Genomic DNA, 286,761 nt, shown 5'->3' with positions numbered 1-286,761 from the left:
CTGGATGACCTCCAAGGGTCATTCTCAGCTAATATTTCTGTAATCCTGTGATCAGCTTCATTGCTTGGACTGTGGCTGCTGAGTTAGATACTCAACAAGCTTCCTGCTCAAAAGGTTGGTCAAATAGCAGGGGAACAGAGGGTGGTCTGCTCATTTTCTTTGAGCAGCAGAAATTAAGTCCTCACAATATTATTTAGCTTTGTCCTGAATGCCACAAATTTTCACATGTGCTGGAAGTTTTGCTCAGTTCTTTCATGGGACTGGATTTAGATGCAGATTTTCAAGGTCTAATTTGACAGATAAACTGGAGTTACTGCCAGACTATTCCCAGAATTAGTACTTCTTTTCCAAGATGTTGACAACATCAGGCAGATAATGCACCAAAGGGTCTCATCCAGGCAGCAAACTCCAAGGAAGGCCCCTGTCTGTAGTTTGGCATGAGATATGTTGGAAGAGGCAGAAATGCTGCACCTCTGCCCACTACTGTCAGAATAGCATGAGCTGAGAAGTTTTTGAAGGTTTTGCAACATTTTTCAAGTCTATAGGTGTTATTTACAGTTATTTTCACTTCTTCATGAGGAAGACCCTTGCTGTGGATACTTCTGTTAAACAAAAGGAGGTGAGAAACTATTTTGCAGAATTTATGGGATATTTTCAGCAAATACATACACCTGTCGCTTTCTTCAAAGACAGGATAGCATATCTGCACTGGTGAAATTCTTGCCTTTCCTAATTAATTCACATTCATTTCTATGAATGAATATCAAGGAATTCAGTGGTGTACAATGAACTTGTATTCCCTGCAGGGATCTTTCCTGCTGTACTGCTCTGCACAGTAAGAGACTCTCTCATTTACAGCATAGTGCTCAGCAAAGGTTCTTGTAGTCTCCTGTTTTTCATTTCAGCATCATTTAAGTCCACTAAACAAATTGCCATCTCTGTTCAACATGCCTGAAGAAGAGAAAAATCTAATGCCACTTCAGAAATTAGCAGCCTGAGCACCTACCCTAACAAATTCTTATTATTTCATAATAAAATAAATGTCAGCCAGGATCACTTACACACAATCAAAAACAACAACAACAACAGAAAAAAATCAAAAAGCAAACTCAGTTGCAATTCTGGTTTGCTAAAGAGTTGTAATCATATCATAAATTGTGGTAATTGTTTTTTAATTAAATTAAGTGAGCACATAGCTATATAATTAAAAAGCATGTAGGCGTTCTAGATTTCTTTAGAAATTACCCACCACTTTCAGTCTTGCTGGCTGCTTTAAGCCACAGGGCATGTGAGCCAACCTTTCTGAATCTCTGGGAAAAGGAAAGGGAAGTTTTAAAAGAGGCACTTCAAGTTATCAGAAAGAGATTTAGAGCAGCCACTGGAAACTGGATCTCTGGGTACACAGATGAGACAGGATGGAAGAGAAAGGAAAGAGTAGATCTTTGAAAGCACAGACTGACCCCAGTGCCCAGGGAAATCAGTGGCTCTGAAAGCATTTGTTGCCTTTGGAAGACGGTTTGTTTTGTGTGACTTGTAAAAAATGTTACATCACGACCATTCTTGTTCTTGTTGCCTTTGTTTATAACTAATAATTGTAAAAATGTTGTATTGGTTCAATTCTTGTCCTTGTTGCCTCTGTTTCTGTGTATGTAAAGTCTCCAGCTTTTATCAGACCATGTGAGTGTTACAGTAAGCACCTAACATTTAAATTGCTGAGTTCTCTAATGCATGAGCTGAACTTCTCAAGTTTTTACATGAAATACACCTTATTTAGGTGTCTCTTAATTCTAGGGCTGAAGGAACAATTCTTTGTCTTCTCTCTGTGTTTTCTCTAAATGAGTCACTTTGCTTTCTTGTTAGCTTTCCTTCATGACCTGCTGTATCACATGGTTCCTAAAAAACCCCAAACCAAAGCAAAATGCACTGGATTCTACATAACCCAGGTTTTCCAAGTTGTAAAGAGTCACTAAATACCCCCATCATCACTTGGCATGCTCTGAGATGAGTAAGTTTCTCCTTGAAGCTGCAGAAGTTTGTGCCATGGCTGTTAAGATTATTTTGAAAGTGAGAAGACTGTCAGCAAATCAGCTCCCATCTCCTGACCAAACCACCTATCTCTTTCCCACTGTGTATCATGTATCATGTATCATATTTTCTGGTAAGACATTCTGCCATGATGTAAGGAGATGCCAGGAGACTGAGGGACTTACACTTCTTCTTCATGCTTCACTAACTTCATTTGGATGAGATAGTTGTGGTGCTGATACTGTGCAAGAGCTATACATTTCCAAGGCAAGTATCCTGACCTGTATAATTTCCAGCCATTATGCTGAGATATTTTCCCTCTGAAGATACATTGACATTGTAATTAACTCAATTCACAATTTCTTCAAAGACAGACTGAACTGCTTAGACTCCTTAAGAACACGTCTCTACAGAAGACCATGCACAATCTCCTGGCACAACTATACTAGTAAAATAAAGTGCTAGGCATCAACACAGCTCCCCAAAAGGGCACTGTTGTTTTGGGGTAGAAATAGGCTTTTTTTCCTTTTCTTTTAAACTCCTTCCAAAGGGATCTTGGCAGCTCTCCCAGTGCTCTCTCCTGCCTGGGGGAGGATTTGGAGGTAGGTGAGGAGCACCTGAGCCTTTGCAGTGGCTTCACCCCAAATGCCATGTTGCAAATCTGGAGATACCCTGGGTCTGTGATCCTCTTGGATATGGGGCAGGAGTTTTTACAAGGGCTAACAACAGTTCCTGACAGTCACTGCCACTAGTTCACCTTCTAGAAAAGCCCAGCACCCCAAGACCTGCTGGGACCCTACTTCGCCCTCACAGCCCATGAGACACACGAGTTGGACACTTTCACAATTACTTATACGGAAGAGCCATTTCTGACTTAAACTGCAAGGACAGTTCCCTTAGTTAATCTTGGTTAATCTAGGTTGTTTTGGGTTGGTTTGGTTTGGGGTTTTTTTGGGGTGGGTTGGGGTTTGTTTGTTTGTTTCTTTGGGTTTTTTTTTTGGGGGGGTTGTTGTTGGTTTGGTTTGGTTTTGGTTTTTGTTGTTGTGGTGGTGGTGTTTTTGTGGGGTTTTTTTTCTGTTTGTGTGGGGGTTTTGTTTGTTTGTTTTGTTTTTGTTTGTTTGTTTTGTTTTTTGTTTGTTTGTTGGTTGTTTGGTTGGATTTTTTTTTTCTTTTGTAGGGTAAGAGCAACAGGAATATAAAGGCATGAAAGTTCACTGAAGCCTGTTTCAGCCTGTAAGTGGGTCACAAGACACAAGCACTGAGTGAAATAACACCCACACAAATCAAATAAAAGAATAGCTAACCTGTATGTAAGAAGAATAATCTTTCTGGATGCCTTAGTCATAGATGTCTTACCCATGAAAAATTCAACACACCAAGCACTTAGTGGAGAACCAGCCACAGAATATGACTCCAAACCCAGGTACAATATTATCAGACTGACATTAGTAGTTAAATCGCCTCCTCTCAATGCTCCAGGGACCTGGGATACCTGCAGTTTCCATCAGAAACAATGAAATTCATGATTGTGAGCCTTGGAAGCAGTGCCTAGTGAGAGCTTTATGGGAGAAAATCTTACCAAAGGATCTCATCTGGAAGTTGCCCTCAAGAGAAAACAAAAAGAAAAATTCAACAAACAATCTGAAGAATGAGTGAGCAGGTAACGCTGCATGAAACCCTGCACAGGCACCAGCTGACATTGCTGGAAGACGGATGCCGCAGAGAGGACTGAACTGAGCGGGATTATCATCCAAGCAGCTTTGAGAGCTTGCACGGAGGTTTTGTTTTTGCTGCCAGCAATTACAGCAAAGGCCCGACTGGCACCACGGTTTGCCTATAATTACCATGCAAGTTTTACGCGTTCCGGTGGCTGTGTCTGACTGCTGGGAGGCTGCAGGCAGACAGAGAGCCAGGGGTATACAGGGCTGGGCAGCGCTGCAGGGACAGGGTTTGTCTCTGGAGCCTAGCTGCCTGCAGTAGGGCACGAGTGAGAAGGCTGCTTGGGAAGGGAGACACGGGAGCACCATTCCAAATGCCTGGAGGGGCTGACTGATAAGCTAACAGACCCTTCAGCCTTCTCCTTGCTAGGGCTGGCACTCGAGAGCTCTAACGTGGGTGGCCCAGCCTTTCTCCCCGTGCTGGGGCTGTCCGTCCCCTGGGTGTGCCCCAGACGCCTGCGGTCTCCCATCGGGGTTTTCCCCAGCCGCGCTGCCCGTGGCGGGGGCCCTGCCTGGCTCCAGCTGCTCCGCACAGCTGCCGCGATGGGGCTTCCCTGGGTTACTGCTCTGAGTTTTGGCCGACAGAGACCACAGTCTCTGCGCCACACACCACAGACCGCGCCACAATCTCTGCCTGCCGCCCCAGCCTGGAGTGCGCTCCCCTGCCAGGGCTGTCTGGGTTTCGCTGGGCAGATCTGCCGAGCCCCCGTTTGCCCGTGCGGCAGCGGGATGGATGAAGGGCAGCGGCAGCGGGACGTGAATCACAGCCATGAGTCACTCGGTTTTCACTTACCTCTGCTTCTCTGCTGGGAATCGGAGATAACTGCAGATAATGCAGTTACTCTCCAGCTCTGGGTTTGCCCTGTCATAGTCCTGGGCTTTCATGGTGAAAGGGAAGACAGCGGGGCATCTCTCCTCCTGCACGATTACATGCCACCTGGATGTGCCTGCAGATTTCTGGGTATTCTGTCCTCCCATCAGCAATACTTCTGGTTTGTTTATTTATCTATTTATTTAAACTGACACTAAGGACCAGAACAGGGTTTTCACGGCGAAAATGGTAACAGCTCACATGTAAGAGAGCAGGAATGAAAGGCTGTTTGCATCTGTAATAATGTTCTGCATGCTGTGTCCTGGCAGCAGAAGCGGACTTTCCTCAGACAGGTGGTTTTCCCCCAAGCCTGTGTTTCAAACTACCCTGATGCAGCAGCCCACGAGCAAACCAAGGGTGAGGCCCCCTGTCCCTGCAGCATCAAATCCAAAACCCCCACACTGATGGAATGACCAGGGTACAGACTGGCTAAGGTGAGGATGTTTGGTAGCCAAATTCTGAGGCACCAGAAACAAATCCAACAGCACGTCACAGATATGTTCTCTGTACTTGTCAAAATAGCCTCATATTTGTCAATCAGTTTACAATCAATGCTTTCATGGCCCCACAATTCACGAATGATGAGTGACTCTGGAAGTGCAATTAGTGTGGCTTTTCTTATCAAGCTGCAGTTCAGCTGTTTTTGAATGATGATCAGAACAAAAAATACTTTTATTGCCCATAAACACAGACCCTGAAATCTGTAGGAAATTCCCTTTACCCGTTGAAAACCCACTTTAGGAAGAAAACTGAAACTCTTGACCTTGAAATAGCTTCTACATTCTAAAAGCAGAACATCTAGCTCCCTGTTACAGACATTAATCGCTGCCGTATTTTTCACAGCATGTAAAATTTAAGTAATAGAATCACTGTCCCCATTGTCATTCTTGCAACTAAAAGCTAATAAATAGAAGCACTGACCTCAGCTGGTTGATTTAACCCGATGAGTCATGGTCTTGGGGCCACATTTTCTTCCTCTGCTAATATTCTCATTCCTATTTATTTTTTTAAGTGTGCTGACATGCTGCGTACCATAGAATAGCTTCTCTAATGGGCAATTCCAGAAATAGAAATATCCCACTGGTTCCCTCTCCTTTGTCAGGGCTTCACAGTGCCCACTTAGCCTACACAGAGCTACAGCAGCTCAAAGAGATGCCAGGAAAAACAGAGAATGGGCAGAGCTCGGCTGTCGAGCAGTGAATTCCTCTTGAAGTTCTCTGTCTGAGGGGCAACCTGGTATATTCTTCCTTTTTGCATTATAGGGAGCTTGGCTGCAGAGAAAAGTGAAGCAGATGTGGGCTCCTCCAGTTCAGCTGCTCTGGGAAGCCTTGTACCTGCCACAGCAGGGTTCTGCCCACAGCAATAGCTTTGGTGTTTCTCTCAATGAGATTTTTTTTCTCTGCAAAAGTCTCACTTTTTCATCACAGCTGAACAAGAGCTCTGAATCACAGTCGGGTTGGCATTTGAGTCAGGGTGGTGGTCCACAGCAGGCTCCTTGCCTTAGACTTGCATCCTCCAAGACTGGGCACCATGCAGAAATACAGAGTGGAAAATCCTTCTTGATCTCCTAGACAGAAGTGGTTTGCAACCCTGTAACTTTGAAAGTTTACATTCACAGGTACAATATTTAATGACTGTATGTGGCACCGGATGTGTAGAGTTTAGTTGGTGTGGTGATGTTTGTCAAAGGCTGGCTTTGATGCTTTGGAGGTCTTTCCAACCTTAATGTTTCTGTGATTCTGTGAATGCACGCCAGCATTGATGAGGACTGATGTCCTCCTCACCACACCTATGTTGATCTAAGCTGGTGAACCATGGTCCTGGGGCCATGTGGGCTTTCTCCACCAGCACCCAGGTGGGTACAGGCAGCAGTGACTATACAGGAAAAGGAGGAGATGAGGCTGGGCAGAGATGTGGGCTCAGCACCCCCAGTCATACAGATGTCCCATAGCAGACAGTATGCCAGGTCAGGGGGGGGATGAGAAGGACTATGGCATTTTACGTCTTGGGCTAGGGAGAAATATGAAAGTGGCTGGTGCAAGTTGTCAGAAATAGGTCTACCTGTATGTAATCTGGCACCATCAGAAATGGCATTTGCTCAAATGACCTTTTACTAGCCCTATAATTACCACCTCTAAAAAGACTGCAATCGATATAATTTTCAGAAGTTGTATCTGTACCCAGAAATGGCCCACGGTCCAGTGGCCTCCATGCAGGCAGGAACCTGTCAGGTTTGTAAGACAGAAACTTGGCAGGGCCTAGGCTGTCACACGAGACCTCAGGGGCCAAGGCTTTTACAGCCTGTAGCACTCCCCAGCAGGCTTGGCCCCTTGAAATAAAAACCTGATGGGGACCATTTCTCTGCTGGCCTCCAGCTGGGAGACCAAGTGAGAGGCAGGAGGCTACTGTGACTCTACCCCATTCTCAGCTTGCAAACTGGGTACACGGGACATAACTTGGGAGTTACCAACCCCTTGCTGTATAGCCTCTTCCTCTTCTGTGGGCTGGTCTGTGGTGCTGCAGCTCCCTACAGGAGTGGAGCAGGAGCAGCTGCTTGCTGAGCTGTGTTGTGCAGGTGGGGACTGATGGGTTTGCACCTGGGTGCCCCTGGATCCCTTTGGCACCAGATCATACTGACATTGGCAAGGAAATCTTGGAGGAAGAAAAAAAAAAAAAAAAAAAAAAAAAAGCCTTTGGCTGCCTGCGTAACAGGCACTTGGATCACACAAGTGTGATTTAGACCCCTTTAAAACTCATGGGGTTTAAGACACTTACACTCCTTTACTCCAAGCAAATTAACTCGAAATCAGACTAAACCTTCCATTAATGAAGAAGATTCATGATAAGGAGAAGGCTCATTCATTTCCCACTCTCAGAAGGGAATAGGTGTATAAACATCTTTTCTGCTGATTCTCTTCCATGTGGGAATTCACCAGGCTGGAGAACTTAATGCACTGCTGATTCTGGCCCACAGCTGGACTCATCTCTCTTCAGGCACATCTTCACTCCTCCCTTCTCTGGATGGTAATTCTCTGCCTTCTGACTCTTTCATGTCACTGAAATGGGATTTGTATGGCGGGTATTTGGCAATATTGCATTAGCATTTGACATTTCATCTCCTGGAAGTTTTTTGATGATGTTATTTGGAAGGACATTTTTCCTTGCTATAAATTGCACTCCTTCAGGAGCAGTGTAGCAGTTTAATTTTCTAGGTCTGTCTGTTTGTCTCTGCCTCTCTATCAGGATTTCTAGAGATTTATTTGATTCACAGGTCATCTGGATTTCTTATGGTTGTTACAATGCACCTGTGTCTCAATGGCACAGAAAAACATTTATTTGAAGTAACAGCTCTGGCTTGCAGTGCTTTGGATATGATCCAAAAATAGAACTGTGTAGAAAACATTTTTTATTAACTTTTTCAGAACTCTAGACCCCAGGTAGTTTTCAAGCTAAATAACAACATGTTTTACGAAATAAAAGAAAACCAAATATTGGTTGCTAGAAATGACCACTAGAAGATCTGGGAGCTCTTATGAGAGATTTTTGCTGCTTCACAAGTCTCCATATCACATGCTCTGAAGACTACAGAATTCAAGCATGCAGCTTTTTTCATTAGCCAGTTAGTATTTTGCTAGCCTGGGATCTCACTTCCCCCCTCACATGTCTATTTTTATGGATTTTGTTTGTTTTTAACAATGACATAGAAGAAATACAAATGCAAATGTTACAGTGCAAAAGCCTCAATGAAAAGTTTTTCAGAAAATTTATTTGCTGTGGCTGTGCTATGAGAGTCTGATAAAACTGCAGCCCAGGCAGTTAGTGATATTCTTGTTCCTCTAGGGTTTTTTAAATTGAGGATGCCTTTTTTTTTTTTTTTTTTTTTTTTTTTTTTTTAAATAGGCGGTGTCTTTTTCCCAGAAAACTTTTGCAATGAAGGATTTCTAATGGTAACAAATGAAATTTGGGGAGAAATATGTAGGAACAAAAAATACTAATAAAAAAGGGTGCTGTATATACTATACCATTAAAAACTGACAGATTAAATTAAAAAGTCTCTCCTGAATATTGAATGTCTATATGTCTATATAAGGTATTACAGACACCTTCATGATTCACTAAGACATTCTGACAGTGCACTTAATTTCTGTCTTGCTCTCATTTAACAAGATGATTTTTTTTTCTTCAGCACCTTACATCTGAGATTCCAAATGCCTTGGACAGGCATCTGCCATATGGACCCTGGATAGATGAAGATGTAATTTTTTGTCCTTATTTGACACGGTAGAATATGAAGACATATAGTAATGCAGAACTCAAAAAAACCTGTTGAGTGAGAGATGCCTTTGGAAGCAGTACATCCCTTTCAGAGCTGCTTGAATTTCCAGAAAAATCACTGCTGTTAGGAGCAAAAGCTTTAAAATATCTCTTCCTTTCTTATTTTTTTCAAAGATTAGAAAAATAGTTACTGGCAGATGGCCTGCAGTGCTCAACACTCATTCAAACTGCACTGAAATATTAGGAATTTCTACCCATGTGTCCAGGCGCACAGAGACCTACATGCACAAGCAGAGACAATTCTAGGCTGGGTTTTAACGTGGTTTTTCAAATCAAAGCATACTTGGAGGCAGATGTCAGACCAGATTCAAGCTAAATTTGTAGGCTGAGCTCATCAGAAGAATGGTACTATCTGACTGCAAAGGATTATAATGATGAACATGTGTGACAAGCATTTTACTGAACAACGAGTAGAGTGTTTAAGGGATTTGTCTGCGGCAAGTCCTTCCTGCAAGGAGAGGACATCAGACTGGTTGTTTGTGTTATGAAATCAAGCTGATCCCTTTGGTTCTGGTGGACTGTAGCCCCTGCTGGATAAAGCAGACGGAAAGCAGGAGCAGTGCCAGTACCCAGGGAAAGGGGAATACTGGCAGCTGGGTAGCCTTGGGGCCGGTGCTTCTCCAGAACTCCCTAATTTCTTAAAACACTTCTCTTTGCACAGCCCCTGATTAATGTGATACTGACCAAGCACTGCCTCTGCTATTTGTGCATTAGGGCTGTGGACATTACCTGCTGACAGATTGCTTTGGCAATGTTTAAGCAAGGCTTGGTATCTATTGCACAGTTATTTGATAACTCCTTGGTGCCAGTTCTCTGCAGAAGGGGTTCAATCAGTGCTTTTCTTATCATCCTGTCGAGACAGCACACACTCAACCATGTGTAAATAAAACATTCTGACTTCTCCTATAGGTATGAGCAGATAAAGATTTTTGTGCAAAGATGAAGTTCGAATTGAAGAAGGTGCTTTTGAAATGGTAAATGACTCCATGTATGTGACCACAAATTTAACAATGAAATCTAATGAATTCTAAAACACACAGAGGCATTGCTGTAGTCAAAGGGAGGAATTGATTACTTAATGGCAGAAATCAAAGAAAAACAAACACAGTGTCAGAGGAGACTTGATAGACACTGCACAATATAAAGAGGGGGATGACTAATTTGCTAAAGAAATTAGCAAAAAAATCTTACTTTGATGAGAAGCTCTAAGACCTCTAGTGACTGATTTATTTTAAGTCTAGGATTTATCTGTCTATTTCTTTGGTTTCTTTGGTCTACAGTCAAGATCATCCAGTCAGTGAATTTTGTCTGTTATCTTATATCACTGAAACTGAAACAAGTGTTGATCTTGAAATTCCATGGAAGAGGAACTTTAGAGAATAGTATCAGATACAGTTTAGAGAACTGTATCTTATACCAAAATGATCTAAGGCTTTTACCTTAAGGGGCTTGGAAAATCAATCAGGGGCTTGGAAAATTAATACTCCTATGAAGAGTTGTAGCTGTGTGTTTCAATCTTAGACTCTTTGACTTGTAATATTGACTTTGGTCTCTTGAAGTATTTATACGAAGTATATATCTTAGACTTTTGCAGAAAATGAAAATTCAACATGTGATATCCACAAACAATATATAGCAAATTTATTGAAATGTGTATTTTCTCATTTTAAATTTTGTTCATAATTGCTCTTTCACTTCCTGCCTTTACCTCTCTGCCCTGTATGTTCAAGGGAGTTATGCTTTTGTTTCATTCTTATTCAAACTAAATACTTCTTAGCAGTTGACCACTTCCATGCTCTGAGGGAGACACATTGAATCTGGGGAACTTTGCATCCTAGTTGAGCTTGTGGTTAGTTTATGAAAATCCAAGAGAGGCATAAATGGAGAGAAATCCCTGCTGATGAATTCATAGCTCTTAGCTTATTTTTCCCACTTGCTGTAAAGACGTAGGGTTTCAGAAAGGAGTGAAAAAATATTGGATTAGAATAACTTTTTTCCCATTACGGTTGTTCCTGTTTGTGGTTGGTGATCCAAATTAAAGCTGGAACAAAGTGGAGTGTCACTGCTACAAATGACACAAGGCTGTGCAGAGCCAAAATGACTGTGACTCTGAGCCTGGCGTGACTCTTCCTTTTCTGTGCAAGGCTCTATCCTACTTCCAAGATTTCTCTTTTTCAGCCCTTTTAGTCTCATATTTACTGCAGCACATTATGGAGGAGACATATGTAATGTGTTCCCTCTCTTGGGCTTTGCTTATGCAAAGAAAATCACTGTCACTGCTGCTGCAGTGGAAACAGCACAGATACTTTCTTTCTAAGTAAGACAGCGTCCTGGAAAAATTGCTCTGCTTTTGAAGTAATTATTTCCAAATAAAATTGGAACAGTGTGCCCACCTGAGGATCATGATATCTCAGGGTTATTACTGTAATCATGCTGGTTAATTTTTCCATATAGAATAGTTCATTTTAGCCTCCTTGTGAATGGAATTTACAATAGCACAGCCAGAGGTGGATTGTCCTTGGTCTATTTTATACCAGCTATGTCCACAGGGGAGTCTGTGTAAAGGGCACGTATAAGATGAGAGAGAAGATTATTATATCATAACAAAAATGAAGGGTACCCGTTTTATTCCATAAACACAGCAAAGCACAAGTCTTACCAGTGGAACTCACAATGTGTCAGGACTCAAGCTGTGGTTTTTAAATCACAGCCTGAAATTTGGAAGCAGGTGGGGGAAAGTCATGATTCAGGTTAATCAGTCCTAGATATTTATTGCCCCACTTTTTCCTGTCAGTGGTGGCGGCATTATGTGCACCCTACCTGGATATGACGATGCTGTGCTTTTTCATTTATACTTTATTCTGTACCTGCTGCTAGACCGTATGTCCCCAAGCCACTAAAAAATACCCATAAAGTCAGCTACAGGAAAACTTCAGAATAATGTAAACTCCCCACAACTGGGGATTTCAGGGAGAGCTGAGGGCAGGTCACAGCTCAGCAGATCTGCCTGAATTGCTGGATGCTGTCCAACTCAGCAGAGGATGGACACTGCCAGGGTAACATGGGTCAGGGCAGAAAATCCTACTTGCTCTTGGAAAATGTGACAAAATTACAGATTGCTGAAGACGGCATTGGGATAAAAAGTTGTTAGCAACTGCTGTGTAGCAATTCTGAAAGTACTCCATGTTTCTGAAAATATGCTACTGAAGTTCAGTCTCGCTGATACATTTGGATCTCAAAAGCTGAATATTATTCCATTGGCCTAATCTGGTCTTTCTGAGTTCTCTCTATTTCCTTGGGCTCCAGACATCTTCAAGGTTCCTCTGGGTTCCAGATAACTGTTCCAGTTTCAGCATTCTTCCCTTATCTAAAGCAATACAAAATGAGACTTTGGGCACTCTCTGGGAGGTGAAGTACGAAGGACATTTGAGGGATATATTTAATCTCTACTCAGCTGCTGTCTGAGAAAAAATACAGGTTCCGACTGATGCTATCAACATATAGCAAAAGGCTGCAAAATACAAATACTGCAATTCCTATGAATCAGTGTCAGGAGATCCATACTCCTGAAACCCTGTTTAATTAGGATTTTGATGCTCATTTTGTGTAAGAGACGCATAACCTTCAGGAAGAACAGTAGGAAAATCAGTGTTTCTCAGATGTGTAACAGGAGATTGTAAAATATTGCTGCCAGCCTCCAGAATGACTGGTTCTGGTTGTAGATAAAGCTGACCTTTCCATAGAGATCTGCAGAATAAATCCAACACATATAGCACAGTATCTTTTCCACCTTTCGGCCCGAAATCAGAAGATATAAGCAGTGATTGATTTACATCACAAAGCCAAATGCCAACAGCTGCCTATGAAGCTTAGTAAAAGACATTGTTTATGAGCATCAGCTTTGACTCCAGCATGTAATCCTGCCAGAGGCCAAACACTCTGCAGCAGGAGCACCCAGCCTTCAGTGTGTTATATTGTTATCTTGCAATTGATGCAGAAAATGGGGAAAACAGACATGACTGACTTTAGAGAGATTTAAATGATACTGTTATATGTGAGGAGGAAAAGATGAAGCTATCCCTTTCCATGCCACCTCTATGTTAGTGTAACCCTTGAAATGAACAGAAGTGCTCTGATTTGAATAAGAAGTGATTCATGCATAACCTGCTCTTTTGCCTTAGTGAGCTGTACAAATAGGCTGGACTTGTGGATCTTAAAAAAATTAAGATAATGAATCATCAGAAGTTAGTGTATGTATATATTGATGATTCTGATCCATACACTGCTCCTAAAGTTAATCATAGTATTTACATGGCTGTTGGATATTATCTCCCAGCAGAATTGATAAAAAGGGAGAGTTTGCTCAGAAATAAGGGGTCAACACTGGGTGCCACAGACCCTCTGGGAATTTTTCATGTCCCACTGGGATATAATCACAGTTTTGAACTGGGGAGTCAAAGAGTAAAATTCCCAGAGTTACCCTGCTTCACCCCATCATCCATCATGCTATTGTGAGCCAACACCATTTCCAGAGAGCTAGCTGGCAGCACAGAGGAGTGATTTGCAAGTATGTCTGCTCTCATGGGAATAAATAATGAACTGAGCATCTTTCAAAGGCAGGTTCTTAGAAACATGGGGGGAAAGTCACAAATGGGGGCTGAATTAGTTTCATATTGCAGGGTTTTAGAGAGGCCTTCATACCCTGTGACTGTGCACTGTCAGGGCCACAGGACAGCACTAGCCTAGATTAGTGTCTTGAGAGGTGGCAGAACTGTTGCACCCCCAAATATGTTGCCAGTGACATTTCATTGAATTGTATGCTGGATTAACCCTGGCCCCGCAGAGAACTACCTAACTGGCTCTCACTTCAGAGTGAAGACTCAAGGGAAAACTAGGGCCGGACGAGTCCTCCTGAGGGCTGTGGGTTAATGGGGTCTGGCGACGAGTCAGTTTGTTTGCCGGCATTGCTGGGGGAAAGAACTCCACTCACTGGGAGCTGCTCTTCCCGCCTGTCCCAGCCGTGATGGCTTGCCCCGTGTCCCTGAGATTCCCTCATGGAAACAAGGCCACGAAGAGAAACTGAACATCTGGTTTTTGCACCTTGTCCTGGAGTTCAAAACTCTGAAAGGGGCTGGGTTTCTTTTCTCTTTGCATGCTGTGGCCTGGCCGACACCGGGCAAACCTCGCTGCTCTGCACGGAGGGTGGTCAGGGGTGTGCTCTGCAGTACTGCTCTGTTCTCATGGAAGCATTATGCATTCGCAGAACAATTCAGCTCACAGCGTCCTTCCTGTGCTGAAGAGTCCTAAGGCACTGCCTGGTATCTCGTGGCGAGCCTGTCATTGCAACAAGTGCCTATGGACAAGCGCTCTGTTCTAAATGCTGAGCTTGATTTAGTTATTAGCCCAGACATTGCCATCATGAGCAATCATCTTCAAAGAAGTGATAGGCAGAGCATCTGAGCCAAACTGCAACGTGATTACCTGACAGAGTCTTTAATAAAGACAATACTTTAAAGACACTGTGGTTGATCTGATTTTTCTCTCTCTCTCTCTCTTTTTTTTTTTTTTTTTTTTTTTTTTTTTTTTTTTTTTTTTTTTTATGTTTTAGAACAGCAGTGCTGGAAACACACTCCCCGAGCCTTGTCCAGGGGCATGAGTCAGGAAAGGATTCTGGCTTGAAAGAAAACAGAGACACTGACCATTCCTTTTATGCAGTGCTTAAGGGAAGTGAACCTGAAAAAGCGAGTAAACTCTTAAGAATGCAGTTTCATTTTGATAATATTGAGGTTTCTATTAAAGAAAAAAAAAACAAAACAAAACAAAAAACCACTTTATTAAAATACTAGAAAGGATCAGTTAAGACTTAAAAAAAAAAAAAAAAAAAAAAAAAAAAAAGCAATTCACTGTTCATTTAGATCATCCTTGGAACTAGCACTGCCCGCTGAGCGAGAACCGAAGATAAAAGCGATACAAGGAAAACGTTTAAAGGACTTGAAAAAATCCCTATGCCCCGAAAACATTGAAACCCTGGCAGAGAACAACGCCTGCTCGGCGGGGGCCGCAGATCCCAGGCAGCTCCCGCAGCGCCGACCGGCCCCCGCAGCGCGGTCCGCGTCCCAGCCCGTGCCCGGCCCCAGGTGTCCCACGGAGAGAAGGAGGCAGCGAGCCCCGCCCGCCCGGTCGGGCCGCCCCTCGCGGCATCCCCGCGCTCCCGCCCCGCCGGGGCCGCCCCCGCCGCTCCGCGGGCCGGGCCGGGCGCACCAGGCGGCGAGGCAGCGGCGCCGGGCCGGGTGCGCCTGCCCCGGGCACGCCGGGCAGGTGTCGGGGCGCGGGGCCCCGTGCCGCCGAGGTGAGTGGGGAGAGCGGCGCGGCTGCGGGCGGGGGCGGCGGGGCCGGGGCTGCCCCGCCGGCGGCTTCGCTCCCGCGGGGCTGGGCTGGGCTGGGCGCTGCGCTCTCCCCGAGCTGCCGCAGCGGGACGCGGGGGCTGCATCGCCCGGCAGTCGCTGTGGTCATCCCGCCCCGCCATCGGCACCGGCGGCTTCATGACCCGGCGGACCGTGATGTGCAGACCCCTCGCCGCTGCCACCGGGGCTGCGTCTGCCGGCGTTCGTGGGTGCCTCCCCCGGTTCCCTGGGGGCTCTGTCTCCAGCGGGAGGGCAGGGTGCATCTCCCCACCGCGGGGTTGATCTCCCCACCACTCTTCATCTTACCCAGAGTTGTTTGTGCGAGGTAACAGCCTCCCCTCCATGCGTCAGTGGGGTGCCTCCCCCGTGATCCCCGGGGCTCCATTCCTAGAAGAGTCGCATCTCCTCTGGAGAGGCTCAGGGAGATGTGCACCCCGTCATATTGGGGTCTCCATCCCCAAGAGGCTGGTGCCTTGCAGGAGTTCGTGCCCGGGGGTCAGTGGGGTCCATCGCTGCGTAGGTCAACGGGGCAGGTGTTGGTAAGAGTGCATCCTGCCGGGGTTGGTGGAGTTTTATTCCTCTCGGGGTCAGTGGGCCATATCCCCTGCTCTGGGGGTGCTTGTAAGTTCTCTGGCCAGCCCTCGCTCTACCAATCCCGGCGTGCCTGCCTGGGGGGCGAGGGGCAGCTCCATCTCTTGCTGTGACACTTTGTCCTGTCTCCTGGGGTGGATTAGGTCATGTTGTGACAGTGCCTGTTACTGTCTTGCAGTATAGCAAGACCCAGAGATGTGAGGAAGAGGGGTTGCCATTGCAAAAAAACCAGCAACTGCCCCCCACTTCCATGTACACAGCAGTTTAATAAAATCAGACAGCATGAAGCATGTGGCCGATTTTTTCCCCCCTAATCATCAGAAGGTAGTTCTCTGTGTCATTAAATACTCCTTTTTGCACAAAGTAGACTGTGATATATGCAGTACTGTAAGCCGGGGAGCAGTTGTGGATGAGATATGTAAGAGGGAAACATCAAGAACTGACCTCAAACTCTGAAGTTAACTGTGCTGCCTCTCCTTCGGGTGGCCTGGGTACTCTCTTAAACCTGTCTCAGTTTGTAACTATCTGACCATTCTACGTGGCCGTAAAAAGCTCCGACGCCCCTTTGAAGGTGCTATAAAGCTGTAAATGGGCTTAATATAGCCCATCCCGTTAACCTCAGTGCTTTTCCTCGGTATCCTTTTAACGAACAGCAATGCTCGCGAATTTCTCTCCACGGCCTGTCAAATCTTCACTGCTTCTGGCTGGGAAAGAGCGCTGTGAAGCCTTGGGAGAGGAATCGTCCCAGAACTGCCTTCACTCCCTCGTTCCTGGGGGCTGCGGGAGTTTGTGGGGGTTGACGCAAGATGCTGGCCAGCGCAGTGGCTGTGGGTTCAAGCACTGTCCCTGCACCAGCCTCATGTTTTTTTGTGGAAACATCATGGTTGGCGCATCGTTTTACCCCTGGCAGAGAGGCAGCTGGAGTGGCTGCAAGCAGGCTTCATCAGAGTGCTCAGCCGCCTCGGTGTAGGTTCCTCTGCCTTCATTTTAAGGCAAACTGCAATGCCTGTAACCTTCTGCAGCTCTCACTTTCGTGTGCAGGATGCATGTCCTTGCAAATACCGTGCTAATCCCTTGGGATGACTCACAAACTTTTGTAGGGTGCCTGCTCCCTCTCTTGCATGGTTCTTTGCAATGGATGCGTTATTTGGGTAGCCAAAGCTCATGGCGCATGGAAGAATAACCTGCAATATTAATGAGTTAATAATTTTCTGAAAAACAAAATGCCTGAATGCAAATAGAATGGAAAATGTGTCTTTGAAGTATTTTTTTCTTTAAAATTATTCAGTGCCTGGCCTGGAGGAAACCTATTTTTTTTAACTTTCATAAAACTCATGAACATTTTATGGAAGAAGGAAGGATTTTTTTTTTTTTTAAAGGATTTTGGTTTTCATGACATGAGGACTTTTCTATGTTCCCTTTGAAACATTGACAGGAGAACATTAGTCTAAAACTCTTCATGTGTGAGTAGATATTTAGTCTGGTTTACCAGCTCCTGAGCTGGCAGATGCAGCTGCCAGCAGCTCTGCTAGCTACACAGCAGAGCTGGGTCCAGCCAGTGATGCTCAGGATTCCCAAGGTATAAATCAAGACACTGATTGTCTCAAATGAGTTGAAGTAGGAAAAGAAGGTCAGAGTCCAGGTGGTATTGCAAACGATTTCCTAGGAGTGCAGAGAGCTGCGGCTATCTCGCGTGGCAGGTATCTACTGCAGGGGCTATTTGGCAATGCTGATGACATCAAACCTTGATGTTGTAAGGGTCAAATTTAAAAGCTATTGCATATCTTCATGATATTGCCATGGGTGTTTTGCTAGCTTTGTGTAATAGAGAACATCTCCGGGCAGGATTTTGGCTGGGTGCAAGAGGGCATGCTTGTGTTGGGAGGTAGGGAATGCCTTAATATAAGGTCCATCTGCCTTAGCTCATCTGCACAAGCATTGGGAAATGCTTCCTGCCTTTGAAATCCAAGTAATGACATCTGTGGAAAAAACCCTCTTTTTTTAAAATTGTAGTTCTTGTACACAGCACACTTTGTCTCCTTAAAGGACAGCTGAGTTGCCCTAAATGAAAAGGTCTGGGTTTCACTAGAGTAATTAGTGAAAAGGTCTTATTTCTAAACTGTTTTGAATGTTGTTGCTAAAAGTAGCTTCTTTACTATATTTGTACACATTTCTACACTAGCTAATATTTCTGAATGTTATTATTGTCTCCAGTATAGAACTTGTTCTCTTGCTGGGTTTCCTGCAGGTGCTTGTGGATGCTTGGTGTAGCTTTCTTACCTGAAATTGGTTCAAACCACTCAGAAACTCCATTAGACAAACGCATTAGACAAACAGAATTAAAAAAAAAAAAAAAAAAAAAAAAAAGGAGTAGTTTTAACTGGGCAATGTTGAGTCAGGAAATAAAAAGTCTGAGGCTCCAACAGCAATATTATCTTGGCTACAGTACACATCCTGTAAGCTCTTTTATGACATACACCTCATAATGTAAACAGGAATAAGCAGTAGATTAACATAGGCAGAGAAGGAGTAGAAAAGAGTGTTTCGCTGGGTTTGCTCCCCTTGTCCCTCGGGCAGCTGGGTGTTGCACAGAGCCTGAGAAGGCCTGGCGCAGCCGTACGCCACGCTGGGCAGTGCGTCCAGCGCCGACTCAGCCGTGCCCCACTGCTGATGGAGTGAAAATAGCAGCAGCAAATGAGTAATTTGGGGCCTGTTTCTGTCAAAACAATAGCAGGGTAATGAGCTGCATTTTGTTCCTTAAGGTCTGTGAGTTGTAGCATGTATGATCCTCCAGCATTCCCTCTTGTGCCTCTCCCCGCTGGCATGTCTGGCCCTGCTGAGGCTGCTGTGGTTGTAATGAAGTGCAGTGGCTTCGCTTTGGTGAGCCTCAGCTTTCTGCTTCTATTACCCACGTGTTACAGTAACAGCTCTCCCGGCTAATTTTAACTAGATCATGTACAAAAGTGATTAAATGAATACTGTACTTTAATACAGATCTGCAATGGACCAAGCAGTATTGCTCTTTCTATGATGTTGTCTTAATTAAAAACTGTGCTATTAATATATTTCACTGAATTGATAAATTTAGCCTGAAGGTCAAATAGTCTAATATGACCTTCGCCATGTCACAAGACATTATATCTTGTGCAGTTACCACGGCTCTGAGCTGAAGATTTGCATGCGATGTGGTGTCATCTAGGGCAGAGTCTGTGGTCCTTCAGCAGCAGCTTCCAGCAATGACAGAGGTGGTCTGGGTGAATAAAATTAATTTATGGGTACCCTCCAGGAGAAAATAATTATCCTTTTCTGTCTAAAAAGGGCTCCTAATGTAGTATCAGCACACTGATATTGCTGCCTTGCTGTGACATTGTAAAGCTCTGCAAGGGAGGTGGGAGCAGCTGTAATACTGCAATCTAATACTTCTCCTAATGGCACCTCCTCTTCAGTGCAGCCTCCCAAGGATGCTGCTAGGATATTGTCATAAGCCATGCTGTTGTGCTTTAATTTCATTATTGTTCGATTTGGCCAGCATTTTACTCACTTTCTCTGCAGTGTTAGTTTGCAAAGGGAGTTCGGAGCTGGGTGGGTTACAGCACTTATTGTGTGCACTTAATCTATATTTCTCTCTAAATGGAATTGTATTAAAGTTATTTGGTAAAACTTTGAAATTACAGGAAGGCTGCTTTTGATAATTGACTTCACCCCCACCCTGAACCCCCCCACCCCCCAACTAACTGTGTTTATTAAAATTATCATGACTCACACAGAATGGTTCAAATCAAACAGAGTGTCCGGATCCCACTGGGTTTTGGTTCTGGCCATTTTTGCTGAATGAGAAATGAAAGTAGGCACCACTCTGGGGTCTCACCGTAGTGAATGGCCAGCTGTCCCCTGTCAGCTCTCACAAGTGGAACAGTACCTGCCAGGATTTGTGCTGGGGGACCTGTCAGAAAGAACAGCACTGAAAAATGAGAAAACCATGGAAAATGGTCTCTTAACTACATTAAAGGCTTGTGAAACTTCTGTCATTCTGCAAAAAAAACCCTGTAATTTTTACACAGTGGAGCTGTCCTCCCTGACTCAGACTGGGAAAAAGACCTATTCAATGTTACATTTTAATCATATACAACACAAAGACTTTTGCTGTGCTGTTTAAAATCCAGCTTTCTTTCAGGCTGTGTTCTGCTGGGATGTTTTCATCCAAAACGGACTGCTGAGGCTGACAGGAACAGTCTGAAAAAGCAGCTCTAACCTTCCTTCCTGACACTTCAATAGTGACACCCACTGTGGGAAACTAGGGCATAAATGCATTAACACTTGTCACTGGGAAGAAAATCCTCTCCATGATGGGGGCCAGAAGAGAGTGATTCCTAGATTCATGATACAAATTAGTTCACTATTTATTTCAATCAAAGTCTGTAGGTGCTGCTTCAATGAAAAATTAAAGAGCACTTTAGAGAATACATGTGAGCTGATACCCTGCCATACCCAAAGCCTTCTTGACCTACAAAATGAAGGAGAGCTTTGATGCTTCCTCCACTCTTTGCAAAGTCTCAGACAAACAGGCTTTGTCCAGAATTTTGACAGAGATAGGACCTCCTGAAACAGATGCCAAACCCACTGTGTTCACTGTTGCCTTCCAGGGAAAACTTCCTACTTTTGCCTCTTGGTATTACACATCTGCATGAGAGCAGCCCAGCTGCTTGGTTTTCTGTAAATGCTTTAGGCTTCACTAGGCATCCTCTTACCCATGCCACCATCCTGTTGCATGTTGTCTGTAAGTTTAGCAATGCTCTCATCTTCCCAGATGGGTAAAAGACAGCTTGTTTCCTGCTGGAGCAGGGTTTTTCCGCTCCTCCAGCTGTATGCAAATACAACACTTGTGTAAATCAGTAACTATGATCTGACTGAAGAAACAAGCTCCGGCTTCTCTCTCCTCCTAAAGGGCAAAAGCTGTGGTGGTGTGGGGAAAGTCTAGCTTCGATACTGAGCTGTGTATTTTACTGGATGTGCTGGTCAGTATTATAAAATGGCCAGGATTGGGAGGAACACTAAAGGTCATGGAATTCCAACCTGCCTGCTGTGGACAGGGACATTTTTCACTAGATCATGTTGCTCCCAGTTCTGTCCAACCTGGCCTTGAACACAACTTCTCCAGGCAAAATATTCTAATGCCTTGTCAACCTCATGGCAAAGAATTTTTTTCCTAATACCAAATCTTGTATCAGGCTGAACAATTCTAATTCTCTCAGTCTTTCCTCACAGGAGAGGAGCTCCAGCCCTCTCATCATCTTGGCAACATCCTCTGGGCTCACTCCAGCAGGTCCCTGTGTCCCTGTCTTTCCCATGCTGGGACCCCAGCTCTGGATGCAGAGCTCCAGGTGGGTCTCACCAGAGCAGAGCAGAGGGGCAGAATCCCCTCCCTCCCCTGCTGCCCACGGGGCTCTGGATGCAGCCCAGGACACGTTTGGCTCTCTGGGCTGTCAGTGCCATGGCCGGGGCATGTCCAGCCTCTCACCCACCAGCACCCCCAAGTCCTTCTGGGCAGGGCTGCTCTGGCTCTGGTCATGCTCAAACTGGGTTGATTCCAGGGGTTGTCCCTGCCCAGGTGCAGCAACTTGGCCTTGTTAAACCTCACTATGTTCCTGTGGACCTCTCCTCCAGCTTGTCCAGGTCTCTCTGGATGGCATCCTGTCAAACCATCTCAGCTTGGTGTCATCTGCAAACATGCTGAGGGTGCACTTGATCCCTTAATCTGTGTCATTAATAAAGAAAATAGATCACACTGCTCACAGTATGGACCCCTGAGGGACTCCTCTTGTCATGTTCATCATGGACTGATGTTCATCAGGACTCTGAGCCACTGACCACTACTCTCTGGCTACAAGCTTCTCACCAGTTTTTTATCCATCTAACTGTCCATTCATCACATCCATCTCTCTCCAATTTAAAGAGAAGGATGTTGTGGGGGATCATGTCAAAGATGTCTGCTGATGTGGTCATTCCATCACAGAAGGTCACTCGGTCGATGAGGTGGCACTTACCCTTGGTGAAGCTGTGCTGGTTGTCCCAAATCATCTCCTTGTCCTGCAAGTGCCTTAACACAGTCATTAGGAGGATCTATTCCATGATCTTCCCAGGCAGAGAGGTGAGGGTGACAGGTGATTCCTCTTTTCTACCCTTTTCAAAGTTGGATATGATGTTTCCTCTATTCTGGTCTCCTGACTGCCATGACTTTTCAAATATCATTGAGAATGTCCTACAAACTACATCAGCCAACTCCCTCTGGAATGCACCTCACTGGGTCCTATGGGCTTATATACGTGGGAGTAGATTATTTACATTATGTATTCAGGTGGTCATAGACCTGATCTCTACTTAGAATGAGAGGGACTTGGGTGCCTCACAGTCTCCATCCTGATGCCCGTCCCCTCAGAGGATGTGGGAAGAGAGCTTGCCAGTGAAGACGGATGGCCGAGATCTGTTGGGGTACACATTTCTCAATGCAAAATCGAAAACAGGCTTAGAATCCATAAGTTTTGAGAAAGCTTCTATCCCGAGTCTGCAGCAAAACACAACCCCCAAAGGCTCTGCTTATTTACTGCCACCCTAACCCTCTGATGCACATGGTGCAGCTCCTTTGTGTCCCCTGCGCTGGGAAGGAGGGTGGATGAGACCCCTGGCAGCCACCTTTGTTCATTGTAACGCCTGGTTGTCAGCCAGTCAGCTTTAATCAAGGCTGGCAGGAGCTTCAATGGCAACTGACCTCATGTTAAAGACTAAAGTCCCTGCCTCATCTGAGCTCAGTTCCCTTCATGAAGGATTTCAGATGACAAGTGGGACAGGCATTAAACTTTAACCAGCTCTTCATCTTTAAAATATTAATCCTGTTCTTATGCTCTTACCTGTGTTCTCAGTGTGCCTGGGTTTGAAGGACTTTCACAAGTGATGAGCTTGTGGTCATCCCAGATCTGCAGTGCCTGTTTCCAGTTTTCAAGCCCTCCTCACAGATGTTTCTGCTGGGAATGTGCTCACATGTTTATCTGGGAATACAAATATGCTGAATTCAGGCTAGCTTTCAGTTTTCCTCCCAGGCTCTCAGCAGCACAGATTATATTCCCCTTCCCTTAATCATTTTACCCACCCTTTATTCTTCTGTACCACAGAGGAACCTTCTTCCATGTGGGTTGTATTTCAATCCTCAACCTCTTGGGGTGAGGAGCTGAGCAGAGGAATCTCTTCATTGCTATGATTGGGCTTGGGCTGCAAGATGACATGTAGCACATCCTATTCCAGCAGGAATCCATCTCTCCCCTCATATGGAGTAGAAGACATCCTCCTTTTTATCTTCTGAATAAAGCTAAGAGCATTTTTGTATGGGAAATCTGTCCCGTAGCTCAGCTGGAAATAAGTAAATGCAGCAAACAAATGGGTGGCACCATTCCAAAATGCAGAGTTATTCAGGTTGGTGCACTGTGGCTGCTGAGAGGTGTTGGGCTCTGGGGAGCAGGGTGTGATGGGCTCAGCTTGGCCTGCAGCCTTGTCTTTCAGGCCACGTCCACATGATCATCAAAGAATTTAAACCTCTGTGCAGTGAATAGTCTGAAGTGTGGTGAATCACAGCCGCTGGATGTGTAGGGTGGAAAGGACCTGCTGGGACATCTGAGCTTTACTTTCAGGAGGATCCTTTCTAATTAAAGCATGACTTGTGCTTGCAAGATGTCTTATTTGGGTGGTTGAATAAATTGCTGTCCTTTCTGTGAGATGTGAAAGTGTATTTACTAATGTGCCTGTAAATGTCTCAGCTCTGAGGTTGTTATTTACTGCACTATTGTAATGCAAATATCTGTGGTTATGTTTGCATTGATCACGCAGAGAGTCCACATAAATTTTATTTCGTGCAGTATTTTGGCATGCTTATTCTTTTCCTTCCTGCTGTATCTGTTCTATTAGGCACTATATCATAGAAATTGCTTGAAGTGTAGTTGCCTGTCAGTCAAGTGCCATTTTACAATATAGAGGTGTATCAATTAAAAGATTCTTCCTTCTCCAAATAATTTTGATTCTTGGGGGTAGATAGATTGTTTGTCTGCAGAACATTCCACTAAATCATTTGGTACCTTGTATGTTTATTTACTTTGAAGTGTATTCTGTGTGAAAGGTAACGGCCTGTAGTTAAAGCTGCAGAGAAAAACATTCATTGTCAGAGTCTTCTGGCTTGCTGTGGTGCTCCCAGCATGAAGGCAGCCTGAGTGCTCCATTCTGACAGATGTGAAATCTCTGGTTGTACACAGCCAAAGAGGGGGCAGCTGCCCTGTTTTCATGTGCATCTAGGGTTGGGAGTTAGGGAAAGGTTTAGGCGTCACAGTTACAAGTTTCTTAAATGAACTATCTTTTCAAGTTTGTCAGTATGTCCTACATGAGTCTTTTGTGGATGTGGACAAGCATCAAAAATGGTCGCTCAGCTTGAGAAACACAGGGAAACTGTTTAGAATTGGTATTTCTTTATGGAGTGGTCCTCTAATGGAATAGCTTTTCACTACATAAAGACACTGGAAAAATGGAGTTTGTGAGTAGGAAGCCTTGACTGGAGACAGCCTGATTTGAGATTAATGATTTTGTCTGTGGTCTTCTAATACCTCCTATAGCTGGGATGACAGCTCAGGAGTAATCTCTCTGATGGGTGGCAGGACATCCTACTGTTTGGAAGGAATGATATGCCATCTTTAATGACTCTCTTCAGTGCTCACTGGGGGTAAGGAATGGCCTTAAAATTGATAGAGCTTGGATTAGATGCCAAGTGTTTAGGTATCTGATCTATAAGGAGTAAAACTGTTAGTCTGAATCATGTAAGTATGCAAAAAATATATTTTGAACTTTATGTACTATTAGATAATCAAGACAGTGGACCTTACATTAGCTACTGGCAATCATACTGCCATGGGCTCGTCCATTGTTTTTTGCTGTGGGTGGGAGGGAGGTGGCTCTTCCAAGAGCTACTGTAAGCTACTAAAACTGATTACATATTGGGGTTTTTTTTTAGCAAACTGTTAAAAATTAACTATTAAAACGTAACTTGAGGTTTTCAGTGGAAGATCTAATACTTGCCTTAAAATCACCTGGTTTCATTTTGGTCTGTAATTGCTTGGAGTTCACCTGGCTGCCTGATTGACTACTGAAAATGGTTGGTGTTTCAGAGCCATTGTGTCGGCTCTGAGTGTCAATGTATGTGTAGGTTGTGTTAAGAATGAACATCCCTGATTTGGGGCAAAAAAAAAAAAAAAAAAATCCATTGAGGTCCATTTCTACTAAAGCCAGAGCAAACCTGGTGCAAAACCCCATGTCTTTTACAGTCATATTTTTCTTTCAGCTCTCACTTCCATTTATTTAATGATGCTGTTGGCGCTGCAGGGACAGTTTGCTCTCCCTCAGCTGCACTTGGAAACTTTATGTTTGCTGGGAAGTGCCCTTGGCAGCTTGCATTGAGGAGCAAACTGTGATTTCTGTTTAAATGAACACTGCTTCTCTTAAATAAGAACTTGGTTAAATAAAGTCAGGTAAAAAAGCAACTAAGTGTTTTTATGGAAGAGCTTCCAGTTTAAACATGGCCTGGCAGGGATGTGCACAAGCTTGCCAGCATTTTAGAGAGGTGACCTATTACAGCAGTGTCCCTGTCTCCTTGTCAGAGATTCTCAGGAAGGGGCAGGTTCTCAGTTTCCCTTAAATAACTGCCAAATTTTGAAGTGAGAAAAGTGGCCTATCTTGTGTTGATAAAAAGTGAGTGAAGATTTTTTCAGAAACCTGTTAGTTTCAGTGAAGAGGGTGTAGGAATAGAATAGTCATAGCTGGTGTGTTGGGAAAGACTTAAAAAGATATTCAGGACAATAAGGAGTGGCTCATTCTAGGTGCTGGGATGCTTTCTTCTGGCCACCTGGTAGGTCAGGTATAAGCTGCTGCTCAGTCCAGGCCACTGTTTGAAGTGGTGTCCCAGAGGACTTGTGTATCCATGGGGGACAAGCCTGAAAAATAAAGCCTCTCCCTGTGCTAGCAGTACTCTTGCTACTTATTGCTCTGCATTACAGGAGCCCAAACTGATATCCAAAATATGAGTTCCACCCGCCTCTTAGTTTTCCTGAGTACTTTGTTATTTGTAATCCTCCCCCCTTTACACTCCTGTTGCTATGAAGAATGGCAAAACAGGCATGAGACTCTGATTATGTGCTTGAGAAGTAATTAACTGATGTTGGAAATGCTGCCAAAACATGAAAAGCAAAGGGAAAGGATGAATCTTGGAAAAAAATAAATTCCTGTTTCTTACATTTTGTGTATTATTAATAGATGGAAAATTATTTCAAACAAAGCTGTGAATTTTGTTAGCTCTTCTAAAATTACTTATTTTTTTTAAAGCTTCCCTGTGAGTATTATGGCCAACCTCATTTCACAGCTAGATGTATCCATCTCAGTTAAATGCAATGGACAGAATCTACAAAACTCAACTGCTTAACATTATAAGCAGCTTGCATAAACATGAATTATTAAGGTCAGAAAAGCTCCTAGAAACCAGCGGAAATGAGTGCACTGTTACATTTCTTTTTTCAAAACATGCATTAATTAATAAAATCTTAGCACCCAGACTGTTTCTCCCCCACCCTGTCTCCATCAGATTTTGCTTTCATCAAGTGGAGGGGAAAGTGTCACTTCTTTCTCTTCTTCCTCCCTTTTGTTTGGCTGGAGTACAGGAAGGTGCCAGACTTCATCCTTCACGAGCCAATGATTCACCGTTGTGATACCCTAAAATGCTCAGGCGAGTTGTGTTGGGGCTATTACAACAGCAACACAGCCTCCAGAATGTCCAGGGGCTTCATTTCATGCCTTCTTGGACTGCCAGAATAGGAGCGGGAATCTGAAGACAGGCTACCAGGAGCTAGAGAGCAGTCACATCCACAAGTTTGGGCAGTGCAGAGAGGGCAGGGTGCTCAGAGGAGAAACATGGAAGAGAAGAAGACAATGAGGGAAGGGCCCAGTTTGTGAAAGTGTGGGCATCATGCCATGTGCCAATCCTCTCCACCTGGGGTGGGCATAGGCACCACTCGGTGGCCATGGAGCTATAGAACGTTTGATGGGAGCTCCTCTCCAGCCCTTTCCAGCAACAGGAAATAATTTCAGTGGCTTGAATGAGAAAAGGGCTGCTGTGACTGAGGGGCCAAGCGCTCCTTGTGTGCAGAGTCAAAGCACATGTTATGTTCAGCACTGGAAGATACTTGCAGCAAGGAGCTGAAGAAAAAAATAAAAATGCAGGAATAGAGTAGTGGTAATTTTTAAAATGAATTAATTCAGTTTTCATGCTGGCTGTAGAGGAGACAAGTCAGATTAACTGTGTGGAGTGACTGAGTGGAAGTTGAAGAGAACTTCAGTGGTGGGTGCTGGTGGTTTGGGTGGGGGTGAAGGCTGAATCTCATGGCTTACACAGGAAGAAGCAGCTCAGATGAGAGAGCTTACTCATGGAACTCTGTGTTTAGCAGAGGAGGTGCCTTCTGATACAGTCCTAAAATGTCAAAAATACCACAGGCGAATATTGCAAGTGAACTTGTGTATAAGGTGCTGGAGTCTTGGAATCTGCAGATAGCAAATAGCTTGGGACTTTCTTACCTGGTTTGTAGTGTAAGTAAACCCCCTAAGGGAGACACCTCTCTGTGCTTGACACGAGTCATTGTGGAGAAGGTGGGGACAAAGGCTGATGGTGGTTGGCATCTCTGCTGTCTGTAGTCCTGGCATCTGCAGAAGAAACTCAGGTAGGCAGGGTTTGGATTATTGAACCCCAGAAAATCTTTACTTTTGGCCTTGCTGGGACTCCATTTTGCTTGGTGCTCTAATAAAATACAGCACAAATGCCAAGGCATTTCATGCGGTCTTCTAAAAATCTTCCCAGGTATCACACCTGTGCTTTATCCGTGAGGAATCCAGTTTCTGCAGCCATTAGAGAAACAGTTCAAGGAGACACAAAGGTTAAAGCCGTTGTTCAAATACTTCTGCTCTGGGATGGGTACCTACTTTTAGCTTCCCAAACAGCAAAGAGGTTCTTCAGGATGAGTTTTGGTTCTTCAGGATGACCTGCCTCCACTGTACTGCGAGATGGGACACAAAGGCCACAGTGCAAACATTCCCCCCAGAGATTAATGTTTATTTGACCTGCCTTGTTAAAAATCAAGAAGAATGTTTGTCCCATGCTGCCTTCCATCATAGTTTTTGAAAATTAGTCTCATCAGAGGCTGCTTTTGATATATAATAAAAAAACTCTAAGCAACAAAGGAGCTTTAAAAGAAGCAAAGACTTGACATATTTGCTAATACTCAGGGTAGCAATGCATTAATTTTAAGGCATGCTTTATTTTTTTTTACTAAAATGAGGACACTAATTAAAATTAATCCATTTATAAATCTTTCCACATCAAATTTAAAAGCATAAATAAAACATTTGCCTTGTCTGTCCCTTTTCTCATCCTAAGACAATACAGACTATGTCACTTTTAACTCTTTACGGTAATGAGCAGATAAAACTATCTTAAAATATTTGCTAAAAGATATAAAAATTGGTGGCACAGTGGAGATTCCTTTTAAAATGTAAGGAAGGATGGCAGTGGAAATATTAGAAGTGTATCAAAATGGGTTTTAATGCTTTCCTTTGGGATCTGCAAACTTGAGCAGTTTCTTGCCCTGGCTGCCTCCCTGTCCTCCCTTCCCACCCCTTTCATCAAAATGAACTGTCTGTTAACTGCCTTCCTTGATGTGTATTTTTCAGTGTGGTAATTTGCATTATAAAATACACAGGGATGAATTTACTCCAGTTGTGCTCCCAGCGTCAGGCAGGATTTTACTGGGTGAGGTTGGAAAAAGAGAGGTGGTGGACCAATCCACAAACATGCCATATTTGATAAATTTGTGTAATTTAAAATAAAGTTAAAAAAATAAAAATAAAAACGAGAGGGGGCTGCTTATGGCAAAGAAACTCTTTGAAGTTTTAGTTCTGTTACATGTGAAGCTGCAGTGCTGCAGAAAGTATGCTGAAGGTATTTTTCTGTGCTTTGTTTAGAAAGGAAGCTAAACATGACCTTGGGCCTGTGATGGTTGGTAGCTCCTCAATGTATGTTAATTAGTAAAGACTGTGAGAAAAGTAGTACAGCTGCTGAGGGAACCGTGCATTCTAATTTTTTAATGTGTTCCAGATATTATCAATTGTGCCTACTGATCTTTGGTGCAGTTGTGGCTGTGTGGAGGTTGCACGTGTCTGTGTACCACAGTAAAGCACTTGCATATAGAGTGCTGGAAAAACTGCTACCCCTCCCACCCCATAAAATCCCAAACAACCAAAAACTCCCTGTAGTAATACTTTAAACTTTAACGTGAGCTGTGTGTCTCTGCTTTATCTCAGGTCATACCAATATGAAGAGATAGCACGGAGCTATCTGTTGTGTGTGAGGATGCTTCCCACTTCTTTCATATGCAGATTTTTAATAAAACAAGTATGCATCTCTGCTTCTTGTCATTCCTGTCCCTGGGAAGCTTCATGTCCTTTTCAAGCTTATATCAGTTTTCAGCTCTTTGGTTTTGATGTCTGTTCTTTATAAATCTTCCAGCCTGAAACCTGCCCAGAACTGCCCCCACTCCTTCTTGGCAGGACTAAAGCTCAGCAGCTGCAGACAAAGTGAAGGTAAGAGGAGAAAAATTGCAAATCCTCAGAGAAAAATGTCCAAAGAAATTTATGTTGTATTGGGAAGGGGCAGCTTGCTACAATTCTCCTACAAACACAAGTGGGCAAGGAGTAGCTGCCTGGTGGATTAGCAGATGAAGAGTTTAGATTGTCATTTCCAGGAGTGTTTGTACTCTATATTTATCCACTGTGCACAGGAGCATTGTTCCACCTTTCTCAGAGAAGTTGTGCCCAGGTAGGAGGTTTGAGCCCCACTTTCTCCCAAGGGTAATGGGATTTAGATTTGTGATAGCAACTTTGTGCCTCTTAAACAAAGTTGCTGAGACCTGCTGTTTTAAGCTGTGCTACTGTTAATCAGTCTCTTTTTGTGAAAGCATAAAGAGACAGATGTTGCAATTGCAGGAGTTAAGGCTCACTGGGTGTTTGTTCGAGGTGTTCTTTCTCCGTGGGTGCTGCCATGAGAGGCGGAGTTCAGGAGGACACGGCTGGACACACACCCTCCTTGTCACCAGTAAATGAGAGGATTTCTCCTTGCAGAAGAAATCCTCTTCTGCATGGGGCCGTGGAAGGCTTTTTGTCGTGTATGCTCAGTTTAAAGTGCTGTGCAAAATGACTTCTTTGCTTCCAGCTACAGATTCAGAACTGCAAACCACCCACCGTACAGCTGCTAATGCACAGATTATCTCCACAGCCAACAGCTTTAAGTAATCAAACAGAGATAATTTTGCCTCTGTGACCAAACAAATAAACACCAGAATCAGGAAAAATCCTTTCGTCCACATCATCCTACCCAGGCTTTCAAGGGCAGAGTGAAGAGTTTCATATGAGCCCGCAGAAGCTTTAAGGTCACCAGGTTTGTCTCATCCTGGATCGATGGTGAGCTGGCAGTGCAGTGGTGTGGGGGGCTCTCAGGAGGTCATGATGCTCTGTAACCTGATGAGAGCATCCCTTGCTGCTGCAAAATACATTAAATGAGTAGAGCATACACTGGAAGTTGTGTTTGCAGCCCTGCTTTCACAGGAAAAATTGTGGCTTGGAATGGCTTTTGTTAATGACTTAAGCCTTTAACTTTCTGTTCTTTGGAAGAACACACATTTCTCACAGCTATCAGGGGTTTAGCACCATTAAGAAAACACAACTGTTACACATTGTAACATTGCATCTGTGGCTTCTTTCTCACCGACCCATCGCCATCAGTGTTGAGAAAGAGAAGAATTGCAGCCCAGAAGTCGCATCAGAAAACATCTTTTGCACTTTAAAAGTCTGTTTCTTTTTGCTTGCATTTCCCAGATCAGCTAAGTGTGACCGTTTTCTTAGAAATGAAGTCTCAGTGGTTTTTTGTGTTAGTAAATTCTAGTTGCTCTGAGCTTCTCTCATTTTCCCTGCCCTTTCCCCCTTTGTTCTAGCAAACTCATTTCCTTATTCCTGTTATTGAGAATGCTTAGCATGTTGTCATTGGGAAACAGCACTCATTTCTTCATGGAAAGAAGCTGCTTAATGTTTCATGTGTTGCAGTGAATAATTAAATAAAGAAAAATATGTTAGCCCACAAAACTAGTTGGCAACTGAAAGGAAGAGAGCATTTGCAGTCTGCTGGGGAAAAGTGACACTCCTGGCCTGGTGTCTTGAAGCACAAGGGTAAGGTTTAAAAATGAATATGTCTGACATGACAATAAAAAAAATCTGGATTATTCAACTTTCCATGCACTTATAACATTAATCTTTAATTGTTGTACTCTTGAGCTACTGGCTGTGAGATCATACCTGGAATTGGTGGAGCTAAGGAAAACCAGGCTGGTAAGTGGAATGAAATGTCAGCAGGGACCATGACCTTGCGAACTGTCAGGGATGGAAACGCTGTCAGCACTCAGGCAGGCAGGAGGCCTGGCAGCCTGATAGTGTATGGCATGAACAGTCTCCACATAAATAAGGGGGTTTATTGCCCTTCATAGTCCTTTTCACCCTTTCTAGGCAGTACAGTCATTTCCCCATTTCTTTTGATTTTATAAGGCATCTTGAAACACAACTGTTGGGCTCTGTGAAAGTGGGGAGAAAGACTGGGCAGATAGGACTTCTGGACTGGGAGGTGGCTGACTGCTCCCAAATGATCTAAATGAGCCATGGAATTTTTTTCATTCCAAATGAAACCAGAACTGAGCTGTAATTTTGCAGTGACCTTTGCAGTTATACAAAATTAGATCAGACACTTGCCATCCTCATGGCAGAGGGGCCTTGTTCTAGCAGTAATTCAGGGCCCAGTTACAAATTAGGATCTGATTTTTTTTCTCTACCTCCTCCAATCTAGTTTTTTTTTTCTCACTGCACATATAATCTCAAATGGATAACGTGCTTTAGTAGCATTTGCTGAGACCAGAGACAGGGAGTTGTGCGGAGCAGGAGCTGCCGGTGCCACTGCACATCCCTTTGAATTTGGGTAGTGTGGGTCTCATCAGCTCAGGAAGGAGCCTTTGTGTTCTTTTTCTAGCCCCATGTGCTGAGATTTGGAGTCTGGAGATTTGGATCACATAATTTGTATCTGCACCATGCAATTGTCTTTTACATTTTCTTTTCTGTGTGTGATCTGCAGCTCTGGCTGCAGTGGGGACACAGTGAGCAGGACTGCAGGCATGATGTGGATCTGGTGTGCTTGATGCTCACCAGAGTGACTGCTCAACAACCAGAGAATATCTCACAGCCCTCCAGCCTTCATGTGCTCTGCTGCTCTTGCCAGTGTGACTGGTCTGACCTCTGCTCAGAGTGAGAGATTGGGTCCAATTTAATCTGTAGCAAAGTGGGGAGAGGTCTAGGGAGCTGTTGCATCAACCCAGAGAGTCTCCAAGGGGACTTTTCATTTCCAAAAAGTGTTAGAAATTCTTATCAAGGGTTGGGCTGTACCAGTGCTGTTAAGTCTTCTGCTGGCTTATCTAAGTAATAGTAGTATCTGAAGTTGTGACCTTTTACATCATGTCCACCAATTCTTCTCTTTAAATTGAGAAACTGAATGGCTCATACTTGTTAAGACAGATACAGAAAAGATGAGACAAACTTGGAGAGAAAATGTGGTTTTTAATTATGATCTCTTGCACCTCATCTTTGGTAGCTCACCAGCTTGTGATGGGCGGTATGGGAGAAAGGATAGTGCCGTATTAAATGGCTGCTTATTTCACTGGTTTAGACCTTTCCTGTAGACTTGATTCAGCAAGGTAAATAACCACACATCTACTTTGAATTGCATGAATAGTACTACTGAATTTTATCAGTACTGAAGAGCAACACTCTTCCTGTGGTTCATTTAGGATGCATGGTTGCAGCTGACCCAATTCCTGCTGAAATAAGTGGAAGAATTTCCCAGTATTCTATAAACCTAGGTCAGGTCCTAAATCCGTTTAACCCTTTGAGTGCCTGCATGGTGTCTGCTTACCACAGTGTCATGGTTTAGGAGTGGAACAAACACTGGCATGCATTGCATTGACCCAATTTTTTTTTCCTTAAGGTGCACCAAAAGAGGAGCTCTCCTCAGCCCCAAACACTTTGCAGTTCATTTTCTGAAGCTTCTCAGTGTCACCATCTAATTCCTCCCCTGCCTTGACTGCTCTTGATTTTATTCAGCAGTATTTGTATATTCCCTGTGCACCAGTAACAAGCAGGAGGAGTCACTGCACTCAAGAGTCAGTAGGAGGGCAACAGCAGCCAGACTTGGAAATTCAGTGACCCTGGTACCACTGACCTGAGGATTAAACCCTGCTCACTGAAACATGAGCCTGGGCTGCCAAATTGCTTGTGATAAGCTTTAAAGAACTGGGAATAAAACCATGCCTGCATCTGTTTTCTTTGCGGCGACTTTTTTAGCTGGAGGCTCATAACTGGCTGCAGCAGTGTGAATAGAGCCTCTGCAAGAGACCTGGCAGCACTCAGCTGTGCTCCAGGATCTCATTCTTGGGGTTTTGTTTGTTTGTCGTCTGGATTAAGGGGATTAAAGACTTAACCTTTGTACAGCCTTTCAAATAATAACTTGTTTGTGCTCCTACTGCATGTCAGGGGAAGGATTCCTCCCTGCCCCCCCTCCAGGCCCCAATTTCACGATACAAGTGAAGATCTGAAAGGGGTCAGGCTCATGTAAAGTTGTGTCTTGTGCTTTAAACCCCCATAAATTCAACTCAGTGCTGTGCTCTTCTTTTTGATCCTGGGACCATGGCAGGGTACTTGCTTCAGACCCCTATCCCAAGAACTGGGAGCTGTCATGTTGGTAGGGGGTCACAGTCTGAGCTGCCAGATCCTCATCCAGATGCTGCTGCTGCTTCTGCTGCTGTCTCTGGGCTGTGTTTTTTTGTAACCAGAAATAAAATTCATGTTGCCAGATGGGACCCTGCTGCATGTCAGTCTGCTGCTGGCTGGCTGTGGCCACTCTTTACCTTCTGCTCAGGAGTGGCTTTTCTAAACAGGTTTCCGAGGTCTGTAGTTCACATTATAGCCTTTTGAGTGAGTGGCAGTGACTTTTTTGAGATTTTTTTGTGATTTGGGGGGGGATTATTCCAACACTGACTAAAATTTTCAAAAGCATCTGAGTGATTTAACAAATCTATTAGCATGTGCAAAAACAAGACTAAGGAAGACTCAAGAGCTGTCTTCAGCCTGAACATTGTTCCTCTACTCCTTGTGCATATTCCATATGTGATTAAGGGAAGACCCAAGGCCACCTTTGGGACCAGCTGGTCTCATCTGCAGGCATGGCAAGGGCTTGCATTCCTCAATATGATGCAAAATCTGCATGGTTTGTGAGATGCCCAAGAGACAGCCAGGCAGACAGAGAAATGTGGATGGCCCTGGCTTTAAGGTCTTGTCTTTGCAGCTGCTTCCCTGCAAGTAGCACTGATCCAAGAGACACTGTGAGTGGGGGTGGGAGTTTTGGGGATTGTTTTTTTGGGGGTTGAGAGGTCATGGGGATGGGAGTCCTTGGGTTGAAGTGTGTGAGGAAAAGGCTTTTCTCTGGAAGTTTGTTCCCTGGCAGGGAGGTTGGCCCATCTGGATCCTTCCTGGGTAGAAACAGTGCCGTTTCGTGAGCACTGTTCCTGGAGATACGGCAGTGACATAGGATTCCAGTGGATGCAACCGCCTGCATGGCACCCTGCAGACAATTGATGGGGAAAGAAACCCCAGCAATAATATAATTTTGGCTTTTCGTGTTCACAATGGACTGGATGTAACAAGGATGATACAACATTATCATCTGTATCAGGTAATAACTTTACCATCTGGAGTGTCATCACATTTGGTAATTGTTGCCCCCTCCAACAAACTAAAGCTCTTTTCTAGAGACAGCAACCAATGTAAATAATATTTTTAAAGCTACAATACCTAGAAAAGCCATGGATCTACAAGTCTGTATCCAAGAGTCTGCACTGTCCAGCCAAGCTCAGGACAAGAGTGACCACTACTTTCCTTCCAAAGACAGCACAGTACTGTGTCAGTCTCTAACAAAGGTTGTTATCATCAAGGGCTTTACCCTAGGGAAATAATTTTTAAAAGAATTGCCTAAATATTGCCTAAAAATGTACTTTAAAGTGAATCCTTAATCAAAGTGGTGTAACAACAGGAGTATTTACTTTTCTACTCAACCCTGGAACAGATAGGTCACAGAGAGTTAACCATTTTCTGCATTTTAGAGGGGATTTTATCTTGCAGGAAATTTGCCCTACCCCACTTAAATGTAGAGGACGTGAGTCCCCTTGTGTCTTCTGCACAGCATAAGGAATACAGACTGGGCTTGAGCAATATGTTAAATCTGCCAGCAGTTCTCCACTGCAATAAATACCTCTTGCAACATAACACTGAAATCTGTGGATTGCAAACCTGTGTTTTCTGGAGTATAATATACTTCATCCACTCCACCAAATGCCCATAAGGAAATTGTAAGTGAAATCAAACCACAATATATGAGAATGAATTTGCACAGACAGATGATTTAGGACACAAGACCTCATTCTGGCTCCTGACTGTACAATTTTTAGAAGCAATTCGCAGCAAGTACATTATAGTCAAACAAGTTGGGTTGGACTTGAAGCTGTGTGGTGGGTAACATGAAGAAATAGATGGAAATGCGGTTACAAATTTGAAATTTTATCTTTTGAAACCCTGTAGCATTTCTGAGAGCTCCACTTGACCTACAACTGCTGGGTAGAGTCAGTAAAAGTGATGTAAAGGCAGTGAAAATGGATTAATTTGAAAAGTCTAAGTGAATATTAATAGGACCTGCTATATTCAACAGTTTGCAAGCGTGTCTGGCATTTATAGATGAACTGTGCTGTTTGTTACATATTACATTAAAGAAGAATCCTGAACCAACATATCAAAATGTCAAACTAACAGAGCGGTTTTTTTTGATCTCCTTTTTTGTTAGAATGAATTATTGATAGCCTTTTCCATGGCTGACAGGAGAGATTTCTGATTTTTGTTTGTGTACTAGATCAAATTTCCTATTCCTTCTGTAGACAGAGGTCTTTACAGCAATATCTAGATGTGGTATGTGCAATTGCAGAGCTCAGATTCTTTCTAGCAGGGAATGTTCTCCCCACCCATCCCATGATTTCTTAAGCTGATATTTTCATTGGACGTCATTAGGCAAATACACAGCCCACCCTGGAGCCAGCGGTCAGGACGAGGGTGCAATGGCTTTGTGTGGGCCCACAGACCACAGTGGTGGGCGTGCAGTTCTGCAGAGGGATCTGGAGCTGGTTTCCCAGGATCTGTGGAGAAAAACCTGTTTGTCTTTTCAGCAATGTGGCTTGGAGAAGGTATTTTCCAGAGTGAGGTAACATTTATCCTAGGTTTCAGGGAAATGGGGTGTATGGTTCTGGAGGTTTTGGTGGTACCAGGGGATAATAACATCTCTATTATCCACCATCACCTGGTTTGGACATCAGCAGAGCCTCTGTTACTGGAAGAGCTTTCAGCTGCTCTGAGTTCCATGGTTTGCAAAACTCTCTTTCCTTGCAAATGTCACCCCAATTGTAGTTCCAGCAGTCATGTACTTCTTAAGGATCTACTTCACTCCTGAAACTTGGCAGCCCCCAAACTCTCTTGCTGCACTTCACCTACGGATGCAGAAATGGTTTTGGCTTGTTTTATTTTAAGGTCAGAAGTCTTTCTCAGAGAAACAAAGCTTCCTCCTTGTGGCCTCCTGTTTATCCTGTTTAGCATTTTTAACTGCATCCAAAAGATGCTGCTTGAGCTTGGCAGCTGCTGGGGTCTTCCTCCAACATCTCTGGGTTTATTCAGGCACAAGAAAGGATGGTGCAAATAGTAGCCATAAGGCTCATGAAGTGTTTTAGATTTGCATGGATTTAAATTGTTTCACTTGGTTTAAGTCAGAATAAATTGACTGGAAATGCGGGTGAGGGTGGCTCTAGGCAAAATGCTGTATGGAGGACAGAGGGACAGACTTATCTACTTATACTCCTCCATCCCCAAATGTGCTTCTGTTGCCTGCATCCCACTACAGATTTGAGAAACACATTTCCCTCCCTGCAGTTGTGGAATGGGAGACCAGCAGCCCTTGTTTTTCTGTGCCTCCAAGGAGATGCAAAGCCTGTGAGTGCCTTTCCCTTCCTTCTGCTGTCTCTCAGGCAGCAGGTCTGCTAGCTTTCTTCATGCTTTAATCAGGTTTTTTCCTCTCCGTTCTGCTGACCCAGTTTAGGCTCTTTGAAGGCACAGCAGAGCTCCCCGGCGGCTGCAGCTCTGCCTTCAGGGGATGTGGATGGGCGGAGGAGCTGAGCAGATGAAATGGCAGCAGCAGCACTCAGCCCAGGGGAGCAGGATGGTTTTGGAGGTGCAGGTCTCCTTGGTTTGCTCCCCTGGGCACATTTGGGTGCATATTTTTCTCTCTTAACTGCTGCATAGGGTATGTTGTTGTTTTCTGTTTGGTTGTTTGGCTTGGGGTTTTTTTGTTGTTAAATTTTTTTTTTTTTTTTTTTTTTTTTTTTTTTTTTTTTTTTTTTTTAAGAAGCTTCATTTCAGGGCTGCTGGAGCAGTCTGCAGTGGGGTTTCACACACGTGTGCTCACACTTCGTGCCTTAATAGCACCTGACATAACCTGGTCACAGGCACGAGCCAGGCAGAGATTATCCATCCCCCACTGCTGCTCTGTCCCCTCTCCTGTCCCCTTTATGTAGGGCATCCTGTATCTCAGGCGGCATCCCCTGCCTGAATCCCTTGAGGAGCCTGAGGGGAGCCCTCCCTGCCTCCACTTTTTATCCTGGGGTCTCATTTTTTTGTTCAGGTGCTGAATTTGGGGTGAGTGTGGCTCTTTTCTGTGTGTGTGTGTGTGTGTGTATGCCAGCTTTGCTCCAAGTGCACAGGAATGATTGCAGCTCTGCAGTAATAATTACATGAGCCAGGCTGAGGAGTGATGGTAGGGGAGAGGATCTGCATGGTGGGATGACTCAGGGCTGGGATGACGCAAGCCTGGGGCCTGACTTTCTCTTTGCAGAAAGCAGAAATTTCTCTTCCAAAAGCTGGTGTCTCGGGCAGTGATTTACCACATGGCTGCCATTATCCATTTTCTCTCTGTGGCACTTGACCCCACTTGTTACTGCAAAGACTGTAGAAAAAGCATGAGACCACTTGTTTTCATGGTTTTTGTTGGTATTTGGTGGTTTCCTGCTTGGCTGAAGAATCTCAGGTGGTGTAGAAGGAAACTAAGGACTTGTCCTCATGAGATGCTGTTTGCAATGAGTTTCCTGACAGTTTACCTTTTGGAGCTTTTATTACAAATTTATTTTATTTCATCCCATGTCCTGTTAACCAAGAAGAGTAATTTTGGCTTTCATCCAAATTTACTTTAACCTCGGTGAACCTATCTGTGCAGACATGCTTTGGGGTATCAGAATGTCTCTATCATTATAAATCTGGTCTGCTGTGACAGGCTTTGCCTGATCCTTGCTGACTCTTCAGCACAGGAGATATTGCCTCCTGTTTCCTTTGCATACTTACGACTTTTTCATGGCCGGTAGGTTCAACCACGTGGGCAGGAGATCACCCAGATGGGGACTCCCTGTAGCTGCCCTTCTGATAACACTCATGGTCTCAGCCTTTTGCAGACACTTGCTTGATTTGTGGTCATGCTGCAGAGACTGCTCAGAGCCCATCCCTCCTTCTCCTAAATGCTTCTTTAGGTCCAGGCACTCAACCATGTTGGAAAGGGCACAGAAGGATGGACTTCTGGGTGTGCCTGATGGTTGGCCGGTGGAAACCAGCTTGTTCCAACCTATGGCATTTCCTATATGAGTGCTTTGCTGTTCAGGCTCTGTATGGAGAGTTGTGTGCAGGTTCTGGTGTGTAGAAGATGCCATCCCTGTGTATTAAAGCAGAAAGTGCTTTTATATCTGTTCTACAGATGATGCATTCTCATTTTTGTAACCTCTCTTTTTGCCTGTTCCTTGTCTCCTTGTACATCTCCATGGGGGTTAATTTTAAACACTGGATCTCTTTCTTCTAAATTCCATTGCTGGTTTCCTCATGCATATTTGTTATTCAGTGAATAAAACAGGGAATTTTGAAAACTGGTGTGAGTTATATTTGTTAAAGTGGGTAGGTAATGGCTCTGAAAGTTTTCCCAGGGGGTTATTTTGGTCCTGGCCCTCATGAGCAGAGCTGCTGGCAGGGCTGGGCTGTGCCAGAGTGCCTGGTGGTTTGTGATACACACACAGGCTCTGCAGCAGACCCCTGGCTTCATTTTTCACTTGAGATCATGCCAGGATTTAAGCTCTGCAATGAAAGAAAGTGCAAAAACCCTTCTCCACACACATGGTAGTAATACTTCAAGTATATTTATAGAAAGGGCTGGTATTTTTTCCTCTTGGTATTAAATTATTGTAAGAAGGATAGAAGTGCTACTACAATGCGGTTCTTCATCTCCTCAGAGCATTTATTTTCTGCTGTCTAACAATGCCATGTCATACTGATGTGATAATGGTCATTTTTAGATTCTTGCTCTCCTGTGGTCTAGGCACAGGTCTTGGAAACCCCTCTGTGCTACCATATTGCTCCACCTGAGAGATTATACGTGTGTTTGTCGGACACAGGTTTGAGAGTTGTGTGGGGCTAAGGCTGAACATCAGAGGTAAGACATGGCATTGCTTTTGGACTCATCCTGGATGATTTGAGCAGAGCCAAGCCCTGAGACCAGGTGCTTTGCACTGCCTCCACAGCAGAAGAGAATAGTAGGAGCAGCTCAGCTCTTCTGCCAGTGTATTAGTGCTTTAATTTTTAGTAATTTCTCCAAGAATCCACTCCTTTTTTTTTTCTCCCTGTGCAATAGCTGACTTTTTAAAAGCAGAGACCTGATTTCTTGCAGGCTGTATTTTCTGTGGTTTTTTAAAAATTTAATCAGTATACAGGTGTGTGTATATATGCGTGGTCATCTGACCAAAAATAAATGCTCTCAGAGTTTTTTCTCCTGCATTCAGGGCATAGAAACTGGCGGTGCTATGAGCAGTTCAGGTAGCCTTCACACTGATGTCTAGAAAAATCTGATCAATTGTTCCTTCAAAAAGCCACCTTTCTTTTTGAGCAGCTCAAACATACATTCAGATATATAATACAGGCAGCAGAACTGATGTGAAATTAATCCAGTCTGTAGTTCCTACAGTGACAAAACATCTGGAAAACTTAGTAGCAGGTTTCCCCAAGATGGCACTCTGTGTGCATGTCATGTTAAAATAACCTTATGGTTCTGAAATGCCATCTTTATGCACTGCATATATCTTCCTGGGGAGGTAAGGTGTAAGCCAGAGGTGACAAGCATGTAGCAAATATTGTCACACGGCCCTTGAGTGATGGTCAGTGAGGGAACAAGAGCGTTGTCAAATGTGATGCAGCCAAAGATGGGAAGATCACAGTGGAAAGAGAACTAGTGGTGACCAGAACATGACCTAATATGTTTATATCCTTTCACATGTTTTTTTATATTGATAAGGTGGTGTAATTCCCAGATATACATAATACTTCATGCAATTGTTTTGCTATTTATTTATCTCCTCCTATGCAGGGTACATTTCTTTGACTGAGAAAGGAGTTGTGTCCTAAGCAAAATCTGACTGTTGAGAAAGCAGTGTTTCCAAGGGGTAGGTTCAAAATAATAAAATAACTTCCTCTTCTTTTGTTAGTGGAAAAAATGCTGAAACATAAAAAAAACAAAAAAAAAAACAAAAAACAAAACAAAACAAAAAAAAAAAAAAAAAAAAAAAAAAAAAAAAAAAAAAAGTGACAGGATAGAGGGGAAAGGATGGTACCTTAACTTTAGGTTAGAGACTATAGGATCATAGATTGGCTTGGTTGGAAAGGACCTTAAAAATCATCTCATTCTACTCCCTCTGTCATAGACCAGGACACCTTTCCGCAGGTTGCTCAAGGCCCTTTCTAGACTGGTCTTGGACACTTCCAGGGATGGGGCTCCCACAGCTTTTGTGGGCAACCTGTGCCAGGTACCTCACCACTCCCACTCTACTATTTTTTCCTAAAACCTAATTTAAACTAAATCTTCTCTTTCAGTTTGAACCCATTTCCACTTGTCCTGCTATTCCAATAGTCCCCCTTCATCTTTCATGTTGGGTCCCTTCAGATACTGGAAGGCCACTATTAGGTCATCCTGAAACCTTCTCCTTTCCAGGCTGATAAACCCCTGATAAACCAAATTCTCTCAGCTTTTTCTCATAGCAGAGGTGCTCCATCCCTCTGATCATCTTGGCAGCCTCCTGTCTGGGCTCACTCCAGCAGGTCCCTGTCATTCCCATGCTGGGACCCCAGCTCTGGATGCAGAGCTCCAGGTGGGTGTCACCAGAGCAGAGCAGAGGGGCAGAATCTCCTCCCTCCCCTGCTGCCCACGGGGCTCCTGATGCAGCCCAGGATACATTAGGCTAAATTTTGGAAATTCTTAATCCCAAGGGGATTAGCCAAATGTGTATTTTAGTGAATAGAAGATTGTTAAATATGTTTAAACTTTGTTTTGTGTCTTAGGAAGCAAGTGGTTTTTTTCTCCTTGCAGAGTAATCTTCATGATTCTCCTTTAGTGATTTTTCTTGTCTCTCTGAAAAACTGGAAAAGAAAATTTTAAAATAATCAAAGTTTTCTCTATTTATCTAGATCCTCTGTAGCTGTTGTTTATAATTCTTTAGTGATGTATATGATTTGAATAAACTAAGTATTTGAAAATTATTTGTAGAAGAAAAAAAGTCTTTCACACTTCTGCATTTTTTTTTTGGAATAATTTTTATCAACCTATAACTGAAAATTTGTGTCCATTTTTAAGCTTTCTGTAATGGAATGAGATAAAATCTAATTTTGGACTTCACATACTCCATGGGCCAAACAGATCCTTCATGTAATTCCATTAAGTGGGTTTTGCAGGGAAAGGAATAATTTACAGGAAGCTCTTGGCCCCGAACCCCCTCCAAAGTGACTGGCAAATTAGGTATGGCAGGCAGGCAGAAGTGGGTGAAGCCACCTTCATGTGGGTGGAAGACGGAACCTTGAGTGGCAGGATGTTTTTGGAGCACAGGGGTCTTCCTCAGCGGTGCTGCTGCCCCTGAGCTAGCTCAGGTGTTGAGATAGCCCATTGCTGCCTTCGCGTGTCACCCACAGGACGCTGCCTGCACTGATGCAGACACTGATTGTGGTGCTCCACAGCCTTCCCAGTGCTCACTAACCTGGATTTGATGTGGCATGACAAGACACCAACTTCTGCTCTGGCAGCGAGACTGTTCACGTGCAGTGCGGTCTGCCAGGGTCTCCCAGGACGTTTGAGTATCCGTGCCTAATGGCCTTGTGCAGTTAAGTGGAGCACACTGTCTGAGATGAAAGTCAAATTTCAGAGCAGGCTTGTTTCTCTCCCCTCTCTCTCCCTCCACCAGTGCCCCTTTCACCACCTCAACAGGATGTCTTCCTGCTTCCTTGTCGCTCCCCAAAACACACAAGCCCTCCTTTCTGTGTGGTGTAACTAATCTGGTTTGCTGACTGGGATCTGCTGGGGCCTTTAAAGCGATGCCAGCTACTATGTACTCAGTGTAGCATGGCAGCATTTCAGAGTGGAGCTAAAAATCCAAATCCAATAAGCAAGGAAATAACCATAAAGAAGCATCCCTGGTTTCTGTGCTGTCCATCAGCTCAATGCCTGATGGGGCAGCTTTGCACTAAAAATTGGCCATGGACCATACATTAGAAGTATGAAGACCTCTTTTTTTCCCTATTTTTTTCCTTTTTAGGCTCAAACCTATGAAGAGATGCATTTTTAAAATCATGTAGGAAAATCACATTATTTCAGGGATGAGCTCTCAGGCAGTTTGGATTCCTTTTTCTCACTGTTAGGATTAGCAAACAGCAGCAAAACTCACTCTTCTCTTCCTAAATCTCCATTGAAAATGGAAGAGAGGTTACCCAAGCTCAGATTTTGTTCTTTTGAGATTTACCTGAAAGAGAGTTTCAGTGACAGGGTTATGATCCTGTAAGGTGCTGGCTTTCATGAAAATTAGCAGAACAATTTTGTGAAAAATATTTGCATTTCAAGCGAATGCAGATTAATAAGACTTCTATGATGCAAATGACTTTTATGGTTTTGTGGGAAAAAAAAAAATTAAATGATTTATTGTTTGTTAAGTTTGTGGAGAGAAGTTGACTTTTTAAAAAGGCCCTGAAGAACCTCCAAAACTACAGAACATCATGTGGGGGAACAGGATATGACAAAATCTCAGAGCAATGGGTGAAACCATCCATAGTGCCAGATTGGGTCCTGGAAGCAAGGAGGATGTTCGCTTTTGGAGAAGAATGGAAGGGGTGCTGGAAGCTCTGTGGCTCTCTAGAATGGCAGAGTAATGTTCTCTTCTGCCAGACCATTCCAAAAGAAAACTGTTCTTGTATGGTTTCATCATGCCAATTTTAACTTTTATTTTATTTTTATTGTACAAAACAAATAAAGAAATTTGCCAGTGTAGGGAGGATTTAGAATGGATAATCCATTTTTGTGACTCATACTGATAAGAAAAAAGCTCATCAACTCCCTGCAGCCTTGCATCTGAAGACAGTTACTGACAGATTGCACAAAATATGTCCCTGCATTTTTAGGACTTCGAGACAGCATCTTGCAAGAGGATAAAACCAAATAAAACCTGACAAATCATCTTTGTACTGGAGAGATGAGAAGAAAAATGCAGATAGTTTCTGTTAGAGGATTTGAATGTGAAGCTATGAAGAAGGGCATTGAATTATAACTTAAACTCCTTAAATGTTCTCTTGAACATGAAGGATCTCAGTTAATTAAAAGTAATTGCATAACTGCTGCTGGGGAGTGAATAGTTTATTTTTAATTATACTGTCTTACATAATGGTTATATGATGACAGAGGCAGCATGATGAAGTGTAAGAGATTTAAGTATACTTTTTTAATACAGTGAAATTAAAAAGTGAGGTGTTGATACATTAATTCATCCTTGACTTGTCCCTAGATCTGTTTCATGATCTCTGCTTCAGCACTCAGTTTTTGAGGACAGTATCTGTTTGTTCTGTACTTGTACAGCCCACGGCTGTGATGATGATTTCTTGAGCATGGTATTCATCAAGATAATAATTAATCTTGTCCACTTTCAGCTTCTCCTTTGATCTTGGAATGTTTTGGCCAGCAGACTGGTACACATGCATCTGTAACTAATATGCCAACAAATCACATCTATAATTTATTGTAATCGTGGAAAACCTATTTCAGCTGGATGATTTCTTAAGTAATTTATTTAACTCTAGTTATGGGACTGTGTTTTCTGCCTTGGTACAAAGAACCGTTAGCTTTCAAATCTGAGCATGCAACAGGACAATTAAGTATGTTGGTTTTGACTCAAGACAGCACCTACAGAAATGTTGCAAACACAGAAAGGGAAAGTAAGATGGTGGGGAACTGAATATTTGTCTGTAATGTAAGTAAAAGAGAAACTTGTTTTCTGTCTAACTTAAAAATATCTCCTGTGAAATACTGTCTTCCCTCTTCAAGTCTCTGTGTGCCTCACCAGTGTTTGCCAGCACTGGAGGGTTATTACTGTGGGGCTTTGGGTCATTAGGAGAACTTGCCTTGGTCCTGCATGCACAGGGATGGGATTGCTGGAGGCAGCCAGGCTCTGCTTCAGCCTCTGTTCCATTGTACAGACCTGTGTGGGGCCTTGATGGTTGAAATCTTATGTCCTGAAGTGTGATATTCAATTTATCTAAACAAAATACTCATCAGAAGGAGCCACAACCAGCAGATGAGGCTGAAAAAAAAAAACCAGACAGTAAAACCTCAGTTTTCAGAGTAGTCCTGTGTTGACCCTTGTTAGACTGTAAAAGATTTGTTTCTAGCCATGAGCAAGCTACTGTCCACTTACTTTTGCTTCGACAAGCACTTTTCCTACAAAGGGGCTGAAGATGATGGTGATTATTTTTGAGCTGGGCTGCATTGTGTAGGGTTTTTAAGCTAAATGATGATAGGCACCATAATAGCTCCAAGGAAATCTGGTGTGAGCCTCTTCTTCTTTGTGGCATCTGCCTGCCCTTCCCCCTCTTCAAATTATGTAATTTCTAAGAAGTACCTAAGACTTTTTTGAGTTACAGAGGAAAAACTGGAATTGATTTACCACCTAACTTAGTGGAGCTTTCAACAGAAACTTATGGTTGTTGAGGATTTCTGACAAAATCTTGTCAGAGGTTTGGAGCTTGCTTTGTGAATGCATTTATTATTTAATGTCTGCCTCTCTTTCATGGCTTTGACTATTATTTTTTTAATAGAAGCCATCACAAAGGGCTTAATTGTAGTGATTTTTAAATTATTTTGTCTTAGAAGTATTTGTCAGGAAAAAAGCATATGAAATTGAAAGGATGTAAAAATTAATTATATCAGATCCTTTCAATAAAAGGGAATTAAAGCAATGAAGATATGCAATATCAGGTGGTATCTGTGGATGTCAGATATGCAGAGATCCCTGAGGTACACGGAATCATGAATTTAGAGGGAATGACAATATAGTCTGTTGTTGATCTTACAATATGTTTTCATCCTGGTGTTTGGTGGGGTGGTTAAAACTCAGGGGTACCGTGTGCCTGGTGTTATCATGCATCTAAATGAACGGCAGGCTTGGCACTGTCCTTCCCTTTCATGCTTATCCATGTATCTTGAATCATCATCTAAGTATAAAGCCCAAAACTCCAATAATTTGATTGTTCATTTGTAAGCTTCTTATGTAAGTATGTGCTTCTTATGACCTTTAGAAGGGCTTAATCAAACTACTTTTGGATAGCTGGAAAAGGAAGGCAGGATGTCAAGAATTCTCCAAACCAGTCTGATCTCCTAAGACCAGAGTAGATTTTTGAAACTGGGATTAAGATGCCTGCATGATTTTGAATGCTAGAATCCTGCACCTTTGTTTTGGCAAACATCAGGGATATATTGCATATTGTTTATCATAATTTTTCTTAAATAATAGTGGGGAGTTTGTGCCAATTGCAAAACAGAAAGAAGAGGTCTAATGGAGAGGCACTGAGGCCAGAGATGGTGTTGGTGTTGGAGGTAAGACTTGATGGGTGGAATAGTTCAGCTCCACATCATCAAACTCCAGAAATATCCTGCCTGGGGAAGGCACACAAAGGAGCTGCAGCAAGCAGCAAATAATCCCATCTGTACCCTGGGAATGCATAATGGTGTGCACTTGGGTATATGGTGTTAGATGCAGCATTTAGCCATTACAGGATGGGGATGCAATAAAAGACCTTGCAGACAGCAAATACTGCTGAGCCCTGACAAACCTTATCAACTGGCCAGCACACCAGAACCTCCTCAAAGACACTTTGCCTTTTCTTTCCTCTTCGTGAATTAGATGCAAGAAAATAGTAAGTCTCTGTTTTAAACACTGGCTTACTGAGCACAGCCCTGAAAATTGAAATCTGTCTGCAACTGGGAGTTGTTGGCTTCTGTTCCATGGTTCTCTGGGGAAGAGCTGCACACTCTCACAGCTGTTTTCCCTGGGGTTTGGCTGAAAATCCTCTGCTGCTGCCTCCTTGTGCCTGTGTGCATCCCAGGAGGGGGAGGCAGTCGGTGTCCTGTTTTCCTTGCTGGCATTTTCACATGGGAGGCTTGTAAGTTTTAGATCAAGTAGAAACCAAGACAAGGTAGAACTTAGATTAATTTGAGACCCTTTTTTTTTTTTTTTTTTCAGGGGGCGAGGGGTGGGTGAGAGTGAGTGGGCAGTTGCCAATTTGTTTTTGGTGATTTTCCCCCACCCATAAATGTAACCAGAAAGGAGGAGGCATCTCTTGGCAAAGGAACATTTAGGTTAAGGTTTGTTTTGCCAGAAATGTTTTTCGTTAGCTATTAACAACAGATTGAGGTTTTTGACAGCACAATGTGGTGTCCAGCCCATGTGTGGGTGGCTAGGAACACTTGGTAGGGGGGGTGCCAGATGTTTTCCTCTGCCTCAGGGGAATATCTTTGAAAATACCCACCCATCTGGTGAGATCCGCTGTGTACAAACTGCAGAAACTTAGAGGGATCCCAAACATTTCTGCTGCCTGTGGGCACTGAACTGGTGCTCTTGTACATCTGGAGCTCACTAGGAAGTCAAGGATCTTCTATGTTGATTTGAAGCTCTGTGACCAGACACATTTCTGACTCATCACCTCCAGTGCACCGCTACTGCAAATTATTCGAATTTCCTGCAAGTCTGTAACCAAGGTAATGGCACTCGTTGTCACTGGTAGAGCTGGCTGTCCTGTTTCACTCGTGGATTTTCTTGCCTCTGATTGTACTTTGGGAATGGTTGTCTCTTGCTGAATGACACAATCCCTGTTTTGCTTGGTGATCGAAAGTGTCTGCTTTGCTCTTCAAATCAGAGCTGATTCAACTTTCTTCCACTGATGTTTGTTTTACCCATGCTTAGCTGCTGTTAGATGGGTACTGACCCATTCTGTAAATATCTGTTTTCCTGCAGTGTGCTTTGGGGTCAGTATAGCAAAAAAATATGTCTGTGTTCTTAGAGAGAGCACAGCATTCCATGGGAGTGCTCTCAGCCACTGTAGGGATTTGTGTCTGTCTTTTGATGGGTGTCTGCTTTTGTTCTGAGGAAATAGTGTGGACCAGATAGTCAAAATGTAGGTCCAGAGGGATACTGGGAGTTGTGGAATTCAGCTGCCCATCCTGGAGTAGAACAATATGCTTAGGCCATCCCTGATGGATAGGTCCTAGCTTATTTACCCTATTCTTTGAAAAACCTAAGGCAAAATCATCTTCTACTAGCTTGCTCCACTGCCCTGTCCTTGCAGGGTTTTTTTTCTATTGTGTAGCCTAGATATTCCTTGTTGGAAATTAGGTTGATTAATTTTTGGTTTACTCTCAATGGACATACAGTAAAATTGACTGCTGTCCTTTATGCAGCCTTATACAGTTTTGAAGATTTACTGTGTTCAGACCTCTCTTTCTGAGCATATATACATTCTTTTCTTTTAGCCTTTCCACAGACGGACACCCACCCCTGCAGTAAAACGTCCAAAATCTGGAATATTTCTCTTGGTCACCTACTAGGTTGTCTGGGAATCTTTCTTACTGTATGCAGTGGAGATGATTCATGGAAAAATGCTGGTTATAATCTGTCATGGCTATCTTTATTTCTAAGAAGTTTCTTTTTGAACCTCTTTGTAAAGATGACTTTACAAGATATGAGTGCATGTAAGCAAGAAAAATCTTCGTTAACAAAATATTATTGAAGTTCATTTTTATACAGCTGCAATTTAAATGCTTCTTGCTTCCTTTCAAAATATAGGATGGAAAGATTTAGGGAATTGTGGGCATTTTTTCTTCCTTCTTACCTCAAAACCCTGCTGCAAAAATTGTGCATCTTCCAGGACACCACAGGGCAATTCTGTAAATGTGGGGGCAACCAGAGCTGGAGTTGCTTTGTGGATTTGAATGACTTCAGACTATTTTCTTCCAGCTAAATATTTGACTGTGTGGGAGGGTTTTCTCCTAAAAGCAATGAAAAAAATGGGAAAGAAAACACTAAGTAAATTACAGTTCCAAATTTATTCAACAGATCAGAGTTTTCATACCATGGATACACATTATATCACTAATATTACCTGCAATTAATATTTCACTTCAGCAAAATATTATCATGTAGCTGTCCTGATTCTCAATATGTACAAAATGAGTGTGTTCCAAGCATTATTTTGCACTCTGCTTTAGTTTCTTGGGAGAAGCGTAGCAGTGGAATCTGGTACTTAGTTTATAAAAAGCACAGTTGGTATCACTTGGAGGGATTTTTAAGCCATGTGGTGTGGCATGGCGTGTCCTCTGCTCTCCTCTCCTCAGATTATAGACAGTGAAAGTTAATTGCCAGTGTGATGCCAGGCTGCAGCCAACTCCGTGGCTGCCTGGCCTGTCCTCTTGGTCAGTTTCCCATGCTACACACTCCAAAGTTTGGGGTACTATGAAAAATACAGTGTGAGAATCTGCCTGCCCATGCTCTGCTGCTGCTCTCCATGGAGAGAGCTGGGTGCTGGCGTGGAAGGATGGCCAGTCCCTCATGGGTGCCTGTGTCAACAGGCTGGAAACACTGAGCAGCCATGCAAGGAAGGGCAAAGGCTCTGGGTCTGGCCATAACAAAAGTGTGCAGGCTGGATGTACTTCTCCAGCTAAGACAGGTTTCAGTGTTTTGGGCATAATAAAGCAAAGCCTAACCTAAGGATGTGCATCTGGAGAAGGCAGGGGATTTTCTTTTTTCTTTTTCAACCACTTTTCTGCAAAACATTTTAAGTGTTTTGTTGTGCACAATAAATATGTTGTTGAAAAAGGTTGATAGGCTTGGGCTTGACACAAGTGCCTGTGAGAGCAACACAGTTGGTATAATGACTTACATGCAGAGAATAAGATATTTGCATCTGAGACAAAGTGCTTTGTATGCTAGGATTTCTGCTGCCCACAGATGCTGGAAGAAAGCTTCATAACAAACAGCTGGGGTGCTCACAGTTTTAGCTGAAGGTTTCTGTTATCTGTAAGGGCTGAACTCTGGATAGTAAAACAAAAAACACACAATATTTACCAAGGGGCACTTGGTGATTCTACTTAGCTTTGCATTGCCATCTCTTAAGAAATGTGAAATTCTACCTTTTAAGTCAGGGTGGGGTTTTTTTTCTTCTACCTCTCGCTGTTTCCATCCCCATCATATTATAGATTCTGACAGGTTCAGATGGTCATCAAAACACCATCCCATTCCATTCCTGCCTATGCAGCAGTGCACCTTCCTCTGTGTCGGGATCCCGTAGGGGATGTTTTGCATGCATGCAGCTCATTTAGGGAAGTACTTGGAACTTGCAGACCTGCTGGGAGTTGAGTTTTATTTTTCTCCCATGGTAACCACCAGTTTTTGCTCAGCATGAATGGCTGTCTCTCATCAGCAGACACATTTTTAATGGAGAAATAACTGGTAAAAAAAAGCAGAACTGCCGTGCATTTAGAGACAAGATGTACCTTAACTAAATCATTACTTCTAGAAAAGTTGTTTATTCAAGCTGGCACCCAGCTGCCTTCACCCTGGCCAGCAATAGTCTCCCACCAAACCACAGGACTCTGCCTGGAATTTGTTTTCTTAAGAAGTAATCCTTGCAAATCCTCATCTCAAATTGCAATTTTCTCTTTCCCCGGTTTCCCTGATTGAGCTAAATCCAGGTATCCTTGACATCCCTTGCCAGCTATATCTTCCCTGTGCCTCAGCCAATTCCCTACACTCTAATCTTTAATCCTCAGGTTGATCTTTTCTTTAGCCTGCAGTTTTGCACTAGTTAATCTGGGTTTTGCACACACCTGGTTTATCTTGCAACAGAGTGGATTGCCACTGATGGTCACCTTCTCCACCAGTACAGAGCCACCTCTGCAACTCTTCTTGTTGGCACAGGGAACATGCTGTTAGAAGTGCAGCAGTGACTGTGGGATTATAGACTGGCACAATTTAGCACAGGTCAGAAATTCTCCCAGAGAATGTATAAATTGGGAAATTGGTTAGATTGAAGTTGGCACAGAAAAGTACCCAGCCTTTGAGCAGGGGCTCTGCCCAGTGCAGCTGAGTAATCCTTAAGATGTTTTCTTCATTTGTGTGTTGATACACAATATTTTTGGCTAGTGTCCAGGCGGCCCACCAAACTCTGTTAACAGTCTGATCCTAAGGGGATTAGCTAATGACTTTCCATACTGATTGGGTAATGACTTTTTGGAAAGTGAGAACTCAGCAGAAAACAATCCTGGCAATTACAGTCTGCTCATGTCAATACTGCAAGTACTGCAGAGCAGTTCCATGAATAAAATGGCTTAATTTCTCAAATTAAGTCTGTGTCTGTCTCACTAACCTCCCTACAGAGTCTTCTATTCTTGTCTGATAGAGGAATACCTTCTGTGCTCCAAACTCTTTGAGGGTGAGTCATTGTAATCTCCCTGAACAGACTCTCGTTCTGTGTGCTGCAAGAACTTTTGGTGGCATGCCTTGGATCCTGTTGGCATTTCAGGTGCAGCCGAGCCCTGTGGGCTGGTGGCACACTCATGTGCTCCTCAGGCTGCACAGATTTGTCCCGTCCTTTGCACCAGGAGAGATACTCAGTATGCTACTGAAAACAGCCAAAAAGCTTTCCTGACTCTGGAGGAAAAGTCAGCATTTCAGACATCCAAATCTAGTACAGACATCACTGGGGACATAGTTGCTCTTTTGAAATGTATGGTTAAGAGGAGAAGTCTCTAAGCAGATCCCTGAATGAAGGTCTGGAAACAAGGGGAGAAATAGTTGCATTTGTAAACACTCAATTCAGAACAGGTCCAAAAAAAGGCAAGTTTCCAACCAGAATTCTGATAGCTCTTCCAGAAGGATGGAACATAACCTCACTTTGACCCTTAGGGTATGCAAAGAAGAACAATTATGCTATAAGAACAACTGAAAAGAGAAACAAAATATATTCAAGAAGGATCTTCAACCATACCAACACTTAAGGCTTTGTTTTCCCTCTGGAGACAAGAAAGGCTGTGCAGCAATCTTCCTGGTACTTGCAGTAATTTTTGTTTTTTCTAAGCACTCGTTTTTCCAGCAAGACAACAGTTTAAAGACGTGTTACCAGCTGCAATCTGCAATTGCATCCTTCAGCCATTGTTATGCATAATTACTCACTGTTTTATCAATTCTGTTATGCTCCCAGTAGTCTGTTTTGAGAGCCAAAGCACATCACTGAAATGTCTGCTCGGGTCCCATCAGAGGCACTGAAACTTGGCTGACTAACTACTTTGTGCTCTTTGTTTTACCCCTGCTGCTTGATGCTTGATGTAAAAATCAAATAACCCCCTCCATCCTGTAAATGGGGTGGTAAACTTCATAGGTAACAACAGTGGCCTGCATGCCACAGTTTGCTTTCTGACATATGGAGTTTACAATATACATCTTCAGCAAATAGTTAAGAGGACGAAACACTGCAGATAAGCAGTATATTTGAGCTTATATATAAATGTAGCTGCTTCACTCTATTTCCAGCTACTGCTAGACACAGTCTTACACAGTGTTGGTAGCTTAGCTGTAAAGAGCAGCTTAAAATTGGAAGTATTGGGTCCATGCTGATGGTCAGCATAGAGAAATCTTATGCTTGTTTTCACTGTGACATGCTGCTTTAGATATTTTTTTTGTCCTGTGTGCAGCTCACCTCTTCCATATCTGCTTGCCTCCTCCTTCCCCACTGGAGAATAATGCCTATCCCAGATTTCAAGGGAAAATTGTTCAGTGAAATGCAGTTACATTTCTTCTTTATTTTGGCAACCATATTTCTCCCACTCATCTTCACTGTAGTATGAAAGTCAGTGGTTTTTAATGGAAACTAACTTTTCTTCCTTCTCAAAAAAACCCCAAAAAAACAAAAAAACCCCAAAAAAACCAACCAACCAAACAAACAAAAAACCACAAAACAAAACAAAAAACCCAAACCAAAACAAACAAACAAACAAACAAAACCTCCCAACCAAACAAAAAACCACCACCAACAAAAAAACAACAACAGATTTTTTTCATATTTGGAAACCAAATATGATGTGATTCGAGCACACAAACCCAGGAGATTATAATGCAAAGTGATTTGCAGCCTCTGAGTGTGGTGGCCATTGCCAGCTGTTTGCCACAATAGAGTGCTATTGTGACCCCTCGTTGTCACTGCCATCTCCAGTGATGCTATGAATGGTGCCAAGTTCATCCCTCTCACCCTGCCTCGGAGTTGGGGGGACACCCCTCTTAGCTGTCCCCAAGAAAAAGTCCCCACCACTGCCACTCGTGTTCCTCCCTGGCTGCCCGTTTCCCTCTGTTCTTTGTCACTCAGGTGCTCTTGTCCTTTGCGGATCCGGGGGGCAGGCCCTGCTACCTCTAGGCTCTCAGTGTTGTGTATAGCTCCAGCTGTTGCAGTTGTGGGCCTCTTGCATTTTTTCACCGTCTGAGTAATCACCATTGCTCCTGAACGCTCCTGCACCTTCAGCATCTTGAATCTTGGTCTAAATCTTACTGCTTGGGCAGTTTCTGGTATTTCCTTCGTTGCCCTGATTTTGCAGATTATAAATTTAAATGAAGAGGGCTCTGATTTTCCACTCTCTGCTGCTCTCGGGCCCTTGTTGCATAGTAAGCGACCAGCTGACAAACACTGCATGTAACATCATGCATATTCCTGCTGACATTGTTGACAGCAGAGCTCATGCATAAAAAAATTTATGCCATAAAGCATAGGTAGCTCTGCAGACTTCTGCTCTATTTAACGCCCAAGTCAGAATATTGGTCAAAGCTTCTCTAAGAACGAGAGATGACATTTCCCCATCTGCTCATATGTGGGGAGGAGTTTGTTCTTTGAAAAGCACAACAATTGTTAGAAGACAAATGAGCAGACTAAACCGCAATGTGCTCCAGGAGTAATTGCTCCTGAGTTGCAAATGTGTTCAGTGAACAGGGCTGTGTAGCAACGCTGTTGGGAACAGGTGTGAAAGCTTTTTAATGCTGCTGGCAAAGCAGGATTTAATAATAATTTTTAAATAAGGATTAATAGGAAAGTTTTCATGCTTCTTGTCTAACCTATCTTCTGAGCCATGCACATTTCTTAAACTGGAGACCGAAGGATCGGGTCTACAGACATCACAGTCCTATTCTATGTAGCAAGCCTTTCTGCTGTTTTTTGTCAAATCATATAATTGCAGGATAGGCTGGGTTCTCTGAAGGCAATCTAGTTCCAACCCACCTGCCATGGGCAGGGTCACCTTTCACTAGATCAGGTTGCTCACAGCCCCAGTCTGACTTTGAATATTTCCAGGGATGTGACATCTACCACATCTCTGGACAACCTGTGCTACTGTCATCATAAAAAATTTATTTCCTATATCTGGTCTGAATCTACACTTGTTTAGTTTAAAATCTCTGACACTTGTTCTGTCACTACAGGGCCTACTAAAAAGTCGGTCCCCATCATTTTTACAAGTCCCCCTTTACTGAAAAGCCACAATTAGGTCTCCTTGGAGTCTTCTCTTCTCTAGACTGAACAGTCCCATCTCCCTCAGTCTGTCCTCATAGGAGAGGAGCTCCAGCCCTCTCATCATCTTGGCGACATCCTCTGGGCTCACTCCAGCAGGTCCCTGTGTCCCTGTCTTTCCCATGCTGGGACCCCAGCTCTGGATGCAGAGCTCCAGGTGGGTCTCACCAGAGCAGAGCAGAGGGGCAGAATCCCCTCCCTCCCCTGCTGCCCACGGGGCTCTGGATGCAGCCCAGGACACGTTTGGCTCTCTGGGCTGTCGGTGCCATGGCCAGGGCATGTCCAGCCTCTCACCCACCAGCACCCCCAAGTCCTTCTGGGCAGGGCTGCTCTGGCTCTGGTCATGCCCAGCCTGTGCTGATACTGGGGGTTGTCCCTGCCCAGGTGCAGCACCAGCACTTGGCCTTGTTAAACGTCACTATGCTCCCATGGGCCACTCCTCCAGCTTGTCCAGGTCTCTCTGGATGGCATCCCAAGTGTGTCATCAGTACCAGTCAGCTTGGTGTCATCTGCAAACTTGCTGAGGGTCCACTTGATCTCACTGTCCATGCTGTCAATGATGATATTAAATAATTCTGGTTCTAGTACAGGCCCCTGAGGGACACCACTCATCACTGATCTCCATTTCAACAGTGAGATGTTTATCCATTGCAAGATGTGACTTTGTGGCAAGAGCTGCCTCTCAGTTAGCTAAACCACCCTCCTGCATTCAGGGTACAGGATCTGCAGGCATGCCATCATTCAGCATCAGCTCTTCCTGCCCACTGATGAGACTGTTTACCCAGTTCCCTCTTTTCCATGCAAGGTCTCTCCCACTTGCAGGACACCATCATCCAAGCAGACTGTTGTGTTGGCTCTTTTGGTGTTGAAAGTTCTCTTCTCTACTGTGCTTCAGTGTTTGGTGCAGCAGGGAGCTGCAACCCAGGCCTTACCCTCACCTGCCTTGCAGAGTCATCTGTGCCAAACATCACAGACATCTGATATGAAATAGAAAATATTAATGGAAACTATCCAAAAGACAGGTGGCCAAGGTATAATCCCCTTCATGTGAGTGATTTGAAACCAGTGTGTTGTGGTTTTGAAAACAAACCAAGTGAGAGGCTCTAAGTCAGAAATAAAATTTAATGAGAAGAAAAGAAAAATAAAATAGAATAAAATAAAATAAATACAAAAAGAAAAACCAGTGACACAGTCAGAATACAACCTGATCAGGGTGATGGAAACAGTCCAGACAAGGTGGTCTTCCTGAAACAGAAATCTTGTAGAAAGGTCTGGTAGCTCCGGTCCTCTGGGAATCCAGTGGGTGAGGGCTGCTTCTACTGTCCCAAATCCCAGCTTATATCCAGGTGAGAATGCTTGGCTCTTCCCCATGGGCGGAGCATCTCACAATGGGATGATGAGTCATGGAAGAGGGCCTTGATGGCCCATTAAAGAGAGAGATAACTTCCAGAGAGAGTTATCTCTGAGTCATGCAAAAGGCATTGATGGGCCATTAACTGAAGATGGTGATAGAATACATCCTAAACTACAACCCAGGACAATCCACCCCTTATTCTATTACCATCTACAACATGCCTAAATCAATACATTCTTACAGATGAATGCATATATACATACAGAATGAAACCTTACACACTGCTCTCACTTAAAATTAAGTCTCCCTGTGGTACACAACGGGTTTCTCCATCTTTCCGCATTACCCACCAAGTGTAGCCAGGTCCTTGAGCAAAGACAATCCCATGGACGGGTCTGCCTTTGCCTGAAGTGGGATTAATCCAAACACTCTTTCCTAAAATGCCCTTCATGTGTACCACAGGTACTTTGTCTCCATCCACTGTGTGTAAGGGTTCAGACTGGGCAGGACCACCTCGATTGATAGACCCTCGGGTGTTAACTATCCATGTGGCTTTGGCTAAGTTTAGTTCCCAATTCTTGAAGGTTCCCCCACCAAGTGCCTTCAGGGCAGTCTTTAATAGTCCGTTGCACCGTTCAACTTTCCCGGCAGCTGGTGCATGATAAGGAATGTGGTATATCCATTCAATACCATGTTCTCTAGCCCAGGTGTTTATAAGGTTGTTCTTGAAATGGGTCCCATTGTCCGACTCAATTCTCTCAGGGGTGCCGTGTCTCCACAGGATTTGTTTTTCAAGGCCCAGGATGGTGTTCCGGGCAGTGGCATGAGGCACAGGGTGGGTTTCCAGCCATCCAGTGGTGACTTCCACCATGGTCAGCACATACCGCTTTCCTTGGCATGTTTGGGGAAGGGTGATATAGTCAATTTGCCAGGCTTCCCCGTACCTGTACTTCAGCCATCGTCCACCATACCACAGAGGCTTCATTCGCTTGGCCTGTTTGATTGCAGCGCAGGTCTCACAGCTGTGGATGACCTGTGAGATGCTGTCCTTAGTGAGGTCCACCCCTCGGTCACGGGCCCATCGATATGTTGCATCTCTTCCCTGATGGCCAGAGGCATCATGGGCCCAACGAGCTAGGAATAATTCTCCCTTGTGCTGCCAGTCTAGATCCACTTGTGATACTTTCACCTTGGCAGCTTTGTCTACCTGCTCGTTGTTGCGATGCTCCTCATTAGCCTGGCTTTTGGGTATATGCGCATCCACATGTCGAACCTTCACGGTCAGCCTCTCTACTCGGGCGGCGATGTCTTGCCAAATGTCAGCGGCCCAGATGGGTTTTCCTCTGTGCTGCCAATTGGCCTTTTTCCAGCGATTCAGCCATCCCCACAGAGCATTAGCTACCATCCATGAGTCAGTGTAGAGATAAAGCCTCGGCCACTTTTCTCGTTCAGCAATTTCTAAAGCCAGCTGGACAGCTTTAAGCTCTGCAACTTGACTCAATCCACCTTGTCCCTCGGTAGCTTGTGCAACTTGTCGTGTGGGGCTCCATGCTGCAGCTTTCCATTTCTGGTTAGCTCCTACAATTTGGCAGGAGCCATCAGTGAACAGAGCATATCGTCTTTCAGTCTCCGGTAGCTCATTATATGGTGGGGCTTCCTCAGCGCGTGTTACTTGCTTTTCTTCTTCTTCTTCTTCAGACGATAATCCAAAAGTTTCACCTTCCGGCCAGTTCGTTATAACTTCCAGAATCCCAGGGCGATTTGGGTTTCCAATGCGGGCGCGCTGTGTAATGAGGGCAATCCATTTGCTCCATGTGGTATCGGTGGCATGATGTGTGGAAGGAACCTTTCCCTTAAACATCCACCCCAGCACTGGTAGTCGGGGTGCCAAAAGCAGCTGTGTTTCAGTGCCAATCACTTCTGAGGTGGCTTGAACTCCTTCATAGGCGGCCAAGATCTTCTTCTCTGTGAGAGTGTAGTTGGCCTCGGAGCCTCTGTAACTTTGGCTCCAGAATCCCAATGGTCGGCCTCGAGTCTCCCCAGGCACTTTCTGCCAAAGGCTCCAAGACAAACCATTGTTTCCAGCTGCGGAGTAAAGCACATTCCTCACATCTGGTCCCGTCCTGACTGGGCCCAGGGCTACTGCATGAGCAATCTCTTGCTTGATCTGAACAAAAGCTTGTTGCTGTTCAGGCCCCCAGTGGAAATCGTTCTTCTTGCGGGTCACCAAGTAGAGAGGGCTCACGATCTGACTGTACTCAGGAATGTGCATCCTCCAAAAGCCTATGGCACCTAGGAAAGCTTGTGTTTCCTTTTTGTTGGTAGGTGCGGATATGGCAGTGATCTTGTTGATTATCTCTGTGGGGATTTGGCGACGACCATCTTGCCATTTGACCCCCAAAAACTGGATTTCTTGAGCTGGTCCCTTAACCTTGCTTCTTTTAATGGCAAAACCAGCTTTCAGCAGAATTTGGATAATTTCCTCTCCTTTCCTGAAGACCTCCTCTGGTGTATTCCCCCATATGATGATGTCATCAATGTACTGCAGATGCTCTGGAGCCTCACCCTTTTCCAGTGCAGATTGGATCAGTCCATGGCAGATGGTGGGGCTGTGTTTCCACCCCTGGGGCAGTCGGTTCCAGGTGTACTGCATGCCCCTCCAGGTGAAGGCAAACTGAGGTCTGCACTCCGCTGCCAAAGGAATGGAGAAGAAGGCATTGGCGATATCAATGGTTGCATACCACTTTGCTGCTTTGGACTCCAGCTCGTACTGAAGCTCTAACATGTCTGGCACAGCAGCGCTCAATGGTGGCGTGACTTCATTCAGACCACGGTAATCCACCGTCAGTCTCCATTCTCCACTGGACTTACGCACCGGCCAAATTGGGCTGTTGAAAGGTGAACGGGCCTTACTGACCACCCCTTGGCTTTCCAGTTTACGGATCATCTCATGTATGGGGATCACAGAGTCTCTGTCTGTGCGGTATTGCCGACGGTGTACTGTTGCTGTGGCAATTGGTACTTGTTCTTCTACTTTCAGCAGTCCCACAGCAGAGGGGTCATCTGAGAGACCAGACAAAGTATTCAACTGTCTGATGTCTTCTTTCACTACTGCGGCTATCCCAAAAGCCCAACGATATCCTTTTGGATCTTTGAAATATCCATTCCTGAGATAGTCTATGCCGAGGATGCATGGGGCCTCTGGGCCAGTTGCGATAGGGTGTTTCTGCCACTCATTCCCAGTTAAACTCACTTCAGCCTCTAATACAGTCAGTTCCTGGGACCCTCCTGTTACTCCTGTAATAGAAATGGATTCTGTTCCTACATACCTTGATGGCATCATGGTACATTGGGCCCCAGTGTCAACAAATGCCGTATATTTTTGTGGGTCAGATGTGCCAGGCCATCGGATCCACACAGTCCAGTAGATCCGATTGTCCCTTTCCTCTTCCTGGCTAGAGGCAGGGCCCCCCTATTCCTGGTCATCGCATACGTTGTTCTCTTCCTGTAAATGAGTTGCTGAGGTTCCTTCAAGAGGATCAGTCATATCATCATTCCTGTAACGTCTGGAGTTCTGTGCACGAGAGACCGGAGCAACACTGATTCTAGATGAGCTTTTTGTGGTAGGCATTTCTCTTTTCAGTTCACGTACCTGCTAAGGAGGAGGTGGGTTTTCCATCCCACTTCTTCATATCTTCTCCATGCTCCCGAAGAAAAGACCAAAGGTTACCTCGGGGTGTGTATCCTCTCTCCCTGGCTGGGGGACGCCTGCTCCTAATCGCAGAGACTCTCGTCAGCTCTGGTGAGATATCGTAAATTTCTTCCTTAAGTTCTTTTTTCAGTTTCTGATGGCCTTCTTCAATTAAGTTCCTGACTTGCTCAGCCAGTCTTGTTTCCACAGATGAGACATGGGCACGAACTGGGGCGGTGACAGTGTCCTCGTAAATCCTTAGTTTGTTAGTCAGGACACCCACCTTTTCCTCACCTTCTCTCCATTGCAGTGTTGCCAGGTAACGTGAGTACATCTCTGGTCCAAGCCGTGCAAATCTCAACCACATCCGTGATGTGCACTGGACATCATCTGGGCTCTTAGGAAATCTCTCATCTTCTGCAAAAATGATCTCCAGCACAGCCAATTCCCTTAGGCATCAGATACCTTGTTCTATTGTGTTCCATTTTCCTTGGTGCACTAGGAGGTCTTCTTTACAAAGGTATCTGTCTTTCACACTTGTTAGCAGTCGCTACCAGAGGCTGAGAGTTTCTTGGGTTTTTCCAATTCCCTGGTCAATGACCACATCCCGGGACAGTGATCCCAGTTGCCTGGCCTCAGTTCCATCCAGAATGGTGTCATTGGCTGCAGCATCCCAGATGCGGAGCAGCCAGGTGAGGATGGACTCGTTGGTCTGGCGGGTGAATTCCCTTCGCAGGTCACACAGTTCATCCAGAGATAGAGAGTGGGTGATGATCTCTGTCTCTGTCTCTTCAGCTGAGTGCGAAGGTTTTGCTCCATCCTCGTCAGTCGCTATGCGGACTGATTTGCTCCTTGATTTCTTCTTCTGAGTGGTGGCAACTGCTACTGGTTTAGGCTGTTCCGGTTCAGTGACGATTTGTGTGGAGATGCTGACAGCACTTTTGGTTCCTTTCTCCTCTGTGACAGTCTGTGTAGTCGTTGATGCTGTTGCTTTGCTTCTTTTTACCTCTTCTACTTCTTTAAGAACATGCTCCAACACACCATGCAGTGTTTCAATTCTAAGCATGGTGCGGGCCGTACAGAGAAAACCAAGCAAGACTAACAAGAACATCATGCTGTCCTTGGCATCCAGAGGGTACTCAATATTTTCAAAAACTGCTGTGTCCTTCCTGAAAAGCTGGAAAAAATCATTCTTTACTCCTCCCCACAGGGGCTGTGTGAGATTGTTGAGGCTCCAGACGTAGCATCCTAGACTAGAACAAGAATACAAAACTGGGTATATATTCTGAATAATGTTCATTGCCTCAGATTTTATCAAGCAATGGACATAATAGACCAGTAAAGCAATTTTAGTACCATATCCTGGTCTACGCAGGAGTATTAAGGCTGGCAGATAGTGCCCCACGTTCGGAAAAATATAGAGAGATAGGTATAAGACACATGTAAGCATGTTGGGCATCATAACAGACAGGTGTCTTCTTCAATAAAATTGTAAATTTCTGACTTTTCTTATTGCCTCTGCCCCACGTTGGGCGCCAAAAAGATGTTGTGGTTTTGAAAACAAACCAAGTGAGAGGCTCTAAGTCAGAAATAAAATTTAATGAGAAGAAAAGAAAAATAAAATAGAATAAAATAAAATAAATACAAAAAGAAAAACCAGTGACACAGTCAGAATACAACCTGATCAGGGTGATGGAAACAGTCCAGACAAGGTGGTCTTCCTGAAACAGAAATCTTGTAGAAAGGTCTGGTAGCTCCGGTCCTCTGGGAATCCAGTGGGTGAGGGCTGCTTCTACTGTCCCAAATCCCAGCTTATATCCAGGTGAGAATGCTTGGCTCTTCCCCATGGGCGGAGCATCTCACAATGGGATGATGAGTCATGGAAGAGGACCTTGATGGCCCATTAAAGAGAGAGATAACTTCCAGAGAGAGTTATCTCTGAGTCATGCAAAAGGCATTGATGGGCCATTAACTGAAGATGGTGATAGAATACATTCTAAACTACAACCCAGGACACAGTGGAACAAATATATCATATTGCCTCTTGAGATGATCTATTAGCTATATTTCTAGGAGACTGTCAATTTTCTTCCTGATTTAGTGAGCTAAGTCTAAACTAAGTTTCCTGTTGCTCCATTTATGCTAAAAACATTCCCACATAGAACAATGTAGGAGGGCTGGGTCATACACTTATTTACACAAGAATGAAAAGACACATGCACAAATATTTAACATTTTATTTTTGTAAAGACATGCAAAACTCCTTTATAAAAATTCAGATGTGTACATGAGTTTTCATGCTTTTCTTACAAATTTCTGGATTAGTGGTGTAAGTTAGAAATCCTTTGTTTCTGTACATTTTCTATCGCTTGGCTAGTTTGTTTGAATTTGATAATGCATGATGAGAGGCCTGTGTGTAATCTGGGTATTGCAGCTGCCTTAGACCCCATGCAGTGTCAATCCTATGCTGCCTCATCTGAAGAATCTTAATTTGAAGGTACTAAACATGATTTAGTGGGAAGATGTGGGCAGTGCATCCTGTATCCCTGTCCAGTTCTCCAGGCTTATGTGTTTCATGTCATCCTGCCACCAGCTGCACAGAGGAGGTGTCAGTCAACCATCTGTGAGCATGCCTTTCTACACAGAGTAGGTCCTTCCCAGAGGTTTGTTTGAAGAGGGACACATTTGAAGGTGGTAGTAACACTAGTATTTAGTGTTTCCTAGTATCTAATGGCACTTTGTGCCAAGATGTTTCAAAAGCACTTATAAAGACAATGGATCTCAACCTGTTAGATCTGCAGAAGAGCCGTGCGGGTGAGCTGGGGTTAGTGGGTCCTCTGGGTGCACAGGCACCTGCCAGTGGTGTGTTTTTCAGCAGTAAATGTTCAAAGCAGAAATTTAAAGCATTCCAGTGCAGTGGTTCCTTCTGGGCAGAATATATTTGTGCTGACCTGCCTTAGTGTGTCTGTGGACTGCTGTTTGTGCTGTCGAAATGCCAGCTGGCTCCGGGCATCCGTGCTCAGTTCCGCGCCACGAATGAACAGGCGCTGTTTGGTTGGGGCTCATAAATAGCTTTTGTTCATTCATTGAAAATGCAGTAATTATAAACACACTAGTTTAATAACTGTGCTTAATTAATGGTGGGTTAGTAAATGATGGGTGGAGAGCAGTTTAAGATTTACTAAAGGCTATCGCTGTGTAGCTCTTAATTGAATTAAGTGTGTATTAAACTGGGCCTCTTTCCTGTCCCTGGAGAAACAAGCTGGGTGCACTGGAGCGTATGGATGCTATTGATTTCAGAAAGTTCTGGTTAAAGGCAGTACAAAAATGCTCTATGGCCAAAGGCCAGATCCTATTGCATATATAATAAGGCCAAGGCAGTGTTAGCACAAAAAGAGAGTATGATGTTTACTTAAGGAATTCATATACCGGTTATTATTGTCACAAGTCATTTCCCAAGAAGGCCTAGTGAAAAAAAAGTTTCCCTACACTCACAATTTTACCCTTATTTTGGAATTGTTAGCTCTTTTAATAGTTTTTATATAGGAGAATATGTTGTCCTGTGTCTGGTTTCTCTGTGTATATGTAAAAGCATATATACACTTGAACACAGCATCAAAAAATTAAAATAAAATATCAGCAAGTCTTTATTTTGTTTTTTTCCAACCATCTGTGTCCAGCAAGACTGTTTATCATGTAAGTGGTCCTCCCGGATGGTTTGTGACATAGAGGATGAAGGCAAGAGCTGCCATGTGTTAGCCACGGCATCCTTATGCCCTGTTTCTTTTAGAGAAACTCATGTAATGCTTGAAATGAGTTTCTACAAAACTTGTGTTCTTATCACAGGAATATTGCGTGCACATGTGGAATAAAGGTTGTCTCTGTTTGCAAAGGGAAAAGTTAAGGAGAAGCTGCAATTGAGTTTGCTAGGAGATTTAGACAAACTACAGGTCAATGTAATGGAATTTTTTTAAAAAAAACTTTTGAATTAAAAGCTTCTAATGGACTTTTTAATGTATTTTGAAGGTCAAACATTATATGTTGCAAATGAATAATTTAATGTTTTATGAGTATGTGTTCTCACTGTATTCATGTGCCTTCTTCTACCGAAGTCTTCTGTATGTTGTTTTAGCTTTGCATTACAACATTTACAAGTAATTTTCTTGGAGCCAGCTAGAGTTTTATCCACATGGAAAACCAGGAGTTGGCTTTGGATTTTATTTTTTTCCCCTCAAGATGAGCAACTTGCATGCTCAGGCAAATGCAGTTTCCATGAACTCCATGGGTCAATAGCCCAAGTAAAAATTTTGCACAGAAAGAACTTGCTGGTATTTTTTTCACAGATCCACAGCATCAGGGCATAAAGTCCTATCGGTGCTGTTGGATAACTGACTCAGGAAATGTAGACAGCTTGTATTTGACTGTTTTTTCTCCTATTGCATAGGCAGCAGAATCAAAAATAATATAAGGTGACCATTAAGAGAAAGCTGAGAAAGCTCTCATTGACCATTTGACCAAGCCATCAGTAACATAATTTTTTCAGAAAAAGTGTTTTCCTTCAAGTCCTTAGGAAAATCCTGTTTGAACTGAATATTGTGCAGAATTTATCTCCCATGTTTGTTAAAAAACATTTTTTCTGTTTTTTTAGAAAAGTAGGTCACACTAGGGTGCACGATTTATTTTTGTGTCATACAGAAAAAAAATGTAATCACAGAAGGATGTTCTGACGAAGGCAATTAACAGGGACATTTGTAAAAATATTTGAGGTTCGCCAGTTTTCCAGGAAGTCAGACAGTTTGGGAAAGGACCAGACTTTTAAGAGACTCATTTTGCCTGTAAGAATATCTGAAATGCTTGAACTATCAACAAGAAAAAAACAAGTAACTCAAAAAGTGCTTTGCAGGAATATGTAAAGAAATTTAGTGGGTTTGGAGGTCTGACATAATTCAGAAATCAGTGGAAGAAGTATTTAGTGACAATTTCTGAAGAAGGGCAGGACAATGGAATATAGAGATCATTGTTTTTGGTGGTGTTTGTGCCTTCTGGGTGCCCTTGGCCCTAATGTTGCTCATGCTGGGGTGAAGGGTGAATTTTCCACCCATGTGAAGGCTCTCTGAGTTTCTGGAGCCTTACATGCCTGGATCTCAGGATGACATCTGTGCCAGGAGATCTGTTTTTCTCTGGAGGGCTCTGTACAGCACCCACGTACTGGTTTTGTGGATGAAAGAGGTTTGTGACACTGTGGCACAGTAACACACTTCTGTTTGAGTTTGTGTTGTGAGTATTATGCCTCTGGTGTTTTCATGAGAGAAATGTGCCTGATGAGAACTAGAGGAAGCTAAAACTGCTAAAGCTTGCTTGCGTGGTAATGTTATCTCTTTCATGAGCTATTGCTCTCCCACAATATAATTTAGTTGAGTATAAGTTGCTTCAGAGAAATCCTGCTGGTGTTTCTGCTTGTTACACTACAACATTTGGGTTAAAATAGCAGGGAAAAAAGAGTGGCTTAGCTTTGATGTCTGATACTGTTAGGAGTGAGTTGCTCTTTCCTGCCTCAGAGAGCTTCTCCCAGCTGTTGAGAGAAGTACTTAGCCCCAAAATGCAAGGCTTGTATCCCCCAGGGCTGGTGGAGAAGAGGTTGTGAATAATTTGACTTGAAGTCAAGGTGGTGCTCAGTGGAGCAGGAAATTAGGAGTGCTATTTTTAAATGCTGAAGAACTTATTAAAAAGCAGTAATAGTTTTCATTAGACAAAGAGCTTTGAGTTTGTGAGTCTCATGATTTGAGGTAGCATCATTCATCAAGTAAGTGTTTTTTAAAGAGTGCCAAGTAAATCTGTCTTTCTGGAAGGGTTGGTGACTATCAGGAGAATTAAGTAAGGGATTCAAAGCTTTTTGACATAAATCTTGGCATGCCAAGTATGTCTCTTAAATTGGCAGCTGGTGTTGCCACACATTAGCATTTAGAATAAAATAAAAATGACAAATTTGTCTAATGTGAGAATAAAACTAACATAGAAATTCTGCTCAGTCTGTATCATTTGGTCCTCTCTCTCCTTTGCTCTGTGCCTGTGATTTTCCAGGAATTTTAAAGATGAGAAAGATACAAGCTTTCATGCCCCCTCCCCTTCTAACACCAGATGGAAAATGGCGCATGGACATAAGCCTGCAGCAAAAGGAGGGATAATTCAAACATTAGAGAAGAAAATTCTGACCGTAAGTGTTGGGGTCACTTAGCCAGAGAGGCTGGGGAACCAACACCAGTGGAGATTGTTGTGCAGGAATCTGCAGGGATGTGCCATCTCTGTCCAACACTATTTCAAGGAGGGAGATTGAGCAGAGGCCCATTGAGGTACTTTCCAAACTAGGTTAGTGTGCTTTCTGTGACAGAAAAAGGGCAGTCAGCCTTTGAAGATGGTTATACTAGGTTAAAATCAAGAAAGTAGAAGTCTTACCTTTCTTTGTCCTTGCCCATGACAGAAAAGCGTGTTAATGCAAAGAATATTTGACATTAAAAAAATATGTATAACCAGAGCAAAAAAAGATACAGATCCCCATAACTGCAAAAAGTCGCTTTGATTTTTTTCCAGACCTTTGGGTTTCTTAGCAGCAATTTCTTGCCTAAGGGCTCTTCAGAGAATGGGTAGTCTAAAGCTGGCAGGTCTTGAGATTAATTTTACATTTTTGTGCTGAATGCAAGTCCAAGAAGACACATAGTAATCGCGATAACAAATTTACAATTCCAGCTGCACTGGAATGGCCTGACCCTAAGCAGGTCATGAGCTTCAAAAAGTAACTTTTTTCTGTGATGTTAAAACAGCATTTATTCTTTGGCTTTGTACGATTTTATAGTTCACTAGAGTGTGAACAAAAGCTCTCTATTTGGTGCTTCAGGAAGATATTTCTGTTTATTACTGCCCAAGATATCTCTTATCTCCAAGAGACAGATGACTTTTGAGGTCTCATACTCTTCAGCACCTGCTTATACATATTTGCACAGAACTGTAAATGAGATATTTCCTTGCACTGTTGAGTCATTCCTGTTCAACAAGTGGTATATATGTAAGCAAAACAAAAGATTTTTTTTTAAATTCATTATTCATTGGAAAGATGATTAATGAGACCTTGAAACCTAATATCCCCAAGAGACAGTTCACAGCACTGCAGGAAACCTAGTTCATAGCAGGCAATAAAAACTAGAGGTGACTTGACAGTGAGCCATTATATTGTGTTTGGAGGGAAATTCAGACTCAGGCACACAGTGGAGCTTGCACTGGGTAACGATTCATACAGGTCAGCAGACCTGTGGTAAATGGGGATCAGATTGCCTCTGACAGTAAATAAGAGGCCAAAACCAGGTTATTGTGGGGCTCCTGCCCTGTTCACCGCCAGGGCATGGTCCTACACCTTCCCTTTCACAAGCACTGTTGCCTCTGTGGCTGGGTCTCCAGCCTGGCTGATTCTCTGGGGCAGTGGAAGAGGTCTTGCCCCAGACCAGCTACCCTCTGAATCCTTGGGATGACAGAGCATATGAGCACATCGTGCATTCCCAAACATGCAGCATGGAGCTTGCTCAGCTGTGATGACTGGCTTGGGCTCTGAACTTTTTTTCTTGATAGATGTTCAGATTTTGGATTTCTACTTTCTCACCACTCTCATGACAATAAATGTTTTGTGTAGCTTCCAAGACACAAAAAATTGCTTTTGGTGCCAGATGAATCTTGTTTCTACTCTAGTGACTCACAAAGTAAGTCTGAAGTTTGCTGGGGCTGCTTATGGTTTTTAGAAACCATTGCTATTAGCAATGAGGATTCTGGTTTTTAAATGCTCTTTGAGGGGCTTGAAAATCCTGCCTTCAGCCTCCCAAACCACTGCTGTAGTTCAGACTGGTGAGGTTGTTCCATCATGGAAAGTAGAGCAGCATAGATTTTGATAGCAGCATCCCAAAGTTATGATGGTTGGAAGAGAGGGTGGAAGAGGACAGAGGAGGGAGAAGATGTTGGAAAAACAGTGTCTGATTTGTGTGTGTGTGTGTGTGTGAGAGAGAGAGACTGGGTCTTCACTGGAGGACAAAAGCAAAACCTCTCTCTGAGGGCATGGTCCTGGCTCTTGATTCACTGCATGCCAGTGGAAAAGGAAAAGGATAGCCTGGCTGGATTTCTGTCTGCTCTTAAAGAAATTTCTGCTCTCCAAAGCCTTTACTGCCTTAAATGTAAAGAATAGCATCACAGCTCACACTCCCAAGCTGTCTGAAGCAGCAGCAGACTGGTGACCACTTCCTTGATCTTCATTAAGGTGCATTTCAGTGGTTTTGCCTGAGTGTACTGGACATGCTCTGGGTTGTGACCAAGCTGTAGTCCCTTCTTTGTTGTCCTGCACTCCCAAGCTGAGGTCTGAGGGAAGGAGTTTTCACTCCTGCAAGTCCCTGCTGCCCTAAGGGGCTGGTTACGGCCCTGTGGGCTGAGCTGGTGCCTTAATGAGCTGTGGCCACATGGATAATGAGGCAGAAACTAAATCTTGCACATCTCTGTCCATCTTAAAATTATGAAGTGCAACATAACTCATCTTCCCTCTGCCTCTCCAAGTGTTGTACTTCTGCTTTGGAAACTGCTCTGCTTTATATTTATCCCTCTCATATGACAGTCCAAAACGCTTGCATGCATCTTTTTTTTTTTTTTTTTTTTTTTTTTTTTTTCCCTAGGTACAATTAATTTCCAACTAAAGATTACCATTTTCAAAGCATAAATGTAAAAATATGGTGTTCCAGTCTGACAAGAGAAGTTGTGAAAAACCTCCATATCCCCAGAAGAAATGTAAGGCTGGAAACCCCAGGGATGAATAGCTGAGATGGGTTAAACAAGGGCTTAATTTTTTTCTTTGAAAAAATACTATTACCTGGTATATCAAATATTTTCAAAATAATCCAAAATATCTCTTAGCAGATTACAGTTTTAAGAAATCCCATTTAATTCTGCTTCTTTCCTTAATGGATTCCTGTTACGGTTTGCACTTCTAGGCTTTCTGTAGAAGCAAGGCAAAACTTCCATCTGTGTGTTTTTTCTGTGGGGAATAGAGAGTCCATAAATTAGCTAGTGGGAAAGCCTGCAGTGGCAATTCCTGTGGGGCATTGCTCTTCTCAAGGGGCAACATCTCCTTTTCAGGCTTGGCTCCCGCAGTGCACCTTGGGCTTTTTACATCAGGGCGAGGACCAGCAGGATGAGGATGTGTGGTCATCAGCCTTGTCTTCAAGAACAGTATCAGTCACCCAAACTCTTTAGATTTTTAAGGCTGAAGCTAGGGAAAAAGGCAAAAGAAAAGAAAATATTTGGGGTGTTCTTAGTATAGTTCTCTGGAACTTTCACAGGAATTCAAATATGATATTCCAGTAAATATGTCTCTTTAAAATATTGGGTTTTCCCAGTGGATGAGAATTACAATTTTTTACTTACTCTACTTTGTTGTATTTTTAAGATTTTCCATCTTGAGGCTGGGCATCTGGGTTCAGTTTGCCTTTTATGATAAAAGCACTGGGACATTTAAATAATTCAAGGGAGAAATTATATGCGCTCAACAAACAGACGTCAAAAAAAATGAAAGCTTAAAATCTAGGCCTCCAAAGTCACTTCCATATATTTCCTTTTTAAAGAATGCATTTTTAATCAGCTTTTAGAAACAAAGTGCCATGCAGACATATACGTACTTACCCAGTGTTTCATCATGGGACAGAACAGAGAAAGTGAAACCAAAGTTACAAACTATTGTATTATAATATGTTAAATAATGCTATGATACCAAATTGGTTCATCTGACAAAGCCCAGAGTTACAGGATTGTTGTGGTGTTGTTTTCCAGATGATGTAAAGATAATTGAATGAGTTTTTATGCTTTGTAACAACAGGAGTTCATGCAAAGGCTCTGGTGGCTCTGGTAAAATCAAAAAGGGAATTAAAGAAGAATATCATTTTGCAGGAAATATGATCACTATTCTAATTGTAATTTGTAATTATAATTTCTGATTTGCCTTTCATAGTCTCATTCACCACATTTTCCTATGAAATCATTTCAGGGGTGAAATTTGGATTGTGGTGTGTTTCTGCCACTCTCCATGCAGCATAGCTGCAGGCTCCTGTCCTGGGTATCATCTAAACTGTCAGCCAAAATATGAAGAAATACAGTAATCTGAAGCGAGTCATGTTTTAGCAGAATAATGGAAGAAAAGTAGGTGAAGACAGACAAAAGAGGACCTTGCCCTCCTGAGGCTGGTGTTGGAGGGGTCAGCCCAGCTCATTTTGAAGCTGCTGATAAAGCTGCTGTTGCCACACGGTTTCTTGCTACCACCAGGTCATTAGTTTGTGTTTGAGGGTTTCAGTCCTGGTTTAGCACCTGGGTGGAACTCTGAGACAGTGTGAACTCCAGGGGCTGCAGGTTTTCCTGGGGCACCTGGGCCAGTGCAGGGTCTCCACCGTACTCTCACTTATCTCCTTGGGGAAATGCCTCCACACATCGCAGTTTCCACTGGGCTTTGAGGCAGCTAAGGAAGATCTTTGAAGCTAACTGAATAATCCAGTGAGGGACAGAGGCTGCTACACCTTCCACTGGGACCTTTAAGGGCAGATCAGGTTCAGTGGAGCAAATCTTCTCCTGCCACACACTGTCATCAGTATGAAGGTGATTTCTGGGTTTGTCACGTCTCCTCCTCTTTCAATTTGGTGGAGAGGTTGCTCAGGTTTTATGGGGGTCTTTTTAAAGCTGTGTGTGACACCCTGCTCCTCCTCTCTTTATTCACCCTGCTCAAATTGGACCACACTAGCAGCTATTGCAAAAGAGATGCTATTTAATCAGGTCCATGCTTGCTTGCTGCCGGAACAAGACAGTGTAGGACTAGGAAAAGCAGGGAAGGTTGTACTGCTTTCTCAGGTGCTGGGCGGAAAGAATAATACTATGGAATGCTCTTGTTTTTCTGGCCTGAGTTGTCAATGTTTGCTGGCAACTCTTCATGGCTTTCCTGCTTGAGAAGAGTGGTTCTTTCTTCAATTTCAAAGTATTTCCTTTTCTCTGCTGTTTTTCTTGTTGGCTCTGAGTCTTCCCTGCCTGCAGGTTGCTCACAGTAAAACACTAGTCATCAGAAAAGCTGAGGTTTTTTTTTATAGATGTGTAGTGCAGTGATACAGCTATCAAATAACTCTCTTTGGCAGCATCGTAGTATGTTGCTTGGGATGTTGTGATGACTTTGAAGCTGAAAGTGTTTAAGAAAAGTATTTTTAAATACTAAGTGTTGGGTTGAATTTTCTAATTCTGAAATATATGCTGAATATTGATATATGTAATATGATCTTCGGGAATATTCTGGTGACAACATATACATATTTCAGTTCTTGACCCCAAGCATGTTTCTAAGCACATCAAAGAACAGATATATTGTAAGTCTGATATGAACAATATTACATAGTTCCTCAAGTGTTTGAATTAATTATTTAGTTATTAATGATTTAGTGTTTAATTATTTAGTTTTTGATAACTGGACTTTTGCCTATGCTGCACTTGCTTTTTTCTTAAAAGTATCCTCAAATGTGTATTTAATTTATAAAATTTGAGTCCAGTATTGTAGTAGCACTATATTTAGTTTTAAAAAGTCTGTTCGGTTTAAATAAGGCTCACTTTGAAGTTTAGCTTAATGGTAGATTTAGGGGGAAAACAGGGGTGTGTGGTGGTTCTGTTTTGTGTCTTTTTCTTTTAGTGGTTATATCCTGTTACAGAGAATGATTATGATGAGAGCCTATGTGGGGGAGTCAGCTTGTTGCATGTTCTTAATCTTTGACATGTTTCTGAAAGCCTGCCTAGTTTCTTTTAGATATGATCTGTAGTTACACAAATCTGAACAAGATAATACATGGAAGTGCATATGATGTCTTTAAGTCCAGTATGTGGTTAATACACCAATACTGTTTGGGATGGTAAAGATTATTGTGTGTGTTTACTCTGAATGGACTCCCTCTTTTGTCCCTTCAGCCCAGTAAGAACATTGACTCAGAAACTTGAATATTTAAAAGTATTGCCTTGAGGCAAGACTGTGCTCTCTGGGCTTTGCTCCTTGTCTTTGCAGAGAGGATGATAGCATAAAAGTACATGATTAGATGACGCATTGAATTATTATTTATAGAGCATAGCATTTATTTATGTATTTTTAATTTGGGCTTGATTCAGCATTGAAGTCTTCTAAAGCACCAAAGAGATACACAAGAACTACCATGACAGCAACTTCTGTGTGTGAAACCTTTGCCGCAGACTTTTGCAGATTTAGTGAGATGGTATGTAGTGTAAATGTGTAGAAAATTAGTCTCCTTGCCAATACGTGGTGGTGACAGCATTTCTGAAAGGTGAAGTTGAAGAAAATTCTGTGTATCTGGGTTTCAGTGTCTAGACTCTGATGAACTTTGTGTGCAGACTTTCAGGAAGGCAAGCATCTTCTGAATTTCCTCTGAGAGCACAGGGAAAATAAAAACCCCACACCTCTACTGGCTGGGGGTGTGTGAAGCACTTTGACACATTGGCAGAGCTCAGCTTTGCTCCATATAGCCCTGCCAGGGAAGAGCACACACGACACTGACCCCTCATCACCTCCTTAAGGAATGCATCTCCAAAACCAGGACATGGCTTCAACCACAGCCAACAGCAGGATTCCACAGATGGCGAGTCAGTCTCTGCAGTTTTTATTTAGTTCCCATTCCTGCTCTCAGATCAAGGTAGAGGTTTTTGAGTCACAAAGGTTCCATCTGTGACCTCTGAAGGACACAGACCACTGAACCATAACCATGCCATTGCTGCCTCTGTCCTCTTAACCTCCAGCTGAACTACAGCAGCCTCCCAAAGTATGCATGCCAGACTGAATTTTTCTTTCCCAAATTGAAGGTTAACTCTGCTGGTAGAAACTCACTAGAAGCAACAAGCTGTCATCTCTCAGAGAATAAATGCTGCTGATGCTGACCACAGCATCCATTTCTTTCATAGAACCATAGAATCATTTAGGTTGGAAAAGACCTCCAAGGTCATTGAGTCTAACTTCAGCATCTCAGTGTCTCTCCTGCACTGAGGGACTCAAAACTGAGCAGGATTTGAGGTGTGGCCTCACCTGTGCCCAGTACAGAGGGGCAGTCACTGCCCTCTCCTGGGCCACACCATTGCTGATACATTCAGGATGTCCTTGGCCTTCTTGGCCACCTGGGCACAGCCTGGCTCATGTTCAGCTGCTGTTGACCAGCACCCCTGGGCCCTTTCCCACTCTGCAGCTTTCCAGCCACGCCATCCCAGCCTGGAGCTGCAGGGGTTGTTTTGGCCCAGGGACAGACCCAGCACTTGGTCTGGCTGAGCCTCACACAACTGGCCTCAGCCCATGGATCCAGCCTGTCCTGGTCCTTCTGCAGAGCCTTCCTGCCCTCCAGCAGATCCACACTCCCGCCCAGCTTGTGCCATCTGCAGATTGGCTGAGGGTTCCCTTGATTCCCCTTGCCCAGATTATCGATTAAGGATAAGGATTCCCCTTGTCCAGATTTTCACACAAGACGCCCCAGTACTGACCACAGCAGCAATGTCTTTCTGCAGCCAGACCTCTTGGAACATGGATCTGGAAGCCTCCCAAACCTCTTCTGACCTTTCTCAGGCAATATGTGATTGTGCTTTTGGAGGCAGCTGAATTTTATGCCTGTTTCTGAAATTCCACACAAGCAAGCCCAGAATGGTACTCTGGTTCCGGAAATAACTAGATGGGGTAATCACTGCAGTATTTAGTCCAGTTCCTTTCAAACAGAGTTTTTTGCCTGACTGAGAATTATCTGTCAAGAAAAAGGAAGGGAGAGTGCAGCTAGACATGGAGCAAGCTCAGCTTCTTAGAATGTAAGGGGGATTTTACCTGGCTTTGACAACTGTGAAGTATTTGCTGCCAAACTGGAGGAGTGTAACTAAGCAGTGTTGAAGGGAAATGCAAGTGTTGCCTCCAGGTAGATATTGGTGGTAGAGATATAAACTCTAAAGTCCTTTGGTTTTTCACCTCCCAGCTGACTGGGAAGTGAAAGAGAACATTGGTGATGATGAGTAAGTGAGCAGTGTTACGAGATCTCTCTGTCATTGTTTAGGGTAAATTTTGGGAGGAAATATTTGAAGTGGTCTCCTCTAGAAAGCTAATTCAAACTGCCCCTCCCCCAACCAGTCTGGGAGGTAAATCTCCTTTGAGAAAAGCGGAAAAAAATGCTTATTAAGCATGCAAAATACCCACAAACATGAAAAAAAAAAAAAAAGTAATATTAAACAATGCAGTTCTGAAGAGATGGCAAATCCAGAAGGTCCTTGTCATGGGGTGTGTCTCATCTCGTTCAGTCCCTTATCAGTCCCTCCTGCACTGGGAAAGGCACGTCCCAGGCCCCGGTGGGACACAGGTGTGAGCTCCCGGTGCTCTTCGGGGTTTTCGGTCCAGGGCAGGCTGATCAATTCCAAGAAAAGAAAAGCCACAGTCTGAGGAACTTCTCTGCCTCAGCTAGCTCAAAACTAACTAAAAGCAGAGAGCTGTCTCCCGCTGTCCGTGCTGCAGACAGCGCAGTCGGTGAGGAGGATGAGGAGCAGTGCAGGGTCTGCAGACAGACTGCGCACGGCTTCTCCCCTTCGCTCTCGGAACCCTCTGAAAGGTGCAGAACTTATTTCTGGGGTAAACAGATGAATGGGGATACAAGTCAGCATCATAAAGTCACCCTAGGAAACTGCCAAAGCCAAGATGGGGAAGGATCTTTTTTGAAAGTCCTTTCCTAATCCCTACTTGGCACACTTGCTTGGGATCACTCACAGTAGGCTGTTAATTATTTCCAGTGCTCAGATTAGAGATGATTAATGGATTTTGGGAATAGTGATGTGAAAATATGTCTTGTTATATCTGGCAAAATAATAATAATTTTGTCTTAATTCAGATATACATGAAAATAGAAATTTATTTATTTATTTATTTATTTGCATATTTATAATTTTAGCCTTTCCAGTAACATGGTGAAATCCCATCAGTCCACCTTCCAAGTGTATTCATTTTGCAGTGTTGTAAGCTGTTTGTTTTCTTGGTGCTTATCAACATTTAATTTAAACAGCTTGTTGGGGACATTTGTTTGTTTAATATAGAATCACAGTATTGGAACATGAGATTGTTTGTGGTTTGTTTGTAATACTAGATGCATGACTCCAGCAGACAATGCAGTCCAAATTTAACATATTATTTACATTTTCTTGTTTTATGAATAGTTATTGCAGAGATCTTTCCCACAGGAAGATCTTGAGAAGAGTGGAAGCATTTAAAAATAATTACAGATCTACTTTTGACCCTATTTTAATATAAGTGTTGTTTCCCGAGAGAACTGGAGTGTACACTAAATTTGTATAAAAGCGTTCAAAACATTACATAGAAGCCCAGTCCCTCAGGAAGCCATGCAATTGAGAAATTTGGATGTTTGCCTGTCAAGGTATAGATAAATAGGGGTTTGTTTTGAAGCCATACAGAAGTAGGTGACATTAGTGAGGGCCTTTAAAAACTGGGTCACTTATTTAGATGCCTAAATGTAAATTTTAAGTCTAACTCTGTTACTTACATGCCTGTAGTTGTGACTAGTTTTCTGTGTGAAAATGTGTGTGTGTGTGAGAGAGAGAGAGCCTGTGCTATTTTCAAACTTGAAAAAGGGATGTTTCTTTTAATCTGCATACTTAAAATTAGATTTCCTCCGTGGTTACGCAATTGTAGAGTAAATCCAGGAAAGCATCACTGACTAATTATGTTACTCCAGATTTTTACTTCTATAAATTATGTGAGAAACGAATTCTGAGTATTCTGAAAATTCATAATGGTGCCTCCTAGCATCAGCCCTGAACTGTTCAGCAAATGGAAGAGATCCAAAGGATGATTAGGCATGTTGGTCTACAGAGGAGACTGAATAATTGCAGAACTGGATGGGCATCATTCTTCAAGAAACTCTTTAAATACAGTTTGTTCACTGTTGAACAAGCTTGCAATAACTTGGTTCCTTAAATGAGCTTCTTTTGTTCTGCTATCAAATTGAATAGTCTTCAAGGGCTTAGAGGTAGATAAGTAGTTTTAATGATCTGACAGCTAGAGGACTTTCCTTTGATATAGTATGGGACACTAGATCATGTGAGAATTAGGTGATTTTTAGTCTTGCCTGAAGTATGTTGTTTCATTCTGGTTTAAATGAATGCAAAAAAGCAGGCTTATGCCCCTTCAATACTCAAAAGTATTGAGAATAAGAATATTGGAAATATTTAGAAAGTCACTTAGAAATTGTGAAGCTTCTAATTTTCCCATCTGACCTGGACTTGGAGAAGAGGCTGCTGGAGACAGTTTGTATATAAAGAGGGTGAGAATGAAAGACAATTATTTGATTGTACTGAAATGCTTCTGTATCAGTATCTGAAAGAGTTTTAGATTTGATCCTCTCATTAATAATGGATGTCTAGATGGATGCTTCCTACTTTGCTGTCTCTTTTTAATTCATCTGAATGGAGGTAGAAAATGCAGCCCACTGGTTTAAGCCTGGCTGTCTCTCCAGTTTAAAAGCGCACTCTGTCTGTCTCCGAATTTCCTCTTGCAACGCAGCAGTTTTGGCATATTGAAAAGTGCACTTGGGAGGTTTCCTTACCAAACCAAGCAGGTCAAACAACCTAGTTATTTAATACATGAAAGACCTAAAACTGTGAAGCGTTATCATCACAGCCCTGGCTCAGCTTTTTTATTGCCATCTGCAACACAACCAGCTTTGGTTTTTGCTGCTTTCAGAGCAGGGCTGCCTGTATGATTGCTCACCATCCCAAAATACATCATATTTGCTCTCCTCAGAGGACACCAGCCTCTTAAATATGGACAAGACTGCAGGGACATGCAGTGAGGGAAGGGATCGTGCTGCCTGACCTGGAGTGGGAGCTGGAGCCTTTGGTCAACACCACAGTTCAGAGCTTTACTGTTAACTACTGACATACAGCAGATGTGTTTTTCAGCTTTCACCTATTCATGTTATTTTTTGTAATATCATTAAAATCCCATCATGTTCATGGTGCAATGGGAAATACTTTCTAGGATATAATAATCCCTGATTTCTAATATAATTTCACTTGATATGTTATGGAAATACAGCTCTTTTTGTGAGCTTGCTTATGTTGTATGGACACAAAGAGGAAGGAGGAAGTGGATGGCTTCACAGCTCTAGAAAGAATAAGCAGCTTTTACCAAGAGATACTGGTTGGTTTTGTGAGAACTGAGGCAGCTCCTGCTGAGCAGTGCTGCCGACAGGGACACACTCTATGGCCTTTCAGGTAATACTGATGGAGGAAGCTACTGTAGACTTCACACTGTCCCTGGACTGAGAGTGATCCAGTCCTGCAGTGTGCTCAGATGATCTGGAGCAAGGGTAGAAGGAATTAGAAGAGCCTTGCTCTCTTTCCCATCCTCTGGTAGGACATGGTGCTCCACGTGGTGCCTAGCAGAGGGGGCATGTATGGTCCTTATGTAATTTTCCTGTGGCCCTGTGCCTACAGGAAAGCTTCAGATGAGGCTGTGTGGCATGCCTACTTTTTTGTAGCTCCATTCCCTCTTTATAAAAATGGGCACAATCTCCTTTTCTTAAGGAAAGATTTTACTAATTGCAGCAAATTTGCAATGCTTTGGACGCTGTAAGAGCACCTGGAAATAAGTAACTCCTGTAGAGAGCTATTTGGTGGCAAGGATTTCAAAACAAATCCAAGTATATTGTTAGGTTTTTACCTAACTGTTGTGCTTCCTTAGAGGGTAGTGTTTCCTGCAAGAATTTTGTATTTCCATGGTTGGCTGTTTCAGTGTCCTCTTGTTGAACTGTTTCTTTGTTCTCAGGGCTTGCTTGGTCTGATTACTGTAAATGTCCTGGCAATTACTAGGTTTGATTTAGTAAGTCTAGCTGTTTGCACAGGTCTTTTGATCTTTAATATAGTGGACATAAATATTTGAAAATCAAAGCAGTTATGAAAGCATTGCAGGGAACCTGTCTACAAGAATTGATACAGTTTTACCACTTGCCTTTATTTAGCTATGCTATATTAGATTTTTTCTGTGCCCAGTTTGCCTGGTTAACTGGTTTAAAGCAGGTTTCATCTGATCATATTCAGATACCTCTATTTTACTTGGCCACACATTTTTTAGGCAATGGACCAGAAAGTGCACTTGAAAGATGTCATGCATCTAGTCTGAAAATAAAGACCTGCAAGAGGTCAGATAACTATTTCCTCCCAAGAGTTCCTGTCCCTCTCCTTTGGACAGAAATGGAGCCCATGGCAACAAGCTCAGATGAGGATTCAGCTGATGATAACAAACAAAAATACCAGTTTTAATATTCCTATATTCCTTTTGGTTACTTGTGTGGAGGTCAAACCTGAGGCTGTGGTTTGACTGTGCAAAAAATCCAGCTTTAGGGCTCCTACAGCTGTACTAAAAGCATTGAGGCCATGAAATATAAAATGCTGATTGCTATAAAACTTGCTGTCAATTCAAATTTGTTCAAAATCTCTCAAAGCCTCCCAGTGTAAGATTCAAATTTTTATTGCCAGGTCAAATATCAGAAGTCTTCCTATGGCTGGCATAATGCTGACCTGGAAATGTGCACTCTGACTAATTCAGCAGAAACATAGCCATGTGCATGGATCTGATTTGAACCACTGGGTAATCCAGAATAAAACAGATTTGCTGCTTTCTTGAAGGATTTCAGACCTCAGACTATTCATTACAGCAAAACCATCTTTCAACAATAGTGTGCCTTTTAGTGAAAAAAATTCGATTCAATCCCAAGGTGGTTTTTTTATTATTATTACCCTTTTTTCCCCCTATTAGTTTCTAACTAATAAGTAGAAGCTACACTTGTATAGAAATTAGTAAATGAATGTCTTTTGCTGGTAGTGGGTTTATTTCTCTGGTGCTGAAATTCCCAGATGACTTTAGGAAAACAAGTACAATGCCTTCATCTATATAAAAAAAAAGATTTATGGTATGCATCAAACATAACCTTTAAAGCAATTATAAAGTGATCTCACTCAGGGGATGAAAACAATTTTTGGAATAACTGTATGTATGTTTTTCTGGAAGTTTAGGCCAGGCTGGAAATGCCAAAGGGGTTATCCTGGAGGATTGGGTCATGGCCATTTGCACAAATCACCTTTTAAAAATCAGTAATGGGACATTTTAACTACCTGCTACATTTCTGTTTCCCCCTACAAGAAAGTGATTATTGGAGCTCTTTACATTATTCCTTTGAGGACAACATAGGAAGAAAAAGCTCAATTTGTCCGAAAAGAAAAAAGCTTATTGTTTATGTGCTGAATATTCACAAATGCTTTTTGACAGTTCCAGCTGCAACTTATTTAAAGAAAATATTCTTATTTTTCTATAAGCAATAATTTAAGGCAGCTTTTTTGCTGCCTTAAGAAAGCCTCTAAGAAGCAGTCTCTTTTCAGCTACATCATGTATGTTTAACTTGGTATTTCGAACTAAAAGGCTGGAGATGAGGGAAGAAAGTGTTACTTCCTGAGCCGTGACTAAAGTGGAGAAGAAGATAGCCAGTTTATTTACGTGGGTGGTATTTCAGCCTTTGAGAACACATCTTATGTGGGCGTGCTGGGTAGAACAAGGACAGGTAAAAGCTGATTTTTCTGGCTGTAAATACTCCAGGGATGAAGGTGAGAAGAGCTGATAAACACTAAGAAGAGCAGAGAGCTGTAGAAGCTGCATATCTGTGGGTATAAACTGATTATGAATACATTTAAGCCAAAATGCAGACCATTTCCAACTACACAACATATTGGAGCAGCTTTCCAGCAAAATATCAGCGATGTAAGTGTTTTTTACTTCTATTTGAACTTCAATGTATTTTATTGATTACAGCATGAAAAAGTTGCTGTGATAGGTGGGGTTTGGATTTGATCATGCCCAGGAGGATCTTTGTGGCTGCTGGCACAAGGAAAGGGACCAGGCAACTCTGCTCACCAGGTGCTGGTGGCACACATTTGGGAAGAGGCATGCACCCAGGCTGCAGCCATGCAAAGTGGCTGGTTGTTTCGTGGTAGGATGGAAAGGAGTGGGACTTGGCTGTTGGCACTGCTGGGTGAGAGAGGACCATGCATCTCAGGGGTTTTGCAGCATCTTTTTGATCCTCTGAGAGCATCTGGCTCAAAAGCTTTTCTTCTTGCAAAGGAAGGTGCCTGTCTTGCGTTGTGGGTTGGCTCTGGGTTCAGTGCACGAGCTGCCACAGCAGTGGGGTGTAAGCCTGAGCCCTAAAACCAGTACTTAGCATAGTGAGAGTCTTTTTAAGATGAAATCCCATGAAGGGCTGATCCCCTTTGTGGGTTCTCCTCAAACTGAGTGGTCATGCTGTCTCTGCACCATCCTGATCCTTCTATTTGAACAAGACTAATATTGTTTCCATACCACACTCAGTGTATTAGTTGATATTTCCCACCCCAGTGCTTTCCCAGTTGAGACATTCTGTGCTTGCAAACATCCTATCTGCAAAATCTTTGCTCACTTTATCCTTGAAACTGCTAATGAAAAATCTCAACAGACCACACTACTGAGATCTAGGTAAGATGGGAGATTCAATTACCAGAGAGTGTGAATCAGTAGCCTCAGAGGGATTCAGAATAACCAGGAGAAAATCTCTTTGGTGGAAAGTTGTCCCCAGGAACAGGGCCTCCTTTCCACAGAACAGGAGACTTCAGGCCCAGGGGGCAGCCCATTCCCAGTTCTGGTGTATTTTACTCCAGACAAGTCTAGGCAATTCCAAGGTGGGCATAAAATTAGAATATTTTGTACATAGGTCTGTACTTGATGGAAGGCAGGTGGGCTGTTCTTGCAGATCTGCCACCTACAAAAGTAAGGTGGTGGTGACTCCATAAAATTTTCTCATATGGGTCTTGAGTCTATTTTGTGGAAGTCAAGAGTAAAAATAAATTTCATCTTAGTTTTGAGGTTTCCATTTTTATCAGGCAGGTCTATTTTTTCTCTTGATGAACAGTTTACCATCTTTCTATTTTTTGCTTCCATTAGCAATGGATACCTGAGCTGCTCTTCTCACCAGCACAGAGGTGTTCAGCTCAGTCCTGTGTTGTCTGTTACATCTGGAAGGAGTATTTCCTATTTATGCTTGTCTGGAGTAATTTTTCCAAAGCCAGAAGGTTTTGTTTGAGAATACCAAATCCCTTGAAAGTACTGTATAATTATCTACATGATTAATTTAAGTGTCTGCCGTGGCTCTGCAGTGAGCTCAGGGGCGTAGACAGGCAACCCGCAGCGTATCGATGCCTGCAGCTTTTCCTGTGGGGAGAAGGAATGGGGTTTTGAAGGCTGTCTGCCTCCGGCAGTGTGGAGGGGGCCATCCTCTATCTCTGGAGGGATGTGTGTGCATGGAGGGGGGGAGCCCTCCAGCAATGTTGCTAAATGAATGATGGATGAGTTTTGCATGGAATGCAGATGCCTTTGAACACTCCAGCCGCCTAACTGTAGGATTGAAGCTGAAGTCAACATCAGTGCCCTTTGCCAATGCAGAAGAGATTTGGAGACTTGAGCTAAAACTTTGAGCTTTTTTCAAGGAGCCCCATGATCTCCAGGCTGGAGACCTCGGAAGTGCTTCTGATCTGGGGATAGTAGGCAAAAGACAGTCCATAATGTGTCTACCCAATGTCAAAGCTGATAAACAGCTGACAGTAAAACTCCTTAAATTATTAGGTAAAAAGGGCCTCAAAGAATGATCTGGTCCAATCTTCTCTAGAGCTTGAATGGTTCTGAACCCTGTAAGGTCAATGAGAGCTATACCAAAGTTTGCTGCTAAAGTAAAGGGTGTCATTGTCACAAGGGTGTCATTGTCATAACTCACAGGATGTTGTCCATTAAGTGACCTCTTATTGTACTCTCACTAGGACAGAAAATTATGTTGAGGGAAGTAAAAGTAAGAGGGATTAAAATGGTGACATCTACGGTCTCCCACAACCCAAGAGATAATGGCTTTAGTCATTGTTCATGGCAGATGTCTGACCTTCTGCAGAGACTATGAGTGATGGAGACTCCAGCAACTGAGATGGTATTCCCCAGTGCCTTCTTGATATTCTTCATCCTTCTGGGTATTACCTAACCACTACCCTGAATCTACCTGGATGTGATTCACATATTTTACTCCATTATGGATGAGAGGAACAGACTGCTTTTCTCCTCATGGTCACTGTCAACCATTTTAAAGTATATGAGGATCTTTAATTTGTGCTCTCACACCCTACCTGCAATACTTTCTCTTTTTCAGCAGACCCTGATTTTTTTTTAGTATTTCCCAGTAAGTCACAATTTCAAGACTGGCAAGTCACGTCAGAGCTCTGCTCCAACGTGGCAGTTTTGCTGCTGAGACCTTCCCTGTGTGAGGATACAAAAATACTTCCCATGCCTTGCTGGCTTTGTGTCTGCTGACAAATCCTGAGACAGTGACCTTTTTTATTTCTACAACAGCAGGAGATTGACAGGAATGATTCCCTGTAAACCCTGGAAAATGTTCAAAGCCAAGGCTGGGTGGGGCTCTGGTCTGGTGGAAAGTGTCCCTGCCTATGCCAGGGGGGTTTGGGACCACATTCCTTCCTAACTGAATCCATTCTGTGATTCTGTGAAAATGCATCTCTTGCCAAAGATTTGCCACACAGCCAACCCTTTCAAAGTGAGATATTCCTTTTGTACTACTCTGCATTTGTCCTTGATAAACTTTACCCTAATTTTAGAGTATGTTTTTCTGATTTTTGCCAAGATATTTTAGATGCTAATCCTGTTCTCCAGTGTGTCTGCAGACACGCCCAGCTTTTTGTAATCTGCAGATTTAATATGTGTACTCACTTTCATTGTCCAGGTCACTAATGAATGCGCTGAGCAGAACTAGACCATACAGATCCAGCAGAGCTCTACTTGCAGTGTCCTTCTGTTTTCACAGAATGTCATTAATAACTACTCCCTGGGTATGGATTTATAGTAGTCTCATTTAATCCTATTTCCCTAGTATATTTATGAGAAAGTTGTTTGAGACAGTGACAAAAGCTATAATAAAGCCCAGATAAATGACATCCAACAACTTCTCCATTATGAAAAGAAATTAATTTGATGTCACATGATTTGATTCTTGCCTCTTCTGTGTCTGCTGCTGCTTATATTTTTGTTCTTTTCCACATACATGCAACTATTTCTTTGTTTGGTTTGGAGTTTTTAGGATAATTGATGTTAGATTGACTGATGACCTGTTTTTCTGCTATATCTCTTTCTACCCTTGAAGACAGCCACTGCATTTGCTGCTGTCCTTAATTCTGGCCCATTACCTGTTTTGAGTTCTTACAAGTGACCAGTAGGGAGGTACCTGAGATTATTTTTGCTGGTTTTGTAGGAAATTTAAATGATGGTTTGTCTCACTCTGTTGGACTGGAAATACCTGACTTGTACTGATCTCTTACTCTGGAATAGGCAGAGAAGAGGATAATATGCCTCTGGAGGGATATTGTATCATATTGTGTACTGATCTCCTGTGCATAATTGGCAATTTTATCAAGGACTAAAAGCAAAAACTCAAACCAGTGTTGTCTCTTTTGGTGTAATTTTTCAATAACTTTCTCTCTGAGAAACATTTTTCCGGATTGTCTTGTTGGTATTAATATGCATATAAAGGGTAACTTTTTTTAATCTTCTGCAAGTTTCATTTCATTTTTATACCCTGATGTTTCTATTATTTTGCTTCTGTGTTCAAAATATATTTTTTAAACTTGTGCTTAGTAACCTTTTAGTGTTCTTTCTTCTTGTCTTTGAGGAAAATGAAAAGCTCATGATGCTGCCAAGTCTTCTGATCCTTCTTCATTGAGATGCTATTGTGTCGCTGCCTTTTAAGCACAAAATACTGTTTCTTCAAGAAACTACAGCTCACTTTGATTTTTTTTTTTCCTTCAAACTCTTCTCCATGAATTCTCTCCTGGCAGGCTTTTTTTTTTTTTTTTTTTTTTTTTTTTTTTTTTTTAATGTACCAAAGCCAGGCATTTCTGTTTTGCTGTTCCCTTGATTTTACAGGCGTTCTTACATGAGTTTCTTTCCACCTTCTTACCTGCAACACATCTGTCTCTGGAGGCACTTCCATGCTCATTACTTGACCCTCATCCATTATGTGAGAATATTGCTCGGAAGGCACCAGGACTTTCTATTTCCTACTGCTTTCCTTTCCTAGCAGATATCTCACACTTCTACTTTCCCATTACCATTGAGTCAGCTGTTATCAGGTTCTCAGTTTAGGGTTTGTTGTGCCCTTCCCTGCGTTTATTTTGTTTTGTGCTTTCCATCTTTATTATTAACCAGATAACTTAGCAGTTCTTCCTCCTGCTGTGTTCTGGACCTCAGAGCAAATATACACATCATCCTCAGTATGCCAAGAGATTATGCCTCTACTTTTTCTTTGTTGGTCCACATATAAGCTATGCATTTTAAGATCAATATTTCAGATCTAGATCTTACTACAGCAAGTTCCAGTCATGTCAATTAAAACATTGCTTTTGTTTTAAATATGAGACCTTAAATAAATCTTAAGTTCTGTCCTCCACATATTCACCACTGTTGCAGTAGATATCTAAAATATTCAGAGGATTTAACCTTATCTCCTGGTCAGTCTTTGTCTGTATTACCACCTCTTGTCTGGTGATAATCACCTCTTGCCTTTGGCAGTTTCTTCATTATTCTTCTCCTTTTCTTTCCTGTTTTTCCTACCCTGAGCCTAACTCGGGAAGACCTTCTCACTAAGGCGGCAAGTTCCTCCTTCCCCAAGCTGACGTCTACCCCTGTTGAGCCTTGGTGTAACATCACCCTCGTGGGGAAGATACTGGTGGCTTCCTGTTTAAGCATCACATATGGCCCTGATAAGTTGTTACCCGTTCCTGAGCTTTCTTGGGGTCACTCCTGTCCATCTAGACAGTGCCCCACAGCCAAGGAGGTGACAGAACTTTGGATACAGCTTCTGGGCAGCAGCATTTTGCAAGAGCCTCCCTCTTCACTCATTCTTTTAGGGTTAAAAGCCCTTACTAAAACTTTTCTACTTAACACAAGCCTTTCATACACATCTGCAAGGGCAGACCTGCAGGCTGTAAGTTCAAAGCTGCTGCTTTCTTCAGCTTTCCTGGTGCACAGCTCACTGAGCAGCATCCAGTGCTAGAAAACAAAGCCCTGAAAGAGTCCAGTCAACCACACTTGACTCATGTCAGTTTTTTCTTGTTTCATAGATACTAATGATCCTGGCACAAAAACCAAAACAAGACCAGAACCCCAAACAAACAAACAAACAAAACCACCACCACAAAACCAAAACCAACCAAACAAAAAAAACCCCTCACCCTGCTGCCTGCTAACCCCTGGCTCCCACTGCCTCCTGGTTGTCTGTGTGCTTCCCTCTCAAAACTGCAGGAATCTAGGGAATCCACCCGCCCTACTCTTTTCCCAGGAAACTGGATAGTTGCTTCCCTTAGATGCCTTACCCACAAGGCGCCTGTGAGCCACTTCCACGAAGGGAGGGACCTCATTTTTTGTCCTCAGCCTCGGTGTTAGCCCATGCCTCGTGCAGCTGGGTGGGGAGCTAAGTCAGGGAGGAGACCGGTTTAAGCCTATCCCAGCCCAAAATCACTGTCACGGACCGCAGAGCTGTCAGCTTCAGTCGCTGGTGAGGCCGGTGCCCCTCCAGCGGCCCTTGGAGCAGGTTTAGCAGGAATGTCTCCTCGGCTTCGGGGAGAGCCCTGGAGCTGCAGCAGGAGCATCCCCCGGGCTCTGCAATCCGCGTTTCTCCGCGAAGGTCAGGAGCTGATGGTGACCTTTTATTCCCTTGCTGAGGAGAGCAGCTGGTGCCCTCAAGTGGCAAGCCGCAGAAGGAGAGCGGCCGGGCCGTGCGAGCCGGCCTTGGCCCGCCGGGCCGGGCGCCTGCCGCGGTCCTGGCACTTCTAACCACGCTGTTTTACCCTTGCAGGACGAGACGCTGAGGTGATCCTGCTGGGAAGCACGCCTTGTTCCCGGCGGAGGGAAGACACCGGCGGCAGGCAGACCTGGATAGCCGCAGACGCACGCAAACTTGACCTACCCGCCTGTTCGTAGGGCCGGCTGCAGCGCCTTGAAACCAGGCATCCTTCCTTGACTGTGTTCTTGGTCAGCTGGAACACCCCAAAAAATCTCCGTGGGAATAGATGGAGCTTGCTTTGGACCTGCAGCCCCACTCCAGCATGTCCCCAGGAGCTGCGGGGGGCCACGGCAGACGACCAGGGAGCCGCTCGGGGCCGGGGCTGATGCCGTGAGGGGATGCCCAGGGACAGCGATGCCCATCACACAGGACAACGCGGGGGTCTTCCTCCCCCTCCTGTGCCAGTGGCTGCAGAACAGCCGGCGGGAGGGGGCCGAGGGAGCCGAGCAGCAGCTCTGCCGCTCTGCCGTCCAGAAGCTGAGCGAGTACATCCAGCTCAACTTCTCCGTGGATGAGAGCAACCTGCAGTCAGGCAGCTGTGGGGCTCTGGATACCGAGATCTGCACTATGTACCTGGCCCAAGAGATGAGGAAAAACGAGGTCCTGGGCTTGAGCTTTGGGAATATCCCTGCTCTGGGGGACTATGGGGAGAAGCGTCGGGGAGGAAAGAAGAGGAAGGCGCCTAAGGGGCCTGTACTCGATGTCGGATGCATCTGGGTGACAGACTTGAAGAAGAACAGCCCGGCTGGGAAGTGCGGGAGAGTGCGCCTGAAAGATGAGATCCTTTCTCTGAACGGACAGCTGATGGTCGGCGTGGACGTCACCGGAGCAAGGTAAGGGTGGAAGAGCCTCCAGCAGCAGCTGCCTCTGGTGCCATATGGTGCAAGTCACAGCTGATATTGATGGAAGTCCAGGAGCAGACATTTTGACCTTTGCTTTCCAGCCTCCGAGAGAGCCCTGGGTTTGTTCTTAAGGTCTTGTAGAAAATAATTAACAAAAGCAAATTGATAATTAGCCTACATGTGTTACTCATGCGCTGGAAAATAATCAGGGGTCACTGGGTCAAAAAAATACGTATCATAATCATCAGAAGGGCTCCACTGGAGCCTTCCTGGGTTTGTATAAAACTGTTTCCTTAAGCAAAAATGAATACGGACACAGCAGCACTGGAAGATGTTTTTACAGGTGCTTCTTATTTTTGTTGAATTATTTCAGTTGAGGGAAGCATTTTTGACAGCTAAATGTTGTCTGAGACTTTCTCAAAGCAAGACATTTTTGTGTTTTCTAGTTTGGAACAACTTCATTTTAATAAATTCTCTTTGATTTTAATTCATTTGCTCTCTTCGGATGTCTCCTGACCCAGAAAACTTGAAACCTTTAAGAGTTCAAATCAAAAATTAAGACTCTTGCTGTGATATAGATTATTCTTACGGTGGTTTTTTTAAAATTCAGCTATTCCATGCTGTAAAATCAGTTATTGACCCAGTTTTGCTCTTTGTTGGTAGACCTGCTCACATTACCTCTCTGCAAAGGCAAAAACCTTTCTCTGCTGTAGATGAGGAGGTAAACGTTCATTCATCCTTGAGGTTACAATGTACCTGAAGGCATGAAATCCTCCCCCTCTTGCCAAAAGAGAATTTATTTTGGGGATGGATACTTTTGGAAACCAAGTCCTAGAGAAGTGATCCCAACAGGCAGTGAATGTGGCGGAAGTCTGGGTTGATCACCACTCCCAATTCTGACACGTGGCAGAATAAAAGCAGTGACTCAATGTGTGGGTGCTGGGCAGCTCAACCTTATGTGGTTTTACAGGTATGAAAGCAACCCTCTGTAATTCCTAGCTTGTAGTTCAATGAGTGTATAAATATTGATACTGTGGCAGTATCAACCAGTGGCAACTCCAAATTTGAGAGTGTTTATGACAAAAGACATTTAGTTAGCAGTTTCCCCTTTGTCAGATGGCACTGTTTCTAAACACAGGGGAATTGCTTGCAGTGGGCAGCAATAATACTATCTTATTAAAAATGCAAAATGAGAGATAATAGCCAACGAAGTTGAAAATATTTGGATATCCATACTTTTTGGCCTGTCCCTGAAGGCTTAATTTTGGGCTTGTTCCTTTTGGAAAGCTCTGTTATGAATCAAACAAGCTGTGACTGCAGCTAATGGGAACGAGGTGTTCCATTTTCCTTACTTTTTTTTGATCAGAAGGCAGAGTTTTGGTAGTGTGGGCCTAGTGTTGTTCTTAAAATCCTGTTTTAGAATATTATACATCCAATTTAGGCCAAAATTTAGGACATTTCTTAGTCAAAACCTGTTTTATTTTCAGCATCCAAAACATCCTCACTGAACTTACTGTTGACTGCTATTTGACAGGAATGATGTTGATGGATGACCTTGGCAGCTTGAGTTTGGGACCTTCAGGATGCTCCCAGTTTGGAGAGCTGGCTTTTGCCTATCAGGGAGCTGGCTGCCAGCTCCAATCCTATGTTCTCATATTGTTCATCTGGAGTGCTTGAGGATGATTTGAGAGTCTTTCACTAGCTTTCTCCATTGGGGTGCTCAGAAATGACATCATTCTGTCTAGATTTATAGTAGGTTGAAAGGCAACATCAATTTTCCTTCTGCTTCCAAGAAGAAGCTTTCCTAGAGTGATTCCATATTGCTGCTATGGTGGAAGTATTTTCCTCTTCCTCTTGGTTTTTCAAAGTGTTGGGGCACATTAAATAGTAATTCTGACTCCTTTTCTGACTGCCTAATTATTCTCTGGCTGAGTGAGAAACACTTCCAGGTTGATATAAGGGGCTGTGGGTGCTCTGCTTTGTGGTGTGATTTACTTAGTGGAGCCTGCACATGGTCAGTGAAAGTAAATTACTGCCTTAGCTCGTGCAGCACCAAGCTGGATTGGGCAAGCAAAATCACTGCTTATGTGTTTTTTCCACACCTGCCAAGTGTTCCAGGGCAGCCCCATCTTGCCTGATGAAGAAGTTTTTCCCACTGATCTAGGGAATCTCCTATAGGGATCACACTGATATAGGGAATCTTCTGATTTATCCCCTTAAGAGTGGAGGATTTGGCATGGGGGATCTCACAGCCCTGCCATTTCCCACCTCTGCAGCAGGGTTTGCAGAAGTGTTCTCCCATACTCTGGGCTTCATGTAACCTCAACTCCAGTTCCAACCTGCCATCCAAACCCTGCCTGTTATAAGGGGCTAAACCAATACATCAGAAAACAAGAGAGAAGAGATGAGGGCACACAGTCCCTTCTGCTGGCTGTCCTATGGATGTGGTCAGCCTCTAGAGGATGAAGTGGTAGATGACTGGAGCTGGAACAGATTAGGCAGCCCTGGACAGACAGGGCTGTTTTGGCACCTGCCTGGTGTGTGTAAGAGGTCCTCACATCTGAGAGTGGTGATGGGGTCAGATACAGTAAGAGAACACAACACTTGCTGGAGGAGCCAGCTGTGAGTATCACTCATCTCTCTGTCTTTGCTAGGAAAGCTGAGTATGACTTCTTTAAAGAAAAGTTATTTATTTAAATTCTACCTGATTTCCATGTAAACAGCAGAGATGGGCTGATTATTGCTGATCTTATTTCTTTTATTTTTTTTTCTTTTCATTTAGAGAAACATTATGCAGTAATAAAATCATCAAAGCTCTTTGCTTAACAGGGTATTATTATATTAGAGAGGAATAATGTAGGTGGTGTCATTTTTGGTGATGTTAGTGACTGAGGGAAAATTATTACTCTCTTTAGAGTTAGCAAATTGTGTGTGTCTATCAAACACAATTGCAGGGAAATGAGCTGTATTGGAATACTGAACAAAGGTTAGTCAAAACTCTGCATATTTATTTATCTTCTGTCTATACAACTATATCTCAAAAATATGTGGGTTATGTTGCCCCAGACAACTTCCCATGTATGTTGGACCTACTCTAATCAATTTGGGCTATTACTCACTTATTGGAGGGAGGCTGTTAGTATTTCTGCAGATGACAGATGAAGCCTTCATTTCATTAACATAACTGAATGGGGCTTCATTTGAGCAAGTCCTGGGAGCATTGCAAAAAAAAAAATAAATTATTTTGTCATGAATATAATTCAATTTGAAACATGTGATTATGAATTTCATCAAGCATAGCTGCAGTGCTTGGACTGCATGTATATTTAATCTTTAAAATCAGTGCTAAATAGATTTCCAAATTCATTCTTAAAAAAGCAGAGTAAGATACATTACCAGTGACGACAGTGTGGTAGAAACATGAAGTATTATTATAATTTTGTCATTGAGAAAACCCAACCACTCCTTCAAAAGAGCATCTTTCTCATTACCAAAAATTACCAAACATTGCCATATGTGAGAATATAGTCAAAGAACTGGCTGGCTTCTTTTTAACGCTCAAACTGGAGTTGCTTCCAAAAAAATGAAGAGAGAAATGTTTTGACAGTCATACCTTTGCACAGTGCTTTCTTAGTCTCTCCTCTTCAGTCAGTGTCCTGGGGGCAGTTGCTAAGACTCCTCCTCAGAATAGATATGGCATGCCAAATTTTAGGGAAATCAGTTTATTCTCAAAGATGTTGAGAAAGACCTTCAGGAATCAGGTCTGCAATGGAGAGGGATCTTCAAGTGCCACTACTGAAGGCAAAGCTTTTACTTTACCTGAAGCTGAGAGCTTTCAGTAGAGCCAAGTTCTTTCCTGAATGCTTGCTGCTACTGCACATCTTATGTTCATACCTCCAGGATAGCTGGAAATTTGAAGGTAAAGTCCTGCCCCTCCTCACAGCTCAATGCCATTAGCAGGTATGTGATATATGGGCATTCTAAGCACAGTCTTGCCTCTCTGTACGTGCTAGCAGCTGATTACAAAGGACAATACAAAATGCCCAACAAAATTACAGGTCCCAAAATGTGCATAGCACTTTCCTATGTAGCAGTTATTAACAGTCCTGGGCTCTGCTCAGCCAGCTCTGCTGGCTCTCTGCTGAGAATCTTGACATTCTTTGTCAAAAAAAGGGTTCTTGCTGATGCTGGAAAAAAAATCATGCAGCTCCTGGCTGTAATTAGGGACAGATTCTGCCCTGAATAGGGGTCTTCATGAGGGTAATCTTCTTTGTTCTCTTGTTGTGAGGCCTGCAGACAAGGAGCAGACCTGTACCTGCAGACCAGTGCATGTGCTGTGGGGCTGGGAGCTGTGAAATTTTTGCTGAGTCCTATATATTTTTTTTTTTTCTCAAAAATCGGAGTGTGATTTGAAAACTCTTTTTTCTGAAGAGCACAACTTTCAAGGCACTTTTCTATCGGGATCCCCTTCCCTCAGAGGTTTGAATAGAATTATTTTTTAAAAATAAACAGCTTTTCTCCTGCAATAGAAATATTTTCTTGCTGGGAGAAACATCCTTCCCCTCTATATGCAGTTACTCTTTGATATTCAAGTGGTCCAGTTCTGCATTTTCCATGGGGCACTGCTTCCTGCCATGCCATGTTGAGGCATTGTCACTGCCTCAGGAGGCTGGCTGTCCTTGCCATGACACTTTGTCCCTGTCCTGGCAGCTGCAGTTGTCTCTGGAGCATCTGCAAGATTTTGCTATGCTGTGCTACTCCCCAGTTTCTTCAAAATGCATCCATGTGCCCCTACTGATGTGTATGCATGGGATAGATACTGTGTGAACCAGGATCAAGGGCTGCTCTGCCTCAGCACATCAGCTGCACCCCTCAGGCCATTTTTTTGGTACCAAAACCATTCCTTAGTAGGGTTGGGGGTGTATGAATGCCTGTGTTATGGTGAAAGGGGGTGGTTCAGGTCTCTCTGCCCATGATGGGACTGTGTTTCTTTGAAGTTTTGGGGGATTTATCTTCCTGGCAGTTCAATCGCCTTTATAAATCCTTTTTATTACAGAAAAATCACACCAAGAAAATGATCACTGGTCATCACAGAAAGCTTTGTCTCACAGCACCCTTACCTCCCAGGCATGTCAGGTTCCATGGATTGATTGCACTGTTTTACTGTGTTTCCTCACCTCCTTCCTAAAGCAAAAGTGCTGCCAACACAGAGTGCTGCTCAGTATAAGCAGTTGCTTTGCCTGGTGTTAGTAGGGCCTTCTCTTGGTCATGTCCACAAGAAAATATTTTTGTTTTAATAGGAAAAATAATGGAAATTTATCCTGTCCCTTTGCCCTTGGCCAAGGGGCAAACATTTCTGTGGGAGCTCCTTGTTAAAATATTAACAGGATTGGTTACACAGCAAAAAACAAATACAGTGGTCCTGGAGACTACAGCCTCCAAATGCAGTCTGAGGGAATAGAATTCTCATAGCTGACCTAAAAAATACCCCCAACCTGTTCTGGAATTGCATTAGTTTCCTTTTTTATATCATATTACTGATCTTCATGCTGCTAAGTGATGGATTAGGGTACAGAGGTTGAGACCTGGAGCTTGTTATCGTGGGCAAGGATGAGAAGTCTGTGCTGACGTGCCCTCCAAGCTGTCTGGTGCACAAGTCCTGAGGATGGAAAACAAGCAGAACACAGGGATTTTGGCTGAGTGTTCTCTCATCCAGTAGAGCTGCTGTGAGCTGGGATACAGTAAATGTCTGCTGAACCTGTGCAAAATGAGAGAAAGCATATGGATGTCTAACATTTGCAAGGCACAGGCTGAATCTCACTGTGCTCCGGAAGTCTGGAGCATGCAGTCCCCTCTGAAGCATGGCTGCTGTATTTTTCACTGATAGTGGATATAAATCCCCTACTTGATAGTGGATATAAATTCCTCCCTCTCCCCTCCCTTACAATATAGCAAGACTAAGAAACTAAGACAGAGATGTTTTTCTTCCCTTCTTTTATGTTTCCTGGAAGGTATGAGCAGACATAGCCACACGTGTTGAGAAATAAATTGCTCTGAAGAAATGAGATTAATTCCAAATCCTCTCTTAAGAGCCAAAGTCTTAAACAGAAGGTCACTAATCTCCAGACTCAGCAGAGATCATTTAGCTGGTTTGTCCTCTTTGCTTTATTAATCTGAACGCGTGCTCACTTGGTTTCACCTCCTCACCCTCTGGTTCTTGCTGTCCCTCTCAAGGTCCCCATGTCAAGCCTTTGTGGAGGCACAGCTCATTCCCTTGTAGCAATGGCCATTAGCAACATCCTCAACAGACTTTCTGAACTCCTCATCAGCCTCAAATTTGCATCTTATTTATCTTCTTACTCAGATTAATTTTATCTAAACTCCATAGGAAATGATGGAAAGACTTCCACTGATTGAAATACTTCACATCCTCTATGTGTTTGCATATTTGTCCAAAAAGTTAGGTATCAATATGCCTGTCATTGCCTTCTACATAGTGTCAGCACTGAACAGAGAGATCTGGCCTCTCTAGAAATAATGGTACTCCAGAAGCATACATGTATAACTAGGCAACATTCTCAGGGTTATCTGCCAAAAGTGCTCCCAACCCTGCCTCTGCATGATTGCTTTTCAGAGGCATTGCATCAGCCTTGAAAAGACTCAGACAGGGGTTGTTGCCTGAGGAGGTGTAAAAACTTCAGGGGCTATAAAGAGGAGTTTTTCTGTGCTTTGTTTAAATGAGCTGTGAAAGTTCTGATTACAAATCTGCACCTTGCTGCCCAATGTATGGCTGTGCCTCTCCATGCAGTTCAGACCATGCTGTAATTACAAGAGAACAAGCCCAGTGTTTGGGAAGGAGCTTTGCCCTCTCTGCCCTTCCTTCCCTGCTCATCCACTGTGGGAACAACCTGTTTTGGTGAGTCAGCCTTGCGCCTTGTCATTTACCCTGCTACCAAAGTGCCAGTGGGATGCCTTTTACATCCTGAGTGGGATTTTCAGCCTGACACACAGCAAGCATCCCATGCTCTCAGGTCATCTGGAAGTACAGTCAGGGTGCAGCAGAACTGAGCTAATTGGCAAACTGCTGGAATGTGCAAAATAAGAGTTGCTTTTTTCCACTGCTCAGCCAAGTAACAGGTGAGGCCTTCAGCCACAGCATCAGTTATATTCATATCCTCTCCAGCAGTGTGTTTGCTAGCACAGAATGTTTGCTAGCGTTTTAGCCATCAATAATTAAAAATACAGATGTTCAAAGACACAAGCAGTTCTGTGCCCATTATTCCTACTCTTTCTATAATGCTTGTGCCCTTACACACCAGTTTGCCATGTGCAGTCATTCACAGCGTCTTCTAAACTGTAAATGTGACTTTCTCTTCATATTTTGGGAGCCTGCACAAAGAAGGCTGTGGGCTAATGACTGATTGTCTTCAGACAGAAGCTCTGAGCTGCTGCAAGAGGAGGAGGTGTCTGGAGCCAGGTTACTGAGTGACGGTGAGAATTGTGAGAGGTTGTCCTTTTCCACCTCTACTGACAGATGTGCTATGAGCCCTGGAAAGGCACAGCTTCTCCAGTCCTCATTCAAATACTTTTTTTTCTTACAGCACTGGGGTAAGTGAGGAGCATTCACATTCTTAGAATGTTTTCTCATTCTTAGAGTGTTTTAGGGCTACTCTGCAAGCAGGCCATGATCATACCTTCTTGCTAACCTCTGGCTGTGATGGTTGCTGTCCTGGAAGATGGGCTAGAATTGAACTGTGACCCTGCAGGGCTAAAAGCGTTAACAGTGATGTCAGCTTAAAACCCACTTATCACCTGTCACTTGGAATCTGACCTGGACTGGAAAGGACAGGAGCAGGGAGGGTTGAAAAAAGCTGAACAGGAGACGGTTCCACAGTCAGAGGCTCAACATCAGCCTCAGTGAGATGTTTTGTCAGCATGAATCTGACATCTGTGGACATAAGTGAAAGGATAAATACAATAAATGTAGGTGAGATCAGCAAAAAGACAGATATACAATCACAGAGACAGCTGTGGCAATGGATGGCTTTTGGGATGGGGTTTTTTTAACATGGAAAACTCATGAATTTTTTTAGCTGATGTGACATTTGCCTCCAGCTCGAAGCAGTACCACATGTTCCTTAAAACTTATTTTTCTGTCTCCTTTTAATCAGATGTGGGCTAAGAGGGGAGCAGTGTATGTACCAACCACAGGCTCTGCAGTATCGCTCACTGTACTTGCTTCTTTCTCTGGATAAAATATATGATGGTCAGCAAGATCACCTAAGCCTCCAAAGGAAAACATGTTTAACAGACAAGAGGGAAAAGATAAGCTGGTGGGCACTGCCACAGTTCAGGAATATTTGTAACTTCCAAAACAGAGTAAGAGTAAGGCAAATGGTGATTATTAGCAGCAAACTTCACCCCAGAGCATCCAAGACTCAGGAATCCCATCCAGCTGAAGCCTCTCTTAAAACAATGTGAAAAACTAGAGGTAGATGGAAATTGATTCAGTCTTTTTCAAAATAAAACAGAATTGTTGAAATGTGACTGAAAGATACTACTGTTTCAGCTGATGCCTAAGACTCATTTCTATTGTTTAAAAAGGTGACAAGGTCTGATTTTAACCCTTGTCCATAGTAGGTACTATAGATAACTGGATGATCTTCAAGAAGACTCAAAAAAACGCACCAGCTGGCAAAATAAATGATTGATTAATATAGTAATGACTTTGACTTGTGTTTCCTATGCCATTACTTGATCACTGGAATAGGTTCAGGCTACCAGGGTAACAATTTGATGAAGCAAAAGTCAGGAAAGTCTTCCTTCCCATCCTCCTATAGTTTGACCAGTGTCTCTTTTTGCCATCATAACTAAAGAATTATTAAGTGCTTGCCAATTTTTCATAGCCTGGGCTATTTTTATTCTGGTAGCAAAGAGAAAAACACAGACATGTGGTAACCAGTAAACTTTGTGGTGCCATCTATCTGAATACAGAGCCCTAGGCTAGAGGTTGGGGAATTCTGTCTTGAAAACTCATAGATGACAAATGGAGCCAAACCAATGTGTGATGTTTTCACTGAAAATGGTTTCTAAAAGACACTAATTGTTCTGCTGAAAACAGCATTTCATGTTTTCATCTGTGGAAGAGTTCTGCTAAAAGAGATTTTTCTCGGTTTCCTCTAGAGGGCAATGTCATATAAATATTTAAAGCGATTTCTGGGTTCTGTCAACTGGGAATTTTAGCCTGTCTTATCTAGAATTTTGCAAGACAGCAGTGAAAATTGTTTCTTTACATGCTTTAAAGATGTGTATATACATAATATAATCTGATTCTCAGGCTTGTAGAGTGCAGTAGCTAATCACTTTAAGGAGCAAGAAATATGTTCTGCATTTTGGGTAGATTTGGCTATTCTGGAATATGAAGAGGGAACTGCTGATGAAGACCTGTCTCTCCTCTCTCTCTGAACAGCTTCAAGGACTTCTTGGAATTGCCCCTTATGTGACAACCATAAAAAAGATTATAATCCAGTTCTCTAAGAATGATGTTACTGGTTGTTGTTTATGTTGGTAGCTGGAACTTCAAAGCAGAGGATAAATCTAAATACGAATCTAAATGGTTCATAAGACCTAGGAAACAGAAAGGTATTGTGTTATTACTTATATCTATAAGAATTCATGCATGCATTCCTGGGTTCATTAACTGTATTTCTTGTTTGATGATGTTAGTAACAGCAAAATTTTCAAATTATTTGTCCACATAACCAGCTGCTAAAATTAGTAGCAATCAAAGGTGGTCACTCTGGACCATAGTAATTTAATTTAAAGGATATTTTTAGTAATTGTCATGTAAAAATGGTAACTACAGATAAAGGCTGTTTTGTTTTCCTCAAAGCCCAGGTGTAGGATCTGAAACACATTTCCATGTGCATAAATTTCTATTTTGCCACCTGTATCATTATCTTCTTTCCTTCTCCCAAACTGACATTAGTAAAAGAAAATTTTGCTCTTGACATTGCAACATGAAAATGGCTTTAGGGAAATCCTTTTACAATTTTGTCTCCTTTCCTCTCCTGATGACTGCAAGTCCTTTGGAGATTCACCATAATGGCTTTATTGAACTATCTTGCAAATCCCATACATTTACTGAATTTGTGGGTTAATATTCTTGATAAAATATTTTTTTCCAAAATAGTAGCAAGCAATCTGCAGTTGCCAGGTTCTCTAAATGAATAAACCTGTTAGTTTGTTTTTTCCCCAAACAGGAAACAATTAATTGAAGTGAAACACTTATTCCCCAAAATGCTTTCGTTTCAAAATAATGGCCCGTGAATACAAAAGCAGTAGTTGCATTGGCTTCAAAGCCAGCAGGCATTAGATAGCAAAGCAAGATTTGCCATCTACTTTTGAGTAATAGCAGCTCCAAGAAAAATCCGAGGTCTTCTGTAGATTTTAAAAGCTTAAATAAATGAGAATTGCTTTTAATTATTGCTGCTGGCCAGGCGGGACTTTTTCCTAAACTCTACCCTAACAGAAGTGTGATGAGCAGTTTGCAAATGTTAAGTTCCTGGAAAAAATTTTTTAGAGACCCTAGAAGAAACAAAATATTCTTAGTTTCATTTTTCCTACTTCATGAGAAACTTCGTGTTTGAACCTTGTATTCATCACCGCCTTCGTGTAGAGCTTGTGTTTATATCTCACTCTCTCTAAATTAGCTGACAGCTTAATGCCTAATCACAGGGGGATTATTCCTTGCCTGGCTGGAAAGAGCTATGTTTGGGGCTGTAGGTGTGTGGGGAGGTTGGTTCACCCTGGGCTGGGGCCTCTGTTTGTCGGTAGCCCAGGGAATGTCATGCCTGCATGGCTGCAGGTACTGAAGGAACCATCGAGGGTCACAGCTTCATCTTCTCCTTGCCCCCTCTGCCTTCCTTGTTGGTGGGCCCTGCAGTGCAGCTCTCTTGCTGCTATGCCTGATGTCTCTGACAATTCCTAACACTGTGGGCTTCACTGGAATGCCTTCCAACTCCACTTTGCTTCCAAATTTGCATATCTGTCCCAGCAATACACTAAATAGTCTGCTCCCGATCTAGTTTTCTATTATGGCCTGCATTTGGAAAGTAAGTGGTATATACAGCAGAGCAGAAAATTATTTCATAATCCAGTTTCATCATGATGGTTAAAAATACATGTTTAAAATAAAGCAGATTTCAATACTTCATCAGTTATGCTGTGGAGAAAGAAATAATTTTTAAAAAAGGTGTACATATGCCAAATGGATTAGAAGTTAATGGCTGGTGTGTGGAATTCTAAATCAACAAGGGTTTACACGGCTCTGCCTTTAAAAAGACTCTATATTAAGTAGTGGATGAGAAAGTGGAATATCAGTGCTTTATAAGAATGATTTTGTGGCTTAAATGCTTTCTCTGATGACCTGAGAAACAAATTATAAACTGTGGAAATGAATTTAGGGAGTGTCATCATTAAGAAAAAAAACATGCAAGTTAGAGAAGTAAACATCTCTCTTCAGACAGGTAGATTTCAGATAAGCTTCAAAACAAAAGAGGTAAATTATGAGAGGGTAGAAAAAAATTTAGGATGGAAGAAGGACTTTTAAATTCATTAATCCTGGCTGGATGAATAATAATCAAAAGTGTTTTGTCTAATATGTAATTAAATTAGATATCATTATCTGTTAAAACCATTCAGCCAGCTCTAATATCCAAGGAAACCAATCCTGAGTCCAGGTGCTAGCTCCCACACTCCCTGAAGTTTTTCTGGCCTGAGGGATATTCTCACATTTAATGATAGTATCAATAATAGTATTAAAGAATATGAAAAGTGATAGTCTCCCTTTTTATGTAATCTTCAACATGCAGAGGAGCACACTTGGGACCCACTGTCCATGTCCTACATCAGGGGAACCATGCGTGACTTTGCGAAGCCAAGTCAAGATCTCCTCCAGATTAAAAAATGTAATATACTGTGCTATATATGGAGTCATAAGCTGGTGTAAGAATCTGGAATGAACCCAATGTAAAGAACTAGTTTAAATTCCATGTAAAGTTTTGACTTCTTCACATTTTAGTGGCATTTGCTATTTGCTTGTAGCTCATGCTGCTCTCTACAGTAAGCCCATGATGATACTGCCTTTATCTTCCATTTCTCTTCCACATGCTTCTATTTTAAATCACTGACTTGTAAGTTATGTTTTCATAAACTGTATATGGCTTAGAGCTATGTATCTACCTCCTGTCAGGGCGCTACAACCTAATGGGTAGCACGTGGGGACTTGAGAAGTGTTAGGTTCTGGTCAAGCCTTTTCCCCACGCTGTGAACAAGTCATAGCGCTGGTGACAGGGAGGTGATGACAGAAGCTCACTTTCTGCAGGTACTTGAGGTCTTGCCAAAAAAGCCCTTTATTAAATGCTGGGGTTTATGGCAAAGTGTTTCTTTCCAGGTACTTGCTTGTCTGGTGCATGGTTATAAAGTCAGAGTACCTTCACAAGGGCTGAAATTCTTTGAAATATCTGTTTCTGCAGAAGTACATTTGAGCAGTACAAATAACCTTAGCTTAGGAGATACCTGCATGGTTATGAATTTAGCTATTATCCAGTCTTCCCAAGTGTCTCCAAGAGGCATCAGTGTACAAGAGCGAGACTTACTTACCTGTAGAGTTTCGTAGAATAATGACAGAATGGAAAAACTGAATTCTGTTTTTCCTAGGCCTCGAAGCCAAACCCGTGTCCTTTCCTGTGCCTAGTGCTTGTTTTGTGGGGAAAAAAATGCAAAAACAAAACCAAAAAATCCCCTCAGCCTTGTTTTTGGTGATCTAGCCAAATCAGCTGAAGTCTGATTTCCAGATACAGTATCTGAGATTTGTGGTGAATTGAGAAGGTCCAAAGCCAAGCCTGCTGGAGCTGCCAGTTTTCTGGTTGGAGTGCTTACTCCAGTTTATAAAACTTTGCATATTATACTTTACTGGGTTCTCTTTTAGAGCTGAAACAGTGAAAAAGTCTCACAGGCCTAAAGACTTTGGATGAGTGTTTATTAAAGAAAAAGGGGACACTTTATTGCTTTATTGGGAAAATGTGATTAAATAGTTTCCTATTTAACACAACACTTACTTTGTGAGAACTTCCTTGCAAGTATGAGCAGGCTAATTGAGAAGAAGAGGAGGATCGGGTATCAATGATAAGTGTGTGAGAAAGAGAAAAATAGGATTAAATACAATTATAGAAATTCACTGATTGCATGGCAGACTCATACTGGAAACAGCATGGTAATGCAGAGGCCATTCCCCTACCCCAGCTCTCAAACTTTACCCTCTCCTATGGTCATTTCAGACGTCCTCCTTGCTTTGTGGTCCCCAGTTTGCCAGTCAAGGGATATGTGCAGGAATGATGTGGGAATTTCAGTTGCAGACACAGAGAAGAGGTTTGTATGTAGTCCATGGCATACTGTTTCTAGGGTTCCCCCAGGCTCCTTTTCTGAGGACTAACTTGGTGCATGAAATGGGACAAAAAAGAGAATGTGAGGTTAAGCTGAGAGTTTTTTTTTTTTTTTTTTTTTGGTCACATTTTGCCACATGCTCTTTCTGCAACATTCATCAAAGTAGCCTGGAAATTATGTCCTGGAGAAATAGCTTGATTGAATATACAAGTTTTAAACTTAGTATTGCTCTTACTTCTCCCTAGGTTGCCTGCATATAGGAACTTTTAACCTTTAGATTGTGCCCATTGATCAAAATGTTCCGTGTCACTACTAAAGCTTGATTTTTCTTTTTTTTTCCTTTCAATTGATGGCAAAATCTGCTCCTGACTTAGAAGGAAAGCTTGGAACCTTACCAAATGAAAACCTGAAGCCAAAGAAGAGCATTTGTTGTTTGGAATACTTCTTCTTTCTTAGTATAATCAAAAGGCTAACTATTTTTCATCCCTTGTAAAATGGTTACATATTCATTGACAGGGAAGGAGGTGAATCCCAAGTATTAGACAGAGGAGCAGTTCCTGATTTTCGTATGTGTAAGCATTAGGCAAGGCAGATTGATTAACTAAAGAGGTGACTTTTGGTTTATGACCATGTAAAAGGAGAATCTAAACTGCAGGATGTGTTCTCAAATATGGTCAGCTACCACAGATTGATCCAAAAAAACCCATCACACCTCAAAAAAAAAAAAAAAAAAAAAAAAAAAAAATCTAAGGACCAGTCGTAAATCTTCAATACAACAAGATTAAGACCTAGCCTATGGAAAAATTCAAAAGGGATCAGAAATTAGAGAAGGATCCTGCCCGTGAAGCCCTTAGGCACAGTGTCTGAGATCTGCAATCAGTACCAGATGCTGCTGATACGTGGTGTGGACCTTGTAACAAAGAAATGCTGGACCCATTCAGCCCAAGCAGGAAGCCTTGCAGATTAAATTTGTATTAGTTGGAGCCTGTAGATTGCTTTAGCAAGCAAAATTGAGCCTGGGTGTTAAGATGATCTGGATCAAGAAACCTAAATTAGGTTTCCTCCTTAAAGAGGAATGAGCACATTTTGGCACCAGTTTTCATAACAGTTTTAGAAAGAAAATATTTGGAAACAGATGCAGTTTGTTTCTCTATATTAAATCCAGTCTGTGAAATAAAGCTACTCTTTCTGACTACACAAAATGGTCAGGAGACTCCTGGAACAAAATCCCCCCTACATTTTATGTATGTTTCAGGAAGACTCTTGAAACATTAATATGCGACCGGACAGCGCATTCTGATATGTGCTGGGAAGTACACACAGATGAAATGCAGGATGGTTTGAGATGTTTAAAGAGCAAACAAGATCTGGGCTTCCATTTGGAATATCATAAGGATCACAGCATATTACATTAATGGAGGTTATTCTAGCATAAAATGAAAGCCACAATCTCTGCAGCCCAGTCTAGGATACTGGGGAGAGTAATAAAAATTACTCCAGGGTGGAGCACAGGTTGCTGGAAGGGGCAAACTCTGTTTTAGCCTACATTATTTTTGTAGTTAAAGAGAAGGGGAAAGTGTTACTTTGATAGGAAATCCTAGTGAGCAAGTACCTATGGGCAATGAATTGGGAACTTGGGAAAGTTAATCCCTGAACTGGGAGCTTGCGTAGCCCTACCTGCTACACAAGTCCTGCTAGCTGGGGCGCTGCCAGTGCAAGTAGAGCCTAAGCATCCTGCTGGGTCTTTGCAAGGAGGCAAAACACTCTATTCCCTGGTCTGCTCTGAAACACACAGTGCCAGAACTTGTGTTACTCGCCTTGAGAGGTGTTGAGGGTCGGTGCACTCTCAGCAGCCTCCTTTAGCAGAGAGGCAGGCCTTGCTACCCCTGGCCCAGCCTTATCCTGCAGTGGAGGTTGTGACAGGGGCTGGGAACTGGCACCAGCCCTCCTCTCCATGGCCCTCCCCTCTCTTGTCTTAGGTTTAATCTCCCTTGTGTTTTTTCTGGGATGCATGGTCATGTTCCATTTTGTGTCATGGCTAAATCACTTCCAATGCTGCAAGTGAGGGGAAGCAGGGTGAGCCCCCATCCTGGAACAGATTGCCAGCAACACCTTGATGGGCTAGTCGCTCTCTTGCCCAAATCAATTTCCTCTGGTAGCTTTGGAAATCCCAGTATGAGACCTGGATAGTCACAGGTGTGCAGAACCCTTCCAACCTGCAGCAGCACCTTGCTACCTCCAGACTGAGGTTGTTGGGTCCAAGGTACATTTTTTTCCTCTCTGCTGACCCTTTGGGATTACAATGAGATGTACATAATGTTCTGTGTGTACAGAGAATATTCAGATTGCTGTTCTTGTGCAAAGGAAACAAGCACCCATGAGAACTGCATTTCCCTAGGCTGCTGAGCACCCCATGCAACATTTTACACTCAACAGAGCTTAGTTGAGTTAAAAATAGTTCTTGTTCTCAAAATATTTCTTGGTAGTAGAAATGTCCAAAGGATACTAGGTGAAGTGGTAACCTTTGGACATAACAGGGTAAGGAAAATCAGAACATAGTCTTTAATCCACCCCCCCCCCCAAAAAAAAAAAAAAAAAGTTTATTTTAATTGCACAGTATGGGAGAAAGTTTAAGAGCAGAGAAAAGTGCCATCACCTTGGGGAGGGAAAGAATGGAATTTAAATGGAGATCTAAGGGTGAGTATGTAATATAAGATATTACATCTTTGTTAAGTATTTTTTTCCTTCAGTGCTTGAAAGTTTATCTGGGAGAAAATGTCTGACTGTGTGTAGTGGGTGAAGGTCTTGCTGGGAGTCTTTGAATTCAAGGCAGGGTAAAGCCTAGCTTTTCACTTTTTATTTGATTTTAGAGGGTAATGTAATTCTAAATTTGGCCCACAAGTTATAATTTCTAAAAACAAGCTTCGATATGTGTTTCCACCCTGGAAAAAAACACTCTTAGTGATACCAGATTGTTTTGAGCAAATGCACATTCCTGTGCAGAGTCTCAGAACTGGGCCATACACTGTACAGAACTGAATGTATTAACTGAACAGAAATTTAAATTAAAACAGAGGACATTACTGAGAAAAATGCATACAATAAATAGGGATTCTGATGTGACAGACAGCTTAATGATTTTTTCATTCTAATAACTGTAGCTGGAGTTAAATGTAGCAGATAAGGCAAATTGCTTAAAAGCCGTGTGATTTCTGGCTTATTGCCTCTCTGCTTTACTTCAGCAATACCAGTACATATCCTTATATCTGTTTTCTGCTCTCTAATTGGAGCTATTGCTTTCTATTTGGAAATTAAATATTGTGCTTAATGCCATGTAAATCACCATGGTTGTGAACTATGTTATATCATAGCATTCTAGTACTACAAAATTACCTGAATTAGAGAATTACTGGGTGAGAAGGCTTTATCCCAATTTATAGTAGCCTCTAAATAAATTCCACAAGCACATAAGAAGATAATTGAAAAGTTAGGTCACAGCTATATAATATGGACACATTGCATCATGGTTTGGAGGTTCATGGAATATTCTCTAAAAGTGAGTAGTTTTTTAATTTATATAATTGATTTTTAAAAATACCAGCTTATAAATAAACTGCACATGCATATAATCAGCTCTAATATGATTGCTTACTAAATATAAATATTTCACAAACAACTCTCTGCCCTTAGAGCTCAACCTCTGGCTAATGGAGCATATTTTGAAGATCATATTCCAGAAAGCGGCTTGTGGGGAGCAGTGGGAGGGGATTTTCAATACAGTCACTCTTACCTTATCTCACTGCAAGGAAACTACCAAGCAAAAAAAGAAAAGAGAAAGAGTCTACTGGAGACTAGTGATCTTAAATAACATTTTAAATAACAATTAGCCTTAACATAGGAAGTCACAGTGTCAGCCCTCTGGGACAAAGACCCTGTGTCTGTGTTTTCATTACAAACTACAGACTGTATTTGGAGTGCTATAAAAACCATAATTATGAACAAGTGAACAGAAAAATAAAATGGAGAGGTTCAATTTCTTGACTACTCTCAATACAGTTTTCCATGGATTGCTTTCCATATTTTACCTAAAAATTCCTACCTTCTGTTGTAGAAAACATCTCTGAGTGTAGCCCATGTAAGTAAGGAGCACAGATGAAAAGCTTGCTGACACACACCATACAGGGCATCAGAATGTTTCCTAAAAATCAGTGAAAAAGCATCTAATTTCCTACTATTTGTATGACAGCAAGATTGAGTGAGTGCTTACAAATAATTCTAGTTTAGGCCTTGTAAAGGCCTGTCTGCCTGTAATTTGCACATAAAACCCCAGTAAAGATTAAGGACTGGGCTGTTTTCAGCCAAACCTGGAGCTGCTTAGAATTTTTTTGGTCACTGGAATTGTTCTACACACCCCACAAACTTGCAGCCAGCACAAGAAGATGAGGGTGTAACTCCCAGTTGAGCTCTGTGTGGCTCTAGGGGCATGCTGGCTATGGGCTGTGGTATTCAGCTCTCCAGGGCTGTTTATAATAGTTGTGTGTTGGAGCTATTACACTTGCACTTTTAAAAAAAGACAAACCAACCCAAACTACTTCTGTTGTCCTTGTGTGCAGAAGAAATGGAGAGGGAAAGGTTTTCTCTGCAGCAGACCTCTCATAGTATAGGAGCATGTGGTGCAGAAATGAGACTTTCTGGAGGTGGTGGTTTCAGAGGCTGGGGAAACTCAGTGGCCTGAATGGCACAGACTGGCCGAGTGAACTGTGTGGAAAGCTACGCAGAGGTCAGGGAAGGGATTTTTGTATTTACACTGTCACAGCTGGGAGCAGAGTGTGGCTTTTGCAGTCCTTGACTCCACCCTGGCATGCTGGATGCCCATGCAGTATTAATCCTCTTTTGTGTCATTTTTGTGGGTTTTGGCTGAGTCCTGAAGTTTGTTGTTTTGTTTTAGGAAAAAATGGAACACCAGGTTGTTGTCCTGGCTTATATGTCGTCCTGGATGCTTACTGTGTTTTTAAAGGAATTTCTTTTAAATATGCACATTCATTTTGATGCCCCTTAGATCCACAAAGGTCTTGGATCCAGGGAAGGTGTACCACATAATTAACTTAATCTCTGTATGTTGTGTGTCAGCGATGATAGACATCTGGTGCCCAGGACACAGCGATGTTGAGAGAATGCAAATGTCTGTGACTGTTGTAAAGAAAGAATGTTTCTGGTGCTTCCAGCTTCTGCAGGTAATGCTTGAGATAAGGCAAGGCTTAAAAATGGCGCAGTTTAAGGTACTTAGGAACAGAGCTAACACTTAAGAACTTTCCTCAGTTGTTTCCTCAAAGTGTTAACTTCTCATAACCCAGACATTAGTGAAACTGATTTTAGTGACATTTAGTTTGTATGAATGTGGCCCTGTGGTGATTTGTGCTATTTGTTGTTCTTCTAAATGCGAATCAAAAATTTATTAGTACATAGACAATCGTAAGGAAAGAGCCAAAAAATAACAGCAGTCCCAAAAATGCCATGCAGCATTACCCCTGTACTGTGACATGGGATCCAACTGCACCTGTATTAGCTTTCGGTAATACAGTAGGTATTTTCGGTAGCTTTCTTCTGACTGCTTTAGGAAATGGTTTCATCAGTCCACCATCCTTAATTTTTCTTAATTTTTCATTTTTGTAATCTTGAAGTTCAAGCTAGAAATTAATTTGATGCCCAACTCTGTGGGGCAGAAGAGGATGATCTGTGCTAAGTAGTTCTTCTTGCATATGTATGAAGCCAATTTTCTTTAGACAGATTTCTTTAGATAAATCAATGCTTTATCTTTATAGAACCGTATGACTCAAATCCTGTTTTGGCTTATAGCACAACAGATTACTTTGAAATGCACAGCTGCGTGTATGTGCATAAAATATGTAAATGCTATCAATATTCTTTAAAATAAAAGTTAAGAAGATTTAGAGCCCAATCCCCCAAATTTCAGTGGGATGTTCGTTCCTAAACAGACCTAGAAAAGCCCTGCACAGCTGTCACCAAGCTGGGAGGTGCCTGATAGTTTTAGACCTTCCCAAGAAGCAGTTCTGTGCTCTCTTCCAGAGAACTTCAGTTTTCCTAAGCAGCTCATCTGTCTCCTTGTGCCACAGGACCCTGCATGCCATTTCCCTCTCTGCTGTGCCTCCTCAGGAGGAGAATCCACCTTCTCATTCCCTTGGCTGCTCCTGCCAAGGTTTTACCAGACAGGACTTTGCGTTTTACTTCACATTTGAATAGGAAATGGAGTCTTATTTTGTGGCCCATAGGATAAACATTTGCTGAATCCCTTTAGACTTCCAAGTATGATAGGATATTGTGCAGAATAACTGCTGTGGTCTCTTTTCTCTTTATGACTATAGCATAAATAGTGACACCAAAGGAGGCATCCTAGGGCGTGATTCCTGCTCCAAAATTCTTTTTTATTATTATAACAACCAGGTCATGTGCAAAACACAACAGTTTTTGGGTGGGGACTCAGAACAACTTCTCCTCCCACATTAATGTCCTGGATTTTGGATTCTGTTTTGCACAGATTTTGGATTCTGTTTTGCACATTCAAAGAAGAGGTGGTGGGGAGGCCTTGGGCAGGAATCATCTGGGAGCTACTTATTTTCCTAGGAGAATAACACTGGTGAGCATTTCTCTCCTCTTGAGCAGAGGCTATGGAATTTGCTGTCCATATCCTGGATGAACTTCCCCGCCCCTCTGCTGCTCAGAGATGAATGCAGCCACGGCAGCCTTCTCTCACTGTGCTCAAAATCTGATCTCTGCTTTTTAAATGAAGGGGCTTATAAGTTTGGGGTTTTTTCCTCAGGAGATGTCAGGCCATGAATCATGGTGGGAAGGGAGGCATTTCCTTGTTAGCAGTGTTGAGCCTCAGAAAGAAGCACGTCCCAAGGATTGAAAACTTCCCTTTGGGTTAGCTCTAGGTATGTTAACTATTGGTGTGTTTCATTTTGGCACCTAATTAACTGCCTATGCCGCCTGGGAGCTGAGACACTGACATCACGCCATGGATTTTTCTTCAAGGAACACAGTTCAGAAGCTCATCTTTCTCCTTCTGAACTCCTCTCTTCCTCTAAACTCACAGATGGCTGAAAATCACGCTGAAAATCCTGAAAAACAGGAGGGACAGTTTTTTCTATGCAAGGTAGTACTTCTGGGAGCCAGAACTGCTGTGAGCAAGGCTAAGCTTTTAAAAAATGGCTTGAGTACAGCATGGGACTCAGTGGAAGAATTTAATCCCTGTCCATCTTGATTACAGTTGTGATCTGCTCACTCCTTGGGCAAAGATAGTTATACATTTTTTTTTTCATCCCCCCCCCCCCAGTTATAGTGATAGATTTTCTACCTGCATATGGTCAAAACCTCTGTTATCAGGAGATGTTTGTGACCGCAGTTGTTAAGTTTAGATGGCAGACATAGAAAATGCAATACTGACTGCTGTTAGGTCTGCTGGCAACCGACTGCCACACACCTGGAAAATGGCCGTGAGATGTTAAATGACAGTCTGTGATAAAGACACTTGGCTTTGGCACAACAGGCCAGGCTCTGGGGAATAGCTCCTGGCAGTTTTGTGGAGGCAGCAGTGGGGATTTTAATTTGGATGCCGCGACTGAGAAGTATTTTCAACCGGGGGCGGGGGGAGGAGGGGGGGGGGCGCATACGCAGGACACCTCTCAACAGGAGCCTGCTTTGGGTGGAGCAAGTGTGAAAAGCACCGTGTCTAGAGCAGGTCTCGCTGGAAAGCGACCTGTGAAGGTGCCCGAAGGCAGCGCAAGGCTGCTCGGCACATCCCTCCGGCGGGGGCGGCTGGAGCTCCGGGAGGGGTGGGCGCCGGTGACGAGAGCCCGGCTGTGTCCCCAGGCACCGGGCGGGGGAGGGTCGCCGTGGCCCGGGGTCACCGCTCCCACCTGCGCGGCGGGCGGGGCGGGGCGGCGGCGCGGGCCGTGCGTGGCCTCCTGCAGCCGCGCCCCGCGCTCGGGAGGCGGCGGCGCCGCCGCTGAAGGTGCCTCCCCGCCGGCAGCAGCGGCCGCACTGCCAGCAGCGGCGGCCGCCGGCACGGGCGCAGCCACCGGCACAGGCGCAGCCGCCGCCACCAGCACGGGCACGGGCACGGGCACGGGCACGGCCGCCGGCGCGCACCGGCTCCGCGGCTCGGCGCCGGCAGGTGATGGAGCGGATGAGCGGGCTCGGGGGGCGGGCTGCGGGGACCAGCCGTGTCGCCGGCGGTAGCCGGGAGGCTGAGCCCGGCGGAAGGACGGGAGGCGAGGCGGACAGGGGCGAGGAGCCCCAAGTTGTGCCGGCGGCCGGAGCGGGGCGGGTGCCGGCGGCCCGGGGGGACCTGGCTGCGGCTGCCGGGGTCCGGAGGGTCCGTGCGGGCGGCCGGAGCCGCGGTGACCCGCCGGCTGCGGGACTCGCCCCAACCCGTGCCGGGGGCATCGGCGTCGGGCTCGGGGCTGGGCAGAAACTTAATTTGGGGTCTAGCAGTACGGTATGCTTTCCCGTGGGGACAGGACTCGGTTCAAAACCATTAAACAGTTCGTTTGGAGAAAATCTTTACAACTCCAGGCACAAAATGCTTTCCTGTGAGACACACGAACACCAGATTTTTAAAATGAAAGCGCTGCTGAAAGCCTTGCAGTGGAAGCCTTTTCTTGGCAAGCCTGCGTGCTGAAGGCTTTTAATAAGGAAAATATAGTCTTTCAACTGGATGCAAAAAATAGATCTGAATTATTGCTGCCTAAATCTGTCGTGATTCCTGGCTTTCAGTTAGGAGAGCTTTTGGTGGCATTCAAGTGCCACAGCCATGATGTTCCTTAAATATCTCCTAATCCCCGAGCAAACGAAAGTCTGTTGGTGTTTAATGTGTTTGGTACATGTGGGGCAGAGCTGTACTTCATTCTTATTTCATAGTTACTTTATGGTGATACAAATCCAGTGCTTCTGCTCAGCTGAGTTTTGGCAGGGTCCTCTCTTGCAGCGGAACTAGGGGACCTTCTAAATGAAGCTAACAAATAAAATATGCTTTGAAATGGAGTGCAGATGGAAAGCCTCTTAAGTATTGTGTTGCACAACAGTGCGCTCTCTGTGTGTGCATTCGGCTGACAGAACTGGGGTTTGTGAATGCAACCACAATCTGAACTGGACCGTGTGCTGTTTAGAAATACCATAGTGTCTGAAACAGCGGCAGTTCTGATGATAAATGTTAATTCATCTCTCTCCGGACAGTACTTTTGATGCCTGAAACCTCTGGTTAGCATGATTCTTAGAAATTTGTATATGTTCTAATTTCCTAATTCTGAGATATTTTTAAATTGTGGATTAAGAGGAGTAACTGGTGTTTGCTAGCTCAGGTGGGTGGTGTCTCAACTCTCAACTTTTTTAGAGCTGTTTTGTGAGTTATGCAGCTGTCTCTTGTATTGTACAGCACCTGTGAATTGCTGTTTCATACTGATAGCAATAGACTGATATTAACACCCTCAGCAATAGAAACTGAGGTTCTCTATCCCAGTGTCTTTATCCCTGCATTGCCCCCTTTCTTCACAGTAGGGAGTGTCCCTTTGGCTCCATCTCCTGGCTCAATAAGAGGATCCCCCTTCATTGAGAAGGTATAGAGAGATGGGAAGCGTCTGGGTGATACTGGTAGAAAGTGGGTAAGAAGGCTTTTTCTTCTTCTTGGACTGTGTGGTCTTGGGATCTGTTACACCAAGGTCCCTCCACTCTGTTGGAAGCTGGAAATTAGGTTCTCGCTTTTATTTCCTGAAAAGAGAGCATGTGCTCTCTTATGCTACTTCTTACGTTTTGGAAAGAATTTTTACTTAGTGACTGAATATTATCATGATATTTAGAAAATTGTAATTTAGAACTTCATTCCTCTCATGGATCTGCTCTTAACAGAAGGGTTAGTCATTTTGCCTGATACATCTCTGTGTGTGATCTTTTAGTGGAAGTGTGTTAATGATATATCCTTTATGTCATGATTTTTCTACATGGTCAGGAGAGTGTCTTGCCTGCAAATTATTAATCCACTTGTAGTAGAAAACCTGTGGTGCTGTGGAAGGATCTAGCTGTGATTTAGCAGATGTATGACTATGATTAACTTTGTGTGTGAGCAGAAGGAATCCTATTCTGCAAGTACAGTGAGATGGCAGGAACTTTCCTTTGTGAAGTGTATTTTGTAAGCCCTCTCTTTGGGGGTGAACTTCCTTCAAATGCCAAGGACAGGAGGGTAAGAGCCTTAGCCAGACTGTAGAACCAGGGTGCTTGTCCCACTTGCGACAAGATTTCTGTATCCACCTACTGTACCCCAAACTGAAAGGGGAAGGTGTTGGGCTGTTCTGTCAGTGATGTTTAATGTTTGAGGTGCTTGTGGGGGTAGCAAAGCAATAAATTATAACTTTCTAGAGCTGGTCAGCTGTGTGAAATTGGGAAGATCTCTTTTGTTTCAGTATAGATGATTTCTGTATTCCAGCAAGTGCCAAACAGTATGTCAGTGCCATGTAGTGCTTTACTGTTATTCCCTAAAGTATGCCAAATCATGTGGGCTTAGGGCATCAATTTACAAAGCAAAGTGTGGTCTGGGTGCTGCCTACATTTGTTTGTAGGGCACTTTCAGTAGAGGTGTTTCTAACCCTACCAATGGACAGCAGTGTTCTCTGCCGTGGTGGAGGGTGTCACCTCTTTGCATGCAGGTACATTCCTCCTGACACATGCAGTGTGGCAGCAGGGAGACTCAGGGAAGGGGACAGATAGCTGCCGTAAGCTGTGGTGGCTCACAGCTTCTCTCTGGTCATCCAGAACCCTTCCCTTGAGGGTAAACATTGGCGACTTTCTAAAATAAATTTTTTGTCCACAGAGTGCACTGGGCGGGGGTTGGGGGGGGGGGGGAGGTGGTGCAGGAAAGATGATTCTCAGCAGATTAGCTCTGTATATCTTTTAATGTCTGTGCTTAGCTTTTTACCAAGCTTTGTGCTTGACAGGATCACAGAGCTGCTAAAACCAGCCCTCCAAGGCTGAGCTGAATTATTTTCTGACTTATGTATCATGAAGAGATGCATCAGCTCAAGAGATTCCAGCTGCAGAATGTGTGTGTGTGCAGCAAGCCTTGTTCAGATGTTATTTCCTTAATAAAATTGCTTGTTTGGCGTGAAGAGTCGTTGGCTGGTTTGGATGTTAGGTTTTTTTCTCCTTCTAACCCTGGGATACAATGGTCAAGTTTTCTTCTCTCTGGCTGGTTCTCTAAGGTAACTTAAGGTCCACAGTCTTGGTAGCAACTGTGATTGCAGGGAACTTGAGGTGGTAGCCTGTTTGACATGTGTGTGTAGAAATGGATGTTGCTGTGGGTACTGTGTTTGCAAGGGACTGCAGAAAGGCAACAGCCCCTGAGGAATGTTGGCTGAAAATGCTGGCTGCAAATATCTAGTTAAGTTTGAGTACCTGAATATGCCCTGACTTCACACACAGACTCAGACACATGCACTTTCATTCAGTGTAGGCTGAGACGCATTTCTTTAGTCTTGTAATTTTTCTTCTTCCCTCTTGTTCTTTCTTTTCCCCCAACCTTGCCCTGTGGTAGCTGTTGCTCTAGTGATGAGGCTGGGTTTGCAGCAGAGCATGCACTGCCTGTGAGATTGTTCACAACTTGTGGAGCAGGATTTGGTACCTCCGCTCTACCTGACGAGCAAGAAACATTTTGCTCATCAGGGGAATGTTATCGCTCATGGAGTACTTGCACTCAGTGTTTTGCTAGGCTAAAGACTTAGAACAGCCTGAGACTGCTAATGAGGAATAATATATTCAGTTAAAATACACAGTGGAATTCTATTATTATAGACCCAAATGTAGTAAATGACTAAGAGCTTAGTCCAGGATTCAGGGAATGTGTTTTTTCTGCAGAGTGCTTTGTGACTGTTGACAGTGATCAGTCGTTGAAGTCACATATGCCAAAACCTGGCACAGGCCCTGGTCTGTTTTTCAGAACTGTAGAGAATTGGGGTGTGTAGAAACTCTCTGACTTGAGGACACAACCTCGGTCCATCTGAGGCAAATCTGCAGGACTAGTTGTTGAGGGAAGGTGATCACAGCACTCTGTGTTGTGTCAGCTCCAGTAGATCCCTGAAGCCTTAGGGGAAGGTGGTTCTCCTCCCCCTAGATCTGCATAGGATGTGATGTGGCTGTGTTTGCTTAGCCCTGTGCTAAAGTGAGCTGGCCCAGGTGTGCTGGCTTTGGGGCATATCATACCCATGTCATGTTATGTTTTTTCATATGCAACTCTCCTCCTGACAGTAAGTGATTTACTAAAACTAATGTTATGTAAATCCAGTGTAAATCTGAAACATAAGTTATGCACTGCAAGGGGAAGGTTGTTGGTGTGGCTGCCAGCGCTGCTTTCTGAAGATTTAGATCCACACTGGTGTAGTTCACTTGTCTCTCAACATCTTGGTTTGTTCCACATGTCCCAAGAACATGAAGAAGTTCTTGGCTACAGATGAATCCTGCCAGAACTGGATTTTGCAGTAATTTGCAGAATTTGACCTTTTGTCTCAAGAAACTGTGTTGTGGCTTCCAAGTACTACTATGAGTATATACAAAATAGACAGAGAATGTATCTGCAAATCCTTGCAGTTTCTGGTGAATTGGGAAAGCAGCAAGGGCATTAATAATGTTGCTGACACAGGAGTTGTAGAGAGGAACAAAAATCTTGTCCTACTGAACAGGAAGGAAGCTTATTTTCAAGTTCTTATCCGTAAGGATGGTCAAGAATGCTTTGGGGGAGTAAGACTTACGTGCTGTTTGTTCACAGATTATCTTGCAGTTGACTGATGATACCAGGCAAAAGACCTTTGTCCTTTCTCTTTGAAAACTGACCTTCCTCTTTTGGGACAGGATATTTTGCGATGTGGGTTGATCCACTTATAGCTCTGGTGCTCTTTTAGGTTGAAGCTGAAAGGTGGGGGATACAGCAATGAAAGCAAAAAGTTATTAAGATCCTTAAACACACTGACATGTAGGAAATAGCTTTTAAACAACCTTTTTAAAATATGAATGATCGTTGCTAAGGGGCCAGTTTCCAGAGACAGGATAACCACAGGGGACTGCTTGGCTTCTACTGTATATTCATCTGATTGGCTGAAGTTCCTGGCTTTTTCCCAGATTCTTTAATGTGAAAATATTTATTGAAGTTGTTGTCTTGATTCTGTGGGTCTTGACCAGTAACCTAGGGAGAAGGGTGACATGCTGAGCTGCTACACAGGCTTTTTGGGGTTTAGTACAAAACAGATCTGTTTATTGACTGAGCGGCATCTCCGGTGTAAAATCTCCACTGCTTGGTTGATGATGAGCCAACAGATAAGAAATTGGGGAAGTTGCTTTCTTCAGCAGAGGGAAGTTATTTCCTGTATCTCTCCTGGGAAGAAGGCCGTGAAGAATGTAGAAACGCTCTGTGCATGAAATCACCTCAGCTTTTTCATGTTGCTCATTAAATATAGGTGAAAAAGGTAAAATGCTTTTGGAAGGCACCGCCTGCTAAACAATGCCCAACGCTGATGCAAGATGTAAAGCTGTGCTGCCCTGCTGAATTCCCAGTGCTGTTTTCTGAATAGCAGAATAGGGAGTAAAGAGTGAAAAAGGGCTTGGGAATGGGATGCTCTTCTAGGGTGGTGGACACATCTGCAAGGGAAAGCAAAGGAAAAGCTCTGAAAAGCAGTGGAAATAAACTGAGACAAGTAGGATGTATCTTGTAGAAAGAGCCGGTGTGTGTCCATGCAGCAGCATTTTCTGTCTGCATGAGATATTGCTGGGCTCTTCCAAGGGAGCTCAGAGGTTAAGGGCTTCAAAGGGAAACATCTTTTCAGGGTACTCACTCTCCAGCCAGACTTAAATTATTTGTGATTTACACAAATCTGTAAGAATGTGTCTGCTCCTTCCGAGCTGTAGGCTCTGTTTTAAACTTTGGGTGAGAACAGATAGAGTCTCATCTCATATGCAGCGGCTGCAATCCTTTTAAAGTGTTGCTTTCACTTAAAAACCATGATGCACCTTCCATGAAGCAGAAGTATAGGCCAGCCAAGATGGTCTTTGAGGTTACTCTCCAGCAAAGAAATTTCTAAAGAGCCGCCACTCAGCCACGATATTCGAACAGCCTTCCAGAAACGGCTGCTGGGGATGTAGAAAGCTGAACTTTTCATAGCTGAAAAATTAGTTTTGCCATTAAAACTAAAATTTAAGAGAGTGCAGCTGCTTGCAAAGTGCAGCAGCTGGCTTGAACAGCCAGGGCACTTCTGGAGGAACAGGGAAAACTAATTTTATATTGTCTTGCATGAGCTCAGCTGTAAAAAGAGCACAGAATTGACCCAAAGCAGTTGTGTTTCAGGTGAATTGCAAGAGGGTGCTTGGGGGACCTGGGAACACACATTGATAGTTTTAAGGACACTTCAAATAACTGATTATCATTTAATTTGGAACTCAAATGTTACAATATACGAATAGTTTCCCCTCTGTGTTCCCATTAAGTGCTTGGTTAAGAGTAGGAAGTTATTGTCTTTGGCGTCACAATGATGACTTTCAGAATTCTGCCTAATGAGTGGAATGTCATGCCCAAAGATGCAGCACAGTGAAAGCACCAGATTGTGATCCAAAGAATAGAGGGAAATTGGGAATTTCTGTTTGTTTAAATGATGTAATTAACTAATGACTCATTTTCTTCTCATGGATAGGGAGTTTAGATGACCTAAAAATACCCTATGTTTTGTTGTAAGGTTTGATGCTTGAGTAGAGTAGAGTAACTGCAAAAATATGTACACATGAAGCCCCTCTGTGGGCAAAGTATTCGGTTGTACAAAAAAAAGTCTGAAATGAACTAGTTCTGTTTGTGTCTTTTCTAAATCTAAGGTGGCAGTGGGATGGTAAATTCACAGAAGAAAAGCTTGTAGGTGTAGTTCTCCTTCCTTGGACGTCTCCTGTGGCAGAGGCAGTAGATAGTGGAAGTAATGTGGAGTCTGATTTCTATCCTGCTATAGAGGCATTTTAAGCCATTGCTGTTGAGGTGCTACAGAAGGCAGAAGCATCCACAGGTCTCTATACTGCAACATATGGAAAAGGTATTTGTATATAAATATTTGAGAAAGATGTTTTTGTGTTGTGTGGATTTTCCAGGCACCTCCTACCTAATCCCACTTCTGATGCAGTAGTCTTGCACTCGCCTCACGCTTACTTGAGTGTCTGCAGGAGCACTGTCTGGAAGGGTAATGTCAAAAGCATCAGTCATGGGTCTTTATACTGATTGACATTAATTAGCCTCTGTGTTTTCCTTCTCTCACTCTTGTCTGCTTTTTAACTTCATTTTTTTTCCTTTGAAACAGAGATTAATTTGGAGTAGCAAGATAGTCAACTGCCCTTGTTTGAACCTGCCTGCATTCTTAATTTTGTTGGGCAGTGTTGGCAAATAGTGAGGGAGTTCAGCCATGAGGGTGAATCATTTGCTATCACAGTGATGGTTTCTAAAGCCTTCAGCCAACAACCACCTCCTTGCCTTTAGAAATGTGTCTCTTCTAACTAATTTTGAGTGACCTGCTATGCTTTTCACCAGCCTCCTTTTGTTGTCTTCTTTTGGCTTGGTTTGAGCATAGCCTCAGGTTTTCTTTGGAAAAGTCATCCCCTTTTCAACTGTAGAGATTTGGGAAGCCAAAGTAGCTTCTACTGTGTCTGGGTCATGAGTGTGGACTTTCCATACACTTAACCACTATGTCTCTGTGGTGACAGTGCAAACCTGGTGGCAGGTGGGGAAAGGTCTGGGTGGTTCTGGGTTACCAGAGCAGCTCCTGAACCTTAGTTGGTGGGGTTACTGGGCTGTAGATGGTGAGGATGTATATTATATATATCAGAACCAACTTTGCATCTCCTGCATGATTGACCATGTTTTTGGCTATCTTCAACAATCATCCTGTAGAGTTTTGGGTATTGAACAGCCAGTGTTCTACGTAAATTTTTTTTTGTTATTATTTTGGTTTTTTCAGGCTTCCTTTCAAGTTCCAGCCTAAGCGTCTTCTTAGATGGTTTGTAATGCTGTATCTTTCCTTTTTCCCCCCTCAAAGGGAGCCTTGGTTTTGCTCCAGTAGCAAAGCTCTCGCCTTTTTGTCTCATGGGAGAGGTCATCTTGCTGACCTTTCCTTGCACTGTTTCAATGTCACATAACCTTTCTTGAACTCTATAACCTGAAACTGCGCATTGTTCCAGCTGAGACCTTACTGGAGTCCTGCATATTTTCCCATTCCTCGCTGAGACCTTGAACAACATGTGGTTTTTTTACACTCTTGCCATGAGCCACTAAACCATCCAAATCTTTCCCTTTCTATATCACTTCCAACTGTTGAATTTTCAAGCTGCAGAACATATTTCTTTAATCCTAAAGTGCATGACTGCACTTGGCTTTATTACAAGCTGTACCTCCTGTCAGTTGTTTTAGTCCTCAAATGTTCTGAATACACTTCTGCCCATCCCCTGAGCTGACATACTTTCTCAGCTATCTGTTGTCTGCAGATTTCATTCACAGTCCCCTACTTTCTCTATCAAGGGAATTAGTGGAATTGTTAGATAAGATTGTCCCAAGGCAGATCTTTTAGGAATTCTGTTTATAGTTTTTCTCACCAGAATTTCAACATCTGCACAAGTTGCCCTTCTTCTGCGTTTTGGGAGGTGGAGCTTGGTTTGGTTTTAACCCTGGTCCTAAATAGTAAACAGGATGGATTGTGGAGCTGGGCTGGTGGGTGATCCACATCCACATGCAGACAGGCACTGTGTGTGCGGGTAGTTGGCAACAAGAGTACATGTGTCAGGGCTGTGATGTTAAATATTTCCTCTTGGACAGAGAAAAATGGCTTTGTGTTCTAGTCTGTTATTATTGACAGTTAAATGTTCCTGGAAAATGTTTATTTTCATATTTAAAAAAACAAAGCAAAAAAACTCTCAGAAAAATAATAGATACATGAAGCTGATGATTTGAATGTAAAGTGGGAATGGCATTTTTAATTTATACTCTTATTAACTGTAGGAAGGACCAGAACTGAAGATATCAGTTGTGTCATCTCCAAGCATTGAAGGCATTACTGAAATAGAATTGTCACTCTCTCACTTGCTTATTTGAGTGTGTCTCTGGCAGAAATGGTCTTGAAAACCTTAATCTATGTCTTCCTTTATGATTAGTGCCAAAAGACCAAAATAGATCATCTCTGTGAGCCTCACAGAAGCCCAGTTCCAGTTAGAAGAGGATTATTGTGGTCCCTCAGAGCTTTGAGCAAGCAGCACAGCCATTTCTAAAAGCATCAAACACACCAAGTGGGTCATTATAGAATGGAAAAAAACCAACTATATTTTGAAGCATATGTTGTATATGCCTAAAATTAATAATTAATCTAAATTATTAATGGAGGATACAACAGATCTAGGGCGTTAGCTTTATACGTTTTGTGAATACATGTGTCAGAGAGAGAAGTCTGTGCTTGCATGATATTCACTAAAATCAGTGTTGAGGAAGGTGAAGTACTACAAACTCACTCTTAACTGCTGTGTTTCTTTTGTTCAGTGACTTTAAAGCACACCTGGAGAATTCTAGCACATAAAAGGAGCAAACAGGCCATTCCTGGGACTGGAGGGGGAATAGGAACTCAGTGGCATCTGTGAGATGTTCAGCTGAGGCAGTGAGAGTCTGGACTACACTAGTTTCAAAATGAACAGCATTTGCTGTCCAGTCAGAAAAATCCGCATGACAACTTGCTCTGTGTGTGTGTATTTGAAGAGACAATTTAGAGTTTTGTTGTTGTATTAGTATCTGGAGGAGGACCGACCACAAACAGATCTTTTTCTCTTAAAGAATTGTCTAAAGATAGGATTTTAAATTTTTTTTTTTTTTTTTTTTTTGTGCCTGACATATGTTCAGGCACTGCTGCTGTTCTGCCCATATTTGCTCATCAGAATGCCAGCACTGGGTTCACAGAACCTCTGCTGAAGTAATGGAAATGTCATATGATTGGTTGTTAGCATTTAGTCAGTCGTGTCACTTGTGCAGTGTATGGTTTCCTTTTTTTTTTTTTTTTTTTTTCTTTAATGGCTCTTGAAGTCTTTATGGGGGCTGATCCCTTTAAGTTGCATGACAGAGGGTTTTTGTCACTTAGTTAAAAAAATTTCTGCTTGAACTTCAACTACTTTCCACAAGGTATAGAAAGCCCCCAGTTCTTAACAGGGTTACTTAAGGGAATGTTTGTAGTTTGGGTGGCTGGTATAAGAGGCTTTGATCCTTAGATTTGAACTGTGAAACTTGTGCAAAAAATACTTTCTAAACATGTGCCAGTTTTTGTCTTACTGCCTGGATTCACCTAGTGTCTTTGAGGTGATGGAATAGGAAAGCCTGCATGGGAGTGATTGCAGCTGTCTGTCTAGGACTTTTGGCACTGCCCTAATTTTTGGTTCTGGTGCTTCCTCCTATCGGAACACATTTTTCAGAACTCACTACCACAGCTGTGGCGTTGCGTGGGCTGCATAGCTGCATACCAGCCCGGGAATGTTAAACAGAGTTATAATGGATTCTTATTTTCACCTCGTGATTTAAAACAAACTCTCCAACATGTGGTTGTGGCTTGTGTGTTGCCACTTTACAGCACTTGCAGTTTCAAAACAGATGACTGGAATTGCAGTGGTTTTTAAGAGCACACTTGCTTTTTCCCCAGGGTTTTTCTCCTGGGGGCCAAGTTCTCTTCTGGGTACCTCCACTCCAGCAGGGGCCCAGGCATTCTGTCTGGGCATGCGGTGCTTCTGTTCCCCAAAGTCTCTGCTACAGAGCTGCTGCTCTGAAGAATTAACTATTTCAAGTATTTACAATGCTGCAGATGAGTCTCCGGTGCTGCCAACTCAGTGAGGCTCCCGGTTCTGTGGCAGCACATGGGGAGCAGGCAGCAAAGCTGAAGATGAGCACCGGAAATGTCGAGTTTGCCTTATTGTGCAAAGATTTATGGTGTTTGCTGTTGTGTATCTTAGCCTCATTTAAAGTACGCACTTAAGCATGGCTTGTTGATATAAAGCATGCCAAATCTCCATTGCTGAATTTACAGGGGAGACAAGGGGCCAAAGTCCTGTCTTAGCTACGATATAGGATTTTCCTTTAATGAGGATAGTGAAGTAATTGCTTATTGGGACTTTGGGACCAGATCCTCTCCTAGAATAAATAAAGCTAAGCTCATTTAGAGCAATTGAGCATTAATCTCTGTAAGACTTTTCCAAAGATATATTGCAGTGAACATAACAAGGAAGAGAGCTCATTATTTTCCAAGAGAAGTGACAGATGAGAGTGCATTTCCACTTCACAATTATCATTGCTTCCTTTTTAATCGCATCACTGAAAACATCTAGTGGCCAATGCAATAGCAATATTTGTGAATGGAGGCTGGATATATTCAAAACATCGTGAGTCCGGCAATTTTTCTTTCTTACAGTGTATCTTGCCAAGTACCTAATTTTCAAAGATTAGAGTCTTGGAGCATGGAGCTGAGGGTCTGATTGGCTGGAGGACATTCATGGCTCAGTAATGAAACACTGATGTATAAAATGGTAATTGATCCCTGAAGCACTGTGGGCGCTGAGCCGAATCACATTATGTGCAGATTCTAGTACGGCAACAGAAACTGTGCAAACGTTGGCACAGAGGGTTAAATGTGAGATTAACTAACCATATTCTGCATAGATGGGACTAAAATGAAATACACCATTCAAAATATTTAGTTCGGTGGTTCGTCAGAGAAGCGGTTTTCCATGCAGTTCTAGTCTCTGTAAGTTTGTTTCACAGGCGCAGTCAGAAGTGATTTCTTCTTTAGAAAGGACTGTTGCAATTTACTGCTATATCCAAGCCTGATCAGTCACAAAAAAGTAACTTTGGAAGCTAATGGCATTTTTTTATGCACCTGTATCTGTTATATGTTACTTCTGCAGACTCTTTTGCTGTTGTTGTTGTTGTGCCAGAGAGGCTGCTGCAGTACTTCAGTTCCAAAATAATTAAAGATAATCTCCACCCTGCGGCTGTTTTTAGACATTTGCGTTTGGCCTGTATGACTCGTCTCTCCATGAAGTCCTAACAGAACTGGTTCTATGTGGGTAGTTAAGCAAGCAAGACATTGCAGTTGTGACAGTAGACTCTGTGCCCCTGGGTACACTGGGAGGCTGAGCTGGAACTCCTCTGTGGTTTCTGATCTTCCTGGTGTAGTAGTGATTCTGTTGTCCCCATGGGTTGCTGTAATTGCAGGTTCAGCACTTCCCATGTTTGTTGCCATGCTTGGAGACTATCCTTTTTGCTGAACTGAGGGAATAAGGGTCACTTGAATAAACTCTCATCTTTCTTTCATGTGTGGGTGAGGATAGCACCTGTGTGGTTTATACAGGTGTATCTAAACTCTGAATGTCTGAATCCTCATGCAGAGGCTGTTTGAGAGTGTGCTCACCACAGACTGGATCCCACCATAACTCTGCTGTGCTCCCCATCTGATGTGTGAGATCACTGGTGCGTACAAAACGTTTCTTCAGCTCTTGCAAGGTAATAAAAGTCATCAGTGGGGGTGGAACAAACATCCTTCATCAAAAGCTTGGAGAGGTTGAAGGTAGCATAGTAGCCAGCCCCTGCTGCAGGAGAAAAAATTGTGCTTGGGGCAATCAGCTAATCTTTGCCAATTCTCTGCACTACTTTGGACAAACTTTCTTTGCTTGCAGAGTATTTGAAAGCAGTCTCCTTGCACTGGTAATTTTGGAAAATGTGAAGGTAAATTGGTATGTGTTTAGAAGGGTGAAACTATTTGATTCCCAGAATCCTGGAGACGTCAGTCCTGCTCCCTGCCAGCCAGGGTCACGTTGTAGCCAGCTGGGTGGTAGAAATTCCTGATGGATGAAGTGACAGTCCATTTTCCAAGCTGTTGCACAGTCTCTGAGATGGATTGCAGGATCTTCTCTTGATTTCTTTCAGCAACTGCCTATTGTGTCTGAAAACAATTGCTCAGTTCTTGGTTTTAACCATGGCAAGACTGTAAATTAGGTTGCTTGTTTCTTTTCTTTTTGTTTGGGGTGTTTTTTGTTTCTTAGTTTGTTGGGGGTCTTTTGGTTGGTTGGGGAATTTTTTTGTTTTGGCTTTTTTTTCTTAATTTTTTTTTCCCTTTTTCTTTTCTCTTGCATTGTTAAGTCATAAATCTGGTGGAAGTTGGTCATTCTGCCTTCCCTGTGGTTGATGTCTGGAGCAGGCATCCTGGGGAAGTGGTCATGGCACCATGTCTTTTGGAGTCCAAGGAGCCACTGGGTTTAGTTAAGACTAAGATAGTTCTGTGAGGAGCAGGACTTGGTCTTGATCTGTATGAGGCCCTTCCAAGTTGAAACGTTATGATTCTTTGTGCACTTTAACTTATGCTTGCTAGGATTTGCATGTACTTGTAGGTATCTTGTGAGAAATGCAGGTGGTACTGCTGTGGACTTCCTGTCTATTTTTTATGTCTATAGCATAACCCACAAATAGAACATCCTGAGCTATAGTCATTTCAGGGGATAATAGTTAAGTGCTGCTACATGAGTTTCGCTGTGATCTTGAGTGTTGCTTACATGATTTTGGCCTAATCTTGTGGGGAAATTGGGTTTAAGCATGCTGCAGGTAATGCTGGTGTCCTGTTAGGCTGTTGAATCATTCCTGTTTATGAGCCCAATAGAAGGTGCGAGTAGAAATTGTTAAGGTGAGTGGATCTTCAGTTAACTGATGTGCCTTCTGAGAGCCTGAAAGCCCATGTGCAGAGCAGGCTGTATGATGCCACAACTTAAAACCCCACTTCTTGCAGGCAGGTGAAAATGCAGAAGGGCACCTGAGCAGGCTGGTAGAGCTCACTGTTTTCCAAGCTGTTGGAGTTGTGAGAGGACTGCCACCTCTACAAAAAAATGCAAATGGCAAGAACTTGTTTCTGTTTGATTCTTAATCCTCCTGTATTTTTCACTACAGCTGTTGCTGCCTGTGGTGTTTTGAATTACTTGGTTTGGACAAGAGTTAGCCACATGAGTGTGTCACTGACTCTGCCTTTCCCATTCTGCCTCACTGTGTTGTGCTGTTGGCCCTATGAACATCCCAGGATGATGCTTAAATCCAAATAAACAGAGTTGTTGCCATGGCAATTAAAAGAAAACTGGAGAAGCACTTTTGCTGTTCTTGTATAAAACCTTATATGATACCATGTTCGTAGAAACTTCAGCTTTTAGTAGGATAATACAGTTTTCTAGGAGAAATAATGAAATTAGAATCTGATGGATAACCACATAGTGGTGATGGAGTTGCTGCAATTTACACTTGCAGACTTTTGGTGCCTCACAGTCTCCCAGTGCTCTGGGTGCACAGGCCCAGGGCAGGTTTTCTTTAGTTTCCTTGAACATCTGTTTTGGGTATTTTTCCCCTCCAGACTGCGTCGTTTGCTGTAATTTGTGGTGGGTCACTTCTAGTCTGTTCAGTTAAATGAGCAAAATGTCTGTTTTCTTCTCCTGACAGCACCATGGCCATCACCAGCTGACAGATGCTCATGAAGTTAGGTCAGTGGTGCTCCACTGCCAGATGACTGTAGTTAAAAAAATATTTGTAAGTGGCTAGAACCGTTTTTTATTCTTTGCATATTGATTGATTGGCTTTTAGCTGAAGCCAGTACATATTTTAGATAGATGAAAAACAGATTTTTTGTGAGCATTCTTCTTGTGTCTGTTTGCTTTAAGAATGCTTTTAATACTTGGCTCAAAGGAATTTAATCTCTTTTTTTCTTCATTTTCAAAATGAAGATGATAATTTTATAGCATGTTGAACATTAAAGTTAATGCAGGTATTCAGAGTGTATGGAAGGTTTTTTGTATGTGCATTTTTAACACAAAAATACCTTGCATGCCAGCAATGCCATCAGCTTATTCTCTCCCTTTACCTTGTTCTCAGATAATTTCAGTTCTGTAATCTTTTACAGATGTACCTTCTTACAAGGAGGATGGTAAGCCTATAATTTGTAATAAAGTTCTGGGGGTTTTTTTATGTATCTTGGCCAAAGCACATTAAATATAAACTGGGCAAATGAAAAGTATAATAAGTATTTAATGACAATGGTTTTAGTGAAGACATCATAAAAGTAACATACATCTGTATTTTAGAATGTTTCCTAAAATTTGACCATGGACTAATTTCTGAAAGTATTGGAAAGATTGAAACATGAAGGAGAAAAACACTAGTTAAGCAAAAAAATTGGGGAAAATGTAAAATAAAAAATGGTGTGATGATCATCATCAACAGTATTCCTCTATGGAGACTATCAAGGGTTTATTGCAGAAGTCACTTGATGAAATTTGATGTGTGGTAGGCCACAGATCAGTCTTGATAAGTGCAATGATCCCTTCTGGCCTTGAATGCCTTGAATTGAGTAGCTCCAGTAATGATTCCAGCAGTATAGGACACAAAATATGGAAAGTCCTTATTCTGAAGAGTTTGCAATGCAAACAAGAGAGATACAGAATAAACAGGATGTGCCAGAGAATCCAGAGGGGAAATGACTAGGATGTCATTGTTTGTGCAAGTGTCATCTGTGAGAAAGCACTGTAGATGTATAACTTTGGGGCATCATGTAAGAGATGAACAGACAGGAGAACTTGAAATGGATGGAATAATGCATAGGAGGAAAAATGACGAAAAGCATTTTATACCTTGAGAGAAGAAGGGAATGGAAAAAAACCCACAAGGATAGGCCAGTTGTGGTCTTAGGCTGCTGGGAGAAAAATGAACAAAGGCTGCTTGGACCTTAAAAAGGGTTGACTCAGTCTGGGCTTTCAAGGCAAGGCTGCTGAGTGACACTTTTTGCACCAGAAAATGTCTGTGATCCTGTGATGTCTGGTGATAATACTGAGCTTTGGTCTGCTCCTTCATTCAGCCCAATTCTGCAGCCATCCTCTTATCTGTTTGTAAGGGGAAAAGATGAAATGGGTGACTGTGTGCAGTTGTGATAGAAGTGGGTGAGGGACTGGATTTTTACTTGCTTTGGGCCTGAGCATCTGAGGTTGTGGCCCCAAACCTGGGCTGTGGCAACCAACTCTAGAAATCCCCATCCAAAATAGTTACACCTTAATCTGTTTTAATTTTAAACTGAGAAAAAGATGTGACCTCTTCTAAGTGTTTAAAGGTCTACTGTGACAGCTGCTAAGTACAAGCAGTACATTTATTGTGGCGTGGCTTTTGTTTCTTGCCAGCATGTGCTGTTCCGGTATGCATGGATATGCCCCTGCTTTGTAAATACAGTCACAGCTTTGTGTGCAAAGATCAGACCCATGTGCATGCCAGGTGTGAACTTGACAGGGATCACTTGCCTTGCTGGGACCACTGGACAGAATTACTGTTTGTGTTGTAAAGACAGTTGTAGTCTATATTGTTCTGTTTAATATATCTTTTAAATGGCAGGGATTCCACATGATAGATTCGTTTCTCTGTGTGCACTGAAAGCGTTTAAAAAATAATCCATATTAATTTGACTGTATAGATGCCTTTTTAAAAAGCACTGAAAACAGAGAGGAGACTTCGGGAACATGCCATGTGCTGCCTCCCATTAGATGCCAAAATTTGTTAGCAGATGAGGCTTTTCGATATTTTCTTGGTGGTCAGGGAGGTCAGAGCAGTTTCGGTGCGGGATGTGATATTCCTGTGGGTGCCGTAAATCCTTTATATTTATTTGCAGCAGGAGGGATTGCTCCGACTAGAAGAGATAAGCAGTAACACAGGCATGTCTCCTGATCACCACTTTCTCCTCTGGGCACTGGAAGACCTGCATGCTGTGGGTGACTTGCAGGGTGGCCCACATTTGGGGTTGTGAGCTTAGTGACCATTATGGGAGGCTGGGGAGAGCTTGGTGGGTGATGGCCAGAACAAAATCTTCAGACACGGTAATAGTGAAGATGCTGGGCCGCTTAGCAAATACACAAAAGAAAGGAGTCCAAGAATGTGTGTATGTGTGTAGACAGGCAAGGTTTGGGTGAAAAATCTCCTGAAGAGTGGACTCAGAGACCTGCTTAACGGTTGCCAGTTGAGGTGAGTCATTGCGATCAAGAAGTGTTCGGTCTGTGCTGTGACAATTTGTTCTTGTCTCTTGCTGTGGCAATGCTGAAGAAAGGCAGTGAGGCTGGTGAAGGCTCTGGAGCACAAGTCTGGTAAGAAGTGGGTGAGGGAACTGGGGGTGTTTAACCTGGAGAAAGGGAGGCCTTAGGGAGGAACTGGATCCCTCTTTATAACTACCTGAGAAGAGGGCGTAGCCAGTTGGTTGTCTGTCTCTTATCTCAAGTAAGACAGGACAAGAGGAAACAGCCTCAAGTTGTTCCAGAGGAAGTTTAGATTGGATATTAGGATAAAAGTTTTTCACCAAAAGAGTTGTCAAGCACAGGCTTCCCAGGGAAGTGGTGGAGTCACCATCCTGGAGGTATTTTAAAGACATGTAGATGCGGCACCCAGGGGTATGATTGAGTGGTGAGTTTGGCAGTCCTGGGTTAATGGATGGACTCAGAGGGCTTTTTCAGCCTAATTGATTTCATGATTCTTTATTGGCCCCATGAGAGGGGCCCTGTTCATGAACCATTTATTTGGTTCCTGGCCTATAGCAAAATTGGTTAAAATTGAAGCATCATTGATCATAAGTACTATGTTATTTTCCTGGATCTTTTTCTCATCTGTGCAAAGAAATGAAATACTGCATTATTCATTTTTTCTCTACATTACATGTTTGTCTAGTATCTGCTGATCTTTTGAAGTCCTGCACTCTGAAGACCTCGCAGCTGAAATGCTAACTTGGACTTAATCCAGAATTTTGAATCAAAATCCTATTACATTGCTTCTTCATTCAACGGATGAAACCTGTGTTTCTGTGGGACCTGGGCTGGGCACAGAGTGTGGACTCTGCTGCCAATGAGAGTGTTGTGGGGGATCCCCTTCTCCCCCAGCTGGTAGCTGCTTGGCAGAAGAAGCAGAAGTCAAGGAGTAAGCTAAAGTGGAGCCTGAAATGTCCTCAAAATGCTGAAGAGGACTTTTGGCCTGGTTATGGCTCTTTAGCTGAAGGGAGAGTGTCTTTTTTTGGCAAGGCAAAAGTCTCATGAAACAGGTCAGATCAATCCATCTGCTTTTTTGCTAGAAAAGCAAAATTCAAATGAGACTCATTATCTGCACAGTTTATATATTTAGGAGTTGCGTTAATTATCCTCATTAGCTTAGTTTCTTGAGAGAAATGTTCTTGATCTTACCCCTTGTGCCAGAAATACAATCTGGAATGAGTCTGTGAAAATAAATAACACATTGATATGGTTCATGCAATGACTTCTGAGTGCCCTGTTTGGGCAGCATCTACCATTGTGATCATTCCTGTCTCGCCTTGTTGAGACCTTTCAGGTTATCTTTCTTGGACTTCAGCTGGTAAGAGCTGCCATTTAGCACATCAGTCCATGTGGTTAAGAGGTACTGCTCCCTGATAATACTCAGTGCAGCTTACACTTGTCAGGCACTGGAATCTATTTACTGAATTCTTTTCAGACAAGTCGTTTTTGGCACTTTGCAAAGTTTCCTTCCATGTGTCCTTACTGGCTGAATGCTAATTTATTCAGAAAGGCTCAGCTCCAAATGCACGAGACAGTATTTTCAGTGTTTCCTACTGTCTGGACAGCACTGCATTTGAAGAATTCATGCCTCCTCTCTCCTTTGTGTCCTTAATTTCCTTTCCTAAATGTGTGATGATGTGACAGAGACATTTTATATACTTATATTAAACAGCATTGTATTGTAATGGGAAAATCGATCTCCACTCATAGCCTCTCCGTTGGGAAACACCTGATAAGCTCATTGTATCTATACAATAAATTCACTGGGAGTGCCTTTGACAAATGACATTTCTGAAATTTCTAGTCTTTAGTGATTCTCTAGCCTGGAGGATACAATGAATTAGCTGATCTAAGCTGAATTGTCCTAAATATCCTGATTATTTCTACTGTCTGAACCAATAGCGGAAACAGAGGAAAATTGTAAGGAGAAAGGGATAGAAATTATAGGGTATGCAAAAAGAGAGATTGTCAGGTCTGAAGGGCAGTTGTTTCCATTTAGTCTGACCTTGTGTATAAAAAGTAGCTGTAGACCTTCTTGAGTGATGTTTGAAACATATAATCACTTAGTCCAAGCTTTGGGATGGGATTTTGCTCTCAATTCCAATTCCATAAGCAGCTCAGATATCCATCTGCATGGCTCTCAGCATCGCAGCACCCGATTATTCATGGTGGAATAATGAGATGCAGAAATTAAACCAAGGAAGTGCTTTTGATCTCCTTTACAATCTAGGACATAAGGCACAATGTCCCCTGCTCCCCTTCCCCTGGGAACTGCTTAGTTTTAGTGAGAGTCATGTTAAAACGTGTAAGCACCAAGGAAAGGGCTTATGTGCTCTGCCAGCAGAGAGCTCTGTCCTGCCCTGCCACCGGGCGTGCTCCACATTGTGACTTAGCCCCATGGCCTGGATTCAGGCTGTTGTTTTCCAGAACATCTCAGCTGCTTTGCAGCAGCATGTGCTTGATGCCACTGCCCTCGTGGCTGGATAAGGAAGCTCAGTGCTGAGCTCTTGCCTGGACATGCTGCAGTGACTTGTGAACTGTGTGTTCTTAGACCTAATTCCCCACAGGGCTGATCAGAGAGGTGATCTCTGGGTGTGCCAGCCAGTCATGTACATAAGCACAAAAGACACAGTGTGCAGGTGAGCTCTTATGGCTGCTCTTTAATTATAAAAAATAATTTAAAATGTGGTTAGAGGAGGTCACACCTGGCTTTGCTGTGGTTGGTGCTCTGGGACTGGGGGACTTGCTCATGGCAGTCGCATGGAAGGATCTTGTAAAAGCCTTAATCCGAGTCTTTCCGAGTCTTTCCTCTTTCATAGTGTCGATTTTGCTTTCTTGTTTTTATTTTTTTTTGTTTTTAATTTTTTTTTTTTTTTTTTTGTTTTTTTTTTTTTTATGAGAGGAAAGCTAGATGCATCCTATTAATTAGCTGTGGATGTTTCATTGCATCTGATCTGATTTACGCTTCTTCAGCCCACATATGAGACCTTTGGTAAAGACAGGATCTTATTTCTTGGGAATCAGGTCATTGGGATCAGTTAGGATAGGAAGCAAAACAAAGCTTTTGAATTTAAGGAACTCCTCCAGCAGTGCCTTGTTTTGAACTGGGCAGTGTTTTAGCAAGGCAAGGTGTTACTAAATCTGTCTCTTGGGTTTGGAAATCTTTGTGAGATGCTACTAGTCAACCAGGTTTGAGTTTGAAGAAAAACAGGCAATTAAGTGGGGAGGCATCAGTTTCACCTGCCTACCACAAAGAGCCAGTTGATGTCCCAGTAAATTACAGCTTTCGGAGGGAGTGATTCATCTCTGCAAGCTGCACAACAAATGGGAGAGCAGTTGTTTGGTGAAAGCAATGTTCAGGCCTCTTAGCAAACTTACTCTTTTCCTGTAGAAACTTGGTGACGGATTAGCACATGGTGTTCTTCCTGGAGCCTCCTGAGAACTCTTCCAGAGGGAAACAGGAATATCTTGTTTTTCCTCCCTTTGCCTTGGTTGTGGCCATGCTTTCTCACCCTGCCCTTGTGCTGATGCCACTGTTGGCATTGGACGGATGGTCAAACAGGTCAAGGGACCAGTGCTGTTGAAAACAAACCCTTTGTCCTACACTCCTAGGTAGGATTGATTAGGTGATTTTTTTCATACAGTAACGCAGTCTGGAAGTGAACTTGAGGCATCATCTGGTCTAGCATCTCATGGGAATAGGAGACTGGATGAGCTTGTCTGTCTAGCACCCTGCATGCTCACATCCTGAAAACCTCCAGCAATATGGACTCTCCCACATCCCTGGGAGGCTGCTTTTTTAAATTGCATTGTATCTCTGGTTTGTGATGGACCAGCTGTGTGGCCATGGCACATGGATGAGAATGCAAAAGCGTACAAGGCGCAGCACCATGGTGGCATTGATTCTGCTTGTCCTAATCTTGCTTCTGCTCTCAGCTCTGCCGTGGGTTTGCTGAGCAGTCTCAGGCAGTCACTGTAATCTCATCACAGGTTTCTACACAGCAGGGCAAATGCTTGTGACCTGTGTGGAGCAGAGGAATGCATCCAGCTTTAGGTAATCCAGTTTAGCATGTGGACTAATAAGGGCTGAGAGCTGAGCCCAAGCTGTTGGTGAAATACTTGTTTGTTTCTTATCTCCTCATGGCTCTGGGGTAATGGGGGAACCCACATCTGTGTGGGGTGTACATTTACATTACATCCCAGTGCGGGGATTGATGAAAGCTGAAACATCAGGCTGTCAGTTATGTTCCTATAGGGGACCCAAGGCATGGGATTGTTTCAATGGTGTGCAATGATGAGAAGAGAGCATCATGGAAACCCTATCTGACTGTGAAAGTAAGTGTGGTTGCTGTGAAAACAGACACAACAAATTGGATTACACTTAAGAGGAAAGTGCTCTTATTCACTGCGAAGTGATGAGCAAAGTGAATTTTGGGCGGTGAATATCATGATGTGATTTATTAGTCATCACTTCCATAGTGGTTTTCCTCTATAGATCTAAAGTGGCAATTAGTATAAAGGCACAAAAACATTATTTTTTACTTTATTGAAGAACAAAATCCTCAAACGACCTGCTACAGGGCATTTCATGAGTCAGTGGGGTTGGGCATGATGTCTGCTTTGAGGAGGATAGTTTTCCTGTGATTGGTTTGTGTCTGCCGATGCCAGTTCTGTATGTGATTTGATTAATAATTTTGAATGTGACTAGGAATTTTATGGAGTTGTTTGCTAATGGTGGGTCGGAGCATTGCCAGGACTTGCTGACAGTAGAGGCTAATTCATGCTAATCTATAGTCTTGGTGTGGTTTAATCCAATTCATCTCGAGTAACATGTTTCTTCTTTTAAATCCTAGTGCTCCTTTCTATTGCTTTAGTTAACAAATGGATACCTGCATTTTTATGGGAAATACGAAAAACCCTTCAAGCCTTGAAAGCTCTGTAGGTGTCCTAGCCGCTCTTGGTTTGCTGCTTTCTTGAAGTTGGAGCTGGTTTTCCTCCTTCTCCAATTAAGCCAGATAATTAAATCTCTCTTTTTTAGTCATAGCCAGGATTTTTAATCCTGTAGCTCAGCGTGCCAGAGGAAGTCCTCGACATTTCTCAACGCAGCAGATCCCTAGTAAACATGACATTAAATCCAGTCCCATGCTGCTTCTCTCTATTCGTCTGCCTTTTCTTGACCTGGTGCTTTTATCCTGTATGTTTCCTGTGCTAATGGTTATTTTATTTAAATGCCAGATGCGCTGTAATTGTACTTTTAGCTCAAAGCGCAGGGAGGATTTTTTTAAGTGTTAGATTTACTTACATGTGCTTGATATTTAGAGTACAACCACACAGATGTTTTGACTAAAGCTGCCTAGACCCCTTTTTATTTGACAGTCAAATAAAAAGCTGGAGGTTTCAACATGTCTTCAGCAATACTAATTGCTTCCTCACTTCTGTATTCCTTGTATGTCCTTTGTTTGATGGTGAAAGCTTTTAAATCAGCCATTGCATCTTACCTGAAGGGTGCTTTGCAGTTGCTAAGTGTAGGTGTAGGGGCTGATGGTGTGAGAAGGAGTTGAGTTGAAGAACTTGAAGTCTTGTGGGGCTTTCTTCGATGTACCAAACAAAATTTGAAGGCACTACAAATAATGCTTCCCTTCATGAGTAAAGAAATACAGAGATCTCTTCCCACTTGGATCCTGTCCTTGTTCAGGACATCTGAACTCATTTCTCAATACCTTCTCCTCATTCTTCAGCTGCTTTTGGAACTAGATTCTGATAGTTGTTTACTAGTTTAATTTTCAATTAAATTTGAATTTGCTGTGTAAAAGAGATGAAGATATATGCAAGAGACTATTTAAATGGAGATGTGTGAGAAAACCCAATGCAATATTTGGCTATTTGGACTGCTTTATGACACATGAAAATGAAGGCTTGGGTTCTGTAGCCGCAGTTGCTTGGCCCTTTGCATAGTGTGGTTGGCACAATTTGATGCTTATTTTATGAGACTCAGGACTAGATTTACTTTTTTGCTGTGCTGTGGCCTGAGGCAGCAGAATAAGTGATGCTATGGGCAAGTCCGTACACTTGTGGCTGGAGTGTACAAAGCCAGCTTGAACACTTCAGCCTGCACACAAGTGCATCCAAAATCTCTGTATCGTGATGTTCCCAGCTCCTGTTTGTGTCATCTGGGTCCCTTTTTGACAAAAGGCTGTGATGGACAGGGTTTGTGTATGTTTATTATGTCTCATTTGATTATTGTCTGTTCTGAAGACAGATTGATAATTAGCAAAACAAATTGCTGGTGAGGGGGCGTGTTTAGGGAGTGGTGCTGGTACTGTGTGTTGTGATGTCTGGAAGAGATCCAACAAGGCATGCAGCTGTCTGCCATATAGTTAGAATGAGGTCAGGTCAGCGGTGCAGAGTGACACTTCTTGTCTAGGAAAGGAAAAAAATAAGAGTTTAGTATGAGGAGAGAAGTAAAAATAAGAAAGCAAAAGAATCTCCTATTTTTTGGGACGTTGTTCCCAATGGGCAGTACTGTGCAATAAAGAGTTGGCGTCTGTGTTATGTGAATTGGGAGAGAGCTTTCAAACCAACTGCCTCGGTATTTCGTGCTCTTCCTTTCCAGAATTTTACATTTTTTTTTCAAAGGAATGTTTTCTTTTCCCTCTTTGCTTATTAACTGCTTTCTGTAAGGAAAAACCTTGGTGACAATCAGAAGCTCAATTAGGAAAAAAAAAAAAATTAAGGAACTGTAATTTGAAGGTTTTGGATGGTGAGGGTTAACTTTTGCTTCCTACCTAAAGTGATTTCAGGGCTTTTGCAGGGAGCTACCATTGCCTCCAGTCAGGTGAAGCCCTGATGCCTGGTTATTCAAGGATGCAGGGAAGAACACGCCTGGAAGAGCCTTGTCTGTGTATGTGCCACTGCAGTGGTGCAGCACAGCTGCGCCAGGTGCTTCTAGAAATGACACTGCACTGATGGGGGATTATTTGTGCTGTAGAAGTGAAAGTTTCTGGGGCTGGAATGCACTGTGCAGAAGGAAGTAGACAAGGAACTCCACAGGTGCTTTTTTTCGCCCTGTATTTTCTACAAGAGAAAAGCAGATCTGAAGCATAGCTGCGACTAATGGGATCCTGAGCTGAACTCTGCAGCTTTCCCCTGTGATCGCAGCAGACTGACCAAAGCTCTGCTCTCGGAACGGGCTGATTTCAGGGTGTGTCATTGATTTGTTCTGGATGGTGTCAATTCCTCTGACTTCACTGCAGTTTTTAAAAAAGGAGGGGTTTGTATTTTTCATCCATTGCAAAATTGTGTTGACTGCATTGTCCCTGAAATACAAATAATATATGCTCCTGATTTTTTGTTGAAGAGAAAACCAATCCAGCTTTAGTTCAGGCACTTGCTATCTTTTTATTCCCCACAAAAAATTCTTCAGTTCTGATTTCACAGAATTGGAGGTAAAAATTAGCTCTAATTTTAGAGCTCTAAAATTCTACCTTTTTAGTTATACAGGCACTGTTCATATCATGCTACAAAGAAAATGCAAAAACTCGAGTGTGCCTCTGTAGTTATTAAACGTTTGCCATTGTGGATAAAATTGGAAGGAGGAGGAAAGCCAGGCTGAGCCAGAGGGTGATCAAAAGTCCAAAAGGTCTCAGAAGCCAGCGTGCCTCGGAGAGTTTAAAAATGGGACACTGATGTCAAAGTCATTTTAGTGCTTTCAGATGCGCCATCCTTGGAGTTCAAGGACCCTGGAGCCAAAATGAATGGTGTGGGTTTGGAGCAGTTTATAACTTCAAATTGTCACTTAATTTTCTTGTTGTTATTGTCATGCAATTAAAGTCATGGCCATTGAAATAAAGATGAGGGGGTTTGATTGGATTTTTGGGTCCGTAATCGCTGCTGTGATGCGGCTGCCTGGAGGCAAGGACTTGCAAACTGATCTTTCCAATAGGAGGATTATAGCTGAGGAGGGAGTGCTGGGTTTAAAGAAAGAAAAGTTTAAAGCTGTCATATAATGGTTTCCACTCAGATGAAAAAGAAGAGGATTATAAAGCTTTTGTAAAAAAAATAAAAAAAAAAAAAAGTAAAAAAATAGCATTGTTAAAGAACTGACAATGGAAAAATTGCTTTTAGGGAAAAAAACCACCTCTTGGGACTTGCATTTTGAAAGGATGATTCCCCACAAGTAGTGGGTGAATTGAGCTCCCAAAAGGCATGACAGGCAGCTCTCAGGGCTGTACATCTCTGAAATTCTGCTCCTGAGAGAATTTTTCTTACCTCAGCTGGTGTCTGAGTTGCAGTTGTACAGGGCTGCTCTCAGCAATGTAGCCTCTCTAATCTGAGTCTGTGACTGGGGACTTCAAATGTTTTGTAGATCTTCTTGCCTATCACTGCATTTTGGACCCTCACACTTATACACTTGAGATTCTGTTAAGTTAGCCCAAGTAGACAGGCCACTAAGGTTCCTGAGATGTGTAAACCCAGATTTGTTTCCTTGCTCTTTTTGTGTGATTTGCCCAGGATTATTTGTATTATTTACCCAACTTTCTAAAGATCAGTGGTATTGCAGCATCTGAAGATTTTTCACTGTTGTGCTCCATTGGGTCTTTGAGTAACCTGTGCTTGACTTGGATCAAAACATCTAGCAGTGTCACAGGCTTCAATACTCCCTGGTAAGGGCCAGTGTATTTCATCATGGCAAGTGTAAAATGTCTCCATTTTGTGATTAAATTTCTTTTCTGTGCATGCTAGTATTTTAAAATACCACCTTCATGATAACAGCTTCTTTGCAGAGCATGTCTGCATCACCTGGAAGGGTAATGGCTGTAATATTAATTGTTACAGAAAGAAATATTTTTTCACTTACTAGCAGAAATTAGTTAAATGAGCCTAAAGCTGGGTCACACTACTGCACAGCATGTGAGAGGCCAGGCTATAACCCTTGGCTAAAACACACACACACATTTGGGTTTAAGATGCAAAACTAGAAGTTGAACATCTTTCTGATTTTTTGCTAATGCTAATTGAATCACTGGGACATTGTGAAAACCTGTGGAAAAAAAGTACCGTGGCTTGAGGACCTAAGCTGACTGGCATCACTTGGGGTTATTTTTGGAGAGGTTGGAGTTGCCAACTGTTTGCAGACACTGTGCTGAACCTGGCTAAGGGACCAGGTTAAGCATGGGAGTCCTGCCTGGTTGACAGCCACAGGGGCATGCAGGATACTTACTCTTTGAGCTAATGTGGGCCAGGTAATGATGAAGGCTGCTGAAATCTGTGAGGCTACGGGAGCAGCCAGGTCCATCTGTGCCTTTCTGGTGGCAAGGAAACAGAAACACTGACCCGAGCAAGCCAAACCCTGCAGTTTGCTTCACACAAGGGATCACTGCTGTACAGCTGGCTGTGGTTCTCTCTCTTTGTATTTGGCTTTTAAAATTCAAATGCTTTGGCCAGAAACGTTATAGCACAAGTCTGTGTCTCAGAGGACATTAGTCTGTAGAGACATTTGGCAGGACCGCAGAATATCTGAATATGGAGTAACTTGCTTTTTCATTTTGTAAACCCTTATGTAAACACATTGTTTGGATCACTGAGAGTTGATTGTTTAACTTTTCTCTCTGCAGTTTGTAAAGTAACAACAACAAAAAGCCCAAAAGAAAAAAAAACCAAAACACTACTTATTTTCCTGGTGTGCCCATGTAACACTTTCCAAATGTAAAAGCCTCTTAGGATATGGAAAAGCAGCAACACTATTTATACTGCCTTTATGAAAAGACTGATCAAAGGAGCACAACTGTGCTTGGCTTTATTTAGCGCTGATGACTGCATTAAGGTCAGGGTGCTTATTATTTCATTGAATTCAAAAGTTGTGGGCTTTACAAAGCATAAAGCTGGCTGAGGCTCTGGTGTGTGCTCGATTTGTATCGTATTGTGTGCTCTGCTATCACAACATGTTTTGTGCTCTGATGGCTGCATTTCTTTGTCAGTCATTTGGAAAGTCTACATTGTATTTGGGGCTTGTCTGTCTCACTCTCTCTCTCTCTTTTTCTTTTTAAAATATTTTTTCCCTTAAACCTTGCTGGAGGGTTTTGAGAATTAGGAAGGTTTGGCCTTGCTGGGAACCTATGAGTTTTCCTCTATGGGAGAGAACTAATCCCAGCTGTGTTCAGCTGAGCAGTCAGTACTCTCAGTGCACAGGTGCAGAGGGGTTAAAAGACATTCATGTGCCCTGACTCATCCTGCCCAGCTGCTGTGGTCAAGCAGCTTTCTTGGCCACTAGCAAGGCTCTGAAGAGATTTGTGGAGTAAAAATAGGCATACAGAAAAGCAGACATGAGATGAGGGCAGTTTCTGCTGATTTCCCATTCAGACACGATACCTTGTACCAAAATGATTTTGTGTATTGTACAGATATGGGACAGAGTTTGTGCCCTTCTTCATGGGGTTAGGGAAGAGTGCTCAGATGGATAATTAAAAGGGTTAATATTAAAATGGTAGTAGGCCAACTGACTGCATAGCTGATTAAAGCTTTAAGGGGTGGATCAGACCATATCCCAGACCAGAAATCTCACTAAAAAGCTTTGTGTGGCTTTTTATGGGTGCTATTGTCTCTTTTTCTGCATACAGGATAGTGACACAGCTTTTGTTCTGTCCTGTGGACAGTGGCTGTGAGCAGGCAACACTGTCCAGCACTGAATATTGCTGGCATGGGATAGCAGCCTTTTGGCATGGCATACTTCAGCATTTTATTGTTGAGATTTCTCCTTTTGTAACTGTTGGTCACATTGGTGGTGAAAGCAGTGCAGCTTTTGATGCAGACAAAAGCAATTCTTAGATACTAGGCAAATTTGAAATAGTTGAGTTTTCCCACGTTCTCTGGACTTCAGAGGTTTGCTGTGATTCCTGGCCCCCGGCTCCTTGAGTTGCCGCATCTCTCACTTTATGGATCAGTTACTGTTTTTATTACCTTAACTTAGTTGCTAGGGAGGGTCTGTCTCCTCCTTTTTCTTTCTTTTAATTGCCTTTTCCCCAGCTGTAGTTTGATCTTACCACCTGCTTGACAGTAAAGGTGATGTGTGATCCTGAAAATGGAAGGCAAATCATTCTTTCCCACTCTGCTCTTGTACTACAGGCACATTTAGGCAGCAGTGACCATGGTGGGTCTCCTGCCTGCAGTCTCTGCTGCCTGGCAGAGCTCTCCTGCTGTTGGATTTGGTGAGGGCAGAGCCCAGCTGACCCACAGCCAACCTGCTACATTAGCCCTGGTTAGATGAGCTGGAGGTGCTTAAGAGCTTCTCATTTTCCAAACACTGAAGACTTTGACTGGACTGCAACTGGCAGCTTCTCCAGTAACAACACTTCACATAGCATGTGGGAGTTTTCCCCTTGATCACTTGGAAGGAGGGATGATAGTCAGGACCCTTGCAGAACTGCAGATGTCCCTATGTTTTTAGTGTCACATCTTTCTATCTGTGCACCTCTGCATGCTTTGAGACCAGAGCTGTTCACAGCGCTGTACTCACACCTTGCCTGCCCTCCTGTGAGAAGATTAAAGGTCAGCCCTAGGTGCTGGGAGCTGCAGGTCTGCTTCTGGTGCTCTTCTCATGGTGTCAAAGATGAAAGATGGAGCTGAGTTTCAGAGATGCAGGTTGTAGTGTGGTCCTGGCTGCTGCAGAGAGGAGCACATCCAAAAGCTGGGTTTTCCCACCGTGTCTGTAGTGGGGAGATCCACAGCAAGTGCCTGTAGAGCTCTGGTCTTGCAGCTGTATCCTTGCACAGCTTTGGTGTAAGAGATTAATGCACTTTCAATACTGTGAGGTCGTGATTTGATTTAATTAATTTCACATTGAAGTCATTAACTGCTCTCTGTCATACATCTTTTTGACCAGCAGCAAGCAAACTGTGATGTGGGTGCCAAGGATGTGTTAGCAGACATTGAGTAGTGTGTAAAAGGGTATGATGGGGGATGCATGGAGAGGTACTTGCCAGCTCCTGACTTCCACTCTATTTCCACTGCAGGCTTCACTGCTCATCTAGGGATGAAATGCAGGGTCTGGCACTCAAGTCTGCAGGGGTGCTTGACCCATCTTGGAGGTGCCATTAATGAAATAAAGCAAGTGTTCAACTGCAGTCATCATTTCCTTAGGTTAAGAACCTCCATTTTGAATTCTTTGTTGACAGGATCTGTAAAGGTACAAATGAAATTAATAAACTGAGTAAATCAGTAAGTCAGTAAATCTAAGAGGGATTTAAGGTCTGCCCTCCCTTCATTGAATTTGAGAAATAACGATTATATATGAATTTAAACTGCCAAGTCTGGACTTGTATCCAGACTGCTACTTCAAGACTTGTGTCCTGGCTTTTAGCTTCTGGTCTGGATCCAATACATTAGGATTAATATATGTATATTGGCAAGTGTAAATAGACCTTAAAATATAATAAAGATTGGTGTGCTCTGTTCACAGTTCTGTTTCATATATATGCATCAAGGTCTTGATTTTTAGATAAAACCGAATAAACTGGATGAGATGACAAGCTTTTATGTGCAGCAAATGGGTTTTGTGACCCATTTTGGAGAAAGCTGGAAGTTTTATGCTGGCGACTGCTGGAGAATACTGGCCTCCTATCTGAAGAAGTGACTTAGGAAGTTACAGAAGAAAGATAAGTAGAATGTAAAGTAAGTTAAAAAATGAAAGTGAAATGGCACAAAATATATAAATAAGTTTGCTGTGATAGCTCTTTTCTTTATAGGAGTTCCTCTATTAGGTAAGTCAGATGACTGTTGCTTTGCTGAAGGCGAGTCTCTTTCGGTGGTAAATTGTCCTCAGTCCCTCCAAGGTTTAGATCTTTTTTTTTTATTTCTCAAATGGTGAGAGCAATCCCTCTTGCAAACTGATTTTTGCCTGTGGCAACTCCTCTAAGGCATTAACTTCAAGCATGGTCCAAAGCTAATTAAATCAAAGAGTATTGATCAAATAGTTGGCCTCGTGCTTTGGATTTGCGTTCTCCTTGCTTGAACAAGGAGCTGCCTTGAAACCTGACTCTTCCACTGATGTATTTAGAATTTCGGAGAGGATGAAGAGCTTCTATCCCTCTTCCCTTACAGTAAAGAACGAAAATGCTGGGAGGAGGATTGAGGATTTGGAGAGAAGAGCTAACCTCTAAACTAGGAGGTAGTATGGGATTTTCAGGGGCCAAGGGAATGTGGAGAGCTGACAGCATCTTCCTCTGCTGTAGGCCAGCATATTTCCATAGAGTCCTTGCCAAAAACTTCCCCAAAGTGAGGGACTTCCGTCATAGCTACTACAAGAAGGGCTTTGTGAGTACAGTGCTGCCTCTTGTCCACCCCCTTGCTTTCTGTGTCACAGGCAGCTTAGGCGAGCTCTGGTTTTGGGAACATGTAGTGCCTTACACGAAAAACGCAGTAACGGTGATTCTGCTTGGTCAAAAGAAACAGGAGTTTGCAAACAGCTTGATGAGAAGACAGAGCTAGTACTAGCTCAGTGCCTTCAAGGTAGTAAAGGGCTTTCTGTTTACTTACGTGGAGTATGTGTGTTTATGGATGAACAAGAAAAGAGGAAAAATCCAGTAAAATACATCAGATTTTAACCAAACTATTGGAGTTTGATAATAATTTTGATAACTGTAATGGTGACAATAATAATTTTGTTAGATTTAAAAATATCCTATAACTTCTATTAATATCTATATCATTATCCTTGGCATTTAATGCCAAATTTTATGTCCTGTAGTATTTTAGATTTAACATGTATTGTGTTAATCATCCAGACCCCAGACTTTGAGCTGGCACTTGAACTGCTGGTAACCAAATCAATTGCCCAGAGCACTGCAGAATTTTTGTATGGGTATGTGTTTCTGTATTTGATCATTGTGAGAGCACATATGCCAGACAAAGAAAAGTTGTTCATGGGAGACCAACTGCCACAATATTTCAGAGTAAAGGCTGAAGTAGCCTAATTTTAAGATTTTGCATATAAGAGATGAAACTGTTAATAGCATCTTGGCATCAAGATAGCACCAAAAAGGAAAAAAAAAAAAAAAAAAAAAAAAAAAAAAAAAAAAAAAGATATTCAACAGGTGCCCATCCTTTGGTTTTGGTATTTTCCTGGCTTTGTTTTTAATACCTCATTCCTAATGTATTAATGGGGATGGTGCCATTATTGTCATGGAAACAGGGCACAATGGCAATTAAAATGGATGTGGGTCTTTTGTTTCTGAGGGGCATGTGGTTGTGGAAGTGTCTCTTCTTGTGCTCAGTGGTAATTTGCTGAGATTATCTGATGTGTGCAACTTCCACGAGCACAGCCAATGGAGACCATGCGCTTCTCATCTGAGTAAACACCAGCAAATGAAACCCATAAATCGTCTGGCATTGAACACAAGAGCCTTGGGGACTTGATGATGGTGTTGGATATTTCCGTGTTCAAAGAAGCTGGTATTTTGCTGAATTGGTTTAATTTTGGCTGGTGGAGATGGGATGGACCCAAAACCTCCTTGCTGCAGAAGGTTGGTATTAAGTGAGAAGTCCGTGGTGTAGTTGTTGCTGTGCTGGCTGTCAGGGCTGAGGGCTCCTGTCCTGGCTGGCAGGAAGGAGAGTCTTGTGCCTCCCGATGAATGGGAACGTGTCTCTAGAAAAAGATACTGTCCTCTTCTTGGCAAAGTTTTTTGAAGGGCTGTGAAGGAGCAGCCATGACTCTGGGCTGTTACTGTGCTCCAGGAAGGAAATCTTGGTCTTGCAGGGCAGGTGGCAAAATGCCCACCGACTTTTGGGGAGAGGAGGGTTTGTCAGGGTTTTACTGCTAGAGGTGGGGGTGGATGAGGACAGAGGGCAGCCTTAGGGCTGCTGTAGGGTTGCAGTGGCTGGGGAGGATTGAAAATAGCACTGTATTGAAGTGCCCATGGCAGAGTTGCTTGGCATAGACATGTCCAGTCTCAGCTTTGCTGAGATGTGGGCTGTCTTAATGCCCTTCTGTGTTGCTAAAAGGGCAGAAATGTTCTGTGACAAGGATGTGACCCAGCCCCCTGGTTGTCCAACAAAGAAATTCTTGTTGCTAAACAAAAGGCTTTCTTAAGAAATATATACATGCCCAGAGTTTGAGTATGCTTTTCCCTGTGGGATGAGTCATTGCACTGGTTTTTAATAGAGCCCCTCTGGATTTATGTGGCTGCTACTCGGATTAAACTCTGATACGGTGCTTGAAATAAGATTCAGTAGTTGTTGTGCTCTGCTGCTGTCCTGACACTTGCAGAGAATTGCTGGTTAAAGTCTGCTTCTGGCTTTTTCTGTGCAGATAGCAGTTACCTAACACATTACGAGCATCCTCCTTTCAGGTGACACTGGCTGGCTGCACGTGTTGCTACTTGATGTTTTTTTAAAGCAAACATTGAATACCTGCTGGCTTGTTGGTTGTATTTCATTTAATTGAATTCAGTCTTATGTGAGAACATGCTGACAAGTTCAATCAATACAGTCAGTGAAAGTGTAGGAAGAGGAAGGGAAGGAAGTCAGCTATATGACATGTTACAAACTAATAACAAAGTTGTTGTGATGATCTGTAATGGTAATTTTTAGTTCCCCCTACCCCCTATCAGAACTTGCCTTTTTATTTCTCCTCCCCTTAGTTGCTGCCAGGTTCTTCCCTGAAATTCAGAGTTATGATTTGTCATGGAACCAGCAGTGTCAATTCCCTTTGGGGAGAGGAAGTGAGGTGGAAGAGCTGATGGAAGACTTGGGTGCTTTGGGTGGGGCAGCGAGCGGAGGAGGAGCAGGAGAGGAGGGGGGATTGGAGTTGTAGGGAGTGCCAGTGGTGCTGAGCCCTCGGATGCATCCCTGCTGGTCTCTGCTGTAAGTAAACCTGCATATAAAGCAGGTAAATGGAAGTGTGGAAAAGGGGAAATTTCTTTTCCTATGGTACTGTTGCCTTTGACTTTTTTTTTTTTTTTTTTTTTTTTTTTTTTTTTTTTTTTTTTTTTTTTAACAACAAAGGCCTATCTGCCAAGTAAATCCGCTGTTTAAAAAGTAGGGATGGGCAGGAACTCTTGGAATTAAAATCTGTGAGCCTTGCAGTCGGCTTCTCTGCCCTTTGTATATCTTGTGGGGGTTTGTAAACTTTGTTTTGCTTGACAGCCTATCTGCATCTATGAGGGAGGGTTTGCCTCTGGCTAGTGTGCCCTTTTCATTAAATTAAGCAATCTCCACTTTTTTGTCCTGTGAAAGTTGAACTGGAACAGCTGTACAGCTCATCTATAATACAGCAACTATTTTTTTTACCCTCTTTACTTTTTTTACTGCCACTTTTGTTTTTGTTTTCTTCGTCTTCTCTTGTGTGTCTGTCTTCCATCCCCTAGTGCTGTCACTGTTGAATATTCAAACTCTTGATCTGCACATGGGCTAAAAATCATTATTGCTTTGAACCTGCAGATGAATTAAGTGAATTCCCACATCCACCGCAGGAAAGGAAAATATTCAGTTTGATATATAATTTGGAGCCTATAGGAAAATGCATCTGATGAAGTTTGTGCTAATTCTATAGCTTCAGTACCAAAGCACCGGCTCTGTTATCATCAAGAGTATTGAGTGTAAGCTCTGTATTTTCATAGTAACTCAGTATGGCTAATTAGTTTGAAGGCTCTTTGAAGAAGCCGATGTATTGACTAAATAAGCTCTTATTTTTCAAAGCAACTAAAGGCATTCTTAATTTACAGAGCAGATAAAGGCAGTTGTAAAACTGCCTTTGGTTTGCATACTAGGAGCCAATGTGAAGCCTTAGTGTGCTTGGAGTCAAGCTTACTCCTGCGCCATCTGCCAGGGTTGGTGTCAGTGTGCTGCAAGGGAGGTTTCTGGGTCTTTGGCACAGTAGCACAGCATAAATGTGTGCCACTGGGCTGGATGTGCCCAGGAGGAGGATGTCACGTAATGACTGCCTCTGCATCATTGAAATCAGGGACAGTATTACCGGTCTGTTCCCTGTTTGCAGGCAGGTTGGATCCAATAATGAAGAACAGCTTTGGGTTTCTAACCAGATGACATGGCTAATCCTAAGGCATGTGTAAAGCAGCCATAGTTATTAGGAGATTTGTGGCTTTGAAAGTTAGGATTCCCTTAGTGCAGTTTGTTAATGGCAAGGATTTGCAGTGAGTGAATAATAGATGAAAGTCATCAAAAGGCTTACAGGGGATTTCTTGTGACGTGGTGCTGGTCTGTCTTATGCCAGAGCTGCTGATTTCTGTGTGGATTGTAAAATCTAAAAAAAGAAAACAAACAAAAAAAAGGAGAAAAGAAAAAAAGGAGGCAGTTATTCCTGTTTTGCATCACTTTGGATGATCAAGTTGATGGTGTGATGCATTGGGAAGTACAGCCACAGTGCAGAGTGCTGTATGCTTAATTCCCTTGGCTCTGGCTTTTCCATGGGCCAGCAATGCCCCAACAGCAAAAAAGGCCCTTCGTAGCCCCAGGGTCTGGCAGGTGGAGAGGAAGAGATGCCCCCGGCCATCTTCCCTTCTGCCCTGTGCAAGGTGAGCAGGGCTGGTGCTGCACCTTCTCACCATCTGGAACAGCTCTTTACTGGGCTCCCAGGAGTATTTCCACCTATAATGCCTCTGGTACCACAGCACCAAGCATTTCCTGGAGCTGCTGGGTGGCAACCCCGTTGGAATCTGCAGTTTTGGGTGATGCCTCTCCTATGGGACTGTCCACCCCCTGCTTAGGTAGGAGGGTGTCCCTGCTTGTGCCAGTGACTTCACTCAGCTGGGGTGGTGCACAGAAGTGCCTGCCCTTACCTGCTTCTGCAGTCATAGATTTGGCCCATGATAAATGTGGGCTGGCACATCTGCAGACACCTTTTGGATCAGACCCTACTCAGAAGGCAGGTCAGGGCTGCAGGCAGCTCCTCCTGAGTCCGTGAGGAGCACAGATCAATGAACAGCTCTCTCTGTTGTCATGGTTTGATGGAGGTGTGAGGCAGAAATAAGTTGGGCAGAAAAGCTGAGGGGTGGTATCCTGACATGGGATGAAGTGTGAGAGTTTTCTATCTCCATTTGTTTAATTAAAAAAAAAAAAAAAAAAAGGCATTTCACTCTGCAGTCATGTTCCAAGTTGAATTGCACCTGTGTTTTATTTGGCAGCATCTAATGAAGCTACAACTTGGGGCAAATCCTGATGAGTTTTGTCTGCAGAAGCAGCTGGGGAAGATTGATTTGATGCTGGGAAAAGCCTGTTGTGCGAATAGCTGCAGAAAGCAGAGTCCTATCCACCCTCCTGACTGTTGAAATAATCTTCATTTTCAGGGGTGTTGGTGAGAACTGTTGCAAGACAATTTCTGTGATTTTAGTCCCCATCATGGCCGGCCAGAGGGATGCTCAATTGTTTTGTAGCTGAAGAGTGGTTACAACAGTCTGAAAAATTTGTATTAAATCCAGAAACTCCACGTATGCAAAGCATTTGTTGGGAAGTTGAAGTCATCTGCAAGCTCTAATCCATGGGCCTTCTGAGGAGGGCATGCCTGTCTTGTTTGTGTTGCAAAACCAAATGAAAGTTGGGAAATGTTTATGGCTACTGCCATGTGTGTTCCTCAATTCTTCTCCCTTTTGGCTTTGTTCAAACTCACTGTGGTAAAAACAGAAAGTGAGAATGTAATTAGAAGCTGGTTTATGTGAGGGTCCGTGGAAAGAGGCAAATTCCCTACAGGCAGATAGGCACATGTATATCCGGCATAGTTAAATTCCTGCCTTGCAGGCTGTTTTGTTGCAGAGACCTGCTGTAGTTCCTAAATTTACTTGATTGAGCATTCGATTGTGAGGATGTGCAGTGTTGATGGAGGTGTCATCCTGGGGGCAGTTGTCACCTGAGCAGGTGTGACACCCGGGTCAGTGACAGCCTCAGCAACTTGGTAGATGCTGCTCTTTTGGTGGTGATCTGCTTCCGGCTGGGAATCCTGAATTCAAAGCAGTGCTCTTGCCTGGGCACAAGTAACCTCAGCCCTGTCACTGGGCAGCTCCCTGGGAAATGTTTGTTCTCACGGGGAATTGTAAAACTGAATTAGTGTCAGCACAGTTTGCTTGTTTTAGAGAGAGTGAGTCCTTTATTCCGGCCAAACGGCAGGAATATCAAAGATGCGTTTAGGCAGTGGGAGAGAGAAACAGTTTGGTGTGACTGACGGAAACTGTTGAGCAAGGGATGGTGCTTTGTGCAGGGTTATTATGGTTGGAAACTTGTCGCAGCACGCAGGGGAAGCACGGATCAGCAAGCCCATAGTCAGAGCTGAAAGCAGTTCATCCCCAGGATTTACTCTGTGTGCAGCCGGTTCCCACCACAGAGAGCAAAACAGCAATGTTAAATAGCTAGCTAAACCTCCTGTGCCTGCGGGCAGTGGCCCTCAAAAGGCAAAATTATTCTTTGCAAGAGTGGGTGCAAGTGAAAGGAGGTGCTGGTGGCCTGGTAGGGAGGGCTGACTGGGCAGCCTGTAAGCATCATGGTGGCAGGTGATAGAATCGCTGGGCGTGTTGAGAGGCTCACCACTGGTGGAAAAATTCACTCATTTTCCCCTCTTCCTTGGGTCTAGCTGTCTTGAAGTCACAAAAAGTAATGTATGTGGGGGTACATTTATATGAATTCAGGCTCTTTCCCACCTGTTAAGGTTTCTTGAAGTGTTGTCAGATCACACTTTCCAACTTTTCCCCTGCTCTGATGTAGGATTAGGTTTTCTATTTTGCTGTTAGTGAGCAGCTGAATTTCTCATCTCAAATACATGTTTCTGCCTTCGTGAGCTTTTGGTCAAATTGCATCCGGGGATGCTGAATGACAGACATTGCTCCCCCCAGAAAGGAGGAAGCAGTTGATTTAAGTAGCTACCATTTTCAGTATTAAGAAGAATCCTGGAAAATACTCAAAGCCAAACATTCAAAGTCTTCTGAAGGCGAGTAGCCCTTGCTGCTAGAATTGGCCCCCTCAAATAAATCTGAGAACTGTGAATTTGTTCCTTCCCTATCTGCCCCCCAGCAGTTGCAGGGTTATTTGAAGCCTGGCCTCTCTCTGTTAATAGGGTTCCTCTCAGGAGCTCAAGTGAGCCTGCAGTAGTGTTGGAAATAAGTCTCTTCTAACCCAGCATACTGCTTCCTGCTGTAAAATAGTCTTGATTAAATTTTCTGGGTCTCATTTTCACTGCTTGCAGGCATCCAGACCTTCACTTCTCAGTGGAAAGAGGTTCATTGGGAATTACAGCTAATGTTAAAACCTAAATAATGTGATTTGCCAGAACAGTGTTGCAGAGATTGTTATTGTGGTTTTGTTTCATATTTTTTTTTTATTTCTCTCCCATTTAAAGTACCATGGTAAAACTTTGCTGCTGGAATAAAAGATATTTCAGTGAGATGTGTTAGTTCTCTTACCCTTGGGGCATTTGTGATAATTTCTGCATGGAGAAAAATAGGCAGTGTTATTCCAGAGGGGTAATCTCACCTCCCAGAAACAGCCTTTACCTGTCACTAGCACTTCTCTGGGCTGCTGTAGCGGCACTGGCTGGGGATAGATTCAGACCCCATGGTCTTACAGCCCTCCCGCCAGTAAGCTTGGCATCGGGGGTTGTCAAAGTTACACATGGAAATTTTTGTGGCATCTTCTCTGGCAGCTCTGTCTGTGCAAAAATCCTGGATTACGGTAAAAAATATTGTCTGTGCTGAACTTTTCATTCAGTTTTGGGAAAAAAAACATCTCTTGCTGGTTAAATCTATTCCTGGCTGTCACTGCTTCCTGGTGTGATTTGAAACCGGGGGAAGAATTAGATAAAAAAATTGCTGGGAGGAAGAGGGAAGGATGTGAGCTGGATGCTTAGAAAGAGGTTGTTTTAGAGGGGTGATCCTAAAATAGCATGGAGGAAAGCAGGAAGCCCTGGAAATAGGGTGGTGAGGTGTAAACAGTGACAAGATTTGAGAATTCAGGGTGAAGTGGCAGGAGCATCACACTCTGGGGATACTTTGTACATGGGTCACATATGGATGGCTTTTGCCCCTCTTCCTTCTTCCTTCATGTGAGGTATGTGTGCTTTCCAGCTGGGTGGTTTATTCTGAGCACTGTTCTCAGGCACATGATGTGATTCTTGGGATTGTGTACTGTGCAGAACCAGGAGTTGCACTAGAGGATTCATGTTGGATTCTTTCCAACTCAGAAAGTTGGAAACTTCCAGCTCAGAGTGTTCTATGATTCTGCTCCATGTTTTGCAAATGAGAACTTGCTTGGCTTTCTGGTATGGAGTGAGTCTTACACCTTGGTAGGAACAAAATGCCATGCAGGAAGGAGTATGTCCACCTCTGGGCTTCCAGAGGAAGGGAGATTGGTGCCTTCTTTGGTAAAAGTGTAGAAGAGGTGTAAAATTCCACCTGCCTCTTTAGGTGCTCAGTGGAACATCAGTTGCACAGGGGGCCATTGGAAATTGGGAGTAGTTGCACAGGACAACTTTTGGAGCTTCCAGGATCTTGTATACTGAAGGAAGTCACCGTGGTGAGAGAGACTGTCTGAGCTGCAGTAACACAGCATGGGTCACTCAGTAAACACAGGTGATAATACCCATGTGAAACTTGATATCGTTTTGGCCTGTTACAGCCAAGGTTTTTTGTAATTTTTAAACTGATGACTAGCCACCTTAAATTGTTAAGTATATTGTAACTGGAAGTTAAATTCGTGAACATGGCTGTGTATCCAGCTAAATGTTTGCAGCAGAGCTGTGAATTAACAAATTGGAGCCAGGATGGTTTTTAGTTTAGCCCGTTTCTGTTTGTATACTCTGCCACTAGCTAAGGAGCAAAGAGAATTTGGTTACTTAACACTCATTAGTCTGTCTCTAGGACCCAAACCCAAAAAGCACCATGTTTTTCTGTCTACTGGGACTTGTAAATGCAGATGTGGGAGTTGTATGTTCCGTAAGATCAGGACCTCTGTAAAGCTTGAGTCCAAAACCTCTGCAGTCTGAATGCAACATCACTGCTCTGCCCTGCTAGCACAGCCATACATCAGCAAATCTCAAAGGATTTTATGATGCCTGCAGTTACAAAATCTGCTAGGTTTAGGATGTACATCAGAGCTTTTGGGATGCTCAGGTGTGGAGAATTTATAAAGCTCCTCAAGTCATCCTGTTCAGCTATTTGTTCTGGGAGCGGAGAGGGATCAGTGTGGCCATTCACATCCTTTGTAGATGTTCAGTATAATTTGGGGGTCCTTGCTCTGCTGGTTGCTCTCCCGAAGTCCTGGATATGCTTTTCAAGCATCTCAACAATGTACAGGGCAGAAGTGTGTGAATTTTGTGCTGTGCCAGCATAATTTAAATGATCCAGCCTGTCTTCTCTCCACACTTGTAGTGGGGACGTGATTCAGCTGGGCTTCCTTGTGTGTGGAGAGAGTGGCTGTCCTTTGGGTTTTAGAAACAGGAAGTGTGAGTGCCATGCACCGCAAGCCAGACGCTGGTCCTGTCTGCACGGTGTGTGCAACTCCCTTGCCCCATGCTGCGGCTGCACACATCTCTCAGCCCTGTGTAGATGCGGGCAGTTGGTGCGAGTGGAAGTGTGGTCCCCTGCCACTGCCATTCTTCTCCTGTCCCTGCCTCTGTGCTGCTGGGACCAGATGGCAGTGTTGGTGAGGTTTAAAATCCTCATCTTGAGGACTGAGTTTTTAAGAGTTTGCTGTGGCTGGGTTGTTTTCAAGCTGGATTGGTTCCCTTCTAAGGTTCATTTGTACTGTTGCTCATATGATTGTGCTGACACCTGAGCGGGCAGGATATGGGTGGGAGGAAAGCTGTTTGGTGTGGGCTGATCCCAGATGTAAAGTGATTGTGAAACTGCAATATTTAAATCCAGTGGCTCCATCGCCTGAGACCTTACAGCAACTCTGTGGGATGTCATGTTGTTGGCCCCATCTTTCCATGGAAAGACTTGCCTGGGGTGCTGTCAGGGATGTGGAGCATAAGGAGAGGAAAGGAATTCAGTCTTCCCAAATTCAAAGTCACATCATTGTGTTGATACTAGGTGGAGTGAAGTGTCTCACTAGACTTGGCCTTGGTCTTGTGTCACAATTCCATCTTTCAGAAAAAGCTGTAGACAGGCATGGGGTCCATGAAAGTACAGCAGCAATCCTCCCTCCGCTCCCTTTCCACCAATCCTGAGAGTTCAAGATCAGTGTCCAAGGAGGTCTTGCCCAAGGCCTCCTGCCAGCCTTACCAAATATACCTTGAAATGTAACTTCAAAAGCTGCTTTCTCTTCAAAATTTTGCTAAATCTAGTTGCATTCTTTGCTACAAATTTAAATGTGAAAAACATGCCATGGACAAAAACACTGGATTCAGAGTTCTGTTTTTCAGAAAGCTGCCGGTTTGGCTGTCATGAGAAGAATGCAGTGTGCCATAAAGAGCCATGGCCTCTGTGAGACTTAGAGGTGTTGCTGCTTAACCTTGGCCACAAGCTGAGGGTTGCTCATCTTGAAAAGGGGTATGGGAGCACCTTCTGTGTTCCCTGCACTGTTTGAATGCTCTCCCTGGGGTGTGATTAGTAGCTGAGCTCCATGACTGAGTTCTCCTTTGCCCTTTCTGTCTTTTCTCAAGTTTATTAAGGGAGGCAGAGAACATTGTGTCCCTTGTGTGTACCGCTGCCTGCAGAGCCTGGGGCAGGAAAGGGCTTGTTGGTGATTATTGGATCAAGCTCATTCCTGGTGTGCTTCAGCTCTGTGCTCAAGACTATGTTGAAGGAATAGCGAGCTTTACCAACACCATTGCTTTATGGCAATATAATTATGGCTGGTGAGCTTAATTCTCCAAGGAGGTGGATGAGACGACTGGTCATTAGGTGTCTTTGCAGCTCTCAGGAGGTGGAATCTCTTGAAAGCTTGTATGCAGCAAAGTTTGCCCTAGTCTTTGTCAGTCAATGTTCCCTTTTGCCTGCAGACATCAAGGCAGGCTTGACTCCTGGTTGAAGATGTGGCAATCTGTGAAAAATTCCCATTGGTGCTTGCCAAAATCAGTCCTTAGTGTGATGGATGTTCTTGTACAGTGACGGCTGTGAGGTGAAGGTTTCATCAGGATCCATCAGTGACTATCTGTTAGTCATTAATTTGCCATACCTGAAAAGCAAGTTAGCTCATTTGCAGGTGTCATGGAGAAATGTTAAGTTTATCGTTTAAAATCTCCCTTGGGGCTGGAGGTTTCTGTGAGGATCTTCACTGCCCTTCGTCTTTCCAGCCTGAAGAAGATTGAGTTTCAAGACATTTTACCATGCCAAAGTCCTTCAGAGAGGAGCATAAAAATTAGTGGTCTGTCTGTCCTGCAAAGGACATTATAAGCCCCAGTAGGGCTAGGCAGGGGCCCTAAAAGTGGTTGTCTCAGCTGAGGTTTCTGCTCTGTGTCTTGATGAGGTGCACAAGTGGGCTGGCTAGTGAGATGTCAGTGATGCTCTGTGCGTATCATTTCCAAAGCAGTTTCTGATCTGTCAGGATGAAGGTTTCTGGAGAAATGCTAAATAGTATTATTAGTGTAAAATAAACATACTTCAATATTTCTGACCCTAAAGTGGATCCAGATGCTTTACTACAGCTGCTGGATCTGCTTTGATTTTTCCATGGCTCAGTGTGGCTGTCTGTATTTGTTCAGGCGAGATAGGATGTGGCAGAAAGCTTGTCACAGCATGCTCTTGTCAAGTCAGTAAACCTTTATATTTATAGATGCACAGACTCAAATATTTATATATATATATATATGTAAAAAAAGGACAAAATTACTGTCCTAGTCTAAGACACTGTTTCCAAGTCTGACACTTCATGTATGGAAGAAGCTGGAATAAACTTAGTGAGTTTATCAGTTTTTATGATCATAGGAGATAGTTCAGCTGTGTAGGGAAAAAATGGGATTTGGCTGAATAGCTCAAAATAGTCTCCCAAGGAAGTGAACATATGTTTCTGCCTTTATAGCTGTGATACAAAAAGGGTATTAAATGTCCCTTGATACCAGCTACAGGTTGCATTTTCCAGTCTGTGCTTGAGCTTTGCAAGAGGTAACTTTCCAGCTCTGTTTCAAGTGCAAAACAATTTTCCTCTGGTTTTAAGGATTATTAACATTTTCCTGGTTTCTCCACTGCAGAGAAGAACAAGTCTTCCCCACTGCTTAAGGGTTATGTTTTATATGGGTTGGGGTTTTACCAGCACTTGTGCCAGGGTGAGATCAAAGCAGCAGGAGCAGCTGGGTGGTCCTACCTTCTGAGCACTCCAGTAGGAGAGGTTTCCAAGCCATATTTCAGTGATTTTTTTTTTAGATCCTGTTTATAGAGATGATGCTTCAGTGTCTGAGGGGACTCCCAGCTGTGCCAAGGAGACTGGACACTACCTTGCAAAGACTGGAAAATACAGAAAATGTGGATTTAGATAAGTCAAAGCTGAATTAGGGATGTTTTTTGTCCACACACGTTCTCCAACCAAGCTGAGTCTGTGTTCAAACGGAGTGACAATTGGGAGGTTGCAGCTGATTCCCTTGGCATATCTGAGCTGAGAGCTGCTGCATGTGCCCATCAGCTCTGATCCTGCTCTGCCTCAGACACTGTTGGTGTATTGATTGCTAAAATCTCTGCAAGTGCTCTACAGGGACCAATCTAAAAAAAAAAAAAAAAAAAAAAAAAAAAAAAAAAAAAAAAAACAAAAAACTTTTCTGCATGGCACAGATTAAACCCCTTGAGAAGGGAGATTTGAGCTCCTGTCTATCTTTTTGCAGTTTTCTGCTGTCCAGAGACTGTATAATTAAATTTTATTGAGTCTGTCCCACTACTCGCTTCTGGCACGGGATGGTTCTGGATTGATAGAAAACAATTTAAAATCTGAAGGTTCTCACTCATTTATTACAATCTTACTTGCTCTTTGTACAGTGTTGAGAACTTGCTATGCTCCCCTGGTGGGTTTTGTGCTTTTTCCTGAAATAGGAGAGAAATCGCAAAGGAAAAGGAAGCCAGCTAAGCTGGCATGTACTTAGCAGAAATTGCAGGTGGCTCAGGCTCCTTGGTTATCATGCCTATCTTGGAAGGGCAGTACAATAAAATGACCACAATTTCTTAGTATATTATTTTCAATTTGTCTCCTGTCTTATGGTATGAGCCTAGTGTTCTGTTGGTGCTGGTTGTCCTGGTCTTTGGTTTGAAACAAACTCTTGAGATAATGATGCCACTTACTGCATCACTGGTCCCAGCAGGACTTAGCCTGTCTGGAAATACCTGTCATGATCCACTGTATGCAGTGACTTGCTGCCGTACAAAGGTAATTGCTCACTGACCCAGAGAATACTTTTCTTTCTTCATGGAAACTTACTGTGTTTTTTGAACTGCTGAGAAGTACTCAAGAAGACATAAGCCTGTGAGTTACTACAGGCTGCATGCCTGGAACATGCAAGCCATCTCAACATATGGAATAAATCAGCACAGCTCTGCTGACTTCAGTGCAGCTGCATCTATAACCACTTGCTGTAGCCCTGCTCCAGACTGGAGGGATGATTGTGTATGAAGAGTGGATAGGAAAAAACCCTCCCTTATTTCTTAGAGCTTTACACTTTATGAACAGAATAAATCGGCCATGAGTGGAGGTGAAATAGTAAATTATTTTTGTCTCTCTAGAATTACTTTATTTGGACATACACTATGTTCCCTCTTGTTCCATATACTTCCTAAATCAAGTAGTTGATATGCATGCACTTGGTTACTGGCACTAAAAAATGTATCAGTAATTAGTTCAGAGATTGGTGTTTCAAAATGCCCTATATAAATGCACCTGCACAGAAACAAGTCAGGCAGAGTTGACCCTGTGTAAAGGCAGGGTGGGCAGCACCCACGTAAGCCACAAGACTATGGGAAGAGAAGCTGCTTTCCTGTTTCCATGTGCCAGGAGAAGCAGTGCTATCAGGCTTATGTGTGATGGATCAGAGTGCAGTGGTATTGCTGCAAGCAAAAGTAATGAATTTTAATCAACTTTACTGGCTGCCTTGAAATTTGAGTTGAAAGATAAATGTGAAAAACAGGCAGCCCATATTGTTTCTGGAACAGAACTGCCCCTTTTCAGTTGATTAAAAGAATTCTTCTTTTAACTTGATAATCAAAAGTACTTCCATGTTAGCTCAGGATTTTTTTTTCTGTGCTAACCCTTCAGACCCTGCCAGCTTCGTGTGTCTCCCAGAGCCAAGTGTCACCTTGTGGCCACCCAGACAGTTGACCTTTGCTGCAGAGATTTCTCAACTGGCGGGGCTTGTTGGCTGTCTGCCTTCAGCTGTTTGCAAAAAGATGGGTTTAGAGCTTTATTTAAATATTCTTTATGTCTGGGGTAGGGGAGGAAAAAAAGGATTGCCTGCTGAAAACTGAAAGGACTGTCCAGGGAGTTGGAGTTCAATTTGTATTCATTGGGAACTTTGGCACAGTAAGGATACTTGTCCTTCCCGTCTGTGGCTCCAGGGCTGCTTTTAAGGTTATTTAGTTGTGGTATTCCTTTGAACTTCAGTCTTCCTAATTAAATATAAGTTATCTGAATACTGATGTTGTCTATGGGGGATATCGAAACTTTTGGAAGAAGTGGAGTGAAAATACCAGCTATTGTCCCTGGACAGAAACACACACCCATCATATTCCTTACAGCCACTGCCAGGCTGGTCTGACTTACTTTGAGTAGTTGAGAGTGCTTTCCTCACTCCTTTGCTTCAGGGGTTATCAAAGCTGCTTTTCCTGTTTTGCCATCAAGTCATCTCTGTGCAGGATTAAGTTAGAGGGATTTATTTTATGGCCAAACAATTTTTAAGAAAGGGAAATGGAAAATTAGCCTACAAGCAGCAGGGGGGGAAAATACTTGGTGGCAGACTCCTGAGTGGTTCCTCCTCTCTCAAGCACAAGTGCTGTGCTATTTCCTCTTATAATCTGTGGTTCGAATCCACACCTAGTTTCTCATCTCCTCTAAAAGCTGTAGACTCAGCAACTGTTCCATAGTAGTGAAGAGTTCGTTTTGTTGCAAGTGCAGCAGAGGCTTTTTTGATGCTCTGGGAAACTCATGCTGCCTTCACTAGTGAAAAAGGCAGTATAGTTTTGGGGCCTAAATTAGTGTGAAAGGGCACATACAAACCTGCTACGTACAAATTCCAGCTTGTTTGTACTCTCAGTTGGTTACACCCTTGGCTCAGAACCCAAATATTTCAGGAATTTGGGTTGAGGTATATCCTTTCCTAAAAGAAGCATGAAGTTAGATTTCCCTTTTGTATCAGTAGGTGCAGTTTCTGTACGGTCACAGAGGCTTTGTTTGAAGCAGAAGTGTTAATTCCTCCAAGGCATATCCAGAGACTTTGGGAGGGGAGGTGATGCTTTGGTCTGGTGGGAGAACGTGGGGGCTGCTCCTTGCACAACTGAGATGACTTGGGCCGTGTTTTGATGGGAACATGCGTGCTATGAATGAAACCCACCTGATTTCCATGTCCATGTAAAGCAGCTGGGATGCCTTGTAGTGCTGTGCTTTTCTGTACTGGGGCCATTGTTGCTGTGCCTGCTTACCCTAGTGGCTTATACTTGTTTTCTCAGTGGCCGTAGCCCAGTGGCATATACATACACTGAAGCAGAAGATCAGTTTCACTAAGGAGGCTCATTTCAGATGCAGACACTCTATGGGCCACTGCACAAATGAATCCTGCCTTATTTTCAATTTCTTTTAGAAAAGATTTCTTTATTTTAATACTCTGTTGGAAACATTCTCTTCTCTGCTTTCCTTACTCCACTTCTGCATGTTGCTGCGCTGCATATTTGGAGGTCAGGGCATGTGAACTGGTGGCATTTACCAGCTGCCATGTTATGCTGTGGTGGGATCAGCCTGGGTGGCTAGTAGGGCTGTTAATTATTCTTGATATTTTCTTCTGATGCTGGGGAAAGAGAGTGATTGCCAATGCCTCGTGTTATCTTAACATGATTACATACACCAGGAATCAGCTGGCTGAGACAGTGCATGAACATCATGGGGCGCGGCGAGTTGGGCTGCCGGGGTGGGATGTGGGCCCTGCAGGGTGAGTGGTCGGTGATCCCCACGCTTCCCTTTTCTTGCAGTTACCTGGCTGAGCAGTGCTGGAATGGCGGCTTCGTCTACCTGATCATGTTGCGCCGCATCAAGCGCAAAGCCCCTCTGCCTCCCTCCAACGGCAACAACAGCAACAGCTGCGACCCCAAAGCCAAGCCCAGCCCCGAGCCTGGGGACAGGGCTGCTCAAAATGGGAAAAGGACCAGGAAGTTTGGGGTCATCACCAGGACGCCAGGCAGTAAGGACAGCAAGGAGAAGCTGGGCTCGGAGCACGGGAATGGGCACTGCACCCCGATGGAGGTGGAGGTTGCTCAGCCAGAGACGTCTGAAGCAGAGAGCAATGGGGAGGAGCAGCACCAGGGCACCGGGCCACTGTACCGGGGACGGCTGTCAGATGCTGGCATGCCAGACATTGGAGACCAGGCTACCCAGGTATGTTTGCTTTGGTTCTTCTGGAGAAGAAAGCAGCAAGTGTGCAAGCAAATTAGGTTGATTTCTCAAGCGGTTCTCTGGTTTCAATGCTCTGACCTTGGGCTGAGGCCTATAGGTGACAATACAAGCTGTCAGGGCACCCAGCTGTGGGATGGGGTTTAAAACAGGGGGCAGGGGGATTGGAGAGTTAAATAATAATTGTTGGAAACCTCTGTCATACCCATCTGTGATGGGGGGTAGATCCCTCTCTCTGTTGACCTGTCAGGGTTGGGCTCAAGATTTTTTGTTGAGACAGCTGATGACCCTGCAACACTGGAGCAGGAGGTGTCAGCAGAAGATGGTAATTTTGTCCTTTGGGGCTTCATGTTTGGCTCTGCCTGGACTTGATGTCACCTTACAGTTCATGTTAAGATTGGGATTGAAGCTTCCCTTTTTGATGCACCAGACCACGTTGCATGTATTCATGTTACGAAACTTAAATGGCCAGTGTCTGGGAACCACATGGAAGTAATTGTGGATTTTGCTCAGAGCTGATGAGATGGACAATTTGTTAATGTTTGGGACGACAGTGGGATTGGGGCTTTTGTTGCTTCTCTTGTCCTAATGGAGATCTTGGGGTTTGTTGCCTGTCTAGAATTGCAGCATTGCTGGATGGAGGAAAATAACCCAAGCCTTGATCATGTTTCAGTGTGCATCTATCACCAGAAGCACCGTCTGCCAATCTTTCCAGAGGCACTGATGGTATAAACAGATGAAGGCTGCTTTGTTGGGCTTGGGGCTGGCTGCAGCAGCTGGTTTTGGTTTTAAGACTTCAAAGCTGGTAACAAAGTACTGTGAGTGGACATCTCATCACTGAATTCTATTGCTAAAAGCAGAGGATTAAACGTGCCCTCTGAATTAGCGCTCCTCAGCACTACTCCAGGGTAGTGGTGATTGTGGTAGTGGTGATTGTGGTTGTAAAGTTACAGTAATTTAATTTAATTTAAAGTACTTCATAAGAGCTAAAAGCAACTAAAAAAACTGTCTGGTTTTTAAAGAAGCATAATTGCAAAAAATTGCTCTTCACATCAGTGCGACATGTTGGATTTTATGGTGCAACAGAAAGAGTAAGGTGTTTGTGTGTGTGTTCTTGCAAGCCTCATAACTGTAGTTATTCTGAAAGAAAACAGAGAGAAAAGCTTAAAAATAAATAAATTAATCATTTGGTATTTTGAAAGTTCTTGTCCATATAAAGGATTCTGGAATCTGCTCTGAAGATGTCTAATTAAACACATTATAAATGAAGTTGATTCAACTTTTTTGAAGTGGAAAGCCAAATATATATATAAAGAGTAACTCTTGATCTTGTGCTAGTGCTACCTTGATGTTTTGAATCTTTTTGGTCTGAGGAGTAAATGGTTAAATTCAGAACATTAATGTATATATCAGTGTGAGCAATAAATACATTTTTAATGCAAAGCACATACAGGATGGCTTTGTAAAATGTGAAAACATAGCTGAGGCACTGGAAAAATTCAAGAGCTATAATCTGTCCAGTTGTGGTGTAGTGTCATTTAGTAAAATTGCTTCTCTAGTTTTTGGGTATGTTTTTTTTTTTTTAAATTTCCTTCCCCCCTAATATTCTGCTTAGAAATATGACCTCTCTCTGTGTCAGTACTAATTACATTTTCCTGACATTTGAATGAGGAGAAATGTGAATAGCTGGAGCCTGAATAGCATGCCTAGCTCATCCTTTGCTTTTTAAAGTTCAGGGGGCCTTATAGAGTCCCATCACTTACAGCATCTGTGGGGTAGCTGCTATCAGAGTAATGAGTGGCTTAATTCAGTTTCTTAATAACTATTGAGTAGGGACAGTGAATAAAATTTTCAATTTTTTTTTTTTATTGTTAAAAAAAAAAAAAAAGGCAAGGAATACACTGCGAGAGCCTCAGATCTCTCTTCCATCTGCATTTTCAAAGCGTGACCTGACACTCAGGCATGTGAGATCCAGTCGTGTCAGGAGCCTTTTGAAAACAGCATCCAGGATGTCCTGTGAGAAGTTGTAGTCTTCTTCCAAGCTTCAAAGTGCTAGCCAAACCTCCTGTAGCCACAGGATGATTTATCTCCTGAGCAGGGACAGGATGCAATGGCAGGGTACCCCCTCCATGGGAAAGCAGTTCCATCCCCCCTGCCTGTCCCGTGCTCGCCATCTCCTCCACATGTTGACTAATGGAAAATCCAGGGCTGTCAGCCTGTGCCCTTAGGGAGCACTATATTTGCTTTCAGGGGGAGAACTAGCCTCTGGCAGACTACAGGTTAGCTGTAGGTGGATGGAACAGCTTTGAGAAGCTGCTCAGGGACCAGCATGGATGTGGGAGGACCTCGCTGGTGCTCTCCACTGATCTTTTCTCCACCCCAGGAGGAAGACTGGAGCTTTACTGAAACTGAAATGTGGAGTCCAGGAAAATTCCTTTTTTTTTTTTTTTTTTTTTTTTTTTTTCCCTTTCTGTAGGAAGTTAGTTTGAAGTTGTTGTAACTAAAATAGGGGAGAAGAGGTTGGGTTGAGCTGCATGTCTTCAGCCACTGCTGTGCTGATCCCAGTGGCCAGCTCAAGGGCACTGCCTAGGGGTTGTTGTGCTGGGAGAGCTTTTGAGGCCTCTACACACCGTTTTCACTGCCTTTTGCTTTCAGGGCACTTCTCCCACAAGCATGGGGTTGTTCTGCCATTTTCTCTCCCATGTTCCCTGTGCATACTGCTCATAACAGCAATGCAGGATCGTGAAATGACAGTCAAGATGAGTACTGTTTATTGAGTGAACCTGCCAGGAGATTCCTGTGTTACTGGTTTGTGCGTGTATGCCAGTCCCCTTCTTCAGGCTTGCTTTCATCTCTCTGATCTCGATCTGTCTCTCCTTGCATTTGGCATTGCTATCACTGTATATAAACAAATCTGCTAGGCTGTCTGCTGGTATGTAACCCTCAGTAAATATTGTACCTGTCAATTAGCAGGCAGCATTTAATGTTTACAGGTGGTTAAGTTATGCTGCAATATTTTTAGGGTGAACCTAAATGACTTTTAAAAATGTGGGGATTCAAAGCAGCAAAGCTGTGTATCTGCCTGACAGGAAGATCTCTAAGATCTGGAAAGCAGACCTGACCTTCAAGAGGACCCAGGCTGGCAACAGTGGGAGTCAAGGGCAATGATTTAAGATTAGGCAGTCTCTGAGCTGGAGTAATGACCCATCACATCCTGTGAAGACTGGGGAGCCTAAAGACAGATATCAAAGTTTAATTCTTTTATTCAGTGGCCTGAGACAGGTAGTTTTGCAGGGTAATTATACAGGCACAGATGGAAGAGGAATATGGGAAGGGCCTCCTGGAGTCCACTAAAAATTATAAAGAAAACTGTGAGCCCTCCTCACAATATACCAGTCCTGTGGTTTCACTGTGTTGACTGGTAGGACAGAATCCCTCAGTTTTGTTCTCAGTTTCTCTGTCCTGGTCTTTTTGGAAGATTTGGAACTTGCCTCTGTGGTTGTTCAGCCCCTAAGGAGTGCCCAGAGATGGCCAGCCTGCATGGGCAGAGATCAGAAGCAGGACTGAGGTTTGCAAAGACCAGATGAGGAGTATGAAGGGCTGGAGTCTGCTTGTCAGAGGGAGCTGAAACTGATGCAGGCTTGGCTGGCATGACAAGAAGTTTGGCTTTCAGGTTTGGCCAGGTTTGGCTTTCACTGATGAAACCAGAGGAACCTTGGACAAAGATGACCTGTACCAGTGGCTGAGACTAGTCACAGTGGCTTCCCCCGGCCCCAGCAGCATGCTCTGAAAGCCCTCAAAACCCCAGCTGTAAAAAAGCAAAAACAAGACACCCCCAGAATGCCCTTGAATTCTCTTATTTCTTTGTAAGCATCCAAATTATTAAGGTCTTGAAATCCAGATCTAAATTGTCAGTGACTGGTGGAAACTGTGTAAAGGACATAGGGCAGAGTGAAAATGCTCTGACAGTTAAGGGAGGCAGGTGAGAGGGGATGGGGCTGTGCATTTCAGTAGTTCTCCAGTGGCGAAGATACATGGCACTGGAGGAGTTCTGGGTGTCCTGGGTGGTGGTGGGGTTGTGGTGGGATACTTTTCCGGAATGGAAACATCAGCAGCGTCTGGTGGTTCTGCAAACTGTGTATGATGCTTTTCTGAAGTCAGTGTACCATCTGTTAATAGAAGGAAAGAAAGAGGAAGGCAGCCTCCTAGACATTTTTGGGCAGGTTTAGGTTATAGCAGTGCTTCAGGATCTTGGCTCCATGCTGTTAATCCTGTTGCTCTGGTCTCAGCCCCCAGAGCAGTGTGCCTACGAACTGGCTTTGCTCTTATAGCCCAACTGAGCCCAGCTTACATGGGCTCACAACCCTCTCCAGACACGTGAGCCTGCACACAAGTGCACACAGACGTGTCCGTATGTAGAGAGCCAGCCAGGACTTGCTTTTATACTGCATGGTACGTTTATTTTATCAGCAGCTCTCTTCATTCGTCGGGCCCATTATTGCTTTCTTCCTGACATGGCTCATCTCAGGTGGAGATGAATGCTTTTGAATTGCATTTTACTTTGCAGTTAGAGAAGGCTGACAGTCTTTCTACAGCAGTATTTGCCAATTAGCATTGGTAAACACCAATAGTACTTTGACTTTTGGCTAGTGGAAAATGTTCCTTATCTTGCCAAGCAGAAGAGGAAGGCTAATAGCACATTACAGGAATCAAAACATGAGGCTTGAGATAATGTAATGGCTTTAAGAATTTTGCTATTTTGTTAAATTTCACAGGAAAAAAAGTTCTCACCCTTTTGCTGTACCAAAATGTAAAACTTGCTGTGCAGTGAAGCAACTGAAGCTAAGGTGCTTTACATCAATTTTTTTTGGGCAACCTAAGCAGTAATTACTGTTTTATCAAGGCTTTTATGGGATTCTTATGATGCATGGTTTAGACATAAATAACACTGGGTTTAGGTGTTAGTGTAGATACTTCTAGTCATGTAAAGGCCTTCCTCAGATTCTGATTCAGTTCTTAATGTCTTTTTATCTGTTGTGTTTTCTTCCAGTCTTCATTAACATGGATCCTGGGGTTATCTACTGTCTTGAAGTTTTAATGTGCACTGTGATAAGCATGTCTTCCCTCTTTATTGCCTGTTTTGGGTTGTAAACTCTCTTAGGGACAAAGGCTGCCTTTTAATTGTAGCTGTACAGCACTGACAGAACTTGGCCTTGCTTTTGCTTGGGGTTTTAGGAGGTGCTTTGATGTAACTAGCAGTGAAATAACAGTTAATATTTTTTGCTGCCAGTTATGTTCCACCTTGCCATAAAACAACAATCGTCACATTTTTCTGGGGTTAAGTTGCTTGCTGCCAAATTTTTTCAACTGACAAGATTCTGCCTGCCTTTTCTTGTGATTTAAGTGATAGCTGCAGCTGTGGTGCTGTAGACTCTGAGTAGCAAGCTGTCCTTTTATCTTGTTTTTGTACTTAATTTTCGAAAGAGCCTTGGATGTAGAGATAGTTGGGAAGTTACAGTGTGTTGGTTTTACTGTGTCACCTTGAAATGAGGTCTTCATTCTTGAAAATGAGCTGTCCCCAAAGGCAGCACAGGAATGTTCAAGGTTCTGTTGCAGGAGGTCTCAGCCATACTCAGCTATCATAAACCACAGGTGAAAGCACACCTATGAAAGCATTTCCCACCTACACAGAAAGTGGGCGTTTGGGCCTTTTTTCTTAATATTTTGTGTGCCATTAAAGATACAGCAAACCCACAACTGAAATGCAAATGACTGGCTTTAGCTGAAATTCAAGTTCACACCATTTTATGTTTTAATCATTAAGTGCGAATAGTGGAAACCAAGTGGACACGCCGAAAAATAGAGTATGTTCTCTGCTCAGGTGCTGTAATGTTTCAGGCATTTGTTGGAATTACAGAGCTTAATTTTTGAGGCAGAATGCTGAAAGCACTTAGCAAACCCAAAAGATTCCTGCTGTGGACAGATGTAATACTAGTCCCCATGAGACACCCCTCTTTAGCTGACACCAGTGTGTGGTGACCCAGTCTAGGCTGGGCTTTAATCTGCTGCAGGTTGCACAAGGGTGTTTTCTGAGAAACTTCAGACTAACCAACCATCCATTCCCAAAAGCCCACCAAGAGCATGTGACTGGGTGAGGTACTCAGGGGAGTGCAAACACCTGTAGCCCTTAAAAGCCTGAGCTCCTCGGGGGCAGTTGCCAGACAGAAACCCCCCAGGGTCAGAGACAGAGGGGAAAATCCTTTGTCTGATCTCACAATAATGATTCAGTTGGCAAGAGTGGAATAGTTCCAAGGGGTGCAATCCAGATGGTGATGGTTCAGGATGAAAAATGATTCCAGCAGATTTTTGTAAGGGGTGCTTATGGTTTAGTACAGTTCACATGCTTGCACTGATAAAATGTTTAAAGCCCTTGCCAAGGAAATGATGTCAACAAACAGTCTGTCTTGGGAGATGGATCACTGGGCGACAGTCTTGCTTGAAGTCATGGAATTTTTATCCATTCTGCTGTGCTGCCTGTTTTGTGTATTTTAATTACGTGTTTGTGTTTTGGAGAGGGTATGTTTTCACCTTTTACTGTTCCTCAGGCTTCATCCCCTTCATCGCCTTCTCTTTTTTCCCCCCTCAGGAAAAGGACACTTCTCTTTTCATGGGGAAAGTACTCACATTTTAGTGAAAAGATGCCAAGTGTCTGGCGACTGTTTGTCCAAGCAAGGGGACTTGTGAGGTCAGGAACTGACACTTGAATGCAGTCACAGTTGTTTCTGTGCTCCTGGCTCCTACTTTGAGGACCTGGAGAATTTATATTGTCAATACTGTGTGATTCCTGTTGGGTTTGGGGATTTTCCCCCTCTTTTAAGTAGTGATACAGGAAACATGTTGTATGCTTGTATCATTCAGAGGTAGAAGCCAAAGGCTGTAGTGGTTCAGCATTAAGAAACTTCCAGAGGCAGTAAGGATGGACAAAGAACTCCTGTCTTGGAATAATTTATTGATAAAGAAATGTAAGATTATTTTCCTCCCCCGCTTTTTATTTATCTTGGAGTTGTTTAGCTTGCTTGTGCAACAATGAAAACAAAACCCAGGGTTGTAGATGAAAGCAGGAGTCCTTTTAGATCAGCCTTAAAAATAACCTGGCTAAGATCAGATTAAAAATACACTCATTATCTGTTAATGAAATAATTGCTTTGTTATGAATCTGCAAAAATCAGATTTGGGCATGATTTTCTGGTGCAGAGTTATTCACATTAATATCTGCGATGTGAAGAGTGATGGCTTTTGACTGTATCTTAAGACTGATGCATTCAAGCTGCTCACCTAGTATGTGATGGTGCAAGTAAATTTGCCTGCTATCGATCTGTCTGTCTCACCTGCCTGCTGGGGAGTGGGGAATAGTGGGAGGAGGCATGATGTGATCCAGGGTGGGGCAGGAAGCTGGGAGTAGTGTTTTTAATTTATTTCACATCAGTGATGGATGCTGGGCTAGTGGTATGTGCTGGTATGGCCATCCCAATGTTCTCCCTGTTCATGTTGCACCATAGGTGTGAATGTCATGTGTTTCTGTTTGGAGCATTTTGTGCTGGTTTTCAGCTCTGTGTGATCAGCATGCTGGTTGCCAGCTGCTGCGAGGCTTATTGAAGTAAATTTTTATAATGCATGGAACTTGGAAGTTTCTCTTAAGTGTCACGTTTCCAGAGCAGCTTTGTGGCTGGTAAGGAAGATCTCATTGCTTGCTTCTACTGCTCCTAATGGGAAACCCTGTGAAGTTTTTAAGTGGGAGCAGTTCCTGCAGTAAAACTCCACACTGAATTGCGGAGGGAGGGAGACATCCCATGGGCTGCATTCAGGTCCATGTCAGTCAGCCAGTCAGTGTGTGCATACAGACTTTCCATGGTTATTGATATTCTTATCAGGGCTTTCCTCTGTTTTTGTTTTAGAATTGTTACATATTTACATCAGCTTCATCTGAATTGCTGCTGTGACAGAAAGTGCTTTTTCATAGACAACTATTTTACATTTTCCATTTTACTGTCTGGCTTTTTAACTACTTACGGTGTTTCTGTTTTCCATTTGTTTACACCTTGCTCCTGCCAAGCTTGTCTTTGATTAAAGATTTCAAAGCATTTTTTTTTCTTTTGTATATACAGATTTACAGCTACTTGTACGCATCATAGTCAAAAGAAGTCAAATCCCTTTAAAATCCCCTGCAATTAGCTAGTGAAGGGGAAAGAGGGGAAAAAATGGCTACAATGTCTTTTGCTCATTTATTTATTTATTTCCCTCAACACTCGGAGCAAAAAATTCCTTTTTGTTTTATTAATGATGTGCTTATGAAATGGAGCATTTGATGGTGTGCATTCGGAGCAGGCGGAAGGCAAGCTTCCCCACGTTGTGCTGGCAGCACGCTCCCATTCTGATCTGCAGCACTCTTAGTTTATTCCAGATGTAGGTTCGCTCTCAACAGAGGCTGCCTGATGTACAATGGCTTCATGGTGGAGAAGAAATGGCCTGTGGGGACCTGCTGGAAGCTGCCAGTTGTATTCTCTATCCTCACTTGTGGTCTGTTACATAAGATGACCCTTCCCCTATGGGCCCCCCACTTGGCAATCTATTCCAAGTAGAATATCCATACTGTCTTTTAAAACATTTTAGTTATTTGTAACCTAGGCACTTTGAAGTTAATCAGATTCAAGTGGAAAAATCTGGTCCAAAAGGCTCCCTGCTTAAAAGAGGCATGTTGGGAGGAAAGTTGAGTCACTAAGAGTGATGTAACTGTGGAGAACAGAAATTAGCCATTAGTTCAGCTGCAGGCTGACTTGACCATTTGTGTTTCTGCTTGCTGTGTGAGGGAAGTAAAAAAAAGCAAGTCTGGAAGGGATTTCAAGAAATGACCCAATCTCATCTCCTCCTCTGAGACTGACTTTGACAAATGTTGGTTCATCATGTCCATTAAATCCCTTGTTGGGAGGAATCCATGTAGGTAGGGCTGCTGCTGCCTGGGATTACAAGCAAAGTCCATGGGATGAATCTGGGCAGAGTTAAGGTTTGTTCAAATCCCTAACAATGATTTTTTTTGCTTCTTACTGCTTTGAAACTCTCAAGCATGTCTTTCTGAATGTCTGTCGTGGCTGAATCTCAGGTGAATTGCATGATATTTTTTGGAATGTCATATACAAATATTCATCTCATGTTATGTCATGGGCCTGTTCTCAAGTGCTGCACATGGTGCCTGTGACCTGCCTTTGGCTAAGGAATATAGTTTAGTCTCCTAAGGAATAAACAAGGCTGGATATCAGCTGGTCCCTGGCTGCAGTGGGAGCTGATAGTGCCTCTCTCTCTGTCCTTGATGAGGATTTTTGGAGTTTGACACTGAGCTGGCATCAGCATATCTGTGCTTTGTGCTTGAAGTGCTTTTGCACCAAGAGGTGTGAGTGCACGTGTACAAATTTCTTGTGTCACTGGTGAACAAAGCTGAGGGGAGATTACTCTGAGTTATTAAAAGTGAAGCTGTGAGAATTATTCTGAGAGGATAGGAAAATTCAGATGTTAATAGAAATGTGGAACTGACAACAGCTGAGCAGTAACTGGAATTGTGCAGCCGATCAAAGAAAAGTGGTCAGCATTTTAACTCGTCCTCTGGACAGGGATTAAGCAGGCTCCAAGGACAGTGACATCATACCTCCAAAATGCCAAATCTAACTACACTTGGATTTTCCTGTGGGTATTGCAAGTCCCTGGAGTGGAGTGAACACACCAGAATCCTAGCTTTCATTTGAAGACTTAGTGAGCTAGTAGTCTTTTTTTCATGAAGGAAAGCTTGAAAATAGGATACTTCAAAAATTTTCAGAAATAAACACATTCATTACTACTTTTTTTTTTCTTCTCTTATTTTTTAAAGCATTTAGGCTTTGTGTAGTTGAACCTGGGAGTCCCCAATAATTCAACAAAACCAGTTTTAAGTAAAATTTAAATGCTTTTACAAATCCTTGGAATTGGCACAAAGCTTTGCTATTAAGGCTTTCCTGTGATGGAGTCGTAAGATGCACGTTCAAACAGCACCATTTTTAGCCATCTGTGAGGTATCCCATGCTGCTCTGTACAAAAAACACAGCAGCTTCTCGGGGAGGGAAAGGGGGTTCTGCTGGACACCCCCCGTCTCCATAGGCTTCAAGGAAGGGCTGGTAATCGGCTCTTTAATATATAGCTTTCAAAATCTTGGGAGTAACATTCCTCAGAGGTATGTGTGTGTTGGTGGGGGGTGCTTGCTTTCAGCACATGGTTAAGTGAAGAGCTATGAATGTTTTATGAAGAAAAGGGAAGGAACAGTGAGGGGTTCTGATTTCCAGCTGACAACGCTGAGTTGTTTATTCCCACTGAAATGCCTGCAGTTGACCAAGAACTGAAGGGACAGCCTTTTCTTACACAGCAGTTGGAGACGGTGGCATTTGAAAATGAGTGAAAGAAATACATGTTTGGGTATATGCCAGATGGTTTTGTTGTCTTTACTGTGGATGTGTTTTTCTGCCCAGGTTTGCACTGAGTAGTGCTTTACTTCGCAAGTGCTTTTGATTACTTTGCAAGGGTTTTTGATTTTAGTTCGGCATTCAAAGGGAATGAGATTGGTGCTTGCATAAAGAGCAGCAGAGTCTTACCATTTGCTATTATTAAGTGCTCTATATATGAGTATTTGAGAATTGGTCAGTTAAGAATAAATTTGGGAATTTTTGTAATAAAATGTGTGATGGTGAAGAGTGCTAAGGAGTGCAAGCCAGGCACATCATGGGTGCTTGGTGTAAGTTCCAAAAAGCTTTTTCAAGTCGTTAAAGGTAATTTTATGACTGCATTGTTAAACTCTATTGAAAAGTCTGCTTCCCAACTGGATTTAACAACCGGGCATTCAAAACAGCATCTTAGGAGGAGAATGGATGGTCATTCTTTCAGCCTGGGCTTGGTTGGTGGAGGCAGAGATACTGTATTTCTCCATTGCACTGTCTTCATTATGTGTGCAAGGTACTTCATAGCAATAAAACTTCTCCGGAGCATTTTCATGCTATAGTTCTGTTCTGTTTTTTAACTGGATAAATATAGTTGACTCTTGCCCCTGCATTTAACACAGTGTCTCATGTGTCACTCTAATTTATTTTAAAGCATCCTCTGTCCTGACATGTCCTGTTATTCAGCAGGAGACTGGGCTTTTATGAAGGCATTGAAGATCCTGGTTAAACCTGCTGGGATATTGCCCATCTTACTGCCCAGCAAGGCTTTTAAGTTAACAAATTAGCCACAGGTATATGTTTTCAGGCTCAAACTTTTAGGTCACCTCTTATGGAACCCAATTTGTTTTTTCTGTTTCTTCTACCTGTGGTCTGAGGGCTGGGATTAATGAATATTATAACTGTTATTATTATTAATATTCATGTTAACATTAGTAATGTTAGTATTGATAATTATTAATTATGCTTGTTATTTTCCACTTTATTCTTGAGATATTGTTGTAGATACTGACCTCTTTGTTCCTTTTTCTGAAGAAGTAATATTTTAAAAGTTGTGGGGATCAAGTGGAAAAAACCTCCACACTTTCTTCACTTAATACTCTGATACAAACATCAGTGGCCTAAAATCTGCAGGTTGCTGCCACAACCCTTGGGTTTGCTATATATTTAGCAGTTCTCCTTCTGAGAAACAAGCAGGAATTTGTGCACGCTCTTCACAGTTGGCTATGAAATTTTAATCAGCTTTGCTACTTGGGCATTTGGGTACTGCAAGAATGTTACTTGTGTGCATAACACACCCAGTCAGAAATAGCTGACCTGGTGCCTGGTGACTCCAACACATGGCTTAAAAATTGCCTCCAAAATTGTGCATTTTGCTGTCGTGTGAGCTTGAAAACTTCCGATGGTTTTTCATATTTCTGCAGTCCTGGTTCTTCCCCTCTCTGACAGTGTCCTGGCAACTGCCTTACTTGTCTTGCTTGCTTTTTTTCCTGTTTCCTTTTTTTGCTCCACTGATGCTGTCACACTTGTGTTTCCTTGTGCCCAGTCCTGCCGGGAGGACTCATGGGAGCTGGTTTCTGTTTTGCATTTCGTATTGCTCTGGAGTTTGTAAACCACTTTTTTTGTTAAATCTTTATAGCAATTAAAAATAACCAAAACAAATAAAGGTGTCCTGAACATTGCTTATTACCTTGTTCATACTGAAAATTATTCTCCACAGTGGGTAAATTTATTATTTACAATCTGTGGGACAGCTGCCCAGTGAGAAATACTTGATTGGCAGCTGATAATTTGAAGTTGGTGGTTTTCTTCCTGTGTCTCAAGTCCTGCAAATCCCTCTGGAGAGGGGAGCACTGCAGTGTGATGTGAATCTGGTCCCTGCTGCAACAGCAGCTACACCACCTGATGTTCAGGGTCCCCCTTGAACCACGTCTTGCTCCTCTGCAGCTCTGCACCACTCATCCTTGAGTTTTGGTGAAGGGCTTTGAGGCCGCTGGTTGGTCGAGGAAGGATCAGAGTACTGAGAGCAGTGCCTCTTCATGGCTCAGAAAAGCTGCAAACACCCCTGAGGAAAACTCTACGTGCTGACCCTGCTCTGTGCTGCCTTCTCCTTTCTGCCTCCTTCGCTTCGACCACAGCTAATATAGCAAAGCTCAGCAGAAACACCAGTATAGCTTGGGCTATATACAGGTGTGTGGTGATGGGCAGCAAGGTGCTAAATTGCTTGCTCCTGTACCCTCGCAGCCCTCTCTTGGTGTTCCAAATCCAAATTGAAGGACTTTGTGCACGTTTTCTCTCAGCGAGAAGGTTGCCACATATGGAAGATGCACATCATGAAGGGGATGGACGGGCTGGGAATCCAGATAACTGGAGGCAGAGGGTCGAAGCGGTCCCCTCACAGCATCATCATCACCCATGTGGAGGAAGGCGGCTCTGCACACAGGTGAGGCAACAGTGGTTCGTTCATAGTGGTGGGTGTGATGGAATATCCATGGTCATCACTGTTATCTGGGTTCATGAGAAGAGTTTAGGGGTTTTGCCCTCCCATGGTGTGAGGGTGACAATATGGCATTTCAGACTAAAAATTTTTTTTTGTGTTTGACTACTAAAGCTTCTTTTAGAAGGTTTTGTCCAAACTGTAGATAGATCAAACACTTCCTTGGTGATGGAGGGAAAACCAAGGAGCCTGATGGCTTGTAGGGTTTTTTTCCCCCGTGTCCCTTTTTGGAAGATGTGCCTTTCCCATGTGATCAGTTGCACAACCCCAGGTGCTCACTGAGAGCCCTGCTGTTCCTGATGGGGTGGAGATGGCACTTGCTGTTGTTCCTTGACCTAGTCCAGTGGGTCACAGAGAAGACTTGTGGGGTTTCAGCTCTGGAAAGGAGGTGAAGTGCCCCTGGTTATAACAATGATTTCCTAAGGGCACCTTTCTAGAAAGCAGTACTGCACTGATCAGTGCCAGCTTAGCTTAGTGATATCGTATGTTGTCCATATCTCCACACCCCACCATGTTCCGCCAGAGCCTAGCACTGTGGTAGAACCACCCTGCAGCTCCATGTTCCCACTCTGTTTCTTCAGGGATGGCAGGCTGATGGCTGGTGACGAGCTCCTGATGATCAACGGGCAGTCGCTGGTGGGGCTCTCTCACCAGGACGCCGTGGCCCTCCTCCGCTCAGCCGCTGGCCTGGTGCAGCTGGTGGTCTCTAGCAAGGTACAGACATCTCCTGGGTGGTCTCACAAATGTACTTCCACAAATGTTTTGTGCAAGCGCTGCGTGGAAAGGGCGTATTTTCCATAGGGAATCGTGTGTGCACATTTGCTGCTCTAAATCTAATGCACAGCAAGGGGAAATACATCAGTAGCTGCCATAAATCTGTGGCAAATCAGCATAGTATAGACCAAATTAATGATTTGCTTGTACTGTCACTGTCACTCAGTGTGCAGATGAGTATTTATTCATGCAGACATTACCTAAGTTTTGGCCAAAACCATTTTCTAAAAATTATATGCTAAGTAAAGCAGGCTGTTCTGAGCCTCTTCTGCTTCCTGCCTGCACAGCCTGTGTACCTCTCATCTCTGTCGTATCTGTGTGCCTGAGATTTCTTGATGATGATCTCTTGGCTTGAGTTCTTTATTTTGTCCTTGTTAATAGCATGCAGTGGAGCTCTTACAGATAAACGAACATGAAATTTCAGGGAAATGAGAGTGAAACTCATTTATCAGTTAGACTCTTTGTTCTGCCTTGATCACAGAAGAGGTTGAGGGGATATTACGTAATATTTTTCTTCTGTGTTTAAGAAAATCCTGCTCACCTTTATTTGCTCTTCTCAGTGGATCATATCCTGCTTCCCCTGGACCTGGGTTGCTGCAGGTGTTTGGTGGGTGGCCAGTCGACTACCAAAAGTACACAGGCATCTCAAATTAGGAGCTGCCTGCAGAGTAGGGGTTGCCAGGGCCTTTGAGGTGGTGACAGGAACACCTCAGCCCCAACAGAGCACTTATATACCTGCAGTTCCAGGGTGTCAGCAAGCCACTGTATTAGTATTTTAAAACTTTTTCTTAGCTTCACCTTTAGATTTCCCCAGCCATCCCAAAGCAGGTTTCTGTAGCTTTAATATCCAGATGATCTTAAGGTTTTCCCTGTATGCTGCATGCACGTTTGTCAAGAAGAGGCTCTATTCCACCGTATTCATAGTTAAGAGTCTGTGACTTCTCTAACTTTTCAGTTAGACATTGAAGTTCATTGCAGACCTTCTTCAGGGTCACAGTCTGGCATTAACCCCACAAATGTTTATTCTGGAAACAACACACTTCCACCTGAAGTAGGTACATTTTGTGTTTCCTTTAGACAGCTGGACTCTGCTAAAGCACAAGGCAGTAGACTGCATTTATTTCTCCTTAAAAATTAAGTGCTTGTTCCTATGGTGACCTCATCAAAATAATCATCATGCATAAGCTTAGGGCATAAAGCATCACTTTCCTGATCAGGCTGTGAATCTGCTTGTCCTGTGCTCTGTGCACTCAGACAGTTTTCATGTCCCTGGAAGGGGGACTTGGAAAGGCAAGTAGGAGGGAATACAGCCTGTGCCATATTTCTGGCAGCCCCAGAAAAGATGTAGATAGATGAAGTGTTCCCCAGCAGCTCCCCCTGGGCATTATTTGTTAGTACAGGAATGCAGCTTTGCCTTTTGGTCTGGTGAGTGATCAGTAACACAGAATTTGTTCTGAAAGCAGTGAGTCTGTCTGGCCACTGCTTTTGACTGAGGCATGTTTGCTTGCCAGAAAACGTGGCAAAGACTGAAAGCAGATGCTTGAGCATCAGGACTGAGTTGGTAGAGGATCAGTGGGTCAATTTTTATTGTATTGTCTTAAGTAGGGCTGTCAGTGTATTATCCTTACGTGTGTAGGTAGATAAACATGTGAAGGGAACACCCATAGGGAGGGAACAGGAGCATAGGCTGTGATTTCTGATGCAGTGGAATGAGTAATGAGGTCTGTTCACTCTCAGTTCACTCTCAGTGATGTTTACTAAACCCAAACGGGGAGGAACATGCTGCTCAAGAAGCATTTATTTTAAATTATTCTTTATGAAATCTGAATGTTTTAAGTGTGTATTGGCCTATGTTTACTATAGAAAGATTTTAAAACCAAGCCTGCTTTTTATAACCAGGCCATTAGAAGTTTGAACGCGTGGAAGTGTGTAACATGGGGAGGATTACCAGGGAGCTCACACTGGGCTGTTGAGATGGAGCAGTTTTACTGTGTCACTGGCATTTTTCTGCACATGATGTAATATGTTATGTTGTCTCTTGGGTAGGAATCTTCTGAAGGGGATCTTCTGAAGTATCCATCTACCAGTTTGCCAGACTTGCTCAGCACTTGCTCAGTCCAAGATTCTGTCTCTTGCACTGACAATAAGGAAAATGAAGAGCCAGAAGAAGAAGATGGGAAAGGAGTGAATGTGTCTCCTGAAAAACGGGTTGCTGTAAGTGTGTGGTTTTGGTGTGACATTTTTACTTTGTTTCTTGAAGCCCATTTGCATCTGTCACACTCTTCTGCAGCCTGGCACAGGTACTCAGGACCAGGCAATCCCATCCCACCCAGCCCTTCTCTGCACAGGATGTGGAGGAGAAGCTGGAAAGGGGATGCATTTACCACAGCCACTGCCTTCTCTGAGCTGGAGAAAGGCAGCAGCACAGGGAGCAGGAGCTCTCGAGGTCTCCTGCCTGTGTTGCAATCATGGTTTTGTTTTTCTCTTCGATTCTTTTCTACCCACTTCCACTGCTTTTGTTGGATCTGATGCAAAGTCTCTTGCCGTGCTTACGCAGTTACATGCTCTTCTTTCCCCTCCTTTTGTAACAAAACTTCTTTAACAGTTTATGATCCAAATCTTGAAGTTTGTATTTGCTCTGTTGCAGCCAACAGACACTTTGGAGGAGGGATAGGAATTTCTGGCTGTGAACCTTTGTTGAAGTTCTGCTGAATAAATGCTGCCGGTTGATAGTCTCAGTTGCATTCCCTTCAGGGCTGCATTAAGAAGAGATTAAGTAGGTTATTGTTATTTATTTGTAATGCAGCAGCTCTATGAAACTTCATAGGTCTTCTGGGCCTCTCTTGTATGGTACAGACAAAAAAATAAAATGATATTTCTAATCTAAAGAGCTCATGGACTGGTTTTCCAGCAGGGGAAGGCAGGTGGATTCACTTGAAGCTTTTATCTCTTTCTTATTTTCCTTTCTTGTCTTCCTCTCCCTCTCTTTTCTGCGACAGTTAAAATAAATCAGTTAAACCTTTAGATGGCTCAGATATGATACTGGTTGGGTGATTCGTTTTGATCTTATATTCTTACACTTACACCTGAGCAAAAAGCATGCTCCTCAGGATGAATCTCATGTTGCTGGTTCACTTCCTACCTGCCTGTCATCTCTGACTTTGAGTCAATGTTCATTGACAGTCCTCGCTCTACACATCTCACTACTCCAAAAAATTTTATTTCTTCACTGTCTTCTCTTCTGTGTGCCAGGGTGCCTTTTTTGGGTGATGAAGGAAAAAAACAAGTAAATGTGGGATACTTAGCATGCTGATGTTGGTTTAGTGTTTGTGTGAACTTGAGTGGGCATCTAAGCATTCTTTTGACTATCAAAATACTTTGAATTCTTCTACATATCATGCTTCCCATTCTGGTAATTTTTAATAAGGCTATGGCTCAGCAGCACTTAAATATAAAAATCGATTTTGACAAAATTTAATTATGTATGGCTTCAGGATTAAGCTCCCTGGCATTCCAGTGACTCTTTCAGCTCACATTAGGAATTATTTGTCACTTGGTTTGCTCATGTCTATTCCAACAAGGCTCTGCCTGCTTGCCAATGATGGCTTTTTTATTGAAGGTTTTCTTTCTGGATTGATGGAGTGCTCAGGGAAGCTCAAGATGGTTGAGGTGCACGGGACCATGAAGACACAGCTGAATGAGCCACCCAAAGCCCTTCAGCTTGAACTTGGATTATGCCCCAATGTCCATCCCAGTGCCACTGCAGCTGGCAGTGGTGGTGGCCAGTAACTCAGAGCCGACTGGATTTGCCTGCCTGTTGGGTGCTCTCACTCTGATGGCAATAGCTCTTTGCTTTCAGAATACATCATTGGAAGGTTGAGGGAAAATCACAGAAATCTGGGTACAATGAACAATTTAGAAGAGTAGCATCAGGATTTTTTTTCATTGTCTTTTCTGCCTTTATTAATTTTTTTTTTGTTCAAAAGATGTAATTTAAATTAATGTAATAAGTTACTGGTGACTTTAAGGACCTCTTCTGGTTTTGCTTGATCTGCAGATGAAATCGTTGCTTTTCTGATCCAAAGCACAGAAATATGTTTGTGTTCCCCTTGCAATTGCTGTGTCAGTCATGGAGTGCAGACAGGGTGCTCTGCAACCTGGGGTGGGCAGTCTAAACTGTGTAAACCTCTCAGCATTACCTTCATCCTCATCCATCCCACTCAGGTCTGGGCAGCCTGAGCTGAGCTGGGCTGTGCAAATACTGCATACAACCAGGCAGGACAGAGGAATGTAAATGTATGGAAAAGATAAAATTCATGTGGCTTTTTTCCACCTGGCAAGACTGAGGGGGATTTTTCATACCAAAGCTGATTTCAAGGCCAGGATGAAATCAAAGCACCACAAGATTTTATTTTTTTAAATATATATAAATGTATAGTCCAATAGATTATTGCATAATTGCTTTGGAAGTCACTACTCTTTGCTGCTCTCACGCTTTTGGTAATATTCATGTGTCTTCTCTTTCTCTTATATGTATTCCATTTTATTTGTGCTGTAGATAGGGGATGACAGTGTAACTGAGGATTAAAGCAGGAGCTAAGCAGGACTATTTTTAATATTAGAGCAAATGTAATTGTATTAGACTTTCAGGATGGGTGGTACTCAAGATCTGGACCAGGTAACTGAGACTATGATCTCAGTCTAAGAGTCTGATGTCTTTGATTTGAAGCTGACTCTCAACTCAGCCCTGTATAGAAGTTACCTTTCTCACCTCTGACAAGAAGTTAATGGATTTTCTTGTGTACTCTGTGGGGCTTTGGAGGGACTTAAAGGGATGCTGTCAGGTTCTGGGTGATTATGTCATAATGAGTAATTCAGAATGTTTTATTGTCAGCTGAGGCTTCACTGTCCCCTTTCTGAGCCAGAACAATGTCTGTCTTAATCTTAAACAAGTGTAGAAGATAGTAAAAAAGTTGCAAGAGCTTCTAGGTTTATCAAAGGTATTCTGTCATTTACCTTTCTGTTAATGTAATTCACTGCTGAGTGTTCAGAGCCATGATTAATACACCTGATGGACATGCTGCTTTAGCACCTGATTGCCTAAAGGCTGAACCAGGCAGAAAAATGATCACTTGGAATGAAGGTATGTGTTCAGTTCTTCATCATTGTAGCTACTTAAAACTCAGCTGGACCAGGCTCTTGAGGAAACTATTTGAAATAGGACATCCCTTCAAGGTCCCTTCCAACCTGTGAAATAAATTAAAAAAAAAAAATTATCTTTCCTAGATACTGGTGGTTAAAAAATTTCCCCATGAGCAGTTGTTTTTTTCAACTCTTAAGTTCTGCTCCAGCATTTTCAGATGGGAAAACAGAGCCAGAGCTAGTCAGCTTCTGCAGGACACAGCAGAAGAATTTAGTAACACTTGAAAACTGTAATTTAAGAGAAATATCACTAAATCTTACTTGAAGGTCCACTCGTTAAGTTTCATTAATAAAAATCACATAATACAATTTAAATGGAGTTCTGCTTTTACAGTCTCTTTATGTAAAGCCCTGTTTAGCTTTAAACATGCCAAAGTTTTTAACTTCATTAAGACTTGTGCTGCCAGGCAGAAAAAGGATTACATTAATATCCTTAAATTGTATTTCTTTCAGGACTAGTTTGTCCAAAATCTTCTTTAACTTCAGACAACAAAACACTGCGTCAGAGAGTTGTGTTGTCCTAAACAGTCCTGAGACACTTTAGGGATTTTAAACTCCTCTACCTCAATCCATATTTTGCCATGTGTAGTTGACACTGCTATTCTGAAATGTTACTGTTTATGTCTAAGTGCAAAATAGGATAATATGAAAGTATTTGCCTTGGATGATTTATTTTTAATTCTAATTCAGTTTTACTAGTGTTTCTGTTACTTGAAATTGACTCTGTCACTGCATTGCTGGCTAGTGGAGCAACCTGGGAAGTGAACTCTAAAGAGAAGGCTCATCTACCAAGAATTTGCAAAGTGTCCAATGAATTTGGGGGATTTTTGGTCCCTAGATGGAAGCATGTGCCATTCTTAGTTGCTTCAAAAGTTAGTTGCCTTTGTGTGGCTCAATAACTGATGGTCTGAGTATTTTTTAAATGTTCAGCTTCAATGATCAGCTTCATATTAATGGCTTGAAATTCCATTAGCAAACACAGCAAGAGGATGTCTGCATCGCAAGGCTTGGATCTGTAGTTGCTGGAGGCAGGGATGGAAGACTGAGGACTGCTCCTCTGTACTTAAATCTTGTGTTCTCCCCTGGGCATCTGCCATTCCTGATGGTGGAGGCAGGACCCTGAGCTAAGTTTGTCCCATACAGAATAGAACTGTACAAAAAAGAAAAGGAGGTCACCCTTATCTCTTCCTTTTGAGAAAGCAGTGGGAGGGGAATTTGCCTCCCTGTGCCCAAGCTCACCATGTGGGCAAGCCCTGAGGACTCTGTCTCTGGCAGCACCCGCAGCTGTGTGACCCTCTGTTATGGGGTACCAGGGCCTTTCTACTCATGTTTAATAATTTTGAGATGACCTGAAGTGTGTGATGTGTGCCTTCACGTCAGTGGTGGTCACGTTGCACACGGAGACGGCCGTGACCCTGCAAGGTCTTCACCCTCCTACCAGCAACAGAAACAGGATGTCTCCTGTTAAAGGTTCTTTGCGTGATCTGGATTACCTGATCCCTGCCAAAACACACTTCTGGTTTTCATGCAAGACGTAGCTGAAAGGGGATAAATAAACCTATCTGGTGAATGCGAAGAATTGAATTTATTTAACTCTGCTTCCTCTCCATTTATATTTTTTTTTCTGTGTGGTAGGACTAACTAGTTGTTTTCTGCCATGAGCCTTTCTGTCTTACCAGGGAATCCACGCATAATGTATTACCTGTAGCCATGCAAGCATAATGAAGATGAGGATAACAATGCCATAACTTTAAAAACAGTCTTGGGGTCAAAAGTTCTTCTGGAAACGCTGAAGAGAATTTCAGAGAAAACATTAGCATTGAGAAGGAACAGGAAACATAACTCAATAATTAAATGTGTGCAGGGTGTGGAGAGGGGCCCTCGTTACTTGGAGTACTGGAGTGTTTGTTCCCATTAGGTCACTGCAGTCTCAACACAGGCTGCAAGAAACATGGCTCACTCCTCAAACAGCACTGCATGGCTGGGAGTAAAGCAAGAAAAAGATTTTCCTGGCAGAAATTTGCTTAGGCTTTACTGGAGGTGGGGGGGAAGGGGAAGAAATTGAAGAACCTGGCATGGGGCTTGTTTATGTACTGGGAAGGGTTCAACAAGTCTTTTTCTCTTTTGTGGTGACGGCTGGCAATGTTTCTGGATTATACCCGCTGCCACATCACCCTTGGATGGGGCAGGCAAGGGCAGGGTCCAGCTGCACTGTGGCATGGCTCAGAGCTGCTGCTCAGCTGTACATGGTGAATTTGTTGAAAGTCTGGATGTACTGTACCTTTCTGAGATACAGTCTTGTTCATCATATCAATGGGTCCGTGTAGTGCCCTTCCCTCATGCTATGGTTGATGAGACACACTGGGTCCTACAGTCACTCCAGAAGCAAGTTTTGAGAGTAAATAGAGTTAGGAATTTGGGCAAAGAAAAAAGGACAAAATGCTTGGAGACCAAATCTTTTTCACACAGTATGTGTTGTTTCTAGAAGCCCTTGTCACATTAAAATAAGCAATTGCATTTGGACTTGTTGAGGGGAGTTGCTCAGTGATGGGCTGGCTGTGGTGGTGTGACACCGGTCAGGGCATGGGGAAGGTGTTGGCACACATGAGCTAGGGGAGGAGAAAGAGTGCTGTAAGGCCTCCAGGAGTGCAGTGTCACTGAGTTACTGTTTTTCACACATTGTAAAATTCACCTGTCAAAGACACATTAGCATGGATGCGTTCTTCATATCAGGAGGGAACTCCTCAGAGCACTTGCATGGCATCATTCCTTGTTCCTGGTTCCCAGCTCTTCTGGGGCTTTTCCTACTGCCTCCATCTTAGAGGCAAGACCAGAGAGAACTCTTTCACCTAGGGGACAATACTTGAAGGGTTCTCTGTAGCTATGATGCCATCTACAAATTGTGAAATACCTCTTGTTGCTTGGGCTGGTGGAAGATAAACTTTCTTTTCTTGGCCATAAATAACAGTGTAGATAATGCTCAGAGTTACAGTTTTTACTCTTCCCGTGTGATATATATGAAAGCTGAATCAGCAGAGTAATAGAAACACAAGTTTATCTACGGTGCAGGTTCTACATGGTCTTTGTTTTTGTGAATGAGGGCTTTTCCCATAAAGCATCAGATACAGTACAGCCTGTCTCTCCTTTGCTGTTTGGATAACTGCCCAGTTTTGAAGGAGACAAACTGCCTTTAACAAGCTAAAAATAACACTCTCATGGCACTGGAACAAGAGAAATGCTGTCACAGCCATGCAGTTCACATATATTAGCAGAAGGATGATTCAGGCTTTAGAATTTTTGAGTTAGTGTGAATCTTTCAGTACCACATCTGCAAATTTTTGTCCAGTCTTCGTTGGGATCAGGTAGAACTCATTTGAGATGTGCTGTGCAGCATCTGTAATGTGTGAGACTTCAGATCCTTGAAGATGCAGGTATAAAAGACACTTAATTCTTACATATTCCATATCTTCTTGTATACTTAGGATGGTATAAAATGCCTGTTTGGAGCTGAAATCCAAAGCTCTCCTCAGTGGTGTCATGGGAATGCTCTCTGCAGCTGTTGGTTGACATCAATATTAAGAAGGTCTTGTTTCATTCTCAGGAGAGCTGTTTATTTTGAGGAGTGATTATTGCATATTTTGTCCCTCACTGGGAAATAAAAAATGGTCATTAAAAGAAAAAAAAGAAAAAAAAGAAAAAAAAGAAGCAATACATTGTTTGGTACGATGTAAATGCTCCAAATTTGTGCTAAACCCATGAACTGAGCATGTATTAAATAAAATAATAGAGTAGCTGAACCAGCTTTCTCACTGCTTAAGTTCCATGTTTGTCATACACTCATAGGATCCCTTAGGTCTCTGCTGTTTACTAAGACTAGTCTTCTGGGATCTCTCTATAGCACATAGAGACATCTCGTGGGCAGTGACTAAACTGCATGGAAAGCATGTGTCTGCTTTTTTGATGTTTTTAGGGGGGAGAAAGGAAAAAGCATAGAAAAAAGAACAGCAGGGATCTGTTTGTGTGGATTTGATTTCATTTAGCTCAAAAGCTGTTTCTAGTGAAAATCATAATATACTGCAGAAGAAGAGTAATCTGGTCCAAAAAGGACTGGGAACTGTTTAGCTGGGAACATCTTAGTGTTTCCAAGGCATGTGTTGTCTGTGATATGTGTTTCATGGAAAACTTGTCTGTGTTGGCCATTTCCTGCATTTCTTCCTATTTAAAAGGATATTTTTTAGAAGTTTTTTCTCTTCAAAACATTATTAATAATTTTAGTGACTCTGTGGATATCTGAAAGTGGAGTGTGCTTTGCTTAGCTGGAGCTGTGACCAGTGAATCACTGGAGCCAGCACGCATGGGACCCTGCTCCATCAAGACCTGCCAGCATGCTCTGAACAGTGGTCAACAGATGGTGCCTCCTGTTATCAAACACATTCAAGAAGGTTTTGGAGAATCTTGTAAGAAAAGAAATAGAACATTACCGAAGACGAGAGCACCTCTGCTCTGCCATAGTGCATTTCCAATCTGTTTACAGACTGGGCATGGGCACATACTGCTGCTGTCTTTGTGCTGGTGAATGTCAGATTTTGTTTCTTGTGCAGGTTTGTGTGTGACTACTCTGTAGATTTTGAGAAGAGACACAAAAATAACTGTTGGGGGTTTGTGCTTCCTGAAGTGAGTAGTAATTCCCTGTCTAGCAACTACTGCATTATACTAAAGGCTTAGTTTTGCTTTTGAGTACAAGCATTTGGTAAAGCGGCAGACTAGACACCACTTTAAAAGCTTTTGTTTTATTTGGCATTTCCACCTATTCAGAAAGCTGGGCAGCTCCAGTTCTTGACTGCTTATCAGATTTCCTGATCTCTTGCTGTACCTGAACCAAGAGTTTTCCAACACTTTCTTTAAAATTAAGTGAAGGAGGGCTTGGGTTCCCGACTGCTTTGGCTGGGCAAGAGGAAGTATGGGCTGCACCTAGTTTGGTGCCAGCATGTGTAGTTCCCAAGTGAGCTTCTGGGGAAGGTGGTAGGGGCTTTGTTTCACCAGTGCTGCCAAACACAGTCCAAATTTGAGCCCTCATGCGGCCTTCCTGGTGAATGTGCAGAACTGCTGTCTGCTCTTGTCAGCTTTGCGCTAGGGGAGCAACCAGGACACTGGTTTTTATGTAGGTGCCAGTTCAAGACACTGAATTAGTGCTGATGTGGAGGTGATGTTTCTTCTCTTTTCCTCCATCCCTGGCTCCAAGTGGTTATCTGCTTTTGTGTCATGAAAGAGCGGAGCAGCAATGCCAGTGCCCTTTGGAAGCCGGAGGTCCTCTAGCTTGCACCAGGAATTGCTAAGTCTGGGTTTAGTTTCGACTTCTTCTGAGCCCCATGTTTAGAGAGCTCCTTGGACTTTGGGATGTGCTGTGTTTTGGAAGAATACCCCTGGGTGTTGCAGCCCCTGATGCAGTGTGTCCTCACTCATCAACCTCCTTCTAAGATCTGTGCAGCTTTGTACATGTCCTAAAACAGAGTAGTAAGGCATGGAAAACTCAGTGCTGTCCAAGATGAGAAAATCCATGTCCTCTGCATTACTTGCGGTGTTAATTCTCATAAATTACAGTGCTGCAGTTTGTAATTTATCTGTGAGATGGATTCAATTAAAGTGAGAAAGAGCTAATTTAAAAGTGAAGGTATTTTACTTTCTGTGCAAGGCAAAGGGGCATGTGGAGTTCCTGCCTAGCAGATACATTTAAGGCTTAAAGCATGCTGTGCCCCATAAAGCAATAAGTAATTGCACAAATAACTGAAACAGCTATAATTATACCAGATTGTGGAAAAAAAGCTTGAAATATTTTTGAAAGGTTAAAGGCTTTAAGGCATCAGCTTGTTTCAAGGGACTAGGAAGAAAAACTTCGTACAGAAGGTTTGCTTTGAGTGTTCAGGGCATTGCTCTGAAGAGTCTGTGCTGGCTCCTCATGGAGGCCTGTTGGGTTCCTCCCAATGACTGCCCCAGAGACACTGGTGTTGGGGCAATTAATGGTTAAATGTTTGGAGTAGTGCTGCTTAAGGAAAAATTGTCGTGGCCGGAGACCAGGACAGAGTGTGAATGAGACCAGAGAAGATGTGGAATTTTCCCATGGAGCTCATGCTGGTGCACAGCCATTCCTCTTTCACATGGCTGTTCTTAAGAAGGGCAGTAGTCTTGGTGGTGGACTTGCTTTGCCAGCGCAGGAAGAGCAGAATTTGCTATGTTGCAGACTTCTCAGCCTGGTTCTCTCTGCTTCATTCCCAAACCACCAAGATAAATTGGTCTGCTTGGTGCTAGCACTCCTCGGCAGAGCCAGCGACGCTGTGCTGTGGGGAGTCCGGTGGTCTTGCTGATGGGAAGGGCAGTAGCTGAGAAGCTCTGCAAGGGCAGCAGAAAAGCAGTTTGCTTATTAAATTGTATCAACCTCTGTGTGCCGTCTTGTTTTTGTAGATCGGCAAGGGATTGCCAAACTGTTTGCGGTTAAACAGTGCAGACTGTCATAATCCTGCTCCTCATCTTGCCTAATTAAGAGCCTGGTCATGCTGGAGCTTTGCCCAGGCGAGGACTCTGAGGGCAGTTGTTCGTTCTGGTGCAGTGCCAGGACCGTGTGTCCCTGATAGTGCTGTTTCCTTTGAAATCAATTGAGATGTCACCGTCACTTGATCCCAGAGCTACTTAATGAACTGGCAAAATGGGCTCTATTTTTAGATCTCCCTTCAAACTACTGTGCATGTTAAAGCTCCCCTTGTCCTTAGCGCTGGGACAGCACTGGGAGGGATTTACTGGTTTAGTTTAATAAGAGACCTACAGGACTGAAATAATAAGCTTCGTTTCCTTGAAAGTGAAGAAAATTAAAATGGCCTGGTTAAATCTGGGCAGCCACTTTGAAATGGTAAAGTGATATGTTCATGGCCAGAAGGATAAGGTGGAGCTGGGTTTTTCTTCTTGACTAGGTTATAAGAGAGCCAAAGATTACAGACACATGCCTTTGGTGAGTTCTTGCAAGCTTTGTAGATCAGATTTCTAAGTGTTTTCTGAATATGATAAAACTCAACTTTATTAGGCAAGCCCAACAACTTAAAGAATATCTGCTACATTGCAAATTCTACTGTGTCTTCCTCAATGTGTTTATAATTAGTGTCAGAAAAATTCTTGTCCTAAAAAAACCCCAAAACAATAAAAAAACCCAAAAAAACCCCACACAGATGATTTGAATGTGTTTTTAATGACACAGATAATTTAAATGTTTTTAATTCCAAATTGTAGTCTGAAGCTTAGTTAGATAAACTGTAATTTCAGGAAGCTGTTGAGAATATCTTGAGGCTTTTCTTAGCATTGGTGTTTGCACACATGTGACATTCCATGGATCATGCATGGAGTTTGGGGGTTAGATATCTGTAAGCTCACAGGCTCTGGGATTGCCATGAGGGGAAGGTAGCTTGGGGTGCACAGTTTTCATACAAGTGGCAATTGTGTCCTGTTTTTCTTCCCACTCTGCTAGATTAAAGTTTATGCAGTTACAGAATGCATTGGTATTTTTCTCCTGTGGCACAGTAAAAATAAAAATCAGCAAAAACCCCAACGTACCTGCAACAAACCAAACTCAAACCCCATGTAGCAGAGGCACAAGATGTACTGAATAGGTCACCTTTGAAACTAGGCTCAGGGTGATAATTTGCCTTAGCAGATAGGATTTCAGCATCTCTTTGTACAATGCTACAAACGAAGTAATTTTTTCTCTCCTCTTCTGAGCTGGAGGAAGTAGTCCAGCTGTGGGCTGGGAGTTGTGTGGTCCTATCAGGTACAACTGCCCATACCCACACAGACTGCAAAAAGCAAACAGCTCTTCAGCTCCAGACTTGATGTATGTTGTGCTTAGCTCCAGAAAAGTCAGATTGGACCCATCCCCATCTGTTTGGATAGTTAAACAGCATGCCAGCAAAAGTGGCTGCTTTAGGGAGACATTTGTCTTGTTTTCCTTCATCTCTGTGCTTCACGTGTCTCCGCCAAAGAGGTAGCACTGGCCCTGTTCACCAATTGGATTGTACACCTGTAAGACCACCATGTGATTTTTTTGCCTGTGCAAATGATTTCTGTAGAGGAGGCATCCTCACTTCATAAAGAGTGTTCCCACTTGTATGGTAAATTTCAGTGTATATTTGTGAGATCCATGAAGTCCTTTTCTCCTTTCTGTGTGCTTCTGCTGTCTTCTGGGTATCCCAGAAGTCTCTTGGAAGGAATTCTTGTGGTACTTCGGCTGTGGCCTAATTGCTGATGGCTTGGGTTTCTTAGGTGTGGTTTTGAATCTGATGTCTTACATATTTTATGGACTGAGGCCCTTATGAGGATGACCAAATCACAAGTGCTGATCTTTTTTTCAGGCTGATGAATGAATCAGATGGTTTGCATGGAGTTGTGAGCAGCAAAGCATTTGATGCTGGAAGTGGACTCTAACGTAGCTGCTGCAATGCACTGAAGAATCAACAACTACTAGCTAGGATGTATACTAACTATGTGTAAACACTAACTATGTGTAAATTAAATGTAGCTGTTTATGTTGAAGAGGAAGGAATAAAAATCAGTTTCCATTACAGCTTCCTGTTTCTGCCAGTTTTATGTTTTCCTGAAGTTTCTACTGTTCAAACTAAAATCATGAAGTCTAGACTTTGCACAAAAGATAAACTTTGGCTTTGTTGGCTTGGGTATAACAGGGACTGGGGGATGGGAGTCAGGTTGTGGGAAAGACTGATGTTTTTAAGACTGAATAGCAGAAGCAGAAATTATTTTTACAGGAAAGTGTTTGGTTACTTGGGTGGGGTTTTTTTTAAAACTGACTTCCAGCAGTTCAGCAGCACCTTCCAAAATGCAAGGTCTGGGCAGAGCCTGCCTGTAGGCAACTCTGCTCGTCCCTGAGCACAGGAGAGCTGGAGGCAGAGGACATGTGGCCGTGCTGCTTACCTTGTTACTTGGCATCCAGGCAAACACAGTCGGTAAACAGACTCCTCCTGTCCTGGTGCATTTACTCAGGGTGATGGGGTTGTGTTTCCACCTGTAAGCTTTAACTGCACGTTTCCAGGCTTTTAAAGTGCTTAGCTGTCTTAACTTTCTGTTAAATAAGCTTTTCATCATCAATCTTTGCACTGGTGCTCAGCAGACACTAACAGTAAAATAATGCTTTTTAAAAGTGGTTTTCTCTATAAAGATGTGATGTCTCTGGAAGCCTGCAGAGCAGCACAGATGGAAATAGAAGCTAGAGTTTTGTTAAAATGCATGCAAAAACACCTGAGTGGGGTGCCATGGAGTACTGGATGCGTTCTGGGGGCATGGCATGTCTATGGTGTCTTTTAGAGGATGCCTGACCATAATGTTCAAAAGCATTGCTAAAAATTACTTACAGAAAATGTATGCTGATTTAATACAAAGACATATTTTGGAAACAAAGATGATATGCAATGGAATTTTCTGTCCCATAATGACAATGAGAAAAATGTCATCAACATCTCTAGTTTAGAAGATTTTTTTTTTTTTAATTTATTTTAGGTTATGGAAACTGAGAAGTCTCAAGATCCAGCTTGTGCAGAAGTGTCCAAAGGAAACAATCAGAGCTCAGCTCTGGCAAGTGGCATACTGAAATACAGAAGTCGATCTCAAGGTAAAGCTGGACTGATAGAAAATAGCAATTGTAAATTTTTTAATGTAGTGTATTTATTTTAATGCTCTAAAAGTGAGATAGGATTTATTTGAAGTCACGTTAGTTTATTTTGGAAGGAAAATCCTATCTATAATACAGTTACATTTAGCCTCCTGAGCTGAACTATTGTAGGAACAGAAATATTATGGAAAACTTGTCTTTCTTTCTTGTTTGTTTGTATCTTTCTCTCTTTTTATTCCCTTTTTAATTTTTTTTTTTACTATTTGCATTTTCTGTGTATTTCAGTGTGCTCTGATCAAAATGCCCATTATGGTGACTAATCCCCAGATTTTCTGTTGCTTTGTCCCCAAGTCAGAACAGTAACCTGTGTACAGAGCTTTATCATGTTCTTAACCCTTGTGCTTTCTGAGGCTCCCTCCCTCCTGTGTTCACCCTAATTTCCAATTACTATGGTATTTTTAGCATACTCCAGGGAGATCCTCTGCATGTAGCCCCTGAGGCTGTGAGTTGGTGGCTCACTAGGGATCCAGACCCTGTTGCCGTGAGTGCTGATGCCCATGGGCTGTGGGTGAGCCTGGAGCATCCATGAGCCTAGACTGCAGCATGAGAAAGCAAGATGCATTTGGAGATGGGCACAAAACACAGAATTACAACTGTTCTCCTGAAGAGAGGGAGAATTGATGGGAAAGGGTTAGTTGTAGATGCCAGGGAATGAAAGAATGCCAGCATGCTGGCCCTGCCAAGATCAGTATCCTGTCTGTGTGCAGCAGCAGCAGCCTGTGTGACAGGGGAAAGGGAGCTGAAAAGCAGAGATCCCAATTTCAGATCCCAAAGCAGGGAGCAGGTTTAATTTGTGCTCTGGGCAGTGGGTACAAATTCTGCCTATGGATGCATCAGCAGAACTGCTTTCATGCTGAGTGAAAAAAAGCAGCTGCACCAGCTCTGTGCTCCATCCCTCCCTGGCACAGCCTCCAGGCAGGGAGGAGGTGGCAGAAAATGTGTTTGGGGCTCTCCTGGGGAAATTTTCAGTGCATCTGCCTTAGCCCATGACTCCCTGTTCCTGGGGTACAGACACTGAGGATGAAAGGAAATCAGATCTGTTGCTCTCTGTGGCAGCTCCAGCATAATGTTGGTTTAAAGTAATCTTAAATCCTCGTCATGAAATCCAGCTTGTGCAAATTTGGCCTGTGTCTTGGGTTTTCATCTGTAAAATAGGGGTTAATGGCCCTTCCCTGTGTGGTTTGGAAATGACAAAGATAAATGTGTGGGAACTGCTGTGACTGGGGATTCTGCAGGGACCTTGGAGAAAATGAGAATTGGAGGAGCCCTGGTGTGAGGAGTAGGATACTCTGTGGCTGATTACAGGATGTCCTTCAAGACAAATAATTCTGTTTCTTACATGAACTCTCCACTCTTCTCTTTAAGATAGCTAGAATTGTTGCCAAAAGGAAAGAAAATAGCTTTTTTTTTGGCACATTTTTACTTTTTCCATTCCAGAAAAAATTACCTCAAAGTGACATGACACCTCCAGAAATGAATACTGCTGCAGCGTCAGGTCTTTTAATTTTAAATACATGGAGCTTGAGAGCTTAGTGCACTGGCAAGTGCCATTGAGTGTGAACAGATGAACATCTTTCCTGTCCCTGAGCTAGCGACTCAATTATCTTCTACTTTTCCTTAATACCACAAGTTAAGCACCACTGAAAGACTGCAGAAAACCTATGGCAGTAGGAAAAGTTCTTGGTTAAGTGTGATCAAAACTGGTTTCCAACTGCCTGACTGGGAACTGCATAGCATTGTTTTAAGGCACTTTAATTTGGGGTTTGCAGGACGTGGTTATTGCCTGCTGGTGACAGAGGCTAAAGCAGCTCTCAGATGTTTGCAGAATGCATTTCTGTGGTTTTTCTTAGGTGCCGGATCCCGCTTGGAGTCTGTGGGAGAAGACGATGAGCTGACAGTGGAAAATGGTGACTCAAATTACGAAATAGCAGTGAAATATTCCCGGGGTGGAAGAAAGCACTCTCTGCCCCAGCAGCTGGAGTCAGCAGGAGCCAGACAGGTGAGGGGGAAGGCAGAGCTGGCATCTCACTGTGCTCGGTCCTACAGCATCTGCCTGGAGCTCATAGAAGTGGGCAAGGGTCATGAAACAGGATCACGTAGGTACATCATGGGACTGAAACCGGGTTTGGACACCAGAATGGGATCTGTTGTCCACCTGTGGAGAACTTCTTTGAGTGCTGTGAAGGAGAGTACTGCTTGCTTTTGGCCATAAGGTCCTAAGGCTGTTCATTGTTGGAGTTGCAGTTCTAGAGATCTGAGGACTTTAACAACAACAAAAAAATTCTAACACTCTTTATTTTAGTTATTTTAAAATGTAGGCCTTTCCCTTCTCCTTTTCTTTCTCCTTTTTTTTAGCAAATAAGGACTTGAATATATCATGAGGTTACCTTTAATCCTTTCAATTTAAATTGTGATTGATGCATTTCAAAATGATTCTACTGTACAAAATGTGGGAAAATTACTGTGGCAAGATTCACTTCGATTTTACTGAGCTGGGGTTTCATCCCTTGAACATTTCTCTGAATATATCTCTAAAACACTGCATCCCCCTTCCCTGACACATGCAATTTTCCCAGTGTGACATCCCAAGTATCTGCGCCAAGCAATCAGAGCAATTATCCTTGTTTGTTGATGTTAGGACTACCATATTGTGAAGAAATCTACCCGTTCCTTCAGTGCTGCCCAAGTGGAATCTCCATGGAGACTGACCCAGCCGTCCATCATTTCCAACATTGTCCTGATGAAAGGGCAAGGCAAGGTGAGGATTTCTGCATGTTTCTCACATGTAGCAAGAGCTGGCATTTAAGAGGCATCTCCTGTACTTCCAGCTGCTCTCAAGGTAGCTGGTAATAGGGCTAATGATAAACAAATCCCATTTCCAAGCATAAATGCCAAAGTTACACCTGCAAAATACAGGGGATGTGATGTTTATGTTGTCCACTTGACACAGGGTAGCTTTCATTTTAGTTTGGTGCATCTCACCATTACTGAGATATCAAATATTTATAATGGATCTCTAAATATGTATGTTTATGCAAAGTCAGTGCAGCTACAGAACAGTACCAGTTCACATGTATATTTATGGATAAGCATATTTTCCCTCTGTGGAATCTGGATGCATTTTTTAAAGAAATAGATTACTGCAAAATAAGCATTAAACCTGAAGACAGGTTACTGGCTGATTGCTTCTCTGAGAGCACTGAATTCCATGGGTCAAAAAGTCCTTTCCCCCAATAAGGTGTTTACACACTCGCTAGATACCAGCTGGCTGCATACTTAGAAAAAATAGATAAGCATTAACCTAAGTATATATTGTTTTCCCTAATCAAATGCACACTAGTATTGGAGCTGTCATTTAAATATGCTAAAAATATGCATGTCCTTTTGTGAATTAGTCTTTGAAACCATTGGATGGATTTGTTTTGTACTAAGAAGACTGTTTTGACTTTCCAGCTCAAATGGTAAACTAATGCCTTGTTGTACTTTATGTTTAGCAAAGACTTAGAAATAGTTACTTCTGTGGGTAGGCTGGCTCACAGTTGCTTCAACTTTCCTTGGTTTAGGAGCTGTGGGTCTTTTGTGATGAGCAAATATTTCTTCAGTTTTCATTTACTTATTTTTTGATTCTGTTTTTCTCATGAAATTAGATTATTTCTTCCTGGGATAAGCCACCCCTCTTGCCTTTCTGCACTTAGCTCCACGTTTTAGGAAGCAGCTGGGAGAATGCAGACCCTAGTGATCAAGAACCATCTAAAGCAGCTGCCATTTTGTGTGCCTTCCACCCACCTCTTGGGTGATCTCCTCTGTTGTGGATTGCACCTTGTGCAATTATTGCAGTAGTGCTCTTTTTATTATCCTTGTGCAGACCTGGGACTTGAAACATTTCTCCAGAAGGCTGTGGTGTTGGTGGTGGGGAGCCAAGTGTTTGCATTGAGGTTTGCATCCAGACGTATATTTTCAAGGGGTGGTTTGCTGCTGTGGAGTGGCAGTGCTTGTCTGCGAAGGTGGGCTAGTGTAGAAACTGCTGTACTTTGCAGACATATTTCTCCCAACCCACCCATGGAGCTGTGGGGAGACCTCCTGTGTCCCAGGCATGGAGGTGCCAGGAGCTTCCTGCTTTCTGTAGGTTGATTTGCAGTTGATAGTTGCACAGGGTTGAACAGTTAGTGGAGTTACTTTGTTCTGCACATGAGAGCCAAGTTGCTTCTTTTCTGGAAATCCGTAATGTCTTACCAAATTACTAGAAGCTTATAACGGTGGCAGCCTGCTCTCAATTCACGTAGTGAAACAAAAGATCTGATTGTTGCATTGGATTGTAAACTCAGTGCTTGCTCTGGCAGCATCCCTCAGCTGGAGAATGCTGCCCAAGGCAATAATAATGTCCGTGGCTTTGGATCACTCAAGCACAACAGTTCTCCACATCCCTTGTCCACCTGGTCGGTGACTTTTCTCTTTATTGTGTAAAATGCATCAACAGCAATGACAAGAGGGGAAATAGAGGAAAGGGTTGTGGATCAAGGAAGTGATTTGTCTGGGAAATAACTCAGCGGAAGGGGGAGAGGTTCATTCTGCTCTGTTCATCAGTTCTCAGGTCAGCTTTGCAAGATGGTCCCATAGCCTGCTGGGGTAGTACAGGGGTAAGAGCTAATGGATGAAGCCCTGGGGAATCTATTGATCTAGATTTATTTAAATACAATGTGATATATGTCTCCAGAATAATTGGACTGGTAGCTCCCACGTACCATTTTCCTTTCAGCTACATTCCTGACATTGCAGCGTTGACCTTATGTCATATTCTGAAGCTTTTCTTCTTCCTGAGGAAATGTAGTATCTGTGACATAAGAGAAACCTATAGTTAATCCTGGATATAGATCTTAGGGGTAGAAATTGACTGTCTGTTAATTCAAAACAAATGCATTTCTGTTTCTAAAATGGGAAGCCTATTGACCCAGTGTTTTGGAAAAAAGGCAAAACAATCTCAGAATTTTTGCTATATCAGCTTAGGGTCCCTGCGGCTCTTTTTGGTTATATAGGTATATTATTAACACTGATGAGTGTTGATAATAGAGTGAAAGTAAATGAGGAAATGGAAGGAGAGAGTAAGTTGGCAGTGAACTTAATCAGAAGGTTTTAGGTTTTCCCTTTGTCTTGTACATTACTGGCAGTCTTTCTCACACAGATGATTATAGAGTAAGGTGCCAGCTGTGTATCTTCTCCTCTCTTTTTTGTAGGGTCTTGGATTCAGCATTGTGGGAGGTCAGGATTCCGCTCGTGGACGCATGGGGATTTTTGTGAAGACTATATTCCCAAATGGAGCAGCGGCTGCTGATGGAAGGCTTAAAGAAGGTATGGTAGAGAGAATCCAACTTCACAGAAAGGACAGCAGTGGGGTATTCAGTCCAGGAGGAAAATTCAAGTACAACTGTGTTTAGGCTATGAATTAGGCTATGGAAAATATAAAATGCACTATTTGTTTGTCCTGTGGAGGATCATTTGTAGCAATTAACTTGACTATATTTTATATTGAGGAGTGGGAACAACAGAATAGTGGTGATCACTTTGTTTTCCCCTTTCTCTTTCATGAACTTGATTTGCCCAAACAGCAAGCTGCAATTCTTCAGTTGGAGAGAGTCAATAACAGCAGGAAAATATAAATAGCCAACAACATCTAGCTTAAAGATGCTGATCTGAGAAGGCGTTATATATAAGGACATGTCTGGGAGAGGCTCTTTTGAGCCCTTGTGCTCTCTAAGCCTCCTGGTATGATTTTGACAGGACAAGAATCATAACCAGAAAAAAAAAAATAGAAGGATGTGATTTGCGATAAGATCACCCTGGTTGGAGAAGGAGATGTAGCCAGATGTTATTACTGCTTTTCCAGTCTTGGTGTCTGAGCTGAATGCATAGCCTGCTCTGTGTGTGCTGCACCATGGTCTGAATGCTGTGTCAGACAGATGGACTCTTAGTGTTGAAAATACAACGTGAACATGACTTTAGCGTGGTAGTTTACAACCTTTCTGCAGGAGTTTTGTTACTTTGCTTCCAGGGAAAGCTGCTCCTGTGTTACTTCTCAAATCATCATTTCCCTCTTTCTGTCTTATCACACTTGTTGTATTTGAGGCTGCTTTTGGTGCCAACTCTCTTTGCTTGCTGCCATACTTGCTGCCACAGGGAAGCTCACATTCCCTGCATCATAGGTTGTGCACTTGCCATGGGAAGCCAGTAAGTAGCCGCTGTCCCATAAACCCAGCAATCATTTACAGATTATTCATAGCTTGCAAAACCTTTTTTTTTTTTTTTTTGTCCCCCCCGCTTTACTGAGGCTTGGAAAGGAGAGGAGGGATAGATTTAGCTGGTGATATTGCCCCATGTAATTTTGCACAGACGCAAGTAAAATTGCAGGAAGTGGATCTGGATCATGCTGACTGTCCTTTTAATAAAATGAAGGCAGATAGCACAGCTGGGTGTAAGTAGTAAGACCCAGAGCTTGGAAACTGGTAGAAATCTGACAGGACATGTTCCTTGAGGTGAAAAAGGCATTTGTTGTCACAGCATGTGGGCTACTACATGCTTCTCTGTCTGCAGGCATTTAGTAAGGGAACACATTTGCTTTCTGCATGTGGATGCAAGGTTCATTTTCTCTGAACAGGCTTTGAAGTGATGTGCTGTAGTATTTCACTTAGTTCCTCATTTCTCCTGTTAATGCTTACAAAAGAAAGTCAGTTTTTCAATACCTTTAGACTTCATGTCGTGATCATTTTCAGACTTTAGTTAAAATCTATAGCATTTTCAGCTTGTGTGGGAGAATGGAAATGCCATGTTAAGGATCTCTGCTGAAGAACAATTTTTACTTTGGTAATTCATCACTCGTAACTTGTAGAGACATTGGTACAAGTGAAAATAAATTGAGAACAATAAAAAGCTTTTTATTGAATAGTTAACTGAAATCCTTGTAGTAGTGGATCACCTCATGTTCAGGAAAGATGTTTTAAATCTTTATAGTCTCTGTATTGCTGACCTCATTTTTTGTGTCTGTTTACCAGGGGATGAAATCCTGGAAGTTAATGGAGAGTCCCTACAAGGATTGACCCATCAGGAGGCCATCCAGAGGTTCAAGGTAACTTGGATGTAGTGTTGAAGAGATTCACACTCCTCTTCACTCATTGCCATCTCTTACCCTCAGCTTGATACTCTTGCTCTGCCACGAGTTACTGTGTGCAGGTTTAGTGACAAACGTTCCCCACCTCACTGTGGTTCTGTGCTGTGTCTGCAGCAACTCAAGAAGGGCGTGGTAACGCTGACGGTGCGCACACGGCTGCGCAGCCCCAGCCTCACGCCCTGCGTCACCCCCACCCTGCTGAGCCGCTCCAGCTCCCCCAGCGCCAGCGTGCCTGTCCCTGGCCTCGAGGAGCCCGATGGCTCCTCCTCCAGCCGCAAAGGACCTGGCCCCAAGGACAGGATCGTCATGGATGTGACGCTCAATAAAGGTGAGGGTCCATCGAAATGATCTGGGAGAACAAATCTCTGCTTCTTAGGGGAGTTTTTGGGAAAAGGTTAGAGACTCTTATGGTCTGGTGCACCCACCCATGCCCGTTTGACCTTGAACCACAGGAGAAGGGGGAAAAGTATGCTCTAATGCAAAAACTTCTGAAGAGTTCCCCTTTCTGCATTTTGCTCCTCCAGAATCAGAAGCCTCTTACGGGTAGCAGTGAGTGTCTAGGCTGCTGAAAGAAGGAGGCCGTGAGATACCAGGCCATGTAAGAGGCTGTGACCTTCTCTTAAAGGGCATGTCCAGAGAAGGCAAAGCCACACGGTGTTGGAAAGTTCCCAGATGACTTGTTTGAACTCCTCCATGAGTTGTTCTCATTATTAATAATTGTTCATTATAAACTTAATGCATATGTTATATGTACTAGACAAATAAGCCTATTTTTAAGACACACAATATGGTGATTTTAAAGTTTGGATTTAAAATTTTAACAGAGAATGTAAGATGTCCAGTAATCCCTACAACAGGGATGTTGTTACCTGAAGGAAAGCAAAGGTGAAAGTGGACAGACGTGACAATTAAACCAGAGATAATGCCTCACCTTGCTTTGTGCTTCTTTGCTGAGGAATGCCATACAGATATTTAACAAAAGAGAGCAATACAATTGGCAGTATCATCTGTGCTCGTGTATTCTGCAGTAATTTTAAGTCACATCTTGATTGGACTGCTGCCCCTACTCCTTTGTGCCTTGGACCACATCAGACCTTGTGTGACATTTCCAGGAGGTTCCCAAGGCACAGAGTATTTTTTGAGATGATTGAATCTCAGAAAACAGTCAGGATCAGCTATTTTCAATCCTGATTTCCACATGTTAGTCTTAGCTTCCTGGCTGACTGCACCTAAGGCCAGCCCTGAAACAATGTCACAGTCCTGAACTCAGATGGGATCTGGGAGCACAAACACTTGTGTGTCCTGTGCGATTACAATCTGCCACATTTCTTTGTACTTCTTGTTTTTCACAGAGCCAGGGGTTGGGCTTGGCATCGGTGCCTGTTGTCTCACGCTGGAAAACAGTTCTCCCGGGATATACATTCATAGCTTGGCCCCAGGATCAGTGGCTAAAATGGATGGCAGATTAAGGTTGGTTAAAACAGAAACATGCTGAAGTGGTTTTACAATAAAATCGATTGAGACTTCGTTTTCACCAATCAGTTGATGTAGCTGGGAGGAAATTTATACTTCAGAGTTCACAAAAAAGAAAACATTTAAGGAAAGACATTCCAAAGTACTATTAAATACCCAGGAAACATTATTCTGTGTTCTGGAAACAGCATGATCATTAAGGTCTGGATTGTTTGGTTGGTTTTTTAAAAAATTCTCTATACAGAGAGCTGAGCCTAATAGCACCCTTCGAGAAAGGGGAGCAGCAAGAAGTGCAGTCTCATGCTTTTTTATGAGAGCTGCAGCCAGAGACCCCAGACTGGGAGGAAATTTGCAGAGCTCTGCTAAAAGCTCAGTCACCTGAAACTCTCCTAAAAAGAGCTGGGTAGATGTTCCTGCAGCTGCCTGTGCCCATTGCTGCAGCAGTGCTTTTCTGCCCTTACTCTCAGTGTGGCAGGATTGCTGCAGGCTGACCAGCCTGACTCGCTCTGTCATGGAGTTGGGATGTCTTTAGGAAGCAGTCATTCCCAGGTTTCCGTACACTGGATTGATAGAAACTTGCTTGCTTTTCTTCTCATGGAGGCTTCATTTTTGAAAACCACAGGAGGAAACCTTGCCAGTTTCTGCATTCCTCCATAAATGCTGGTGGGTGCTGGGAGCATGACTCCAGAGGGGAGAGTGTGCTGAAGAGATTCTGGGACTGTGTGATCCACTGTGAGTCTGTGGTGCGAGCACTGTTGCGGAGAGGCTGAGCAAATGCCTTGCTTTCACGTGGCTAGAGAGTGCCTTCTGTTTCCTGGCTCACCAGGAAAACTGCAATAGAAATTTGATTTCTTGGAATAAGGGAAGAAGATAATTTTATGGTGGTACTGCTGCCAAAACTCTTGAAAGTTCCTATCATATAGAAATGTCTACAGGAGACAGCATTTAAAGGTAACTTGCTTTCTTGCAGGCCCCTGTGGAAAACACTGCAGTGCCGGTTACATCTGTACGTAACAGATGTATTGTTTATTAGGTTTACGTGATTGATTATATCCAGGCAGCCTTCCCAGATTTTTAGGTTGCTTCTTTGAGATGTTGCTTCTGTTGTCCCATCAGCGATTTATGGCTTCATAGGCCAAGACTTAAGGGATGGTTTTGATTTCTGGAAAACGTTGTTAATCAAATGTTGGCTTTGCATTGCCCGGGGAGATTTGAATCCAGTTCCTCTCTATCTGAGCTCCCCCTCTCAGTCATGTGGCTCTGTAAGTGACTCCATTTGTGCAAGTCTAAAGATTGGGCAGAGAAGTGGGATGATTGCACAACTGATAAGTCACCCTTTACTTTCCTGAGCCAGTACCAGAAGTACAGGTTACTAAATTGCAATTGTTATTTTGCCTTTGGTGTGTGTACTTATAGTGTAAACACAGTGTCATTGTCACAAGTAGCCCAATATAAGCCAGCAGTAGTAGATTCTTTGAGAGTGTCTATTCAAAGCAAATGTTTCAGGAATTATAGAGAATGCTTTTCAGGAATTATAGAGAATGATATCCTTAGTTAATGATATTTTCTTTTGAATAATTCCAGATGTCTGAGCACCATAAGCAAGAGTTAAAAAACTGAGAAAACAGAACTAAACAATCATAGAATCATGGAATGGTTTGGGTTGGAAGAGACATTAAAGGTCATCCTGTTTCAAACACCCTGCCATGGGCAGGGAATCTTCCACTAGGTCAGGTTACTCAAAACTCCATCCATACTGGTTTCAGAGACTTCCAGAGCTTCTCTAGGCAACCTATTCTAGTGCCTACCCCCCTGACAGTAAAGAATTTCTTCCTAATACCTAATCTCTCTGTTAAAAGCCATACTCCCTGTTTTATCACTACATGTCCTTTTAAGTCACACAGTGTTTTCCTTTCAGGATAGTTTATTTTTTCTTTTTCCTTTTTAATGGATTCTATAAGGTAATTTTTAGCAAATACAGGCTCACCAAGTTCAGTTTTTTCCTGGAGTCATTTCATAAACTGATACCTAAATCATGAATTTCTTATCAGTGTTTTTTCTAAGTAATTTGACATGGTGTGAAGGAACAGCCCATCTGAATCTCATTTTTCCTCCTCTGTGCTCAGTAAATATCTGAATGCAGAACTGGAACTGAAGCTTACTTTCACCCTGGTCTGAATGCAGACAGTTTTCTTGGTTGATTTAATAGAGATTTTTGCACTGACAGTAAGTGCAGAAGGGATCTCTGAGACTCCCTCATGAACTCGAGAGGACTTAAGCCATTCACATCACTGGGAGCAGCACCTTCTTTGAAAGTCACATCTTTTCCAGAACACTTGTGTCTTTGAAAAATCTCGGCCATCGGTTGAAAGCACATTTTTTTTTGCGTGGAAGGTGGTTGTTAGTAGGTGACTCTGTCTCTCTGTGCAGCCGGGGTGACCAGATCCTGGAGGCAGATTCTGTGAGCCTGCGTCACGCAGCATTAAGCGAAGCCTACGCAATCCTGAGTGAGTGTGGACCAGGCCCAGTCAGTCTAATCATTAGTCGTCATCCTAACCCAAAGGTGAGGAAAAAATGAGTGAGTGTATCTGGGTTGTTTTCATCTGGCACTGTAATTTGAGTCTTGCTGTCATAAAAGCAGAAAATGGAGAAAATGGCTTTTTCTTGCTATGGCATGTATTGTGCAAGATGTCAGGATTGTAATGATGCTTTCCAGTTTTTAAATCATGGCAATGCTGGACTGTCTCTGGTGATTTTCACTTAGTCACCCGCTGATCAATTGCATTTTCCTGGAACTTCTTGAATGAAGTGTTCCCATCTTTCTTGGTACTTGGATGAAGTAGCAACACAAATACAGCGCAAGACCTCCTCCTCCTTAAACCTAATTTGGAGTTACTTTGGTTTTGAGTAGAATATAATTTAGGGCCTGGAATATATGTATCAACAGCTTGAATTGATCTACTATAAGAAAGTAAAATCTATCCAAAGATGAAAGCTTTCCTTCAGGAATTAAAATGTGAGAGTATGGAGCATAGTGCTACTGAATCCGTGCAAGGTCAATTTGGAAATAAGGCTGTATTTACAAAGTAAGTGTTCTCAAGCATTTTTAAAAAATTTATGATAGAAGATGAAAGCTTATTAGCCAAGCTATAGGGAATAACAGCTGCTTTTATTTCAGTATTTCAAAGAATTTTATGAGTGTACGAAACCTTCCTGTTTAAACAGGAATGAAGCTGTAAAAATATTTGCATTCATGGGTCCAGAAAGCTCTGACTTTTGACCAGCTAACTACAAATGGAGGCCCTAATCAAGCTATACCAAGGAGAACTCAGGTTTCTTATTTTGTAATTAATAGTGTATTTTCTTCTAAATCAAATATACAGTCAACAAATAGGGGCCTACTTGCCAGAGTTTGTCTTTGCTAGAAAGCCTTGTGCTGCTAAAAAGAAAGAGGCTGTGGTTCTATTAAAGGTAAGCACAGAGAGGGTAAGAATTGGGCTTAAAGCCTAAGATATCAATATTTCTGGTAAGCCTGTGTGCTGTGCTGAACCAAAACAATGGTTCAATGTGATTGCATTATTAAGGCATACAGACATTTTGGAGTGTCTGTAAGAAGCATGAAACAAAAATGCCATGCTGTAGAACCTGCCCTTTCTCATCTGTCCCTCTCTTTGCTGTGGTGGGGTCTTGAAAGCTGATGAGTGACCTAACCTGTTGTCTGTTGAAAGGATGAACTGAGTTAAGCTAATTGCTTAGTATTAGTAACAGAGGGAAACTATTAAGTCGCTCCTATTACAGTTTTCCATAAGTGATACTTAAGATGACAACAAATCCTTTGCCAAGAAATGTATGAAAAAGTAAAAGTTAAGCTGGAGAGACCCTAAAGCATTTTTCCAGTACTGAATCCATAATCCTGTCAGTATTGAATCCATAATCTCTCAAAGCTGGATCTCTGGAGGAGTGTCCATATGGAAACCCTTATTAATTGCTATGTTACTGTCACCCATTTTCTGAAAGCACTGGGGGATCACTAGAGAAGTGTTCATTTCATTTGCTCTTGATAATACCCCAAGATGCAGTTGGAGTTAGGAATTGGCTTGTCCCTTTCCATTTTGAACTGCCTGAGCCATAAAGGGTGCTAAACATCAAAGTTGGCAGAGTTTGCAGAAGCGTGGATTTTTTGGTTAACTTTAAAAATGTACTGCAGTATGCCCAGGACCCGTTTTAACTCTTGGGATATGTTTTACCGAAAGGTTTGTGTTGAGGCCATAGATCATAATCTAAGGATCTGATCCATGTCCTGCAGTAGCTCCCTGTGCCCCAGGACCTCAGGGACTTCTGGTTTGCTGTAAAGTCATGACACAGGCTGGAAACAGAGATGTGCTTTTACAAAGGTTCATGTTGTTTGGAACATTTTTATATTTAATTTTTTATTTTATAACACAAAAGATCCACAGTATATTTTGCTGTTGAATATGTTTGCGTTGGTGTTTTCATGTCCTTCCAAAAGAAATACCTCTGAATTTTCTTTCTGCTTGATATTCTGAGTGAATATGGCATTTATGCTGTCTTTAAACTGCTGAGTTTGCTTCAGAGTCTCTGAAATCTTCATGTTTCAGGAAGACTCAAGTTTGTAGTCTCTATTTATGCTGGATTTTACTTCATGTAAAGCAATGTGCATGGAAAGTATTTTTGACAGAATTAATTTGGTTTCTGTTCTTAAATATATAATCCTGCAGACTAGTTGTTCCTGTATAAAACTGTATGTTTTCCAGTAATAAGATTTAAATATATGGCAGTAATTAAGGGCTGAATGGATAAATATGGTAAACCAGTATTTATTCTTAAACCAGAGAAACATTAATTGCCAATTACTGATTTAGGTTTTCTTTTTAAAAACAAGGATAAATTAAAATTAAAAAGACAGCTAATATTATGGGAAGTCTGGTATTTTTCCGGTGGGTTAAGTGTAGAATAGCTCGAGTTTGTGATGTATACTCGCACAGTGCAGTTTTTGTCTGTTTTAAAGCCATATTTTCTCAACAAATCAATATACACTTTTTAATTTAGTTAAAACGGGGATGTAATAGCTTAATTTGATTTCTTGTAGTCTGAGGCTGTTTTGTTTATATTTGTATATATTATTTATATGTGTCACTTGTATGCAGTCTTCATGCAGCTGGCAGGCTTCTGCTTCCTGGTTTTTGCAGGAAAGTGGCATTGAGAGAGTTTGAGTCAGGGGACAAGGATTTAGGAGGCATCAACTAGGTCTTCTTTATTGCATCTTTAAAAATAGTGGCTTATATTAAGTGAGTCATGTACTTATGGTAAGTGGTAATACTCTTGTAGTTTCTTGTATCCTGTTTGAGCTTTGTCTTCCACCCTACTTCAGGTTTCGGAGCAGGAGATGGATGAAGCAATTGCACGTACTACCCACCGAGAGAGCAAGGACGCCAGCTCCTCTCACGTCACAGGTACCAACATGTTCTCTTCTCTAGTGTGTGTTCTCTCACAGGTGCAGGAACATTTAAGGGCATGCTCTGAAGTCCCCTAGCATTATTATTTTGAGAGCTCTCAAGACAGCAGAACAGTGATGGGAGTACCATCACTCTGTCCACTGCAGAAATTTTAGCACAAACATCCACTTAAGATGGATCAGCTCTGCAGCTTATGTAACTTGCTTTCTTTCACTAGGCTGGCAGGACCTGAAAGTAGGGTTGTCAAGAGGTGGTTGTTCTGAACTTTTTTCAGGATGAGGGGAAGCACAGTGTTCCAGTAGGGAAAGAACAGGAGGGATCTACTCCATCTATGTATGGTGCCATTAATGGCAAAAAAACCCCACAAAGTATTGTGACCATTTGAAAAAGTCCAGGTGTTGCATACTGGACTATAATTTTTAACACCATTTTGATCTTTAAAGTCATGTCAAAATTTGTACTTTGGCATCTCTGTATGTGTTTGAACTCCAGCACTTCCTAAAGTCTGGCAGATGAAAGCAAACTTCTGGCAATGGCAGAGTGACCAGTAAGGTGATGTGTCAGACAGAAATGTTAGATTTGTTATGATCCCCTTTTTATGTGTGTCAGCTAGGAGCTGCTTTGAAGTTGACCTTGCCAGTGGTTGCTAATTTGTCTTCTGAGGTTGTCCCTAGTCAGCAGCATGTTTCAGCAGATGGGAGAGACCATCTCCTGCTCATCTCTTGTTCATAGCACTGCCCTGGGCCTGGCTGGTGTAAGATGTCTTGGTGGTAACATTCCATCTGATCCAAGGGAGAGCTTGTGAAATGCTGAATAAATCTCACTTTAGGAAAGGAATTCAGATAATAAATAAGTGGGACTAAATGCAGCTACCAGCTCAGAAGATAAATGAGAAGCTTGTTTGGTTATATGGACCACAGCTTTAATTTTTGGCATCTAACTAATATGTGTTTAACAGGAGCTGTGCAAAAAAGTCCATCTCCTAGTGTGAAGGCCAAACAAGGAGAGACCTCATCTCCCCTCAGCTGGACTATGAAACGCTTCTTGGAGCCAGCAAGCCGGGTAAAAGGATTAGATGCAATAAAAATAGAGCCTGCTTCAAATTCAGCTTCTACTGAAGCTCTTACTTGGTCAAGGGGCTCAAAACCAAACCTGCATGCTCCTTCTCTGTCACATGGGGTCTATAAAAGGGGTTTTTTTTCCTGTGTCACACATTTAAATTGTGACAGCAGCAACCTCCTGTTTGTCTATGTGACTGTAGCCTTTGGGAGTAATGTGCAGAGGGTGGCAGAGAAGGCTGTGGGTGCCCGCCTCCTGCCACCTCCAAGGCACTCCTGCTCTGTGGGACACAGATGAAGTTAGCAAGAGAGACCTGAGCCTATGGGCAGAAGGCTGAGACTAAGTCCCTCTATATAACCATTGCAGTGGAAAAATCTGTTTTTCCTGGTAAAGCCAAGGAAGCTGTAGACACTGTGTCTGGAGGTACAAAGCCTTCCCTTCTCTCAGTGTAGAGTGGGTATAAAGGGAACTGCAAAAGTGAATAGTTTCATCCCTTGTTTCTTCACTGAACCACACTTGTAAAGCAGTGGGATTTGGAATCCTTTTTTATTTATTGTATTGGCAAAAACCGTGTTGATGTGCGGTGTTTCAGACATCCAATTTCAACAGTTTGGCTCTCAATATATTGACAAGTCCTCTGTTTTAAGAATTGGCTTTAAGCTTCCTTCATTGACACAGCAGTATGAGTGGTCTGTGTGGTGCTCACGTGCAAACAGGACAGCCAGCCACCAGGGTCACTTCTCTTCAGCAGGGATCCGTCAGCTCTGAGGCAGAGCTTTCCCAGTACTTCTCCCACGATGGTGGGAGCCATCTCCCCTTCTCTGATGCTGTACCTGGCTCGTGTGATGAAGAGCAGCTCCGCCAGAAGAACAGGAACAGCTGGTTGGACGATGGCTCTCTTCTCCCTGGCAGCCTGAGTAAGTGATGCAAATGTGTCTGGTCATTGGGCTACTGGGGGGAGGTGTACTGAGTGCTGGCTTCCTGTACAGGAGAGCTGTGGGGTGTGTGTGTGTGTGTGTGTGTGCTAGTAAGAAATGCCAGGCAGTGTAGTGATCGCTACTGCTACAAGCTACTGGTGATCGCATGAAGTCCTGGAAAATTGAAGGAATTTAAAAGAATGCACAGAAATGCCTATTTCCATGATATTTTGTTCAAAATACTGTTCTGATAGTGTGAAAATGAGTTTGATTGACAGGGATGAAACTAGATTGACAGCACTGCAGAATTTCAGGGTTTTTGAATGAGTGATCATCTTACTTATTACATTTATCAAAAGTGTTCATAGCTATCTCAGAAACTTTGAGAGGGTCAATATATGTGTAAAAACAAACAAATGTGCAATTTTGCATCAGATATTTTGCATGTGTGTCTTTCTCCCTACAGTAACTAACTGAAAGAACCTTGTGTGTCCTTACTTATGTGCACCTGATCACACATTCCAATAATGTATTTTCTTCTCCCTATTCTCTGTTTCTCAAGTAATTTCTTTGTCTACAGCTTATTTTCTGTGGAAATTATTTAATGTTTAAAAGCATTTTACATTTCTAACTGGCCACCAAAAGAACCAAAACAAAATAACTTCCTACAAAGTAAAATGCAGTTCTTTCTTTGTAGAACATGGAAAAGGTTCTTGGGCTTGTTACTTGCTAGTTGGAAATTAATTGTTGTGTCCTTCAGTCTTTGCTCAAAAAAGCAATTTTTCTTTAGCAATTAGCTCCTCTGTGAGCTAATTCAGGAGTCCTGAGCTCAGATTTAATGAAAATGTGAAAGAAAATCTGTTATTTAAGCTAAAATACACGTTTGAATTTGCATCCCTTTCTTCTTTGAGTCATAGCCATAATTTAGAAATAAACAGAAAATAGAACTATATATACACCAATGAACTGACTTTGGGAATTACTCATAAATTGTGGTGCTATCTGCAGTTCTCTTGATGTTTACTGTAGTTAGAGGGAGGACATACAAAGCCTCTTTTTTTTTGCTTTGTGAAGAAGAGGTAGGCTTTCCTGTGCTAACAGAGCCACATGTATTCTGCTGTAGTGAGATGCATGGTGTTAAAAATCATCTGTAAGTACAGTTAAAGTATAATATTTTTTTTCTCTAGGTGCTAGAGATGCGGGAGTGACAAAAGCAAATGGTTTGACTTCTCCAGCTAGTGGGAGGTCGTCTGGCCATCACAATAAGCATGTGGAGTCTGTCCGACCTGGAATTCTCAGTGACAGCCCCAAATCTGCCCGCAGCCCCTTTCACCGACAGAGGAGGGTTGTTTTCTATGATGGTGATGCCAGTGATGATGACGAAAGTTCCCACTTGCACAGAAGCCAGAGGGCCAAAAGCCAGGAGGATGCTGGCATTGTCATTACAACGTCGTCTGTAGAAATCGATGATGAGAGCCAGGACAGTGAGTCATCGAGATACAGTGGCATGGAGACATCTTCTCCTGTCTTCAGCAACTCTGTAGAGTCTGCAGATAGCACACTGGAGCAAATTGAATCTCCTTTTTTCCCCATCATAGCATTTGATTACTCAAGTGTGCCTGAAGTTCGTCTTGGCAGCCTGAGTTTGAGGGAGCTCCGGGAAGCACAACTTGAATCCAAGAGATCGCCAAAACTTGAGCACAGAGCAGTCACCAGAGTGAAAAGCATGATGAGCACTGAGTGCCGAAGCCTTCAGAGACACAGGGTGGAGGAGCATGGCTCTTACAACAAGCCTGTTGCCAGGATGCTCCCTCACAGCAAGAAGTGTGAAGCACCTGATGCAGCTGGGCAGGGCCAGGTTGAAGTCGTCACTCTGGTTCGCAATGAGCACGAGTCATTCGGCCTGGATTTGGAAATCCAAGCCATGCCCTTAAAGGTTGTTGTCACAGGGATGCGGCCAGGTGGACCAGCAGAAATGGTAATTTGTAATTTGAGTTGCCTTATGGGGATGTGCTTTCCCATTGTGGGGATGATTATTATTTTTTTTATTGTTATTATTAAGCAAGTGGTCTGTTGAGAGTAAGCGCAACTGAGGTGTTTTTCCTTGCTGGGCAAAATGTGTCACCCCATGTTGTTCTGGAGCTGCTGCTAAATAATATGTTTCAGATTCAGAAGTGCACTCAGGCTGATTCAAAACTAAGAGAGGCAAGATGCAAATCCACTGAGATGGTCTCATCCCTCCCTTGAAATTGCAATTTTGAGGAAATGCATTTTTTGTATTTATTTTCTAACTATGAGCAAAGACAAAATAAGTAAATCCTGGTGGCAGAGGATGGTGGTAATAAATTTATATTATGCTTTACTACTTTATATGCACATGTTCCTGTATTACAGGGATCTGGAACCAAGAGGCTTTAGGTGCTGGCCAGGTTTTCCAATAGCTTTAGTAGCAGGAACACATTGCTTTTCTGCATCTCATACATGCCCATACCAATATAGGTACATGCTTCAGGCTAGTTGTGGAATTGCTAGATGCAGAAGTGCAGAAAGAAGAATAATACTCTGGTGTACAAACCTAGCTGTAGCGTTTTTAATCTCATTAGTGGTCACTAGAGTAAGAGGGATATGGCATAGCTGTTTGAATAGGGCTGTGAGATCTGGGGACCTGGGTTTTGTTCCTGCCTTTTTCTCAGATTTATTTTGCAGTATTTAGAAACAAACCTGCACCTTAAGAGCTCAGTTCATGTCTGTTCATTGGTTTAAGAGAGTTCCACCTGAGAAGCAGTTCATGGATGGAATTAAAAAATGACACACAGTGTTCCAGTCCTAAAGAAGCTGGGTCTGATCTATCTCATTTAGTTTACCTGAGAAGGCTGTGTCCTCCATCCTGATACTCATCTCCCAGAGAAACCAGCAGATGTTTTGACCTTCCTGTTTTAGATTGATCTTTAATTCTCCTCCTGGCAGAAACACAGTCTGTTCTTTATTTATGTGCTGGCAAACTGACAGCAGTGGTACATGTGCTCTGCAGTGATGTGAAATAGGGGAGATGTTGCTCGTAAGCTATTAATTGTTTCCCTGCAATCTTTGCCTCTATGGCAGGGCTTCTGATGTGTATTTATAATTTCCTTGAATCTCTCTTTGCGTCAGGGATCAATGGGCAAGATGGCTGTAGGAGATGAGATTACCACCATCAACAGCATCCCTGTCAGCAAGATGATGTATGAGGAAATCTGCTTGCTTATGCAGTGTCTTCCCACATCCGTAACCCTGGAAATCCAGAAGGCAACATCAGGTGAGAAAGTAGTTTTGGTTTTTTACCATTTATTCTGGGCACCAGTGAACAAAATGCCTTTGGATCAGCCAGACCTTCTGCTGTCCTAGCTTTCCACATGGATTCAGAGAAGAGGACAGGGGGACATTGTGTCTGCGCTGGTGAGCCAAGCAAAGCACTTCATCACCTAACCAAGCTTCAGGATCCTCTCCAGCACCATGATAAGGGGAGGTATTCAAAGCTCCCACATAGAGTAGGTCCCTCCTGCCAATGCTTGCAGAGGTCTGAGTCATTTGATGCAGTCCTGGAGCTAAAATGGCAGTGACTTTTGTCCTGACAGCTCATTTTATTACTGTGCCTGTTCATTAAATATATTGGCCCCTTCTAATCAAATCTCTCTATCTCTCTTAAATCTGAAGTTCTAGTAATGTTTTTATGAATGGACGCTAAAATACTATAAGCCTTCCTCCTTCCCTCCCTCCCTCCCTCCCTTTTATGTATCAGAATTCTCTGAAGTGCAAGAAGATGAAACAGAGAACTAAAATCTTATAAAAATGTTGATTTGCATGTTTCATTACAAAAAAGTTTTCTAGTGTGAGTTGAAATGCTTGATACCTTCTTGCTTTCTGCTCAGAGCTGATTTATGCTGCTACAGCAATATATGAATCCCTACAGACTGTACAAATTATGTGGTGTGGAAATAAGTGTTTGAAAAAGAAAAGCATACTTTTCAAATTCAGGAAGAACATAATATTTTGCTTTGTTCTAGCTTATGATCTTCTTTGTGTACCTATTAATACCTGGGAGCCTAAAGTACTTCCAGATGCTTGACTTTCAGTTGTTCTTTAAGGAATTCTAGGCTTGGCAGGATCTTGTTCTTTTTCCCTTAGATTGCTGTGACTTTTCAAACCAATAGCATTGGGGTAAGGACACATTGTCAGTACTTTGTAAGGCACTTCACCCCTCCCCTTGTCCTGTCCTGCTGGCAGAAAAAGGTGGTCTCTTCAGCATGTGATCCACCATGCTGAAGCAGGGGAGTACTTCAAATTCTAACCTGGCTGCTTCAGATTGCCCTCCTGAGGTGTTTTTCTGTTGACTCCAGGAGGAATCAGCACTCCTTAACATGGATACCTAAGTTAAGTGATGTGGATAATTCTGCAGGTTTGTGTGAGAAGTACAGAGATACACAGGCAGCTTTGAATGAGCAGGAAAGGATGCTGACACTGTGTATAACTTCTCCTTCTCCATACACTTTCTGCGCCCCATGTGATATGTGATAGTAACTGGCCTTCTGGAAGGTGGTTTGAATGGGGATGCATGTCTCAGGAGCAGTGTAGAGAGGTGGAATCTGGTATGTACGGTGAAGTTCTGGAAACTGAAGATATGGAGAAGCGGGTGAGCAGGAATGTGTCAGAGTGCAGCAGTGACAGGGAGCTCAGTGTGCCGCCCAGGAGTGGGTTAAGCATGTACTGGAAGCAAGGAGAGGTCTGTGACAGAAATGCAGTAAAGCCCATGTGCTTAATGTGTGCATAACGTCACCCATGCGTGTCACATTGAGCACCTGCAGAAGTGCTAAGGTGTGAGAGCCAAGTTATTTATGCACAGACTGTCACTGTTATCTGGTCACCTTTGCCTTGTCAGGGCTTTCTGTGCTCTGCAGCATCTCTATTGGAGACTTCAAATATGATGTGATGAGAAGCAGTGCTGCTCAGTGTGACATACTGCATGCTGACACTTCGGTAGTTGGCTGCTTGACTGCTGCAATTTCAAAGATGAGAGTTAAACAGATCATGACTGCTCACCTTGGATAAGTGGATTGCTCCCTTCTGTGCACTACTCAAATACACATGGTTATGATTAATTTGAGTTGTTGTAAACATCATTACAGATGAGGAGGAGTGCAGATCAGAATGAAAACATGTCATCTATGTGGGTGTCTATTTTTGGAATAAAACCTGGTGTTTTCTATATCACTTCTTATATTTTACAAGATTTTGCTTTTTTTTTTCTTTTTTTCAATCGTGATGCAGCTGTCAGCAGATTTACAAACCTCATCCTGTCTCCAGGGCTAGACACTCAAAATCAGGCCAATGTCAACAGCATCCTCACAACGGAGGAAGAGCAGAGTTCTGGGAAGCGAGAAAAAGCAGGTCTGCAGGCTGCTGTCGGCGGCTGCGCGGCGGAGAGAGCAACACTGCCGCCTGATGCCACGAGCAGGGACGTGCACAGGGGTGCCCCGAGGGGCAGCCGTGACGAGGAATGCGCGGCCATCCCCGTCACTGACATCGATGACCTGCTCAGCCAGATGGTTGTCCCCGAGAGCAGGGCCTCGCGCACCCCATCGCGGGCAGAGAGTCCCCTCCGAGACGAGTACACCACGATGTGCTGCTGTGGCACTGACGAGGGCTGCCCCGAGTCTGAGCCGCGAGCACCCAAGGAGGAGCTGCTGGAGAAAACTGTGAATTGTGGAGCTAATGCACAAGGGGTTTTGGGGCTGTCTGTGTTAGACTCCATCAACACAGGCAAACTTTTTACTGTGAATAAAAACTCTTTGAATAACTATTCTAGGAATTTTAGCAGTTTAAATGAGGATGAATTGCCTGCAGGAGACTCTCTGGAAGGTAAGAGAAGTGACCCGTTTCCAAAGTCGATGTATGGGGCTGCGGAGGATTCTCACTCGGACACAGAGTCTCTCACAGAAGCCTTTGACAGTGCTAGTGAGGTGTTGCTTGGGCAATGTGCTGCTGCTAATGCCCCTGCAGGCTGTACCGTAACAGAGTCAGATGAGGAGCAAATTGAGATTTGTTGCATAAATGATGAGCTGCAGAAGCCTGCACAGGAGCAGCATTTCACCTCTGGAACAAGTTCATCCTCCCTGTCCCGCCTGCACCCTTACAGTGGCAAAGTTTTGCAGAATGAGGGCTGTGCAATGTGTGGGTCACTGGAAACAAGCATCAACAAACTAGGTTTGGAAGATAATGGTGAGCCCACTCCATGTCCTTCACAGTGTCCAGATGTGTCCTCTGCATCCTTGTGTTCTCCTTCTTCAGTCCTCCTGCCAGAAGACATCCTAAAGAATTCAGTCAGTATCCCTGAAGTTTACTCTTTCTGTAACAACGGTGCCTTACGTACAGAAGAACAGATGGATTTGGGGAACAGTAATGAAAATAAGAAATGCTGTGAATCCATTGAAGAAAAAGGGTCTCTGCACTGCAAAAAGACAAGCTTTTGCTCTGCTAGAAATGTCAATATCTTGGAGAACAGCTTTTGTGAGAAAGAAGGATGTCATGATGTGCAGGAATCCAAATCTGAAAGTGAAATGGCAGTTGATGACTGTAATCATGCTGCTAATTATTGCTTGCTGAAGAAAGAAACCAACAGTTTGTCCACCTTGTCTAAAACAGACAGCAGTCATGGGAATGCATCGTCAACAAGAGGAATATCACTCAGGTCACCCTTTCCAACTAGATCTAAAGATCCAAAGGCTAATGCAACTCATGAATTGCCAGGAAAAAATGAGAAAATTAACTCTGTGACTTCAGGAAGGACTTCAAATGGAAAAGTCCAAAGCTCAGGCACAAATCACTGCAAAGGAGCTGCAGTTACGCACAGCCCATCCTCACAGAAAAAATCCTGTCAGGACTCTAAGGCAATGGCACAAAAAAGTATAATGGATACCCTTTTAAATAATCAGAAAACTAAAGCAGGACCAAAGCTAAAAGGGTTCACCATCAAAAGCAAAGCAAAGACAAGTTCAGATTCTTATGGCATTACTCCTACCAAAGTCAGTGGAGCTGATCAAAAAAGGGCTTCTGTTTCTCCACAACTGTCCCCCAAACTCTTGGGAAAGAAAACACCCTTGTCCCGTAATTCACCTACAAACTCAGATCCTGGAAAGAGCATTTCAGCAGCCTCAAAGACTGTGAAATCAGAGCTAGAAAATAAACCATCTCTGGTAATTTCTGAAGATTCACTTCTGCCTATCCCAAATGGCAGCAGCAGTCCAACCACAAGTGGTGAAATGAAATGTGGCTGTGGGGATCTGTCATGGGGAAAGCCGAAAGAGAAGCAAGTTTCCATACAGACTGTGGTGTGTCAGGGTAAGGGTGCTAAGGTGGATGATTTCAGAGCCAGAGACAGTCAGTCCATAGTCACTTCATCTCCTCAGGAGATACCAAATGCTGAGTATGTGAAAGGGAGGACCGATAACCCTGGAAGAGACCGGAACACGATCAAAAGCATCTATAGTGCAGATGATCTTAGACAATTAGATCTGCAAAATGTAGGAACATCTGCAGCTGAAGCCTGCTCTTCTTCCTTGGGGTCTCCCTCCGTTCAGCAGGAGCAGCTGGAAGGGCAGGAAATCCAACGCAGTTTCATTGAAGTGAGGCTTTCCTCCTCATCCCCTTCCTCCTCCTCCTCTGCCTCATCCTCACCAGCATCGTTTTTGCGACTGCCATTGCTGGAGAAAACAGAAGAGGTGAATGCAGAAGTGCCTCAGCTGACTGAGGAGTTGGGGACCATGCAGTATTTCTCAAGAGGAGATACTGTTGGAGACAGACGTCTCTGTGGCTTGTCAAAACCTGTGACAAGGACCTACTCAATGCCATCCCAGTTATCGGGTCACTTGAGGGAGGATTGCCATGTTGCAGAGGTTCACCCTGTGCAAGGACCCCATGCCCAAACTGCAGAGGAGAAACACCCACAGGCAGCAACAGGGGTGTTAAAGATGGTTCACCTGAATCTGCCTAATAGCCAGAGTGGAAAGGAGCAGGCATGTGCCTCCAAAAGTGCCCAGAAGGTCCATGACACATCCCCCTCAGCCAGTGACATCAACTACCCCACTGCTGATAAACTGAGAAGCTTCAGGCGGAATTACTATTACTATGAGCTCAACTGGCCACATGAGCCAATTTCATCCTTCTCTGTCAAACAGAGGATCAAATCCTTTGAAAACCTGGCTAATTTCGACCGGCCTATTGTGAAGGCCATTGATATATGCTCAACTGCAAGGTTGCCCCTTGCCAGGAGGTCATGTGGTGGGTTGGCCACTCCATCCAGCTCTGCTGAGGCACCGTGGTCACTGCGGCGCAGCTTGAGCTCCTATGGTGGCAGCCGCAGCCCAACCAGTGCCGTGGCCAAATCTCCCCTTGGCACGGAGCCCGTGTGTGTGACCGAGGGTGGCAAAGGGGATGAAAAGCCCCAGAGGAGTGAGGAGGGTGGCGCTGGGGCAGACGTGGCCGCCTTCCCTACCTCAGCCTCACAGGTGCGCCGCAGCCGGGGCCTGGGGCGGCTGCCGCTGTCCCGCTCCAGGCTGCGGGAGCTGAGGGCCCTCAGTATGCCAGACCTGGACAAGCTGTGTGGAGAGGGCTTCTCGGAGCCCCCGCAGCCTGCCTGCTTCAAGACAGAGCTGGAAATCACACCCTGTAGAGCTCTTGGCATGCCTGCCCAGAGTGGGGCAGCTCCACCAGCGCGCTGCAGCCAGACGGAGCTGGGCGCGATGGGACTGGGAGGCTGCAGCCCCCGGGACAGCGGCTCAGGGACGCCAGGTTCTGCCTCGGACGATGACCTGCCCCATGGCAGCTCACTGTTTGGGGGAAACAGCTGGTCTATCAGGTTAGTGTCAGGTTTGCTATTTTTGTTTTATCCCTAACTATGGCAAAGCTTCCACTGTGCCACAGGTCTGCCCGAAAGTGCGTTTCTGCTGTGGCCCCAGCATTGCTGTCCCCTCACAGTCTGGGGGTGCCATTCATGACCTTTATGCCTTGGAACTGCCATGCTGCTGTGTCTTGGCTTCTGTACAGGATTAAATATTTTATCCTGGGATGGCTAGCCTCCTTTTCTGTGGCCCCTCTAGCTGGTTTTGGTCAGTTTTTTGGCCATGTTACAGCACGGCAGTAATGGTGGAGAGGAGGCTGCACAGCACTGCCTGCCAGCACAGCCTGTGGTCACAAACAAGCTTGTTGTCCTGCCAGAAGCAGTCTTTAGATGTAGGTGTCTCCTGCTAATGTCTGTTGCTAAAACCATTAGGGAAGGATGAGTGGAACAGAACAGAGACTGACTTTCAGAGTTTTTCTTAAATAATCTATCTCTGCCCCTTACTCTTCTCCCAGTATACACCATTTCTTTACCAGTTTTCAAGATTCCTTCTTTGTCATTTATCCTAATACAGCCTACATTGTATATGTGAAATGTATTTCTACAAAGTAGGGAAACATAGAGCTTTTCTGTCTTTTTATGTTCATTTTAGCTTGGATCAGTTGCTCATCTCAAGCCTGGACCAGCAAAAACTGCAATCTGTGTTGTCAATGGTAGTACCAAAATGTGATGTTCTTGCTATGCTCCAAGAAGTCAAAGCACAAGTAAAGGTAAAAGCCACAAGATAAAACTGGGTTATTGGTGGATTTTTGAGGGCTTTCTTAAGGGTAGATAAAATATTTTCTAAACTGTTTCAAGGCTCCTCCACTAGTAGTAGTCATGGGACAGGCTATTACTATCAACTGCAGTTTATGTTAAGTAGACTGATACTGGTTTTTACATGTCTGCTATAAAACTGGTAATTTTGAATGGCTTTTTGTATAAGGAAGCTCAAAAGCAGTTGTTAATCACAATAAATTGACCTATTTTAAGTGGAAAAGTATTTCTTCAGCTGGGCTCACCAGTAACTGCATATCAGAATTTAGCTTTCCACCAGCCATCTGGGTCAGACTCAGTTTCCCCACCATGGAGGGGAAGCTCTGTTCCTCTTTGTGCCTGGTACCCTTTGCTAGAAGCTGCAGTCACAGAAAATGAATTTATTTTGTTCAGTGCTGAACTTGAACACCAGAATGTGGCTGCTGAAAGGTTAGTAAGAGACTCCTTTGACCTTCTTGTTCTCTTCTGTGGAAACTGGTTGTTGCATCAAGATAGCTTGCTTCATTATCTAGGTGTTTGAAGAAGGCTTCCAAAGTGAAATGCCAGCCAGAACGTTACTTCCCTGCTTTTGGTGTTTCTGTTTGTGGGATACATCCACATCCTTTTAAATCAGAACAGAAGTTGATAAAATAATGACAGTGCTGGAAGGGAAACTGCCATCTGGTCTGCATAACTGCTGGCTGAGCTGCATCTAGAGTGTTCTCGAGTTTTGTTCACAAAGATTGCAATTTCAAACATAGAACAGGCTGGGGGGGAAAGGACCTCCCCAAAATATCCAGTTCTATCTCTTTCCAGGGGACAGCATAGCTAAAGCATGCAAGTCTCAAAATCTTGGTGAGCCACGATGGCTAGCTAGGTTTACTGATAAAATTAGGATTGGATTGTATAACTGAACAGAGGTAATTAAGTGTTCTCTAAAGTATTTTGCATGTCATCTTGGAGAGATTATTTCTTTATGCCACTTTCCAAAGCCTGAGAGCTCAAATATTTATAAAGCTGAATGCTTTTTGGAATGCACTCTTAGTCTGCATAGTTTCTTATCCATATTTAAGCCCAGTGTGGCACGTATTCTGGAAAATTTTGTGCTATTCAAATGGTGGATTTTGAATGTACAATAGAACAGATCTTCATAGTTATCCAGTTGCTGAAAAATGAGATGGACTGCCTGATTTGGACTGAGAGCTTCCCTGGCAAGAATCTGTCACTGTCCTTTGCTCTAAACAGTGCTGAATTTACTGCTAGCATTTAATAAATCCTACTAATATTAATTTTAAAATGGGCACTTTATTTATGTCTCTGTGATGGGTATCTTTGGCTAACAGTATAAACAGAGGTGATCACTGGAGGCCTTGTGTGTCTTTTTGTGTCCAAGCAAAGCAGTAAGCATCCACAGCTGGGTCTCTGCCCAATATTGTGTGTGCTGGCAGGGAGCAGCTCTGAGGGCTAGGGAGGGAGGGAATGCACCTTGGGAGTGGGAAGCCAGTATCCAGACTGTGTTGTTGACTGGCCCAGCACACATGATCCTTGGGTAACTCTTAACAGCTGAACTTCTGACTTTTTTTCCTTCCTTCACCAGCGTAAGCAAATTAAGTCAAGATATGAAAGGTTATATGAAAGGTTATGATAGGAAAGAGCCTGATCTCTTGAAGAAAAAGAGTTGCTATCCTACTTAACAGTCAGAGATATGTGTATGTTTCCATTACTTGGAAAGGGACGAGCGTAGTTACTTAACTGATTTTATTATTTCTAGCCAGACATAAAGCTGTTCTCACTTGAGTACAGGTGAGCTAGGTCTTAGCATTTACAAAACACTGTGAACAAACATGTTCTGCCCTCACTGCTCCTCTCTCCTTTAATGCTGATGGATCAGTGATGTGGAGCAGGGTGACATTAGTTTCTGACATTGCCTTTGTACATTGCAGGGATGCATCTAGTGTAGGAAATCTTCCATAGACACTATTTGGCAGAGAAATATGTAGTGACACCAAGAATTCGACTGTTGTTTCACCACAAAATCTGGTAATCTGTAGCTCCCTGTGCCATCTGAAACAAAAGACAAATGCTGAGTTAGTATGTCAAGTTTAGTGAATGAAATATGTAATTTAACACTAAATAGATTAAGACTTTTAGTATTGGCAATTTTTAAAAATAGCTGGTGTTAGAAGGGATCCTGGGGAAAAGCTGAGAAACCTGCTTTGTACTCCCCACATCTGATCCTCTTGCCCCACAGATAGGTATTATGAGGCCTGCTCCACCAAATTCCTTTCTGGGGTCCCCTTACCCCACAAAATGTGGTCTCTGTGACAGTGTCAGACTTGTTGGATGCAAACCTGTACCAATCCTTTTCTTGTACAGGATGCTCCCATTTCTACAACAGCACAGTTTATTCCTGTTTAGCTCACTAGCAGGCTCCTTACTTTCACCTCCCAAGTGAAACAGTTTTTTCTGCTGTCCCATCTGACCTTCCCAAGCTTCAGTAATGTAGCTACTGCCCCTTGCAGGATTGTCTAGCCCTGCTGGGAAGCGGTTGATGCAACTGCCCTGTGTTATGGCTTTGTTATTCTTTCGAGGAAGAAGAAATTGGATAACAAAAGTGACAGTAATTTCCTGAAGAGTACAGTGCTTGGTCCAGAAAGGTGTATGGGGAATATTGAATTTTGACTGCAAAATGTTGAACAATGGAAACTCACTACAGCCTGTAAAAATTAGGCTGCCCAAGGTTTAATGCTATTTCAGGATCCTAATTTTGACTGAAGCAACTTTTCTTGTCACCTGAGTTCTCCTAGATGGCTGCTTCATTCTGTAACATGAAGTGAAATGCATTTAATATCTCAGTTTTAATTCCTTGAGTTGCCTTTTATCACCTGCCATAATCTGTGGGTACTGAGAATTTGTCATTTATGTGGGTACTTGGTCTTGATCTTTGGTTTTGTGCTTCTTTTTCCCCTTCCTGTGTGCTTCCATTTTTCTGCTAGAGCAAAGAAGACACATACTTTGTAGTCTTGCACAAAGAAGAAGGAGCTGGCCTGGGATTTAGTGTTGCTGGAGGAATAGACTTGGAACAGAAATCAGTCACAGTAAGTGATGGCTGCAAGTCATTTTTCTACAAAGCTCACTTTAAAGTAGGCTGGTGATTAGATCAAGTGCTCGTTTATCAAGACTCACTGCAAGTCATTCATAGTGTTTCTCAAAAGCAGCAGCTTACCATCTGCTACTAAAATTGGAGTGTCTGGGAAGTGTAATTTTTATTATTGGAGATGGATAAAAATTATGCTTTCAAGCTTTAAAAATCTAAATCCTATGCATGAAAATAAAATTCTGCATGCAGCTGCAGTGCACACAGGCTTTTAGGGGAGACTTTCATTTCCAGCCCTTGAGAGGAAACTCTGTGCAGCAAAGTTTTTGAAGGATTTTTCAGTTCCCGAGACCGATTGTTGCGGACCTCAGCAAACAATATGGATTTCACATCGCAAGTTTGTTTTGAGTTAGTAATACCTGTGGGTGGTCAATAAATGAGGGTTGTCATCTGGTTAGGGTTTTTGTAAGTCTTAAGCAGCATTCTGAACCAAAGATAGTGTCCTGTTAAGATACTGGTGTGTTTAAAGCAACTGTTCAAAAACAGATCAGTATGACAGAAAAATCCAAGAAAAGTGGTGGCCTGTGTGACACAAAATATGCATTTGAATTCTGCCCTGAAAGAGAGAGATCCATTAAATGCTGAGGCTAGAAGAAGGGTGTATCATCAGAGAGTCATCAGAGAGTTCCTTACAGAGTTCCTTACCTAGAGACTATGACTACCTAAAAAATTTAAGATCTTGAGCTCTCTCAGACTGAGGAACTGATGATGCCCTTTTCCTGAATTCTGTTAGCCATGAGACCAAAAGAGTGTCAGTTCCTGCTCTTTCCTGATGCTTTTGGGTTTTTTTTTTTGTTTGTTTGTTTGTTGTGTTTGTTGGTGTTTTTTTGTTTTGTTTTGTTTTGTTTTGTTTTTTGAGAGTGTAAAGGGATCTTATTAATATTCTTGACCTACTGAGATGCTGAGTCCCAGCTAGATTTAGGGTTGCCACTGGGTGCTGAGCTGCTTATATCGGCTGTTATATCCACACTTGGGTGCAGAAATGGAAATGCCTAGTGAGCTTCAAGATACTGAGGAGGTGAACAACTGAGGGAAGGCAGCAGATTTTTGGACATGATTCTGATATTCCAGTTGAATTTGTATGCCTGCTTCTGTTACTGAGGCTGTTATTCCAGCTTTGAATGCCTGCTTAGACTGGCTGGAAATTCATCTCATTGGATCTATGGGGTTGTAGCAGGTGCCCATCTCAGCATGGCCCTACAGTGAGATGGAACAGGAGCCAAAAGGCTTCTGATGCCTTGATGCTGGTCTGGTGTTAGGATAAATGCCTAAAGATAATGCTATGCACAGTTGTGTCCACAGATTTGCTGCTTTGAACATTTGCTTGTCAGACCTAGTACTGTCTCCATGGGAAACCATACTCTGGCTGCTAAAATTAGACTGCCAAATAGGCAAGTCCTTAAATGCCAGGTCTTGAATCTTTTAATCAGTTCCTTTTTGTAAATGACACACAACTAAACTGCTGGAAGTTTTCTCAAAGTTTAATCCACCCTGAATAGAGTATTTTTTTCTCTAAAAAATGCATTTCAAGCTGCTAAGTCATCCCTTTCCATCTATTTGCATGATATTTGATCAGCCAGATTGAGGCAAACAATTAAATCCTTGTACAGCTGTAGTAAGTCAGAGCATTTCAGTGCACAGATGTTTAGAAATGTGCATTTGAGAACAGCACAGGATGCATGTCCCAGTCAGTGGGAACTGGGGGAGTGGGTGTTGCACACCACAGTGTTCCTGCAGGTTGCTGTGGCACGGATGTGAATTTAACCTCTGTGTCACTTGAAATATGTTAATTTGAGACCTTTGAGGAGTTTAGTGAAAACGTAAGTGATTTGTGATATTACATTCCCATGCTGGTTTTGGTTATCTTTGTCTTAGAAATGACCATGCTATAAAAGCATTTTTTTCTCTGAATTCCCCCATCCCCAAATGAAGCTCTGTCTAGTCACTTCGAGGGCATTCACTGGAGCAAATGCTGTGTTCTTGATATCCAGGCAGTGGGCACTGGCTGCAAATTTTGGTAGAGTGTCTCTGTTCAGCTTCACCTGTAGAACGCTGTGTGTGGTCATGAGGTTAAAACATCCATGTTAAAATCTTTCTTGTAGGTCCACAGAGTATTTTCAAAGGGAGTGGCATCTCAAGAAGGGACTATCCACCGAGGAGATCTTGTTCTGTCGATCAATGGCAAGTCTCTGGCAAGCTCAGTCCATGGGGATGTCCTGAATACTCTTCATCATGCAAGGCTGTACAAATATGCAGTCATTGTCATCCAGAAGGAAAAAGACAAAACAAACAATTCCTCTGGACTCGAGATATCAGCTACTGGCAGAAAATGTGTGGGGTCTGGAAAGGATGTTTCCATGGAAATAGGAACAGGTATGATCTTTGTCCAAGAAGAGTTTGGAAGGATTCCTTTGCAGAGCAGACTGAAGGGAAAAATGTCCATGTGTTTTAGATTAAAAGTGTCTGTTCCTGATGTGATTGAAGGGAGAAGATGAAATTACTTTTAAATTTTATTTGTTCTCTTTGGAACCTAAATACAGTTTGGGTTTTGGTTGGTTGGTGGTTTTTTTTGTTTCTGTTTTTGTTTTAAATTATCGTAACTAGGTGCAAATTTAGAATACCTAATTTAGGGCCCAATCCAGTTTCTACTTGGGTAAGTGGTTCCGCATATTCTTCCAATCCGGGATAAATTCCTTTTAAGTAATAACAGTAGTCAATGCAAGAAAGAAAACGGCCAGAAATTATTTTTAAAAAATTTAAAAGCTCAAAGAAAACCCCATGCTCTGCAGTTTATTAGGCATAGGGACTGAGCTTGTTCTTTATAAAAGCAGATTTCATACTGTTTCTACTAGAAACATAGAAAATATGATTTTTATATGGCAGTAAATGGAAATAAGCCTATTGAAGTCAGCCATCCCATAGGAAAGTAGGTACAAGTGGTTTAAGTGGAAAATTATTAGCGAAATATTAGGTTCATGTTTGGGAACAAGACAGCATTTTGGTGCAAAGGCTGCACCTGGAGTGTTAGATCTGTGAAATTTTTTTTGAGATGTAAGACCCAAACTCCTTCAGCACCTATCTGGATGGTGCTACTTGGGAGCAGGATATGACCAGGGGGCTTCCCCTGCCCTCCAGAGCAACAGCAGGCACAGCTCTGTCCACTCCAAAACCAGGACATGGAGCTACTACTCAGTTATTTTTAATCTGTTGCCTTGTAATTATTACTATTCTCATGGGATATTTTTTCTGTAGTGGTTTCTTTTGTTTTATGCTTATACTGGGTTTATGATACAACTTTGTAACACAGCTTAAAAAGAAAAAAAAAAGGCAAAAAAAGCACTCTTTTGATTAATGGATCAGCCTTTCTAGAATTGCTCCCATGGATATAATCTGTGTAATTACTTCAGAATCCCTCTCTGCCCTAAATTCCGTACATCCTGCACCCTGACAAATACAGACTATCTTCTGGGTCCAGGCACTAGGGGGCAACATTATCTCATAAACAAAATGTGTTGGGCTGTTCAGAAGATCTTTCCACCCTTCTAGGCAAAGGACATCTCCAAATGTTTTAGATAACCTTTAAAGTTGTCTCAGATAACAGTAGCAATGATTTGTGATAACACAGACTGCATAGTTATTACATTCACACAAGACAAAGAGGGTCCTGTTTTCCAAAACTGCAGATTTATTTCCGCCTATGCAGAATCATGTTTTAAGTCAGCTGCAGCAATATTGCACTTCAGAAATATCTACTATGTAGGAGGCGTGGTACAACTACAGTTAATTATAATTAAATACATAGAAAGAGCCCAGAAACAAGTTTTAACCTTAGTAACTGATTACAGATTTTTGATAAAGAGAATGGAACATGTTTGCTTAATGAAACATTTTGTTCATTCCTGTTATTAAGAAGAATTCATTGAATAAGTAAAGGGAGCAAATGAAAAAAAAATGCTTTTCACTCCCTATTTTTGTAGTTTTTCACTTATTTTGTTGATGTTTTTTCCTAGTATTTCCTAAATTTGCTAGCTATAATTTTGCCCAAAAAATGATATCTTGGTAGGTTTTTGTTGAACATGTAAAATGAAGATGTCCCTGTGTGTAAATGCATTTTGTACTGTCTTCCATTCACAATTGCAATAGAATACATTAATTTCTGAGAAACTTGGTGGCATGTCCGAGTCCGAGTAACTGAACTCTGAATTGTCCTGTGACTGCAGCAAAAGCAAAAACCTAACAAACACAACATGAAGTTTACTGTTATCTGCATAACAAGATGCTCTGTATATTCAATTGCAGATCCAAACCTGGACCTGAATGATGTCATCTGCATTGAATTATTGAAAACTTCTGCTGGTTTGGGATTCAGTCTTGATGGTGGAAAAGCTTCCATTGCTGGAGATAAGCCCTTGCTTGTAAAAAGGATATTTAAAGGTACTACATGCATGCAGTGGATGTTATCCCAGTTTTCATTTTGTCTGTGCATTGTACCGACATTTCAATTACTGTACTCAGCATTTTTTTTGAAGCCAGGATGGGTTTTGTGGTTCTCATTTATTACCACTTACTAAGCCAAAGTGGTCATTAAAAGAAAAAACACTCCCAGGAATGGCTAGGGATTGCATCTGCTAGTAAATGTGGAGCAATCTGCTTTACTAAGGATGGGTGCATCCACCAGTGCAGACATTATACTACAGCAGCTATCATCTATATAGTGATTTGAGACATTCATGCCTTATCCAGTTCTCTTTTCTAAGAAATGTACAGTGCATATAATCAGTGTGGTACTGAAGCACCACCCTGCATTATGCCCAATTATGAATTTTACCATACTTTTGTATTTTTTTTAAATTTTTAAGTATGATAGCTTTTGCTAAGAATATGGGATATCTGTATTAAAAAACTGCCAGTCTTGGGTGCTTTGTTTGTCAGCAGATGGCTAAACTTATATGAACCATACACAGAAAGAAAACAAGTCCCAGAACTATGCTGTGACTTTCATATGTCACATGTCAGTTTAGTGAAAAATAAGCTCCTTTCTGAAGGCAGCTGAAACTCTTGATGAAACTACGTATGCACAGCATTTTTACAGAATAACTTTTCATTGATTTATTCACTGATCAAGATAGAAATTCAAACAAGTATTTACTGAATTGCTTATCAGTTTGTGCGTGTGTGTGTGTGTGTGTGCGTGTGCGTGTGCGTGTGCGTGTGTTTTTCCCCTCTTCAGAAAGTACTTCTTAGGGTAAAGAGCATGTTGAATTTTTGAGGTCATTGATTTATATCCTTATATACAGTTCTTTTCCCCTCCCTGTGATGGCTCATGTTAGTTTAACTATCATTACAGAAAACTACTTTCATCAGCAGTGAAGGGTATGCCTCTTTCTAGAAGCTTTCTGTGAATGGTGTCTGTCCAAAGTTTGCTATCAGTAGTTGATTTGTTCATCCCAGGTTGTACAGTCTACTGCATTATCTGCTTATTACTCTGTTAAAATTGAGTCTGTGTCACATACAACCTTCATGGTTTTTTATCAACCAGTTTTTCTTACAGCTACAGAGATAATATTTGGTATATTTAATATACTTATGTTGTTTCCTTCAAAACCAGACATCTTTTCTGAGAACAAGGCTTTATCTTAGTTAAAATAAGCTTTTATGTGAGATGCAGCATGGCGTATCTTGCTAGAGCTGTGGTGAACATGAGTGACTTGTACTGAAATTGTTACAGTTGGAAAAAATGGCTTATTTCGTCCTAGTGGAAAGCAGATTTTTGTGAGCTTGCTTCTTTTTCTTTTGAACACTGACTTTTCCCCCCTTTTGCTTCTAGGTGGTGCTGCGGAGCAATCTGGAAACATAGAAACTGGAGATGAAATTCTTGCTGTTAGTGGGAAGTCCTTAATTGGGCTCATGCATTACGATGCCTGGAACATCATTAAATCTGTGCCAGAGGGGCCAGTTCAATTGCTAATCAGAAAACATAGAACTGCAGTATGATGGAAGCACTACATCTAATCACACTTGCTAAGACAAACCATTTTAAACTGTCTAAAAGCTGTCTTTGTTTATAAAGCCACACAGAAGTGTCTTAATGCTTTACAGAGAGGTGCTAAGAGCCTTGGAGAACCACTGAGCAAGCGTGTGATGAGCTTCAAAAATCTCACCTAATGATTGGGGATGAAGGAAGCCAAAAGTTAGAGACAATTTTGTATTATGTGGCAGTTTTATTGGAACTTCAAGACCTCTCCTGGGTTTGATTTAAAGTATTTTGACTGAGATAAATAACACGGTGCCTGTCCCTGATATTTTTAGTATCTGCAGAGTGTTGGTAGTAGAACTTGTTGGTTGCCATCCTGTTGACAAGGGTGGGTTTTAGACTGTACTATATCACTTAGCTGTAATAAGACTTTAGGACACTTCCTTAGGGTCTGGTCCTGTTTTTTTGTTGTAATAAGAGAATGTCTGGAACAATCTCACTTTATTCTTCTAAGTGCAGTTTTGCTAAAAGTGCATGACAAAAGAGTATAATTTTGCACAACTTGTATGCCTAAAATACAAGCATTTTATTGCAAAGCTGAAAAATCCTCTTAAAACTAATGAACTAACTCAGCATCCACCACAAGTGAATCTACTTCTAGGTGCAATTTGTATCTGGAAGCACTTGGCATTAATGCGGTAGAAATCTCTAAGAAAATCAGGTCCAAATAATAGGTGATTGTCCACCAAGGTGTATACTGAGTTGTTAGTTGTGATTAAAATGGGGGCGATAAAAAATTAAGGTCTGAATTTTCAAATTTAGGCTTCTAATGTTAGGCACCTTTAAAATATATATATTTTTAAAACGGGGATAATTTCAAGTGCTGAGCACTTACCGATCCCACAGACTTCAGCGACCGCTAAGAACGTCTGCAAGTTGGGCTGCTTTTCTTTGTCTTCAAGAGGTTTAAGGCTGCCCAACTTGAAAGACTCGAGCTGAAAAGTGGTGATCGAAAAATGGGGATTTTAACAGATTAAATCTGAGCTGGCCATATTTGTGGTGGCTTTTAATTGGTCTTCTTTGTTTTCTCCTGTCCAGTATTTATTTTTGCTTGTGTGAGAGTGGGTTGAGGATGTTTGTGGATGATGCAAGTACACCCAACTGCATCAGGATTGGGCTAATACTGAGCGTTCTGGGTGGTGAAACTGAAAACAGTTTGTGTAGATGGGGAAAACCATGGTGTTGGGTACAGCAAAAGAGAAAGGATTGCAATGCCACAGGAGCTTAGTTTGGATTTTCTCACCTCTACTCACAGAAGACGTATCAGTAGCAGGCCATGCTGCTTAGTCTGCTGTGCTGGGAGGAGAGCATATGGGTGCAAAAGATTAGACTCTGTTATTTCTCTTCCTACATCTGGGATAGCTGAACAACATAAAATACATACAGGAGGAAATGGGCCAGTGTCCTTATCAGCTGAGAACAAGTTGTTTGTTCCACAGTGCTCAGGTTGTTCATCACATTAGGCTGGAGACTGCTTGCAGCCAACATGCCCAGGGTGAAGAGCTCTCAGCCTGGAACCAGTCCAAATCTGAAGTGCTGCCTGTGTTTCCAGTGAGCCAAGACACTGCGTAGCTGTTACGAAAAGGTCTGGGCTTGTCACTTGGCCCTTCCCCAAGATCATACTGTAGTTCAGTTTATTTACATTTATTCAGCAGTGCTTGAAGCAATTGCTTCCAGGTTAGTGGAGCAGTCGCTTGGGTTCATCTCTGTGACAACTTTATTAGACTGCAGCTCATGATGAGCAGAAAAAAATTCAGTTCTGTGAGGAAACCTGAGACCAGATGAATAGAAAAGCTGTGCAATGTTTACCTAAAAATGAATAAATAGGTTTAATTCTTTCTCAGTGACGTATTAGCATGTGAATCCAGGGAGCGATGCAGCTTTTGGTTACAGGAAAGGCAATACTGTACGTAGTCCTACAGCTCCTTTGCCTGCAGGATTTCTGCTGACACTAATTCAGGTTCAGTGCTGTGAGATGACTGTGGAGTTGGGTCCCCTGTGAACCCAAAGCTCAGCCGTTCTGTCGGGACTGGTCCATGCCTCTGGTCACCTACGTGGTGGGAGAGGTTTCAGGAGGATGCAGCTTTTAGAGCTGGAGGACCACTCTGAGATTCCAGGCCTGTGATGGGATAGAAGAGGTTACCCCTACATATTTGCTGAAAAACAGGGCAATAATAATTAGGCAATGACAACTGAATGGTGAGGCCTTGTTCAGGAATGACCAAAATCCGACTGTAATAGAGTGTATAATAGATACATAAAATGCATGTGGAATTTAATGCAGCGTAGTGAATGCATACCTGTAAACGTATAATACGTGCAAGTGCAGTACTGACTTTTTGCTACTTTAATGTGGTAAATCACAGTTGTGTTTTAAGAAATGGCATTTTTTTCAATCCACAGTCTAGAATTCCAGAGGTTCCATTGCAGGGAGGTATATGTCTCCCTCACTCCTAAACCAGTGTGAGCTCAAAGGTAAAGTCTTCATTTTGTAAATTAAAGTTAATTTGAAGTGTCTTAAGATGATACGTGGTGGATATTTTCAGATGCTTATTTGCAGGTACCGTTCATTGTGAGTGATTTAGAAGGCTCTTTTTTCAGTAATCAGATACTGTTCAGTATTTTATTTTACATGCACGTAGATAAGTGTTGGCTGAGTAACAGCAAGCAGAAATGGGGATTTTTGTGTGTGATTCAGTAGTGGCTATAATTTAAAAGATAGGTTTAATGTTTTAAATCTGATAATAGTTACTATGGGTAGAAAGATAACACTTCTCTACTAACATTAGAGTAAGCAAAAGAATTGTATTTAACCCTGATTTTTCTGTTCCTGAAAATACCTTTTTATTTTTCTTGTGAAGGAACATCTTCACTGATGTTGGTATGATTACAGTAGCATTTCCTGACATCTCTCTTGGGGTGACATTCCCTGAAAAAGCTCCAGGGTTTATGCAGTATGGGTGTCTGCTTTATTACAGACAAGACCAAGCAGATGTAGTAAACTTTTGGTTACACACCTGGCAAAGTAAATGTTATTTTTCGGAGAGCCTGGTCACACCGAAATGATGGAGGATGTTGCATTAGTTCATCGGTATTCAGTAGGATCACAATGATTTTTGGCCTTGCTGTTTGCATATCAATCCCCATGGTGATTTCTTCACCCTGCTGGAGTGTTGGCCAAACTCTAGGAGAGCAGAGACTTGGTAGCTGCATCCTAGAAGACCAAAAAAATCAAGATGAAATTATGCACTTCTTCACCAGGAAGCTGAAGGCATTCCAGACAACGGCAGTTTGCTCCTAGATGGAGAAGGTTTAGGGCTTTGGTGCATCTAGGCCTGGGGCAGCTGAAGGTGCACATCATGGATATGAGAGCAGTGAGATGTTGCCACTGCATGTTCTGCAATCTTTTGTACCTGGAAGCTGTTTCTAGCTTCTGTAGGGACTGCATCAGTATTGAAAACTCTGGGATTAGGGAGGGAAAAACATTTGATCGTTTTCTCACTAAAAATAATAATAGAAGGACAGATAGGTATTAAGAAACTGTTAAGTGATTCATATTTCCTAATGACCCTCACTTAAAATTAACCCTGGTAAATGTTCTGCAGTGGTTCTTGTCAAATTCCGAAGGAAGTTTTCCCAGATGGGAATGTTTACCTGTTTCTATGTTTAGGTTATGTACATGTACAAGTGAAAATATTGATGAAGAGTAGACTAGCTCATGAGAAAATGGGGATCCCACTGTAGGTAGATTTTGTGTGTTAGTCTGATACACTTATTGTATGATATTGTATATTTACACTTTTATTTATATAAATAAAACTTCTTTTAATGAAAATTGTTTAATATGCCTTGTATATTATAAAAAGTCATTGCAATAACATGAAATAGATTGTACCTTTTTTTTGTCTCTTCTATGTCAATCTTTATTGCCATAAACTGTTTTGCTTGGGTTTTTTAGTGATTTTGAAAATAAATGGTATCCTTGCTACTCCTCTAGATATTTAATTCTGTTATGCCAGAGTCTGTCTGGTCCGCAGTTGGAACTGGCATCACAGGAATGAGGATGTCAGGGAGAGCAGTCAAAGGCTTTGTGTAAATGCTGTCCAAGTGTGCATCTAAGAACTAAAATAGTGCCCTCCTAAAAACTGCCATTCAGCATGAGGAAGACTTGGGTATTTAAGAAGTGGTATGAGGTGTTTTATAAAACCTGCTTCAGTATCTTGGTTTTTCCTGTCCCTCTTCTAGGAAAATGTAGAGTTTTCATCGAAGCAGCAGTCCTTCGAGCATGCTGCCTATAAACTGTACCTGCTGCCCAGGCCCTGGGCTGTAAGGGAATGGATTGTATGTGTAGAGAATGGTTTTATACAGTTAGGCCTAACCTGGTATTTGTTCTAGTTTCTCACCTACTCTGTGGATAAAATTCCCATCAAAGCTACAGTGAGTTGGTGGAACAGGCTGGGCTGAAGATTCTGTGGATGGAGCGGAGCTGAAGTGGAGCTCATAGTGGGAGGTGGAGACCACAGCCTTCAGACTGGGGAGGTTTGCAATCAAGTCGACCACTCTTGTAGACACAAGTCACTTTCACAGTCAGTGCACAGCAGGCCAAAGCAAGCCTTCCTCATGGAAGGATGAGCCAGCCCAGAAAGCTCTCCTCTCAGCTGCTCCGATACATGGAATGCCAGAGGTGCCCAAAATCGTATGCTGCCTGGCAGCACACAGACACATCAGCTGGTCTCTTTGGGGGAGGCTGAGCTGGAGGAAGGGCCTGGTGACTATGAGTGTTCGTATCTACACTACAGGCTCTTGTGCACTGCTCTCTGTCTGCTAGGTTGGACACTTACAGTAGCACTCCCACATGGCACAGGGCAGTCCTGACCTTTCCTTGGTGGCACTCACCTGTGTCTTGTGCCAGGCCTGGCAAGCCTCACTATTTCCTCCTGTACACAGTGCTGCCCGAAAGGATCCTGTGGGGGCTTTGTGCAAAGGGAAGGAAGGCATTTGCCCTCCTGTGCCAGTGGTGCAGAGGGCATTTCCCTCCTCCCCAGGTTTGTGCCCCAGAAGCTGCTGTGTTTGCTTTCGGTTTCCTTCTCTGGGTTGCCTGGCTGTGAGGGTGCAAGTGAGCAAGTACCTCGTGAGGAGGGGTAAGTCCACAGCTTCTGCTGACTCATCTTGTGGGAAAGGCCAGTGTGGTTGGCTCCCAGTCTGCCCTCTGGGAACATGGGCTCTTTCCTGGGATGGAGGGGAAGAGGAGGAGTTTTGTGGTATACCAGTTTTCCATTTTCCTTGGGACCCTGTTTTCCCCATCCCTCTCCCTTGCACACAGCCACAGTGAAGAGGGATGCTGCAGGGTCTATGCTGTTGTGCAGTCAGACTGTGCAAGGCATAAAACCAGCAGATTGGGAAGGAGATGGATGGGAAGCTGTGGGATGCTGCATGCAGTCCTCTCAAGCTTGGGTCAGCACATCTGTCCCCACCTGGAGCTTGGCTTCTCCCCCAGAATGGCATGGGGAAAAGGAAGGTATTTTCAGTCATGATTTCCTCTGCCTTTCCACTCCCCACTGCTGTCACCAGTGCTGGGCCAGCCCAGCTCCTCTCCTCTCTTTCACTGACTCCCCCATATCCATCTTCCTGTCTGTCTGAATTTCTCCAACACGTGGCCTGAGCTGGGGTCAGCAGGGCTCAAACCTCCAAGCAGCCTGACTCTTGTAAGATTAGTCTTGTATATCTTTAATTGAAATCTTAATTGCCACAGTAAGTAGCTAAGTAAAGAGGAATACAAAAGCAGGAATACACAATGAACTTGCCTGTAAATGGATTAGTACATGTGACTTCATTTATCCACCAAGACATATGAAGTACTAGAAAATTTTTACTTCTCTCGGTTCTGAAAGCCTTAGGGCATGGGTAAATGAGGAACTTGAAATGTGATTCTACCTAAGAAGTTTCATTTCTCTTTTTTTTACACCTTTACTGCTCTCCTGTTCCTTGTTGGCATCACTGAATGCTATCTGAATACAGTTGGTGATTCTGGTGTGTCTGTTCATTCATCTCTATTTCCAGGAATGTATCAAAAGTGCCACTTTGCCACATTTGACCAGAGGTTAATGGTCACTGTTCCCAAGCAGGGATGCTATGGAGGAGGGCCCTTGGGGAGAGGGTTCCCACAGGCCACCCTATAGTTGGTGGCTGGCCAGGAACAGGGTCGGTGGTGTCTGAGTATGACACCCATGAACACAGGGCATCATGTCACTGCCATGACAAGAGGAAGTAAAACCCTCCCAGACCTCAGCCCTGGTGCACTTTCCTGATGCCCATGGCCATGCAGGGTCAGCCACAGAGCTAGCCATGGCTGCACAGGTGGCATGTCCACTCTGCTGCCTCTGTGCTGCCAGCCCCTGGCCCATGCCTTGCCTGGTGAGGGGAGATTTTTGGTCCAGCATTTCAGGGCTTGATTTTTTCCTTTCTAGGCAATACTGGGTTGCGTGACTGCTTTTGCAGCACGTTCTTCCTCTGTCCAGCAGCCTTATAACAATAGATGCCTGGGGAGCAAATGATCTGCACTATCTAGGACTGATTCCCTACCACTTCTGGTAAATGAGGTGTGTCTTCTTGTCAGAAGCATGGCTGAAACCAGACAGTTTCCATCAGCCTTTAGTAAAAGCCTGTTTTGGATTCTGTTTATGGGGAAAGCCAGTCATGACTTCCTCTTTCATGTAGCTGTGTTTATTAACCCACTCAACCCAGCTAAAAAACTTCACAGATTAATAATGACTGCAATAATTTGTTTTCCTCAAAAAAAAACCCTCACTTTTAATGATCATATGGAAGAACATTTTATGCAAATAAGCATTGTTCCCTAATACAAGTAGTTGCCCTTCCATCACGTAGAGTGTAAAGCTGTGACTAGAAGGGTATTTTGTGTCAGTCGGGGTATTTTCTGAAGTTAGTCAATGTTAAATACAGAATTTCCTGCCTTTCAACTGATAGTTCCATATGTGCTGGCCTCACCCCTCTGTGCAGCTGAATCAGTCTGATACTGCTGCACTGAGCAAACAAGTTACCTGGTGCTGAAATTCCTTGTATTTTTCCCCACATACCAAAGCCATTTCCTTGATGTGCTGTGGTGGTTCTGGGGAATGTCCAGTGTCCAGCTGCTCTCTAATTCCTGATCCCGAGCAGGGCAGACATGACTGTGCCCCCTGCCTTAGTGAGAGATTTGTCACATCCCTGTCAGGAGCACAAATGGAAGGTGGAAGCAGAATGCTGCCCTTAATTTCTGCCATGCAGCATAGGACTGTGATCCTAGCTGGGACCCAGGAGCCAAGGGAGGAGTGCCAGCATCCCATTATTTGCCTTATTCGGGGGTGCTGCTGAAAGTAATTGTTTTTTTCTAAGATTTGCAAGCCGGCCTGTCTACTACAAAAACGTTCCTTGCTCCTTCAAGCGATGACCATGTCATGGAGAAGCTGAACCTCTGAACCTCATGGTGCTCCCATCCTTTCATGTGGATGAGGGAATGACACCAAAGCCACCAAAGATGAAATGCAGAAGATGTAATGCCTGAAACTGTTTTACTTGTGGTCACTGCCATTTCATGGGCTATCTCCTGTTGCTGAAGGAGTGACACCAACCTCCACATTTTCAGAGGGCTGGTGAGAATTGCATTGCAGAGAGCCCATGCGTGAGAAGGCAGGGCAGCCTTGGTGTGGCCCGTTTATGTCAGACAATGTCCTGACACACTTGGGTGAGGACCCTTGTTTACAGCTGTAACAGTTTTTGGGACTACTGCTCACTGACAGTCCCACCATCAGACAGTCACCTGCTTCAGGAGAAACCCTCCCAGACTGAAAGGCAATGCATCATATCCCCAGTTCTTCCTGTCCAGCCTCCTTACGCCTCCATGGATGCACACAATGCCCTCACACCCTCTTGTGTTAATGGGAGGAAAATAATAAAACTTAGTCCCATCCAGAAGTGTGTACTAGAAATAATGGACAGCATATGAGACATTGTTTTTCAGCTGATTTATAAAAACATCCCATGAGGGGAAGAGGAAGTCCTTGTCTGGCACTTTGTTTGGGAAATCCCACTTGCGCATCCAGTCTCGGGTGTGAAGGCATGAGCTGGCTGAGGGGGCTAAGCTGGTTTTCACCTAGGGGACAATGGTGCAAACATGACCCAGGGCTGCACTTATCCACCCAGAGGTTTTGGTAAATGGAGAGCGTTCTAGGGTGGAAACTCTGTCAGTTTGCTTCGCCAGGTGGGTTTGTTTTGGTTTTTTGATATCAGATGCTTGTGGGTGAGTCAAGTGCATTCAGATTGCAATGCCATGCCCCAGTGATAGGATTTTTTTTTCCCCTCACCTTTAGGGAGGAGCAGGTCATAAGCATCATGCTAGGTAGGTGACTGGACACTACTCTGGAGGGCTGGAGAAGGGCCAGACTCCAGTGGGAAGCAGGTGAGAGTGTCTGAATGTTTTCACAAGTCTGATGAATCACGCAAGTATGATTTGCTGGTGAAGCTTTGGAAAACCAGACCTCTGTGCAGCAACTATGGTAGCACTTTTCACCAGGCTGATGGGCCTTCTCAGGACCACTTCAAGGATGCTCTCTGAAGTAAAAATCTTTCAGGCTTCTGCCGGGGACTAAGTGGGAAAGAAGAGGAAGTTGCATCTCTTTGGTTTTTTTCCTGGTTGTTTAGAAACAATAGCCTTTGGCCCAGAAGTTCTTAGTCGTCCTTGTGCTGGGAATATAAGCTACAAGGGATGGTGCTTCTTGGCTGTGAAACTGGAAAAGGCAGAACAGGAGTGAGCATGGAACCTGCTGATGTGCTTGGCATAACAGGGGAGGATCCTCAGACTCTCCTCTGAACAGACACATCTTTGGTCCCTGCTTTAGGGAAGTAGGATGTGCTCTGCAGTATCTCTCTGATATTCCCTTGTGATAAGCAGCATGATTTCCCACTCTTCCCAACCTTCAGCTTTGAACTGTGGAGAAAGTAAAACTTTTCCTGACAAAATGCTGTATCCCTTTCTGCCTGCATCTTAGACAAAACCCTCAATTGGATGTCTATCCTTTACAAGAAGCACTCCATTGGAAAGCTGCAGCTACTCTGGTAGAAGTAATGGCCCCCAAATAGTACCCAAATATTCTGCAGCCAGTAGTTAACAAAAAGTACTAGAATAAGTGTCTCATTTTGAAGTTCAAGGTCATGGTTATGTTTTGTTCCTCTTAAAGGCAGAAGGCAAAGCCTAATCTCCCAAAGCATATCTGCTGGCACTCAGCTCTTGCCCTGGTGCTTTTGCCCTGCTGACATGGAAGCATGGAAGAAATTTGCATAATACAATCATGCTTTCACAATCCACAAAAGAAAACCCGAGTTACAGCAACCTTTGTGACTCATTTTTCTCATAAACACTTCGTATTTATTATCTTAGCAAGAATTCAAGACATACATGCATGAGGCATACAGCAACACATCTGGCACACATCCAGAACAGGCCTTAAGGAAAACAAACTCATGTTGATAAAGTCATGAAACAGATCCTTTGCAGAAGTAACAAAAGAAATCTAGAGTGGACATCAGCAAGCACTTGATCATATACTGGCACTGACCTTTTGCCTCTGTGCCTTTTTCCTGAGTTCCTGTTGAACACTACCATTCTCAACAATGCACAGAAACGCCTAAAACATTTCAAAAACAGCAAATAGTCTTTGCATAACTACACAGACAAATACTGTGCTAACACTAAACTTGGATATCCCCATGACAATCCATTTATGAGTATACTTTTTTTTTGTAATGTTCATATGTGCTACAGCATGAAGAACTGGGTCTCCCCTACAAATCCCCACCTCATTTCTTCTTCACTTTGCAAGCAGCATTCATTGAACAGAACAGTTTTATTCACATACTTCTCAGCTACTAATGCAAATGCAAATGCTGAATTCTTCTGAGAGTTCCAGACAGGCATGGTCATTGCTTGGTGTCCTTGATGAAGACTCCACTAAGTGCAGAATATACAACAGCAACCCTTGTTATGAAGCTAGAACTGCCTCTGATGAAGTTTTGCCCAGCTGGATGCAGTGCCAGCCTGAGAGGTGGTGTTCTGCTGATCTGAAAGTCTTTGCATTTACTTTTTAGTACCTGAAAAGCTGACCTATGTGCATGTCAGCAAAATACACTGCTTTGCAGTAGTAAGATAAATAACAACTATTCTTGAAACATTATGTTCTCCCTGAAAAGGTACTGGCTAGCTTAGAGGGGAAGAGAATCATGCACATGGCTCAAGCCAAAAGCAAAGTTCCCTGTAACACCCCCAGGATGGATGGTGTTAAGTCTTCCATGTGGAAAGAAGGCAAAGTTAGTCAGCTTCTGCGCAGTGACAGAAGTCAGTGTCAATACATAAGAGCCCCTGCATGGCTGGTTGTGAGAGGGACCAGTGTTATATTATGACAACTTTGCAAAGGCAGATTAAGAAGAAATAACAGAAAAATAAATTATAAATACAGAGAGGAATTCACCACAAGACAGAAGACACCATTTGAATTGACACAAATAACAAAGTGTAACTATGCAGCCTTATAAAATGCAAATGTACATATATACAAGATTAGTTAAGAGAAGAAACTCTGACCAGTGACTTTAGAGGTAGCTATGGAACAGCTTCAGCCTTTTTCTTGCTGTCTCGGACCCATGAAAAATACTGTTTAGGATGGAGTTGACATGAATTGACTAGTAAACTTACTGTTTGCCTTGACAGCAACAAACATGTTTAATTCAGCTCTTATGAAGCCAAAAAGATAATATCCCCTCAGTGAGATGGGTAATTCCCATGTAACCCCTCAGTGGTGATGGTGCATCACCATCCATTGGATGTGCTGCAGTAGCTCCACCATTCTGAAACTGAAATGAGGAGGCCATGAAATGAAACGGAAATATAGTACAAGGGAAGAACCTCTGCCCATAAGTACAGTTAACATTCAAAAATCTAAGACTACTTTCTTGTACCACAGTAAATCTCAATTCTATTGATATTATTTCTTCAAAGAGAGGTAGTTGCTATCTTTGAATAAATAACATTCACAGCAAAAGTTGAGATTCAACTTTAGGTCCTACTTCTGTTTAAGTTATTTTGTTACTTATAAAGATGCAGCAGAATTGTACTGTTATCAAGAAATTCTCTGTAATATTAAAAGAATCCTTCCACAATTACCTCAATATCTGTGTTTGTGTAATATATATTCAGATACATATCTTATATATAATCGCAAAGTATGTTTCCATCTCTGAAGCATGATTTATTTCCTATTTCCCGCAGAAAATATGCAGGCCTTTTTGGTTTATATAATACCTTTTTATATTGAGCTTTGTCATGTTTTGAACATTTCATACTGTGAAATTTTTCATACTTTGAGATTACACAAACAGCTTTCAATTAATAGCTCTGTTAAATACTCATGACATGCACTAGCAGTGCACACATATTTTATGTATACATACTATATAAACTTATGCTATATATTTATAATATAGACTAGAACTATGCAACACTGTGTTAATTCATAGAACTACAACTTTTAGTCTGCAATACAACATCCTGTAACAAATACACACATATCCCTTCAATAGTGGTTGTCTTTATTTTAACTCCCACCACCAGATCCCTGTCCAGCAGGATCCATACTTCAGAAAAGAGGAGCAGTCAAAAATCCAGCAACTGGCTTTTCCTGTGTGGTTTGTGATCCCGAGTTCCAACATTCTGACGGTTTTTTGGCTTCATCCTGGAGGTGGGCTGAACTCCTCAGTGAAACATGGCTACGGGACATGAGCACCAGCGGGTGACTGGGGAATCCAGGTTCCTGAAAGTGTTGTCAGACCATGGTGAAGGGCAAGTTGAATCTTGCCCCAAATCTCCCGATGTCACCAGCTTGCCCCAAGTCACCACTGCACAGTTTAGGGGCTCTGCCCATCGTTATCTATTTCCCACCTGGCATTCTTGCGCCAGTGTTGCTGTAACTTTCTTCAGACAAATTACGCGATAGTCATCCTCCGGCGGCTACGGGCAGCTAAAGACAAGGCAGTGAGATTTGAGGTTTCTTCATCTCCCACTGTCTGTGGAGCCTCTTCTTCCAAACCCACAAAGCCAACGTCCTCTTCTGTACTGCTCGCCGTGTCCGCGGGCAGCCCACGTTTCGGGGCAGAACCACTTGGTGAGCAGGTTCAGGACCCTCTGCCGCAGGTGCCACCTGTCGCCGATGCGGGTCAGCTCCAGCGCGCACTCCGCCGCCGCCGCCTCGCGCCCTGAGGAAACGCGCCTGGTTACCGCTTTAATGAGATCTCCACAACACGGTACTTTTTGTCCAATTTTTTACTATTTCCTCATCATGAAGCACCTTCCACCTCCCCACCCGCCCCACCGCGCGCACCTTCTCTGTCCCCTACTCGCTGGGAGCAGCAGCTGCATCCCTCTCGCCTCCACACGGGCGCCCGCAGCCCCGCCGGGCGCTGCTCGCCCGCCCGGTGCTGGAGCCGGGCAGCAGCGCCCGGGCGCAGGATGTTGCGTCCCTGTCCCGACCCTGTTCCGTCCCGTCCGCACCCCCGCGTTCCTTCCACCCTCCGGTACCTGCAGGAGCGGCAGGCGGCGCGGCTTTGCGCAGTGTCCGGCCAGGCATCATCGCGACGGCGGAGCGAGGCTCGGCGAGGAACGGAGCCCAGGCTCTGCTCGGCTCGGAACGCTCAGGCTCCTCTCGCGTCGGTGGCAGGATCTCTTTGCGAAGGCAGGGGCGGAGCGCGGCGCTATAAGCGGGAGTCCAGCGGGGATTTCCCCCCATCCTGACGTAGCGAAAAGGAGCGGGGATCCCGCCCCCCGCGCCCGGCGGGCAGGCGGTGGCGTGCCCGGGCGGCGCGGGGCCGCGGGCGGGACACCGCCTACGCCGGCGACGCGGAAAGGGCTGGAGGGATGCGGTGCGCGGGGCAGGAGCAGGTGGGAGGAAAGGCTGTGCGCCGCGCAGACGACGTATAGGGATCAGTGGTGCAGTGCAGTGTATGCATGGCATGGCTCCGGCTGACGCGCACAGTTACCTGTGCCTGCTGTAATTTGAGATGGTGCTTTTTGCAAGAAGCAAGAGATGGAACAAAGTCATCCTCACGTCTTCGGGATTGTTGCGCGACGTCGGGACGGCTGCCAGTAAAAATACCTGGATCAGTCATCTGCCTCCTGTCTCCGAGAGAGTTGATATTTCATGTTGTGGCACATGACATGGACTTCTGCTTTCAGGGGAAAATGAAAACTGCTTGATGTAAAGAAAGCACAGATGGGTCAGACATAACAAAGAACTGATTTGTGGCTGAAAGTCAGTAAATTACTATCTCTCCCATAAAAACAAAACTTAAATGTTGTAGTGTAATACAGACCCACAAAAGGATGTTGAAGAACTCCATTCTGTGGGGTAGGAGGCTCTGAAGTCAAGTGCCTAGAAATGCTGGTGACTTTGAAGTTCCATTCAAACGAGAATCATTCACCAGCTCAGTGCAGATAGCCTTTTCCCTGCTACTTCCCAGGATGATGACACACTTGGAACACTGATTTCTCTCCTTGTGCAGGAAATCTCCGCCCCTTGGTGCCCAGCAGGAGGCAGGTGGCACAGTGGTGCTGCAGGGTTGGCATGTGGGAGGCAGCTCACAGCAGGGCATTCCTCAGGGTGAGATGTCTAAATGAAAGCTGTAGCTGGATGAGGCTTTTGCAAGGCCCTTCCCAAAACACTAAACCGGTTCTGTCAGCACCACACAGTGCACCCTGCCAGATTGTGACCTGGCATGGTTAGGTGGGCCACAGAGAAGCTTCTGATGTTTTGGAGGATGTATTGCCTTCATCTCTCAGCTGGTATATAATCTATATGGCATATGGGCTTATTTCCTTGACCCAATGTGTTTGGAGTCTCTCCAGCTGTGTGAACACACCTGTTAGTAACTCAGCCCTATTCAGGCAGAGCTGGCCTTAAACAGTCATTGCTGTTACATAAGAAACTGTTTCTTCAAAACAGGTTTATTGAGTTTTAGGAGGTGGCAAGGCAGGTAAACAGGTCAGGAGGATGTCTGCATGACGCACCACCCCTCATGATGTGATGCCTGGGGCTGCATCTCACAGCCACAGTCTGACAGTTACACCACAAATCATGGAAGCCTCTCCAGAATGTCAGCACAGGGGACTGGGGCCTTACTGAGGTGCCCACATGCCCCTCCTGCCCAACTCAGTGCTCAGCAGTGCCCAGTCCAGGAAAAGTGCCCACAAACTCAAACCATGAGATCGTAGTGGTTTCTTGCACTGCTGGCACATGTGTGTGACTTTTCACAGTTATTTTGCATGTTTAGACAGAACCAGGTATGACCTGAGGCTTGTTCTTCTTTGTGAATCTGGAAACAGATCAAATACTTACACAAATTATTTAAATTACTCTTCCTCTAGTGAGGCCAAAACCAAATTAACCTCAATCCTGTCCTACTCAGCAACACTTCCTCACCCAGGAGGCAGATAAGCTTAAAGGGCAGCTTGTCTCCATACCCCTGCAGCCATACAAAGAGATGGGTCCTTCTTTAGGGCATAAGTGGGAGAGATTCTTTCCTATCAGGGAAGCTGGGCACAAACCAGTGGGATAGTTTGATTGGGAGTATTCATTTATTTTCTTTGTTTTATTTAAAAATAGGGATAAAGGTAATAAAAACAGGGCAAGAGGTAATAAAGAATACAAGGTAATACAGAAAGATAAAAGGTAATGAGAAAGGGGACACTTTAGTGTGCAAAATGGGTTAATAGAGCAGCCTGTGGTCTCCTCCTTGCTGCAGTCAGAGGGCAGTGATGTAATGAGACCCACTGCTGTTTAGAGCGGGATTGCCTCAAGTTCCAGATCTGGCGCACATCCTCATAGGGTTTTACTGGTGTGTGAGGGAGTTACTGATGTGTAAATCACAGCCCATTTTGGCGGGAACAGCACATGGTGGGTCTGCTGCTAATTATAGGATTGTGCAACAGGGCCGAGCGAAAAGAGTCAACTGTGGTTTCAAAAGCCACCAGTGAGCTCTGATGTTTTCTTGTTTCGATTCCCCTAAATAAAGAAGTGTATTTGTGGGAAACACAGAGCCTTGGGAATCTGCTCTACCAGAGCAAACACAAAAGTTGTTTCTTGCTGTGGCCACACTTACTAGTCCTCAGGTGGGCACAGCCATGGCAGGGAGCAAAGCAGCAGCCCAAGGAGCACTGCCTATCTGGAGCAGCTGTCCAGTTTATTTCTGCTTAGTACCATTAAAGTTATTGCAATTACACAGCTGAGAAGAGAAAATCATGTCTAGATAATGCGCCCCAAGCTTCACCGGTGTGTGGGTGATGTGGTTTTATCAGGAATGTGTCATTAAAAGACAGACTGTGACATACTCTCACCACACACAAAAACAGTGGACAGTCTAGCTGAAAGGAAATCGAATGTTGCAGAAACGAAATCAAGAGTGGTAGAGAAAGGAAACTAGGTGTTTTTTCTCTGAACTCAGTTATTTGTGCTGAATCATTTTCAAGCTGTTTCTGTGCCTCCCTTTAGGATCTTAAATAAATCTCTGGTACTGTCTCATCATTGGAGTTTATCTTCTCATCTTCCCAAGACTTGTGTCGACAGCTCGTGGTTTAACTGAGAAGCTGTTTGTTTTTCTATCTCCCCTTTCCTGTTTCTGCAGACTGCAGAGTCAACAGTTCCTGTTGATCCCTTTGTATCTCTGCACCCGACAGGAAACTTAGCTCTATTGTGAGGAGTACAAACCAAGGTCATTTCAGGAAAGCAGAGTGGCATGTGGCCATGGGCCACGCCAAGAGAGGGTGATTTTTATTTGGCTGGGTTTTTTTAATTCTTCTTAAATCACTCTAATTCTCAGGTCTGTTCTCAGGCACCTTTCCTCTAGGGATCTCTCTCACTGTTACAAGTAAATCTTCCTAAATCCTCCAGCTTTAAGCATTAATCTCAACCTCGCTTTTCAGGGAAATGGCCTTGTTCTGTGTTAATAATATTCTGGTGGCAACTTCACTAAAGCTTCGGCCTCCAGCAGCTACTGCTGTGCTGCCAACACCTCCACTGTGGTGACAGAAAAGATTAATGCAGCTTTTGGTAGTTAAGTGAAATAGTCCAGCTAATTTGACTTTGATTTGACAATGTGATCCCACACCACCCAGGAAAAGAAACTAAGGAGTCCTGCATGTCCACTGCTGGGATATAACTCCACTTGCAGAAACCTCATGTGCTGTTTAAATGTTACCTAACACCCCACAATTAATTCTAAGACTCTCTCTCCTATTCTGCTCTCTCTTACGTGCTTCCCTTGAAAGCTGAAATGCATAATTTTCCTAGTAAAAGGTGAACTGCATAGTTGCTCATATATTACAGTGCTCTGTCACTGGCAGAGGGATGAACACACACCTTTACCTCTGTGACCACCTCTGTGCGAAGCAGGTGGCACTAATTCCTTACTTGCAAAATGCTACTGAAAGATGACTCACATGTGTCTGATCTGGTGCCCATCCAAGCCAGAATGGGCCAGCCAGTTTTCCTGCTGAGAGCAGTAACTTTTGGTTAAGGATGGGGTTGAATAGCAGACACACTACTTGATATAGCTGGAGTGTAAGAGAGTTTATATTGAATGCTCTTTAATCAAGGAGTATTCGAACCTTTGTTGACATAATTTTCCTGGTATTAGGCTAAAATCGCTTTTAAATTAGGTGGGGCAGATTATCTGGTGGGCTGAATTTTCTGTTGAAAGCAGAATGCAGAGCCCGTGCAGATGGCTCCTTGTAAGGTCATTCCCAATTCATCCCCTTGGTAGTCACCAAAAGGGTTTCTAGTTTTCTAAAAAGGTTGCAAGAGATGGAAAGATTCACTAGGTACTTTGTTAAGTGGATTTTAGCACCCGTGAAGTTGACAACACACTCATAAAAGCCACTCTTTACAACTGCTATCCAGAGGTAGGAGTTAGGAAAGTAAATACTGGTGTTGATCACTGTTTATGAGGCTGGTATTTGCTGAAGAGCTGTCCTCCGTGTGTGTAGGTGTCTGTGCAAACGCCAGGCATAGTGTTAGCACAGCTGCACTATTACTGCTGGGTTTTTGCAAGGTCCTCACTTGGATGGTGACTGCGGCTGTTTTCTGTCTTACTATCTTTGCTGAGAATGTGAATGTGCTCCATTTCTGAAATTCTTTATTGCTTGCTGCTCTGCCAGATCTTTTTTGGGTTCTGGCTCCCTTGTTTTTCTGGTTCCCTTGTTTCCTGTACCTCCCCCGTATTTTGTCATAATTTTTGTGTATAGTCAATGCAACAAACGTGTGGTTGAAAAAAAAAGGGAAATCCCATTTGTGAGACAGTTGCTGTTCTGCTGGCATGCCACTGCCTTGCAGCTGAGGCAGCAACCTGGCAACCCCCACAGGGCTCATAATTGTGACATGCTGTGAATCAGTGAAGTCTAACACGAGAATTAGAGAATCCAAGCAAGCTTTTCTGGACACCAGCATGGTGATCTGGGATTCCCAGTATTGCACAGAGCCAGTGCCTCAGTGCTGCAGTGTCTCCTCAGTACCTTTCCAATGCTCTTCAGATGGGACAGGTGCTATTTTGCATGAGCAGAGGACTTTCAGACTATTGTGAGCAATGATTTATTTGAGCTGGCTTTTGGAAGTGCCTCTTTTGAACAATCTCTGTTTGGATAAAAAAATTCCTTAATGCCCCTAAATCCCACAAAACAGACATAAAGTGGAAAAGATTTTAAATGGAGCACCTCTCCTATGAGTAAAGGCTGAGAGAGATGGGATTTTTCAGTCTGTAGCACAGAAGGCTTAGGAGTGATCTATCTTTGACCTTCCAGTAGCTGAAGGGAGCTGACAGGAACAACGGAGAGGGACTTTTTATAAGGGCATGTAGTGACAGGACAAGGAGGAATGGCTTCAAACTGAAAGAGAGTGGGTTTAGATGAGATATCAGGAAGAAATTCTTTACTGTGAGGATGGTGAGGCACTGGAACAAGCTGCCCAGAGAAGTTGTGGATGCCCCATCCCTGGAAGTGTTCAAGACCAGGTTGAATGGGGTTCTGAGCAACCTGGTCTGGTGGGAGGTGTTCCTATCCATGGCAGAGGGGTTGGAACAAGATCTTCAAGGTCCCTTCTAACCCAAGCCTTTCTATGATTCTGTGATTCCCTGAACTTAGAGCAAAAGATAAAAAGATTTAATAAGAGAATGCAGAGACTGAATCATGGGGGAATATAGTATACTTTGTGAAACAATTCTCCCTTGAAATTTTTAGGGCTTTAGAAAGTGTTTTGGTATTTCATTCATTCTAAAGATTAGAACTATACATTTGAAAAAGTAGATGATATGTTCAATGTAATAAATATAGGAGCTCCTCTACCATTCAAATTGCCTGTGAATTATGTGAATAAACCATTAGGTATGTTTGGTGCATCCTGGGACCATGTCTTTGCCATAGCAAAGGAAAAAAAAATATTATATGATTTAGGTTTCACTGCAAAATGTCTATTTTGGAAAAAAAAGGCACGAAAGTATGAGACATTATTGTGAGTAAATCATCACAGTCCAGACCTCAGGAGATGGCAAAACTATAGGAGCAGGTTGTTCCCTTACCGCAGACATGCACACACACACACACATGCTGCCATTATGTGTACATTTTAGGGGGTTTTGGTGAATTCTAGCAGCCTCCAGCCATCAGAACATTGCTGGGGGAGGCTGAACCATTTCCATTTCAGCATCTGTATGCTGCATTGTGTCAGTGTCAAACCTCTTCACGAGAGGTCCCTTTGTGGACTGGGCTGGCAGAGAAGCGGCACAGGCTGAAACTGCCTCTTGGAGAAAGCTGTCAGGGTGGCAACCAACTGTGAAGGCAGAGGGATCACTTGATTCATCACTAGTCTGACAACAGATTTAGTTATGAGAGTGCTGACAACATCCCATGTTGTGAAGTAGTTTCACTTTAAAACTTTGTGACTGATAGCACTGAAATGAGCTCATTTCCTTTTTTTATTTTTCATTTGCAAACACACAGAGGAGAAGAAGGGGCTGACTTTTGCTGCATTTTCTGAACGGGAGACAAAAGCCTCCCAGAAGATGGGAAGTCCCCCACAGCTGCTGACAAGCCTCAGGAGCCTTGTGCACGAAGGTCTGCAAGAAAAAAAATGTATTGGTGGCAATGACTTTTGCACAGAAATGGAAGGAAGTTTGTCCCTTCCTGTCAAAAAGGAGTCCCTCTGGGCTTCCAGTGTTTTCTCTCTGTGTGAGAGCAGCCCCCAGAGAAGAGGGAGAGATGCTGGATGTGGCTGGACAGGGTGGTCAGACACAGAGAGGAGTACTGTCCTCTTGGAGTTCCTGTTACCATGCTGACCTAGCCACTGGATCAATCCACATCTTGGCTTCAGGAGAGCCCTACTATGGGGGGCAGCTCCATGTAGCACCATCAGCTGCAGATCAAAATCCTCTCTTTGCTAAGTGAACCCCACATTTGAGATCCTGCTTCATTGTTTTCCATGTGACACCAGAGAATGCAAAACCAGCACAGAGCTGATTTTTGATATCCATGCTGGCTCTGAACATGGGGACAAATTTCTACCATGCATCCAAAACCTTGTGTTGGGGAGATGTGTCTCCTGACAGCATACACACTTTTGGCTGTGGTTGTGCTGCTGAGTGGTATTGTTACTGGTGTGAGAAGGACAGCTGTGTGGGTGACCTTTGGCATTAAGAGTGCAAACAAAAAAGTGAGAAATACCAAGTCTCCCTTCAAGGGTAAGGACACAGTGTTCTTCCTCACCAGAGATCCCTTTGCAGATGCATCGGCTGACTCCAAAGAGTATAAAGGAGAAGTAAATAGGGGAAACAGCAAAAAGAGGGTTGCACTTAATAACAATGTTTTTTTGTACTTTACAACCTGTTTCTATTTACACCCTGTTTCTGGACCCTATGTGCTATATGGGAAAGACCTATGTCCAGCTGCTCCATGCCTCCTTCATGACTGTGGCTGCTGTGTGTGTGCCCAGTGCCCCTCAGGAGGGCTGTCACCATTCTTACCTGTTCCACATTGCAGGAGAGGAGTGGAGGGGTATGGATGGCCAGAATGAGAAAACAGAAGGGGAACAGTCTGACCAAGTATGGGGGTTGTGTCCCGCAGACACAGGTGTAGGAGCTGACTTCAGCTGACAGCATCTTGGGTTGCATCATGCTTTGTGGTCATGATGCCATCCTTCCTGCCTATTTCATCATCCTGTGGTGGGCTATGCTGTGCAACTGGGGAAAAGCACACAGGCTATGAATCTGGAAGGAGCTCTTAATCTGCAAAGGCACAGGAAGTCAGGGTGGTTTGTTTTTCTTTTTTGTTTGGTTGTTTTAAGGGTTTTTTTTTTTTTTTTGCTTCATTTTTTTTGTTTGTTTCTTTGTTCTGTGTGCTGTTTTGGTTTTAACATAGGGCAATTTAATTGTCAGGTGTTTTCAGGTGTCCAGCGGGGGAGAGGCTGCTGTGACCAGGCTGTACCTGTGGTTTTGGCAGAACAGAGTGGTGGAAAGGGAGAGGTGAGGGCAATTCTGTGCTGAGGAAGTGACAGAGAGCCTTGGGGAAGGGGTGAGAGGTGGAGAAGCCTACCTGAAGTCCCAGGGTGCGTTTCGCAGTGCCTCTGTGGGACCAGCTGGGCTCAGGACTAGCAATGTAATCATTGCACCCTGAGCTGCATGTTCCTGCTGCCCAGCAGTGGCCATATAAAGCAGAAATCACAGTATATCTAGCAATGCTGGCATCTGGGTCTCCAGCCCAGGAGTTAATAGGCTCACAGAATTGCAGATCTGGCCAATAAAATTGGCAGTGACAGTGTCAAGTCTAAAAATCCAGAAGGCTCAGACAAGAAATACCCACAGAAGTTTGGATGCTCAGTCAAATTAAATAACATGAACTTTCAGTTTTGGCTCAGAGCTGAATCACTATGAAAACTGCCTTTTTTGTGGTATCTCAGCCATTGTCAAAAATTGGAAAATGACATCATCCATCAAAACAACAAGCAAAATGCCTTGTCAGCCTTTTAAAAGCCTGAGTTAAAAATGTTTTTGTGTTGTACATGTGAAAATGGACTCACAAGAGCCATCAGTCAATGACCCATTGCAGTTTTGGGTAGCATAGAGAACCTGTAGAATCCCTCTTTGTGAGGGATTTATCCCCCAAATGATGAAATATGTACAATCAGCAATGCACTGAATCTGAGTGCTGGCATCTCTGACAATCATTGCATCTATCCAGGGTATTCTTTACAGTGCTGGTTTCTGATTTTCTTCCTGTCCTCAGTTTTTTCCTTCCTTCAATTTTTTCTTTTAATTTTAACTATTTATTTTTTTTTTGAATTGTAATGTGTTTTGTACAGCAGTTCTGGTTCTTAAAAAGCAACTTTTCTCTTCCTTCGGAATGATGTCCTAACAACCACATCCAAAAATTTTTTTAAAAAAATTGAATTTAAGTACATCTGATAAATAGTAATCATACTGGTCTTCAGGTTTTTTGTTGTTAATTTTTGGTCTAGCTATCTAGGTTGTAACACATTGACACCAAATTGACATCATTATCAGCAGCAGCAGCAGCATCACCATCATCATTACTGACTTCATTAATGTGTGACAAATTGTGCCACTAATTTACAGATAATTTATAACACAATATTTGGAAATGTGAGGTATACATGTAGTTGGAGCAATCAACAAAATTATACATTTTACCTGATAATTACAAGAGCTTAAAGGAAGATCCCATTTTTTCCACAGATGCATAGGCAAAGTTACCTGCAAGCTGAAAACCTCTGAGGCACAGCTTTCTCCCCTAAATCCAGAGAAACAGCATTACTTCTCTTTCATTAGTACAGGGTTCATTACTAGGAGCAGACTGCAAATATCCTTAACTGCAATCTCCTATGTTCATTCTAATGTGACCCCACCTGGAGTACTGCATCCAGTTTTGGAACCATCATCATAATAAGAACATGGACCTGTTAGAACTAGTCTGGAGGAGGTCAGGAAGATGACCCTGTGAAAACAGGTTAAGAGAGTTGGGGTTCTTCAGTCTGGGGAAAAGAGGTCTCAGGGGAGATCTTCTAGCACCTTCCAGTACCTAAAGAGGCTACAAGAGAGCTGGGCAGGGACTTTTTACAAGAGCTTGTAGTGATAAGACAAGGGATGATGCCTTTAAACTGAAATAAAATATGTTAGAGTAGACATCAGGAAGAAATTCTTTTTGTGATGATGGGAAGCACTGGCAAAGGTTGATCAGAGAAGCTGTGGATGCCCCACCCCTGAGGGTGTTGAAGGCCAGGTTGGATGGAGCTCTGAGGAACCTGATGGAAGATGTCCCTGCCAATGGCAGGAGATTTGGAATAAGATGAGCCTTATAGCCCCTTCCAACCCAAAATATGCTATGATTCTGTGATTTCATTTTTCAATTATTTTTTATATCCTCCCAACAGTGTAGGACCCTATAAATTCAATAGGTTGTGAATCTAGTGCATGGGAAAACGGGAACTGAGAAATGGAGCCATTGGCAGCCAGGAAATGGAGCCTGTTCGGTGACCTCCCATGATACCAAGACCATGGTGGTTACAGATTTCTCCAGGAGCAGAACATGATGTGCTTTTTTCTTGCTCTATAGAGCAAGAAAAAAAGGCAGGTTTCATAAAAGCAGAACTTGCAGGCATTGCAGCTGTGTTACAAAAAGGTATTTTCTACCTGCCATTTTCTTTTTGTCTACTAAGCTCTCCTCCACAGTCCCAGGGGTTTGGTGCTAAGGCATGTTTCAGAGCAGAGTTGGAGGCAGCCTGCTGCTGAAGTGTTGTGCGCTCAGCCATGAAGAGAGAGACTTTCTCATGCCCTTCTCTTAATAGTTATGGTCATTCCAGCTGAATGCATCTGGCTGCTCTTCCGTCCCCACCAACAACCAGTGTATGGTCACACCCAGTGGCAAGGCTTTCAGCACTGTGTCTCACAACAGCCTCGTAAGCAGACTCAGGCAGTATGGACTGGGTGAGTGGGGCAGTGGCATGGATTGAGAATTGGCTGAGTGGCAGATCCCAAAGGGTCACAATCAGTGGCACAGGGTCTAGTTAGAGACCTGTCACTAGTGGTGTCACCCAAGGTCCAGTACTGGGCCCAGTATTGTTTACCTTACTCCTCAGCAACTTGGGAGAAGGGGCAGAGGCCTCCTCAGGATGTTCACTGGTGACACCAAGCTGGGAGGAGTGGCCAATACCCCACAGGGCTCTGCAGCCCTTCAGAGGGACCTTGGCACGCCAGAGAGATGGGCAGAGAAAAATTGTCTGAAGTTCAACAAAGACAAGTGCAGTGTCCTGCACCCGGGGAGGAACAACCCCTGGCACCTGTACAGGCTGGAGCCAGCCTGCTGGAAAGCAGAAGGAGAAGCACCTGAGGGTCTGCTGGACAACAAGCTGGCCATGAGCCAGCAGGGCCCTTGTGGCCAGGAGAGCCAATGGTGTCCTGGGTGCAGCAGGAGGAGAATAGCTGCAGGGTGGGGAGGTGATCCTGCTCCTCTGCTCAGCTTGCGTGAGGCCGCATCTGGAGTGCTCTGCCCAGCTCTGGGCTCCTCAGAAAAAAAATACGTGGAGCTCCTGGAGCAGGTCCAGTGGAGGAGGACAAAAGTGATTAAGGGACTAGAGCATCTCTCTTATGGAGAAAGGCTGAGCAAGCTGGGCATGTTCGGCCTCTAGAAGAGATGACTGAGAGGGGACCTCATCAACGCCTGTCAGTGTCTGCAGGGAGGGGTCAGAGGATGGACCAGGCTCTGCTCAGTGGTGCTGGGCAATAGGACAAGAGGCAATGGGCAGAAAATGATGCATGGAAAGTTTCACTTGAACATGAGGAAGAACCACTGTGGGGGTTACTGCACAGTGGAACAGCTACCCAGAGAGATTGTGGAGTCTCCCTCACTGGAGGTATTTAAGAACCCTTTGGATGCAATCCTTGGCAGTGTGCTCTAGAACGGCCTTGCTTGAGGAGGGAAGTTAGACCACATGAGTCCGTGTGGTCCTTTCAAACCTGAACCATTCTGTGATTCTGTGAAACGTGATGGAAGAAAATTCTCAAAGTTAATCAAGGAGTATTTGACAATAATGTTACTAGAATGGAGGGTTGAAGGCACTGTGTTCTCTGGGATAGCTGGGTCAGTACATTTTCTTGTGTTTGCAAATTATTTAAGCACATGCTGTGGGTTTGAGGGAGAATCAGCATGGCACACATTGCCAGGCAGGGGCAGCTCAAACACATGCCTGTAATGGTGGTTCTATGGGGCATCTGAGAAAGAAGATGTTTGGACCACTGAAAACAAAATGAAGTAATATTTCTCTTCTGTTATTCTACTAGTTTCTGGCAATCTAGAAAAATAAGGACTCCTTTATTGAGACAATACATTTAAGACCTACCTATTAAATGAATATAATTATACTGAGTCCTACAAGAGGAAGTTTTCTTCTGAAGCCATTTGCATGTTTGACTTGGACATTACTGTTTGGCAGCATAGCTGAATTCTCCACAGGGGTTAACAACTTGCATACTGGTTACTCTAGCTCTGATTTATCACCTAATTGTTTTCTCTCTAGCTCTGCCAGTATTACTCATTTCTAATTTGCATCACTTTCAAGACATGTGAGCTAGACAACTGTAGTAAATTTTCAGAAACCCAGAAATGATGAGACATGTTCACAGGAATAAACCTAGGCCAAGCCTGCTCTGTCTCTGAGGATGTTTGGTTAGTCTGTTTAATTTATGTCCATTGGGATGGAAAATCAGCTGATGGGAGGGCCTCTTTAAGAACAAAACTGAGGAAAACTTTTTACAAAGAAGGAAAGCAGTCATCAAAACTTGTCTATGTAATTATGGACTATACAGATCTTATATTTACTGAAACAGAGAAAATTAAACAACTTTAAACTACATATTTAAAATATGCTTCAGCCAATACCCAGCACAATTAACATCTATCTTAATTTTTCTTTGCTTTGGCCTTAATTAATGTTTTCACAGTTCAGTAATCTCTGGTAGAGAGAAAAGGGTAAGAGGCCTCTCCACAATACCTTTTTATAGTGTTTCTCTGATTGTTTAGCATTGAATTATCAGGATTCCTTACTTCTAGACTAGTAGACTAGTGTAGACTAGTGGAAGACAATGTTAGTGATGGGGAAAAGGGATCTTTTTAAAAGAATACAGTTTAGGAACTTTATTAGAGGGGTGACAATCTTTACATATTTACAGTTAATTAAGCATACCTATGAACAGGACCAGGGGAAAGCTGCACTCAATTAAGACCACTAAACTATGTTCTCGGAGTGTCTTAAAATGTAAAACCCGAGAGGGGGAAAAAAGGAAAATAAGAAAAGGACTCCAAGGACTCCTTATGGGAATTGTCATATTTGCCTCCCTTCCTCCTACAGACAGCAGAGGAAGAGCCACTTCTCATTGTGTGGGGTCAGAAGCTCTGCTCATTACTTAATAGGTAGATAGTGTGCTGGAAACTTATTCTTTGTTTAACGTTGACAATTTCTACTCTCCATTATGTCATGGAGATTTAGCCTAACCACAGCCTCTCAGTGGAAATCCCCCACAGGTAATATTTTCTCTTTCCTTTATTCCTTTGGCATTTATTTTACAAAATATATATGGGATTTTTTTTTTTTTCAAGCCATTGGTGCAGAAGACAAAAATTGAAGGAGAGACCACCCCAGGGAAGGACTCAGTCATCAGATAAGTAATTGTACCCCTTCCCTATGTTCTTACCTCTGGCCCACAGAGTTGGGAACTGAGCCAGGCTTATCCCATTGTGACAAGCATGCATGAGCAGGAGATGGGATATATCATCTTTTCCTTTGTTGCCTCGGTATAACAACAGAATTACCCAGTTTAACACTTCCATCAACTGATTGCTATCCTTTCCTCCAATATTGGGTCCTGCACTTAAAATACTACTGTGTATCTTCAAAGAGCTGCTCCAGTGGGTCACCTGCATGACCACAGCAATTTGGGCCCTCTTGCAACATCTCCTTCTCCTCTGCTGCTGGCTTGCAGATGTCTCAAATCCCCACCAAAATTTCTGGGATAACAGGCATTGGAGTGAAGAAGTACAGAGAGGTCCCATGCCTCTATGTGTGTGTGTGTGTGCCCAGAGGGGTGGGGTGATAAACACTGCTGCTTGCTCAGAGATGAGGATTTCCCTCTGTGGTGGCTTCTGCCACCCGCCACAGGAAAGTGAAATAATCACAGAAACTCTCAGTGGTGTCTCACTCTCTGTGTTGCAGTTTCATGAGCTCCCAACCAATAGACTTCACTACACAGCAGTTTTGATTTCCTTCCCTCCTTCTTTCTCTGTTCCTTACTTTTTTCTTTATTTTTCCCCCTCTTTGTTTTATTCTTTTGGCAGATGACATATTTGTACACTACCTTTTAAAACCTCACCATTTTGCATTGTAGGACTGCTCAAATATCTGCAAAAAATGTTTGTATTGTGCCCCAGGATGGGGAAACTGCAGATGACAGCTTTTGACAAAATTTCATTTATTTGTTCACTGAAGTGACCTGAAAATCCTGATATTCAGGTTTACTCAAAGAGGACTTGCAATGACTCATGGACCGTATTTGACCCCATGACTGAGGAAGATGCCCTCATGACAGTGAACAACCTGTTCAACAGGGCAGCAAAGGTGCTGCCAGAGTAAGGTGCACTTTGAAAAAGGATTTAAAATTCTGGATTTAGACCTCTGCAAGGTAAAAATAATTTAATCAGTTTCCTACCTTGTTTCCCAGACCATGATAATGATCAGTCATGCTTACACAGAAGAATATATTTTTAAAAAGCTAAATGAACAAGAGGCAGAAAACAGCTTGATTTTCAGAGGAACATGAGCAGACTTTGCATAGACAAATGCTAATGCAGTGATGTTGGTGCAAAAAGTTGCCAAACACAGCCTTTGTTTAGACACCTCTATAAAGTTCCCAGATGGAAGAAGGGAGATGAGGGGTCTCATTTAACTTGAGCACAGTCCCCTGAAATGTCTTTCCACCTCTCAAAAGCAATGGAGAACGGGTGCTTACTGAGGAAGATTTTCAGTTCAATCCCGAGAAACCCGTGGATATGCCATGTAGCACCTCCAGTGTTCCGCTGCCTGCATAGGTTTCCTGGGCAGTTTGGTGTGAAAGATGCCACAAAGAAGGGAGCAGGAAGGGTAGGGTGGTGGTGGTGGAAGTTTTGAGTTTCCAGAGCCTTTCAAGCTGCTTCAGGATGAAGAATGAAAAAACAATGAGTGAAAGAAAAAGTACAAGAAATGGTAAAGGCTAAAATGTGGGATAAAGAGGTAAAGGATAAAAGTGTTTACATGTGCTGGAGTCAGTGTACATGGAAGCAGTAACAGAAAGATGGAAACCCGAATGGTCTCTTACTCTCTTACAGTTGGTAGAGCAAGGCCTGTAGGAGATGCACAGAGCTCAGTGCAACAGCAGGAAGATCTTACCAAAGATTTTGCCAGGCTAGTTCCTAGGAAAAGGGCTGTTCTGTGTTCTTGGAGTGGAAACACAGACCTGTTCTGCAGAGAGGAAAAAATAATGGAAACAAAACCCCAAGCATTACAAAAATCCTGTGAAAATGAAGGCTTTGCAGGAGATAATTCAGAGGGAGACTGTAAAACCTAGAAAACAGGTATTGCATCATTTCAGCAGGGGGTTAATTTATTATTCTGCATGAGTGGGCACATCACTGCTGGCCAGAAGTCACCCAGCAGAGCTGTGAGTCATCCCATGAAGCAGCTCTCAGCCCGGTAAAAAATTCGTCTCCATTTTCCAGCTTTGCTTCAGTTGTGTATCCAGTTGCCCTCATTTTACAAACCAAACACTAAGTTACTAAGTTCAAAACCAACAAAAAAATTGCACACTCTTTCAATTCTAGGTGAAAATAAATATTGAAATTCTTGGACTCTTTGATGAGTGTTTTAGACATTACTTGCTGGTTGAAAGGCTTAATCCTAAAAAGGTCCCAGTTTTAAAGTGCAGTGAAATTGGGTCACCCTGGTTATGTCACACTTCTGTAAATACACATATTTGAAAGGTCCCCAAAGCCCAGTACATAAATCTTTTCTATTTATAACTTTATGAAAAACCTCAGCCCTCACCTTGAAGCCTTCCCATGGTAGGTTATCTTTTTTTGAATTAAACGTGGTTGCTGATGTCTAAGGTTTTCTTCACCTTGTAGTTCTGTCCTGTCTGACTGGTGATAAATCTGTTTTCTCTGACCAGCTACGGTAACAGATCCCTTTGGGTACAGTGGGTGAGCAGTTCCTTTCCATGGTTATTGTGTGCTGTAATCAAAGATCGCTGTCGTCTGTCGTCCGATTAAGAAGACCTTCACTGTCAGGAGTTTATCTGACTGAATGAGCTGCTGAAAAGAAGCATTGTCCTTTGCCTAGAAATCTCCAGGTGTCTTTTATCTTGCTTTGTCATTGCTGTGGGTTGAAAAGCAATGATCAGCTGTAGGTGAGTCTTGCCTGCCTCAGGACCCAGGCTTTTACTTAATAGCATCAACTGAGAAAAAAAGTGCTTTGAAAGAAAGGGCTCGATGTCAGTTATGAGAAAGCAGCAGGTTCCTTCAGAAGCTTAGGACATTTCTTGGAATTTGGGCAACATGACTTGAGGGGCTGGATCCCACCTTGGAAAACTGAGTTCCAATGTGACTGTATAAGGTCTTCAGATTCAGCTCACCTCTTCACAGAAGTATTTCCTGATTGATAATTTGATGTTATATTTTCAAAACTCACGCTGTAGCACAAATTCATTCCGTTTGGAGGCAGGCACAACACCCTGTTATTAGACAGGCAAACAAAAATTCCAGTCAGCAGTTTGCAAACAACTGCATGTTATCTCTGCAAAAGAAGAAAGAAGCAACAGCAGTCTTTAATTGTTTGAATTTGAAAAACTGATCTTAGAGTAGAATGTTGTATTTAGGGATACTTCTTGACCAGAGAAAATGGCTAAGTCTATCAAAATTACATTTTCTGGCTGCTTCCCTGTTGTCTCACCTAAAATGATGGCTCGTGACTAGTGTGGGTTCATGGAAGAGGGCATTAATTTTAGTCAGATATTCTTTAATAAGAGAAATAACTTCAATTATTGCAGAATAACAAATGAAATTTTTGCTTTTGATGCCTTATCTTCGTAGAGAAGCTAGGGACAGCTGTAGGGAGCTGGAGACAGCTGGTTTCGTTTTGCATGAAAGCAACACTGCTGCAAGTTCTGCTTCAACATGATGAAGGTGCCTGAGCAGAAATTTTAGATGTATGGTTGTAGTTTGCAGCTCACTCAGTTAGGGATGAATTTTCTGTCTTCACCAGAAAGGACAGTGCAAAATGGCCTTCATTTGGGTCATTCACAGCATCAGGGTGAAGCTCTCATAGCTGTGGTGTTCCAAGCAGGCCAGGGACTGAGAGGAGGAATGTGCCTGGCACCTGTGCTTTGGCACAGTCCCCATGGCAGCCAAGCCCCAGCTCTGGCCCCAGCCACCCACAAGAAGCAGATGGGTTCAGCTCTCCTGGCCCCCACAGCTGCAGCTCTGCAGCTGCTGCTGATTTAATCTCGTGTCTGGGCTTCTCGCCATCTGCGAGCCTCGTGGGAGGCAGCAAGGAGTTCTCCTGCACATGGGTGTTGGTTCCCACATGGCCGTGTGTGTTCTCACTTGGGATCAGGGAGCAGCAACGGCTGCTGTGCTCCTCTGGCAAAGGTTACCATCAGGTCAGCCAGAAGGGCAAAAGTACACTCATGACATGGCTGGAGCTCCAGCATCTCCAGCCAGTGCTGACTCCCAGTCTAGAAGGTTTCAGTGGCAGCCAGTGCCAGACTTGGCTCTAAAGTGTCCCTGGGGAAGCATGTTTCCTTAACTCACTCTCCTGTGGGATGGAAGTTTCTTTATGGGGACAAAGGGAATAGTTAATAAAAGAGATGTTGTGGTGTGTTTTGTCTAAATGGTTTGTTCATTACCCCCCTATGTCTTTGGTTTGCTCCCAGTTTGTGTCCTCCTACCCAGCTGTCAATCCTGCCTCAACCCTACCCCTTGTTCTCAAATGTTTCCTGTCTGTCAAACCTCTTCACGAGAGGTCCCTTTGTGGACTGGGCTGGCAGAGAAGCGGCACAGGCTGAAACTGCCTCTTGGAGAAAGCTGTCAGGGTGGCAACCAACTGTGAAGGCAGAGGGATCACTTGATTCATCACTAGTCTGACAACAGATTTAGTTATGAGAGTGCTGACAACATCCCATGTTGTGAAGTAGTTTCACTTTAAAACTTTGTGACTGATAGCACTGAAATGAGCTCATTTCCTTTTTTTATTTTTCATTTCGCCCAGTTGTCAATCCTCCCTTATGCCAGCCTCCTGCCTGGACTGCCCCTTTGGAAATCCCCTAATCCTTAACACCTCATTGGCCCATGTGACCTACCCTCCTCCCCTTGTTTTCCCTATTGGTTTGCTAAATGGAAACCCCACCTTCCACTCCTCCCATGTCTTCTCCCCATTGGTTAAAGATTTGTACCCTCCCCTAGAACCTCCCCCGTTTATAAATGCTTGCACTCTGCCGTACAGGGCCTGCAGTCCCTGGACCTTCCACTGGAATAAAATATTTTGGAATCCACACTGCAGATCTCCTCCTCATCCTTGTTTCCAGCTGACAACAGTCTAGTGCCATAGAGCATTTGCTCTAAGCCTTACCTGGGGTCAGCTTGCTACCAAGGTGTGCCCCACTCCCAGCGTGGTGCCATGGAAGAGCGAGCAGGCTCCAACATCGTGTCAAAAAGCTACTAATAAACCTATTAAATTAATAAAATGTCTTAAGCTTGCTCTCAGTGAGCCATACCAGGTTTTGCATGTCAGGGCTGTTGGCCTGATGCTGGATGATGGTAGATACTGGTCCTTGAAGTCCTGCTCCAGATGTTTGTGCAGTACAGAAATAGCATATCTGACGGACCGTAAACAACCTTTGGCTGGTTTCACTCTAATCCTGACAGCCATGGCGTAACTTCCCTGTGCAGAAGCTTTTCTTTTAGTGCTTTATGGTTTTTCTTGTAGCGAGGGAAAGAGGTAAGAAATTTTTCACCAGAAGTGCCTATGGATGGTCTGCGTGTCTCATATCCCAGCAGTACAGGGAAGGGTACCAAGAGGGTTTGCTGTGGCTTACCGTGACTGAGGATATATAGAAATGGAAAGGGCAGGGTCAGAGTTATTTCAGAATGCCAATCCCTGCAGAACTGGACTTCAAGTCAAAATCTGGACCTGCCTGTCTGGGTCTTTAGTTCAATCCAGCAATAACTGGGAATCAAACTGATGCTGAGTATTCTTGTTCAAGTTGGAGGTTAGACACATAATTTCTGCACATGCCATATTTTCCTCTCCAAAACTGGAAATCAAAGATACCTCTGGCTAACATTAACCTTCAGTAAAGCAAGCAAGGGTGGACAGAAATGACACCTGCTGGACATATTTGGGTATCATCTACAACAGATATACAAAAATGAAACCACAGGTCTTCTAAAGCAAATTACTGCAATAACTGTGCTATTTTGGGGACTTGAGAGACTAAGTACTTCTGTTCTCTAGTACGATTGTGAGGCGTTGTTGTATTTATGACAGAGTGAGTTCAAACTCAGGACATCTAAGGGCAAGACTACCATTTCTCAGGAAAATATTGCACTGTTTCTGTGATTCAGTTCCCTTGCCCATAAATTGTGGAAGTGCTGTGGTTTCTTCCCTGTTGCATCAAGACCACATTGTTTAGTCCTTGAATTGCATGTTAGAGCTGAAGAATTATTAAAGCTCCTTATTGTTTAAAACTCCTTCTTACACCCTTATGGCAAGCATTTTAAAAAGGGTAGAAAGGAGCAACTTGGTAACTACCATGCTGTCAGCCTCACCTTTTTGTCTGGGAATATCATGGAAGAGATCCTCTTAGAAGCTGTGCTAAGACACATGAAGGGCAAAGAGGTGATTTGAGACAACCAGCAAGGCTTCACCAAGAGCAAGTCTGGCTTGACCAACCCAGTGGCCTTCTATGACAGAGTGACCACATCAGTGGACAAAGGTAGGGTTACAAATTTCATTTGTCTGGACCTCTGTAAAGCCTTTGACATGGTCCCTGACAACCTTGTGTTTAAAATGGAAAGACACAGATTTGATGGATGGACTATTTGGTGGATAAGAAATCGACTGGACACTCACAATTGGATCCAGAGTGTTTTAGTTGACAGCTTAATGTCCAGATGGAGGTCAGTGACAAGTGGTCCCTCATCAGCCTCAGAGGTCTGTACTGGGACCAGAACTATTCACTGACACAATCCATGAGATCAAGGGCACCCTCACCAAGGTGACACTGAGCTGAGTGGTGTGTTTGATACACTTGAACAATGGAATGCCATTCAGAGGGACCCAGACGAGCTTGAGATGTTTAAGGGAAAGATCATGAAGATCAAGGCCAAGTGCTGGTGCTGCACCTGGGCAGGGACAACCCCCAGTATCAGCACAGGCTGGGCATGACCAGAGCCAGAGCAGCCCTGCCCAGAAGGACTTGGGGGTGCTGGTGGGTGAGAGGCTGGACATGCCCCGGCCATGGCACTGACAGCCCAGAGAGCCAAACGTGTCCTGGGCTGCATCCAGAGCCCCGTGGGCAGCAGGGGAGGGAGGGGATTCTGCCCCTCTGCTCTGCTCTGGTGAGACCCACCTGGAGCTCTGCATCCAGAGCTGGGGTCCCAGCATGAGAAGGACAGGGACCTGCTGGAGTGAGCCCAGAGCATGCTGCCAATATGTTTGGACAGATGGAGCACCTCTGCTGTGAGCAAAGGCTGACAGAGCTGGGTTTGTTCAGCCTGGAAGAGAGAAGGCTCTGTGGAGAACTTAGTGTGGCCTTTCAATTATTACTATTTTTTAAAAAAGACAGCAACAGAGTTTTTATTATTACGTATTGTAATAGGACAAGGGGTAATGGTTTTAAACTGAAAGACACTAGATTCAGATTGTTAAAACGAAGAGTTTTACAATGAGGGTAGTGAAACACTAGATGGAACAGGTTGCTCAGAGAGTTGGCATATGCCCCATCCCTACAAACACTCAAGGTCAGGCTGGATGGGGCTCTGTCCCACCTCAGGGAGTTGAAGATGGCCCTGCTTAGAATCTTTAAAGTTTTCTTTCAATCCAGACTTTTCTAAGATTCTGTGATCCTTTGTGGATTAAAATTTAAGAGGTAGAGGTAGAAAAGGCAGGATGTCTATTCTCATACTAGCAAAAGTTCATCATCCCAAATTATTCTGATACAAAAGCAACTTGATCTGACATAGGGTACATAAATATACATTTTTATCCTGAAAAATGTTGGTTCTGGGGCCCAAACTAACAAGGCACAAAGGTGCTGTCCTGCTGTGGGTGGCCTTTGGGCAGGAGGTCCGTATACAGGTGAGTATGTCAAGGCCAACACTGCTTGGGCAGTGCAGGGTGTGGGAGATGCCACTGCTTTTAATAAAGCACGTGGCTCTTCAGGTTGAGTTGTTGGGTTTAAGGTCTCTTTTTGGTCTTCCCAACAGACTCCTGGTGGGGAAATTCTTGCAGGGTCAGATAGGAATGACTGTGCTCACCTACTGAAGAGCAGTGGGTTTGCTGGTGTTGGAGAGGGTGCTGACACAAGAGGGAACTAAATATTTTTATAGTTCTCATGGGGCTCTTAGGCTGAAACTGAACCCATATTCATTATTTAAGGGAACTTGGCTTTTTTAGAAAGTACTGTGTAGGGTCAAAGAGAAGATAATTGTCTGGGGAACAGATCTGACCATCTGAGAGAGGTGCTGAATTTTTTCTGAGGGGATTCTTTCCCACCCCATGTCTGCTCCTTCACTGTTGCCTGTCTTTTAATTAAATCTGCCATATCATTGCTTTTCAGTGCTGCAAGATTTTCCAGCAGTTTCTTGCAACACAGTGTAGTGGTAATAAGGCTGTTCCACAAATCATCCTGCCCTGTTAGTACCAGTGATTGTGGATTTATGACATTAAATTCCTGTCTCTGAGAGGTGTGACCAAGGCTAGGATAGAGTCAAGGTCAGCACCACGTGAGGACAGGTTCATAGTCTGCTGCCAGGTAATAGGAATATGGAGTTGGGTTAGAGTGACAATAGAAAGAAAAATTTTGTATGTTACTGCAGTACTTTAAAGTATGGTGATTTATATACAACACATAGAACAAAACATGCTGGTGAAATGAAAAAAAAAAACTTTAAAAAGAAAACCTGAAAAGAAAAAAAACTAAAAAAATAAATAACTGAAAAAATGAAAGAATCAGAGAGATGCAGTGGGAGGAACTGCATATGCACTACTTATTATCACCTGTGTATTCAGGAGGTGCTTGGGTTGGAAGAGAGAACCTCACCCCCATGGAATTTCTGTAGTGAATAACTGGAGATATGGGCCCGTGAACTGACCATGGTAAACCCCATTTCTCAGATGTTTTCTAGTGGCTTGGCTCCCTCTGCTGTGTGTGTGAGCTGGTCTGAGATAGGAGGATTTGGATGGGCTTTTGAGGGAAATCAAAGGGGGCTCTCATAAAAAAAAAAAAAAAAAAAAAAAAAATTGCAGGAAATCTTGTGTCAGAAAGTGCCAGGCTGTTACTTATTCGTTGTATTTCTGCTGGGGATGTCCAGGCCCCCAGAGCTTCCCCAGCACTGGTGGTCCAGGGCAGGAGCCAGAGAGACCACTGCCAACATTCATAACAACTCAGTTTGCTTACTGGAGAGGGACATTTCCAGTTTCTTATGGGAAGATCTTAATTTTCTTCCCGCTGCTTAAACTGGCAGTGTGATACAAAATTAAAGAACAATGTAAATCTGCACTTCTTATTGCTAGGGGAGTTACTTGCTCCTAATGGATAGTTAGTCTACGTATTAAATTTTTCATGCTGGTTTCCTCTTTAGCCTTGCTGGTCTTCTGTTTTCATTCAGGGATGGCTTTCTCTTCTCATGATCACGTTGTACTTCCCACTGCAGGCTGAAAACAAACAACTGATGACTGTGTGCCAGTAGGTATCTTATCAGAGGTATCTCCAGGGCATTTGAAGTGAGTTGTTGGATTAGCCTCATTTCTGCTGTGGATTAGAATTAGAACAATCAGTATTTCAGAGCTGCTTTAAGTGAACTCTGCTCACTAAGTTAAGAGGACAAAATACATTAAACTGGTTTGGGGCTGGATGGTCTCTGCCAGCTCCAGCTGGAACAGCCAAGAGGTCAGTGAGCACAAGAGGTTGTCAGGCTCCTGGTTGCTGGCAAAAACAAGCTATCAGCAGAGAAATCTTCAAATGCTATTGGGTTTGTGTGCATAATACACACCCAGGTACTTTCAGGTTCAACTGTAATAACATCAAAACTTACTAAAACTTCCCCTGCCCCAGAACTAGACCAGATGGTCTGAAGACCAACATAGATTATGTTTGTCAGAGGAGTTGTGGATGCCTCATCACTGGGACCAAGTTGGGTAGGCCTCAGAGCAACCTGGTCTGCTGCAAATTGTTCCTGTCCATAGCAGTGAGGTTGGAGCCAGATGATTTTGAGGTCCCTTTCAACAGTTTTGTGATTCTATGATCAGGACTCAAATCCTTCATTAGGTGCCTAAACAAAGGACAAATTTATTTGCTCCCTCCTTTTTTTTTTCAATAGCAGCCCCATTAGAAAACTAGGTCCTGCATCTGTATGAAAGATTTAAGTAGTTAATAGAACTCTTTTTATAAGCTTAAGGAATTTGGTATCAGGGTCTAAGTAAAGCAAAAGGAAAACTTTTGAGAAGAATTACCAATGACCTTTGCAAAAGCTCTGGTTTTTTTCTTTGGGAGCTGCTATTTAGCAGTGCAGGATATTTAGAAATTTCCAGGTACAGCTATGTAGGTGGGAGAGAACTGAAAAAAGCTGTATCAACTTTATTGTGTATACCTGAGCTCTTTGCTATTTCCTTCCTCTGTTGTGGTCATCTAGATTTTGTGGTCATCTAGTTTGTTTTAACAGACAAACTTTGTTCCAGTCTTTGAAATTTGTTTTTCATTTGGATTCAGATTAGATACACTCACAGGAAGACTAATATGCTAATTTCAGCCAAGTTTTCATTTCAGAGATGGCTGTTGATTAGCCAAACTATGACCCTGAAAAACCACTGAGAGATGCATTGGAACAGGTTCCTAGAAGGACTGAATTGGGAAAGACGAAAGTGTACAAGACATTTTAACTACTTTTATACCAGTTTTATTGAGACTGACAGCATGTGAGCCCAGGAAGTGGAGACATCAAGTTTATGATGGTGTCTGCATTCCCTGATGTTTTATCTTTAGTGTTACTCCTGTGGAATCAGGGTCCTTATCTTAATAAGAGAAAAGTATTACAAAATAATGTATATTATAATCATTAATAGCCAAAATCTAATAGATAATAAATAGTAGTTAAGGAAAGCTACTAGCTAGTTATGCTTTTATTTTGAAAGGTCTTTCAAATTATTATTAATTTGATTTGAAATACTAAATGTAATTCAAAGATACTGGAAGACATTATAAATCAGAATGTAGATAGTTGTGAATATATCTTTAAATATGCCTGACTACTTCCCTTTCTACCACTGCAGAGATCAAAACACACAGTCATAGTCCAAGGAAACATGAGTCAATCTATAATTGTTTTTCATCTCAGAGTTCAGGGACAGTAGTAACCCGCTCTGCATCTTCAGACATCTGCAGGTGTATTTATTTATTGACTTTTAAGAAGTGGTTTAGTTCTGGTGTCACAGGCATTCCCAAAAGGGACTTCTGAGAGAGTGTAAAGGAATAGTTATTCCCCCAAATAAAGCAGATTCTGCTGAATTCTAAGCAAAACACTTTTCTTTCTGGAACTGGTTTGAATTTACACCATTGAAGAAGTGCTTTTTATCCCTGATTAGGAAAGCCTCACCTCTGCTGCTGTTGATAGCCATGAAGGCAGAGAGGAGGATCAGAGCCCAGCTGGTGGCAATCAATAAACTCAGAATGATTTATCAGAGCTGGAAGGGAAAGAGGAATTTGGTATGTGACAAGTCTGCATTAGAGCACTTCAAACCATGGCAGTTTTTGTGTTGTAGCTGTAGGACTGATGTCACCAATAGGGTAATCCCCAGGGTTTCGGGCCCTTCTTCAAGCATGACTGAGCACTGAGTTTGTGCCATTACTTTAAATACATTTGTGTTGTCATTTCCCTTCTAGTGTGCCAGATCCTTACTGCCTTGCCCCCCAAAACTCCTCAGTACTTCTTTTTCTCCAAGGTGCACCACCAGTGCACTAGACTATGTCTTGGTTTTTTCTAAGGGCTGGGTTTGTAAGCACTGTTCTTTGCATTTGATTACTTCATGTTTGAAGGCTAGTTTGGGAAGAGTCAAAGGATTGGTATGTTTATCCATGTTCAGAGCTGACAATATCTATGTTCTGTGAGCCGTGCTGCTACCTGCTTTGTTGAGCTCAGAGCTGGGTGGAGATGGAATTCCTTGCTAATCTTATCTGAAAGCCATTGAGTTAGGAGAAGTACTCAGGCCGTGTGGTTGGATGAGGGGATGACTCCTCACTCCAGTGGTTTGTGGGATCCTTTCTTCCCCAGGCAATGGTTTCTGCAGATGAAATATGAGCACATTTAAGGCACACAAGATTTTTTGGGGGGAATATGTCAGCTTTTTGCAGGGGCATCGCTGAGCTGCTGCCGTGAAATCACAGCATTGCGCCGGGAACCTAAAGGTGGTGCTGTTACTGCAAGAAAGAGCAGAAAAAACTACATCCCGATCTCTTTAGGGCTGTTGATCAGCTAGAGAGCAGTGGGAGGACTTTTTTTTTTCTTTTTTTTTCTTTTTTTTTTTTTTTTTTTTTTTTTTTTTTCTTTTTTTTTTTTTTCTTTTTTCCCCCAGGAAATTCAATACTCCTGGGATTTCTTAATGTATAGGACAACTGGTGCTGGTGCGTAGATCCTTGGAAAGCAATAAAACACAACGTAAAAATATGCGGAGGAAGGAGAAGGAAGAAAAAACCTGAAGCAAGTCACAGGACTTCACCTTGTGAAGGCTCAGAGAAAGGGAGACTGGAGATGGGTTGGGCTCCGCAGGGCACGCTGCCTCCCCAGGAGGCAGGCACAGAGTTAGACATAAATCAGGAAATGGAAACACTTTTCCCAGAAGTCAAGGGAAAAGCGGTGGGAGAGTGTGGAGACCCATAGTGTGGAAGTTGTGTAACAGACGTAACAGAAACCCTTCTAGGATGGTGTCTGCCTCTGTCTTGCTCTCTGCAAAGGCACAAGGCAAATGTAACATTGAGCTACTCAAACCCAGATGAATCCCATGTAGACTAACACAGGAATAATGTCTAGGTGCAGGTGGATTAGGGAACTGGTGGTCCTGCAGGAAAAAGTGTTACTGTCATCTCCCTGTGAGACCTTTTCTTCCCATGACAGTCATCACATTGTGTCAGTGAAGAGGTCTGTGTCCAGCTCGTGCTTCTCAAAATGTCTTGATGTTGTGGTTCAGCTTAAGAGGCATTTCATATGTGCTGGGGCATTTCATTCTGTCCTTTGGGGCAGAAATTGTCCCCAGCTACTGTGGGCAGATTCAGATATTCATAAATGAGAAATTTCAGCTTCAGCCCTGGAGGGGTCTCTCAGGGTTCACTTTGGACAACAGGGTGAAGTTTAATTGCACAGCCTTGGCTGTTGGGAAGTTGATGTATCAAGTCATTTGAGGAAACATCAAGACAGCCAAACTGTACAACCATTGTTCTCTGGCTGTAACATGCAGAAGTGATCATCTGAGGTATAGGACATGGCATTCTGCACTCTCTTCCCCCTTGCTCTTCTAGGTCACAGGGACTTCCCCACTACAAAAACCTGGAAAGGGCAGTCTGAACTGATGTTTCTCCCCTCTCCCAGTGACTGTTAGCCTTACTGAATGGCTTCAATTTGTTAAATAATTTGGAAACATTGCTTGGGTACGGGCTGAGCTGTGCAAGACACCACCCACACATAATTTTTGTGGTTGCAAATTAATGGCAGCAGGTGTAAGTGCCTGCTGTGTTGTTCAATTTGTGTGTGCTTTGGAGCAGAAAGACCCATTATTCTTGCAGCCTTGCCTGGCTCATCCTTCAGGATCTCCTTCCCATCCAAAAAGAAAGCAAAGGAACTCCATAAGGAGCACTGGATGACAAAGAAAAAACAGAATGGGGTTAAAAATGTAGAACCAGAAGCCTTAATGGGGACCTCCAGCGCCCAGGTCTCCCTGGAAATGCTCTGTCTCAGCTCTGTCATTAATCTCTAGTTTGCTGTTCCTGTGTCCTGGTGCCTCTCTGGGGATGTGTCCGTTCAGAGCCTGAACTCCGTACTCTGGTGTATGACCTCAACTGTTAGACCTACTAGAAAGCAGCTGCTGTAAAAACTTTCATATCTTCCAGGAGATAAAATTTGGAAATACACTGTGTTTGGTCTCTATTTGAGGATGTTCAGTACTGATTAATACCAAGAGGAGTTAATGAAAGGCCTTGACTGGAGTGCAGCAGCATAGATCTGTAATCAAAATCTTTGTATAATCAGAAACATGCCTAACACTAAATGTATGTGTCAGACTGTCCCTATGACATAAGTGTGTTGTACCTGAACACGAGATAAGAGGGAATAAACAGCAAATACTTGGAAGAATAGTCGCTGTGTTTCTTTGTGCTGGGGAGCTGTGTACTTGTAGCTCAGGGATTTTGCTGTGCAGTGATATTCATGTTTGTACTGGATGTTTTCACTTCTTATCACCAATGTCTTAAAGCTTGTTTATTGAACTCTGGGTCAGTTTATTCAGGTTTAATGACTCTTCCACTGCATGTTTTCATTTCAAGCACATTTTTGAGGGGGGAGCATTTTGTGTGCTGTTGTGTGGTTATTTCAGGGGGTTGATCTTGGGTCATTCATTGAACTAGTAGATGGATGATAGGAGTGACTGTTATGGTCTCCTTTTCTTTATTTTTTATGGGAGTTTTTTTGTTTGCTTTGTTTTTAACACGTCTTCTTCATTTGTGTCTTATATTCCTTTTTCTGTTTCTGTAGATGGTTGTTGGTGAGGACAAAAAACAATGTGGTTTCTAGAGGATAGTGTTAGCCTACATCAGAGCTTGTGTCCCAGAAAGAGAGAGAGAGATGTTCTTGTGGTTTGTGCATAAATGTGTGGAATGTAATGACCCATGCTTTTTTCTTGGTGTTGCTATAACCTTTTTAAAGAAATCATGACAGGGAATTCAGTTTTAGGATACATTTGTGGTAACACAAAAAGAATGGGGCTTCATTAGAAAGCAAATTGAGATGCCCTGCCACAATTTCTGCTTATGTAGGAGGCCTTGGTGGTGAATGCAAGAGAAGAACATGTGTGTTTTCTATAGGATAATCTCTGACTGGGGGATACCAAATTGTAGTAAATCTGAGTTTCGGAGTAGTTCCCACACTATCTTCTCATGCTTTCATGAGCACAGTGAACAGTTTCCAAAAGTCACTGTATGAGACACTTAGCCTGGGCTGGCAGGTCGGTCTGTGTTTCTAAATGCACATCTGGAACACAGAGGCACTGACCTCTTAGTTAACCATCAGCTTACAGATGTGTCTGTTCATGAGTGAAAGAGAGAGCTGTGGAAGCTGTCATGAAAGCTGCTTCCTGTGTGTCAGGACATGGCAACAAATCATCCAGACTTGAGAAAGACACAGGGAGTGTTTCACTGTATAATGTTGGAACTTTCTCACTAAGGGACAGACATTGGTAGTTTTCTCGTCCACCTGATGGATATTCTAAATATTCATCTGAATAACTCTAATGGATGTTGTTGTAGTGAGGTGTGTCACAGACACACATCTCCAGACACTGATGCCCATGGCTTATTTTGCATAACATGCAAATGGATTTTTGCTTTTTTGTAGATAGGAGTGACTAAAAGCATACCTTTGCCTTAAAGATACCGTGGGTGCTGCTTGACCATGCCCTGTTCTGTACTCTTGCTCACAGTGGGGAATCTGAACTTAAGATATGAGTCCCCTGAATGGAAGAACTGGAGCTGCCAGAGGCATAAAGTTCCCACTTTTTCTTTCACAAGGCCTTTCACTTTTTTTTTTTCAAAGCATGACTGTATCATTCTTATAATTTTGTTTTCCAATTACAAAAAGGCTGGTGTCTGATTTAAACCTGAATTACCATGAAAACCTTACAGGAAAAGAAAAGAAACCACAAAACAACTTATGGGGGGAGGGGGAGTGAGGTGTCTTTTAATTATGTGATGTAACATTTTCAGCCCTCTGCAATGTGCCTTTTCTGTGAAAAGGTGTAACTTTTTTCTCTTCCTTGCATATAGTTAACTCCCTTAATGTTAAATATCTCTACTCTTCAACACCTGTTTTACAAGAAGTATCTTAGATCTTAGGACTATCAAATGCAAACCAACTCTCCTACACAGAATAATCAAGATTCTTAAGAATTTTTCTGATATGAAAAGGTTATCAAAAACTGAGATATTTTGAGTCTTTACAATGTTGCTTCTTCAGAAATAATTTTATGGTCCTGCATAAGGGCAGAAAAGATACTCAATACCTGTATCTGCGAATTAGTCTTTATATGGCACTGGTTGGATCATTTATTCCTTTTTTCTAATTTACACCTCTGAAGAAGAATACTAATAAATAAATTCTCATCACATTTTTGTGGTGATAAATTATACACATGGAGATGTAGGAGGGAGATGATTAACTTCTACACTGCCAAAAGCCAAACTTCACTATTCCTCCCTCAATAGTTTTTGTGCTCTTATATCATTGCTATTAATATATGTCAGGATTTAACAGTCAAAGATTGACCTGCAGTCACTGATGAGCACTTTGTTTTTGATTTGATGGTCATTACAAGCACGACCAATTGCAGATGGAGAGTTCTTGGAGTGTTTGGATTCAGCTACATCAAGGTTAGGGTAGCTGTTCATAGTATAATTTCTTAAATGATCTATGCCATTCTTAAATTCAGGAGGAGGGAGTTAGTTTTGATTCCATCATTTGGGACTGCTCCATAGCTTGGGCATGGATCAAGTTTAACAAAGTAAGAACAAAGCCAGGGCAGTGAGAAGGAAAAATTGTAGTGGATTTGTATTGAGAAATCTTACCCATATGGAATAGCAGTTACTTTTGTTAGGAGTTACTTTTGTTCTGACGTTAAAGATCTACATAATGAAATAATCAACAATAACAGATTTTTCCCAGTTTTTGGGCATGGGCAATCCACATTGAGTAGTGAATGTTGCCAAACTTGTCTGCAGCATACAAAGCAATAATGCAGTTCTGTAAAAGGAAGTGTGTGTAATGAGTGACATCTGTCTCCTTCACGATATCTTCCATCTCCATGGCAGTAGTTGCCACATTGATGTGAGCAAAATGTTTGATTCTAATGTCTGATTTATCAGTGATAGGCTGCATAAAGTATGTTAGAATTAACATAGCTGATGCTGAAAGATTTCATAGTAACTTGAAAAAGCACAGTAGCTGTCCTACTATATGAGTACAGAATAAACTTATTTAAAACAAGAAATAATATGAAACTGTTCAGCGTTCTGAATGTGTATGTGCAAAAGCTATTTTCATGCAAAAATCAAATTCATGAGAATGAAATGAAATCACTCTTGCTATCTTGCAAGAGCACTCTCATGGCAGCTGTGTGCCTTTGACTGTGTCTTGGGGGTGTAATGGCTTATTTTTAAGTAGTCTGTTTTATACTGGGTGCTGTGGATTTTAAAGACTGGTATGGCTGTGGGATTGCATCTGTATACGTGTTGTGTGCTTGAAGTTTGTTCAGTGAATAAAGATCTTCTGGAGATCTGTATGCCAATACCCAGGAAACATTCCTTTTTTGGGGCAGTAGGAGAAGAGCATTTTCTGTCCTGATTTCAAAAACTGTATCTGCATGTCTGTTTTACTTTTGGCCTCTTTTCTTTCCACTGCCACAAAGATTCCCAAGACTTTCTTCAGCCAAATATTCCTGGCCATATCTGGCCAATTCCTTTGTACCAGCTCTTTCTATTCTCTGAGGCTTTCTTATTGCTGTTCAGCACAATTATGGCATTATTATTTATTTCAGCTGGCCAAAAAGGCATAACTCTACACTAAGATATGATGAACTCCTGAGAGCCACCCATTTTGTCCTGATCCTTTCAGCACACACACAAAAAAGTAATTCTTATTTTCTTGATTGCCACTTTGACTACTTGCCGAAATTTCCAATTTCAGCCTATGTCCTGGTTATAACATGATGCTTTTTACATGGGTTTTCTAAGCAATACTTGATGGGAGAATAATGCTGGTGCCATTTAAATTGATGCTAGACCTGTTGTGTCCTGTAAGTGCTCTGAATACTGGAGTTATAAAAATGCTGACTGCTGCTGACAGCATCAGTACAGGAGTGTGTGTGCTCCCAGTGGTGTTCATATGTAGTGTTGCTTTGGTTGAGAACTTCTTTGGCAAGCTGGGACTTAAAAGGGATTTTTTTTTCACCAAAATGACTACTTCCACCTCTGAGATACCCACCACCACACAGACAAAAATTATGGTCTGTTCAAGAATGGGATACTCAACACTACTTTCTACTACAGAAATACATCTCCTCCCTGTATCTGGCAAATTATAAAACTTCTAAGAATGCTTTTTCAACACATTCCTGCAAGACTATTGCTCTGAGTGATTCTGCTAACCAGCAAATATTACACCACTGAATCATAATGGTGATAGAAAATATAGCACCAAAAGAGGAAGGAATATCCCTTTTCTATCTTCTGACCTGTAGTAATTTTTTGTTCATTTTCTTGGCAAGGCTGTATACACTAAATGTTGGGAGATGACTAATCTCTGTGGAGCTTTTTCTTCTTGGTTTTTTTTTTTTTTTTTTTTTTTTTTTTTTAATTTCTCCCTCTTTTTTCCAATGATCTTTGTTCTGACAGAGAAAGCCAGGATATACATTTTCATAGGGGTGGAAATCAGCTAAAGAAAAAGGCCTAGATCAAGTGCAAATCATCTATGTTGAAACAACCAGAGGAAATCAAAATGGAACACAACTGGTATGTCAACAAGTTTGCCTGGAAAACACTTTGACACTTGCCAGAAATAAGAAATTTTGACAGTGGATGAATTTTAGAGGAAGTCAGGGAAGGAAATGAAAGCAGTGAGGTTTTTTAAAGTGAAACTAGTTATGCAAAAATGCCCATGATCACTTTATTGTTCTCCTGTTGAGTTCCAGTCACAGCCCCAGTGTGTTAGGTTCTGTTCAAAAATAAACATTATCTGCTAGCCTCAGACTTCCCCAAAGCCTGACATGGAAAAATAGGAAAAATAGCCCCAACCCAGAAAGATGAACAGGGTATAGTTCTTTCTTTGCCTTTTTTTATGAACTCAAGTAAATTACATGTGCAGGTGGATCTTGGTCTTATTGGTTGTGTAAACATGTACCCACAGATGCATGTCTCAAAGCAATTTTTCGAAATTACTTGCTTCTGGAATCCCTTTTTGTCTGATGACCAATGAGTCTAACCTCAATCTGAGAGCTTTTGTCAAAACTGTTAGAGTTTTGTGAAGAGTTTAAATTTTAACAAGTCAGCATTTCCTAATGGGGAAAAAATATTTTTTTTGAGAGAGTTCCCATCTGGTAGTGCTCAGAGCACAGTACCTTGTATCTCTCTGAAATTAAAACAGATGGAAAATCTCAGAGCATTTCTCCTGCTTGTCTCATTTCAAATAATTTGCCTTCAGGAGGTGGGACTTTGGGAAACACTAAATCTGGTAATTTGAGTAAGAAACTGTGAAAATTGGAAGTGCTGAGGGAGACCATTCTGGGAAGCTCCTTAAATTTCATCTCTTAGATCTATAGCTGGTTAATCTGCAGCCTTCAGTTAAACAGTTTGACTGCAGTGATTCCTCATATGATCACCTCATAAACAGTTAAGATGTCACTTTTGTTGTTCTTCCTTCTTTCTTTCTTCTTAGTTTGGGGGGGGTTGTTTTGGTTTTGTTTGTTTGTTTGGCATTTGGTGGTTTTGTGTTTCTGTTTTAATGTTTGTTTGGTTTTTGCTGGTTTTTTTCTTCTTGTCTGGCAAAGTTCTTCCTTTTCACATGCCTCTGTAAGGAGGCTACAGTAGCTGGTGTGTGCCCCTGTTGTCCATAGTCTGTAGTGAAGAACAAGGTGAAAGCACTGTAGTTATTCATGTCTCCATTTCCCTCGGAAAGGGAAGAGACAGAAGATACTGTATTGATCCGATTGCAGAGACTCTCTCAGAAGAGGCCAGTGTCAGCGTTGCTGTATCAGATCAAGTGAAGACTTCTTACTTATCCAGGACTTCTGACTCTGTGTGTTGCTGATTTTGGACAGAGCAAGGGTCCCTGGTGTAGTAGGAGCTGAGGAAAGGGTGGGAGAGTTTTGCGTTCCACTTCTATCTCTGAAATTTTTTTCCTAGAAAAGAGTTGTTTCCTGAGAACTGTGCATTTCTATTGGGCTGAGACCTCCAGGCAGTGGCTTTCCATTTCTTAGTCAATTCTATTCAAGGATTGGCACATATGTGTAAAGAAAATGTTACATTTACAACATGAAAGTACATCAGAGGATGTTTAGATTGTTTGTTTTTGGGCTGTCCCAGCCCTATGCAGGACACCCCAAGAGTCACACCATGTGCCTGAGGGCATTGTCCAAACACTTCTTGGACTCTGTCAGGCTGGTGGTGTGACCACTGCCCTGGGGAGCTGTTCTGGTGTCCAGCCACCCTCTGGGGGAAAAAACTTTGGCTGATATACAATCTAAACCTCCCCTGACACAACTTCAGGCCATTCCCTTGGGTTCTGTCACTGTCACCACAGAGCAGAGACCTGTGCCTGCCCTCTTGTTTTCACTTGTGAGGGTGGTGAGGTACCACAGCAAGGTCTCTCAGTCTCCTCCCAACTGAATAGGTCAAGTGACCTCAGCCACTCCTCACACAGCTTCCCCTCCAGACCCTTCACCATCCTCATTGCCCTCCTTTGGATGTCTCTTACAGCTTAATACCTTTTTTATATTGTGGCATCCAAAAGTGCCCCCAGGGCTCAAGGAGAGGCCACCCCAGTGCACAGCGGAACGGGACAGTCCCCTCCCTTGCCCAGCTGGTGATATGCCTCAGGATCCTGCTGACTCAGTACTGCTAGGCACGCAACATGTAACCCTGACTTACAGTAAAACAGCACACTGGTGCGCTATAACACAGCTCTGACATAATTCGGATGCTTAAGTGACCCTCCTTTTTATCCTTCTTTCTCTTCCCACTCCAAACTACCCCAACCAGTTGGTTTAGAGCAAGGGGAATATCTTACATTTCCCAAAGGAAAGCAACTGCTCAGAAATCAACATGTCAATCTGCCTCAGAGAGGGCTAGTCCCAAGCTGTGTGAACATAAGTGCCTCCAGACCACTTGGCAGAACCTGTGATTCTTCACTTGCTTTCAAAGCTGTGCAAAGACAGAGTTGTCAAACAGCGCTGAGAACAGGAGCGTAGGTGGGCTGCTCTCTTGTAGTTGCTCTTTTTGCAGCTGTTCTGCAAAAATTAACATACCCTCTTTCCTTCAGCCTTGGACCACGTGGAGATGGAAGGTACTGCAAGAGATGATGCTGTTAGGAGGTCAGGTCTGTAGGCAAGCACAGGACATGTTTACTTTGAATTATCTCAGACTCAGTATAATGTAGAAGCTACTTTCTGGAAAAGACCTAAAAATGAAACCCAAACCAATTCTTATGAACTTGCATTTTCTGCAGCAGTGGCTGAACCAGCCCTTGCCTTCTGCTGTCTCCTCAGTTCTGGCCTCTGATGTCCTTAGATATGCTGATACTGTGTTTCACCGCACCAGGTGCTGCATGTGGTGATGTGTTTGACCTAATGTTTGTGCAAGGAGCTCTTAAACAACAGCAACAACAACAACAAAGTGAGGGATGCTTGAGGAGGGGAGAAGGAAAAAGGTTTTTTTCTTAAAATGTCATTGCTGCCAAAAGAAATGTGTGTCTGACTGTCACACATAGTATCTGTAGCTCTATTTCTTGGCATACATTTTTTTAACCCTATATCCTCACAAATGTTATGGCAAAAATCTAAACTGCAGGTCATCGTATTCTTATCTTTAAGTTTATTCCTTCAATGTGTTAATAAAACAAAAAATCTATTTTCTTACAGCCCAGTGTATTTTCATAACATCAATATCTAAATTAAGGAATAAATCCATGCTTCAAAGACTGTGCTCCTTTAAACTCCCCTTCTTCCAGTCTCCCTTCTCCCTGGAAATTGGGCAAGGGTTTCTTTGTGCTGGCAGTTGCAAGGAGGCAGATCTCCAGGTCAATGCCAGCACATGAGTGAGGAGAAAGCAGGGCCAAGATTCACTCCTTCAAGTCCAGAGGTCTCGACTTCATTTCCATTTGCTTTTTAGCTGTGCACAGCACTGGAAGGTTTTTTTGTATAAGAATGTAAGGCAAAATAACACACTATATTTGGGAATCTGTTTTTACATAGAAATCTGTCATTCAGAAGTTCTTTCCTTTGATGGGCTTTTACTTCTGTGAGGCTTCCACATGCAATATTTTAGAGATTAGACAGTACAAAATGCCAAGTCATCAGCATTTTCCTTCTGGATTCATGGTCTCTACAGCCTTGATGCAGTCTGATGTTTTCCAAGTAGAAGCAGTGTTGTCTTTGTGAATATTTACCCGTGCTACTTGCTGGGCAAATGCTGAAAGCAGTTTGCCAAAAGTTTTTGCTTAGAAAAGAGATTCTGATTAAGGAGTTTCATAGAGCACAGTTTGCATCAGTACACTATCAAAACATCTCTGAAATTTGCATGTTACCTAATGTTAGAAGATATGTTTATTATGTAAGCTGAAAATAATAAACCCAAGATATGAAAATCTGTTTAGAGAGATCAATTAATGGATCACTGAAATGGGGGTTAATTTCTCCAACAGAAAAAAACCTGAGTCCATGAGAACTCGCCATATCCACCGGCCCCAGAGAAGATTGTATTCCTTAGAACAAGACTCACTTTGGAATTTTTACTCAGTGCTTCAGCTCAAACTTGTTTGTTAAAGAAATGAAATAAATGCACAGTGTGGAGCAACTCGTCAGCTGGGGACAGCTCTGACAACAGTGCTTGAGACTGCACATTTAAGGCATCAGTAACATCTTCCAGTCTTGCTGGCGGGAGAAAGAAGAGAGCACTAATTCTTACTTGTTTATGCTAGTTTGGGCTGTTTTGAATTATTGATATGTCCCTTGAAACTGTCTCTGATCATTTCCCATTGAGCACAGAGGCATGCAGTGGTAAGCAGAGACCTGGCCTAACTGCTGGACTTTCTCCTGCTGAACTCAGCATCCAAGCTGCTCATAACAGCAACAGATGTTTCTGCTTTTTAAGGTCTGTGGGAACCTCACTTAACATTTTTTCCCCCTTCTTCTTTGCAGGAGCAAATGCCAATATAGCTGAGATCCAAAAATCTTGACCTCAGCTTTATGTTATTATTGGAAGGTATTGCGACTGGATATCCTATTGTCCACTCTCAAGTAATAAGCTGATAACTTTTAATGCTGTATTTGCTTTTTCATGCATACTTTCTGCGTGTTTGTTATTCAGATGCTTCCTGGCAATAAATGAGGGAACACATAATCACTGTTGCCTTCAATGCAAGCGGGTCTGTGAGATTCATCTTGTTTCAAAAGCACTAGGCAAGCTCAGGAACAATCTAACTAGCAACTAAAACAAATCATTCCCTTTGTGTTCTTAGTGCTATGAACAGTCAACTGGTACATTATATTGCAGGGATCCATGTCAACACTGTGCATTAGGCCTAACTCAGTCCTGAGTGCCCAGGCATAGAAATCTCAAAGTCCTGGGTAGCGTGTGTTAAGCCTAAAACTTTCCAAATGAATGCATGTACTTATAATATTATTACTTCCAAAAAAAGGAGGGGAAAAAAAAGGCACTTAAATCCAAGCCTGGCCTAGTTTCCTATATATCAACAATATCTGCTTTTGCCAAGGAGACCTTTGCTAGGCAAGAGATTTGCTTTCAAGAAGAGATGGGCTTTCTGCCATATTTCCACAGGTAGCTCCTTCGTGTGAATTAACAGCTTTAATTGCCAGCAGGAAGACCTTAGAAGCATTCTTGGCAGTACTTGATCAGGGGATGTGCCAAATTCAAGCATCTCTTGGCCTGTCTACCCCTACCAACATTTTCAAGATGTCAAGGCTCTGTGGAGGGTCTCAGCACTGCCTTTTCTCTTGAAGAGAGCCGGACCTTGGTGAGTGGCTGGACATAAGCCATGGGGCAAAGCTGCAGCTGGGCAGTGTATGAAGCATGTCCTTGCTTTTACAGCATAGGCTCTGCCCTCCCTCCTCTCTGCAGCTGCCATCAGGAGCTCAGAAAAATGAGCCAACTGGCTACATCTCATTCACAGGACTGGGAAATGGGAACCGCATCCTGGGATTTTATTGGGCACATGCAGTTCCTGGAGGTCAGGAGTGACAAGAAGGCAATTTTCAGAATCACAGAATCATTTAAAACGTACCTCTGAAATCATTGAATCCAACCTTTGACTGAACACCACCTTGTCAAGTAGCCCATGGCACTGGATGCCCTATCCACTGGTTTCTTGAACACTCCCAGGAATGGTGGAATGGTGACTCCACCACCCCCCTGAACAGCCCATTCCAGCCTTTAACAACCTTTCTTGTGAAGAAATTCTTCCTGATGTCCAGCCTGCAGGTCTAGTGGGTCACCACCCCAGGTAGGTTCACTTACCATTTGTATTACGAAGTTCTCTTCCACACTCTCCAGAAGTCTCCTAGACTCTTCCCGTCCCCTTTAAGTTTCCAGCAGGTATCTGGCAAGTCCAAGTCTCCCACGAGACAGAGGGCTGTCAATGGCAAAACATCAGCCAGAAACTTACAGAATAGTTCATCTTCCTCTTCACCCTGGGCAGATGGTCCATAGCAAACTCCCACTGCCTATCTGCCTTGCTAGCCTTCCCACAAGTCCTACCCATCATGCCCGTGACTGCTCTACAGCCAAAACACTCCCTGAAGTACTGAACTGCCCCACTGCCTGTCCTTGGTCTCCTGTCCCTTCTGAAGAGCTTGTGCCACCTACTGCAGCTCTCCAGCCATGAGAGTCATCCCACCATGTTTCCGTGACTGTGTCATAGCTCTCCTGCTGCTCAGTGGCCTCCAGCTCCTGTCAGTTGCACATGCTGTGTGCATTGGTGTAGGGTAACAAGCAGGAGCAGGGCAAGCAGGATCAATCTGCTATGGTGCCCAGTGAAGGAAAAGCAATTATTTCTCCTGAAAGCAGTTTTGCCACATGTGCTGTTTGATCAGCTGTTGTCACAAGCCCAGACATGAATATGGCTCTTGGTGGTCTTACAAGGAGACTGCTGGTAGGGTGAGTTCATCCTTGATACAATAATGGTTTAAGATTACATGGGCTGCAGGCAGAGGAGTGACAAACTGCCCAGCCAGTCTGGGCAGTCTCAGAATTAAATGTTCTCCTGTTTGAGGGAAAAACAAAAGGTGGTTCTTAGTTTCTGTGCACCAGGCTCCCAGCTTTCTGGCCAGTAAGATTTCATATGATTTGGATGTTTCATGGCTCTGCTGTGGAAATGGGTGCTCTTGATGCTGTTCCACCCAGGGCTGGCACAGCGGTTAAGGTCTGCCATCCTTGCATGTAAAATACTGTGCTGGAAGGAGAGCAGAGAACCCAGCATGGGAAATGCAAATTCCCCAGCTTCCTGTTATTGCTGTTTGTTTGGAGATGGCTTAAGATGTAAAAATAAGTCTGATCTGTCAGTGTTTGCTTTACTGAATTTTTTACATGCTGGTCTGGTACTGGGCAGTTCCTGTGTGTCCTGTCTGGCACCCAGCACCCGTGGAGCAGCAGATGAGACTGGGTTTCACCCCTGCAATTCAACAGCAGTGGGGCATATGGCACATTTGTCCTGGCCATGCTGGGCGTGTAGCATAAGGTTGAGTGCTGGGATGATTCCTCTCAACTTCCTCTGAAGAGAATCCGTCCGCAGGATGGAGCTCAGCATGGAAATGCTGGGTGGGATGCTGTCAGCATCTCTCGGGGGCCTCTTGCACTGGGTTCTGTTCTCCTCCTTGTCTGGCGCTAGTCAGTGCAGCTCTCCTTGCACGAGCTTAAAGGAGAGCTGTCAGCTCACTGCAGCCCAGAAACAATGTCACAAAAATTGCACTGAATTTCAAAGGTTTCGCAGGATTCAGAGACTCCCTTTCCTCAGCTGTTCCTTCCAAACATCATACTTTAAAAACCTCTTTAAATCTATTTATCTTTTTATAAATTCTGTTTCGTTCTGCCTAGATCTTGTCAGGCATCTCTGGCACAGTCTCTGCTCAAATGCCTGCCTTCTTGCTTAGCCCCTGAGAGTTTTCCCCCCTTCCAAGGTTAATTAATGAGGTTAAGTTTAAAATGAGGCACAGCTCCAAGTAAGAAAAGATCAAAGTGTAAGCAGATGCTTTGCTTTGTCTCTATGAAATCTGACTTTCAGTGCATCTACCTCTAGAATCCAGCTCAAGATGGAAATTTTCCTGGCCTTTGCATTGCATTTCAAAATACTTGTCACATAGCTACTGCTCAGAGATTTGTGATTTAAAAATGTCAAGGAAATGTTGAATAAAAGGACATGGCAATAAAGTCCCAACTTAAATGAATGAATGAAACTCTGTATGTCTTTTTTTTGGAATGACACCAAGTAGATAGGCTTTCCAAAGCCTTGCTAATAGCAAAGTAATAGCAAGGGGCTACATTATTAAATGCCTCCTGTATTTTATATGGATGATACCTTTACAATAATAGAGGTCCTAATACATATGATACATTGTTTACTAACATGTTTTTAGATATAGTCTCAAATGCAAAGACTCCTTACATTCTTGTAGCAATTAATGCAGTAACAAACTACATGGACCTTGTGGTTTAGCAGATCAGTTAAAAAATCACACTGAGTTGTTTGTTTGTGGTTTTCTTGTTTTGTTTTGTTTGTTTGTTTGTTTTGTTTTATGGGGGGGGCGGGTTTTGATATGTGTGAAAGCATACCTGCCTGCTGTGCATCTGGAGAAGAACCAAAAGGGAGAGCTTGTACCAAAAATTTTGTCTTCACAGTAGCAGTAGAGGCCTTGGGTCAAGTCCTGTTGCTGGTGGCTGGTTGTGCTGATAAGACACAACTTTGTCAGTTGCCACATGAAGGTTTTTCAGTCTCCCTTCAGATTAATATAAGTAGAGATATCATAAACAATTGGTAGTCTTTAAGAAGATTTAAAAGTGAATAGCTGCTCAGTCTGGGTCTAGATATGGGAGAAGGAAGGCATTTTTTAATAAAAGCAGAGATGAGGTTTTCAAGAACTAGGACTCCAATCTCCCACTGAGAACTACTCTTTCTCTAGCTCAGTGGATTTCAGTAACTAGTGTTTTCAATATTGATACGCTAAGTATTACTTTTTCTTTCTTTCTTTATGTCTGTACCTATGAATTTTCTGGCTCAACTATAAAGTATAAAATTCAACTTGAACTTTGGAATTATTTCAGATGAATTAAAACTACAGTTTTCAGAGACAAAATGGCTCATCAAGGAAATGTCTGTGTGTATCCTGTTGGAAATTTGGGAGAAAGACCCTGTCCTCTCTCCCATGTCCTTTCCCCCTCTGAAATTAATAATTTTGCAATTGACCCCAGAGTCAGTGGCACCAGGAACAGACCAAGGGTCTCTTTCTTCTGTATTCTGGGCATCCTAGACCAAATCTACATTTAGCACTGACTTTCCATAGCCTGGCAGGATGAGAACATTTTTATCATGATTAGTAACTCCTTAGGGGATTTTTATGGACATAAAATGTGATGAACGCCACTGTACATTTGTAAGGAGAGGTTAAGAATACACACTGCTTAACTTGTGGTGACCTCCCACAGAATTATGAAAGCACTGTGGTATAAATTTGCTGGTCAAATGTTTTCTCCCTGCAATGCAATAAACATCCTTGTAATTTACATTGAAGTAGCTGGTGATGAAATGTGCCTGAAGCACAGATGTGTGCGAGGCAGCGGTGCTGGGGACTCCTGTGGGAGCAGTGCTGGGATGCTGTCTGCACAGTGACGGCCTCTAGCTGTGGGGCAGGGCCTGCTCCTGCTTGCTGGCCCCTTCATCCTGTGCTAGAAAATTCCTTCATGCAATAGGTGCCCTGTATGAGATTGGTTCTCAAAGACTCCATGGCCACACTAGTAAATTCCTCTGACAACTGGTCTTTTCTATATTAGTTTGGTTTGACTGTGGGTTTTTTCTTTTTTAGGGTTTTATTTTTAATTTTGGATGTTTTTTTATATTCTATTTGCAAATTGAAGGGCCCAATTCCTATCATAAACCTGCTTCTATGATCAAATTCTTTTTTACTCTTTCCCTTCTTTGTGTGTTTTGTTTGTTGGTTTTTTGAGCATTCACATTCTCTTTCCTGTTATCTGAAAAAATGGTTTCTATGAATCATGCTAAATGTTTGTGATGTTCATAATGACACCGTCAACAGATGGTAAATGTATTGTAGCACCACCAAAATACTGTGGCATGGATAAGAATAATTTGGGATGTACTGCCATCTAATGGCTTTGCTGACAGTAAAGGAAATTCAAGCATTAGCTTGGCTCCTATTAGATTCAGATAGAAGGTGGCAGGTTTTTAGTTACCATGTGGAAAAGTGTATTTAAATTACATTGCTGAAAAGGGTGTGTTCAGACTTGGCTATTTTTTGACTATTTAAGGTGCTGCAGTGCTTCATAACCCTGCTCTGGTCTGCCACAGGAGTCAGTGAGTAGATAAAGGGCCACATTTGTATTTTACTGGCGTATAACTTGAAACATTCTTGAGTGTGTGTCATTAAACTTGATGGTGCTTCTTGAGACAGAAGTTCAACAATTTTGCATTCCAGTTTTCAGAGGGGCCTTCCTTTGGCTGTAGCTTGACCTCTCTTAGCGGTAAAAGAGAATAAATAAATGCAGCCTCTGGCATTCTGAAAAAAAGGAGTTTGTCAGCATGATCTCTCAAGTCCTCTGCTGAAAATCCCCTCCTAAACACCCTTCCTGATGCATTTTGCCATGATTTCTTCTAAGTGCAGAAAAAATACATTCCCCCAGCAAGTCTTCAAATATTTCTACTGAGCAAAGAGATTTCTTTTTGCTGCCAATTATTTAGCCATGTTGAAGCCTGACCCTCAAGAGCCATGAGCTGCTGGCCAGAGTCAGCTGGTGTTCAAGGTAGTCCACTGGGATCCTGCCTTGGAAATCCCACAGAGAGGGGAGCCATCTTTCTGTCTGAGCTTTGTACAAGAAAATGATTGCTGCTTCTGTAGCAGACCAGAAGAAACGGTAAATGATTAACAGCGAGAAGTGTCTTCCCTTGCCTCTGCAGCCCCAGCTCTGGCTCTGTTACTGAACCATCCAGAACTTTTTGGAGCTGGCCTGAACACACGTGCTCACCCTCTTTCTCTCATTGCACCTGTATTCTATTCCCTTGGCCTCCTGCTCCCTGTCTCCTGTGTATCCCTGGCTCAAGCCATCCTCTGGATGCATCTTGTTGGTGCCCCACCGCACCAGGAGCACGCACGGGGCACAGGGGCTGTTGTGTTGGCCGTGCACAAAGGGACATCTTGGTAGAAGTCCTGCAGCTGAAATGGTACTACAGTGGGCTTTTTCCTCAGCTCTGCACCAGGGAATGGCCCCGCTTTTTGAATTGTTCCTTGATAAACTTAAAGTGATGATTGTTTGCTAACTCTTCTCAATGGACCATCACTCAGCAGTCCTATATGTATGCAGTACACTCCAGTATGGAGTGCATGGCACACTGTCCTATTGTCTGGTCAGTTTGCAGCTTCTTAATCCTCTTCTCTTCCCCTTGATGACCTCAGGAGAAGTAAAGAGTAATAATTTCTCTTTCCTACTGCATCTAGTCAGTGGCAGTCCTGTGTGCATGTCTGATACCCAGAAAGCATAAACTGAAGATACTCTCTGTGTGTATCTCATCTACTGTGGTTCACATCTCAGGCTTAAGTAAAGGGATATGGGAAGGGTATGAATGCACAAAAATACATTGGTTACAGAAATAGGCATGTCTGAAATGGCCCAAATGGGTAAATTGTTAGCTATGAGATTAATTTGCTTAATTCCCTCAAGATTTGAAAAGTTAAATTCACATTCAAACTCTGAAATAAACAGTCCACAGATTTATTCAAATCCTTTTCTTTAAAGAAAACACACAACATTGTGCTAAAGTTAACTATGCAGAGGATGTTCTCTGTGACTGCAAATGATTCTAATGAAACAAGGAAAACTCGTGAAATAATTGAAGATCATTCTGCTGGTGTTCAACAGACTGCATCCCTGGTTAATGCCGTAGGCTCAGGACTGATCTGTGCTAGGGACTTGTTCCTCTGGGGAAATGAAACCCTGCACAGCCTTCAAAGAAATAGCTGCTGGCAGTAAAAAAGTCACTCTGGAAATATGCACAGGGAAGTTATATGTAGTAAAAAAAACTGTTCTCTGCCCTGGGGAAAACATGTAAAAAAGGGTTATGGGTCAAAAGGGAGGGTTTTATTCTCTGCAGTAAGAGGATCAGTGAACAAGAAGCGCAGACTGGAGTTTGTCAGTGTGTGCAAGGTTTCCAGGAAAGACTGAGCTGAGACAACTACTCAGGCATGACCTCTTCCTAACAGCCTACTTGCCTGAACCCTAGGACAGCAGGCTCCTGGCAATATTGCACATGCATGTTTCTTTCCAGTTTCCTCAAGCTTGCAGTTGGGTAATCCTGGCTGAGGATCACCCCTGATCCTAATTGATTTGTACCTAAGGTCCCTTCGGCTTAGGTGCTGCATACGCAATGGTCACAGTGTTTTAAGAGTGATTTATCCTCCTGCACCCAAATGAGCTCTCTGTCCCTCTGTATTGGATGGTGGGCACACAACTGGGAAATTCAATTTTTAACTTGAGCTCTGAAATTCCACCGGGGGCAAACTTCTATTAAATCCCATGTAACTTTGATAATTTTGAATGAAATGTCAGTTGCCAACAGGAGGTCAGAGGAAGTAATTTAAACTGATTGTTTGTGAAGGAAGCTATCAGTTAGGATTTAATGCATTTGGCCCAAAATGAACTCTAAAACAGGATCTTAAATTGCTTTTAGGTTGGTCTTCCTCTGAGCCAATTCCAGCAAGAACAGTGTTGCTGTTCAAATGCAGTAACTGTTTAAGTAATTAGGTTTTTAAAGTCTATCCTAAAGGGCTTGTACAGCAAAACGGCAGTCAGTTCAAGAGGAAGAGGAAGGGGATTTTTCCAGTACAAAAGGGACAGCAAAAAGATGGGAGGAATAGCTTTTGTCTATACATTACAGAGATAAGGCAGCAGGAATTATTTTGGGAGTCTTCATCTCAGCTAAGTAAAATGCAATGTCGCCTATATGCCTGCCTCTTTTCGCAGTTTAGCAGCTCCTTTGTACTCAGCTTTGGATTGATATATTTGACTCCAAGCCTAATTTAATGCAATGGAGTTAGAAACTGTACATTTTCCTACCTGTGAATGCTGTTACTCCCTTGGTGTATTTTCATTGTTCTGTCTACCCAACCCTGCCTTTCCTGAGGCAATACAAAAACCTCTCCTACATTCAGGCTTAGTGCTCCCATCTGCATAAATCCATTTTCTCACTCAATGGATGTGTGATGTGTAAGAATCACTGCAAAATCTCCATTCAGCAAAAGTCATCACAACTTCTGCTTATGACCCAAAAGGCTCAGTTCTCAACAGCCTCTTTGGGATTCATACACAGCTGCTGGCTCTTACCACATCCTGTGTGCTTGGTTCTCGCCCACACACTGCCCAAGTGTCAGCAAAGCTATGGGCACTTGCTAAATCTTACAGTACTGATGTCCTGAGTTGATTATTGAATTATTAGGAATTATTTTACTAGGTTGGTGTCCCAAGCATAGCCCTTGGCTGTTCTTGACATGGAGGGTGTCCTTGTTCAGGCAGCTAGGCTAAAGCTAAGCTCACATCAGTTTAACCTCTGTGTCCTTCTTAGAAAGAAATTTTTTCATCTACTAGGGCTCATCTTACCTTGATCATATTTTTCACTTATCTGAGCTACTACTACTAGCCTTGGGGCTTGAGTACCGCTTCATCTCTCTTCTCCATGCTCTCTCTTCTTATTGAATTTAGAGGCTGGAATGATGTTAAAATCTGCATGTGATGAAATTAAGTTATTGTTTTTCTCTTAGCTGTTTGTTTCTGGCAGCTGGTCCTCCACAACAATTCACCAATGGGGCAGGTCAATAAAACAACTATGAGTGTGAGGGAAAGATGAGAACTTCTGTAAAACCTGGGATACCTCTGGGTGTAAGAAAGGCCCTGTGAGAAAGACCTTGTGGGTTTTGTCATTGGAGCCTTTCTGAAGCAGAGCCAGCCACACCTGAGAGTCAGAAAGCAATCTGGGTCAGAAAGTTGGCAGAGCTTTTGGTTCCATTTTGATCTTTGTCTGAAGCTGATGGGCTGCAAATACTGAAAGCAGATCTCTCTTTCCCACCGCTGCAATTGGAAAATTGGAGTGTTTACGGTGTTGGGTGGGGGAGTGAAAATAGGTTTAGGTGGAAATCTGAGCTACTGGGATGCCCTGGTATGGGCATGAGCTGTTGAGGGTAGGAGGCCATTTCCATCTCTGCTTCCTAGTCATAAGCAACTACTTTGAAGCAGGGAAGGAGATCCTCTGGAGGAGATGGTTTTCCATGCAGTATTTTCTTAGCCATGGGACTGCAGATCCTCATTTCCCTTGAGGCTCCACCTGTACATGAGGCCAGATGCCACCAGCATCTCATTGGCAACTCCCAGTTGCTGAAAGGGGCAAAAGAAGGGATAAAATTGCCGTAGAGATTTTTAAGACATATTTAAGAGTTCTACAGAAGTAGATGGGATACTGGGCAAATGTAGCTTAAGAATTCACAGTTGTTAAACAGGTATTTTTATAGAGTTGTGGAGGGGAAAAACATACTTGTTGTATTCAGTTCTAATTTATTGCCTTTGTCTCTTACTTCCATTTTTGTTTGCTGGGGTGATAGATGACACTTTGAAGACATATTTCCCTTAATTTACATAGCTTGTTGTCCTCAGAAACACTGGAATACAATGAGCAGTTTTCCACTGCCACTGTGCCCAGATAAGTCCACATGTTTCATCCTCTTGCAAAAATTTTGTCATGCACAGGTTTCTGGTATTTTCCTTTCTCTCCTCTGCTCTGTGTTTACTCTCTGCAGATACGTACATCCCAGGCATTTGCATGGATCCAAAATATTTTGAATAAGAAAGATTTTGGTTATATGTTCTTGTAATTTGCTCACAAATTAGCACTTAGAAAATTCTGCTGCAATGTCAGTCTGGTTGTTCTTGCAAAGCAGTCCTCACACAAGGGCATTTTTTTATAATTTACGTTATTACATAGTTGAACAGGTATTTTGGAATTCTTCCTTTTGTCTTACCCTTCCCTTCAGCCATCTTGGCTTGGCTGTGACCAGCCAGGGGTTTAGGCTCTCACTGTTGTGCTGTGCACTCGACCCTCGCCTATGGGAACAGGCAGCTTCCCAGAGCTCATCCCAGAGCAGGCAGCTGATACTACTGAAAATTGTCATCTTGTGCTTTTCCCTTCCCCTACTCACTAACAGCTTAAATCTAATTTTTCAAAGCAACAAAATCCTTAAAATTCAGCTGAACATTTCCTGTTTATGGCTCTTTTTGCCATGTTCTAACCTCATTCAGTCTTGATGCTTTTCTTTGAAGACAGAAATATAGAGGGAGAAAAGTGGTATTTAATCAAGTCTAGTTTATTGACCCTTAGGAATATTTGCTGCCTTGCTGCACTGATGATGGCTGTTTTGTATGAGATATGAAGTATTTCTGTGACATCCACGCAATGTTTTGGTCTGAAGGTTAGCCCAAACCTTTTAGTAAATGCCAGCTTGCAGGTAACTGTCCATAGAGCAAAGAGTTACCCAGTTCTTATGAAATGTCCTGTATGGGACAATCCTGAACATTCAGAGCAGCAATGGTGACTTGGCCAGGAGAGTAGATATAGACAGATAGATAGATAGATAGATAGATAGATAGATAGATAGATAGATAGACAGATAGATAATTCATCACCAGTGTCACATTTCTTTCATATCAGAAAAGGCATGCTTGCTGCACTGTATTTCAGTTGTGAAGGGCTCACCAGGGCTTTGATAGCATCTGAGTGTCAAATATACCAGGGGCTTTCTCAGCACAAGCTAGGATTGCCCAACATGTGCTGAATGCCAGATTATTTCACTGAAATTGGTAAAGGCTGTAGTAAATCAGGAGTGCCTGAAGAGTAACCACATACAAACTAGTTTGCCAGTGTGTTGTGCTATTAATGATTACCCACCCTTTGTTAGAGAGCAGCACGAGTAGCACAGCTGGTGCATCTAACCATTAGCCCAGGGATGTTTTCCTCCTGTTCTGACTGAACTACTAAGGGGGAAATGTGCTATTAGGGTTATACATTAATCATGTTCATTGTGGAGTAGCTGATGCCATCAGTCCCTGGAGTGGGAGCCTGACACCTCAGGAGAATTGCCACCCCAGTTCCAAACCAGTGCTGCTGGGGGAAAGGAGTCAGCCATGCCAGCGAGGGAGTGGGAATTCTGGGATGGATGGGTGTGTGAAAAGGTAGAGGAAAAATGCATGGAGGAAAAGGCAGCAAGCCAGCAATGAATGCCATAGAGGCCAGGGTTGTCTTTCCCAAGACACACATGGGAGTCTTCAGACAGACACTCTACAAACATTTCTTCTCCTGTGCAGAAGTGTTTGGCTGGCAGTGGGGCTGACCTCAGCTGATGGACACACTGTCTAAAATCAGAGCAGGTCCTGGATAAACAGGAGTCCCCCTGAGCTGCTCCTTGGCCACTCCTCAGTGATGGCCTGAAACCCAGGACAGGATCTGGAGGGTTTCCCCAGAGAGAGAAGCAGAAAGCAGCAGCAGCGGGGTGAGGCTATGCTGATGCATCCCTCGGCCTGTTTCTGTGCTGTGCCTGCTCTGACACCACGTCTGACAGTCTGATTGCTTGCATGGGCTGCTCAGCTTGGAAAGCCATTATCCCAAGGGTAATATTTTGTACACATTCTTGTAACTCATTGAACCCCCTTTGCTCTCATGGCAACTAGCCACCTGCATGTATTTGATCCAAAAATAAGTGTTGTAGATTATAAATAGCTCCTGCACACACTAGGAACGTATTTCAAGGAAATATTTTGACAGGATGCCTGGAAGAAGAGGCAGTTAGGAAAAGCAGCTTGGTTCAGCTAAGTGCCAAGGTATGCATTGCTAATTTTCACTGTTTTTCAGTGGACATTAGTTACTACTATGATTGTTCCTTTGATTGCTCCTTTTTTCTGGCCTTTTTTTTTTTTTTTAAGAGAGAAAAATAGATGACCTAACTTTGGTAAGTAGTGGCTGCAGAGATATAATACAGAAATGTCATTTTCTGGAGTATCGAGATAGATCCCTCTCACCTCTTTAAGAAATCAAACTAAATGTAAAGTAAATATTATTCTGCAGATATCTTTTTTTTTCTCTATATGTCTGTATTTTTGGGGGTTTGGGTTTTGTTGTTCAGTTGGTTTTGTTTTTTGGGGAGTTGTTTGGATTGAAATACAGACCTGGAAAAGCTATTACTTGATACATAGCAAAAAAAGAGAAACACAATTTTGAAATACAGTATTCTGGCTGCAAAAGACCATGTGGAATTACAACAACAGTATAACTTAATTCTCCAGTGTTTTGGTCCTTCCAGACTGCTGCTGAGAGATGCTGAACATTGTAAAGCACTTTAATAGAGCTGATTGATTTATTTTTTCTGTCACAAGAACTTGGATCCCTGTTATCACAGTGCCCCAAGGCCTTAGAGACCTTGCTGCGTATTTCCTTGAGAGCACCTGGAACATGCACGTTGTGAATAACTGGGCACTGCCAGATATTTTGAGTGACCTTCTTGCAAGATGCGGGAAATCAAGCCCTGCCTGCCTGAAGTATTAAAGGACCTGCAAAGGGATAAGTATGGAAAGAATGTCTCTCAGATTCATTGGTGTAAAGCATGCACAATTTCCTCTTGTGGCAAATCAGCCTTCCAGTGACAGACAAGGATCAGGACTCTTTTAGCCTGAAGTAAAACCAGATGTAAATTGCTTGTTTTGGAGAGAAAGGTTCTTCTCAAGGCAAAATTCTGTATTTATCCTAACAATTTAACACCTCAATTAATGGGCATCTGAATGTGGATTTTCTCCTTTTCTGGCAGCAGAATTACCTTTCCCAACATGCTCAGTTTGCTTCCTGCCTGTTCTTGACAGACCCTGAAATCTCCCACATCCATCCCTGAAAATAGGTATTCAGCACTTTGCAAGCTCAAAATAATAAATTTTTGCGATTCTTTTTCATCATTGATTTTCTTCCCTGCGAGTGTCTCATACCAATGCCTAAAACTTCTTAATCTTTGGCCATCCACTACAGTGATCAGGCCAGAAGCAGTACCGTTAATCATGAAATAAAGATTTAGATAATTTCATGTATATTTCACACAGCCATCCACAGAATTAGGAAACATTCACTGTTAATCATGGACAGTGCCTGGAAATTCATTTTCCTGTAATGAATGGGCCAGAGTCTATTTCTGAGTAATTAATTGTTGATTTGTCAGAGTGGTCAGTTCTCATAGAAAACAGTCTTTTATCTCTGGCACAACCAGTGCAGCTTTAATGGGAAGGGACTCTTTAACCGAGACAGTTTAAAAACACTTGCCTTTTGACCCCTTTCTTTGAGATGTGATTGAATGTGTGGAGTGTTTTTGCAAGGAGAGCAGAATAAATAAGCAGTGAGTGAGCTGTCACAAGCTGTGGAGTGAAGGTCATATTCTTTTTTTTTTTTTTTTTTTTTTTTTTTTTTTGTGTTTTGCCAGATTAACTTCAATGAGATGGGTGACTGGTCTGAATCGAGCCCATTTCTGTGATGAGTTACATGTGTTGCTCTGTAGGGCAGAAATGAAACTCCTCAGTAGAAGCTGCCTTATTTAGAAGGAAATCAGATGGAAAAAATGTATCACAACTAATAAGGCAACAAAAGCAGCATGTAGGAGATTAAAAGCATGAAACATACAACCATTTCCATGTCAGGGAAAACTGCAAAGTCAGTGTAAAACTGTTGCTTCCACTTCATGCCAGGTTGATTTTCAGCCTGCCCAAGTCTGTGAGTGTGGGGGGGTTATATTTGTGTAAAAGTTCATTTGCCCACTTATAAATTACATGAAAGTTAAACCATTCCTTCCTTGGTAGATTTAAAGGTAAGGGTTGGGGGGGTTGTGCTTGTGTGAGTGTGTGACCCAGCTTTTCCAAGGAAGGCAGGTGCCGTCAGCACCCCAGGAGAGGCAGATTTTAATCTATGGCATACCAATCATCTCTCAAGCCTCCCTGCACCTGTCTTTGCCCACAGCTAGAAGCACTATGATTCCATAGCCATATGAACAGGGAGTTTTCCTCCCCAGGAGTGCTCAAAAACTTTGGGATTTTTTATCTAGTTGCGTCTGTGTTAATGCATCTACCACTGAAAAGTGCCCGTGGCTCTGCAGGTGCTTGAGCCAAAGAAAACACATCTGGGGGGAGATGCCACAGCAGGGACACGTGCACAGAGTCTCCAGGCTGCATTTGCTTTGGCACAGGCTCCAAGGATTGCCATGAGCAGAGCAACATGAGAGCTGCTTTGCTTCCCCCTGTGACACAGGCCTTCCTCAGCTCCCCTGCATAGCTCCAAGTATGGGAGTACTCTGTAGGAATACTGCAGTTAGATATGGAGAAGCAGCTTTCTCACACGTGTGGCTGCAGCTACCTGAGGTGCCTGGAGCTGTGTTAGGCCATAGTTGCTGAACAGCCCATGAGATAATGTTTCCTGCTCTGCAGGTGGGATGGCAAATCTGTGAGAGGCTCTATCTGCAGGGACCAGACCATGGCAGATATCTGAGCTGTCTCTACCACTTGCTGTGGATGGGCTCATAATGGAAAAAAATTGGTTTAGCAGCTAGGAAGGATGGTGTGCAACAATCCTTGAAGAAATCTGCATTGGAAGGTAGTAAGGAACTATTGTTATATATTCTAATATTCTGTAGTGTGAAACATAATTTCTGTAAGTACCCAGGTTTTTTTTTTTTCACTTTCAAAGGTGTCTATTAATTTGATACTTTCATCAGAATGAATAAATACTTGACACTTTACATAAGCCACAGTTGTGGCTTGATGCCTTAGTTACTGGAACATATTTTCCTAGCATTTGCAAGCCATTGCAAGAAACCATTTTTTTCTATAAGCAATATTCTATACTGCAAAATAAAGGCTTGTCAGTTAACCATAGGTAATTAAAAACAAAAAAATACCTCACCCTTTATTTGCAAATTTTCAGTTAGCGTGGATTTTTCACTAAGGTCTCCTCTTGCTCAAACCTCTGTGTCTAGTCTCTGCATTATTTGGCATAGAGCTAGCAAAATAAACCAAATGCCTTGCTGGCAATCCATCATAATCCTAAATGGGTTGATGGTGTCAGAATCTGGCCATTTACAGGCTGTTTCCATGGTATGCACATGCGGCAGTCTTGAGTATTGCACTTCCTTTGCCAACAGCTTGCGTGCTAGAACAGGGCTCCCACAGCTTTTTTTAGTCAAAAGACACCTTTGGCTTGTGGAAAAGAAGGAATACTTCCCAGGACCATCTTCCTCTGTGCTGCCACCAAAACGTGTCTCTGAAAATAAAAGAACAAGTGCTCAAATTGTAGTTCAATTTGTATCACCAGATCTAGTTTCCCACCTATTTAGTTTCTTCTACAGAGATGTGGGAAGTGCTTGTTGTTAAAAAGTGATTTCTGGGTCAGTGACCTTCCTCCTCGACATCCAGGGCTTCTAGAATATGACACTGCCATGGGATGCTCATCAAAGGAGCAATTTAGCTGGATAACCTTGTAAACTTCAGAAGCACAGTGCCTTCGTTCTGACTCTTACAAAGACTGGATAGAAGCTGTCTGTTTATCTTGCTGTCCATGCACTCAGAGCAGTGTCCCAGGCCTTTCAAAGGAGCCCAGACTGAAAAGGAGCACATACGAGCTGCAGAGGTGGATTGTGTTTGATAGCTGGGATGTCATGGAAGATTTCGCATTCTTCAGCTCTAATATCTTATAACAAAATGGAATTCGAACCCCGAAAAATAAGTCAGGTCTGGTTAGTGTGATGCCATGTCCCATGTATCCATCGGGATTTGTTTTTGGTGGATTAGTGCTCTCATTTATGTGTTTTTTTCTTCATCAGCAGTGTTATTGTTTTAGCTGATACTTTCAAAAGGTGTTTATTTTTGCTGCTAATCTAAGATGAGCCCTGTAATTATCTGTGAAATAGAAGCAATTCCTTTCTGTAGCTGTGATCCTCTCTGGAGGCAGTGCCTGATGGTCACCATTTCATGTTTTCTGATGTGCCTTTTTCCATGGCTATTTTCAAAACAGTTGCATCACATTTCAACTGCCTTGGTCCTTCATTGACATGTTTTCTAAAAAATGCCTCTGACAAAAAGCAAAGACTTTTTGTCTCCTAGATGGATTAAGTGCCATTGTAGTGTTTGTGATGGGAAGTATCTTTCTCTGCCTCAATATTTTTATTTAATGCAAGTTTTGTTGAGTATTTTACCATTGGGCTGTAGCACAGAGTAAGACCGTGCTTTTAACTTACTAGGCAAAACAAATAAAATGTTTTAACTTTCACAGTTTCACACTTTATCAAATGGCAAAAGGATGGTTGGTAGAGGTAAGAAGAATGACAGCCTTTCTCCAGTTTTTAGCCCTTCTTCACCTTGTCCTCTGCTCTTCGCAACCCAAACATAACTTGGAGCTGCTGTGGCTATACCACTCTTTTCTCACCTCTTTCTGCCTTTTCCCTGCTCTGACAGATGCTTTGAAGGGTGCTCTACCATCACCTTTCAGGATGTAATACCTGTTTACTCTGAGCAGACCTTTTTATTCCCTGGCATTTCTTCAGCCTTTTTTCCTCCCAAGTTTTCCTCTGATACTTCCTCTCTTTTTTTTTTCTGGACCATCTCTCTCTTCCTTCCTGTCCCAGACCTGTTTCTGGGGAATCATTTCTGAGACCTTTTGCATTCATTCCTAGCCTTTGCTCTGCCTGTTTATTCCTTGCTTCACACAGCCTTTTACAGACCGGGTGACTCTGCTGCTCATGTAGAGGTTAAGAAGAAATTCCACCTCTATCTAGAGGGAAAGAGAGAGCTATAATAATTATTCAGGAATTTTTTTAAATCTCTCTCTGTTATCTGATTTTGGCTTTTTTTTTTTTTTTTTTTTTTTTTTTTTTTTTTTTTTTTTTTTTTGAGATGGAACACTCCTCTAGGTGTCTCCTGGAGTTCAAATGGCATGGGAAGTCTTTATGCTGCCCAAGCCTAGGTGAGTGTGTAGCAGCTGAGCTTGGATTGTACAATATTCCTTGAAAGTGGAAGTCTGGATCTTGACTTCCAGGTTCAGTTTGGGCATTCACCTGGAAGTGAGTCTAATCCGTGAATGACCAACATCAGGCCTTTCAAAGTATTTGCCGAAGACGTTCTTGAAAATCTCTGTTTTCTGTCTGTTTACACCTTCAGCCTTGCTCTGATGTCCCCGAACATGTCAATGCTGACAGCTGGAGACCTGGTACTTGATGCAAACACAATGCTATAGTGGGATTAAGACTATTTACAATAACTGGTTACTTGCTTTATGTTTGAAGCAGATGGAAAATACACTAGTGAAACTGTCGTTTGTAAATGGATCAAGAATAATCACAGTGCATACTTCCAAAGACTGCAGTGAAACATCTGAAAAAAAACAACTAACCAAACAAAAAATCGCTGTGCTCCCCTGCCCCCACACTTCCTCCCCAGACATCGTGGTCATAGCTCTTTTAAAGGTGGGAATAGAAAGGGGGTAAAAATAGTCTTCTATGTTTAGGATCGCTATCAAAATTTCAAATCTCTTGTATGCATTTGTACTGTGCCTAACACAACTGTTCTGGTGGAGAATCAGTGAATAGTAGATAATTAGTAACTCCTCAAGATCATCATGCATGCAAACAACCTTTCTATTTCTAAGGAGTCAGAGGCACTCTGAATACTCTTCTGCTCATGTTCAGAGGCTGTGCCTTTCTACTACTGAAAAAGGCTCTTCGAAGGCAGTGATCAAGGTTTGCTTCTAGGCTATTCCAATTACCAATATCCAGAAAATAAACTTGAATTTGTATTATTAATTCAACAACATCATTATGAATGAATTGCAGGAAACAATGCATCTTCTTCCTATGTAAACAGTGTAAATAAAACTTCTGATAAGCACTTTACTGCACTGAATTCCTCATTCTTTTCTTTGAGAGTGTTCCAAAGTTTAGTGTGCAGCTTAATCAACTTCATACGTGCTTGAGTAGGGCAAGTCAAAACTAACATGACCCTGCACAAGGAAAAGCGTCCCTCACACGAGAAATCCCATTCTACTTATTTACTATATATAAAAACAGCCCCAACCATTCCTTCCCTGAGGCAACAGGAACTTTTCCATGTTTCCTTAACCACCGTCACCCTTCAACACTTTTCAGGACGAAAGCGTTGTTCTCAGGATGACCCTGGCTGCATGGTCATTAAAGCTGAGATGGAGCTGATGAAGCAAAATGACCAAACCTCCAACTTTAATGTATTCAGCTGCAATATAGTTACCAGTTGCAAAGTATGATGCTGTTTAGCCTCTCTTTACAATAGTTATTGATCATACTGAAATTATTTTGAATATAAAACTTTGGGCTCTGCTTTGGAAAAGAGTTGAGTACAGGATTAGCTTCACCTGTAGGTTACCACTTTTAAATTAGCAAGGCTGTTAGCATGGGTTAAGTAAATACATATGTAAGCTAATATAATATTTTTTAATTAAAAAGATAGCAGTGTGTTGATACAGTGCTATGTGGGTGGGCAAGGATTAAAGAAAAGGCAAGGAGACAAGTTATGTAGTTCAGGTAGTGAATTTGATCTACACTGAGTGGCAGAAATTCTGGGAAAGAAAACAGCATTTTTGGAGGCATACTTATGCCAGGCCTGTATACAGGCCTTTTAAAATTAAAGTCCTTTTGCATTCATGACACTTGGGTCTGAGCTGGAAATCATCCAAAGGATTTCGACTCTGTGCTGTGGGATTCAATCTCTTTTAAAAAAAGGAGCATTTTGAGAGGGTTAGTGACCACTTCTGGAATGTGTTAGATTAAATCCTTTTGTTATCTATAGACAGACATCACAGGGGTTACAGCAATGCAGACCTATCTTCATTTCAGACCTTGTCACTGGATACTTTCTGCTTTGAGTGGAAGGGTAAGGAACATGATGTGGAGACAGGTGTCTCCTGCGCTCTTAGGTCCAAGCACCCAGGTCCTGCTTTTCTTCCTGTTATCTCCAAATCAGCAGAGGCTGCCTGGAAGAGGTGAGGGCTTAGCCCTCTGAGAAAGACCTCTGGCTTTCTCTGGCTTCAAGACAGCAAGTCCTGTCTCTGCTAACTTATTTATATAAAGGAAAAGGAGTAATTATGACACAATAAACATCTGAAACATCCTCTTGAAAGCAAAAGCCAAAACAAGGGAGGGAAAAATGTCTGCTGTGCAGCACTCCTTTTCTTAACTGAGCACAGGAGTAGAGTCAATGTGCAGTGTTGCCTAGAGGAGAGAAATACCTTAAAGCTGGCAGTTCACAGCCCAGGCAGCAGACCGTGGATGCTGTGACAGTGGATGATGTGCAAATCAGGAAAAATTTCTGAAAAATCCCACAGTTTCCCAGTTCATCTATCGTTTGTTTTCTTCTGGGTACTGGATGACATACCAAAGGGATCAACAGCTTAATCATAGCTGATTCATATATGGGGATATATGTTTATTTGCTTATTTTGTTATCAGGAACTTCCTTTTGGAGACATGGGAAACTGAGGCAGAGAATGGTGAAATTACTTGTTTAAATGTTGCCTGTGGCAGGGGAAAAATAGAGAAGTGTGCTGCTCAGATCTTACACCCCTGTATTACTCCTGTGGTGGTTTAACAGAGGAATTACAGTTCCTTGCATAACCCTGACTTTCCTGGCTGTAATGATACATGAGTACAAACCGTTGCTCACATTTCCCTGATTTTTTTCTGACTGCAAAATGAGGTCTTTTATACTGCAGGTGAAAGTGCTAGAAAGGCTGATTTGCACCCCATCATGTCCTTGGAGCTTCTGGTACTTGGTGGTGATCAAAGCCAATGCATTTGCCCAACACTTTGCAAAGGCACGGTGGTTGTGCAGGTTCGCTCCCCTGGTCCCAAGCATTTGAACGGTGAAAACAGGATTTGGTACAACGGGCCAGACCTGATGCGCTGCTTTATCAGAGTCTGATGTCAATTATCTCCGTCTTTATGAATGGTGGGGAAGTGGCAGCTGTACACAAGGATAAACAGCCGTCGCAGCAAGATGCTTTGAACTGCTCTGCTCCTTTGGG

At 43.0% G+C, this 286,761-nt stretch overlaps 2 protein-coding genes across 4 annotated transcripts; one reads left to right on the top strand and one right to left on the bottom strand.

The window, feature by feature from the left end:
- The first annotated feature begins 85,514 nt into the window (after positions 1-85,514).
- On the top strand, positions 85,515-221,769 carry PDZD2 (PDZ domain containing 2). 2 transcript variants are annotated; one of them, XM_066339623.1, is made up of 24 exons: positions 85,515-86,153; positions 153,869-154,271; positions 167,098-167,240; positions 167,876-168,008; positions 170,115-170,282; positions 182,820-182,931; positions 184,842-184,990; positions 185,630-185,749; positions 188,223-188,337; positions 190,035-190,108; positions 190,265-190,478; positions 191,503-191,620; positions 194,054-194,186; positions 197,016-197,097; positions 198,059-198,162; positions 198,911-199,076; positions 200,264-201,054; positions 202,227-202,371; positions 204,381-207,966; positions 208,601-208,718; positions 211,740-211,841; positions 214,003-214,273; positions 216,200-216,334; positions 217,728-221,769. In XM_066339623.1, exons 1-24 carry the CDS (start codon positions 85,675-85,677, stop codon positions 217,892-217,894), a joined length of 8,028 nt encoding a protein of 2,675 aa, XP_066195720.1. In that variant the 5' UTR covers positions 85,515-85,674; the 3' UTR covers positions 217,895-221,769. The 2 variants fall into 2 exon arrangements, with proteins under 2 accessions (XP_066195720.1, XP_066195721.1); XM_066339624.1 differs by lacking the exons at positions 167,098-167,240; positions 167,876-168,008; positions 170,115-170,282 and having other exon boundaries at positions 85,595-86,153.
- A 7,693-nt stretch (positions 221,770-229,462) lies between these two features.
- On the bottom strand, positions 229,463-230,665 carry PMAIP1 (phorbol-12-myristate-13-acetate-induced protein 1). Of its 2 annotated transcripts, none has more exons than XM_066338721.1 (2): positions 230,560-230,665; positions 229,463-230,237 (listed from the first exon to the last, which is right to left on the bottom strand). In XM_066338721.1, the coding sequence occupies exons 1-2, from the start codon at positions 230,609-230,611 to the stop codon at positions 230,035-230,037; spliced, it is 255 nt and encodes an 84-aa protein (XP_066194818.1). In that variant the 5' UTR covers positions 230,612-230,665; the 3' UTR covers positions 229,463-230,034. The 2 variants fall into 2 exon arrangements, 1 of the variants encoding a protein (XP_066194818.1); XR_010745721.1 differs by having other exon boundaries at positions 230,236-230,251; positions 230,560-230,653.
- Positions 230,666-286,761: the final 56,096 nt, after the last annotated feature.

Source organism: Sylvia atricapilla, chromosome Z (assembly GCF_009819655.1).
Source record: "Sylvia atricapilla isolate bSylAtr1 chromosome Z, bSylAtr1.pri, whole genome shotgun sequence".
Classification (NCBI taxonomy): Eukaryota; Metazoa; Chordata; class Aves; order Passeriformes; family Sylviidae; genus Sylvia; species Sylvia atricapilla.
This window is presented reverse-complemented; position numbering and strand designations above follow the sequence as displayed.

Coding starts and splice junctions, on each gene's coding strand:
- PMAIP1 (XM_066338721.1), bottom strand. CDS start 230,611: ATGATGCCTGGCCGGACACTGCGCAAAGCCGCGCCGCCTGCCGCTCCT. Junction 230,238..230,559: donor GCCGCCTGCCGCTCCTGCAG/GTACCGGAGGGT, acceptor GCGTTTCCTCAG/GGCGCGAGGCGGCGGCGGCG.
- PDZD2 (XM_066339623.1), top strand. CDS start 85,675: ATGCCCATCACACAGGACAACGCGGGGGTCTTCCTCCCCCTCCTGTGC. Junction 188,338..190,034: donor TGATGGAAGGCTTAAAGAAG/GTATGGTAGAGA, acceptor TCTGTTTACCAG/GGGATGAAATCCTGGAAGTT. Junction 207,967..208,600: donor GGAAACAGCTGGTCTATCAG/GTTAGTGTCAGG, acceptor TGTTCATTTTAG/CTTGGATCAGTTGCTCATCT.